Source organism: Delphinus delphis, chromosome 19 (assembly GCF_949987515.2).
Source record: "Delphinus delphis chromosome 19, mDelDel1.2, whole genome shotgun sequence".
Classification (NCBI taxonomy): Eukaryota; Metazoa; Chordata; class Mammalia; order Artiodactyla; family Delphinidae; genus Delphinus; species Delphinus delphis.
The window spans coordinates 45,476,315-45,723,343 of record NC_082701.1 but is presented as its reverse complement, the minus strand read 5'-3'; the positions used below and the strand labels follow the sequence as shown (position 1 = coordinate 45,723,343).

The window sequence follows — 247,029 nt, the reverse complement described above, 5'->3', positions numbered from 1 at the left end:
GAACCCGTGTCCCCTGCATCGGCAGGCGTACTCTCAACCACTGCACCACCAGGGAAGCCCCAGTTGTGAATTTTTAAGTGGAGAAAAAAACATATATATGTATACACAAATATAATGCTTATGTATGGAGGAAACATATCTGGAAAGACACTTAAGAAATAGTAACAGGGGACTTCCCTGGCGGTCCGGTGGTTCAGACTCTGCGCTTCCAATGCCGGGGGCACGGGTTCGATCCCTGGTGGCATACTAAGATCCCACATACCGCGCAGTGCAGCCCAAAAAAAAAAAAAAAATAGGAAAAAGAAAAAGAAATAGTAACAGGTTGCTTAGGGAAGGGAATTGAAGAACTGGGAATAAATGTGAGAAAAATATGGAAGGTATTATCTAGTCCAAAAAGAAAGTACTTTTTGCATTTTCAAATAAGAACTTATTCAAGGATAAGATGCTATAAATGGAGAAAGAAATATTTAAAGTACATCAGGACGTCTCAGAATAAAAGAGACAGAATGTCTCACATACACAAATTCAAATGCCATTAAAACAAAGCTGTTTAAAAAAAACAAAAAAAGAAAACAAAGCTGTTAGCACAAAATGAACACTTTGATTATAAAAGTTTTCCAAGTCCACTTAGTTCAAGAAATAATTGAGTCAACAAAATGTGAATCAAAATTGATTCAAACAAAAAATGTATTCCATTTAATTGGGAGTTCCCTGTAAAAGGATTTTACCTGTAGATTAATGCCCTAGTACAGTTTTTGCATCTGTTTTATCATTTCCTTTTTAAAAAGCTGGGCTTTGGTGGCAGATCCACTGATAAGGGAAATTGCTGGATAGAGAGGTAAGTGAAACAAAATATGGAGTGAGATTTGACAAAGATCAAGATGAGGGAAGGGAGAGAGGGGCATTGCCCTCACTGGTTACAGCAGAAGTGTGCTGCTTCTCTTTCTGGGACCAACTTGATATGTAACCTCGGGAATTCACCATCATAGTTCTTTCTATATTTCATTTTATCCCTCAGCAAAGCAGGAGTCCGGTCTCTAGTTTTTGAAGCCTCTTAACTCTTTTCTGAGTCAGAAGTGTGAGGTGCTAGGAAAACATGATGCATATTCCTACTTGCCTCCAATACTTTTCAGAGCAGATCTCAGGATCACAACTTGTCATCAATGTGACCCTCCTGCAGATCTAGCCCGAGTGTATGATTCATTGCCTGAGTCTGAAATAGGTCCTAAACATCCACCGACTGCCAGACTATAGGTCAAATCTCCAATATAGCTTTTCATAAGCAAAGTCAAAGCAACAGCAGAAGAGATAGTAAGCAAATCTGGATTGCTCGGTCTGGGTGAGTAAATAAAACCTCCAAACAGTTATGCTGTGGAAGAAATCTGCTCTAGAACATGAAGACCACCCATCAGAATCAGAGTCTAAGCATCTGTCACTGGAAACAGTACAGGATACCTCTGTTGTCACCATGGCTATCATAGGTCAAAGGTAAAAAGAATTAAGAAGTAATAATAATAAATATTTTGTAACAATTTACACTTGACTGAGGACAAGGCACAGATCAAAGAAATGACACTGAGTCCAAAAGTCCAAACTCACCTCCCAAACACTAAAGACCACACATTGTTGCGAATGATTCTGAGCCACCACTTTCAGATCCAAAAGAGATTATCAAAAGCAGAGATCTGAGCGACTTCGCTGGCGGTCCAGTGGTTAAGACTCCATGTTTCCACTGCAGGGGCATGGGTTCGATCGCCGGTTGGGGAAATAAGATCCCGCATGCCGCATGGCGCGGCATGGCATGGCCAAAAATTTTTTTAAAAGAAAAACATGTTTAAATGGTTAAAATAGCACATTAAAAAAAGAAAGCAGACAACCAGGAATGGAAATATTCGAGGAAGCACTAAACTTGGGCGGAAGCATATGTGTCTTCCTGGGCACAAGTTGTAGAAGCAACACACCAAGTTTAGGCTTTATCCTGGCACAGAGAAGAATTCTGAGCAGGGCACATGATCACGCTTCAGTGCTGAAAGACCATTCTGTGGATGGTTTGAAGAAGAGCAAGATAGGAGGCATGCAGACCAATTAAGAGTCTATTAAGTGAGGGCTTTCCCGGTGGTGCAGTGGTTAAGAATCTGCCTGCCAATGCAGAGGACACAAGTTCAAGCCCTGGTCCGGGAAGATCCCACATGCCGTGGAGCAACTAAGCCCGTGCACCACAACTACTGAGCCTGCACTCTAAAGCCCGTGAGCCACAACTACTGAGCCCACGTGCCACAACTACTGAAGCCCGTGCACCTAGAGCCCGTGCTCTGCAACAGGAGAAGCCACCGCAATGAGAAGCCCGCTCACCGCAACTAGAGAAAGCCCGCGCATAGCAACAAAGACCCGACACAGCCAAAAATAAATAAAATAAGTAAATTTTTAAAAAAAAGCTTTAAATACAAAGTCACTTGTCCAGTACCCACCACACATGGTGACTCAGTTGGCTACCCAGAGTACCTATGTGGCCAGACCTCTTGCCAGCGATGGGACTATTCAGACTACTCACTGTTACCAAATTCACAGCCAACTCAGATCCACGTAGGACACACTGCACTTCTCAACTTGGACCTCCTCATTCTATCCCACTCCTGCTATTTCTTTTATTTCTGCACTCCTGACATGCTGAGAGAACTAGAGGCCAGCCAGGCTCTCCCAGACACCTGGGGCGAGAGACGATCAGGCTCTCCTCCAGTTCAGCACCTCCCCATCTGTGCCCTGACCTGGAGTCCTTCAAGTGATGGGTCATCAACTCAGAGTGTTCTGACTTCCTACGACCCTGCCTGTGAATCTCATTCATCCTGAAGTGTCTCCTTTCTGACCCACTGAGATATCGCCCCACCTCTGTATCCTTGCGGCCAGAACAGACAACCTGTAACGTGAGAGCAGCTGGACTTTTAGTGAAGCTGTGGCCAGATAAAGTCCCTAGGGTGCTGGCAAAGATTCAGGCCAGGGAAACAGACATGAGAAACCACTTCTCTCTTTCGGAATATGCTTGAAGAGGTTCAAGTTTTCCATCAGGTGAAACGCATTCCACCTATGGAAGGAGATGGGTGGGGGAAGAGAGATACCAGATCAGGGTATCTGTGTCTCCATCTGTGATTCGGGCCATTATGTTCCATAAAAGGCTCCCTCCCTCACTCACCATGGTTACAGTGGATCTCACCACATGCTGACTTGGCTCGTACCTGAAATCTGAGGCAGACCCTTCATTTAGGGATTAATTATTGCTCTCTAACTAGTCCCAGGGATTAATTGTTTAGATCATTCCTTGCTTTCCAAGGCCACCTTGCCTGGGACTTGCCTAGGGCCCTGTCCCAACTTCTCTCAGATCCAGCTTCAGCTCTTAAGACCTCAGCATGAATCAGAGCCCTGGGCCCCTCACTCATCTGGAAGGAATGGGTGGTTGGCAGGGTGTGTTGAGTTAGAGGTGCCTACAGGAAATGTCTGGTTCTTGTGTTGATGAGAAGGGTCGAAGCTGGAGATGAAGATTTGGGAGTCATTCCTGCATTAGAGGTGGTAGTAGAAGCTACGAGTGCGGATGAGTTGCTCAGGTAGAGTGAGCTGCATGAGAAAATAAAGGATGAAGCCCTGAGAGGACCAAGAGGAAAAGTTCAGGCAGCGGTGCCTGCGCCGAAGACGGAGAAACTGGAGAGGCTGTAGCACAACGAGGGGAGAGGGGCTTTGAAGTTTCTTCACAGAAGGAGGAGTCAATGGCGTGAAACGCAGCTGAGCAGTAAAGTGAAATGAGGTCTGAATTAGACTTAACAACTGAGGCGTCACCAGGGACCTTAGGACAAGCTGGTTTAGTGGTCTGGTGGGAGCAGAAGCAGAGTGAACCACAGGCTCTGCTCTGCGGCACAGAGAACTCTGGCTACCAAAGAGGTATCTCTGCCTCTGTTGACTGGCTACCTCACTACCTTCTGCTTCCATTTATGTTTCTCTTAGCTGATACACCCAGATACACTGCTAGTCTGGATCAATACAACAGTTGGGGATCTATTTTAGTACCACAGAAACTACTGCAAAAGATTTTCTGGGTTCATACACGGTGCTCTCACAGTTAACCTTCAAGTCCTCAGTTTGCAAGCTAGTAAGCACTTTAATTGATTCAGCATAATATAAATTTGGCTTTTCATGGCAATGCTAGTCCCACATCATTAATTCCATTGACAACATGTGGCTGGCGTGAGTAGCAGCCTCAGCTTCCCTTGCTCTCCGTCAGGCCAAAGCCACCTCCACTTCCTATCATTGTCTCATATTAAGCTTGGTTAGCATCACTATTTTTGTTTGTTTGTTTGTTTGTTGGCCACGCTGCGAGGCTTGCGGAGGCTTAGTTTCTCAACCAGGGATCGAACCGGGGCCCTCAGCAGTGAAAGTGTGGAGTCCTAACCACTGGACAGCCAGGGAATTCCTTTTTCTTTTTTTTTTTAAATAGCTTCACTCATTTTTTGGCTCCTTCTCTCTCCCCTCAACGGTTTAATTATTGAATAAAACATCTATTCCATACATTTATACCACGCTTTCACGTTGATTTACAAAGCACCTTCCCCTATTGACATCTCACAACACACGCTAGGAATTAGTAGGCTGGAAGGGCAGTGGCGGGGCGCGCGTACCTCCTGCTGGCGTCCCGGCGCGCTGCAGCCTCCCTTCCCTCCCGCCCGTCAGGAGCTCGAGAGAAGGCTGAGACGCTAGTGCCCGCGCAAAGCTTCCTGGGAAATGTCTGGGGTGTACGTGTTAAACTACAAATCCCGATACTCACCGCGCTGCAGCCCCGAAGAGGGTGTTTTCTGGTGACTCTGAATCTTTGTCAGTGTCGTTGGGACTGCTGCACAAGCCTGATTCAGTATTCACAGGAGGTTTTGGGAGAACGTGATAGCTCTTCCGCCGGGTGTGCACGAACGGACTTGGCTTCCGCTGCTTCGTCGGGCTCGCTCGGTGTGGCGAATCTGCCGTTGCGACACAATGGCTGGGAGCGCAAGGCCCCACGGGAGGCTTGTGGAATCTGCTGTGGGAAGAAGAGAGCCAGGTTTCTTGGGCAGCCGCAGTCATGGGGGAGACGGCCCGCAGTGCCGCGGGCTCCGCGCCTGGGGCGGCGGCTTCCGCCGAAGCCCCGCTGCAGTACAGCCTTCTTCTGCAGTACCTGGTGGGTGACAAGCGTCAGCCCCGGCTCCTGGAGCCTGGGAGCCTGGGCGGGATCCCGAGTCCGGCCAAGAGTGAGGAGCAGAAGATGGTCGAGAGGGCGATGGAAAGCTGCGCCTTCAAGGCGGCGCTGGCCTGCTTGGGAGGTGAGGCGAGGAGGGGGGCCTTTGGGAGGCTTAGGGCTTGGGCGGCATAGGGGTCCCCTGCCAAGCAGACCACGCGCCTGGGAGGCGAGGAGTCCATGGGCTTCGACCTTGACCCACCCCCGCCTGGTTCAGTGAGCTCGAGCAGCGCCTCCCTAGATCCCGAGGGTGGCTTTCGCCTCTGGAAATTGGATCAGACAATCGATCCTGGGTCGGGACCTGGGGGTTCTAAGATGGTTGACTTCATTCATTCATTCGCTTTTAAATAATCATTTTTCAACAGCTTATTACTTTGCAGCTATCACGTGTCAGGCGGTGGAAAGACAGGGTGAGAACAAGATCCTTGTTCTCATGAAGCTAACATTTTAATATACATAGAAAATTGTTGAGAAGGAGCCTGGAGGAGAGCTCTGCAGACATAGGGCCCAGCACCTGCAAAGGTCTGGCCGGAAGTGGCTTGAGGTTAGAAAAACAGAAAGGCCAGTGAGGCCAGTGTGACTAGACAGCAGGGAAAGAGGGGGAAAGAAGTCTGGACTTGGCTTTTTTTTTTTTTTTTTTTAACGTTTTGAGGATTTGAGAATGTATGTGTCCCTCCTGTATGCAGAGTAAAGAGGGTGGCCACATTTGCAGGTGATTTGAAGTCTCATTGAGAATGAAAGGCAATTAAGAAAGGAATGTAAAAAAAAAAAAAAAAAAGAAAGGAATGTAGGTGAGAGTGCACATGTGAAGTAGAGCAGAAAGAAAAAAAGATCTTTTTTGGTTGGGGGAAGGCCACAAGAAGAGGTGAGACTAGAGCGTGTCTTGGAGGATTGAGAGAATGGGGTTAGACAAAGAGGAGGAGAAACAGCATTTCAAGTTGGGGGTGGGGTGAGGGATTTGGGCTTTTTGCCTGCAGGCATTAGGGCAGTCATTGATGGTTTTTAAATTATTTTTTTAATGTTTATGTAGGTATTTATTTTGGCTGCGCTGGGTCTTAGGTGCGGCACGCGGGATCTTTAGTTGCGGCATGCGAACTCTTAGTTGCAGCATGCATGTGGGATCTAGTTCCCCGACCAGAAATGGAACCCAGCCCCCTGCATTGGGAGCGTGGAGTCTTACCCACTGGACCACCAGGGAAGTCCCCGTTGATGGTTTTTTAGAGGGTAACAAGTGGTAATGAGCATGATGACTCAAGGTGGAGTGTGATGAAGGAAAGGAAAGTCTGTGGATAGGGAGACCATATAGGGAACTTGCTAGACTGAAGCTCCGTGAGACATGGACTGGGTCTTTGTTCATCATTGTGCCTGACCCTAATAAATACATATCTGTTGAAATGATGAATGAGTCTTTGTAGTGCACCAGGGGCGAAGTGATAAAGGCCTTAGACTAGGATGATAATTGTGGACATAGGGTTACAGGGGGAGGCAAAGAAACAGTCAGAAATGCCCCTGAAGTTTGGAGTAGGAGTGACTGGAAAGAAGGAGCCATAAGCAGGAAAGTCTGGAGGGGAGGTGCCCATGATTTCATTGAGCGTATACCGACCTTGAGGTGGCAAGAGGACATCCCATGTTGACATGTCCAGCAGGCTCAGGAAGGTCAGCTGTGGACAGCAGTGTGGGGTTTGCCGTTCGGTAGCTTTGTGACCTTAGGGAAATTAGTTAACCTCTCTGAGCCTCAGTTTCTTCACCTACAGAAAGGAGAGGCTAATAATATCTATCTCACAGGACTATTGTGAAGAATAAATGAGGCTGGGACTATAAAGCGTCAGAGTGATTGGCACATGGTATTTACCAAATGAGTATTATGGATGTCACCGTCGTCAAGGGAGTGATTTGCAAAGTTGATACCTGAACTTGAGGGTGACTGGTTTACATGTGAGAGTGTAGAGAGAGAAAGAGGGTTAAAGACTGAATTTTGAGGAATGTTAGAAAATGAAAGGAGGAAGAAATCCCAGAAGAGTCAGAGAAGAAGCTGCCAACAAGATAGATTCTGGATTTTGTAACGTGGAAACCAGACAAGTAGAGAGTTTTCCAGGCAAGAAGGGGCGTCCTCTTCACTGGTGGCCATCCAAAAGGTGCTATTTGAGTATGACCCCATTACAGTAATCCAGAGAACATACCAAAGAAATCTTCTCTCTGTGTTTGTTTTTAGGATTTGTCTTGGGAGGTGCATTTGGGGTGTTCACTGCTGGCATTGATACCAATGTGGGCTTTGACCCTAAGGATCCTTACCGCACACCTACAGCAAAAGAAGTTCTTAAAGACATGGGGCAGAGAGGAATGTCCTACGCCAAAAATTTTGCCATCGTGGGCGCCATGTTTTCTTGCACTGAGTGTTTGGTAGAATCTGTAAGTGTCCCCGCCTTCTGAGAAAGCCTTGCCTGTTTCCATCTTGGGACTTCTCAAGAGAAATACTCTTAATGCTACTAGAAAGCAGGTCAGAAATGTCCAATACTTGCTAGATTAAATTTCCATGAAGTAGTCCCTAATGTAAACTTTTTGTGCGTTTATGATTTGGGCTTGCATTATTCTTTACTTGTGTTTGGAGGCTAGAAGTTGGTTAATGAGTTTATTTTATTTATTTTTTGGCTGCACTGCGCTGCTTGCAGGATCTTGGTTCCCCAACCAGGGATTGAACCCGGGCTCCCTGCAGTGGAAGCACGGAGTCCTCACCACTGGACTGCCAGGGAATTCCCAGTGAATGATTTTAAACAGAATACTTACTGGGGAACTGAGACGAGATTTTGATTACTTCTCAAATGTTACACTTGGTCTCAGCGCTCTGGTACCACCTGCAGGAAGCATTTATGAACACATTCAAATTTTAGGAACTATACTTTTGAAAGAGAAAAAGATAGGTTTCCTTTGGGGAGGGACTAAATTCGCCAGCCAGAAACCCTGTCTTTTTTTTTCCTTAATCATCTTGTCTGGCTTGTTTCTTTGGCTCTGAACTGCTCTTCTCCACCCACAGTACCGGGGAAAGTCAGATTGGAAGAACAGTGTCATCAGTGGCTGCATCACTGGAGGAGCCATTGGTTTCAGAGGTTAGTAAACAGTTCTCAGATGGTTTTCTTTGTGGCCTTGGACAACATGCTGAAGTTGACATTTCTAAACATATGAGCATTCCAAGGACAGCCCAAGGCATATGTGGACACTTGATATTCTTCCCTTCTGACAAGTAAATCACGTTTGCTTCTGTGTTAACTCGGTTTTGGAAACTTCTAGTATCTAGATCAGGGTTTCTGATCCTTGGCATTGTTGACATTTTAGACCAGGTACATGTTTGCTAGTGGGAGGGGGGCGCTGTCCTGTGCATGGTAGGATGTATAGCATCCCTGGCCTCTACCCCCTAGATGCTAGTAGCATCCTTTAGTGGGACAAGTAAAAGTGTCTCCAGACATTGCCAAATGTCCCCTGGGGAACAAAGTCACCCCCAGGTGAGAACCACAGAGAGATCTAGATCTATCTTAGAAAAAAGAACTGCCCCCATCTTGAACGTACGGGAAGAACTTCCTCATGATATGCAGGTGTGTGTTGCTATGCGGGAAAGTACAGAAGCATAGCTGGGCCCCATTTGGCCAAATAGCAGGCTCTGCTGAAATTTCAGTTCCACGCATTGCAAACAGACATCTTTCTTCGTACTATACAACTGTCATTTTAATTTGTGTATAAGTTATCACGGTAATAGGGTTCTTAGCTTTCTACCCCTTGAAAGCCAAATATAGGTATTCTAGAAGTGTTGGATTATCATCTATAAACAACAAAGAAAAAAACCGGTTCCCTGCCACTTCTCCGTGTTGGTGTGTCTGTCAAGAGTGTGGTGCAGCGCGTCAGTGACAGGGTGTTCTTAACAGTGTACATTGCTGGGCTGCTCTCCATCTGCTGTGCCCGGACTTATCCAAAGCAAAAAGCCTTTTTTCTCATTTTCTGAGAGGCAGGATAATTTGCTATCATTAAAACCTGATTTTCCTCCTCAAACAGCCATTTGTGATTTATGGAGTAACTTCCCCTTTGGTCTTCCCATGTCTCAGCTTTGTCAGGGCCTTTGAGAGGCTCAGCTCCTCTAGGATCGCTTTGATCACCTTCCCAGGAATTTATTCCATAAACAAATCAGGGTACAGGCCATATGCTTTCACTTGATTCCAAGGGCTGGTTCTCTTAACCAGTTTCCTGCCTGTGAGGGGCTATTTTCATGAGGCTGGAAATAGTAATTCTTTAGAACGAGAGAAGTTAAATGAACGTACAGTTAGATAAAAGCACACTGGATCAGATCGTGTGCACAGCTTCACTGAAGTCTTCCAGCTCTCTGCTAGGTTGAATGATTTGGAACGCGTACACCAGTCTCTTTGCGTCTGCGGGTACCCAGGCTCTTCCTGAGTGCAGCCTGACCCGGCATCTGTCACCACAGGTGATGTCATTTGTGTTTGCTTTGCAGCTGGCGTAAAGGCTGGGGTCATTGGTTGTGGAGGTTTTGCTGCTTTCTCTGCTGCGATCGATTATTACCTACGGTGAGAGCAGTTGCCTCCAGGGAAGGATGATGCCAGCCCAGGATCAGAGCTGTTCTGTGTAGGGCAGTGTCTGCACCATGCCGGGGCACTTGCTTCAGAGACTGAAGACATTTGTTTTCCCTCACATAGTTGGTGTCGTGAGGGAGCTGCCTGGCTGCAATCTGCCACCTCTGAGCAGCCACGCTCTCTGCTCCTGGACTCCAGCCAGGCTGTGGGGGGCTGTGCCACGCCAGCCGCTCTCTTTCGGGCAGATCAGGAGTCAGCATGTTGACCTGTAGGAGTTGAGTCCCGCAGACGTTCAGTCCTGACCACAACTGGCCCTCTGGTGGTTTGGTGCCGTGGGAATGGAGGGGACTTCACATATACCCGGGAAGCTGTTCTGCCTTGGACCTCCACGCCGTCATCCATCTCACACACTGGGGCAGGGCAAAGTGAATTTATGCCATCCGACCAATGATGTCATTTTGTCTAGTGTTCTGCCTTGTTAAAAAACATATATATATGTGTATTTATATTACAGTTTAAAAGGTTGGCTTATTTTTATTTTCAAATTCCACAATTCCCAAAAATGGTTCCAGGTGCCCAAAGATTGAACATACATAGGGAAAGCGTGAGCAAACTCCTGAGAAGTTTGGGAATGTTAGGTTCCCAGGATCTGCAGAGTAGCGTTATCCTCACTGAGATCGTTACATTGGCCAGGGCCTTCCCCTAAAGCCCAGCCTAGCCATGTCCTAGGATGCGTTGAAACTCCACGCATAACCCCTGCTGGCCTCTTCTAAGAAATCCCTCCTGTGGGCTGGCCAGTGGGAATGCCTGTGGTCTAAACCACACACTGGTGTTCTGCTCTGACCACCAGACCAGGCCCGGCTCAAGGACACAGTGTGTGAAGGGTCCTGCTCTGGTCCTCCTGGTGACTAAGTCACAGCAGCCACTGGTTACGATCAGACCGAGTTGAGGAGCTGTTCACCGCTACCATTTTTCTCTGATGTCAGTGTTTTTCTTTCTTCCTTAAACATATTAGTGTTTTTGACTTGACCTGGTAGCCTTTTTTCTGACAGTAGCAGCTCAGCCTAATTCTGTGCCATATGCAAAGAAATAGCCTTTTACAATTGGGCTCTGCCACAGATGCTGCTTTCCTCGGGTGCTCTGGTGGTGGGGTGAGGATGAACTCGGGACAGGCAGGTAGCTTGGTGGGGGCCATGCAATTCCAGCCACCGTAAGCCAGTGGTAACGTCTCCTTTATTCTACCTTTGCCTTTTTGCCTCTTTTTGGCTTTCTGCCCCCTTGTCTGCCGTCTTCCAGCTCACCCACCCTTAACCAGAACTCAGACTCAGCTGAACCATCCAGACATCCTGAGTGAGTGTGTGTGTGAGATAATGTCAAACCCAGCTGGTAACACCTTCCTCTGGCCATGTCTGCTGTTGCCTTTGGAATGAGTGAGCTAGTACACAAGACTCATGTCCTTCTATGGGGAATTCTATAGAATGCCTGTCCCAGTCTCAGTCACGAGGCTTCACTGCGGCTAGGCTGGCTGGAGTATCCTCACAGGTCAGAGAACAAATGTAGGAGTGTTTCCTCTACCGTCTGTAAATAAGTCGCCTATAAGCACTTAGAGCAAGAGTAGATACTCCTACCCTGGCACCTGCTACAGTGCTAGAAGCCCAGCATCTTCTACCATCCAGTCTAGTGCGTGGGGTCAAATACATTGACTGACTGAGTACAGGAAACTGTCCTCACGACTGCCTTGAAAAAGATGAGCCCCGGGCTGTCAGTAGCCATCAGTTCAATAAGCCAAGCATTGTCCACGTTGACTATTCAATCAAGAGAGGAGATGAATAGCTTCCTGTTTTAGATGGCTAAGGAGGCAGTATGAGCTCATAAACCAAACACCAATTTTCAGAGACATCTGTTCCTGATCTCCAGAATAAACACAGTGTCCAATGGCTTAGGCTGGTGGAAGCCTACATTAACCCCACTAGCTCTTACAGGGAGGATGGGCCTCTAGGGGATCCAGACTCTCCAACAAGCAGATGAGGACAAAAGGCTGCCCCAAGGACCTGCTACTTCCAAGGAAAATGGAGAGAAAATTCACATAAGATAAGCCTCCACTTGAATGGACAACTTCCTGCCATCTCTCTGAGGCACACTGATGGCCACGTCCCTGGTGGGGCAGTTGTATTTCATGAAAAGAACCGGCTGGTGACTGAGGTGGAGGCGTTGGTGAAAGAGCAAGGACGGGGCGTGGGCTCATTGCCCCCCAAAACCGCCACAGTCTCCACAGGCCGAAGGGACGCTCAAGGGTGAGTTCACTAGGTAAACAGATTCTTGGAAGCACATCTGGATGCAGCTGGAAGAGTTAAATATTTAGATTGGTGGTCTTCCCTGGACTCCTGAGAACACAAACGTCCACACCACAGGGCTGAGTTGTGTGCAAATGTTGGGGCTTTGCATTTTTTTTATTAACATTTTCCTCTCACGTGGTTTACATCAATTTATAATCTACGTAAGTTGAAACAGAACATAGACCAAAGAAAAATATATCCTTACCAACTTATTAAAGTCAAATATTAATGAAGTGTCCCATCCTACCTGTATCAGCAAACACCGGCGGCCCACAGCCGTTGCCAGCAAGGACAGGCATGCAGGATTCCTGTAGCCTGTCTTGACGGGCCTCTGTTGGCACAGACTGCCCTGCTGGGCACAGTGGCTGGGGCTTCTGGGCTGCACAGTCCCTGTCTCGTAGGAGAACCCACGGGCTATTTCCTCAGTGCAGCTCAGTCCAGGTCTGGTACCCCGCCCCTCCCTGCTCTTGGGGGTGGAATTTATAAATATTCTGAGCCTTTTGCATTTCTCAGCCCTTCCGGCCTTCCTCCCATTCTCATTGCCTAAGTGAGGTTGGGGGGGCTGCAGTATACCTGATGCTGAGAAGCAAACCTCCCTTGTTTTGGGGAGGTGGGAGGCACCCATTTGGGGCTGTAAATAGCTCTAGCTGGCCCTCCAGTTCATTCCAGTCAATGGCTGTGGAAGCAAGAGCCTTCCATGCCACATACCAGCTCCTGAGTGCCGAGCAGACTCCAGGGGTGATCAGACACTGGGGATCTTCAGACTCAAGCGGCCTTCTTTCTCTACCCCCTGTCTCAGAGAGCGGGGCTCCTTGCTGAGCTGCTAGCAGGCAGCTAGGGGGTCAGTACTGCCCTCCTCTTAGGCATCTCTTTCCTCCGATGTGCACAGAATGTGTACCGTTCTGCCCATGATTGGGCAACAGGTGTAAACAAGATGAGAAAGGGCCTTTCCTCTCACTGAGCAAGTGCTACGGCTTTAGGGCCCTAAACCCTTCTTTAAAACAGCTCTGAGCTCAAGCTAGGGGAGCTCTTCTCTCCAATCCTGAGGGCCTAGAATCTAGTCTCTGCCACATAGGAGAGCCAGGGAGCTGTGTACTGCAGCTCCAATCTCTGCAGCCCGGGAGTGTCTGCCCTCCCAGGCTAACTGCCAGAGGCCAGCGGCCCCTGCTCAGGTGGGGAGAAATTGCACTTTGAGGGTACTTCTCCTTTCCAGTGCTGAGCAGCGGGCCTCGGTGTTGGGATCGGAACCTGCTGATCCCCTACTCTGGAGCAGAGCGTCCACAACGAGGGTCCCCTGCAAAACCCAGTCCCGAGAGAGGCAGGTACCTGTGACTCCTCATTCTTCCCCAGCTCCTGGAGTTTCCCCGAGTTCACCCACAAGGCTGCATCTAGAAGCCGAGGGTGGAAGGCAGCACCAGGACGGCTGGCTAGCTGGACCGTGCCTGCCTTTCCCAGGGCCTGGAGCACACGTGGCCGTGGGGGCTGCCCCTGGCAGTGCTTGGCTGTGGAGAAAGTGTAAACCCTAAGGCAAAGGTGCCACGAGGTACGGGAGGCACCGGGAAGGACTAGCCCTCCTGGACAGAACCTGCCTGTTTCTGGACACCTGCTTCAGCCGTAGTAGCTGCCCTCCCAGAAGCCCAGCTCCACGAGAAAAGCCACCACAACTGCTTGCTGCCGAGAGCCTCTTTCCCCCCAGCCTAGGACACCCAGCGCTCCCTGGTGCTCCTCTCAACGTCCCACCTGTCCCTTTTCCTCGGCGGCCTGACCCTCCCACCTCCCCCGATTCTTTCCTGACCCTCTGGCTACCTTGGTAGCAGGTCACTTGTGAGTCTTGTATACTCAAAGGAAACAGAACACCAAGGGAAAAGGAACTGAAAAGCAGAAGAAACAGTCAAAGATGCCTCACTGGTACTGGAGACAGAACAGATAAACCCAGAAATGGAGAGTCTCAGGTGGAAAAATCCCAGAAATCCGCCCTCCAGCCTGTGCTAAGCTGAGGATTAGTGTGAGTCTGTCTCCTTGTCCAACATTTGCACAGGCGGCAAGGCAAGCAGGTGCGCTTCCGCAGGCAGAGGGCAAGGAGAGGCAGGGGGCGGCAGGCGGCGGTGCGGCACGGGCCACCACTGCCACCGCCACCCAGGGCCTCCTCAGAGCTTTCCAGGCGCTGGATCAAAAACCAAGGCTGCACATGCATGCAGGCAGGCTGGGAGGGAGGAGAGGGCGGAGGAAGACCGAGGGGAGGCTGCCAGGAGACTGCGATCTGGGGGCAGGGCCAAGAGAGGAGAAGCTGGCAGCAGTCACAGAGCGCAAAATAAAAGCCCTTGGACCGGACTCAGGAGGAAAGAAAGTGTTGGAGGAAATGAAAGAACAAAGCAGGCTGTCTGTGTGCCCACACCGGGTCGGTCACTACCTTTCCTGCATGACAAGTAGACGTAAAACAATTCCCAAACAGCACGGAGCATTAGACAAAACTAGAGGAACAGAGGGCAGAGCCCGGGGTGTGCAGCAAGGCTGGGGCCGGGTCAGCTGGCTTTGTACAAGGTGGCACAAAAGATGCACGTCTTCCAGTTCTTGGAAATCTGTGTCCCTTGGAGTCTGGAGCGCTGGGTTTGGGAGTTCTCTATTGTAGTCCTTCAAGTCTGGGTTGGGTCCCCAGCTGGAGAGGCTGGCTCGGGCCACCCCCCCAGACGCTCCCACCTCGGGCTACACATCGGTGGAGAAGTACAGTGTGTTCCGCTTCAGTTCTGCGAAGGAGATGGGGGGGTGCTGCAGGTAGTAGAGAAGGACCTGGACCTGCGGGAAGACAGGGGAGACTGAGGCTGGGGTCCTCGCCCTGGAGGCCCTCTGACCCGCTGAGAAGCCCTGGTCTCCAGGCTGGGCCCCTGTGGCTCCCCGCTTCCCCTTCCTCTGAAGCCCAGGTGTGGCTGCCCATTTTCAGCAGTAGAGGGCGCTGCAGGGCAGCGGGTGGGGAGCCTGGGGCCACTTCGCCAACCTCAGTCATAAACTTCCAACCTGCTCCAGAGCTGGGCTTTGGCTTGGCAGCCCTCCTTCAGACCAGACCCCGCCCTGGGTCTTGTAGGGCTCCTAGGGAAGCTTCCTGACCCTGGAAGCGATGCTAGAGCTTCCGTGCGTGGGGACAAGGCCCCAGATTTTTCTGATACCCCTAGGCTTGCTTTCTGAGGCCCAGGCGCTCCCAGGATTGCAGCCAGCACTTGAGACAGACAACCTCTGGGCCCCTGGTCTAGGTTCCTACTTTTCAGCAGGACTGTCCAGAGCCCTGCCTCCCTGGTGACATCCTACAGACCATCGTCCCCGCTGTCAGGAGGGGAGGGGGTTAGGAGTCCTAGCTGTTCTCTCTCCACCCCTCAAGGAGGCTTGTCCTTCCCCTCCAGCAGCCGCAGGCCTGGGCAGTGCGTAGGTACCTGTGCCATGACATCGTGGGACCAGATGTCGGCAGCCGACGTGAGGTGTGCTTTGCTCTCCACTTCTGAGGGTCTCAGTAACGTGGGGCCAAACACAGTAGCCAGGTTGTGAAGGGACATCTTGTTGACGGGCTCCTTCTCAGCAACCCTGGGAGGGAGGGGAGGGGAGGGGAGGGGAGAAAAAAGTCATTCCTGGCGGCCGCGTGGGGCTCCAGACCCTGGGCTGTTACCACTCCTGGAAGGATTCCCACAGGTGGTCACTAGCCTCCCTCTCCTGAGGGTAGAGACCGCTTGGTAGGGAGGGGACTCAGCCAAGGGACCAAGTTCCAAGCTATGTTCCAGTACGTTCCAGTAACAGATTCCCAGCTCCTGGGCCGCCCCTTGAACTGATGGTAAACTGTCAGAGCCAGAAGGACCCACTCCAACTCCCTTGCCTTAGAGATACTATTACTGGTTCAAGAACTTTCCCTATAGTAATTCATGCTCATCACAAACCTTTGCGTAGGTAATATTATCATCTCCACTGTACAGATGAAGAAACCAGAGTACAGAGAGGTTAAGTGACTTGCCCGAGGTTACACAGCTAGCAAGTGGCAGAGCTGGGGTCTGAACCCAGGCAGTTTGCCTCCAGAGCCCAGGCTCTTCCCCACAATCGGCCCAGCCGTGGAGGGGGGCCCTGAGGAAGAGTCCGAGCAGGCGGGGCTGGGCAGGGGGCAAAGGCCTGAGGTCTGCCTGCTGCACTGTGGCAGGAACAACCCTCAACCCAGATGGAGGCCAGGGGCTGTTCTCCCAAGCTTTTCCAGAAGGGTCTGCCTCATGGGGCTCCAGAGCTGCCTCCCTTTGGATCTTCCTCTGCTTCTCTTGCATAATAAGCCAGATGCTCTGTAGATATTTCCCGAGTGACAGCAGGGGCTGCCATCTGTGGCTGGTGTCCAGCAGGCTCAGTACCAGCCAGCTCATCAGAGAGGCCCTGTGCCTCCCCCAGTCCCAAGCAATGTTTCTGGGGCTGAGACCCAGCCGCCCTGAACAGCGCCCCTCGCCGCACTCCCGCTCCACCGTCACTCCACCCTCCAGGCCGGAGCCATCGATGCGCCTGCTGACTGCTTTGGAAACAGGCAGAAAAACACTGCCATGCCAGGAGGCAGCTGTGCAGCTGGCCCAGCCCCTCACCACACACACGCGCGCGCGCACACACACACACAAACACACACAAACACACACCCCGGCCAGGGCCCAGATGTGGGAACAGAGTGTGCCCGGTTCCCAGGGTGGAAAACCTAATGAATTTTCCTTCCCATTCCTCCTCTGTGTGTCCTCCCCACAGTGCTCGCCAAACTATTCGGGAATTGGTTGGGACTTCGGTCCTGGCCAAACCAGAGGGAAAATGTCTCATAATGGGAAAAACAAGACAGCAGCCCAGGCGTTCCCAGGTCTCTGGCCCTCCAGAGCCTGGCCTGGCCTGGTGGCCGAGCTGCCACTGGGAGCCTGGGCCTGAGGGCTCACGGCCCCTCACCAGGGGCTCCCTGGTCCCGGGCGGCAAATGGACTTAAGGGACGCCTGGGGACTTTTTCTCCCCACTCACACCTGGGACCAGTCCTGGACTCAAAAGTGAGTGCAAGGTCACCGTCAGGGCTAGCTTCCAGTATGAACTTTGCTGCAGGCATAACTTGAGCAGCTGTTGGTTTGACCTGACTGTGGAGGGGGCAGAGGAGAAGGTCGGAAGGGCTGTAGTTGAGGATCTGGGGGATGTGGCTTCTAAGGGCAGAGCTGCTGCTGACCCCAGGCAGTCCCTGCTGGGCTGGGGACTCAGATTCCCTATCTGTTCGATGAGCTGTGGGTCAAGACCAGCGGGCTTCAGATTTTTTTGACTGTGACCCACAAGCACACGCACACACACACACACACACACGTCTGACCTGAGCATCCAGCACACGCAACGTGCGTAACTGAACAGAACAATAGGCACCCCAAGGCTGTCCCTCCTACTCCGTTTAAAAAATGCTAAGTGGACCGAATGACCTACTGACTGTAAATCCACCTACAGTCCTTGGCTCTAGCCCTGCCTTTCTAGGCATTCTCTAGCCAGTATTCGAGGTTGCCATTAGGACCCAAATATTTCTCAAAAGAGAAGAATGTGAACACAAGAATGTGAAGAGCAAACGCTCACCCTGCTATGGTGTCCCAGCAGACACCAGCACCCACTTGGAGGCACGGAGGATGTGGGTTCCTCAGCGGATGTGCCCTCCCCCCAGCTGCCCCCTCCCCTGGACCGGGCCCCTCCCCATTACCTTTTCAAGTGTTCCAGCAGGAAGAGGAAGGTGATGAGGTTGGGGTCTGGCAGGGAGCGGAGCAGGTGCATCATGCAGTTTTCCTTGGCAGCAGGGTCTGACAGGGCTGTGGGGAGAGAAGGGGCTGGGGCGGGGCTCGGCTCTGGGCAGGGAGGCCTTAGCCAGCGCCCTGTGGTCAGGAGGCTACGGGACACTGCGGGAAAGCCCAGGCTGCAGGGGGTCAGGGGAGCAGACCCTGCAGGGAAGGGCCTGGTATTTCCCCAACAGTGGGCTATTGGAGGTTCCTACAGGAGGCCCCACCACAACCTGTAACTCAGCCAGGAGGCAGGCTGGTGGTTCAGCAGACACTGTCCTTCCCCTCCCTGCAGAAGCCTTTGGGGCTGGAGCCATTCCCCATACCTGGACTGTAAGGCTGAGTTTAAGACAGTGATGTCATGGCATGAATGTTCTCTCTCTCTTTTTTTGGCCGCACCACGCGGCTCGTGGAATCTTAGTTCCCTGACCAGGGATCGAAACCAGGCCCTCTGCAGTGAGAGCACAGAGTCCTAACCACTGGACCACCAGGGAATTCCCTGAATGTTCTTCTTCAAGTACCTCCGCTGCCGGAGCCCAGCAGTGAGCTGCCTTCCATGGGCTCCTCATTCCTGTGATCCAACCCAGGAGAAGACAAGGCAGGAGGGATGCACCCAGGCCAGGATTTGGCCCAGGTGGGTAGAGGCCGGGAGCCCTGCCAGCCAGGGCTCCCAGCTTCCTCCCCACCCTGGGCATAGGTCAGAGATGAGACAGTGCTCCTTTTGGAAGGCTCGGTACAGGCCATGTCAAGTGTACGCCTGCTCACTTCTTCTTGGCCCCAGGGCACCAGCGCCTGACCACCCACCTCAGGGCAGATTTCCCTGGGTGCCTGGGTTTCTAGGCAAGGAGGTCAGTGTCCAAAGAGGAAGCACAGAGGGCAGCCCAGAGGGATGAGACGGGAAAGGGGCAGGGGAGAGAGGGTCCAGCCTCCAGATGAGGCCCCAGCAGGCCACACCTTGCCCTCCAGGCCACTCAGCCACACGGCCCTATGCAGTGGGCAGATCAACAAGCAAGGGAAGCCACAGATCTCCTCTCTCGCTCTTTTTTTTTTGCGGTACGCGGGCCTCTCACTGTTGTGGCCTCTCCCGGTGCGGAGCACAGGCTCCGGACACGCAGGCTCAGCGGCCATGGCTCACGGGCACAGCCGCTCCGCGGCATGTGGGATCTTCCCGGACCGGGGCACGAACCCGTGTCTCCTGCATCGGCAGGCGGACTCTCAACCACCGCGCCACCAGGGAAGCCCTCCTCTCTCACTCTTTACTGGTCAGGGAGGCCTGGCTCAGCCCAGCCCTCAGGCCCCCACTGGAGGCTCACCGATGCCCTCCATGAAGGCTGGGTAAAGTCGGTCTGTGAGGAGGGGCTCGGGCAGCTCCCGGAAGTATAGCTTGAGGGTGCCAGCGATGGCGTTGATGTCCATGTCACTCAGCATCAGCAGGATGTCCTTGTTGTCTGTAGGGGAGACGGGAGGTCAGGGGCTGTGCTGGCTGAGCCACCTCCGCCCCCACGCAGCCCTCAGCTGGGCAGGTAGCCCTGTTCCGTCCCTCTATCCATCCTGAGACAGCTTGCCCGGGACACCCCCACGCTGTCTCTGGTCTGCTCTCCCCAGGAATGGCAGGATGTAGGTAGTGTCCACAGGTGGCCTGTGACTCAGCTCCGTGGGGGGAGGGGAGCATAGATCGTCGTCCAGAGTCCTGGAGCCACACTCACGCCACGTGTCACGCGCCCTCCTTCCAGCTGGAATCGCCCCACTGCTAAGCCCCCCTCTGGAAGGCGCTGTGCATTTTTTTATACCTAAAATCATGTTCCGACAAAGCCTCAGCTTCCAGGTGGCACAGAGGAGCTGTGTGCCAGCACGTCCCCAGCTCCCCACCCCAGGCTCCCCGAACACGTCTGCCGGGCAGCTGCCCAGGGACACCCCCCAGGCCCCCTCTCAGCTCCCATGGAATCAGCACTGCCCGGCCAGTTCAGGTGTCCTGACTACTGGGTGTGCTGTTGCTGCAGCCTGAACGGCGAGATAGGGGAAAGAACCAGAAAGGTCAGGCACCACCACCAAGGAGCCCACAGTCAAAGCGAGAGGCAGCAATGCCCCTCCCAGAGGGCACTGGGGGCCTGGGAGAAGGTGGAGGTGCCCGTGTCAGCCAACCCAGGCTCAAAGCCCTTTAGTTTCCCTGCAGCCCACTGGGCACCAGGAAGCCAGGAACACAGACTCTGGAACCCGAAAGATCTGAGTTTAAATCAGGCTCAAAGCCTATATACTGAGTAATCCTGGGCAAGTGACTTGGCCTCTCTGAGGCTCAGCTTCCTAATCTGTGGCAATGGAGAAGAGATTGGGGGGCAGGGGATCACCCCATGCCATGCTGGGCTGTAGTTCACAGACCGAGGCTCCTCTGCCATTGGCTCGTGGAGGCCTCTCCGTGGAGAAGCCTCCCGCTTCTGCTGCGCTCTCCTCCCAGCCCCACGAGCCTGCCGGAGCGCCCCCTCCCCGTTGCTGCCCAGCTGGGCCTCCCAGACTCACTGGCGTCAAAGACGGCCTTCAGCGCCTGGATGTCTGTGGCCACCCCTGATATCCGGTAGATGCCAACCTCCTCGATGCCCCTCTTCTCCACCTCCTCCACGCACTGCCGGACGATGTAGGGCACCTTGGAGCGCTCCCGCCTGGTAGGGAGGGGATGTGAGGGGACGGAGGATGGAGGGAGCCCCCCAGTGATAGCTATATGTACCCCTTCTCTGCAAACCTTGGCCTTAGAGAGCTCTGGCTTCTGGGATCAGGAGGTGGGGGGGCAAGGAGAGGGCTGAGAAAGAGGCCACGCCACCCCACCCCCCAACAGCCTGCCTGCAGCTGAGGGACAGCAGGGGACAAAGGTGGGAGGGAGGAAGTTTTAGGAGATCAACCCAAAGACTAAAGAAAGAGTGTTCCTCAGAACAGAGGGCTCAGATTCAAATGCTTTGGGGACACCCAGCAGGTTACCTACAGAGGGGGGTGGGCCAGGTCCTGGAGACAAGGGGAGGGCAGGGGGGCTGAAGGGTGCCCTCTCCCAAGGAGCAGCCACTCCTGGATTCCAGCCTGCCACCGTCACACCAAGACACGGGCCTATGGGTGTCAGACCTTCCCACCTATTACAAGAAGCTGACCGTCCGGGATCTTCATGTGCAGTCTCCCAGTGCTTAAGTGCTAGCTCATTTATTTCTAAAGCATCGTGTGAGGCAGAGAACACACCTCTGCAGGCCACTTTTGCCCTCCAAACTGGCCGTGGTGACTGTTGAACTGGAAAGTGATTGTCGAGGGGCCAGACAAGGGCGGGGGGCCTGGAGGGCAGGGCTGGCAGGGACCCCGGGCGCAGCACCTACTTGGTCACCACGCTGATCTTCACACCGAAGACGCCGGTCTGCTTTTTGGACGGGGTCCTCTTCAGGCTCATGTCTCGGCTGGTGAATTTCATGGAGAATTCCACTTTGATCTGGTTGGGGGCAAGGCAGGTACAATCCCCCAGGGCATGAGTGCCCAAGGAGTGCCCCCCAGGACTGCAAACAAGGGCTACCTCTCCCACCCAGGGCTCCCTGAAACACCTACAGGGTGGGAGCGAGAGGGGTGGAGGCAGAGGAGAGGGGGGAGGGGCTGGGCTAAGGAGGCGGGGGTCCGACAGCCCCCCCAGGGCACCAGCAGAGGCCAGGCTGCCCACCCACTGTGCAGACACTTCCTATCTCTCTGGGCTCACCCCATTCATCTCAATCACATCTGTGTGCCAGTTCTTCGTTTCTACAGTTTGTGGATCCAGCTGCAAAGAAAGAAAGAAAGAGAACGTGAGAGAGAGAGAGAGAGAGAGAGAGAGAGAGAGGGAGAGAGAGAGAGAGAGAGATGACAGCTGAGACCAAGCCAGAGCTCTCCCTGCTGCTCAGCCACAGCTCAGAAGTTGGCTAAAAGGTCAGGAAGATGGAACTGGGGGCTGATGCTTCTCTTGACATCAGTCCTTCAGGGGGCTCCAGCCCCCAGGCCCCTCCTGCCCTGGCTAGTGCAGGACTGCCCCCACTCTGGGAGGGAGGTGGGGTGCGCTCTTAGGCACATTCACCCATCACCTCTCATTCACTCCTGACCCCGCCCTGCGAGACGGGTATTATCACCCCATTTCACAGATGCAGAAACCGAGGCTCACAAACCATCAGCAACTTGCTCAACTTCCTGAACTGGAGTTGACAGCAGGGGACGTAGCCCGTGTACCTGGAGGTGGCGAACGGGAGGCGGTGCCACATAGAGGTGAAGAGCCCTGGGTCTGAATCCCAGCTCTGCCACTGCCGACTGTGTGACGTTGGGAAGTTTTCACCTTGCTAAACCTCATTTGTTTCATCTGTTCACTGCAGCCAGTAAAGAACCTGCCTTGCTGGACTGTCGTGAAGACTCAGTAAGATAACGGGTAAATGGCTGGTCTCCCAGAAAGCAAACACTCTGTAGAGGAGGCCCCCAAACTGGGCAGGAGCCCCAGGGAAGTGGAGATGGCAGGGGGAAGCGCAGAGACATCCACAGGTGATCAAACGGGACTCTGTTTCTCTGGTTCAGTGGCCTTCAAACTGTTTTCCCTGTGCATCCGTAAAGTAATCTGGAAAAACAGTGCACACCCTGGCACATTCTTAAGTCAACATGTGAATATTTCCAGAGCAAGTTTAAATAGCTGCAAAGAATATAATTTCCAGAATAATGTAAATATTTACATCTTAAAATAAAACTGTTACATCATTCTTTTAAATGTATTCAGTGGAATCCAAATTCCATAGTGATTTGATATCCACCATCATCCATTTAGAAAACACATAAACAAGTTCTTCTTTCCCTTGTAGAAACCCTGCAACGTTCCTTTTTCTCTTTGATTTTGTGTTTCTAGTCTATTTCTCCCAAAGAATTATGCCCTAGTTTGCATTTTTCTTTTTTAAAGTCTTTTATTCCTCACCCTATTATATTTTGCTTCAACAAAAATGTCTGTATAAATGGAAATGAAAGATCTCCTGAGACCACTAGGCTCCAAATGTTCGAAACATGTTCTGGGTTAGTTATTACAACGATTAGCAGGACATAATAAAAAATTTGACCAACACAGTACAAATTTTAATAAATATTCAGCAGCAAAGTACCATCCTGGTGGAATTGCATCACTTAATGAGATGGGTAGAGCATTTTTTCTGTTTTAGTTCAATGTATGTATACAAATATTTGCTAGGGTGAAATGGGGTTTTAGCATCAATACTGTTTTAATTTTTATTTCATTTTTTTAATTAAAGTTTTATTCTAATGAGACTCCACCAAGATTTTTACCCAGGGAGTGACATGATTTAATTAGCATTTAGTATTGCTTAAAGATCTTGGTTTTTTTTTTTTTTTTTTTTTTTTACCCTGGCCGCACAGTATAGCTTGTGGGATTTTATTTCCCCAACCACGGATAGAACCCATGCCCCCTGCAGAGGAAGCGTGGAGTCTTAACCACTGGACCGCCAGGGAAGTCCCTTGGTTTGGTGTTTAAAGATGTAAAGGATGAAACATCTTGTTCACATACAGTAGATGGGGCTGAACCTCTTTCCTCTGTATTTGCTTTAAATTGCATAGATACCTATTAGCAATATTTATCTTAAATGATCTCAGCTGACCATTTCCATCACTTTTGTGGAAAGAAAGAACTGGAAACCACGTGACTTGTGAAAGGGTCGGAAACCCAGCTTTTAGAGTCTTTTACTTTCTCAGCTCCTACATCAGCACTTCAAGTGGCCCCTCTGTTGCCACCCAGGAGGCCTGGGAGCCCTGAGCCGAGTCCCCCAGGAAGCCTCGGGCTCCGCTGCAGAGCGAGGCGGTGGTGCAAGGCCCTTCTCTGGCGGGTCGCTTTTTGGCAATAGCTCTGGCGGGAGCTGAGGATCTGCAAGCTGAATGCTTTAAAACTCTTCTGCCCTCATACCCCTGGATCGTCTCTGCAGCCCCAGGGCATGTGCACCATAGTCTGAACACTGCTGCTCTAACAGGCCCCTCGCCACAAAGGAAAGCTGGACCCGAGTCAGTCCAGGGTGGGCTGGGCCCCGGTGCTTCTTACAGCTCAAGGTAAGACCCCCGCACCTTCTATCACCCACACACCCGCTGGGGACAGGGGGCACCCAAGCCTCCGACAGGGTCTGGGCCCTCCATCTGGGCCCAGGCCCAGCCTGGAGAACAGGACAGAGGGAGAGTGGTGTGGAGAGGACTGAACACCTCCTCAAACATGCTAGGGAAGCGTGTGGGACTCACAGCCCGGCTGCTGCCACGACTCTCTATTCTACAAGGCTCGGGGCCAAGTCCTACTGGGCCCCTGAAACCTTCCTCCCCTAAACTTTTTGTCCCAACCCTCACCAGGCCTGTGGCACAGGCTGCTCCTTCCACTTCCTTCATCCCCTCCTGAATCCTGGGTCTTGGACACAGGGCCTTGGTCTGTCCCCAGCCCTGACCTCGAGCAGTGGCCACCTGGAGTAGAGAGATCTCCACTGCTCTTGTCAACTGGGGCAGATGCTACCTTGGGACACACATTCTGGAATGACCACCTGCTTCTAATGCAGCTCTCTCCAGTCATCAGCATAAGTCTCAGGCCAATTCTGTGGTCCTGGCCCCTAGTGCCCCTCCCCTGCCCCAGCCTCCCATGACCTGGCACCTCCTGTGGACTGAGCCAGTGGTCCCTCCCTGGGCCCTTGAGTGCTATGTGGACATAGCCCAAGTGGGGAAAGTGCAGGGAATGAGAGTCAGACCGACCTGGGTCCAAATGTTCACTCTTCCACTCAACTGTGTGAATGTGGGTAAGTCACTTAACCTCCTGGCACCTCAATTTCCCTACAGCGGTGTCCATACCTGCCTCAGAGTGTTGCCATGGAAAATAGTAACAGCGACTGATGTGTTGTGAGCTATTTCCTGTAAGTCTGGCTCTATGACAAACCCCTGACATACAGCATCTCAATCAATCATCGTAACAAGCCCATGAGGTTTAAGCCTTTCTAGCTGCTCCCCTTCTACAGATGAGACACCAAGGCTTAAAGAGAATGAGGAGTTTGCCCAGTGCTCCACATCTAGGCAGTGAGAGCTGGGGTACAAAATCAAGTATCCCTGACTCGCCCCAGCTAAGCCTGCAAGATCCTACCCAGCCCAGCTGGGTGTCCTGCACCTAGCCTGGCATCCTTGCCTCTTGCAAGGCAGCTGCTGTGATCATTATTTATCTAGAAAGGAGACATCGGCCCTCCACGGCCTGGCCCCACAGGCTGACCTGGGTGCTGGCAGGCCAACCCAAGTACGATTCTTTCATTCCTTCCCTCCCCATCACTTCTATTCCAGCTGCCAAGTAGCAACCCTACATTTTCCTGGGAACATCTGAGACAGGGCCTTAGCAAGCCCTGATGCTAAGGCCTAATCCCAGCCCTGCTTCTTCCAGAAAGCCTTCCCAGATAACTCCAGGCCTCAGGAACCTTCAGTTCCCCTCTGCCTCCCTGCCACGCTAGGACCCCGTCCCCTGCACAGTTTGCTCTTGTTTCAGCCTGTCTGAGGCCAGGTCTGGGTAAGGTGGCACTGTCGTGTTTTACTGTGAGTCCTGCCACCGCCCTATGCCAAATCCCGTCTGCAGGTGCGGCCCTGCCACCCGCGTGGGGAGGCCTGCCCAGCCTCTCGGTGCCCTGACGATGAAGCCCTGTCTCCCAGGAGGCCAGCAGCCTCCAGAAACCAAGTCTATTTCAGGATGTCATTTAAATACAGAGAAAGGAGGGTGCAGAGTAGAGAGGGACATGGCACATTTTCCAGAGGAATAATGCTGTCTGAATTGCTGTGGTTATTTATAACCCCTGGGAAATGTGGACTTTGCTATTTCCTGATTAGATTAGCGCTGGGGGTGGAGGAACCAGCTCCCTGGATGTCAGTGGACAGGAACACCTGACCGCTCACCCTCCAGTCCCAGCCGATAGGTGCTGTGCCCCCCCGCCTGGGGACCAGGTACCAGCGGGATACCAGATCACCTGAGGTAGTGACACAGATGGGGCTGCGAAGGGCCAGGCTGGGGAAAACCCCCAAGAGGGGCCCCTCCTTCACCACACAGGTAACAAAAACGCAGTGGGGCTCCCCCCGAGGAGCACAGGCAGGAGACAGAAGCAGGCCATAGAACATCCCGGAGAAAGTTACAAACGAGTGGTTGAACGCAGCCTCTGGGGGCAGCTCGATTCCGTCCTTCTTGCCTTTGCATTTAGACCTGGTCAGGTCACGGCTGCACATCCAGACCTCTCCTGTGGAGAAGCCGCTGCCCTCCGGGACTGATGTCCCCGAGAGAACCCCCAGGTCCCCTGCAACAACATCCTGGGCCCCCGCTGGGAATCCTGCAACCCAGGCAAGGACTCCACAGCGTCTGAGAGAGAATCTGGCAGGTGGCTGGGATGCTGCCTCACGTTCCTGGACCTCGGCAGCCTCACATCTAGGACAGGAAATGGGCTCCCCAGCCTTGCAGGGGGCTGAGAGGATTCGAGGCCCTGAGGCCAGGGGAGGATGCTCTATGTGCACCCAAACACCCCCCAGGTGGTGGGTGCGGCCTTTGCTTCAGGAATGTCCTCAGGGGTCTCTTCTGAGGGGTCTAAGCCCTTCCTCCCACCCGTTTCTCCCCAGCCTGGGGCAGGAGACCCTAATGTTCTCCTCTCTGGCTCCAGAGCTGTTCACGGCTACTTCCTAGTGCTTGGGATTTCGGAGGCACCAGCGAGTTTGGGGGCCCCCTTCCTGCTCCCCCTAGTAGGTGACAGAGTCCTTTGGATCGTGGGCACGGTCCTCCCACCATCCCACACTCCCTCCGCCACGCAGCTCGCCCCTCCCTGCGGGCCCTCACGGGGGCTCAATCCACAAGGAGGGGTCAGTGTGGGATAACCTGTCACAACCGGCAGCTATGGTCCCAGCACAGAACACAGAGCAGCGGCACAGTTACTTTGGGAGGTAACACGGGGGCTTGCGGGTGACAGGGACCCGTGAAAACAGTATTCACCTGGGCTCCCAAGGGCTCCCAGACCCCACTTTCCCACCCTGTGGCCCCTTGGCGCTGAGCCTCTTCCCTCAAAACCTCACACTGTCATTTCCACAGCACAGGCCCTGAGGAAGCCCACCTCCTTGTGCACGACCCCTGACCTCCTGTCCCTCTTGGGCCTGGTCCCACTCTTTCTTTCGTTGAGCACTGCTCTACCCTCTGCCCTCTGGGCCTGGGGCCTGGCATCCTGGGCCTGTCCTGGGTTGGTGGCATGGACTTCACTCGAAGCCCAGAGTTGTTCTGGGGGCTGATAAAAACTAAGTGCAGTAAACCATAGTATAGCTGAAGTTGTCACCCTCACAGGTGAACAGGACACCGAATAGAAGGCAGAGGTGTGGCTGTGTTTTGGGGACCCGGCCGGAGGCTGAGCGCTGGGCCGTGGAGACCAGGCCCTGAGCCGGGTGTTTTGTCTGACGGGGGGACATTTCCTGTGGCTCCCAGGTCAGTGGCCACGGTGGCGGCCCCGGCTGGCCTTCTCCTGCCCTCCCCCAAGTGCATGCACATGCTCTGGGCTGGTCCCCTTGGGACACCAAAGCCAGCCTGTCATTGGGGCAGACCACAGGCGTGAGAGGCACGGTAGGGCTGGCAACTGGGGGAACAAACAGGGCACTGCCAAGAGCCTGCCCCCCTCCCCCCCGCCCCGGGAAGGGTACTGGAGGGTTCCGTCAACGTGGCCGCTTGAGAGAAACTCCAGAGAGGCAGGGCGGAGTGGGAGGGGGCGCTGGGGCCTGTATCCTGGCTTCTAGCTCAGCAGCTGGTTTAGGGGAGACCAAGGTCAGCCTCAGTAAACTGAGCCCATTTTCCCAGGGGCCGGGCCCCCCCACCATAAGGTCAAGCAAGCTCTGTCCCTGCAGCCCTGGCCCTGCAGGGTCGGGCACCCTCTCCAGGACAGCCACACGGAAGGCCTGTGCACACTGTCCTTCCAGGCACCGGGATGAGGCCACTTCGCCTCCGCTTGCCTCCCCTGCCCCCCGGAACTGTGCAGTTCCCTGAGGCCCACGTATGGGAAGGGTTTAGCAGCTCTGAATGAGGCGTTTACTGAAGCCAGGTCAGCCCTGTAGAACCCACTGTGACCTGCCCCCGCAGCGCCCTGCATTCCAGGGCTCAGCCTCCTCTGTGCCACCGCGCTTTTAGCCCTCGGGCCGGCACAGCTGCAGACAGAACTGGGAGAGGGCCCGTCTTGCCCCGAGCCCCGGGGACCCGTCTTCCCCAGAGTTGGCCTGCCCTCCACGGCCTGCCCGGCCTGGAGACTTCACCCCAGAGCCAGGCCTCAAACCAACAGCCAGCAAGCTGTCCCGCCCAGCTCAGGGCCACCAGCTGACGAGCACAGGGTCACTCTCGGGAAAGGGACTGGTCAGGGCTAAAGCAACACAGGGGCAGCCCCCAGCAGCCCTGTCCCCAAAGGGAAGGGGCCACCTTAGAGGTCAAAGTCCCAAGCGAGGGGCTCCCCCAGGTATGACCGGGAAGTCTCATGCAGCTGCCACGGAAAGAAAGGCCAAGGGCCTTTAGGACTGCCGTGGGCTCAGTGGCCTCCCTCCAGACTTACCGTGGTTTGGTAAGAATTATGAAAGTCCTTCTCTGAAGCTGAATTCATGCTCCCTGCCCAGGCCAGGAACACCGTCTGGGCGCAGAGCCTGCTGGTGAGAATGCGGCTCGGCAAACCCACTGCCCGTACCCGCTCTGAGGGGCCTCTTGGTGGGCTCTTCCCAGGCCCCACGTGCGGGCCCATTTCTGTGCACAGCTTGCTAGGCTGGGTTCTACACCCCCGGAAGCTCCCCATCGAGGGCACGCAGCCTTGACCCCAGTGGGGCCCCATGACCACCCAGACAACCAAGAGATAGCCGCAAACCCGAGCGGGCCCTGGGCCTCCTCCTTGGCGGGGGGCATGATGGCTAAAAGCACTTCCTGCACTAAGCCGCTCAGTGGGACCTCATCGTGTCACCCTCTGAGCCTAACAGCACCTCGTGGGTTATCACCTAACTCACATCATGAGCTAAGAATGATGCCTGGTACTCAGCACCGGATCAAAACATGTCAGCATCACTAAAACTGGGCTTAAACTCCCCAGTGGCTTCCCGCTGCACTCAGATTAAGGCTGCTGCCCCCTCTGTCCGAGGTCACTTCCTATGCTCCACACAGCCTCTGCCTGCCTCTGAACACACCATGGTCCCCCCAGGCTGCGGGGTTTTCACCTCTGCCTGGAAGGCATTGTCCCCGGATCTTTCAAGAATCCTTTTTGTCATTGAAATCTTAGTTCAGAATTATCTCTTCAAGCAAGGCCTCTCCCCTCTGCTTTATTATCTGATCTGCTACCCAATTTTATCTTCCTGCAGTACTTGTGCAGCATAAGATGATCTCATTTATTGCCTGACTCTCCTATGGACAGCAAGTTCCCTGAGAGCACGGCCTCTGCCTGGGCTGCCTCTGGAGAGCCCAGCACATGAAGATGCGCCATCAACATATTCAGAGACCAAATGAACAAAGTGGGTTATGCAGGCTGGAGAAAGCCAATGCCCTTTGTTCGGGACAGGGGTCGAGAAGCCCCACATGCCTGCTCGCCTCTCTCCTCCCGTGCTCAGTGAATGGCTGGCCGTGGCCCAGGGGCAGCCCTGTGACCTCTTCCACCCAGACTTTCCCAGCATGTTGAGAGTTTAAGGCTTAGGCGTAGGAATCTTGAGACGTGGCCAAAATCATCATATGAACTGGATCTAGGAGATCATCCTGTTCAGCTCCTTCATTATACTGATGCCAGAGAACCAGAGAGGTGAAGCGATCTGCCCAAGGTCACACAGCAAGTTAAGACCGTAGACTCAGGATTAGAAAAACGAGGCCTCTTGACTCCTACCAGCCCAGTGCCCTTCCTTCTCTGGCCTCCTAGGCTACACCAGCCTGAGAGGAGGTGGGGCGCTCCAAGGAGGAGGCCAGAGCACACAGGGGGCCTTTCAGGTGTCTGGTGGGAAGGGGAGCTGTGGCTGTCGCTGCTCTGGCTGTGCCCATCTGAGGCACCCACCCTGGCTGGGGTCACTGTCCAGGAGAAAGACGGTTCCACCTTCTGGCTCAGGCATGAGTTCCACTCTCTCTCAACCAAAGCAGAATTGGTGAAATCACCGTGGGGCTACAGGGCCCTCCCAGCCTCTCTGCAGCAGACTCCCACCAGCAGCTCCCACGGTCACTTCCCTCTCTAGGCCCACCTTGGGGGACCAAGGACAATGGGGCCTTAGTCTAAGCCTTACTGGGATCCAGGACGGACTCTGGCTTTCTCCCGGGGACTGGGCAGGCAAGTTCCAGGCACGGGGACGTGTGTTCCTTTGGGTGCAAGGGAGCTGTCAGAACACGAACATCTTTCCAACTCCCAGCACGATTTGATGGGGAAAAGGAAGCCAAAATAGCACCTGCGGACCGGCTCCTGACAACCTGGGCATCCAGCAAGGCCACTCAGCAGAGGGCTGGGCCTTTCAGACTTGGGCGCCCTGACCAGCGCCTGGTAACTCCGCCACACCGGCACCTGCAGAAGTTGCTGGGCTCTTTCCAAAACGTCTGCCCTCCTGGGCCTTCACGGCCTCTGGAGAGTCCTGCACCACTGGCCTTGGGCAGAACTGGCAGGCTCAGCTCTCCCTGGTCCAAGGCCAACCAAAAGCTGGGGCACCAAGCCCAGCATGGCTGCCTGGCCAAGCCACCTGTGGACCACAGAGATGCTGGAGAGGGCCGATGCCCCTTCTAACCTCCCCAGGCGCCAAGAAACAGCAGCTTGCCAAGTGCACTCAGAGCACGGGTTCCTACCTGGGTATCCGTGACCCCCCCGAAACAGCATACAGTTTGTGCATATGCGTGGCTCTGGGTCTGGGTGGAGCTCCATAACCGTCATCACATTCTCAGAGTCGAGGACTCCTGCTCTGTGGAATCAAACAGGCCTCTTGGGAGCCAGCGTAGTGGAGAAGTAGGGAACGGGGGGGGCAGGAGGCCACCCGTGTGGCTCCAGGAGTAAGATCCTCTCCCTCTAGGGAGTACCTATGCTGGCTGCAGGGATGCAGGGAGGTCTCACTACTCCCCCTTCCAAGCCCCCAGCCAGCCAGCCTGGTCACAGTCCTGGCCCACACAGAGGCCGGGGAGGAAATGGCTGGCCGCAGGGGTCTCCAGCCCCGCGGGGAGGCACTACTGTCCGCTTCCGACAGCTGAGGGATCGCTATAGGGGTGTGAATGGGCATGTGAATGGTGAAGACAGGATGCAGGTCCCTTCCCTCTGGTAAATAAGGTGATGGGGGGCAGGGTGGGAGAAAGGGGGTAGGGAAGAGAGGTGGGCAGCCGGGGCAGGAGAGGTATCTATTGGCGTCTAATAAGGTTTCAAGATCTTTCTGGATGCCCAGAGCCAGATGATGAAGTGAAAGTAAATGAGCCCAAGACATCCCTCTATACCCCGGCACCCTTCTACCCTCAATGCCTGGAACAGCCAGTGAATGGCCGACTGAGCCCTGGGGACAGGCACATGGTTTGCATACCTGATGCTACCTGTTAGGAAACTGTCAGGTTGTATTACACACTCTGGGAGGGGTCTGGAGCTGTCCTGCAGTTGCGATCAAGATGACAAAGAAAGGGACCCTCCTGAACCCTAGGCTCCCCAGACTAGTGGCCCAAAGAGGGCTCCCCATCCTGTCTTTCTTTGGGTTGCACCTCTGACCTTCCCTAGAAGTAGAGGGGAGCAAAGCCCACCTCAGAGCAGGTGGACTCGTCCTGGAGCTCAGCAGGAAACATCTCAATTCACCCTGCTGGCCTCTGGTTTCCTGAGAGAAGCTCTTGGGTGGTGGGGAATTCCCAGACCCATGTGGCAACCCCTCGAAGCAGAGGCAAGGTCATCAGGAACCATCCTCAACTCTCCCCCGCTCCCCTGGACCCTGCCAGTTCAGCCTGAGTCCCTACCTCCAGCCAGTATCTGGCCTGTTCTGGGTCTGGACGTCTTCACCTTGGCTGCAGGGCAACAGTAGGGGCATGGATTCCTGTCCCTCCCCATCCCCGCTGCCCAGAGACAAAAACTTCTGGCCTGGCCGCTGCTTCCCTGGGGCACTCCTAGCCTCTCTGGCTCCCACGTGACCCCATTAAAACCTTTGGACACTTTGTGGGGTAGGGATGGGATTCCTCGTTCAGTCCTTCTCCCTCCCAAGTGCAACCTAAGGATCTAGAAACAGGCAGGATGGGAGGAAGACCAGGCACTGAGCCTGGTCTTGAGTGTGATTTAAAGCCAAAAAAAAAGGAAAAGGAAAGCAGAAATGTGAAGTTAAACGCTGAGAGCACTGGCAGAACCCACAAACTCAAATGCCACGTGTCTCCTCTGCTCAATGCTTGCACAACAAGCCAACTGCCAAGTCAGAGTCTGGAGTGAGGCTTCAGCCCCAGGACTCTCCTCGGGGACAAGCACAACCCCAAACAGAGCCCCCCACTGAGGACACAAAGGAGAGCCTGTGAGTGGTCCCTACTGCCCCTCTTCCAGCAAGCGCAGACTCCTGGGGCCAGAGGCTCCACAGGCTAACACTGGGCTTTCTCCATTCAAACAGACTCTTCGGCCCCAGCACGGGGTCCCCAGATGACTCACATACGCCCCCCTCCAGGCTTCACGAATCTTTAGTTAAGTGGCAGCAGGAGGGCCACAGGTGTCTCAGGCATCCACAGCATCACATCCTTGTGGCAAAGTTAAATGAGGAGTTAATGAGGTGACCCCTCCTGTCAGGCTGGGCAGTACCTGGCACCCTTCCCCCACCCACCTAAGCTGCTGCCTGATCCCAGCCCCCTCGTCTGGCAGTGAGTCTGCTGCACTGAAAAAAAATAGGTTAATGCAGCTGGGGAAAGAAGGGAGGTGGGCAGCGGGTCTGGCTCCACAAGCCTGCCTGCTCCCCCACCAACCCCGGGCACAGCAAGGCGGGCACAGCAGGGTGAATGAATGTCCCTCTGTCACCCACGGTACAGACCCTTGTGTCTGTGACACCAACATACTTTGTCACACAGCAGGAGCTAGAGGACTGAATCACCCGCCGCACAGAGCATCCCAGCGCCACAGCCACCCTGCAGTTGCATTGATGCCAATCAGCTCAGCAGCCCAGAGCCTGGCTGGCCTGCCACTCTTGCCCAGAGGGCACCGTCAGACACAGAAGTGTCAGACGCCACCAGAGGTGAAGCTGGCTAAAGGATTCCTGAAGCGGCTTCTTGGTCTTGCTAGTCACTAATGCCCAGGGAAAAGAACTGAAAGTCTGGAGTTTCAAGCTTTAGAAACTGCCCCCTACCTGCCACCCCCCAACCCCAGCAAAGGGGCAGGTAAACCGGAAGGACTCTGTTTGGCTGGGACTGGGCCAGGAACCTGCTGGGTCACTTTCTCGCCAACCTCTAGGTCTGGAAATGGACAATGAGCTTTGGGCTGGTGTCTGCTGGCCTCAGCAGGGGTTGGGAAGGGGGTACAGGCAGGGGATGGCTCCGGGCTGCCGGGCACAGACAGCTGCCTCAGCACAGAGGGGCTCTGGTAGCAGCTGAGGCCAGCAGGGCTCTGCTAGCCTCGTCCCTAGAGAGGCTGAAGGTGACACAGGGGCCAATGCAGGACAGCTCAAGTTGCTGCCCTGCCCAGCACTTTCCGGGACTGATGTCCCCGCTGGGAGGTCACGTATGCCCCGTTGGAAGAGGATGAAAGTAGATAAGGAGACAACGGGCCCCAGATCACATCCTCTTGCAGGTGCCAGGAGCCTCTACGCTGGCTGGCAGTGAGGACCTGTGCAGAGGGACCCCCCTCGGGCCCCCACGGGAGGGCTTTTAAATCCCCCCCAGCAGCACAGACTAGCCAAGCCTCTGTCATCACTACCTGGAAGGACAGGCATGGCCCTGGCCAGCCGGGACAGGCACCCTGCGACATGTGCTTAGGTGGTTAATCTGGTCTACGGTTACCAAGCGCTCACTGTGTGCTAGGCGATGGCCTGGCTCCTCCTCAGACGCCCAATGCCAGGGCCCAAAGCCAGCCCTGCGGCAGCCTGCCCAGCTGCAGGACAGTCAGCTTCTATCTCAGACTTTCATCCCCGCCCAGGTCTGGGGCGGCAGGCAGGATGGGCAGTCTGCCCTGGCTCAGCTTGGTCTGAGCTGCCTGCTGGGTCAGGAAACCCCTGGCACACTGACTGAGTTGCCTGGTGCCTGACTAGCACTGGGCCAGCAGGCCTCTGGGTGGTCCCTGAAGAGGTAGCCTATAGCCCCCAGACCCGGCAGCACCGCCAGCTCCCCACAACCCCAAAGAAACCTCACACGGCCGGTGGTACTGAGGTGCTTCCGCCGGTGCCCCTCTGCAGAAGGGGCGGCCACTGGACGCAGGGGGTCGGGCCTGGGCTGGACGCTGTAGGGGAAACTGAGACCCAGGAGCCCCTCGCCCCATCTGTTCATATTTCTACCCGCAGAGGCGCAGAAAGCAGGCAGGCAGTCCTCTCCCACAGGAGACAGCCCCCCTCTTCATGAGACAGGGACAGAGGCAGAGAGAGCGGGGCTCGGAGGCTGGGGTAGCAACAGCGTTAATCATCACGTTAAGGCCACTGAGAGCCAACCCCAGCTTACCCCAGCCTCTGTCCCAGGGTCCCTCAGTCAGGTAAGAAGCGCAGTGAGCTCCGAGAAGGGGCGGCCCAGAGCCCCAGCAGGCCCCCCGCCCCCCTCAGTCCCTCTCGCCCACCCTCGCCGACCCCTCGAGCCCCTCGGGCACCTTCTGGCGGAGGAGCTTGCTGCGCACGCGGCCCCAGAGCCGCGCGCCGGTGTTGGGGGGCCGCTTGCTCCCCGGCTCCTCCAGCGGGTCCAGGCAGCAGCGCTCCAGGGGCTCGCACACCGCCTTCAAGCTGCAGTCGGGCTGAGGCAGGACGTCTGTCATGCCGGCGGCAGCGGCAAAGCCCGACCCGACGGCGAGCCTGCCCGCGGGGCCAGCTCAGCTCCGGGGACGGGGAGGCGGGGAGGCGGGGAGGCGGGGAGGCGGGGAGGCGCGGGCCGCCGGGGCTCCGGAGCCGCTGGAGGGAGGGTGGGAGCGGGCGCAGCCTCAGCCAGCCGCCGGGACTGTTACTCGAGCCGGGCAGGGAAGCGCATGGTGCGGGGCTCCGCTTTCTCCTCCCTCTGCGTCCTCCCTCCCCGGAGACACCGCTGGAGCAGCAGCGGCTCGCTGGTCCCGGCCAGGCTAGCGGGAGGCCAGCCCCGAGCGCGCGGCACAGCGCCCGAGGCTGCCGGGGAGCCCCCGCCCCCAGCCCCCCCCAGTGGAGGAAGTGACTCAAAAGAGGCGCGGGAGGCTGCCCCCTCCAAAACACCCAACCTCCCGGTTTTAACTCTTGGCAGGCTGGGCCTCCTCCACACCCATCCTTCGGCCCTCCCTCCAGCCCCTCCTAAAGTAAGGTTGACAAGCAGCACAACCAGCCAGGCCCTTCCCCTCTAGAGCCCTGGTTAACCCCTTCCCCACCAGGCGGCGCCTCGCTGCTGGGGTGTCTGCGGGAGGCTGGGGGAAGCCAGAGGGGGTCTGCAGAGCCCAGGGCTCAGGGCCAGGAGCCATCAACAGCTGCCCCTGTCCCGGGCAGAGGACCAGTCCTGCCCCGGGGTTCTACTCCTGCCCCAGATGCCTCCCTCAATGCCAACTCAGTGACAGGGCCCGACCCGCGTGGACTCCTGTGGAAAGGATAAAGAAGATCCCTAGCTGGGCAACCTCCTGGGCTTTCGCAGCCCCAGAGGGAATCAGCTACTATGGACCTTCTCTGGGGACATGAGCAAAAAAATCCAAGGACGACACGGGTTACAGATGCCCAGCAAGAGGTGCTCCTCTCACGGGCCACTTCTAACCATCACTGGTGCCCTTCACCAGAAAAGCCAAAAAAAGGGCTGTGCTGCTGGGGGCAGAGGACGTCCACTGACAGAATGGCAACAAAAGCCACTCTGTGCTGGGTGCCTTGGGATAGAGAACTAAGAACTTCTTCTTGACTCTCAGGTTGATGAATGTTCATTTCACAAGGTAACAAGTCAGTGTCCGGTGTTTGGAGAACAGAGAAAGGCCTGAACCCCAGATGATTAGGGTCCACACACCCCAGAGGCGCCCAGGCATCACACCCTGTAGAGTTTGGCATGGGGGGAGGAAGGAAACCAGTATTTTCGCAGTGCCAACCGTGAGCCGGGTCCCATGCAAAGGGTGTTCAAGTATCTGCTGGCGTTGAAGCCTTGCGACTTCTGTGCCGTTGGTGGTATTGTTTAGAGTTGTGAGGACTGGGGCTCAGGGAGATGAAGTTCTCGCCTGAGGTCACAGAACTGCAGCTGGCTAGTGACAGGCCTTCTCCAAAGGCCCTGGTGCTCACAACCACTGAAGTGTGGCTGGTTCTCTGGATTCGGGGAAAAGAGGTGGGTCAGGCCACCAGGGCAGGGGGGTCGGGGCCCAGAAGCAGTCCCTGGCGTCTGGAATGCACCTGCTGAATCTCAACCAGCGCACACGTCTTGGGGTTTATCATCAGAGCCCGCGGTGCTTTTGCAGAAAGGGGCGGCTTCACCACAGAGGGAGCCAAGCCTTGATCATGACAAGAGACGCCCTTCACCGAGCTTACTATGCGACAGGCACCACGCTAACCCTCCGCTTGGAGTACCTCACTCACTGCTCCCCCAACCTGAGGAAGTATGTCCTCACATCCCCATTTTTCCATCTGAGGAAACTAAGGGTATAGAGAAGCTAAGCCACTTGCCCAGACCAGCCTGGGCCAGGCCACGCACAGAGGTCTGGCTAGGCCCTCACCACTGTGATATCCCAGTGTGGCGGGGTCTGGTCCTGTGCTGCCTTCTGCCTGGAGGTGAACGTGGAGTCCTGGAACTCTGCTGGACGCTGGTGGTCCCTGCAGGGTGGCTGGGCCAGCCCCATCTCTTCTAGGGCTTCATGCTCCACACCTGCTTCTGCACAGTGCAGACAGGGCTGGGCGCCGCCAAGGCTGCACAGAGCCTCCTGCTACCTGAGCTAAAGTTGCCCAAAGCCAGTGCAGCTAAGTGGGGCAGAGCCACAACCGTTTTCCCAGTAACCCCTGAGTGGGAGGGGGAGACCCACCAAGGCAGGGACATGCCTGTGTCCCCTGCCCGGCCGGGGCCTGAGCCACCCTTCTTGACCCACCCCTGACCTGTTCTCCCAGGGCACCTGGGGGCCACCTCTGAAGAGAATCTCCCTCCAGCCCCATGAGTGGCCAGCAGCTGCCCCCACCAGCTGCACAAAACCCACCTCCTCCAAGGGTTCACCCATTCCTGTGGTCTTCACCTCTTCATCCCAGTGATTTCATTCAAGAGGTACTGACTGAGGGCCTGGCTATGTGCCCAACCCTGGATAGGGGCTGGGGAATCACAAAGATGAATCAAAAGGCTGTGCTTGACAAAGCTGACAACCCAAAAGAGGAGAGGAGACAAAGGCTTAAACACCTCTTAACAGGAGGCAGAAAGGCATTCACGCATCTGGCATTTACCAATCGTGCACCTACCACACGTCACACCCAGATGGACAAAGCATCATTTTTGCCCTCAAGAAACCCAGTCTTATGCCGCAAGAACAGCACAGATCAAGTGCCACGAAAGCTGAGAGAAAGGAGAGGAAAATTCTAGCCAGAGAGAATCAGGGAAGGCTTCCTGGAGGAGGGGTTGGCATGGGCCAAAAGAGAAAAAAGGATCACCCTCCCTGGCTTTGCTCTGCATCCCTCAGCTAATGGGCAAGTGCTGGTTGTGTAACTGGCCGGTAAGGTGCCATTATAGTTGCTAACCACGTTCACCTGCTGCAGACACATGGTGCGTGCTGGGCACTGCCAACTGTTAACTTCAGAACTGGCCCCTCACTGGCTTTCTAAGGTTCTCTGTCCTCTATCTGGGTCACATGCCACAGGATGCAGTTTGGGGGATGTCGAGTAAGGTGCGTCCCCCGCCAGGTGTGCGGGAGAAGGGGGGCAGTGCAGATCCTCTTCCCAAAGCTTTATACTTGTCTGTCTTAGGAACCCCAGGCTCAACACTTGTCTGGGTAAAGCAAGCTCTGATTGGATGAAAGATGGCCAACTGGTCTCCATGGTGACATAAGCGCCTTAGCAGATGGATAGCTGTTGGGAGGCTCTTCCCTTGAGATGCTCATCTTTCCTTCCTCCCTGTGGGCTGGGGGTTCTCTCTAGGGACAGTACAGATTTGCCTTCTCTTCCCCAAGCCTGACTCACTGCTTCCTGGAAGCAATGGTCTAGGAGCAGGCTGCAGCGGGGGGGTTGGGCAAGACAAATGATCCTAGGGAGTTCCTCAAAAGCAGCCGTCTGAGTTCTGCTCCCTCCAGCCCACCACAGACCCTTCCTCAGCTTCACTGGGTGGGCTAGGCTCAGGCTGTCCCGGCCACCCTGGAAGTGACGGCACCCCTTTCCCCTCTGTCCATCCTGGCAGAACCGGCCTCTGAGGATGAGCAAGGGCCCCCTGTCTGGATAAACAGAGCCTGGGTGGGAAGGCCCATATGAACAGATGTCGCTGCCTTTGGAATTAAAAACATTCCTAGTAGACTGTCCCATCTTCCCTCACCCCCTCCCCAGGCTCTCTGCCAAAGGAATGAGAGGGGCCGTCGCCAGGGAGGTGCAGGGCAGGACCCTAGGTTACACCGAGGGAGGGGTATACACCTGGGGTGGCTGGGACCGGCCACCCAGCACAGCTATGATTGAGGCAAAATCAGGCTAAAGTGATCAGCAGAGGCATCACTGAAGAAAAAAAAGGTCAACAGGGAATGTATGCAGCCTGAGCTGTGTGGGCAGGAGAGGCAGGGATTGCCACCAGTGCGGCACGGTGACAGCTGGGGATGGACGGCTTCCAGGCAAATCCTCCAGCCTGTGAACACGAGGAGGAAGTTTCTTTCTCAGAACCCTGGGATGCTGCTGCTACTTCTCTGGAGTGACCTCCTTTTCCCCACTGCAACGACTTTCATCTTCCCTTCAGTCCAGACTGGGACCCCGATTCCCTGCCCCTATCCTCCAGCCAAGTGACTTGGAGGCAGGAAAGGGGGTTTCTGAGCAGCCAGCTAGACCAAGGCCACAGGCACCCCAGCGAGGACAGCCTGGGAGTGAGGGGGAGGGGAGAGCCCCAAAGGGCCACCCGGAGAGGCTGGGTGCAGGAGCGGGAGCTGGAGAGGAGCCTGGGATGGCGCTGAGGAGGGCCGAGAGGGGTGTGGTCCGGGGTCAGCCAGGTGCGCTCCCTTCAGCCCCAGGGGAGCAGAGCTGGGAGGCAGGGTGTGGGTGGAGAGCAGGTGGCGTGTGAGGCTGGGAGGGCTGCAGAAAGGAAGCCCATGGTGGTTCCTGCCCAGAGACAGGCACCGGAGTCCAGCCCGAGAGAGAACCAGCAGGGCGGGCAGTGCACGGGAGCCCGGGGCCCACGCAGAGGGTGTGTGAGTTGGCAGGGAGGGTGGCACACCGCAGGGAAACTGTGAGAAAGGGGGGCGGGAGAGTCCCTTTAAAATGAATGGCCCTGGGGTCTCTGCATTCCTAACGTGTGTTCTCACCTTGTTCTGTACCGATCCTAACCCAAACTGTGGATCGGAAGGGCAGAGATCTTCAGACGATGAGAAAGTGAGACCCGTTTATGTTTTTCCATCCACACTTTTTGAGCATCTGCTATGTTCCAGGCCTGCATTAGGCCTGGGGACAGGAACGCTTTGCTCAAAGTCACTGAGTAGCCAATGGCAGAGCTGAGGCTAGAAGCTACTTTTTCGCTCATTTACCCATTCATTCATCACTGACTAGATAGCCACCACATGCCAGGTGGGGAGGACCCTGAACAGGTCACAGCTCACTTGGAGCTGTGAAACTCCAAACCGAGCCCTAGCCAACCCACCGCTGACCCGCCACCCAAGGAGATAAGTGCTAGCAACTGGGGACTCATCCAGGCCAGGACTCCGGGGTCTGGGCCCTGCCTGCTAACAGCTGTGCATGGGGTTACAGGTCTCTAAGGCCTGGAGCCTCAACTCTGTAGATTAGTGGTTACCGGTAGCTTTAGATGGCCACCTGAGAGGGAGCTGGGGAGCGGCTTCCAGGATGTTGGGACAGGCGGCAGCCAGGACTCAAAGGTAGTCGCTCTGCAGCCCAACCTCAAGGTGTACCATGACCCTCCCGTCTCCCAAGGCCTGGCCTTGGAGTCAGAGGACAGTGCAAAGCACGGGCTGTTCTGCACACAGCCTCACCCTCCACTCTGCCTGGCCAGCCCAGGCTGGTGTCTCGAGGGTGCCTGGTGGCTCTAGGAGAGGCTGAGACAGCCGCAGGGCTTGCCTGCTTCAGGACTGTCCTAATGTCCTAATGGGCCCTGGCAACTCCTAGTAATTCTCACAGCATATTTGGTCACGGAAAAAGGGTGGAAAATCCACTTGAGCCTTTGGGAACATCTTGTATACCTAAAACAAAACCCACCAGGGATGGAGTGGGTAGAGCACACCCACCACACATCCATCCATTCCTTCCCACACAACTCATGGATGGAACTCACAGCCAGACTGACACCCAGACCCCCTTGGCCGCTTGCCTGCTCCCAGGACGGAGGCAGTATGGCCGGGGTCTCCCAGCACAGCCAGGGGCCTGAGCACCCCAGGGGGCCTCCCAGGCTGCAGACTGAAAACACAACAGCCTCAGGCAGGGGGGTTTGAAAGTAGGTCAGGGTCCGCTGAGCCTCCATGCTTTTTTTCTCTTTTGCTAATATTAAGCAACTCTTTTCCACCCACTCTGAGCTCCAAATGAACAGAAGACAGCTCCCGGGAGCCACGGAACCAGGGTGTGGGTCCTGCCTGGTCACTGTGGCAGCCACTCCCTCTCTCTGGGCTTAGTTTCCACACCTGTCAAACAGGATCTTGGACGAGACAAGTGGTCCGCAGTGAACTTTTTTTAAGCAGAGGATACAGCCCGCTTTCTTTCTAAATGAAACCTTAGGCCAAAGTCTCCCTGCCCCCAATCAGCTAACGGCAGAAGCAGGGAGCAGAGGCCCCTGGCTGAAGTGGGGTTTCAGGGCCCTACCCACTCACACTGCCGTTGTCCACCACTCCCTGCCTTGGGAGCACCTCCTCGGTTGCCCCAGTAATCCCCAAGCCCCGCAGACTCTGAAGCCTCTGGTCCTCCTTTAAGGACAGAGGCTTTAAAGGAGGACAGTTCCCATGAGAACTGCTATTCCTCTACCACGGCCATTGGCCCTCGCTCCCCTCCAGGGTGGGCAGATGTGGAAGTCGGGAGATTAGGGGCTTTTTAAGGAAACTTTTGGGTCAGAGTCCTGGATCCGAAGCTCATGTTTTATCTCTACTTTTCTCCCTGCTTTGGGAAAACTCTGGGCCTCTGCTTTGCTGGTGTGGGTTCCCTTCGGTGGCCTTACAATAGGATAACGCTTATCTCATGGAGTCAGTCTGGTTGGTGTTTTCTGGGTCACCTCCGGCCTGAAGCCAGTGCAGCTCAGCTCTTGCCTCCAAGGGTGTGAGCAGGCTATGCCTCGCTTCCCCTGTGCCAGCCCATGGGGAGCGGGTGGCACCTGGCGGTCAGACCCTCACCAAGAGCCCCCACTGCCCCCACGGCTCGTGCCACGGCCAGGCGGGGCTGGGTGAGGCGCTGAGGTGGGCTGTGCAGCGCCCACAGCGAGGGAGAGCCACACGAGGCGCCCCCGGATCGGCATTCACGTACAGCCTCAGCCCTCACTCAGGGAGTCCCTGGCAATTCCCCTACTAAGTCCTTTTCTCAAAGGTTTTGAATAAAATCAAAGACAGGACCATCCCAGGAGGCTGAAGCTGCAGCCTCCGCCAGCAGGGAGGTGAGCGGTTACCGGGAGCGAGCAGTAAGCCAGGTACTGTTACCTCCCAGGACTCATCTGGTCCTTGCACAGGTTTGAGAGGGAACACACAGAGAGGTCACCTCGCTGTTAGATGGTGGAGCTGCGATCAAACCTGGGTCTTCTGCTTCTGAGTCTAGGAGCCCCCGGGGCCCAGAGCTGGGAGAGCACCCTCTTTTGGTTTGTTGACAGGCGGGATTGTTCTAAGGGCCTGAAGGAATCAGTTCCCAAGGTCCTCTCCAGATCAGCTTCTCTGTGCCTCTCGCCTCTCCCAGGTAAGCAGGGGGCATTCCCACGCAGGGCAGGAGGCAGAGGAGACCCGTGCCTCCGTCTGCTTCCTGCCCAATGCTTCCTGTCTCCAGAACCCCCTGGGCGGAGCCCAGGCTCCCGAGATCAGGAACACCCGGAGACGGAGGTAGCTAAGCGGGGGCCGGAAGAGAGAGGTTGTCCTACAAGTGTCGGGAGGTCTTTGGACAGCCGGGGGCAGGATTCTACGAGATCCCCTCTCGTAGGATCCTGCCCCTGGCTCTCCCGCATCCCGCTGCCCACTCTGCTCTCCAAGTACAACCGAGCCATCCAGACCTGCCTTGAAGAGGGACAGCAGGTGAGGCACTGGACAGTGAACGGGTCTGAAACAGCTCTAGTCACCTGGGCCCTGGGAGGAGGTGGTGTCAGAGGCAGGGAGAGGAACAGTCCCGGTGCCCCCGTCCCTCCCCGTGGACGTGTGCTCCTGGGCCGGCACAGTGGTGATGATGGCAGCGAAGGGAAGAGCCCCCCATGGACCTGCTGAGAGCAGGAGGCAGCACGGATATAAAACACGGCCTCTCGAGGCAGACGCTTCCCCTGGACGTGCACACCCAGCCCAGGCTGAAGGCAGGGGAGGGGTCCATCTTCCAGGGAGAGGCTGGAAAGCCACACCCTGCATGGCCACTGCGGTGTCCCAGGGTGGGGAGCTGCCTAGCTGCCTCCCTGCTGGCAAGTTTTCTCCCAGCTGCCCTTCCCCCCAATCCGAGTCACAACCGGCCACTCTCAGGGGACAGGGCCTGGCTGTGGTCAGTGTGGCCTGAAGGATGCATGGGAGAAGGTGTTAAGGACACCCGGTAATGTCCCCTGTCTTTCCACACAGGGAGGGACCCAGGCACCCAGCTGTGAGGAACCCGAGTGGAAGGGGTTCTGGGTCAACCAGGCCAATGCCCCAGAGCCCAGCTCCAGGGCAGTAAAGCTGGGATGCTTGACGCTTGGGCAGAGTCAAACGGGGACAACAGACACCTCGGGGGCCAGAGGGAGGGACGTGGGGTGGGGGAGCCCTCGACTCCTGCCCTAGCAGCCTCCCGACCTGCACTCACTCCGAATTTCCTCATGCCCTGCAGAGTAATTGAAACCAGAAGTAGTTCCCGCTGACAATGACCCCTTGTTCCCAGCTCATCATTCACTCTGGGCCTGACCGCACCACGCCGCCGAGCTGAACGCGGCTCTGAGGGGGATGAGCCCAGAGCTGCTCAGCCCGGGGCGGGGGCACAGCAGGAAACCTCAGGCTGGCAGGTCGTGAGGCCCCAACCTTGACCTCCTGCCCACTCCGAGGTCGGTTCATCAAAGCTGGTCTGACTCCAACAGCATAAGAAAACAGATGTGGCCTCAGCCAGCCTAAGGCCCAAACACAGGGGCCACTTGCAGGTGACAGCCTTTGGGAAGGGGGTTTGCTTGACAAGCTACACCCAGAATCCCTGCAGGAAGGCGGAGGACAGTGGACCTGGACCTGCCGGCTTGGGCAAAGGGCTGTCATCACTAGACAAGGACAGGCTTTGTGCCAGGTCCCGTGCCAAGGGCCTCACGGACTTTCCCCTTCTGTTCTCTTTACCACCCATTTTACAGATGAGAAAACTGAGGCTCAGAGAGGTAAAGTAACCTGTTCTCCCAACTCATGAATGGAGAAAGCTAGACTGAAGCCCAGATCTGTCTGGCCTCAAAGCCCCTTCAACACTGACTGAATGGTCACAATTCTCCTCTGTTCTCTTCACTACATGGGGAGGGAGGTCCTGTTCATTCTTTGCATCCACCACACAGTGCCTGCCCCTTAGAGGGAGTTCAACAAACAGAAATGCGGGAATAAACTAGTGAAAGCGTGGATGTGCACGGACCAGCTCTTTCAGGGACATTCCATCCTTTGAGCCTCGCAACAAGCCTCTGATAGAGGCACAGTGGGGATAATTGTCCCCATTTAATAGATGAAGAAACTGAGGCCTCCGAAGGTCAAGGGACCTGGATGCATTTTCCCACCCCCAGCCCAGTGTTCTTCCTACCCTGTCAGGGTACCTGCACTCCACACTCCATCTATCTAAACCACTGACCGAGGGGAAGACAAACAAGTTAGGAAAGGAGGGGCAAGGAGACAGGGATGCCTAACCTGGGGGAGAGAAAGCCAGCGGGCGGCAGCTGTTTTCTTCAACTAGAAGAGGCTAATGGTGACAGATGTAAGCTTTTATATGTAGAATGGATAAACAACAAGGTCCTACTCTATAACATGGAGAACTATACTCAGTATCCTGTGATAAACCACAATGGAAAAGAATATTAAAAAAAGGATGTGTATATATGTATAACTGAATCAATTTGCTGTATAGCAGGAATTAACACAACATTGTAAATTAACTATACTTCAATAAAAAAATATTGATTGAAAAAAAAAGAGGCTAGGGCTTCCCTGGTGGCGCAGTGGTTGAGAGTCCGCCTGCCGATGCAGGGGACACGGGTTCGTGCCCCAGTCCGGGAAGATCCCACCCACATGCCATGGAGCGGCTGGGTCCGTGAGCCATGGCCGCTGAGCCTGCGCGACCCGAGCCTGTGCTCCGTAACGGGAGAGGCCACAACAGTGAGAGGCCCGCGTACCACAAAAAAAAAAAAAAAAAAAAGAGGCTAGAGCTTCCCTGGTGGCGCAGTGGTTAAGAATCCACCTGCCACTGCAGGGGACACAGGTTCGAGCCCTGGTCCGGGAAGATCCCACATGCCATGAAACAACTAAGCCTGTGCGCTACAGCTACTGAGCCTGTGCCCTGGAGCCCATGAGCCACAACTGCTGAAGCCCATGCGCCTAGAGCCCGTGCTCTGCAACAAGAGAAGCCACCGCAATGAGAAGCCCACGCACCTCAACGGAGAGTAGGCCCCGCTTGCCACAACTAGAGAAAGCCCGCGCACAGCAACGAAGACCCAACGCAGCCAAAAATAAATAAATAAATAAATAAAACAAAATCTTAAAAAGAGGCTAATGGTGACCAGTTGTGTCCTGGGGGGTTGGGGGGCCTGATCTCCTGTGACAGCTGGAGAGAGATGAGCAACCAGGGGTGGGGGAGGGGGCGTGGTAACCCTGGGTCTGGAGGGAAGGAGGCTAAGAGACCATGCTCTTCTCCTCACTTAAAAGTAAGGAAGTCTAAGGCGGAAACAACCCAAATGGCCATTGGTGGATGCATGGATAAACAAAATGTGATCTATACGTATAATGTTATGCAGCCTTAAAGAGGAAGGAAATTCTGACACACGCTGCCATACGACATAGATGAACCTTAACGACACTGTGCTAAGTGAAGTAAGCTAATCACAGAAGGGTAAGTATTGCAGGATTCCGCTTACACGAGGTACCCAGAAATCGTCAAAGTCATAGAAAGTAGAATGCTGGTTGCCAGGGGCTGGGGGAGGAGGAATGGAAAAGTTACTGCTTAACGGGTATGGAGGTTCCGTTCGGGAAGATGAAAGGTTCTGGAGATGGATGGTGGTGACGGCTGCACAACAGTTTGAATGTACTTAATGAATGCCTCTGAATTGTAAACCTAAAAATCATGAAAATGGTACATTTCATGGTATATGTATCTTACCACAGTTGAACAAAAAAATAAGAAGGTCTAGATATTGTCAGATGTACCAATCTGGGCTCTGAGAACACACCCAACTCCTGAAGGCAGGGGACTGGCCTTCATGACCTCCTCTGAGTGTCATTTCTAATAGCTCTGACCTCTCACTTCCAAGCTTCCAAGTGGTCAGGTCAAGAATGTCAAAGAAATCACCCTCCTTTCCCCTTCAGACACAGGCTCCAGGCTCCAGATGGGAAGAGGACAGAGGGCGAGGCTCCCAACGGGCCTAAATGTTGCAATGAGGGGGATGGGGTGGAGGGAGTGAGAGGGAGTTACCACTCCAGGCATTAGGACAGCTAGAGCTTCCTTCTTGGCCTGGAACCCTGTCCCAGCTCACCCCAGGGTCTTGAGCTCTCCTATGGCCCAGGGGACCACCCCTAGCAGGCTCACAGGAAAGTGTAGCTATGTCCCACCAGAGGGAACAGGGCCGAAGGTTGGGGGCCCGTCCCCAGGCTTGTGGCTGAGCTGGGAAGCGGGGGAGCAGGGGCATGAAGGGGATCCCAGGTCTCAGACCCCTCTCTAGTCTGAAGTCAGTGGCAGGAACTGAGCTGTGAAGTCCTCAGGGAGAACTCTCCCCTCTGGCCCAGCCAGTCATCGAGGGCTGGATCCTGGGAATATGCTAATCAGCCTGGGAGCAGGTCCCAGTAGGGGACAGCACATCTGGAGCCTGGAGCAGCATGGTTGGAAATAGACTGGGACAAACATACAGGAGTCCCCTAGGGCCAGGGAGCCAAGGCAGAAGAAGGGGGGGCCTCCTGGCTGAGGGGTTCCTGGGCTGGGCAGGGGCGGGGCAGCAGGGAGGAAGCAGACAGTGGGGGTGGCCTGGATGGAGAAGTTGGAGGTCTGGGGAGGGAAGGGAGGGCTCAGAAATGCACCAAGCTGGTGGGATTTTCTACTAAATTTGCAGTGACGAAGGGCTGACCCCTAAGAGTCACAGGCTGACATCCAGGTCTCCCCCTGCCCCGTTCACTCATTTGCCCAGCAGCTGACCAAGCACCACCAAACTGGGATCAAGATCCCGAATCTGGAGCCTTTGCTCAACCACTAATGAGCTGTGTGACTGTGGCTACGTCACTCACCCTTTCTGGTCTCAGTTTCCTTCTCCCCTCAAAACAGGATTGGATGAAATGCCCTCCAGGATTCCTTCTGGCTATAACCCTACCGATCCCCCTTTTTTCGTTCATTCCTTCAACCTCCCTCTTACTTGCACGGCTCACAACCCCTCCAGCCCAGGGCAGGCGGGCTCCTTAATTTCCTGGGATACTCCCTGTGCATTCCTGCCTCCCTCCCTGCTCTGGGCCACGTGGGCCCTTCCCCCAGAATGCCCACCCCGCTGCTCTCTGCTGATGCAGAGCCTGCCCACCTCGCTAGAACAGCAGAGCCTTAAAATGGTAATTAATGTGCCGGCCATTATGTAAATGATTTTTATGAAGTACTTTGGACAATGTAACAAGAAAGGTAATTATAAAGACTACGTTCAGACCTAGAAAAAAGGGGGTTTATGGTAATGCTACTTGAAAACAGAAAAAAAAAATACGCACCATCATTAAAACCATATAAAAATCTGTATACCCGAGGAAGGGAAAAGGCACAAAATAAGATGGCTGTTTCAGAGGAGTGGCAGTAGGGACGGTCAGTGATTACGTTTCAAGTCTCATTATTATTATTGCAATTCTCTTTCTAATATAAACACTGCTTTTGGAATTTAAAAAACCCAGTGCTCTCAAATCCCTCACTCCACCTCCTCCTGGAAGCCTCCCTAACTCCAGCCCACAATGATCTCTCCTTGTTTGAATTCCTGCAGCACAAGTTTCCATCTCATTATGCAGGGAACGGTGGGAGGCTTGCCCTGGAGAGGGCAGGGCAGGGGCTCTGGAGACTCCAGGCTCTCCTACCCTCTGGCTGCCTGGGCTTGGGCAGGTTCCTTAACCCTTTCGTGCCTCAGCTTTCTCATCTTTAAAACTGTGATAACTTTCCTACCCCACAGGGTACTGTGAAGATCCCCCGGGGTAACAGCTGTGAGCATTAGCCCAGTGCGGGCTCACGCAAAGCTCTCTGATGTGACCACCCCCACCCCCACCCCCATCCCCACCCCCACCGTCAGCAGCCCAGCATCACCACCATCTCCAGCATCGTTATTGCCACCTTGCCTTGTTCCCTAGTGGCGTGGCATATATCGATACTCTCGTCTTTCCAATCTGGCAGGCGATTCCCTGAGGCCAGGCCCCTGCACCTCAGAGCAGCCAGTCCGTGAGGGGCACACTGCAGAAGTAGAGGAAGTCCCCCTTCCCTGGCTCTTTTCCACGCACACTCATTCTGCTTCCTTCCAGGTACACCAGGCAGACACGTCCCCTGAGGGGAGCTAAGAGGACTCCAGACAAAGGCTGGAGAGGGATGCGGGGCTGGGAAATCACCCCAGCTCCTTCTCCAGGCCACTAGCCATGCAGTGCCCTTCACCCAGGCTGGGGCGTCCCCTGATGAAGGCCTGGGCCATGGAGACACAGCACAGAGGAGGGAGCAGGGCCTTCCCTGCTCACCGTCAGCGGAGGCACCAGGGCCTCAGTGTCCTCATCTATAACATGGGGTGGATACGACCATCCTTTCCCTCACAGAGCTGTCGCAAGGATCACACGAGAACATTTGGGAACGGGCCTCCAAGAGCACAAGTGCTGGACACACATGTTGCTGATTAGCGCTGCCATTTGTCTGTCACTAACTGCTGCCCCTTCCTCACCCCCCAGCCTGCCGCTGCAGGGTCCCTGCCCCCATTGCCACATGAGGCCAACCCAGAGAGGGAGACTCATTTTGGAGCAAATGCCCGGAGCTTAGGAGACGGGATCCCTCGCTGTTCTCTAGATGAGCTGAGGGAGGACAGGCTTAGAAAGAAGTGGGAGCAACAGGAGTGGGCCTTCTTCCCCTGCCTTTCTTTCAGGCCACCTGAACATCCCCTGAACACGGCCCCTACTGTGAGGCCACCTTTCGCTCCATCCTCGGCGCCCGCTGAAGGGGAAGAGGACCGAGGGCCAGAGGCTGGTTCCAATTCTCTTCCTTGGACATGAGGTGGGAGGGGAGGTGGGAGTGAGCTGTGGGAACAGACACCGTTCTGTGGCTCCGTGGGGTTCAGTGCAGTCTCTCCAACCCAGCCCGGTCATCCTGGGTGGCCCCGAGGGTAGTCCCAGGGTGAGAGGACTTTACAAGGCATGGCACACCCCTGGTGGGGACAGCCCGCCCTCTGATCCACAGGAGGGAGGGCAAGACAGCTCCACATCTGAGGACAAGGCCTGGGCCTTGGGGAGTTGAGGGCTGGGAAACTTCACAGCCCTCCAGAGGACGCTGTCTCTGAACCGGAGGCTCACAGGCCCAGGTCAGCTGGCAGCAGGAAGGTTTGTGTTTCTTTTAATATCAACTCCCAGGCATTTAACATTCCTCGAAGCTTAAACACAGAAACATTTTCCTTACCAGACTGTGCTTTCTGCTTTGCCAAACATAACCTGGCTTCCTCCCCTTCCCCCACCGCCTCCATCTGCTCCTGTCTCCAAGATGTAATGATTTATGGTGTGTTTCCCCTGGGGCCCGTGCAGCTGACAGCGGTGAGAAGGAGGGAAGCAACAGGGCTGCAAGTCCAGGTGGGGACAATGCCTTCGAGCCCTGGAATCCGGGTGCTGGGGGGTTGGCGCCCACGGTGCTTACTGAGCTGGCTGCCCAGGACACCCTTTTAAACTCTTCCATCCTGCAGCCACTAAATGACCCGGGGGCGTGGCCACCGGTCACGCTTCTTGGCTGGGTATCTCCCGGGGCTGGACGGGCCGGGGATGTGCAGATGGGGCCCCCATCCTCATCCCTGCAGGAAGTAGCTTCCCGGGACTGAATCTAGAGCTCACTCTCATCAGCTCCCATTTCCTAAATAATGAAGGACCGGCTCATGGTTGCCTGGCAGCACTATCTCCCTGGCAACGGTGCTGAAGAGTGAGGTGCAGGTCCCCAGCATTAAGAAAGGATGTGCTCAGGAACATGGGGTGACATGAGGCAGATGGCTGGGCCCCCGCTGAATGATGCCATCTCCCTTGTTCAAACACAGGAGCCTGAGACAGGGGCGGGGCGGGGGGGGGGGCGCACGCAAGTCCCCAAGGGGACACTGCCACCAAGGACACCCAGTCAAGAGTCAGGTACCAAACTCTGCAGCCTCAACAGTGCATCAGAGAACAAATGCTTCCTGTGAAAAAGCATCATTGTGCTCCCCGCACCCAGATCACATCTGGGGCAACCGTTAAGAAGCCTGCATGTATACGTATAGCTGGTTCACTTTGTTATAAGGCAGAAACTAACACACCATTGTGAAGCAATTATACTCCAAGAAAGACGTTTTAAAAAAATAATTAATTAAAAAGAAACCTAGAGTACCCAAGGCCCACGGCTCAACGGCAGGGTGTCAGTTAGCATTTCCTTTGCACGGTCAGAGAATCCACACCCAAAGCAGGCTACTTGTGTCAAAAGCACGAGGCCAGACAAGGTGCCAGATGGAATGTGGATAGCTCCACACTCAGTGGCACCCCTCCAAGCCTGCATCCCCTTGACAGGTAAGTGCATAGCAGCCATCTTCAAAACTGGCAGAACTTCCAAAGACACAGGCTGCAAACAAAGCCCTTTTCCCTCTGTACATTTGTAAGGCACCGAAAAACGTAGCTGAGGCATATATACTCTCACCCTGCCCCTGCTCGTACCACAGGACCCACCCTAAGCCAATGAACTCCTGGCACAGGTGAGTCAGCCCAGCAACCCTAGCAACAGGTCAGAGACCAGCCCCCAGCAACTCAGCTGGATCCTAAGCCCTTCCGGTCCAGTGGCCAATGCTTGGGGGGGGGGGGGGTCTCACTCCTCCCATGGGAGACAGGGCTAATCCAACACAGCTCTCACGGATACAGCCTCAGAATCCTTCTTAACACAGTGTTCCTGGGAAAAGCCACTAGTAGGCTAAAGATGGGATGTGAAAACAAAGGTAGCTGTCATCCTTATTGTCCGTCCTGCAGGAGTGTGGACGATCCACTGGCACCAGATGTGGAAGCCCAAGGAACCAGGCACATGTGGGCTTCTGGGGCTAGAATAAGACACCATCTCCAGCAGGGGAGAATAACCACCTCGGGGAACGCTTCTCAGAACAGCTTTGAACCCAAGTCACAAAAGGCCAATCACCCTGACCAAGAAGGTGGAGAAGAAGGACGCCTTCCCCACTGGCACCACCTCCTGACAGCTCCCCGAGCCTTGCCCTGGTGCCCTCTCACCTGGATCTGCCCTTTGCCCATGATCTTGTCCACGATCTCGTTGTTGTCCTTGTTGACCTTAGTCTTGTCATAGCACTTCTCGTAGCACAGGATCCTCAGGGACTGAGACCCCTCCAGCTCAATCTCGAACTCCTGGGGAAAGAAGGGACAGGGTCCTGAACCTCCAAAGCTGACCTGGCTTCCCAGTGGCTTCCCGCCCCACCACTGCAAGGGTGAGAGGGGGTGAGGTGGGCCTGTGAGGACCGCGTCGTGAGGCCTGGCGCAGCGTCCTCATTCTCTGGAGATCCAGAGGCCTCCGAATCGCTGAGGAAGTGGAGTTTAGGGCTTGAGCTGTAACGCCGTAAATACAAACCCGAGATCAGAGCCAGAGAAGCAGGGAGGTGGGGGCAGAGGGGGCAGAGGGACAGAGCTGGCCCAACAGCAGGCTTGGCTGTCCTGGACCAGCCAATAGCACATGAGCACCAGGAGTGGGATGGGCACGGTGGGGGACAAGCCCAGGGGTCCCCATGGGGACACCAGCCCCTCCACTCACCTCGTCCCACTTGGGCTCTGTTGTGTCCCGGAACACCCTGGTTTTGGCTTTGCTGACAAAGTAGCCAAAGGAATCCACCTCCAGGGTACAGTACAGGTCTGCGGGGGGACAAGCAGAGACACACCGAGTGAGGCCCGAGGCTCAGGAACCCGGGAGGGAAAGGGGGATCACTCATCGGTCCCCCCAGCATCCCCATGGGCGGTCTGCAAATCCACACACTCCCTCCCGGGCTCAGGCCCTGGCAGTCTTCCCCTCCATGGGTGGTGCCAAGGCTGTTTCCCAGGGTAATGGTGTGTGTTGGAGGGTGGCTTTGGGGCACTACAGCCAATCCTCTGCAGTGTGAATCATGAGGCCAGGGGCAGAGGTCAGAGGATGGACATAAGTGCCCCTCCCAGGCCCCAGGAGCTGCCCAGCTGGGCCATCCTCCATCAGAAGGGCTTTCCTACAGAGGGGAGAGCGGGTACAGCCATCCCTGAGTTGCCTCTAACTGGGTATGACAGAGACTAGATGTAACCGGGTATCCGAGCCCAACAGGCTGTGAGCGCAGGTAAACAGGGGAATGATGCGGAAGGCCTGACGCACCCTGGCCTCCATCAGAGCAGAGACGCGTCTGGGTGGCTGAGAGATGGAGGGGCGTGAAGGGCCCCTTAACTGATTCTGCTACGAGCGAACCCTTTGTCAGGGGCCAGGGGACAGTTCCTGGGATAAAAGGAAGGGCTTTGCAGTCAGACTGTCCAGGTCAAACCCCAGCTCTGCACAGACCCCCTACCTCTGTGCCTTCCTGCCTTCATCTGTAAGTCAGGAATGACGACGGTGCCTGCACCCCAGGCCTAACGTAACGAGTTTACTATGACAAGAAGCCGTGGCTGAAGATTCCCAAGGCTTAACTCCCTGAGTCAGAATGAATGCCTGAGTGGGTCAGGGGGCCGGGGGAAGGAGAAGGCGAGGACGGTCTGGAGGTGAGGGGAGACCCTGTAGCAGCACCTCACCCCATGTCTGAGCACCCTGACCCAGTTTGAGAGGTAAAACCCCTGCTCTGGGGCAGTGGGATGCCCCACCCCTATGGGCCTGCTCCCTGAGGCCCATCCCAGCCAAAAGGACGCAGAGAGACAGTAAGCAGGAGACATCTGGGCACCTGGTCCAGCTCAGTGGGCAGCAGACTTGGGTGTGTGTCACAGCCCCGAGGAGCTGACTGACCAGGAATATTCCTGGGCCACCCCCTCGCCAGGGGATTCTGTGGGTGTGGGGAGGGTCCTGGAAGCTGTCGCATGTACCACCAGCACAGCCTGGAGTGATGAGAGGGGTGGTCCTGGCCACATCGAGAGAAGGGCTGCTCTAGAGGCAAAAACGTGGGCTTCAGCGTCAGAGACACGGATTTGATGCCACCACCTGTGTGCCCTACTGGGCCACCTGGGAAAGTCCCTGGAGCCTGCTGGGCCTCAGCCTCTTTGTGTGCCAAGTGGGAATGGCATCAGTGACCTCAGAGGGATGCCAGGAGAATCAGAGCAGATAACGCACCTGAAAGTGCTTTGAACGTGTCAAGCACTATCCACTTGCTGGCCACGTTTGCGTTTTCTCCAGCATCTAGTAAGGGACCGAGGCACACAGTAGGTGTCTGGAAATAAACTACTTTGTTCAGCATTTCTGAGCTCCTGTTCATCCAAGGATTAAGGAGATGTGGTTTCTGTTCTCTACGAACTCATAGCAGAAGAGGCAATTTATTTTAATTTAATTTAATTCTTTTTTTGCGGTACGCGGGCCTCTCACTGCTGTGGCCTCTCCTGTTGTGGAGCACAGGCTCCGGACACGCAAGCTCCGTGGCCATGGCTCACGGGCCCAGCCGCTCCGCGGCATGTGGGATCTTCCCGGACCGGGGCATGAACCCGTGTCCCCTGCATCGGCAGGCGGACTCTCAACCACTGCGCCACCAGGAAAGCCCGAAGAGGCAAATTTTAAGTGACAAAACAGTATGACAGGTGCTGCCTTGGGGTGATGGGAACACAGAGAGGGGAGGCAGATTTACTGCAGGAATTCAGGCTTCACAGTGAATGTTTATTAAATGACTGTTTGCGAGCCAATGGCATAACCTCTCCGTGGTGCTCTGCAGGGAGAGAGGCAAAGGGCAGATCTCATCCGCCAGAGGGGAAAAGAGGGAGTGAGAGGAGTCAGGAGCCCTGGGTTTCTGATCCTCCGTGATGTTAAGTCCTTTTATCTCTCTGTGACTCAGTTTTCTCATCTGGCAAATGGGGAGAAACTATTAGCTGTCTAACTGACTCACAAATTCCTACAGGGAGAAAAATTAGATAAAAATGGAACTGTATTTTGTGAAATACTAAGAACTGCACTGATGTAGTAGATGGTGATTTAGAAGGAAAAAGAAAGTGTGTGGCAGTGTGCTGGCACTACACGTACATGTCATATTTAAGCCTGCTCTTAAGTCTGTATTAACAAGCATGATTGCCTTTTATGAAGAAAGAAGCTGAGGCTCAGAGAGGTTAAGTGACTTGCCCAAGGTCACACAGCTTGTAATCGGCAGATGTGGGATTGGAGCCCCGTATTTCTGATACCTGGGGGTGGGGAAGGGCTTGGGGAAGAGTAGACCTTGGAGACAAAGGGCAGGGATGATCCCCCACCAAGAGGAGCTGGCTCCTGGCCTTTGGGGGAATGCCCCACATCTCAAAGGAGCTGGCAGGGCCCCAGCCTGGGCAAACAAGAGCAGAGCAGGTGAGCAGTGGGAGGCCCTATGCAATGGGTCCACAGGGACTTTCAGTGAAAGGATGAACAATGGCTCACCCAGCCTCTTCCTGGGGCTGGTGGTCAGGGGTACTTACTGGCTGACTGTTTAAACCCCTTGGCAGAGTGGACGATGACATGGAGGAAGCCATAGAGTCCTGGAGACTCGTCGTCTGCAAGAGAGAAAAGCCCCCAGGGAAGGGGGTGATGAGAGGCCTGCTTCTTCCCCTCCTCACCCCAGGCTGGTTGGATGCAGAAAGGGCGGGAGACAGTCTGTGCCTTGGTCCGACAGCACCACCTGGTGGCCAGATGAAGAAGCTTCCACAGTCCACTGCTTCCGGGAACGTGGGCCGATGCTCCTTTCTCCCTCCACTCAGCCTGGGTGGCCAGTCCACACCTTCCTCCTGGGCCAGGGACTTCGTCCCATTTCCCGCGGGCACTTTCCCTCCCCCATGAATCCTGCCTAACCCCTGGCTGCCCGACTCAGCTTAGCCTTCCGAATTTGAAATTAACCAATATTAAGTCACTCTGTGCCAAGCAAAGAGAAGGTCCAGCTCTGCCTCCTCTTTGGGACATACGGGGCAGATGACCCCCACTGTGGAGGAGAGCTTGCTTTCAAACCCCTCCCTTACTCCAGAACCTCCCACAGGCTCCTCAGCTTGAACAACATACTCCGTTGTTTGGCATTCAAGGCCTTCTAAGATCTGATCCCTAGAAACTTTTAGCCATATTTCTCATACACTACTCTCATCCACCTACCCTTCCCCTCCGCCACCACCCTGCTCCATGAACTGGCTTCCATGAACTGACGACCTCAGGAACATATTAACACAATCCCAGTGCACCAGGGCGCCAGATCTTCTCTCCAGCCAGAGGTGGCCAGGGAGTAGCTGGGGCTGTCTGGAGACTCAGCAGAGAACAACCCCTATTCAAACTCTCTGTGTACCTGGCAACTGAGTCTTCCCAGCCCAGCAGAGCAGAGATCAGCTATTTGTAGCTGAGTGTCTAGCTAGGTCTTTGTGCAAGGCCCCAGCAATGCCCTGGGGGCTTGGACCTGCTGATTTGAGTAACCTTGGGTTCCAGATCTTACCGTCTTTATTGCTGGTGACAGGAATGTTGTGTACAGTCCTAAGTTTGAAACAGGATCCCGTGAGCACCTGGAGCTCCACTGAGCTCAGGACAAAGGCCTGGAGATCTGCAGGAGGAGACAAGAGAGAGGGGAATGTCACCACAGGTCCACTAGGACCTACTGCTCTTTCTTGGGGGCTACTGCAGGAAAAAAGCTGAGCTCTAGGGGCAGAGTGGGTCACTGGCAGGGAGGGAGAGTAGACATTCAGCTGGGAATAGTCACGGGTGCTGCTGGAGGGGTAAGAATTGGAGGGTCTAACTAGAGGGGTTCACGAATGTGTGTACGAGACAACAAGAGCAAGAGACAGAGAGCTGGACAGCCCTGGGCTTTGGGTCAGTCCTATTGCTAATTCATCGTATGCCTTAAGCAAATCACCATCAGGGTAGCGTAGTTGGGGCAGGGTTTTACCTTTCTTCTGTAGTTTCTGAATTGCTTCTCTCCACTCTGACCTCTCATAGTCTGAGGACAGTAGGAACAGGTAGCTCTGTAGAAAGGAGAAGAGAATTCAGTAGGATGACCAGAGTCAGGCCAAGGACATTTCTGGATCCTGGGGCCCACAGTGAAGCTCCGTTACCCAGGTACCCCTACGCTTGGAGAAGGGCAGCTAGGAGGAAGGCCTTCCTCCTAGGAAGCCTGGTGACAGGAGTGGCAGTGCCAGTGATGGCCAGCAGAGGGCACTGGCTCCCCACCAGCGGGGAGAGGGAGTCCAGGGCTGGAGCCATGGCAGCCTCCTTGGGAATTGGGGGCCTGAGTCCCTGATTCCCACGGGTCAGGGCCAGGAGCTATAGAGAGTGGGCAGCCCTGGACCGAGGAAGGGAACTGTCTCTGTTCCGTCCCCACCCTTCTGACCTTTCCATTCCGATTGTGGATCCGAAATGGGATTGTGGGGGAATTGAGCAGCAGCAAGAACTCATTCTCAAACATCTTCTTTTTCAGGCGCTCGATGGCCCGGCTCTGTCCTTTGTTGGCTTTCTGCGGGGGACAGAGGGCACAGACGGTTCTCTTCACACTCAGACTCCACTTCTCACCCAGTAGCTCTATGTACAACATTCCCCTGTGTATTCATCATTTTTTTCCCTTTTCTATATTTTATGATGATTTGATGTCTTGGGGGGCCTAGCCAGCCACAGAGAAAACTGCTCCTCCCAGGATATGCTAAATCCTAAGCTAGTAAATGACTCATCCGTGAGTGCATCTCTCGTGTGCAGACCAATCGATCTTGAGTCCACACCTCCAACCATCTCCTTTAACGAACTCACACACAATCCAGTATTTCCTCTGCCCTAGATAACCCAGGGCAACTAGACACCACTACTCTAGCCCAGAGCCTGCTGCCTTATTCAAACTAGCCAGTCCTAAGTTGTTTCCTGTGGAAAACACAATCCAGGCTCTGGGCCACGTACTCCCCACGCTCCTTCTGCCTCTTGACCGAACCTGGTGCTCTCCCATGTGGCACGCCCCCTTCTCTTGGAAACTGTAAGTAATAAAATAAATATAAGTAATAAAAATCTTCCAGTGGCATCAGCATCTCTGAGTTGTCACTCATTCATCTCCATAAATTAGATCCCGGGTACCGCTGAGACACCCTGCTTAAAAACTGCAGACACCTTTCAGCATAAAGACCCCACCTCTGGCCTCCCACACGGGGCCTCCCCTGGCTGGGTTCCAGCTTCCACGCCCAGCCGATGTCCCGTCACTCGCCCCCTGCACCCTCCACCCCAGCATCACGCTATTATTATCCCTGTTCTCTAACAAGCTGTCCCCCCTCTCAGCCAGTGTTCCCTTCTCCAGTTTTTCAAGTTTATATTTTATAAAGGATCCCTTTCCTTTTATTAACTGCTATCATGTTTCATATCTCTGTTCCAACGCCGTCCTCAAGCTCCACGGTTAGAATGCACCTCTGAAGCACTTTTTTTTACCCACTAGACTGGCAAAATTGTGACAATTGCTCACAGCTGGTGCTGTGACAGTGTGGGGGAACAGTGACTGTGACACAATGCTGGGGAGAACATGATCGGATGCAAACTTTTCAGAGGTAAATCTGGTAATGAAATGCACAAGCCCTCTGCCCCAGACATCCCACTTGTAGGGAATCTACCGGAGGGAAATATGAGTGCAGACTAAAGAACGAGAAACAAGCTGAAGACTCAAATACGTTGTCATGTAGTCGAGCAACAGAAGAGGATGCAGCTGTTACAAAGGATCTGATAGGGCTTCCCTGGTGGCGCAGTGGTTGAGAGTCCGCCTGCCAATGCAGGGGACATGGGTTCGTGCCCCGGTCCGAGAAGATCCCACATGCCGCGGAGCGGCTGGGACCGTGAGCCATGGCCGCTGAGCCTGCGCATCCGGAGCCTGTGCTCCGCAACGGGAGAGGCCACAGCAGTGAGAGGCCCTCGTACCGCAAAAAAAAAAAAAGGATCTGATAGATTAAATTGCAAAACAGCACGTGTAGTCTAATCTCATTAAAAAATACATACACACAAACACACACACACACACACACACACACACACACACACACACACACACGTATAAGCATAGAAGAGTCTAGAAGAATACACCTCAAACTGGTGATAATGGTGGGGTGATGATAATCAGTTCTACTCTATACACTTTGATATTGTGAGCATTTCTTGTTATAATAAGCTAGTGTTACATTGGTAATTAGAAAAAAAATTGTGTTTAAAAAATACTATTGGGCTTCCCTGGTGGCGCAGTGGTTGAGAGTCCGCCTGCTGATGCAGGGGACGTGGGTTTGTGTCCCGGTCCGGGAGGATCCCACGTGCCACGGAGCGGCTGGGCCCGTGAGCCATGGCTGCTGAGCCTGCGCGTCCGGAGCCTGTGCTCCACAACGGGAGAGGCCACAACAGTGAGAGGCCTGCGTACCGCAAAAAAAAAAAAAAAAAAAAATACTATTAAAGAATAAATTGCTGCTTCTTTTGTGACTCAGAGAACAACACTGTGCCTCTCCAGTGACTCTTATCACGTTGTGTCACATGCTGTGGTCACACACAGGGATGTCTTCATTCTCCACTGGATACGGAGGTCTGTGAGGCATCTGGCACACCCCTGCAGCCAGCAGCCAGTAGAGGTGTGTAAGCATGGATTCAACTAAGCAGAAGGCCATGTCTGCACACCCGGGGAAGGACAGAGGGCACAAAGCCTGCTGCTCCCAGGACCAGGTGAGAAACATGCATGCAGGATGCCCCTGAAGTGGGGATGCTGGACAGAGCCTGATGGGGAAACAGGCTCCACCGAGGCAGGGTAAGCCTGGCTGTTCAGGAGGAGGACACCTGTGCTTGTCAGGGGGCTCCCTCTGGGCAGATGCACCCGCAGTCTGACCCTCAGCCCTAGGACATTCCCCTGAACCAAACCTCCCTGGGGTTTCTACTATGGTCTTCCTCTCCGCTGTTCAAAGAGAGATGCCTGGGTTTAAAGACTCCTTAGAGGCCATTTGGTCATGTATTTCTCAACAACTGTTCCCAAAGCACCTATTTATTACGTGCTGAGTACTAGGGCATAGGACTGGAGCAAACAGCCCCCTCACTAGAGCTGAAATTCTAGTGGGGAAAAGAGAAAGCAGAGCGTGCAACTTTCATTCAGTACCAACAAAGCAAAGCAAAGAGGTAAACGTCTGGAACCAGGAAGCTGGGCACCCAACCTAGACTGTAGCGGGCAGACATCAGGGAAGGGTCATCAGGTGAGGTTAGGCCTAAGGCCGAGCCTGGATGGGTGAAGAGGAGAGACCAGGTCAACCAACCAAGCCCCTCCACGCTCTTCCTTCCATTCATGCGTAAGGCTCTGCCTGTAAGGTGCTTCCCTCTAGCCACTGTTTTCAAATACGTGAATTTAAGGCTATCCATTGTCCTCTAAAGAGCACTTTGGCTACATCCCATGGGTTTTGACATGGAGTGCTCTCATTTTCAAGCAGGTCTAAACAGTTTGCAGTTTCCATTTTGATTTCCTCTTTATCTTGAAAGTTTTAACTTCCCAGGCATATATTTAACTATATTCTAGCTGTTAATTTCTAATTTTACTGCACTGTAGTTTGTGAACATGACCAGTACACTATCATTTTTTCTTTTCAATTTGAGATTTCCTATGCAGCCTAATACATGATAAATGTCTGTGAATGTTCCATGTGTGTTTGACAGAATCTCAGTTCTCTGTCAGGACACAAGCTTCTGTGCATTTTTAGATCTAGTGATATTCAAGGCTCCCTCTGTTATTTATTTGCCAACTTGATCTGTCCGTTTCTGAGGGGCCTCCCAGGCCCTTTCTCTTGCATACATCTTGCTTTTCCTTAAGAAGGACTTTTTCTTCTCTTGCTTTCCTATTCTGCAGTGTTTGGCATACACTGTTCCCCAGGAAACGTCCCATAATTAACCCCACTGCATTCTGAGCACTGACTCCTCCTTGGCCCGCCCTCCATATGCTCTGTGCTAATGGTTAGAGTCTTTCCCTGGGCACATAAATGTATCTTGAAGACTATAAAGAAAGACCTCCCACTCTTACATCCTGCCTCCCTTGTCAGACTCCCAAACCTTACCACTTCCCCTCCCTCCACCTCCCTGGCACACCCAGTTCAAAGGGCCCCAATAAAAATGGCCTACTTCCCTGCCCCAGCTGAGGCCAGGCTCTGCTTACCTCCTTCTGGATTTCACTCTTAAGGGCAGAGATCTTCATTTTCATGTCCTCCAGCTCGTGGTCTGGGAAGGGGTGCACCTGGGGACTGGCCTCAGACTCCTCAGGGGATGGAAACACTAGGTCAGCCAGGGGGATGTACCATTTGCAGTCATATTGCTGGTGCTTCCTGCAAACAAGTCAGAGGGAGATGTGAGCCAGAGAGGAATTTGGATCTTCAGGCCTGAATTGCTGGAACCAAACACCACCTGAAAGGGATTTACTAAGAACTCATCACAGGCAAGAACGATCCCCCTCCTTGAGGAGCCTAATCAGGAAACACTCGTGGAATTATGAGAGTTGGGTTCTAGGGTCAGGCAGCAGTAAGGGCTCTGGACCTTGGGCCTGTCATTCTTCTGGTGATGTTCTTAAACAGCCCAAACCTCTAGGGTATGAGCAAGAGTGGTCTCATGCCTTCCTGTTCCCCATCCCACACTCTTCCTTCCCTTCTAGCCTGTCTATACTTAGCTTATATTCATTATCTTCTAGGCTAGCGATAGAATACAGACGCTATTTTGAATGCCAACTTTTATCAATAGAGGTCACATGGGATACTGAGTTGAGGATTATAAAGCCACATCCAAGGGACTTCCCTGGTGGCGCAGTGGTTAAGAATCCCCTGCCAATGCAGGGGACACGGGTTCGAGCCCTGATCCGGGAAGGTCCCACATGCCGTGGAACAACTAAGCCTGTGCGCCACAACTACTGAGCCTGCTCTCTAGAGCCCGTGAGCCACAGCTACTGAAGCCCGTGTGCCTAGAGCCCGTGCCCTGCAACAATAGAAGCCACCGCAATGGGAAGCCCACGCACCACAACAAAGAGTAGTCCCCACTCGCCGCAACTAGAGAGAGCCCGCACACAGCAATGAAGACCCAACGCAGCCAAAAATAAATAAATAAATTTATTTTTTTAAAAAGGGAGTAAAAAAGAAGCAATCTCTGAGAATGTACCTTAAAAAAAAAAAGCCACATCCAAGTCTAACGAGAAACGGTGCCATGGTCCACTAGTAACGTCTGCCTTGGGCAAAGGACTTAAGGCAGAGGTACGTATACTTACGACTGTCACCTCCGCTTTAGAATCATCTCAAATGTCATCTAGTTCCAGGGAGTCATCCCTTCTTTTGAAACTCATAATAACCTCTCCTTCTCTCACTTCCCCCAGGACTTGGGTTTGCACCTCCCTGCAACACTGAGCGTATGGCTTGTCTCCCCTGGCACACCGTAGATGATAAGGAAATACAGGTGGAAGGATGTGGGAGTGAATACTGAATAAGCTTTTCTGCTCATGACACAGGGACACCCATATCACTGGGTATAGTGACGGAGCTGGAAAGAAGCTTTCAAGTCAGATTAAGGTTCAAATCCCATCTCCTCCACTTCAGTTGTGCGACCTCGGGCAACTTATTTAACTTTATTCTAAGCCTTTTCTCTCATCTGTGAGATGGGGATAATAATACCTACTTTGTGGAGTCACTGGGGAGATTAGAAATAATATATTCAAAGCATTTGTCGTGGCACCTGGCATGGCATAACCACTCAATAAACGATACCGGCAGATTTAATGAATATTCACTGAATTGCAGTTAGCAAAAATTTAGAGATGTCTAATAAAAGGAGAATGCTTAAGTAAATTATGGCATATCCATTCGTAACATCACGCAGGAAAGTAAAATGATGATTATGAAGATTAGGCAGCAACAGGGAAAATGCTTATGACGTGAAATGGAAAAAGCAGAGCCCCAAATTGGGTATTCACTCTGATTACAAGTATACGAAGAAACATAAGAACATTTTAAAAAACTGGAAGGAAATACAGCAGCAGGAGACCGATGCTTATGTTCAGGTGGGTGACGGGGTTTTTTTTTTTCCTTCTGTAATCTGGCTGCGTTATCTTTACAATTAAAACCATGATTTATTTTTAGAAAAAGGCTATGAAGTAAAATAAAATTAATTAATATGTTTTTAAAAAGGGGAAAAAAAATGCAGACTGCCCCCGGTTGCTGAGGGGCTCCACAGCGGGCAGGGTCTAGCTGCACTCCAGCCCCCCATCCTGCACACTCACCCCGCTGATGTCTTCTTTAGCTTGGCGCACAGTAGGACGTCTGTGAAGAGGAAGACATGCCGCAGCTTCCGGGAGCCCTCCGACACTTCCACCAGGAAGCCGTCCTTCACCAGCTGCCGCGTCTGAGGGAGATGGTACACCCGCCCCCGCCTGGGAGTCAGCCCAGGGCCCAGCCTGCACCCATCCAGCTGTGGGGGTGAGGGTGGAGCTCCAGGGAGGGACCGTAGTGTCTGGTGGTTAAGAGCACTGGCTTTGGGGTCAGGGACATGGGCTTAAATCCAGACTCTGCCACTTCCTGGCTGTGATCTTGAGGGCAATTTCCCCGATTTCTCTAAGCCTCAGTCTTAGAAACTGTAAAATGGGGATAACAATATTCGCCCCGCAAGGTAGGAGTCATGGTGTATGTAGAACAGTTAGCACAGTGGCCGGCATGTAAGATGTGATCAACAAGCGGTAGCTTTCCACTTCCCTGCAGCTCTCAACAGCTCACACCTGGATGGACCCACCCTGGGTGATGAACACTCCCTCCCACCCCCACCATAAAACCCCCCTAACCCTGCCTAAGATGTTGATCTAGTTTCGGCTAAACCTCGACCCGCAGAACCACTCAGGCCCATTTACACCGTCTCTGACCCTGGACTTCCTTCCGTGGGGCCATCACAGTGTCCTGAGGAACCTGCAGCCGTCTCTAACCTGGGCTCTGGCTGGCCCAGAGCATTCTGCTCCAGGCATAACTTCCAGAGCCTCCTCCCTGCCGCCCTCAGAGCCAGCAGGCTGCTGTGGGGCTGCCACTACCTGTCCCAGCCTTCCCCGTATTACGTGCCGCGTGACCTATATACGTTGCCATATGTAGGTGAGTACCTAGAAAGTACACAACTAAAATGATCTGAAACTGGTCATGTTCCAGGGCCTCTGGAGCTCTTTCAGACATCCGCAGAGTCCAACAAACTGGGGACATTCCAGGGTTTGCAAACCAGGGCTGGGAGCTGCACCAGGAACAGCTCTCTGTACCCTATTAGTCACTCTCCAGAACGTGTCCCTCATTACTTCCCTCCCCAGGAGACACTGAAGGCTCGTAAATGTCACAAAAGGAGCATAAACCCAGCCAGCCTTCACTCCTACACGCCACTTAATTACCTCTCTTGGACAGGAAACCCCGTACGTGGGCCAGGCTGCTGACCCATGCAGGTAACTGTCCCTTTGATTCTTCACATTGCTTCCCCTCACTGAGGTGTCCCCACCCTTCCACCAAAAAGGGCCCCCAGGGAACTGGAGCTGCTAGCCACACCTAGGCGCCCACCTGGGACAGTCCAGCCACCTGGCAGCCTCAGTCATCTCTCCCTGACTCCACAAGCTCCCTCAGCCCGAGCCATTATCTTCCAGGGGACTCTGAGGACATCCTACTGCCCAGAGGGGGCTGTCTGCATTCAAGAACGAGATAGCCAGAGCCCTGGTCTGGGGGTCAGCACATGAGGCTCGCAGACAGATAACCCCAGCTAAAGAATCCAGTTCCGACACTTATAGTCGAGAGACCTCATGCAGGAGACCTGGAGAGACTCTCCGGGGCCCCGTTTCCTCTTCTGCTCCCGTGGACTATTGTGAAGGTTCATGAGATGCTGGACTTTAAGCTGTCAGTCCAGGACCTGAAGGCCTCTCCTTGGCTGGGAATGAGAGATCAGGGTTGGAGAGCCACAGAGCATTGGGCAGGGGTGCCCGAGCGGGGCAGGAGAGCAGGGACGGGCAACCTGGGTGCTGGGCTATGCTGGGTCCTGAGCTCACCTCCCCCTTGGGGGTTGTGACTGCAGTCCGGCGGGGGTCAATGTCCTCATTGATGCTGGACAGGAAGTTCTGGGAGATGCGGAGGGCATCCTGTAGCAGCGGGTAGTCTGGGTGGTCCACAGGTGTGTGCTTCAGCAGGTCCTGGGAAGGATGGGGTGGTGAGTTGCGGGGAGCGGTTCTGGGGCTTAGTGAGAAGACAGTGGGGAGAACTCTACCCTCACTGAAAGAATTCCGAGGGAGACACTAGGGACCCACACTCTAACCTGGTCATGCCTGCAAAATCTGAAATAAAAATTAGGGTCGGAGCAGCAGGGGTGAGGGCAGTGATGCCGCTTTATTCCTGCTGCAGTCATTACTCTTTCCCCGGGCAGCACAGGCCAGGTGGAGTCTCGTGTCACCAAGCAGCTGGGAGAGACACCCCGCTACTCACCCCACAGCTGCTCCAAGGACACTCGAGACCATCAGTCAAGGGATCGGGAGGCCGGAAGTGCCTGCCTCCTGGGGAGCATCTGGCCCAAAATCAAGCTTAGTAGCCAAGCTACTTTTAGGCCCTGGACCCATCGGCATGGTCACCACAGGCCAGGCAGGTGCAGTCAGGGCCCAGCGACCCTCTGCCCAACTCCCCAGATGGGCTGTTCTCAGCGACTCCAGTGCCCGCCCACCCTGAGTTCAGTCTCCCATCCAACTCTTAAGCCCTCTCAGGCCATTCAGCGGGGTACACACTCACGTGTAGGACAAGGGTGCTCCTGGTTACTCGGTCAATGGGCTTGTAGAGTAGAGCTGTTGGGGCCAGGGAGAAAGGAGACAGGTCAGATGAAATACAGGGAGCAGCCTGAGACCTTAGGGGGCAGCCTCATGCCCCCGCCCGCCTCCCTCCCTTGCATGGACACCCACTTACAGAAGGCCAAAGTGGGTTCCATGGTAACCCACACCTCCATTTTCACCCCAGGCAGGCCAGATAACACCAAAAGGGGGACACACAGCTCTGGTGGCCCGGGTCCCCTCCCACCTGACTCCTCATCTCCTCTCCCACCAGATGTGACTTCTTCGAGGGCTGTGCATCCCCCAGGCCCGTCCTGGCTTGACCAGGCTCAATGCAGACACAGATACTCCTCTGTACCCTCCACGATGAATCACACAGCCTTACCCCCCAGAGTTCCAGGACTCTGGGGGTCACACCCGGGACCCCAGAATGCAGGAAGGAGACACTGTTTTTCCAGGGAGGGCGGTGTCCCTGTGCCCCATCATTCTCATATCCCTCTGGTCCAAGGCCTGGCACCGCCAGCTGGGAACAGCATGCATCGTTCTGACCCACATGGTTGACCTCATCTCCATGAGGAAGACCCCTCTCCATGCCCTCAACCCCCTCCTGGCTGAGGGCCAAGGAGGCATGCCCAACCTCCACAGAAAGGCTCTGCTCTCAAGCTAGTGGCAGCTGGGGGGCAAAGATTTCCTAAAGGAATTCAGGTGGGGCTTCGAGTATGAGAGCCCCTGAAGAGGCTGGGAAAATGCAAGCTCATCGGGGCCCCCACTGGCCACACCCCTCGGTGACCAGGACACCAAATGAGGATTGCTGGGATTCAGCAGGGACAGGTGGCGGCGGCAGCTGGCCCACTGACACTTCCAAACAAGGCTCCTGCAAGCAGCTGTGCCCTGCCCCTCCCAGCCTGGGGGGTTCAGCTCCGGTCCTGCACCTGGACACCTCTGTCCATGAGGTCATGACCTTTGTCCTCCTGCCATGGGAGCAGTAAGAGGCAGGATGCTGGTCTGGGGAGGAGGACCCTAGAGTGGGTGTCCCATGGGACCAGGCCGTGACAGGTCCCAGAGCTGACATTCATGGTCCAGCCAGCCCCCAAACCAGAGAGTTCCCCAAAGCCCTAGATATAAATACCCTGCGCGTTGCTAAATGGACACTTTGGGGAATAATGTGCTGGCTACGGAGAAGATGCAGTCTCAGTGGTGTGCCTCGAGCCTCATCTGTTGGCTTTGCCTGGCTGCCCGTCAGAATCACTAGGGAACTCTTAAAAGATTCAGATGCCTGTTTCCCCCTCTCCCATCAACTAAACAGCAGGCTCTGATGGGCAGAACCCAGGCATCACCATTTTAAAAAATCTCCTGTGCCGATTCTGATATGTCAGAATGGTTGAAAACCACTGCTTTGTGCAAACACATCTCCCATGATTTATTTGCAGCCCTTTCTTAATTAAGCAATTTCTAGAGCCCCTCCCCGTGGGCTATGGGAGCTAGAATGGACAGGACCAGGCTTGGGGTATCTTGGGACAGTGAGGGTACAGCCCAGTTACCAGCCCAGGAGGGGACCAGTTCTGAGGCTGTCTAGGATACCCACCTGTGGCTCAGCCCATCTGCAGGGGGGAAAAAAATCACTCCCTGAGAACCCCAGAGACCCAGAGAAAGTGCAAGCTCAGCAGACACCTGCCAGGGTGGGCCCTCGAGTTCCCGTCCAGGGAAAGCTGATACTACAGTATCAGCTCCCTCTGCCCCGCTGTCAGGTCCCAGGAGGAAGAGGTTTCTGACTAAGCTCAGAGGTCTGCACAAATGGTGGATTGGGTTTCAGACGGGTTATTAATATGCCTAGAGTCACCTCAAGAGTCCACTTGATTGTGGCCGTGGAATGAGTCCTAATGCATCAGCCCCAGGTGGTGGAGGGGCAGGTGGGAGGAAGGGTGGGGAGAGGCAAGTGCAGGGAGAGGGCCCTGGGGCCACGGTCAGATATGGAAGGAACCAGTGCGGCCCTGACGTTCATGCTCTCCACGGCACCTGCACACCTGCTTCCCCTGAGAATGCAGGGTGAAGAGCCCACCTTTCCCACCTCACCTGCTCCACGGCTCCAGCAGGCTGGCCTGCTTCCTGCCCCTGCTTCACCCACTCTTGCCCCTCCTCACCACGGGGTTCCTGTCTCTGGGACAGACACCATTCACCAAGTTGCAATGCCTGTCTCTCCCCCTCCTCCAGAAAGCCTCCCCTAACCAGGATTTTCACAAGCAACACTCACAGCGCCTAAAAGTTCAACCATGACATGTGCGAGCTGGCCTCTCTCTAGCTTGCTGAGTACTTACTCTGTGTCCAATGGCACTGTTTTACGTGCGTTATTTCCTTTAATTAAAAAGGGAAGCAATTATCACTAGCCCCATTTTACAGATGCAGAAACTTCTCGAAAGCACAGAGAAATTATGTAACTTGCTCACAGTCACAAAGCTGTAAGGGACAGCTGGGTTTTGAATCTACGCATGGTCTACCCGTGCTCCTATCTTTGAGATGTCCCCTTCCGTAGGGGAGGCAGCACCTGCCAAAGCTCGGTGGCCCTCGGGAGGATTCTGGGAAAGATTCACCGGGAAGGAGTGGATGAGCGGGCCTCTCTTGTTGCCAAGGTGAGCCCCCTTCTTAGGAGCCTGGGTCACACGCGGCTTTCCTTGCACCTCCACTGCGTGTGGCTCTGGAGCCCTGCAGACTGGGCGCTTGGCACACAACCGCTAAGGCAGACACCTGCAGAGTGAGCCCCAAGTGGCACAGCCTTCCTGATACCCCACAACCAGCACCCCTTGGAGGGGCTGAGAAGAGTCAAACAGCGTGGTCAGCAAGGGCTCCTTCACTCCTGACCCCTCACTTGAAAGCTGACTTTGCTGCAGGAACCAAAGAAACCCTGAACTCCAGGTCCCAGGCCTGTTTCACTAAAACTAAGCTTCTTTCGGGGGAAGAAAGAGGAAGCAAAGGGCCGACCGTTTCCTCTTTAGGGAGACTGATTGGAGACTTGACCAACTCCTAGGCCTGACCAAAAAGGGCATTTTCCCCTCAGATCTAGGACCACGCCAGTTTCAAGCCTGTCAGAATCTCAGCCGAGGGGCGGGGACCCAGGTCAGCTTCTGCCTGTGACTACAGCTGTCCTGCTGGGACAGCTGGAGAGGGGCGACCTCAGGGGCTATCTCCATCACGAGCAGTCTTCAATGCAGGACAGCCCGAGAAGGTGAGGGGACAGCTGATCGTGCACAGCGGCCTCCGGGAAGAGCCCGAGAAACCTCAGCGTCGCTCCTCCAGCATGCTGCCACCCCCCTCTGTTCAGCCTTCAACAAGGAGCTCCGGGTTACCACGGAGATATGAGAGCAAAGTGACTGAGAGGGGTGCAGAGACACAACGCCTGGTGGGAGAGAAGAAGGTCCTGAAACCAGCTGCCTGCCACAGGAGCCCAGAGCAGCTGGCCTGGGGCAACATTTGAGCCTTATGCCCCTGCCAGAGGCAGCGGGGCTCATCCCTAAGGTACCTCTGGCCTCGGAAGGCGGGGCCCACTAGCTTCCGGACACTTCCTTGCCTAGATCTGTGCCAGCCTCCTCTGAGCAAGAGCCTGGCTGACTGCACACACCTGTCCCAGGACCTCCTCCCTGAGGGAGCTGCGAAGATGATGCTCTGTCCGTCCCCGCTATTGTATGGTGGGTGTGTGACCTTCACAAAGCAGCAGCCGGCCACGCCCCCCTCTCCCACCAGCATTCACGGCCAAGACCTCAGCTCAAGGGTCTCCAGTGGCTAGAAACGAGCCCCCTGGGAGCAATCCAATTCCTTCCTGCTCCCCTGCCATTCAGAGAGGAGAGAGCTAAGGCGGTGTGTGCACTCCAGGCACACAATACCCTGGCCTCTCACGAAACAAAGAGACTCCCAACTTCTCCCTCCAGCCGGGGCTGGCGCCCTCCCGCTCCAAGGCACTGCCATCCAGACCATCTGTCACGCCCCTGCTGACCCCTCTCCAACCCCAGGGTGGCCACCCCTGCAGGCCCAGCCTTGTCACTTTCTCTCTGCAACAGCCTCTCCAGGAAGTTGCCCCCAGCCTCTGAAGCTGAGGCTCCCCACAGATCCTCGGGGTACCTGGACCCCTCTAGCCTGGTCCTCCCATTTCCAAGCCACCCTGCCCCGAGCGGCCCCCAGGCTCCAACTCCAGGCTGGAAGCTGGCTGGCGCGGGGTTAACACAGGTCCAGCCACTTGTCCCCCCTCCCTGCCCTGCTGCCCCCCAAACCTTGATGGCCACATTTCAGCCCACTCCAGCCAGCCCCCAGAGGTGGGAAGACACACCACCTCTCGGGAGAGGGGGCCTGGGTTACCATAGGTGCAGTTACAGCAGAAGCGAATGATGAGGAGAATTTCCATGGCAGCCTCCGTCCCCGCGGCAGGAGCGGGCGGCCATCGCTCCCGGCTCCCCAGCTCCCATCAGCGGCCCGGCCACTCAGCCACCTTCCCGGCTGCTGCTGCACAGCCTCCAGAATCAAGCAGCCGCTTCTGAGTGCTCTTCTAGCAAGGGGGAGGGGAGGGGAGGGGAGGGCTGCGTGCGTGGAGGGGGGAGGAGGGGGGGAGTGAGCCGCCTGCTGGCATCCTAGGGAGGAGCACGTTTGTAGCTGGCCAGCTGCCTGGGGACGGAGGCTGGATGCCTCGCGTGCACACGCTCACACACACACACACACGCATGCTCCCACACACACGCGCATGCACGCGCACGCACACACACAAGCCGGGCACCATAGTCCACAAAGCCAGACAAAGGAAGGTGACTGTTATCCAAGCCATTCCCCAAAGTACCTTCCATAGTGACTGACGTGTGGCTGTCCTTGGAGTCCTTGGGACCTTTCACTTTCAGTTCCTGCCAAACAGAGGAGAGGAATCACTACCTGGCCTGTCCCCTGAGCCTCCCCATCCCCCATCGTGAGCAACGCAGGAAGCAGGGCTCTGAAACCCAGGGGTGCAAATAGGAGAAGAGACACAAAGACTAACACGTGCAGGCCTCCCTCTGCCTCTCCGCTTATGAGCCCCTGGGCCACACCCATCTTCTCCTGGAGCCTCGGGGGTCCCCTGAAGCCCCTCCCCAGCAGCTCAGAGGGCCTTCCAGAGGAGGCCCACACCCTCCTCCGCCCCGCAGCAGCGGCCACTACTTGGAGGTCTGTACACGCCAGCCCAGGGCCAACAGGCTTTTAGTGGACAAGCTACCAGGGCACCAGCTGCTCCTTGGGCGTGAGCAGCCCTTGAGGTAGGAGTGGAGGGCCCCACACACCTGCACAGGGGGAAGCACGGAGGGGCAGGCAGTCCGAGCGTATTGAAAGGGACTCACCCAGCCACCGGCCCCACCCGCACTCCCCACCCACCATGTCTGGGCTGGGCGTCAGAGAGGAAACTTCAAGGAAGGAAGAGGCAACACCCCTCCTGGATCCCGTGCAAAGTGACAGGGAGTGAGTGCCGGAAACAGACCCCAGGGATAGCTTATCTGATCCTAACCTCTTTCACCTGCCTTTAGAGTCAGAGGTTCCAGCTCTAGCCCTTGCCACTGGACCAGCGTGGCCTGTAATTGGAGCTGTAATGCAATCCTCACTTGGAAGACTGAGTGCATGGTTGGCGGGGGGGCGGGGGGGGGGTGTTCCCAGGGGACGTGTCAGCAGGAAGGTGGGGACGAGGTGAGGCCAAGGTCAGGTACCAGGTGATGTTGCCTGCTCTGCCTGGGAGGCAATGCCCAGGCAGCGGGGGCTCCACACTTCCTACTCCTGCCTCAAGCTGTTTCTAGACAGAGAAAACCCCCAGGGACTGAGCCTGGGGTGTGGGGCTGGGGAAAAGGGAGGTTACTCAGCTTCTCAAGGATGTGTCTGGATTCCCAGGTTTAGGGAATTTTTCTCCACGTCCCCTTCCAGGGCAGCCTAGAGGTATGAAATCGCTCTGCTGCAGAGGAGGAGGGCCTAATTGCAGTAATTAAGCGGCAGCAGCAGTGGGAAGTGACAGCGTCTGCGCATGAGTCAGGGTGAGAAGCCACTGGCAGCAGGCCACGGGCCTCGCTCTGCCCTTGGGGCCAGCTGGCTATGAGAGGGGCTTGGGGAAGAGCGCAGGGGTTTCTGCCAACCATGGAGAACAGGCAGTCAGCCCAGGCTAAGAGGAGAACCCCCTGACCACTCTCTGGACCACACATGACCAGGGCACCCGGGCAGCCTCGGCAGGGTCACTCTGAACACAGATGGGAAACCCAGTTTGTTCCCAGGGAGGGCGGGGAGCCGTGAGAGGAACACCCTTTCTCCAGCCTCATTGCTCCACTTAGAGGGACCTTCCCACCCCTCACTCCACTCCGTCCTCCCAGGCAGAGGGTGACTCACCCGACCCCTGGGTTTGGGAGAAGAAACAGAGCTCAGCCCTCCTCTCTCTGCCCCCAGTAGATGTGTCTGAACGTGGAGGGGAAGTGTTAGCAAATCTAGTGTGGCTACAGGTCCGTGTCCACGTTTTTCCAATCCGGCTTTGACTAGTAATCAAGCTGACATTTCCATCTCCATCTGCCCTACTCTTGTACTGCCTCCCAGCTGATTCCAAACTTGGGTATGACCCTTATAACCCCAGTAGTTTCTCGAAAACTACCCTGCACCTCACCAACTTTTCCAGCAACAGAGCTGAGAGAGAAAGCAAAGGATTCAGAGGGGGCCAATAAGGCAGGACTTCCAAAACTGCAGAAGGAGCTCCCTCTCTTTGGAACCAGAGGTTCTCCTGCCCCAAGCTTGGAGCTGGGTGTTGTGATTGTAAAGCCACTGGCCTGGTTGGGAGGGGTGGGGGGTGGGGGGTATCCCTGAGATCTTTTTGGCTCAAGGGGTGAGCTGGGCTGTGCTCCTGAGGAATCCTAGAGCCCTTCCCTGCCACTTCCTGGATAGAAGTGTCGGCGGCAGACAATGCCACATCTTTGCCCTGCGGAGGAGGGTGGTGGGAGGGCTGGGCTGCAGCCGCAGGGACAGGCATACTCCCAGCCAGAAGGTCTAGGGCTTCTTACCCACGTGGCCTTTGTCCGCTCTCTGTGGGACTGCAAGGATCTTAAAAGATCACCTAGTCCAGACTCCCTCAAATCTTCCCGATTATAAAAATCACCTGGGGAAGTCTGTTAACAATACAGACTCCTGGGCCCCACCCCAAACCTTCTGAATTGAAGCTCCAGGGAAGGTGCCTGAAGATCTGCATTTTAAACAGTGGCCCCTGGTGGTTCTTGTCCAGCAGGCTTGGGATAAGCTGGATCAATCCAGACACCTCATTCTACAGCAGAGGAAATAAGCCCAAGAGAAGGGAAGTGACTTGCTTAAGGTCACCACAGTGTGGGAGAATGCTGCCTTTTTAATTTCCTTTTTTGCTTCCCCTGTTCTAATGCAGAATAACCTCAAAGAGAATAACAAAATCATACATAAAGCGATATTCTTATGTTAAGAGGGAAAGTGTCGCGGGCAAGAAAGCAAATCAGGCTCAGTGTTACTCATCCGGGGAACCATCTTCCTCACTGGCAAGCAGGGGAGGAGAGGCCCTAAGGCTAGAAGGCTCTGAGCAGCCCCCCAAACCCCGAGTCGTAGGGGTGGCTGTGCGGGGAGCTGCCCACCTCGGAGATCTTCTGGAATTGGTTGTTGGACTGGCTGCACTTCTCAGCTGTCTCCAGAGCGACTTTATAGTTATCCACAAACGCTTTGTACACGCCAAGCTGGCTGGCCTGCAGGGAGAAGAGAGAGAAGGGCAGGAGAGGGGTGGGGAGAGAGGATTAATGAATGGATGAAAGCATAACCAGAGCACCTGGAGCTCCCTTAGCACTCAGAACCTCTAACTCAGTCCGAGCGGCTAGCTGGGAGCAGAAGGAAAAGGCAGGGTGAACATACTACAGTACCCCTTTGAACTTGGTAGTTTCCATGGAAACTGGCTCAGCCAATAAGGTTAACAAGGGGGTATTGGGGGTTGGGGGGAGCAGGGTACGGCCTTTGTTGGCATGCCAAAGCTCAGTTCATTGCAGCATTTGGCTTTATTTAGCATCATCAAAGTCTCGCACGGTTTGAAGCCCCTTAATGCCTCACGCATCTTTCACATCCTGGAATTAGCTGAAGCAGGGGGAGACAGGGAGAGGGGTGGGCACATGTGGCCTGCTCAGTGCCCCACTCCCCATGCTCAGTGTGGGGAACTGTATTTAAAGGCACAGTCCCCACTTCCCTTGGCCTCCCTCGAGGTCCTTGTCCCCACCTCCTCAGCCTTCAAGGAGCCAGAGGTCCTTCCTCTCTACACATTGCATGTCGCTTTGAACCTAACACAAAGCTTTCCACAGCTTCGGACCACACAGAGCCTCGTCGCCTCCTTGGGGAGGCAGAACAGATGCCATCAGCCCTTTCTGCAAAAGGGGAAACCAAGGCTCGTTAATTCAATTCCGCAAATATTTATGGAAAGCCTTCTCTGTGCTCTGCACGTACATCTCCTCTTACCAGAGCAAAGGGTGGAAATTCTAATTAAACCACAATGAGATACTACTTCATACCCATCAACCTGGTCAAAATTTAAAAGTCTAATGATATTAAGGGTTGGAAAGAATGTAGGAAAATAGGAACTTTCCCAGATTGCTTGCGGGGGTGTAAGTTAGTATAATTATTTGGACAGTAATTTGTCAATAATTAATAAAGTTCAAAATATGCACAGCTTAGCCTACTACTTAGCAAATCCTCTTCTACAAACAGACCCCAGGGCTATGCTGTCCCGTACAGGAGCTACTTGCTACACGGGGATACTGAGCGCCTAAAATGTGACTAGTCCAAACTGAGATGTGCTGAGTGTAGAGTACACCCTGGGTTTCAAAGGCTTAGTATGAGAAAGAGAATGTAAATGATCTCATTAATTTCTTAATCTTGTTTACATGTTGAAATGATAATATTTTGACTCTGTTGGGCGAAATAAAATATATTCTTCACATTAATTTCACCTGTTTATTTTTACTCACTGTGACCACTAGAAAAGTTTAAGTTATATACGTGGCTCGCACTCTATTTCTACTGGAAAGCACTGCTCTAGAGAAACTTGAATATGTGTGTGCACAAGGAAATGTGAACAAGGGTATTTACCTGCCTCACTCTTTCTTTTGTGAAAAGACTGGAAACAAATGCCCACAAGGGGAACCCATACACACAGTGCAGTTAAAATAGATGAACTAGATCTTTGTGTAGCAACGTTGACAAGTTTCAAAATGAATGCTGATTGAATTGCAAAATATATGATACATACAGACACACTTATATACACTTTAAAAGTACATGCAATGCCATAAAAAGATATATATGCATAGCGAAAACACGAACTGCAGCCTAGAAGGCTACACACCAAATTCATGTCAGTAGCTGCTTCTAGGTTGAGAGGAAGGGCAAGAGGAAAGGGAGAGAGAGAGAGACTTCATTCTCATCTGTAACGCTTTATTTTCTTGATTGAAAAGTCTTTCCATATATCTTCAGAGCTTAACATCTGTTATTTCTGGGAGGTGACTGCACCATTGTTTGCTACATTATTCTCTAGATTTTCTGGTTAAAATTTTTTCCAATGAAGTAGGAAGGACGTTCTACCCACCAAGGTACGAGGCGGGAAGTGGGCTGCCCCTGAGCCCTGCCCCGGATCGACTCTGCTTTCTGCAGAATCCCTGTGCTCCTCAAAGATCCGAAGAGGTGGGTGGGGGACCTGTAGCCACCCAGGGCAGAGACAGAACTCGAGGAAGCTGGCAGGTGGGGCGCAGGAAAGCCAGAGGGGAAAGTGAGAGCTAGGATGCTTGTGAAGAAGCCAGGGCCAGAGCCATGCAGGTCTCAGCCCCAGATGGGCCAGACTTTTCAGAAAGGAAAATCCCAGATGGGGAGGGGCGGGAAGGGATGGAGTTCGTTTCCTCTTCCAGAGGGAGCCCTGGCCCACTGGTGTCCCGCGCTACAGGGGATGTGCTAGCCAGTCACTTCCTAAACCAAAGTATCATTGCTATTCTTCTAAGTATGCACATTCCTTGTCCCCCTTCCCACAGAAGGATAAAGGCTGGGTGCTCAGGGTGGAACGCTACCCTCCTATCCCACTACAGAAGGGAGTAGCCGGAGGTGAGCCAGAAGCAGGAGCCACCTGGGCAGAAGGCCTGTGTGCAGGGGTCACCGGCCATCCCAGGCACTGCCATCTGCAGGGCCCAAGGCCTGGCCTGCCAGGGCCATTAACTGGGAAGTGGAGGTTGCTTGGAAACAGCAGCTTGGCACTGGGGTGATCCCATAAAACAAATAACGGAGATGCTAATTCCCTTCTCTCGGTAATGGATAATCAAATACCCGGAGACCAGCTGAAAATAAACTGTCTCCAGATGCCTGGCCTGCCCGGCCTCCTCCCAAACCTGTAGCCCCAGGGGCTTCAGACATCAGTTCATGATGCAGGGGGAGGGAAGAGGGGGGTAGCAAATTCATAGCCAGGCCAGTGAAGCTCAGACCAGAATGGGGAAGCCTGGTGACAGCAGGGTCCAAGTGACAAAGATAAACTGGGACAGCCTTTCCACTATGCTCCAGGCTACTCACTCCTGCCACCGCCCCCCCCCCACCGCCCCCGCCACCGGGGTTTGCTCTCTTCTGCCCTCCTGAGGGCTGAGGAGAGGCTGCCCACCAAGCCAATCAGCTCAGGCTCCTGGACCAGGCGGGCAGTGATGACTGGGCGCTCATCATCCCTGAACTGGGGCCAGCACTCTGGGGCTGACAGAACCAGAAGTGTGGAGTTCCCTGGCAACAACGCCTTTCAGGGGTGCTTCTTCCTAATACTACTAATAATAGCGGTAATAATAGTAATAACAGTAATGATAATGGCTAACTACGGAGTATTTACTCATTTACTATATTCCAAGTCCTGTTCCAAGAACTTTTCAGGTATTAACTCACTCAGTCCTCACAACAACCCAGTAAAGTAAACACCATCATTATCCCCGTTTTTACAGATGAGGAAGCTGAGTCAGGAGAAGTTGGGTAAGTTGCCCAGTGTCACAAGTTTAACCTGTGGCAGAACCCAGATTCAAACCCAGCTGCGACCTGGCTCTAGAAACTGTGCTCATCTCTGTAACACTGCTGTCCCTCAGGACACAGACCTCAGGTCCTGTGATGTCTCCTCAATGCCTTTCCAACTTCTCCCTGGTCCCAGGGGTCAAGGACACGGTGCGCTCATTCACCCATTCATTCACTCACTCACTCGCTCATTCATGTATTGATCACTGGGCTGGTTCTGGGGGTCCAAATTGAAGAAAATACAGTCTGTCCTCCTGGAGCTTATGGTTCTGGGGAGTCAGGCAGTTTAGTGTTCACGGAGTGGGTACGCATAGGGGCTGCATTTCAGAGGCTGTGGAAGGCTTCTCCACAGAGGTCATTTCTAAATTGGAAACTGACCAGAGAAGCCAGATAAGACAGAGAAGGACATTTCAGGCTAGAGCGCAAGTACAGAGAGGTCAAGCGCACCTGCAGCGTGAACTGAGACCAGAAGGTTCAGCGTCGGGGGCGCAGAGGGGGTTGCTGAGGCCAGCAGCAGAGGGTCTCATAAGCCACTCCTCGGAGCCTGGCCTTTATCCAAATCCCTGAGCAGGGGGGACTTGAGGTCCGGTCAGGAGTTTAGAAAACGCTCTCCTGCTTTTAGGTAGAGGCCAGAGGCTGCCTGGGAGGCAGGTCTGGGGCAGAAGCCACTCATGAGGCCACAGCAGTGGTCCAGGTGAGGGCGCCAGAGTGCTGGAGAGAAGCAGGTGGCTGTGAGCTTTAATGAAGTGGACTCCATGGGATGCAGGGAGGTGTTAGGGGGTGGGGGAGGGGAGGTGCCAAGGATGAGCCCCCGGGAGTCATGGATGGACGGTGGTTGGGACATGGCCGCACCCACTGAGACAGAGGCAGGGAAAAGAGCAAAGAACTTCAGAGCCAACGAGTTCAGTTTTGAGCATGCTGAGCTTGTGGCCTAGGAGCATCCAAGCAAGAGTCTTCTCCATGTGAGAAAAGCAGAGCCCTGCCCATTCAACAGGCCCCACCACTGCAGGGGAGGAAACGGAGAAGCACTGCTCCCTGCCCCCCCCCACCCATACCCAGAGGATAGGGCCACAGACTCCTGAGCTCCATCCCGCCTGCTGGACTGGCAGAAGTTATGTGGCGGAGAGCCGGTGGGGGCCCTGTGGGTATGACTGGGGGTCCTCAGGGGACGCGGCCAGAGACGGACGCCGAGCTAGGGGAGAGGGTCGTTCCCGACCAAGGCCGCACGCTACTTCCACCTCCTCTGTCCCTCTCCCTGCCCTGCGGGTGGGCTGGGCTCTTAGTGCTTCCTGCTCCAGGGTCCTCAGGAGAGGATCGTTGGCTGACATGGTCTCCCTCCCGACTCTTCACTTCAGAGGCAGCACGGAAGCGAGGCGAGCGTCTGAAGTCTCAGGTGAGCAGTCCCTGCCTGTCCACCTGGCACTTGGCCCTCTGCCCGCTGAGGTACAGGGCCCTGCAGCCCAGCAGGGGAGCCTTCGGTCCAGCCCTGGAGCCCCCAGGTGAGAGAAACAGTGCCCTGCCAAGGGCACCTACCCACGTGGCCTGTCCCTGGCAGCCCTAGAGGCAGTCTAGGGCTTCACTGGGGGAGGCCGGGAGTCGGGGCAGCAGGCCCAGGTTCCCCATAAGGCAGAAGCCCAGGCTTTCCTCCAGGACTCAGAAATGACTCAGGCCTTCAAGGAGGCCAGGAGGTCTGGGGCTGACCAGTCCTCTCTCAACACCGGCAACTCCACTGAGGTCCCGGGTAAGGGCCCTCCATCGACGGGAGACTCACCAGCTTCTGGAAGAGGTGGCCCATGGTGACCTGGCTGTCCCACTGCTGCACCTTGGGGCAGAGGTTGTCATAGAACTCCTTGTGGATCTCGTAAATGTCCTGGATCTTGTAGAAAATGGTCTCGATCTGTTGGATGGTGAGCACGGGCTGGGAGGTGGTGGCAGTGGCCTTCAGGGGTTTCATGGGCTGGGCAAGAAGAGGAAGAAAGAGCAGAGGTGAGAGGGAAATCAACCGGAGGGTCAGCAGGCCCAGGGCCCAGATTAGGCCCTCCTGCTGCTCGAGTTCTGCCCAGATAAGGCCACTGAGGCCAGGGGACCTGAACGTGGTTTGAATGGAGCAGCTGCTGTCACAGGCCCCAGCAAGCCACCCATTACTGTAAGAAGAGGGAGCCTGGTCCAGCAGTCCCATCAGGTCCGAGGGGTGGCGCCAGGACACACTTCTCCCACCCTGTGTCCCCTGAGGGACCTCTGGTTCTCAGCCAGTACTGGGTTTGCCTGATGGTTTAACAGGGTCCCTAGCTTTCTTCCACAATGGCCTCATGCTCTGAGTCACAAACTCCCTTGTCACGCTTCAGTGGGAAGGAGGGTTGACGGGGAACTCAACCCCTTAGCTATTTCCTTCCAAGAAACAGAACATGATCCTAGGACTTGGGGAATAGAGTTTCTAAGGGACCCAAACCAATCTCAGCTGCACTGATATCTTAAGTTCCCATCACTTAGTACAGAGAGAGCGAGCGTGGCACGCATGCCACCGTGCTACGTCCTGTACCCACGGCAGACATTGCTAAGCAAGCACAATGACCTTCCTCACTGAGCCTTGTCGTAGCCTCAGACTCTTTCTCAATGCCGAGGCTGACATGCAAGATGACATGCAATATCCCTATCTGTCATCTCTGCTTATCTACACCAAGGTGCTCCAAGGCTTGCTGCTGGAGAGGGTGAGGTGACAGACGGAAGCTCAGGACCATCCCCAACACTTGCTGGCTGAAATTATCACCGTAAAGCCCAACATGAAGGGAAAATGAGCCTTGGATACATCTTCTTCAGTGGGATTTCTGTATTTTCTAAATCACCTCCAGTGAGTAAATATTAATTTTATAATCAGGAAAAAAAGCTATTAAAATTAATCATTGAAACAAACAATCAATGATACTGAAGGATAAAGAGCTCCTCCATGGTTGACCTTCCTTCAGCCCTAAAGCCCCCAAAGATGCCCAGACTGCACACCAAAGGCCCTGCAGGGGAGAGGGTCTGGGAACCTGCCCCATAGAGAAGGCATGGGGGTGGGGAGGTGCGGGGGAGGGGTACGCGTACTTGAGAGAGAAAAGCCTGAGTCAGACACGGTTGGTGTTCTTCATCTACTGTGAAGATAAAGGGCTGTGTGGAAAGAGGTCTTTGACTTAGTCTGGGTCCTTCTGGAGACCCAAAGGGCAGAAAGGAGAAGTTGCAGGCGCAGGTATGGGCTCACTAGAGCTGCCCCCCACTACCTCACAGGATTAGGTAGCGAGCTTCCGACAAGGCAAGCATTCTAGCAGAGAACGGGTGACTCAGTGCTGGACTGCAGGGAACACCTCCACCGAGGGAGGCCGCAGTTATCGCTGGCTCACCCTGAGAGAAGACCCCAAAGCTCGAGCCAGCCACGGCTGCCGGATGTCCAGCCAGGCTTCACTCTATCCTCCCATCTGTCTGTCCACAAGGGGAAGTCCCCTCTACTTAAAGACCCAGACAGTGCTCTGACTTCTAGCTCCCCTGTCCTCCCAGCTCTAAAAAATCCAGACGTGATGATGAAAGCAGGAAAAAGCAGAAGTCCTCCTCTGACCCTCTCAGTGCCGGAACCAATGAGGCCTAACGTCCAGCCCTTTGCTAGGAAAGCAGGCTGGGGTTCGACCTGGTGCAGGCCAGGCAGTGTGGGCCAGAGTCCCAATTCTGCCGCTTAATAGCTGTGGGCAAGTCACTTAGCATCTCTGGGCCTCAGCAGCCTTGTTTGTGAAACCAGGGTAATATTACCTTCTCAAGAACACTGATGGGAAGATCAAAAGCCATCATTTATCTAAAATATTGAGTATGTGCCTGGCACATAGAAGGCAATCAGTAAGTGTTAGCTGCTACTGTTATTACTATTTACCCCACAAATAATGGACCAAGTGCCCATGTAAGGCCAGACCAGGGGGTGTAGCGGGCAGTCAGTGATTCACTAATCACTGCCCCCGTGGAGCCTCCCATCTAGTAGGGGAGACAAACAAAACACGAGGAAACAAACACAAAATCACACATAAGTGCAATGAAGGAAATAAGAAGGGGATGTCCTGCTGAAGGACAAGAAGGAGACACTGACCTGAAATGGAAGCGTGGGGGCAAAGGGGACAGTATTTCAGGCAGAGCTCCTCAACGCCTGGTCCCAAGGTGGGAAGAGCTTGGGCAGAGAGAGGAGCTAGAAGCAAACAGTGAGCCTGTGTGCTGCGAGCAAGGGGGCTGGCGAGCAGGGCCCTAAAGGAGGGCTGGAGGGGTGAGCAGAGGCCAGATCACACAGGGGGAAGGAATGCGGCTTTTAAGCCCATGTAATGACCTGGCTTTCCCCGGAGGGATTGAAACAGGGGAGTGACGGGGTCCAATTTTCCCTTCAGGAGATTATTTTTATGACTCATGCTCCTTGCTCCGGACAACGTTACAATCTATTTGGGTAAACTGGACCAACACAAACGAAACGTTTTCGTGGACAAAGCAAGATACACTTATTACTCGACTTGGACTGTAAATACCAACCAACTGGCACAGCTCGGAGAGGGCTTCACAGAGGAGGTGATGGGAAAGGGCCTCAGAGGGAATATCAGAGTAAGTGGAGGGTTGGGGCCTGGGGAAGCATGGCAGGCAGGGACACAGAGGGAACGGGGCCAGGAGCAAGGAAGAATGTTTTCCCCACCCCAGGTGGGCAGCGACATTGAGCTCACGGCTCCCGACGTTCCGTGAAGGATACAGAGCTGGCCCTTGGGATCCATCAGAGTTTATCCTTTTTACCTCTATCTACCCAAGTCCAGAGGAGGGTCCAAGTCATCGCGGAGTCCCTGTCCCAGCCGGGGTGCAATCCCCACCCAGGGGGAATAAAGGAAATAGGAGAGAACAGTCCTGGGGAAGGAGCCGGGGGGCGGTCAGGATTTCTCAGAAGCTGCTGGGGAAGCACCCAGGCCTATGCAGGGACAAGACACAAGTGCTCTGCTTCCTCCTGAAGTCCCACTGTCTGCAAAAGGGGAAGCGCCGGTGCTCACCAGGGGCAGGTCACACAGACAGGGACTGCGCTTGGGGCATCAGGCCGTTGGTTCTCAGGACAAGGTTGGGGGGGCCTTTGGGGGAAGGGAAAGTGCTGGATGCGTGCCCCCAGCTGGCCTGAGACCCTGGGAGGTGAAGGCCTGAAAATAGGCCTCGGGCAGGGAGGGCAGCAGAAAGGCACAGGCAGCCCTGCTCTCCTGACAAAGCACACCAGCTCCCCCTCCCTCTTCCCAGAATCCTGCAGCAGAGGATGGGGCGCCAGTTCCCCATTTTATTAGAGTTAACTCTGGCTCTGGGTGTCCCATGAAGTGCTCCTCGGGAAGACGGGCCAGGCGGGTTCGAACTCCTTTCATGACTTCACACTGTCATTTGTCTCTTCTGTCCCCCAGCAAGTTGCCTTTTGACTTTCGAAACCAGGGAAAGAAATCGGCCCACTTCCTCCACCTCCTATCCCAAGAGGCCTGGAGGCTGCCACATGTACTTTTGTTAACTATCACCACAGGCTGGGGGCGGGGGTGGAGGGGTCGGGGGGAGCGTCCTGAACCTATGTTACAGATAAGGAGCAAAGCAAACTCCAGAAGGAGAGTCGAAGAGAGGAGGGCCAGGTGGGACCCAGGGCTGGAAGGTACTAAGGCAAAGGCAGGCCAGAGGGAGCACCCAGATCACCTGCAGCCTGCAGGGACTTGCAGAATTACATGCATTTGGTCTGCCCCCTTCTTCCACTCCCCACCTCAGCCCCAGCTCCCAGACCCTCTTCCCTTGTCATCTGAGCCCATCAGGAACCTGGAGGGCTCTGGAAGGTTACCAAACCTTGCCCAGCCAGCAACCCAGGCGGCGGGAACAGAGCCTCCTGTGTGGCCTCCCCGTCTGCGTCTGTGTGTCCACAGTCCAGGCTACACACGACCAGCTGTTTGCGTATCAGGAAGTGTGAAACTGAGAACAAACACTCAGGAGAAGAGCTGCGGGAATGGGGGTAGGGTGGCAAGGAGAGCTGGGCGTGGGAGGCGGAGGGAGCTGGGGAAGACAGGTTTTCTTCTCTGAACGCCTTTGTCAGATCACCCCAAAGAGCAAAGGGCTTAGCTCCTGGGTAGCTGGGAAGGGCCCCCAGCTCCAGAAGAGAGAGGAGGGCTTGATTCCTCATCTCTGAGGCTTATCATCTGAGACTGTGGCCGTGGAGGGTCCTGCCCCCTCTTCCGGAGGGGCCTCCAGGTGCAGACCAGGCCTCCTGGCCCGTCCCTCCCTAGCTCTTGCCTCTGCTCCAGAAAGAACCAAGCCAGGATGAACAAGCTGGGGGGAAGAGGAGGGACCTACCCTGGGTCACACCCCAGGACTGGCAGCCTCAGCCTCCCAGTTTTTACCTTGAGAGCGTGAGCTGTTAGAAAGGCAGGCAGGTAGGGCGTGTTTTGGCCCCTCAATCTGTTATCTTTACCCAGACAAATGGGACTCAAATTAGGCCCAGTGACAGATTAGAACGAGCTGTAATCTAAGAGGGGCATGCTTCTGATGGGAACATGTACCTCCCCTTCCTTCAGGGAACTGCTGGGTTGATAGAAACAAACAAGCTCTAACCTGCGCTCTTTCCCAGAACAGGAGGAAAAATTAGAACCCACTCACACTCAGGCTCTAAGAGCTTCCCCTGCAAACTCACTTACCCGTCACAACGGCCCCATGAAGAGAGTACTAATATTAGCATACCCGGTTTGCTGGTGGACAAAATGAGGCACAAAGGTTCATTAATCTGCTGAAGGTCTGTAGCTAGTAAGCAGTTGAGCAGGGATTCAAAGCCAGGCAGTCTGGTTCCTCTGAACTTCTTTCAAATATGCATCCTTTAAGTAATGACAACTACGCCCCTGTGTCTGGGCACAGCAATTCATAGTTTGTAAGGTGTATTTCGTCTGTCTGTCCTCCTTCCTTCGGATAATATTTCGGTGTCTAAGTACCTGGCACTGTACTAGGTCCCCAAAAGGATCACCTGATTTTCTCAACCCCATGAAGCAGAGAGAGAAGGTAATGGCCTTGTTTTCATCTTCAGATGAGGAAACTGAGGCTCAAGAAGGTTACCCATGGCTTGCCCAAAGCCGGTTTTTTTTTTTTTTAAATTACTTACTTACGTATTTATTTATTTACTTATTTATTTATTTATTGGCTGCGCCGCGCAGCATGTGGGATCATAGTTTCCCAACCAGGGATTGAACCCTTGTTCCTTGCATTGGAAGTGCGAAGTCTTGGCCGCTGGACCGCCTGGAAAGTCCCACCAGTGGTTTTTAAAACCGACAACGCACGTAAGAAAGCATGTGGCCCAGTACGTACATACACATATCCACACAAGCCGAAAGTTGCATGAAATAGTACTTATTCTTACTGCATGGGATGCAGGCCAACATTTTCTTTCTCGTTTGTTTTAAAATGCTGGTTCACCCCACTACACTGATTACATTACCCACTAATGGTTAAGATGCACAGTTTGAAAGACGGGGGCAATAAGTCTACGATTAATGGCAGCGTCAAGTCTTGCCCTAGCTCTGGCCCCAGACCCGAGTCCTTATGGACCTGCCAAACTGTTCCTCCCTTGAAAGAATGACTGTGCAGACCAACAAACTCCCAGTGAGATCGACCACCGACTCATCCCAGCATGTTACAAAGCAGCTACTCATCTCAATAGTTACTCCTGGGGTAATAAATGCCAAGTCCCCTGGGACACCGGGTGACAGTACTTCACATCGCAGCAAGTACATAAACGCGTATCTTACAATTCTTGTAAGAATGACTACCTACTGATTTACATCTACCTTTCTGATCCCTCCTTTTTCTGATACCAGCTGATGTCTCAGACTGCGCAACACCCAAGGAAGAGGACTTCACATGCCACAATCACTCTGCACAGTAAGTATCCAGACGCATCTAATATGCACTTTCTTCAGAGGCAAAAACATCTTCTATCTGTGTGGTTACTTTTACCTTTTGAAAACATTGTATTATTCCCCTCTCAGTCCGATTCTCACAACAACACCTCCGTCTTGGAGACGAAACTAAGGCACATTCACAGAGGGCGGCAGCCTGTCTAATGCCTCAGAGCTTCTCAGAACCACACAGACAGCCCTTCAACACATTTCCGGCCAGAGGGCCTCAGGATGGGGCGAACGGTTAACTACTCCAGGGAGAAGGAAGGAACGGGACTAGGGATGACAAAGAGGTCTCCACGTGACTGACTTGTTGAGATTTGCCCAGAGTACCAGCCGGAGTCGGAGGCTAAGACCCCACCTGGACAGAGAACTGTGATCCATTAGTAATGCCTGCACTGTAGTCAGGGATGATGGAGTGTCTGCCACCCCCAACCAGGTGGTGCTTCTTCTTCTACCTTTCCCAGGGCAGGTAATGGAGAACCGGGGCTGAGAGGCCTTTTCAGTGACCTTGGCTGCCAAGCCATAGGCAGAGTAGTACCACAGACCCCGCCCCTGGGAAGGACTGGTCCAGGTCCCCCTCCCTCTCCAACTCCAAAAGCAGTTTTAGAGCACAAAGGCCCCAGAGTATATACTCACCAGCAACAGAGCTTCCAGCTGGTTAATATAGATCTCCTCGCTGGCCAGGAACCCTGAGAGAACCAGCTTCCTCATCTCCAGGCCTTTCCCTGCTTCCACCTGTAAAAGCAGGTCAAAAGCCAACAGCTCATGAGCAAGGAGACCAAAACCCTGAGCTGCCTGTTTTCTTGCCTGTTTTCTCTTCTTTCACACTTTTGCAGGGGATAAAAGCCAAATACTTATTATAGAAAATTTGTAAAATACAGAGATATAAAAGGAAAAACAATCACCCTTACTCCTACTGCTAATGTCTTGCTTTAATTCTCTCCCATCCTTTTTTTCCCCCACATTTCCTTATTTGTATCCATCCACCTATTCAACCTTATAATAGTGAGCAAGATAAAAAAGAACCTGACCCCATGTGTGGGAGCAGTTTAATGGGGGTGGGGGTGGTGGGATACAGACAGTTAAGAAGGGAAATCAGAGTCATGACTGAGGCAGGGCATGGTCACGTGGAGGGCACAGCAGGGGCCAGAGGAGGTGCTCCGGGGAAGTGATGTGTAAACAGAGAGGAGTAGGGATAGAGAGGATGGGATGGAAGCGGGCATGGGAACCCCGGCCGAGCGGCCTTCCAGCTACACCTCTGACTATATCTTCCTGTCCCTGGGGGTTCAATCCCACAATGGAAGGTGCTGGCTGTGGGCCATCAACTTTACCCCTTGTACCCCCCGAGCCCCGCCAGCATTTCCTGACTGTGTAAGGCACAGACGCCAACAGGCCTCCTCCTTCCTCCAGAATTCCTTCTCCTCTACGGTGGAGATCATACCCCATTTAGCCTTGAGTGGCCACCAACTAGCACAGTGCCCCGCACCCAGAAAGTGCTTGAAAACTTTCCCTGAGTGAAAAGACGTAAAATTCTTCTTGTCACCTAAGATCCCCAAGTCATTCCTGGCCCCCTCTTCCTCCTCTCTCCCCCTCCTCTGCCACACTGAGTCCCCAAGCTCTTCAAAGTGTCCTTGCTCATCTCTTGCAAGGATTCTTCCCTCTGCGCCACCCTTTCCTCTGCTGTGGTAGAGACCCACAGCATCCCACTCCCCACTGGATTCCAAGTGCCGCTCTCTCCTGCCTCCGCTCCACTCACCAGAGCCAGATGAACCTTCCCAGAACGCCACCCTACACCTGAGGCTTGTCAAAGACTCAATGCTGCAAAATGTGATTACTGGGGGACTCAAGTAGGTTCTTCACTCATTTATTTATTCATTCAACAAATGCCCACCAGACCCTGTAGATACAACGGGAAACAAGCATTCAATAGCCCCTGTGCTCATGTGGCTTATAATCTAGTGGGAAAGAAAGACGTTAAAAAACAAAAGCGGAAGCCACATAGCACAGGGAGATCAGCTTGGTGCTTTGTGACCACCTAGAGGGGTGGGATAGGGAGGGTGGGAGGGAGACGTGAGAGGGAGGAGATATGGGGATTTACGTATATGTATAGCTGATTCACTTTGTTATACAGCAGAAACTGACACACCATTGTAAAGCAATTATACTCCAATAAAGATGTTGAAAAACAAACAAAAAAACACAAAAGCCGAGTGAATATAAATATATGACTACAAAGTGTGATGCGGGTTCAGCATATCCTCTCCTTAAACACCTGCAATGGCTCCTAGTGCCTCCCCCTACTTGTCCAATCTCCCCAACAGCCATCAGATCTCTGCCTTTCCAACATGCCAGGAATGTTCCAGCCTCTGAACTCTGGTTCTCGCCATCCCTGCTGCCTAAAATGCCTTCTCCCACATGGGGTCTTCTCTCCTGAAGACACAGCTGAAGCCTCTGGCCTGCAGGGTCAGCCCTCGTGTCAGAATCTGTGGCACCGCCGCAGCACCTGACGCGCGCCCTGTCTTGTTACCTGCCCGGTGATTCTGTAGGGTCTTTGAAGCACTTGCGTCACACTCCTCTGGACACCCCTAAAGCCCAGCACCACGTGATGCCCCGAACATGTGGGCACCTGCGCCTTGTAAGTCCTTTCCACTCTCTCATTTAGCTTCATTCCTCTCTCAAATACCTCCCTGAGGGAGGTACTATATTTTTCCATTATAAGAATGGAAACAAGCAAATAAGATTTCAAAGAGGGAGGAGACTAGCCCAGAACCACACAGCCAGAAAGTGGCAGAGCTGGGATTCCCCTGAAGGTCTTCGAACACCAAATTCTCGTCTCATCCACTGCTCTGATGATTTCCTCACTCTCCTGTTCCTTTCTCAAGCTTTGGATGCTTAACTGGAATCTCAAACAGATCCCTCTCTGGGCATCAAATGCACACCCTTAGCATAAGCTGGGAGAGTGTCTGAAGCTACCAGAAATCTCCTACGTCCGAAGGAGAGCTGCTTTCCCCCTGCTGCATGGCCACCCCAGCATGTTCTCACAGGCTTTCCTGCCCTTTCCCCAGGTGAAGGACTTAACCCTTGACCTTCCATCAGCAAACTAGTTAGCAATTTGTGCTGGAGGCTGCCTCTCCCAGTCTCTGAAATGTAATCTGATCCTGTGATAGAAGAACAAGGTCCTGCCAAAGATGTCCACCTCCTAATCCACAAAACCTGTGACTATGTCACCTTATGCGGCAAAAGGGACTTTGCAAATTGATTAAGTTAAGGATTTTTAGGTGGGGAGATTATCCTGGGAATGAATGATCAGGTGGACCCTATGTAATCACAAAGGTCCTGTGAGAGGCAGGCAAGAGAAAAGGCTATGAGCCCGCAGAAGGAGAGGGAGAGGCGGAAGGGGACGGGGAGAGATTGAGTGCAAGACTGAAAGATGCTACACTGCTGGCTTTGAAGACAAAGGATGCGGCCAGGAGCCAAGGAATGCAGGGGGCCTCTAGAAGCTGGAAAAGGCAAGGAAACAGGGTCTCTCCCCTAGAGCTTCCAGAAGGAATGCAGCCCTGTTGACCCTTGAGACTTGTAAGAGAATAAATCTGTGTTGTTTTAAGCCACTAAATGTGTGGTAATTTGTTTCCGGCAGCATTAGGAGACCAGTGTGGATGCCAAGCTTTAGGGAGAGACAATGGTTATTTATTGATGGTTTCACAAGTACCAGGCACTGTTCTAAGCACTTTCCGTGGATTAACTCACTGGAATCCCACAGTCTAGAAGGTGTTATCATTATCCCTCTGAGGCACAGAGAGTGGAAAATGCCAGCTGCCCAGAGCTGTGGGCATCGCAAGCAGGCAGCACCCCCTCCAAGGAACGAGACCGGAGCTTGGAGCAGGGCTCGCAGCCCTGGAGGTGGGAGTGGAGGTCGAGGTCAGACCTGCTGCTTCCCCAGCCTGACAAATGGGAACTCGCCCTCCACGTTGGGGGCCCGCGCTCCCCTCCTGTGCCCCATTCCCTTCCCGTTCCCTGCCAGCTGGGGATTTGCCTGAGGGCCTGGCAAACACCCTCTCAAGGAAGTCACTTAAGCACAACGTGAGCTTAAATGTAGAGCTGGCTGGACCAGGACCAGGGTGAAGACGCGGTGACTCACAGCCCCACCAAGCCTTCACCCGCCCTGGCATGAGCACAGACCCTTGTGTCAGGCCCCGTGACGGTCCACTGCAGCAGGACCCGCTCCTCGTGAGACTCCAACCTCAGAGTCCAATCTTGAAAGAACCCCCCAGAAGGCAGTAAGTAGTCACCCCCAAGAGTCCCCACTCCGGGCCACATTCGCCCTGACATTTTGGCTGGCGTGGGGGTGGAGGTGATGGGAAAGGATGTGAAATTAAATTCTGTGCATTTTACCAACAGGTGGCCTGCTGTCAGTCACCACCCAAAACCTCGTCCATCTTCACTTTCCTCAGACCCCACCTGTCCCTGGCTTGGAATATCTGGAAATTCACAATTGTTTCTTCAATCCTCCTGGAGCTATTATCATCCCATAAAACACCAGGGCTCGACATCCATTCACTCATTCCCCACCACATGCCCGGCACTGGGAAGACAAGTGAAGGAGACAGTCTCTGCCCCCAAAGAGCCCTGCAGAGGTGCCCACACACCCAGAATCTCCAGGGAGGGGTTTTCTGGAGTTCAGGGCCCCCAGAGCCCGTGCCACGCTGCTTGCCAGTCCCGCAGCACAAGGAAGCTGCCATCTGAGTGACACTGTCCCCACTTCCTCCCCAAGTGGAGCTTACGAAATGCAGCAGCCACGGGGGGCTCGTTCATGCCCAGTATTTTACATAATCTGCTGGGCTGAAAGTGTCAGCCTGAGGCCCCAAATCCAAGAGGTCAAGTCACTCTGGTAGGGACAGTATCTGCAAGTAAGGCTTAGCTGGCTCTGGCCCGGCCTGGTCTTCTACAGTCGGGGCTAAATAAAGTCTCCAAAGGTTTGGTTCCAGGCCAAGTCAAGACTCTCTCCAGGAGCCTTGACCTCCTCCAGGACAACAACGTGGGCTGAACAAGCAGGGCCACTTGCAATTCAGAGCCTTAGGCCAAGCAGCTCCACAGACAGTAGAATTCAGTCCATGGGCCACACCAGTTTGCGAGGAACACCCCGTGGATGGGGGGGTCTGGTCAGAGCAGATGCCACTGGGTCTAGGCGCTACGTCCATGCCAAGTATCAGCCTCAGCTTCAGGACAGCTGGCCCCTCCCTGAGTTGAGTCGATGCAGGGACTCAACTCCAGCCATTCTCTCCTCTCCCCAGCCCTAGGCACCAGGGAGGTCTCTTTCAGCTAATTCCTCAGCAGAATAGAGAGTGGGGGGGGGGGGGTAGTGGGGTGGGCACTGCTGGGGGACCCTCCTAAAGGGCAGATCTCCATATTCTGGGCTCCCTGCTGTCTGAAGCTGCAGGCAGGTCCCATGGGGTCCAGCAGTGTTTTCAGAGTTCAGCTATTCACATCCCACACCTTTGCAGTTCTGTCATACGTACCACCGGCACTATTATTTACTTAATACTGTTCTTCACAACAACTGGCTTCTTAAAAGCACAGCTTTATCCCAAGCATTATATTTGAAATCACAGGAAAGACGTGCAAGTCACTTTTCTATTTTTATTTTTGGTTGCATCACGCGGCATGTGGGATCTTAGCTCCCTGACCAGGGATGGAACCCGTGCCCCCTGCAGCGGAAGCGCGGAGTCTTAACCACTGGACCACCAGTGACGTCCCTATTTTTTTCTAAGATACATTAAAATTTACGCCTAACTATTAAAGGGCAAAATATATATCCAGGTGCCACCTAAAATCATCCCTCAAATCATCTCATATGTGGCCCACACTTCGGGAAAAAAACCTAAGTGGGGGACACAGGCATGGCCATCACTGCACATGGAGGGAGCGGAGACCTGGCCAAGTGAAAAAGAAACACAGGTTGTTCAGATAATCCATTAAAAATCGGCACAGAATTAACCTGAAGGGTTAATCTGCATTACAAAAGGATTTCAAAATTCCTGACAAATGAGTTCTTTATATAGCAAGGCCCCTATCAGCCCTAGGTACCTTTAAATAGAATCCTATGAAAGATGTGGGGGACGTACACAACGTTTTACAGAGGGGAGGTGATGCTGCTATCAGTATTCACGTTATTATCAGTTTATAGACCATTAACTCCTCAAAGGGGAGTGTGGGCTGAAACACACAGCAAGCTCCAGCTCCAGCTCTGGAGAAAAGCGCTGCCATCTTCGCATCTGTCCCCCAGGAAGACGAAGCATCTCGGAAATCACACTGAAAACAGGATTGATTTATAGGACTGGCCTTTGGACATGTGCTCAGGAACACGACTGCTGTGTAAGGTAAGTACTCCTGAAGTAATAGCAAAGAGAGAACTGCCTTGGATTTCTACCAGCCACCAAGAAGAGTCTACCATGCAGGAGTATGCCCAGTCCACAGCCCAGGACAGGAGCACACCCTCCAGAAATGAGCCCTGACCTCTCACATGTACATGTGCACATGCCCACGCACACGTGCACACACACGCGCCCAGTCCAGCCCTGACTCAACGAGAAGTGGTCCCTCCTCCTCTGAATTTAGTACCCTTTTATCAGAACCCTTCTCATGGCCCTGCCCACTTTCTCATTATGTTCCTATTATCTGGGAACTTGCCCCCTTACCCTGAACTGTGAACTCTCTGAGAAAGGACCAAGCCTTGTTCACCTGTCTCCTCCCCCAGGCAGCCTGCTTTGAATAGAACACAACCTGACAGTGTTTGTTGAATGAATCAATGAGCTTTCTGTTCGTCTTCTCCCTCTATAGATGGCCAAGCCTGGTAGAGGAGAAGGGCATCCTAGACGTGTTCAGGCTGGGACAGGGGGCTTGGAATCCCCCAACACTCAGGAAAGGGGCCCTCCCCCCAGTGCTGGAGACAGGTCCGGGAACACTGAGGCGGCGAGGCAGAGAGGAAGACTCCATCTTGGCGCTCACAGGGCTCTGGGAGGAACAGCATTTTTAGGTGTGATGTACACCCAAGCCCCTTTGGTATCCGTGTGCTTCCTCCTTAGAAAACCTCTGAGATGGAATAAGGCCAGGGACATGGTACGCCCTGTGTGGGCCCCATGGAGCCTCACTCATTCCACCAATCCACTGGACACCAGCCACACACCAAGCACCGCGCAGCGTTCACAATGAAAACAAGAGGGCCCTGCCCTGGAGGAGAGAGGCACACGTCTAGAGTTCCAAACAGAATGAAACAGGGGCTAGCCCGGTATAAGCCAGACTAGAGGTCCAGAGTAAGGGAGGACCCATAAGGCAGCATATGAGTGGAACCCCATCTGTGCTGGGGAGGGTGTCTCGGAGAAGGGCCGTGAGGAACCCACAGAGATCCCACCCCACACACTACTACTACTAAGCTCCCAGCAGGTGCTCTTGCCTCATAAACAGACTTTTCCCCATCCTGTTCCTGGGATGGCTGGGCAGACCCTAAGGGCAAGGCCCTGGGGGCCCAGTGAGAGGTGTGACTTACCCCAGTGTGCAGAGCTAGCACCAGATGAGAAAACCAGGGCTGGGGCGCCAGCCACTGCCAGCCTCCCGTTACGGCTCCTCTCTGCCCCACACCCAGGCCTACAGCGACTGCTCCGCCCCTTCCACACATCAGCCATCTACCCGTGGGTCTGCAGTCTATTTTTACCTCCATTAGCTCCTCCTCTGATCCACACTGTAGCACGGGTGGAGCAGGGCAGTGATCCCCATCTTACAGGAGGGACAAAGAGGCCCAGAGAGGCTCAGCGACAGCCTCCTGCCCAGAGCAATGCTCCGTGCACCATGCCCTCTGGGGTGCAGTGCTGCCAGGGCAGACAGGCTCGGGCCCCACAAGATGGGCGCTCTCTGTTAGGCAGCCTGGCTTGCAGTCTGTGAACTCCCTGCCATACGTTCTCACTGGCCCTCCCTTCAAGCCACAGAACAGAGAGGAGGTGAGCAAAACACTGAGGTTAGAGGTGAAAGAAAGGAAGGACGGTGTGGTGCGCATGCCTTAGGCAGCACTGGTGCACTTTCAAGTGGAATCCCGGCCCCTGGGGCGGGGTGGGGGGGCGTGAAGAGAAGGGGATTGAGGCAACCACTCCCCTCCTGCTCTACCTTTGAGGCAACTTCTCTGATTAAACAGAGGCATTGCTGCCGAGACAGCCCCAGAGTCGGTGGGCTGGGGTCCAGCAGATGCTTCCTGCCTATGCCCACCTTGGGTAAAGTGCCTAGCCACCTGGCTCCTGCCTCCAAGCCAGCTGTTACCGCCCCTCTTCGGCTGATCCAATTCTTTCCCTTCAAGGAAGTTCAGGGACCTCTGGCTCTCGATCTCTCCAAATGCTCTCATGCCCTAGCCCAGATTCACCAGATTCCACTTGCTTGGAAGAGAGTGGCTCCCTTGGCCTGAACTTCACAAGTGCACTTATCCCACTGCTGCCATGGAAACAAGGAATTACGGCCTCCTAGTTTCACGTCGACCAGCTCCTCTGGGGCAGCAGGCTGACACCACTGGCGTGCCCACCAGGGGACTCACGTCACTGCCAGAGAAAGCCCTCTGCACAACTGGCCTGGGGAAAGCCAGCAGCCACTCCCCCTGAGGACAACTGGTCCAGGGGGAGGCGGCGGGCACTGCGCCTCTCCCCCAGGAACAGCTGTGCCCAGAGCACAGCCCCTTGCATCCCTTGGCAGGCAGGCGCCAGCCCCTCTCAGGCTGAGGTGCTTCCACTCGGCCACAAGGTTTGTGCACAAATCAGCCATTTCTGCCGCACAGACTTCGGCAGTCAGAGCTGCGAGCCCTGCCCCCTCCCCCGACAAGCATCCAGGGCGTGTCACATTCCCACCTTCACAGCCACCAAGAATGGGGACCCTGAGCCGGGGCTGGTCGGGGTTCCCAGCTCGCACTCCTCCAGGAGAAACACATCTTCATCCTCCAGGACCTTGTCCAAAAAGCCTATCGCCTCCTCTTCCTCTTCCATGGCAGCGGGAGCCGCGGAGGGCAAACAGGAAGCAGGGTCCCAGCAGCAGCGGCAGCGGCAGCCGTGGCCGCCGGCGCCCAGGAGCGAGGCCGGCAGGCGGGGACGGGAAGAGCGTGCAGGGCAGGCCTAAACCAGCACGCGGGCCTCCCCGGAGTCCGTCCTGGCGCCCGGCCACCGGCTGCCGATGAAAGGCTCCATTATGAGCCTTCTCCCGCCCGCCGGCTCCAGGTCCTCCCGGAGAAAGGGGAAGCGGGGCGTCCGTGCGGCCCCGGCCGCCTCTCGCGGGGAGCTCCGCCGCCGCTGCCGCCGCCGCGATTCCAGGGCTGTCACCGGAGCCCGCGCGCCCCTGCCGGCCGCCGCGGCCCTTCCTGCCGTGCGCGCCGGCTCTCCAGGCAGGCGGGGCCCCGCTCCCTGCCGCCGCTCCCAGCCCGGCCGGGCGCCCCGCCGCCGCCGCCGCCGGCCCCACAGATCCCGCCCTCCTGGACGCGGAGGTTCGCGTTCGCTCTCAAGACACAGGAAATGCACGACTCGACGGGTGAGGTGGAGCCGTTCCCTCTCTGCGGTCGCCGGGCCAGCCGGCTGGCGGAGGCTTCGGGAGCGCGGAGGAGGGGCGACGAGGCCGCAGCCGGGCCGGGCGCAGGGGGAGGTCCGCTTCCCAGAGACAGGCTTTATTTACAGCCCCTCACCGGCCCCGCGGGCAGGCGGGGGCGGAGCGGACGAGCAGCTGCCCGCACAGCCTCGCGGGCCCCCGGGCCAATCTCGGTGTCACCTTGGGATGCCTACGAGCCCCTTCTCATTTCCGCCTCAGGCTCTGACACCTTTGAGGAAGGGAGGCCAAGCCCTGGTGAGAAACCATAGTTTCTTTCCATCGCCACCGTGGCTGAGGGAACAAGGCTTTGTGCAAAGGAGGCCTGACCTGCCTCGCCACGAAAGCACAAGTGCCAGCCAGGGGCTGCAGCTGGGCCGCCTTGGGCAGCCGGAGGTGCCACACCTCCTACTCACAGATGCTGCCGATTAGCAACACCACACCTCCTCAGAGCTCTTTTCCCTCAAGAGGGGCCTGGGCCCAGTAGAACCAGCCCCACAGGGGAGGGTACACTTAACCCAGGACCAGGAGCACGCCAGCCCTGCCCACCCCCAGCCTGCTTCCCCTGGCTTCTTCCATGGTTACAGAAGCTAAACTCTGGTCCCCTAGCCCCATCCAGAGATGTAATCCATCTACTCTCATGGGGGTGGAGTTTAAGGGCAGCAGCTGGAAAAAGCTCTTTCGCAACACCTAGGGCAAAGGTTGCCAACTCCAGCACCCAAGAGGGTGCAGGTAAGATTAGTTAGTGAAATGAGCCAGGTAGGGACCAGGTGAACTGAAGAAACTGTCACTCAGCTCCAGCTGCTGGCTGCCAGGAGCAGTGCAGGCTCAAGGTTGCCCCATCTTGGATTGTTCAAGAGAAGCTGGAATCCGGATGTTAGGTGATAGCTCTCAACTTAAAAATGATGGCAGATAAATTATATTTAAAAAACAAAACATGATGCAGCCTCAATGAAACACATCCGTGCACTGAATCAGGCCCACAGACAAGGTTGCTGCCTTCTTGCAGTTGGTTGTGTTTCTTTGAGGGAAGGTTGGGAGGTGTGTGTGTGTGGGGGGGGGTTGTTCCTTGAATATCACCTCTGTCCCATTTTATCACTGGACCTGGCATCTTGGAATCAAATTCAGCTTCACACACGACCAGCCCACTACTTATCTTTATAAACCTGTATAATACGTGCCACCAGCCGGACAGGTCAAGTGAAAACTCCGGATTCTGAGTAATGAGCCCTGAAGCTCCAGCCCCACTCACGCCAATCCTCTCAATCTCCCACCAGCCCCCAAACCATGTCTCTAGTCAGGGATTTCCTCAAAATCTTCCTGATGCTTCTAGCTCACAAGTGTCTCTCCCAGTACACAGTTGCCAGACCAGCCAGTGTGGTTCTTAATGATACAGTGTCTGAGTTGTCCATTAATGCCTCGTGTGTCTACCACCGGCCTCCTTATGCACACGCCACATCCCCTGTCAGGTGGCAACTGTATGGCCACAGGGGGAAGAGCCCAACTCTTTGGAGCTCGTTTGGAAATGCATTCCAAAGGGGGGGTTAATGGCGCGCCATCCTAGGCCCACCTGGGGTCATCACCTCTCCTTCCCACTGGGCACCTCAGCTGAGAACAGGGCCGTTGGCTGAGCCTCCAAGCTGGGTGGAGGGTTGAGGAAGAGCGAGGAGGGAAAAAGGAGAGGAATGGACGTGGTTCCTTATCCCAACTCCCCAGAAAAGTCTGTGGAGGTTCTGAGCTCTAGGTGGGGCTCCTGCCATTCTATTAGAGCTGTCCTCACCAGTAAAAGGTTTCTCCCTGTCACCATAGCTGAAACGCAGACCGAGGGATTTGGGGTAGGTTCTCTGGGGCCTCAGGGCTGATGGGGCTCCCCAGAGGCACAGCCCACCCCACACCCGCCCTCTCCCTCATCCCTGGCTCTTCCCTGTCCCCGCCTGGGCTGGGTTATAAATAGCTGGCGTAGATCTGAAGGGCCCTCTCAGCCACAATTCCTCATTTGGTTTGGGCGGGTGAGGCTGTTCCCAGCGCTTGGGAAAAACCAGGCCTGGCATTCCCCAGGGCACAAGCGTGCCAGCCCGGGGCTCTGTGCCAGTCTGTCTCCCATCCTGCAGGCTCCGAGTGCACGGCATGGGCTGCCCGCTCCGGTCGGACAAGCAGGTGTAATGGGAGAAGGGCCTGACAGCCCAAGGGACCCCCCCCCCGGCACAGTGTCCCTTCCCCCACCCAAAGGAACATGAGGGGCCCTCAGGAGTCTCCGAGAGTACCCCTGTCTTCACTCCCCATGCCCCTACCTAGCACAGCAGTGTCGACACCCACTTCTTCCAAACTCTGAAAGCTCTCATAAGCTGCTCCCTGAACATCCAAGGCATCTCCACTCCACCCCACCCGGGTTGGCTGGAAATTCCAGTGAGTAATTTGAATGCCCTTCCATCTCCACTGGGCACACAGACTCCACTCAGTTCTGCTCCTGGAGGGAAGTGACTCACGAGTCCCAATGGTGCTTCCTCCCTTTCCCCTACCAATGCCCTGGACACGAGCTTCCTCCCTGCGTCCTCTACAACTCTGCCTGCTTTGGCCTGGCTCCGGACCCTCCTCTCCAGAGAAGCAGCTGCTCCAAAGGCCTCTAAACTGCCTTATTCCAAAGTCAGAGGCCGCCTTCTCTGCTCCTCAGCCTCTGCAGTCTGGCTGCTCTTAAATCCCTCAGCTTCTGTGTCCGTGCTGATGCTGCCTCTGATCGCTCTGGTTCCGGCTGGCCCTTCTTCTTCCTGCCTCCTGTAAGTGTGGAATCACCCCTTCGGACCAGGCCGCAGCCCTCTGCTGTCTATCCTTGGAGAACTCATCCCTTCTCACTGCTAGGCCAACGGCAGCCCGTCACCATCTGCAGCTCCAACATCTTGCTCTGCTGCAGTGTGACATCTGTGCTGTCAGCTGGTTCTCCTCACTTGGAAGTCCCATGAGCAGCCCCTCAGCTCCACATCTCCAGACCAAACGACCCTTCCCCCTCCCTAAACCGGCCTCCCCTTCTGGCTTCTCCACTTCTGTTGGCGGGGCCGCCATCTTGTGACTCTTCCTTCCCTCGGGCCCCACATCCCTTTCACCAAGTCCCCTTGGTTCTTCCTTCTCTTCCTTTTCCAAAGCCGCCACCCCAACCAAGGTTTGTAGAATCTCACACCTACATAACCGCAATAATATTCCACTTTGACTCCTGATCTTGCCTGTCCATCTATCTGTTCATTCAACCCAGAGAAGGCCTGGCATTACAAATACACAGACCTGGGAGACACAGGCCTTGCCATTAGAATGCTCTCAACCCACAGGGGGTGAAGGACATATAAACAAATGAGGCAGTGTTCTCACTGGTCAACACAGTGGGGACACAGGACAAAGGCACTAACCCTGCCTGCGAGGTAAAGCTCCACAGAGGCGTGGCTTCTGAGCAGCATCTTAAAAAGGGGAAGCATTTCCAGGCAAAGGGAGGAAAATGTTTTGTAAGGAACCCCAGGAAGCACAGCTGGAGGACAGAAAAGGGGCAGGTGGTGAACCTGGAGAAGTGGGCGGGAACCACTCCCCCACGAACAAGGGGCACGGACTGAGATTTCAGACACCCACCAAATCCAAGCTTTCGAAGCCACCAACAGTTTACTCTCCCCAAACCCAACAGCCTTCTCTCACACTCATTCTCCAACCCCTCATTCCCTTACCCACTCAATCAACAAGCATCTATTCATTGCCCACCATGCACCAGGTGCTGTGCTAGCATCCAGGACACAGCCACAAGTGGGACGCTTTGTCTCTACCTCCGTGGGGGCTGATGGTCTCGGGGACAGACTGACCACCGTGAGCCAAGGCAGGGCCAGGGGAAGGGCACGATCTCAGAACTCTGGGGCTAAGGTACAACTCTTCCAGAAAGAATAACGTGGAAAAAGCTATTGTGATTTCATATGTTCTCACCCTCTGACTCAGCACCTCCACGTTAAGGAACTTTTCTGCAAAAACATTTCTACAAGGACTCAAAGATCTTTGTACAAAGATGTTCACTGCAATGATGGTTACGCCAGTGAAAGACTGGAAACAGCCCAAATGTCTAACAGAAGAGGACTGGCTAAGTGAATTATGGTACAACCATTAAAAGAAACACTGCATACAGTCATGAAGGAGAATGAGTTGGTCTTTAATTACTGATATGCAAGATGTCCAAGACTTATTAAATAACCAGAGAAAATTGCATAACAGTATTAATAGTATGATCCCACTTTTTAAAAAAGTGTATATATATAATATATACACAGAGAAAAATGTACTTTTTACATATATGTGTATATATATATATATGTACTATCTCACATGGAAAAAGAAGATGTCTCTTAACAGACATTCTCTCTGTAGGATGAGACTTAAGGAGACTTTCACTTTCCATATTATATGTTTCTGTAAAGTTAGAATTTTCAGTGATGTAATCAGGAAAAATAAAGAAATTAAAAAAAGAAGTGTGGTAAGTGCTATAATTGGGCAAGTAGAGAGTCACAGAAGGTTCTCCAGAGGAGGTGACATTAAAACTCCTACCTGGGGCTTCCCTGGTGGCGCAGTGGTTGAGAGTCCGCCTGCCGATGCAGGGGACACGGGTTCGTGCCCCGGTCCGGGAAGATCCCACATGCTGCAGAGCGGCTAGGCCCGTGAGCCATGGCCGCTGAGCCTGCGCGTCTGGAGCCTGTGCTCCGCAACGGGAGAGGCCACAACAGTGAGAGGCCCGCGTACCGCAAAAAACAAAACAAAACAAAAAAAACTTCTACCTGAAAATGAACAGGGATTAGCCATGCCAGGGGGACTCAGGGGCAGACAGGATAGCGTGAGGCATAATGAAATGAGTTCAGTCTGGGTGGCAAGTCTTCATCCATTCAACCAATACTTACTAGGCATCTCTTATGTGCCAGGCACAGTTTTGGCACTACAGTTTGCAGTGAGCAAACATTTTGGTACAAAAGTGACAAAGCTCCGTGGCAGAGCTCACAGTCTAGCTGGGGAGTTGTAATGAGCCTGCAGAGGTAGGCAGAGGTCGAGTGGTCAGGTCAGGCACGGCCTTGACAGCATCGCTACAGGCAGGCATTGAAGAATTTTACAGGGAGTGACCAGACAGTGTTTCAGTGCATCCCTCCTGCTGACATCAGATTACTGTTTCTAAAACACTGCTCACTCTGTACCCAGCAGGAAGCCACCAAGTCAGCCCTAACAAGGGCAGTGGGGCCCTTGCTGATGACTCAACTGATCAAACCGTTGACAACAACTTCTGCTGTTTGCTGTCCCATGAAAGGGCCAGGTGCGTTCTCACCTCCAGGCCTTGACCTGGCTTGGAGCCCCCTCTCCCTCCTCTCTGCCTATCCCTGGCCCTTCCAACTTCCTTGGTAGGAGCTCAAGTCCCACCTTTCTGGAGCTCAGCAGACCCTGGGCCAATGAGAACTGACCCCAGGGGCCAGTGCCAGGGGCACTGTGTCACTCGGTCCTCCCAGCAGCCCTTCCAGATAGGAGGTATTTATCCTTATTTACAGCTGAGGGGACCAAGACTCTACAGGTTATCCAAAATCACAGAACCAGAAAGACATAAGGCAAGGGCACTGAGGTCCCTGTTTTGGAGAGGTGGCAGAGAACAGCGGTGGTGAGCACCCACCACTGACCAGCTGTGGGACCTCAGGTGGGTTATGTCACCTCTTTGCACCTTAGTTTTCACATCTGTAAAATGGGGCAGTAACGGTGCCTACTTCCCAAGGTGTGGCGAGGACTAAATGAGTTAGTATTTATAAAGTGCTACAACAGTGCCTGGCATTTAGTAAGTGCTATGGAAGCCTTTCTCTTCTTTCTCTTCTTTCTGCCACATAGGCAGGAGGGGGGCTGTGTGGCTTTTCAGACAGAAGCAACCAGCCCATAACCCTGTGGGAGGAAGGTCCACAAGGGCATCATCAGAGCATCATCGTGGGAAGAAAGTGCTAGCACCCACTAGCGGAGGAACTAGGTGAGGAGGATGGAAAAGAGAGTCTGTGGGTAAGAGCCAGCCTGCTGCTGGGATGCTCCCTGCCCTTCTGCACCCTGGCAGAACCCAGAGCCCAGGGGGACATCCAGCCTCTGCCCCCTGGTGGCTCACCTGTGTGGCCAAACATCTCAAACTGAAGGCGTTCTCAGGGGCAATTTCACACCTCTTGGTGCGATTAGGCGGGTCGGTTGGCCTCCCTGCCCCACCCCCAAAGACTCCCGAACCTCAAGGACAGAGAATGGGTCTGGCTCACTCTCCTATCCACTGTCCCTGGGACCTGCAGGAGATGAGCAAACCTTCACCGAATACATGTTGCTTTGGAAGTCGCCTTACTGGCTGATGGGAAACACACAGCACAGTAGCAGGGAGAGGGAGATCCCAGGCAGGCTGTGAGCACTACGGGATGCTCCAGGTCGGCTGCGTGTGGTCAGTCAGGGAAGCCCAGATCCCAGCCATGTGTGAAAGGGGGGGCGATGAGCCAGAAATGCCAGGGAGCACCAGCCATGGAGGGGCTGAGGACCACAACCAGGGCACTGTCTCCCTACTTCCTATTCACATCCCCCTCAACTCACACAAGCCAAGGAACCCCCTGAGCCATAGCTCCTTCATCTACAAAATGGGGGGCTCTCCCAGTGGTTGCAGGGATAGGTGGCGATGAAGCACCTGGCACGTAGTGGGAGCCAGGCAAGCTCCTCCTCTTTGGAGTGGGGACCAAGATCCAGAAAGGGGGCAATGGGGAGCAAGGCTGCTGAGGCAGGAGGTCGGCAACCTGAGGAGAGATGTCTCTGGTTTTACCTGCATCTGGAAACTCCTGGGAGGCGTAAAGATAAAGGGCAGCGGCCAACCCACCCAGCCCAGGCCTCGAACGCCGTCCAAAGAGAGCAGACCGGGACACCATCTCAGATGTTCCCGGCTTGCCACGTGGCTTTTCCTTTCACCTAGAAGCGACCTCCTTGTCCTGCAACCTCAGATCCCAAACCCCAAGGCTTCAGAAGGGACCAGGAAGGGAAGAGGGGGCAGCAGTTCGTCCTAGCTTCATCCCCTGAGACTGTATCTGCCCTGCCTCTCTGCTCCCTGGCCAACCCAGTGCTACTTGATTCAATTCCATAAACGCCGGGTGAATACTCCTAGGTGCCCGGGAGCTGCTGATGCGGGTCCCGGAGATGATCGGGGATCAGGGCTCCGGATCTCGCAGGGCAGACATGCCCCACAAGTAACTGTCCCCACGGTCCCCAGACAGTGGAGGGCTCAGCCATGGGCTGGAAAACCTTCACAAGGGAGGTGGTATCTGAGGGGACCTGGGAGCACCACACAGACTCCAGCGTCAGAAAGACCCAAGTTTAGGGATTTCCTGACAGTCCAGTGGTTAAGACTCTGCTCTTCCAATGCAACAGGCACGGGTTCGATCCCCGGTCAGGGAACTAAGATCCCACATGCAGGCACGGCCAAAAAAAAAGAATAAAAGAAAGACCAAGTTTAAGTACATCTCTGGCTCCCCATGTAAAAGGCTCAAGGTGAGTCTAAGTAGCTGTGAGGAAGGGGGGGTTGTGCGGGGGAGGGGGGAAGATGAGGATGACAGCGGTGATCATCTCAACTCTCCCCCACCTATCTTTAAATTATCCTGCCGTCTGGAGTCTAAACTCCTCAATTCAGCAGTTAGTGCAGTACTAACATGTGCAGACTTTACTGGCAGCATCTCACAGAAGCCTCCCGAGAGCTGTGTGAGGTCAGGAGGGAGGAAATTCTCAGTATCTTCACTTTACAGATGAGCGAACTGGAGCTCAGATGAGTGAAATCCCTCAGGTCACACAGCTAGGAAGTGGTGGCACTGAGACAACAACCAGATCTTCTCTCTGCCTTGTGGCCCCTTTTCACGGTGCCTCCCGAGAGGGGAGTCAGAGGAGTCCATGGCTTGTGGGGCACACGCTTTTCTGAATGACCACGGTCCTGGCAGGGGAACATGTGCCCCGCTTGTCAGTGAGATGGCGAGTCCCGCCCGTCCTTCCCAGGGTGAAAGCAGGCCCTCTCTGCTGAACTGAGCCACCGGAGGGAGCTGTACTCAGCCTGGGCTTGGGGAGAGTGAGGGTCTGCAGGGCGGGCCTTCAGATTTCACCCTGATACCTCGCTGGGCTGCACACTGGGGCACATCTAAGGTGAGGGCAGAGTGAGGCTGCAGGGCGTTCTGGGGAGTGAAGAGCATTTGTCCTGCAACACCGGAGACCCGGTTTCATCTGGGCTACCACACCTGGGAGGACAGATCTGACCCCAGAAAGGAGGTTGCAAAAGCAGATTCAGTTGCTGTCCAGCAAATATTTCATTAGACCAGGTCCTCGCAGTGCTCTGGGCTCCCCGCCCCTCTAATGGCTGGTGAGAAGAGTCTCGTGGGCCCTGGGTGCCAAGGACTGAGGACCCACAGTGAGCCAGGCCCAGCGCTGCAGGCCTCACCTGAGCTATCCCAGTCCGTCCTCTCAACAACCCTTCAGGTGATTAGTCCTGTTTAGAGATGAGGAAACTGAGGCTCAGAGGGGTTATGACACTGATCCAGAGTCCCACAGCTAGAGAGCAGAACATGTTCATCTATGCAAAGCTCACGTCCCTTCCATTCTCTGAGCTGCTGGGAGAGTAAGACCGTGAGGGCTAGTTTTAGGCATCAACCTGACGGGGCCACAGATACCTAGCCGTTCGGCCACACATTATTCTGGGTGTGTCTGTGAGGGTGTTTCTGGATGAGATTAACACTTGAATCAGTTGACTGAGTAAAGCAGGTTGCCTTCCCAATGTGGGTGGGCCTCTTCTAATCAGTTGAAGGTCTGGATAGAACAAAAAGGCTAAATAAGGGAGAATTCGCTCTCTCTGCCTGTCTTTGAGCTGGGACATAGGTCTTCTCCTGCCTTTGGACTCAATACGGACTAGAGCTTACACCATCAACTCTCCTGATTCTCCAGCCTTTGGACTCAGACTGGAACTAACTATACTGTCAGTTCTCCCGGGTCTCTAGCTTGCTGACTGCAGATCTTGGGACCTTTCAGCCTCCATAATCTAGTGAGACAATTCCTTATAATAAATCAATCCTTCTCTCGCTGTATCCTAATGGTTCTGTTTCTCTGGAGAACCCTAATATAAAGACCAAACCTTGGGCTTCCAGGAACAAGTTGGATGCACATTTGGGTGTGGAATATCCGGCTGCCAGAGGGTAGATATCTGAATATCTAGAACAATCATCTGATTTGGTCCAAAAGTCCCCTTGGTTCCCAACGCCCCAACAGGAAGCCTGGCAGGGAGGGGACCTGCCTGGTCAAATGAGCAGAGCCAAGTAGCAGAAACCTTGGCTTTCTTTTTCTTTCCTTTTTTTTTAAAAACTGAAACAGCCCTCAAGTACTCCGGAAGAGGTGTGTCAACTCTCTCCAGCACCCCAACGTACACAGCAATACTTGCTGAGTCCACTAGATGGGGCCAGTGACACAGCAGAGAGGGCAGAAATGCAACTCAGGAGGGAAGGTAGGCAGGCAGCGGGTACACTGGGCTGGAATCTTTGCTAGGATCCCCAAGTTGGATTAATGCTCTCCACCCCTACCTTGTATAATTTCTAGACAATGGTGCAAAAATTAATCATGGGCTTCGCAAGCACTTTGGCCAGTTGTCACTGTAGCATCTCTTGGATTTCAAAGTCCTCAAACCAAGCTCTTCCCTTGGGAGTCACCAAGCAAAATGGGCAGCATCGTAGTAAAGGAAGTCCCTGCCCCGAAGCCTCAGAGCTCCAGGTGGGGGCATCTCCCTGCTATGCCTGTGACCCGTTTCACTAGAGAAAGCACCTGAGTACCTTTCACCGGGGAACCTAAAAGTCGATGGACAAAAAGCACTCCAGCAAGGTGGTCATGTGATGAGGGAAGGAGACAGGACAGGAAGCAAGGAGGAAGGCAGAGGAGAAAGGGAAATAAATGGCTTTTCTCTTCAGCAAGTGGCTCTAATCTGGCCACACGTTCTCAACTCTCAGCCAGGATTCCTGGTGCTGTGTTGAGTCCTACAGTGACTCTTTCTGCACCAGCTCACAGGGGTAATAGCTGAGTCTCCGGGATGGGAGGGGGATGTCTCTAAGCCCTGTTGTGGTCAGAGACCTAAAGGCAGAGACGGGAAGCGAGAGCTGTCACTTTGCTTCCCCTGGTTAGAGTCAGTTCAGGTCCCAGAGCACCCTCTCCTCCATCAGTAGCAAGAATCCTGCCCCGCAGGTCCAAGATGGCTGTCTCTCACCTGCCACCCTTCCTTAGGACGACAGGACAATACCCCAGAACGTCAGCTGTGGGGGGCCTGAACCTGATCGATGCCCTTGCCCATCACTTCCACCTCCCACCTGCCCCCACCATCCCTTCCCAAACTTGCACTGCCTGGCAGCTGGTAAGCTCTGCCTAGGCTTCTGTTGCCATGGCAACAATGTGGCTTCCCCCAAGTGGGAAGCTGGTTGCCAAGGCCCTTGTTGCCAAAGGCTATAACAGCCACCCGGCTGTGTGAAGAGGGGGTGAGAGCTCTACGCAGGGGTGGAGGGTGGCCGAGGAGGCTGGGAGGGAAGGAAGCAGGGGGTTCGCAAGAAATGGTAGGGTCCAGGCAGTCCCCTGGCTGGAGTGGGTGTGTGCTGGGCCCTGCAGGAGAGAAACAAGTATCTCGCAGCAACTCAGTGACTGCTCCTCGAGGGTATTAGAGGGAAGAAAGGGGACTCCCCCCTACAAAACACACCTGGACAAGCCCCCTACCAAGCAGGACCAAGCAATCCAAGCCACCCCCCACCCCCCGCCCAAGAAGAAATTTGATTCTTCCCAATTTCTGAAAAATAGCCCCAGGAATCCCTCTGTCTCACTTGCTCTTGTGTCTCAGACACACTCGCACAAGCTGAGCACGGACAGAGCTGGTCTCTGGGCCCAGGAACAGCATTAATTACAAGGATTGCAAACCTCCTCGCATCTCTATCCCTCCGCCTGTCTCAGAGCACATCCTCAATATTGCTTGTAAAATGCTTCTCTTTGGAGCAGAGCTCTCATCGGTGGACAAGAGGAGAGGTGGACACCATTACGGCTCATTCCCTTCCAGAGTCAACAGAGGAGGGCTGGACGGGGCCCTGGGTCCTCAGGGAATGCTACAGGAGCTGCTCACTCCCCCCACTGCCGCGCCCAGGCCAGCCTTGGTTTGCTGAGCTGGGACCTGTGCGTTTATAGCCCACAACTCACATATGCAGCCACTGCCCAGCCCGGGCCCAGAGCGGAGAGCCTGTTCCCTCCCACAAGGTCCCATCCTGCTAGAGAAGAACTGAGAGAGAAAGCTGAAAGAGCAAGTGAGGTGTCCAGGAGGCAGGGGGAGCAGATGGCTGGTAGAAGAGGCAGGGGTAGGTGCAGCAGTGGCAGAGAGACCAGCAGGCGGGGGGCGGGGGCTAATCTGAGAGGCCCAGGACCGGAATGAGATGATGAGGGCACCAAGAGCAAGCCCAAATTTCCCGAGTCCTGCACCCCAGTAGCGCTCCAAGCAGAGCCTGGCCCACGACACCCATGCCTGCCTGCCCCCCCTCCCCCAAAGCCCCCTCTTCCCAAACCCAGAAGGAAAAGCAGGTGTACCTACCCCAGGTGCCAGCCCCTCAGGTGGGGTGGGGGAGATGCTGTCCCCGCCACCCTGGTTCCGGGCACTGAGCTGGGGCGACATGGTGGGCGACTCATCGATGTACGGCATGGTCTCCGAGCCCTCCGGGGGCCCCTTCTGCTCTTCATTCCCCTCTCCGTCGTAGTCGTCTGCCCCGTAGCTGAAGTCTGAGACAAGGAACAAGAAAGGCCACTGAGAGTCCTCCACGAGGGCTGCCAGGGACTGGTAGCGCAGTGGGCGCCGGCGGCGGTCCCCAGCTGCCATGCCCCGGGCCGCACCATCCACGCCCAGCCCGGGCAGGGCTGCGCGGCCCGGAGCGCCAGCAGGCACCAGGCGCTGCGGTTCGGGGGCCGCTGGGAGTCGACGGGGAGCGCCTCCGCTATTGCCACCGGCTTAATAGCATGTCAGTCGCGTATTTCGAGCTGCTGTTTCCTTTGCCTCCTGCCTAATTCCAAGTCTAAAAATTAACAGTGGTAGCAGGCAGCAGGACGCTTCCAACTCTCCTCTCTGAGTCACCATTTTGCTTTTTATAGGGAATAAGGAGGTGCGGGCGGGCCGAGCGATGTCACTTCCTGAGCCCCTCCTCTTTGGGTACCATTTGTACACTGAGCCCCATCCCTGGATCGGGGGGCAGAGCAGGGTTCGGGGTGGGGGCTGAGGAACGGCACCCGAGGGAGCCCTCACCCCTCGAACAAGGCTCCGCAAAGGTCAGAGCCCAAGGCTGGCAGAGCATGGGCGAGAAGGCGGCCGGGCCTGGCAGGCATGCGGTTGCACAGCAGACTTCTCGAAAGCCGGCACTTATTTCTGTAATTTCAATGTAGGATTCCTTGGGAAAAGGAGGGAAGAAACAGCCACAGGGAAGTCAAGCTGCCGTCAACCCCATCGGCTCTGCCAGCACCACTCAGGGGCCAGAGCCCCCACCCAGACACCCCCTTCCTGGACAGCAGGCCGGGTCCATGGGGGCGCAAGGCAGCATCTCAGAAAGGCCCTCATCACACCCCACCAGTGCGGGTCTCTCCTACAGCTGTGTGAGGGACCCTCCCCCACCTCCACCCCTGGCTGGGTCTGTCCCATCATCTGCTCAGATATCACCTCCTCCACAGTGTCCCCCCCCACCCCGCCCCCAGCGTCCCAGCTCAGAACTCCTACAGTGCATGGCCCTCTAGTGCCCCCAGTGATCCTGTCCATTCGTCCCTGAGCACCTGGCGCGGGAACTGGGTGACAGCCATCGCTGTGTGCCCAGCAGCCACGGCCCACGTGGGTCAGGTTCTTGGGAACGTGTGTGGAGTGAGTGAATGGGCAGAGGAATGCACCGTCCCTCTCAGGTCTGAGGCCTGAGCCAAGTTCTCAGCGGGGGCCCTGGCTCCTCCTCCTGTCACAACACACCAGCCCCCGGGGCCGCCGGCAGCCTGAGAATGGTGTCAACGGGTCACCAGGGCGCCCGGCCACGGCCACACTCAGTCCAATCTGCCCCTTTGGCAGCCGAGAGCGTCCCCCAGCCTCGCTGCACCTGTTCCTGCCGACTTCCTCTCCAGTCCTGTGCTGACGGCCCATTAAGCTGTCAGGGACGTGAGCTATTATTTTTTTCCCCAGGACAGGCGTGCACGTGAAGAACCACAGGACCTAGCCGTCCAGACACTGGGACGTGTGTGTGCCAGGCACCCGGGAAACAAGACCCACTGCCGGGAGGACACAGGGCTTCTGTCTCAGGAGCAGGTGGGGGTAAGCCGACTCTGCTATTTCCACCCCCCCAGTGGGGGTCTCTCCTACAGCTGTGTGAGGGACCCTCCCCCACCTCCACCCCTGGCTGGGTCTGTCCCATCATCTGCTCAGATATCACTTCCTCCACAGTGTCCCCCCTGGCGTCCCAGCTCAGAACTCCTACAGTGCGTGGCCCTCTAGTGCCCCCAGTGATCCTGGGAGGGAGGAAGAGGAACCACAGCATCCGGGCTGCCCGAGTCTGGCACTGCGAGGGAGCCCGGCTGTTCGGTGAGACCTACTCACTTTGGAGAAGCACGAGGAGGGAACGAAACACCACGTTAACCTGCGGTCTTTCCTCCAGGAGGCTCCAGGCTGCCCTGTTGGTGCCTAGAGTCAAGCGGGGGATGTGAACTCTGATGAATACTGGCCTGGCCATCCGTTCAGATTCCAGCAGGCCCCGCTGATTCTCCTGGACACTGACCAATTCCCAGGGGTCACAGGACCAGAGCCTTCACTCTCAGGATATTTCCCAAGGGCAAGGGGAGAAGGGACCACAGGGAAAGTGGTGAGGCTTGACTCCACCACAGTCTGCAGCTGCCTGGGTCACAGCAGGGTGGGAAGGTCTCTGCCAGCCTTCCGCCATGTGTGCCCAATTCATCCTTATCAGAGTGGTGCCCCTGGACCCCACATCTCAACCTAGCCACATCGGAGAGGCTGCTCTCACGATCCCCAGTTCACAGGCAGAGTCACTGAGTCTCAGAGAGATTTGCACAGAAAGGATCTGAATGCAAGTCTGTCTCCAAATGCCATCTTTCCCCCTCTGAATCTCACTAATCTTCTAGGGAAATCTCCTTCTACAGCCCTCGTCAGGGGAGGCTGACCAAGGAGGGGAGAGAGGGCTGCCAGCCACAACAGCGGGGTGCCCGGGCGTGGAGGAGAGTGCCCGCAGAGCTCTCTGCAAATGTTCCTGGATACTGTCCCTTTCATTCCAACCTCCAGGAGACCCTGACAGCCCAGGAAGCCAGCCAGAGACCCCGGGGAATCCTACCAGGAAAAGGGATACAGAAGACAGGGAAACCAACCCTTTGAGAAAGCAGGAGCCCTGGGGACTCAGGAGGGTGGAAATCTGCCAAGCACAGCCTTCAGTCTGTGCAGGTCCACAGACAGGAAGGCTGAGTGGACCATGGCTTGGCCAGCAGGTGTCAAAAGAGAAAAGGCAGAGGAGGCTGCTGACAGCCAATATCCATTTCCCCTCCTAGTAACAGAAATCTCACTATCTTTGGAGTGGCAGTGTGCTCCGTGGCTAGCTAAAAGGCTGCTTTTCCTAGTGGTGTGGGCCATGTGATGAAGTTCTGGCCAATGAGATGTTGAGTGGATATGTGTGGAACTTTGAAGAAAGTTGCTGAGATTGTTTTCACTGGAAGGTATTTTTCCCCTCTCTCCATGCTTCCTCCTTCTGTTGCCAGTTTGGAAAGCAGGTAGGAGAGCTGGAGCTCCAGCAGCCATACTGAGCCATGAGGGGACCTTGAGGATAGAAGCCAGTGCTGAATATAGCTGAGCACAAAGCTAGGAGCTTGGGCCCGTGACGGCACAGTGAGCCAACATACCACCCCAGGAATGTCTACCTCTGGACTTCTTTTACATGACAGAAGAAAAATGCCTATGTTATTTAAGTCACTGTTATTTAGTTTTTACGTTATATGCAGTCAAACCTAATTATAACTGATCCAGATGGTTTTCCTTGACATTCTATCTGGGTGCTTTTCCTACGGTCTTCACTGTTCCTTCTAGTCTCCTTGGTGGAATCCTCTTTCCCCGCCCACCCCTTAAAAATTGGTATTCCCTATACATCCTTACAATAGAATACTGCTCAGCAGTAAGAGGGACAAAATACTGAGACACACAGAAATGACTCTTACAGGCATTATGCTAAGTGAAAGAAGCCAGACAAAAGAACACATCCTGTATGGCCCACTTATGTGAAGTTCTAGAACAGACAAATTTAATTTACGCTTGGAAAAAAAAAGAAAATTGTGGTTGCTTCTGGGGGTCAGGTAGGGACAGGAATTGACTGTAAGGGGCACAGGGAGTTTTCTAGGGTGATGGAAATGTTCTGTATCTTGACAGGGATTTGGAGTACACAGGCGGATGTGTTCACTGACTTCGTCAGATAGTACACCGCATCAAAGATTTGTGCATTTCACTAAATATTTAACTCTAGTTAGTGACATGAATGTTTAAGTGTCGAAGTGAAATGTATTGATGTCTGCAACTTACTCTGACGTACATAAAAAACAAGATGGGTTGATGATGTCCAGAGGGATGGCCAGATGTGTGATAAAGCAAGTGGAGAAAAATGATAATTATAGACTCCAGATGGTGGGTACATGGGTGTTCACTATACAATTCTTTAAACTTTTAGGTATGTTTGAAATTTTTCATAATAAAATGATGGGGAAAAATTGGTGTTCTCCAGGCTTCTGTCACCTCTACTTTACTCCCTCTCCCAAATTTTATTTATATTCTAGGGAGAGGTCTGGGCTGCAGACCCATCTCTTTGATTGTTTCCTGGACATCTCCACCCCCAGGAACTTCAAACCCAAGTTTTTCCTGAAGTTAGTCGGCCAGATCACTCAAGTTGGAAACCTAGGAGTCGGGCCAGATTCCTCCCTCTTCCTCCTTACCTCCTATACCCTGAAATATCCCCACTCCCTATCCACCTTCCCACCCTCACCAACTCTTACAAGGACAATTCCAACACTCTCTCCCCATGACTGCCAGACTGCAAATCTGATCGTGTTTCCCCACTGTTCAAAATTCAACAGTTCCCCATTCACTTCAAACTCCCTGGCTCAAGGCCTTTCCTAGTCAGCACCTGACTCTTCCTTTACAGAGTCGTATTCTGCTGCCCTGTAATATCAGACATCTTCTAGGTAGGTCCCTGAAAGGGTCTGGATAGTAGCCCCCAAATACATATGTCCAAATCCTAACCTTGGTACCCATAAATGTGACCTTATTTAGGAAAAAGGTCCTTGTAGATGTAATTGAGGATCTCTAGATGAGATGATCCTACTTTAATTGAGTGGGACCCAAATCTGATGACATGTCTTTATAGGAAACAGAAGGGGAGAAGACACAGACACAGAGAAGAAGTCCATGTGAAGATGGAGGCAGAGACCCGAGTTATCTGGCCAAAAGCCAAGGGATGCCTGGAACCACCAGAAGTTGGAAGAGGCAAGCAAGGATTCTCCCCCTAGTGCCTTGGCAGGGAGCATGACCCTGCCAGCACCTTGATTTTGGACTGTGGCCTCCAGACTGTGAGAAAATAAATTTTGGGGTTTTTTTTTGGCCACACAGGTTCTCAGATCTTAGCTCCCTGACCAGGGATCGAACCCATGCCCTCTGCAGTGGAAGCACGGAGTCTTAACCACCGGACCACCAGAGAAGTCCCTGTGATGACTTTTTATTTTTACTTTAATTTTTTAAAATATCAAGGGGCTTCCCTGGTGGTGCAGTGGTTGAGAATCTGCCTGCTAATGCAGGGGACACGGGTTCGAGCCCTGGTCTGGGAGGATCCCACATGCCGCGGAGCAACTAGGCCCGTGAGCTACAACTGCTGAGCCTGTGCGTCTGGAGCCTGTGCTCCGCAACAAGAGAGCCCGCGGTAGTGAGAGGCCCGCGCACTGCGATGAAGAGTGGCCCCCGCTTGCCACAACTAGAGAAAGTCCTCGCACAGAAACGAAGACCCAACACAGCAAAAATAAATTAATTAATTAATAAACTCCTACCCCCAACATAAAAAAAAAATATATATATATCTCTTTATTGGAGTATATAATTGCTTTACAATGTTGTGTTAGTTTCTGCTGTACAACAAAGTGAATCAGCTATATGTATACATATATCCCCATATCCCCTCCCTCTTGAGCCTCCTGTGATGATTTTTTTTAATGGCAGCCCTATGAAATTAACACAGTCCCCAAACACACAGTTTCCCACCTCTGGACCTTTGCACATGCTGTTCCTATACCTAGAACACCCTCCTCACCCTCTGACCGCCCAGCGAAGTCCTATTTAGCCTTCAAATCCAGCTCAGTTCCACCCTTCTCCTATGAACCTCCTTGCCTCCTGAATATATAAAGCGCTTTTGCAATCCAATGAGAAAAAGACGAATACCTCAACTTTCTAAATGAGTTAGAGAAATGAATGGAAAATTAAAAAGAGAATTACAAATGCCCAATGTGTGTGTGTGTATATATATATATATATACATATGTAAAACATATATATGTTTATATATATAAAACATATATATGTATATATATATAATATATAAATATAAAACATACATATGTATATATATACATATATATATAAAACATATATATGTTAAATGTTAACCTCACCTGTAATCAAAGAAAATGCAAATATATATATATTTATATATATATATATAAACATATATATATAAAACATATATATGTAAACATATATATATATGTTTTATATATATATAAATAAAATATATATATATATAAAACATATATATGTTAAATGTTATATATATATATATATAAAACATATATATGTTAAATGTTAACCTCACCTGTAATCAAAGAAAATGCAAACCTCTATTTTTTGCAATTTTCCTATCAAATCAGCAAGGAAAGTACTCAAGCTTGTAAGAGAACAGGCACTCTCAAAATCTCTTGGAGGATGTGTAGAACTGGCACAACTTTTCTGGAGTCAACTTGGTATCAAAAGCTTTAACAGTTGGTATAGCTTTTAACCCAGCATAATCTAATTAATCTAATTAATCTAAGAAATTAATTATAAATGTACATAAAATTAAAGTTACAAGGTTATTAATCACAGGGCTGTTTATGATTGTGAAATATTAAAAATAAGCTGAATGATTAATTATAGGGACTTGGGTAAGTTATGGGATTTCTCCAAGATGGACTACTATGTAGTCATTAAAAATGATCTGGATGACTTACATCATCTTATTAAGTGAAAAAGAAATTAATAATAGTATGTACAGTATACTGTGTTTGAAAAAAACTTCTGTATGTGCATATGTCTGTACGTTGCCTGCAAGGCAACAATACAAAATAATTATAAAGCATTCAGATTCTGAGACTCTGGGAGCAATTAATACATGGTCTCTGCTCTCTAGGTTACTAGCAGACACTGCTTGTCTCCTACTCAATATCTATCTTCTCTCCTTCCCTGCTTACCTTATGCTGGTTTCATATGAGGTGGCAATGAACCCAGTCCCTGGCAAAATACCCACTTTCTCTGCCTCTCTTACGACTAGGAGTGGCCATTTGACATAGTTTTTGGTCAATGAGATGCAAGTGTAGGCCTCTGACAAGGCCTTTGCTTTGATAATTAAAAAGGGACTTTATACCTTGAACTCAGATGTGATGACCAGAGCTACAGTGGCCATGCTGCTGCCATGAGGAAATGATCATGAAAGAATGCAGACATTTCCCGGATGCTACTGAGCTAGTGAACCACACTAGAAACAGCCTACCTCACCTCTTGCTAAATGGGAACTATAAGCCCCTATATGTTGGATTTTCTGCCACATAAAATGAACACATTCCTAACTGAAATCCTTACAGCCCAGTAGAGGGAGGCAGTCCAACAAGCATGAAAACATCCTAGATGCTATGACAGAAGTACCTCACGGGCAAGGCAAAGAGGAGGGAGCAGGAAACAGTGTGGGTGAGAGGATGGCTGGATGGGCTTGGGTGATACTCCAAGGAAGGTGGTTTATCACTGTGGCTAAGAGCAAGGACCCTGGGGTCCCACAGTTTAGGTTCCAATCCAGGCTGAATCACATCCCACTCCTCTGTGCTCAGAAGAGTGGCTGGCACAAGGCAGCCACTTATAAATGGATACCGGTTAAACCAATGGCCGTGAAAGAGGATGACAAAGAGATGGAGTACACAGGGCTACTGCAAGGATTAAGCTGGATAACGCCCGCAAGGCACTCAGCACGTAGTAGCACCCAATAAATCTTAGCTGCTATTAGTAATATAATTAATCGAATCTTGAGAGATGTGTGGGTGCTTGCCAGGCAGATGGGGGACAGGAGCCGAGTTCCAGGCAATGAGAAGAGGCTTGGCAAAGGCACAAAGTGCTTTAGGGAACTGTAAATAGCCCAGCCTGGCTGGAACACTGAGTGAGCAGGGGGCTGACAGGCAGATTGCACCGGAGAAGTGGGCACAGACCAGCACACCCAGGGCCTTGTGAGCTGAGCTAAGAGTTAGGTAGGACCCAGGGAAGACGGTTGATCTGCACCACTTCCTACAGTGGGGTCTTGCCAGCCACACGGTTGCCGGGCATCTCTAACTTTAGATAATTTCTCCCAATGGACGCACATGTTCCTCTGCTGAGTTACAATGCAGGCAGAATCCTGTGACCTCCAGATCACCTAGGAACAGCCCAGATTGGGACCACATGTGAATGTAAGGTTACCTATGCTAAGCCTGTGATGGAGTCTGTGCCAGATGAAAGGATATGAACCAACCAGTGACAGACCGTGGAGACCTCAAACATGCTCTTTCGGGGCAAGGTGGAGAGTTGGCCAGTGGGGGTAAGTTCAAACCCAAATGACCAGCTCTCGTTTCTACCACCTTCAGCTCTGGGAGGCGCAAGGCGGGGGGGAAGGGGCGCCCCGGTGGCTGGAGGCACACAGGTGTCAAGCTGTTTACAACGCTCCCCTGAGACTGCCCATCGCCAACGACTGATGGACACAGCCAAGAATCCATCCTGGTATCCCAATCCCCGAAAACAGATGCTGAGGGAAGTTTGCGGGTTCTTTCCAACCTCCTCTTAGACACTCTAAGAACCTGTGGGTACAGGATAAAGATAAGTTCCAGGTGTGGAAAGGTCCTGCCCTCCCAGCAGGGGAGGTACAAAGGCTGATATTAGGTGATTAAACCCACTTTCTGCCCTAGAACTGACAATGGGAGTGCGGGTGGAGGGAACCTTAGGAGAACAGCGGAGGGAAGCTCAGGCCTGCCCATCCTTCCCACCAAAGCAGCATCAAACTTCCTCAGAGAGCATCAGAAGTCTCTGTACGCCACACGCTGTGTCAGGTGGGGACAGGGCCACAGGGCACAGGCTCCGTCCTCCCCTCCAGGACCTCACAGTGTGGTCCTAGCATGCTCACTGTCATCCGTGACTGGGCCGGGCCGTGGGCTGTACGCTACCTCATTTCACCATCAGAGCAACCCTATGATGGATGAATCTTACCATGTGTTGAGCAAAAGAAACCAGACCCAAAGGAGCACGTGCAGTAGGATTCCATCTCTATGAAGTTCAAGAACAGCAAAACTAAGAGACAGCGATGGAAGTTCACAGTAGTGGCTACCTGGGGATGGGCTGCAGGAGCCAGTGGGTATTGACTGGGAAGGGGCTTGAGGGAACTTTCTGGGTTACTGGAAACGTGCTACATCTCGATCTGGGTGGGTACATGAGCAGACGTAGGTAAGAGTTCGTTAAGCTGTATGCTTAACATTGGTGCACTCAAATTTTGTTTAAAATTTGAAAACCAAGTTTAAGTACCACCATTGTGATTCTCATTTACAGCTGAGGAAGTGAAGGTATAGGGGATTAAGTCACTTGCCTAAGGTTTAAAGGCTGTTAAGTGCACTTAACAGACTAGCCAGCTAGTCTGACTCCAGGACCTGTGTTTCAACCATTATAATGTGTAGGACCTGTACAAGTAGAAGAAACCACCTGGGCAGGCTGCTCTCAGGGCCCACGAGTGGAAGAAACAACCTGAATCAAAGTCTGGAGGAGGAGAGGGTCGTTTGGCGAAGGGTCTGAGTGTGCCTTGACAGAAGTGAGAGAAGAGGGGCAGGAAGAGGCCATTCCCACTGAGGGGGACACAGCTGCAAAGACCCCGGGCAGGACCACGCCTTTCTTTTCAGGGCACAGATGAACAGACTGGTGTCGCTGAAGCTGAGGTCCCTCCTGCACGGGTACAGTCCTTCCAACTTGCCACTCCTGTCACTAGCTCCCAGCAAATGATTCTGTCCCCTGCTCAGACCTCCCCTGGATGCCGGGCACTGGATTGAGGCCTGCACTGATCCTGCTGTGAAACCGTGCACATGTGTTTTCCCAATGTCGGCCCCTCCCCTGGGAGGTGCACAGAGCTGCCCATTTCCCCCCAGATCCTCGAACTCCCCCACACATTCCCAGCAGGCCAGGACACTGGCTGTTCTCAACAGGTGGGTCCGTTCTGAGGCTGATAAGCGCACACAGTGACCCTCATCTCCTTCCCACAGCTCGAGGCACACAGGGCTCCAGAAGTTGGCCTCTTCTCCCCCAACAACCTGGGGGAAGCCAAGATCCCCAAGGCAGACTCAGAGTCCAGAGCCTCGGAGCCACTGAACCGGGAGGACTGCTCTGCGGATCGTCAGCTGGTTGGCTCTGGCCGCCCCAAACTTCAGTTTCTCATCTTCGAAACAGAATAACAATGCCCGTGTCACAGGCTGGTTGTGAGACATTAAACATTATGGGGCTTAAAGAACTTGGACAGCATCTGGGCAGAACAGTCCTCAGGAGAGGTTGCTGAAGGAAGAGGAGAAAGGGCTGGACACTTTCAGGACCCCGTGACCCCAGCTGACCCCGGAGATCCCCTTGGGAGCCCCTCAGTGGTGGCATGGCACCAAGGTGAGGCATCCTGGGACCAGCATCTTTCCCATGGGACAAGCCGCCTCCTTCTCAGCACCTCCTGCCCTACAACTGATGGAAGAGGGAGCTGGGAGCCGGGACAGAGCAGTGGTCAAGGGCACGGGCTTTGAGTTAGACTCAGGTTCCAATCCCAGTATCATCACTTAAGAGCCATGGGACCTTGGGCAAGCTATTTAACCTTCCAGAGCCTCAGTTTCCTCATCTGTAAGATGGGGATAATACACAATGCCTATACCTCATGAGGTTTTTGTGGGGTCCCCATCAAAAAATAAATGCAATGAAAGGCACCTGGTCCAGGGCAGGTGCTAAATAAACAAGTAGCTATTATCATTACCACCCCAGTCCTCTTCCTGAGCAGTAAGTGCCCTCAGAGATCTCCTAGTCCTTGAAAAACAAAACAACAACAACCAAAACAAACCAGAGCTTTGGAAACATACAGCCGGGCTAGGCTCTAGCAGGCTTTCCTTCATCAGTGGACCCAACTGTTCATCGCTCAGCCTACGTTCAGTACGCTTAGCATCAAGCAAGGCACCGCAGGCCACGGGAGTGTTTAAAATTTGAAGTTGGGACTTCCCTGGCGGTCCAGTGGTTAGGACTCGGTGCTTTCACTGCCGTGGGCCCAGGTTCAATCTCTGTCCGGGAACTAAGATCCCATAAGCCCCACGGTGCAGCCCAAACAAAAACAAAGAAACAAACAAATAAATAAATAAAAAATTGAACTTCAAGACACCAGTTCCAACCTTCCCTGCACACTGGAATCCCCTGGGGAGACTGGTGTCTGGCCCCCAACCCAGAGATCCGTATTGAGTTGGTGTGGTTAGCTGGGGCAGCAGGGCTGTTAAAAGCTCCCCAGGTGATTCTAATGTATTGTAAGGCCGAGAACCACCAGTTTCAGACAAGGACCCTGAGGTCACAGCCCCTAAAGTCAAATGAAACTAAACTCTGAAAGAGCCCCAGGAAGCCATCTGCCAGGCTCTGTGAGAAGCACAGGAAAGGTTACTTTAAGAGGCAGGGTTTGACTTAAGCCTTGAAGGACTGGGAGGTTTGCTGGTGACGAGGTGAAGGAGGCGCACAGACAGGGCTTTACTGTGGGCAGGCAGGGAGGGCAGCCCCTGTCCCATTCACACAGAGCCCTCAGACTCGGCCTGCAGCAGTCGCCTGGACCGCAGGATGGCTTACCCCTCACCCCCAGCTCTTCCGGCAGGCCTGGAGCAGGGGCACTAGCCCCGCAAAGGAGCAACTGAAAGACCCGGCAAAGGCGACCCGGTAGCTGGTTCCCGGAGGTGCTACCGCGTAGCTGGAACGCTCAGTTCTGGCTCCGCCCCCGCTGCTTGGAACAGACTCTGGCCCCCCGCGGGGGTGCGGCTCGGACTCTCTGGTTGCCATGGAGACGCGATCCGATCCTCCACCTCCAGGCTCCCGGGGGAAGGAGGCAGAGGCCGTGGACGCCAGGAAAAGCCAGGACTCCAAAGCCTGAAGCAAAGGAGTCGTAGGTTTTGGGCATCAGTAGCTGGGGCAGACGAGGCAGGCGAGGGATGGGGGGCCTGCCAACTGGCCCTGGGCAGAGAAGGGAGAGAGGCTTCACCGTGTCCAGGCTCAGAAAGATGGATGAGAAACGCTATTATCTGCACCGTATTTTGCAGTGTACAAATCAAGGCCACAGCCAGGATCTCATTTCATTCTCAAAACCCGGGGAGGTTGTCAGAGTAGATATTACTCCCCCATTTTACACAGGGGAAAACTGAGGCTCAGAGAGGTTCTGGGTCTCATCCACAGCCACCTGGCTAATAAACAAATGAGCCACAACTTAAAGCCTGTTCTTTGGATCAAGTCTATTGCTTGTTGTACTTTGACATAATTCCCCACCTGGGCAGAGGGGCCTAAAATTCCTAATTGATCTTAGGAAATGCAGTTATATGTCCACCAAACATATGGGAATAATGGTGCAGAATGACCAGATGACCTTACCATAATGGAGGAAAACTTACTTCATGTGTGAATGAGCAATAGTCATTCAACAAACATCTCCTAAGTTATTACGTACCAGACAGTGACAGGAACAGACCCTAAGCAGCAGTCAGCACTCCCATCTCTGCTAGCCAAAGATCGGCAGCCCGGGCTAGAAGTCAGATAGAACTGGGTTCTGGTCCCAGCTCTACACAGCCTCTCCTTCCTCACTGGAAAATGGGATGATGCAGCTGCCATGCCCAGTCCACGGGGCTGCTCTGAAGACCAATGAGAGACACCAGACAAGAAGAGTATTTCACAAACAGTACAGTGGTCAATCAATCAGACCAAAAAAATAAAAAATAAAATAAAATAAAAATCCTCTACAAAGAAAGTCAAGTGCATATTCATTTGGCCTTCGGTATATCCTGGCTTCCCCACTAGGTGGCAGGAGTCTGGAAGGCAAGGATGGCCCTCCTTTTTTTTTTTTTTTTTTTTGGGTTCCACCAGGTCTTAGTTGTGGCAGGCAGGCTCCTTAGTTGTGGCATGCACGTGGGATCTAGTTCCCTGACCAGGGATCGAACCCGGGCCCCCTGCATTGGGAGCACAAAGTCCAATCCACGGCGCCACAAGGGAAGTCCCAGGCTGGCCCACTTCTATTTTCTTCATATTATTCGTGGCACTCGGCACAGTGTTCACACACAGTGGATGCTGGATAACTGCCGACTGGCTGATACAATCGCTTAAAAATCCTCTAATCTCTTCCCATAATAGCCAATTCAATTACTTAGGGTCTGGGGCCAGGAGGTCACTGACAAATCCTATAGGAGTTCTAACCTTTGATAGAGTTAACAGCTTTAACTTGCCTCCTGCTTCCCCTCCAAACTGTCATGAATTGATAACAAGTAATGATCCTGGACTGATTTGATTTAAGGCTCTGTTCTTCCTCCCCTCTCCCCGCTTGCTGGTGGGAAATGCAGCTGGGCCCCCAAGGGGGGAGAAGTGGGAGCAGCCAGGAGGCAATGGAGGAGGAGGAATCAAAGGACCATTATGACAATGACCTTTGGATCCAATCCCACTTATCACCGGCCTCAGAGCCCCTCTCCCATATATGGTTTCATGAGTCCTTGGGGTATTTGTGAAAAATTAAATGACTCTCAATCTAGTGCTGAGAAAAGGCAGGGGCAGTTCATAGAACAACCATGTAATACAAGGTCCAGAGAGGCCAGTAAGACTCTCAAAGGGCCTTGCACGTTTGTGGCAGCCAGGATCAGCATCTATGACCCCCCCCCCCCCGTTACATCAGGGGTTCCCTTCAATCCCAGAGCCTGGTGGCTCCAGGTTCCCCACCCCCACCTGCAGAATCAGCCAACACATTCCCAACCTGAACATGCTTATACACCCTCACCCATACACCCAAAGAAACACCCTGCACCTCTGTCCGTTGCTGCCAGGAGGCCAGCTCGCTGGCATTCAGCTCAAGCTGCTGGCCATCCACTCAGAGTCTCCCTAGACCTTAAAAAATTTCTACGATTGTCCAGGGCCATAACAGGATGCCTCCAAAACTCACGTCCTTCTCCCTTCCCCTCAGCTCCAGAGTGCCAGTGGTGTTGCCTGTTCCAGCTTGGTCAACCACTGAGGGGAGATGAGAGGAACTCCCCAAGTCAATGGCCTCTTCCTTAAACACCAAAGTCACCTTTCTTCTGTGTGGTGCAAAGCCAGGTGAGGGCTAAGCTGGGGAAGGGCAATGGGGTTCCCCCCGCCAGCTCGTTTCTTCTCTTTGCCAACACGCGTGCGCGCGCACACACACACACAGAGGAGCACACACATATGCACACATACACACACACATATACAGACACACTCACCTCCTTAAGGCCCTGACGCCCCTGACTCCCACTGTTCTGGTCAGTCCTCATGCACAATTCTCCCTCTCCTTCTTCCCCTGCGGCAGTGACCTTGAAGGCCTTGGGTTCCAGATGGTGCAGCCTCCATTAGGTTGGGTCCCTGAGTGACCACGTGGAGCAGAGGCCCCACCTCACTTGCCATGGACCAGGTGAGCAAGTAGCAAAGCCTGCCTGTGCTCAGTCATGGGGATTTCAGCACTAAGCTTCTTCCCCGGCATTACCAGCCTGCTCTCCAGCTCCTTCATGTGGGGTCACCTGGCCACCCCACTCTCACAGAGGCTCCATGTGCCCTTCCCAACACCTGACAGTCACTTTCTCCTAACGCCACCCATGCTGGGCTCATGGCAAACCACCGCTGCCCTCCTCCTGTCCATGAGAGAACCAGGAATCCAGCACCCTCTTCTGAAGGCAGAGGAGACGGAAATCCGGAATGTCCTCAAGCAAGTAGGTTGGTGCCAGGAGCACTGACATCTTAGTGTTTGGTAGAAGCAGACACCAGAGGGCCGAGCCTTCCCCGTCAACTTGGTGAGCCACCCACTCTCCTGGGGCCAAGTCAGTGGGCCCATCCCCGACCAAGCCCCAAGGATGGCCCATTGCTGACGTGTGAAGTAAGCCCAAAAGTAGACAGGGAACACCCATGTTCATTGCAGCATTATGCACAAGAGCCAAAAGGTGGAAGCAACCCCAGCGTCCATTGATAGATGAATGGATAAACAAAACGTGGCATAGACATACTATGGAATATTATTCACTGTAAGACAAAGGAAATTCTAGCATGTGCTACAATGTAGATGAACCTTGAGGACATTACACTAAGTGAGGTAAGCAGTCACAAAAAGACTGTATGACTCCACTTACATGACGTTCTTAGAGTAGTCAAACTCACAGAAACAGGAAGTAGAATGATGGCTGCCAGGGGGCCGAGGGTAGGGAGAGAAGGGGGAGTTAGTGTTTAGTGGGTGCAGAGTTTCAGTTTTTCAAGATGAAAAGAGTTCTGGTGGTAGATGGTGGTGATGGCTGCCCAAAAATGTGAACGTACTCAACGCCACTGAACTGCATACTTGAAAATGATTACGATGGTAAGTTTTATGTTATATGTATTTTACCGCAACTTTAAAAATAGAATAAAATATAACTTCAAAAAAAGCACATAGGGAAGGAGAAATACCAGAGAAACTCTTTCATGGGAATTAGCAGGGGGGGACAGGGACTAGACTAGGCCTGGAACCCATCAGTTTCCAAAGACAGCTTTCAAGTCACCTTCTAAGTAACAAAGCCAGGTTCCACCTCCATAGCTCATTTCTGTCTTGCTGCCAACTTCCTGGCACAAGACAAGCCTGGCTCTGCCCTAGGCTAGGGGCTGCCAGGCATCTGTCAGCTTCAATTCCAATACTCCTTCCCCCATCAGGCAGCACCTGGGCACCCCAAGTTCAACCTTCCAGTGGCAAAGGCAATGTCTTGGGGAGCATGCAGAACCCCAGGGGTCATGGCTGGATATGAAACTTCCCCCAGGTCACCCATTTTCCCTGGCTCTGCCCCTATCCCTCTGTCACCTCCCAAGTCCTCTACTCAGATCCACACAGCTCCCACCTGGCAGCAAGAGATGCCAGCCTTCTCCCACAGGAAGGCAGCCTCCTCCAAGAATCAAGCTCAGGACCAGACATGGCCCAGGGACTGACAGGAGACGGGGGGTTGGGGCTCACAGTAGTGGAAAGGAAAAAGAGATGTTTCAACTCGGCTCTCATAACAAGGGCGGCTGTAGACCACAGGTCAGAGAGGACAAGAGAGAAACAGGCAGCAGGGCCTCCAGGGCTGGCAGGACCTGCCCTGCCCCAGGTGTTCACACTGAACCACCTGTGTGCAGGCAGACTGGCGGGATGAGGCCAGAGCAGCAATGGCCAAAGTTAATTACCTCTGCTCCCAGGAGAGCTCCTGGAAACGTCACTTCCATGCCTGAGCACCTGAGCATGAGAGGAGAGAAGGGGCACAATTCCCACAAAAACTGAATGATGTCAGAGGCCACATCTCATACACAGGACCTGTGGGCAGGGAAGTGAGTACAACCCAGTCTCTCAGGAAAATAAAAACAAGATTCTAAACTGGGGGCAGAAAAGGGTTACAAGGTCTGGACGCTTCCCCTAGGAGGCATGAAAGGACACAGTCGTGTACTGTGCTTTCATATGCTCTGCAGCCTGGCTACCAGAATTCAAATTCCAGTTTTAGCTGTGTGACCTTGGGCAACTTGCTTAACCTCTCTGTGCCTTAGTGTCCTCCTTCATAAAATGAAGCTACTGATAATAAAACTATTTCATAGAGCTTTTGTGACAGTTAAATGAGTTAGTTCAAGTAGAGGCACTAAGAACAGTGCCTGCCATGTAGTAAACAAGGTTAGTTGCTGTTATTGTTAATTTCATTATTTTTATTATTATCTTAATTATTTCTCCCTACAATCCTGGCCCTGGGGAAGACAGGAGGAAGCCCATTTCGTCTGGAAGCAGCTGCATGTTGTGTGGGTAGCAGACAGGTGACCCAAGCACCAAAAGAGGCACAAGAGAATGCCCCCACACACACGGCAACTGTGCTCCCACTTTCCCTGCCTGCTCTTCCTGGGGCCCCTGTCCACTCTCAGCGCTAGATCTGAGCTCCTTCCTGACAGCCCGGGGCCCTTCAACACAGTTAGGCAAGCAATCCAGGCACAAGGTCTGCAGCAATATCCTCCACAGCTCTACACCAGAGAGGGCAGAGCACCCAGCCTCCGGGGAAACACAAAGGGAGGGAGGGAGGGAAGAAGGGAGGAGCATCACACGCACGTACAGGTCTCCCTGGGCCCCCGCAAATGCACAGGGCACAGCCATCAATACACAGAAGCTCACAAGTGCAGCCACGAGCCTTCCTTCCCACTGCACACACACACACACTCCTCAGCGTGGGTCATACAAGCTAACTCCCTATCATCTTTCCAGAAGGTACGAGCAGAAACAGTAGAACATTTGGTCAAGAGCTCATGCCCTGGAGTCAGACTGCCTGGGCTTGAATCCCCAGCTCTACCTCTTACCAGCTGTGTTACCTTGAGCAAGTCACTCAACCTCTCTGTGCCTCTGTTTCATCTTCAAAACGGAATAATAGCAACCAAACTCCCAGGGATTCTGTGAAAATGAAATGAGTAATTATATCTAAAGTGCACTTCAAAGAGTGACGGCACCATCTGAGAACTGACTGCCGTTACTATTCCTCGTAAGCTCAGCAAGTCAGATCTGATGACTGTCAGGCTCTCGCTGAGGCCCTAGTTCTCTTCCGGTTCTACATCTTACCCTGGACCAGTTCACCAGACACCTCTTTGTTGAGAACTCATCTGACAATTGATCCGCACCCGTAGAGGGCCCCAGGCAGAAATCCCAGGCTGTCTCTGTACCAAGTCTGGGCTTTGTCAGTGCCCTGCCCTGACCTCACCAACTGCTTCCCAGGTTTTCCTCTGTCTGCAGGCAACGCCCACATCTCTCATTCTTCCCGTTCAGAAATCAGAAATAGCTCCAGTCAACCATTCGTCACATAGAAACTGTGTTTTTTCTGGGGAGAGACACTGCCAAGATTTTTCCACTAGAAGATGTACAGTGTGTCTCTTTACTGGACATCCTAAGAATTCCTGTTTCTAAGGGCATCTGGAATCCAAAAAAACACCAGTCATAAAGCCCAAAGATTTAGGTTTAAGTCTTTGGGCAAGTCACTTAAACCCTCCAGGTCCCAGGGCTTGCTCCCCTTCAGAACCAGGGCAGCATCACCTGCTCCCGAGTGCAGAGGTAAGGAGATGATAAAACGATGAGGCAGTGTCTAGTGCAGTGCCCAGCACACAGAAAGTGCTCAATGTGGCTGGAATGTAAACTTTTTTATCTCCTTTCCCACTGCAGGCAAAATGTGAGAGGAGAGATCTGAACTAATAAGTACGGTGCTGGCTTGGCCAAGCAGCCGTTATCTTTAGCAAGATGATGAGCTCTGTCAGGTGGTTTTGAAAAAAAATCATGATGAAGCCTGGGCAGGTTTCATTGGCTGGGATTCAGAGCAGCCTTCCGTTCTGGGTGACAGGTTGCACCCTGGTCCCCTCCCTTCCCCCAGAATCTGGTTTACTTGGTCAAATCACCCACTGCCGCCAGAATGAGGCAGAAGGGAGCCAATTGTGTCCTCTGTCACACGTCACCAACCTGGTCAATGCCCACATAGTTTCTGGAGCAGCTGTCCATCATGCCCACCTGAGCAGATGACACATCTCCCCATGCAAGGGCTGAGAACACAGACCCTGTGTGCCTATTACAAGACATCATCACAAGACAAGAAAACCACACCCTGCGACTAACTAACTCATCCTTCTCACTGGTTTGAAGCCTAGTGGTCACCATAGCAACAGGCTCCCGCTCCAGCCTGCCAGGCGGGGCTGATGCAATTCTAAGGCAGTGAGCAGCTCCAACCCAGCTCACACCGCTCTGCTCCCACTCAGGGGCGGGCGAGAGGGGAGAACAGCTGAAGAGGGAGGAGATGGGCACAAACTCTACAGAAATCTCTGCTCTCCCTCAGTTCTGCTTCTAGGGATCTAAGGAAGGAAGAAGTGGATTCCCCTCCTGGGTCCCTAACAAATATAATGTCACTGCAGTGGCTGCCACTTGAGGAAGATTCATCTCCAAAGCCTTAGGGGATCTGGAGGGGCAGGGGACACCCTGTACCATGGGCCTCTCTACTATAATGTGGCCCCTTCCTCCTTCTGAGCCAGCACCCTACCAGCTAAGCACCCCAACTTCTCTCAGCTCACAGGCAGCCCTGCCCTGTAGAATTCAACAAGTTGTATAATGCAACTTTACAATTCTCTGCTCAATTGTGTTCTCTGCCTGAGCTGCACTAAAGCACCCATAAATTCGGAACTCCCTGCAAGCTAGAATGTCCCCGTGGTATCACAGAGCGCCATCCTCCCAGCTCTCCACCCTCCCAGCTCTCCATCTCCCACTCCGCAAGGGGCTCTGGCTGCCCTGGGGAGTCTTCTTCACTGGCTAGAGTCAATGTGAGACCACAGTCCTGCACCAAGGACATACCGGCCAAGAGCCACTCGACCTCTTAAAGCACACACGTCCCCCAACCAGAAGGAACAAGCCCTCGGAAAGGAGGGGGATCAAGCCACACAGACACACACACACACACAAAGGAAACAGGGACAGAAGCCACCTTAGGAAGAGAGCCTGGCTATGCTAATGGCCCTCTCTAGCCTCCTAGTGCCTACCCATTGATGCAGGCTCTCCCTCCCAACGCCGCTGTTCTGGTGAAGATGCCTCTAGTGCCAGGAGAGGTTAGGTAACTACCTGGTCCGCATCAAGGGCATCCACCCAATTCGGAGCTGGGCCTCAGCACAAACAGGACCTGCTCTGGGAGGAGATGTGCCGGCGTGCAGGTGAAGGGAGAGAAAGCACGTCTCCACGGCATCCTCCCCCACATGCCCTCAAGGGCGGGTCACACTGGGTCCTCCCAGTGGTCCCCCTGACAGATGCGGAAAGTGATTAACTCCAGGGGGGCCATTCGGGAGATGGCGCTCGGCTGTGGGATGTCCCATCAACGCTTCTTGTGGGAGTTTCCAGGACTGCTGAGAGCAGATGGGCAGAGACGGTAAACTGTTAGAGATGGAGGTGGCTCTCCAGATATATAGATCAATGCAGTAGACTCGAGAGTCCAGAAGTAAACACATCTACGTATGGTCGACTAATTTTTTTTTTTTTTTCATCACGCGGGCCTCTCACTGCTGTGGCCTCTCCCGCTGCAGAGCACAGGCTCCGGACGCGCAGGCCCAGCGGCCACGGCCCACGGGCCCAGCCGCTCCGAGGCACGCAGGACCCTCCCGGACCGGGGCACAAACTCGCGTCCCCTGCACTGGCAGGCAGACTCCCAACCACTGCGCCACCAGGGAAGCCCTGGTCGACTGATTTTTGACAAGGGCGCCAAGACCATGCAATAGTTTTTTCAACAAATAGTGCTGAGACAACTGGATATCCACCTACAAAAGAATGAAGTTGGGCCCTTACTTCACACCACATACAAAAATTAACTGAAGATGGATCGAAGATCTGTAAAACTCTTAGAGGAAAACAGGGATAAAGCTCATGACCTTGGATTTGGCTAAGGATTCTGAGATATGACATCAAAAGCACAAACAGCAAAAGAAAACATAGATAAACTAGATGTCATCAAAATTAAAAACTTCTGTGCTTCAAAGGACACCATCAAGAAAGTGAAAAGAGGGGCTTCCCCGGTGGCACAGTGGTTAAGAATCCGCCTGCCAACACAGGGGACACGGGTTTGAGTCCTGGTCCGGGAAGATCCCACATGCCGTGGAGCAACTAAGCCTGTGCACCACAACTACTGAGCCTGCGCTCTAGAGCCCCGAGCCACCGCTACTGAGCCAGCGAGCCACAACTACTGAAGCCCACACGCCTAGAGCCTGTGCTCCGCAACAAGGGAAGCCACCACAATGAGAAGCCCACGCACCGCAACGAAGAGGAACCCCCACTCGCCACAACTAGAGAAAGTCCGCGCGCAGCAACGAAGACCCAACGCAGCCAAAAATAAATAAAATAAATAAATAAAGTTATAAAAAAAAAAAGAAAAGACAACCCATAGAATGGGGGAAATCTGCACATCATATATCTGATAAGGGACTTGTAGCTAGAGTATATAAAGAAATCTTACAACTCAACAATAAAATGACACATGACCCAACTTAACCAAAAAATAGACAAAGGATCTGAATGGACTTTTCTCCAAGGAAGGTAAACACGGCTTCCCTTCATTCGATTGACAGATATCTGATGTGCACCTACTATGTGCCAGGCACTGTGCCAGGCAATAGGGACAAAACTTGGAGGCACAGCAGATTCAGCCTCGGCCCTCAGGAGACTTACACCCAGTGGAGAGATAGTACACATTTACCACGTGCCTGGTACATGTAGTAACACACTCAAGCCCCACAGTGAAGTAGGTACTCTGAGAGCCCCCAATTTATGGATGAGAAAATTTAGGCACAGAGAGGTTAGGTAACTAGCTCAAGATCACACAGCTAGTAAATGGTGTGGCTGAGATTCATACCCAGGGTAGTTTTCTCCAGGGTCCATGTTCTCAACAACGACATGCTATTGAGTATTATTAGAAGTGTTTCATTCTATTGGGAGTGAGAGACGGCTGCTTGAGGGAGGTGACATGAACTGGGTTTGAAGGTCTTCATCAGGCAAGCAAATGGGGAAGAAGTTTGAGTTTGGGAAACACTCGGGTGGGGGAGGGCCGGCAGTACTAAAGTAGAAGGTTCAAGTGCAAGGTGAGGGGTGGGGAGAGTGATGCGGCTGGAGAAGCCAGCGGCCTGCCACACAGGCCCAGGGGCTATGCTGGGCAGCGGGACCCCTCCCTCCCACAGGGCAATTGGGGGCCACGGAAGGGTTTTCAGCAGGAGGGGGACCTGATCTGATTTTAGTTTGGGGACATCCTAAGGTGGCTGGGAGGCGGTTCCAAGGGAAGGCAGGTGGTCTGGCTGACCAGCTGTGGAGGGCTGGGGAGAAACGATGACTCGGGTGCGTGTGGTAGACAGCAGTGCACTGGGAACGTCCCACACCATCCTCCACCTCACTGCATCCACGTCTATAACAAGAATACGGGGTGACGGGTAGGGGGGCATCTGCTGGCTATCAAGGGACAGAAGGAAAAGTGCTCATTGGGGGGCATTACATGCCTATGCACAGATGACCCCCAGACTGGACTCCAACGTGATCCTCATTGAAAACAACGGGAGTCCTGTGGGGACCCGAATGAAGACACCCAACCCAGAGCCCACACCAGAGGGAAGGCGAATATTCCACACCCACCCCACCAGACCACACCAGAGGGAAGGTGAGTATTCTAAGGAGCACACACTTTGTGGGGGGCGGGGGGGTGGGGTGGGCAGGCCTCTGGCTGCAGTGGGCTTGTGAGTGGAGCAGTGCCAAAAAATGAACCTTTGCTGAGAGGGAACCTGGGGCCAGGTGGCCGCTCCTTCCACATGGGGTCACAGTGAGAAAGTAAACCTCTTTTCATGTTAAAAAAAGAAAAAAAAGAAAGAAAGAAAAGGGATTTCCCTGACCGTCCAGAGGTTGAGATTCCGCGCTTCCACTGCAGGGGGCATGGGTTCGATCCCTGGTCAGGGAACTAAGATCCCACATGTCACATGGCGCAGGAAACAAAACAAAACAAAACAAAACCCCCGCCCCGAAAACCCAAGCTGTCTCTGGAGTATCAGGCTGGAAACCAGGTAGAAGGCGAAGCCAGATGCTGTACTGAAAGCTTTATGAACATTATCTCATTCAATCCTATTAACAAGCATGTGGTGAGTTCTATTATTGCCCCCATTTTGCAGATGAGTAAGAGGAGGCACAGGAAGGTCAAATAACAATAATAATGGAGCTGAGATCTGAACGCAGGCAGCCTGAGCGCAGAACCAGCTCTTTTTTTTTTTTTTCTTTTTTTGGCCATGCTGCCGGGGATGCAGGATCTTACTTCCCCGCCCCTGCACCCCTGCAGTGGAAGCACAGAGTCTTAACCACTGGACTGCCAGGGAAGTCCTAGAACCAGCTCTTCTAGCCACCTCCAGTTTCCTTTTAACTGGGTGTTTTGACCTCTTCCTAGTATAGCCACTGTGCCCAGAGATATTAACAAAGAATTAGACAGATTTCAGCCCTGAGGCACAGGTGGGCTCAGTAGCACCCCAACTGAGCCCAACACACAGCTACTGAGTGGCTAAGCTTGGAATCCAGACAGTCTGATTCCAGACACTACCCTCTCTCTTGCTACCTGACTAAATCAGGAACGCTACATCGCACACATTTCTAACATGCCCCAGGGTCTGGTCCCTCAGGTCACAGCCCATGAGATGCAGCCACTACAAGGGCAAGGCCAGAGCTAGAACGTGCCCAGCAGGAGCAGGGAGAAGACAACAGCCAAGACAGATGGAAGGACAAGAACCAGCAGGCACCGTGGTCTGGTGCCAAGGGGTGTGTGCAGGCAGACAGACCTGTGGGGAGCAGCAAGGCCATGCCTGCCTGCTGGGCACGGAACCACAGGGCCACCACGCCGGACACATGAGGGAGAGCAGCCAGCCACTGCAGGTTGACCCGTTAGTGGATCACGCAGTCAGTTTGGCAGGTCACCTTTGAAATGGATTGAAAAGCAGCAACTCACATACTAAGGGAGGATAGTTTTATGAAGCTAATTCAGATACACACACACACACACACACACACACACACACACACACACACACACACACACACACACACAAGGTGTGTGAGCTGTGTTGCAGTATAAAATGAAATCCCTACTAAGGATTTTGTCCAAAAATGTAGGAGTACCATTGTTACCACTAAATAAGCTGTAGTTTATTCCTATAATAGAATTCTATGCCGCTTTGACAATGAATAATCTAGAACTATAGGCAAAAACAAAGACAAATCCCAAAAAACATAATTCTAAGCAGAAAAAGGCAAGTCACAGAAAAATACTTCTACTATTAGTCTATTTATATAAATTGCGGGCAAAACTACATTTATATTATTTAGGGACACATACCTATGTAATAAACCTCTAAAGAAAAGGAGGGAATGATTAACACAAAATTCAGGACGGCGAGGGGGGCAGTGAGGTTGATAGGTTGAATTGTGTTCCCCCCAAAATTTGTTGGAGTCTTAACCCCCAGCACCTCAGAATGTGACTTTTTTGGAAACATGGTCTTTATAGAGCTAATCAAGGCGGAGATCGGGTGATGCATCTATAGATCAACCAAGGAGCGCGAAAGCTTGCGAGCAATCCACCAGAAGCCAGGAGAGAGGCGTGGCCCTCAGAGCCTCTGAGGAACCCACTCTGCTGACACCTTGATTTCAGACTTCTGGTCTCCAGAACTGTGAGACGATCAACCACTGCGGTTTAAGTGCCCCTACTCTGAGGTGCTTTGTATTAGCAAATAAATACAGTGGGGCACACAGCAGTTTCTCAGGACTGGCAGCGGTCTCTTGAAGTTTAATGGAGGGCAAATGGATGTCTGTCTTATAAGTCTTTATGAAACCAAACCCAGACATTGTATATGCTCTTTCGTATATATGATACATTTCCTATATAAAATAGAAATAAAAACCAGGTAGGGGTAGTCCAACCATTACATTTTGCAGTGGAAGGCACAGAGGACCTGCCTAAGGTCACCAGGGAGTAGCTGAGCTAGGGGAAGATCCCCGGTCTCCTGCCTCCCAGTTCAGTAAAGGCCACCATCACAGCCATGGCCCAGAGGTACCCAGAAAAGGCTGAATTCAGTTCAGACTACAGGGAACCTGGAACTCACAGTCCCCTGGGAGTGAGCAGGGACCCTTCACTCTTTCATGCCTTGATCTATCCATGGTAGTCTGGTGAAGCCAATGGTCCCTTTTCCTAAGAATGTTTTGAAATGCATTAAATACATAGGATTGTAAAGGAAATCAATTATATTAAAATGCTATTCTAGCCATGGGGACTCTAGTGAGTCCAAGAGAATGAACTGATCAGTGCCTGTATACAGTAAGCAATCAGTAACATCAGTGGTGGTTATTACTGTTAACATTAGGAGCTGCTTCCACGTCCTTGGGCCTGGGTCAGTGATACTGAGAAGAGAGACCCAGGGATCCACAGCCCAGAGCCTGGGCACCACTGCAGGGCCTGGACTCAGCTGAGGGATGAGGGACGCTGCTAGGTCCTCCGAGCACCCCCTACGCGGCTGGCTAAAAGTAACGACGGCATCCACTCTCCTCTGAACGCCACTGAGGTACATTTCACCGCAGGGAGGCTCATTAAATGACTTGCTTGATGCCCTATGAACATTAAGCAGGGGCTCTGGGATTCAAATCCAGGCTTTTGCAATTCTGCAATTTCTTGTTCCTTTACCCATATGTCCTTTGGAGATGAGAGGCTCCCCAGCAGAAGTGAGAACGTGTAAGACTCATTCTGTCGGGGGTACCTGGTGAGTGTTTATCAATAATAACAATTATCCCTTACTCTGGTGTTAAATGATGAACACACACCGTCACCATTCATCATCTTAGTTGATTTTTACAAACCCCAGGACATACACAGGGCAGGTATTTCCAACCCTCCCTTTGCAAATGGGGAAAGATGCAGAGAGAATGATTATACCTGGAGTGCACCCCTCCAGGTCCATTCTCCCTGCCCCTCCACCCTGTTTTCTGCCCCAGCAGGAGATCACAGGAAGGGAGGGGTGCGAGGGAAGCTGGAATATTTCTCCCCGCAGCTCCTCCCTGTGGGCCACCCAGGCTGTGTCGTAGCTCCTGCCAGGAAGCCGCCCCCATGGCCTCTGTGTCTCCAGGTATGGGAACCAGACCCTCCCCTCACCCTGCCCACACTTTGGTCGTAGTCTTGTTACAAGCTCTCCCCAAACCCCCCAAGCTGGGTGTGTCATCTGTTTCCTGCTGGACCCTGACAGATGAGGCATTTAAGTTGGGGACTCTGGTTGGGGACTCTGGTCTCCTGACGAATGAACCAGGGCCTCTCTGAACCTGCCAACAAGCATCTACTGAATAGTCCCTTGGGGACATGTGGGGAAGGGACAGGGAGAAAAGGAAGATGGCAGAGACACGGAAGGAGGTAGGAGCAGAGGCAACAGGCCAAGCTCTTAGTCTCAGATTTCTCTTTGAATTAATTGGAGTTAACCTTCAGAATATGGGGAAAGACCACAACACTGAGAAGCTGGGCCTGGGGGAGGCCTGTGGTGGGAAAAGAGGTGGCAAGACTTGGAATCTGGGCTTGGGGCCAGCAGAGCCTTTAGTGCTACCTACAAAGTGTTCGGGAAACCCATCTCTGGTCATAAGCTGAGACAGGACGGGGCAGCCCCTTCCAACAACGGGCACTTCTGCACTGCTACTCATGGCGTGGGTGGGGGTGAGGACAGGTGGGCACGTGAAGCCCCTGAGAGAAGGGAGCTGCGGGCACCTGATCCTCACCTTGTCTCAAAGAGCCAGCCAGGACTCTAGAGAAGGCGAGATGGTGCCTACTGGTTTCCAGACCCTGTTTCCAACTCATCCCCTTTGGCACAAGCAGCCAGGGGTGGTGCTGGGACATGGGGCCATTTGAGTTTTCTATCGTGCTCTGGCCTGTAGCCTGTGCCGAGAGCGCACAGTGGGGCTGCAAGACCAGACCCCAGGCCACAGACAAGAGCAAGGAGGAAGACTCACATCAGGGGGTGGGTCAGTGGCACATGGATTTCCTTCCTTCTACTTTTAGGTATTTTTCTAGTCCTTAATAACTATATGCATTCATTTTACAAAAGGAAAAACATTGTATCCTGGAAAACCGTGAAGGATCTCAAGAAGAGGACATCACACGGTGGCACAGTTATCTGTGAATTAATAAGATTGAAAAGGACCTGGATTAGGGTTTGCAGGGCCTCAGGGATGAGCTGGAGACTTTCACCTGGTGACAGGCTGGCACATGGCCAGTACCTCTGTGACCTTCAGGGGTGGTGGGCAGGAAGAGATAAACCAGAGTGTGAGCTCCTCAGGCCTGGCTGAACCCTCTCTCCATGCAAGGATCTCGGCGGGGGAACCCGGGAAGTCACACCTCCCTCTGGGAACGTGCTGTGTTATCACCTGCTTTGTGAAACCATCCCTGTAGGTTTCCATGTCCTTGACCTTAAAGAAACTTTACATCTTTAACTGTGGCAGTTGGTAGGCAAGATGCAGCAATACGTCCTTTTAACACCAAGAACACAGGGGCCAGATTGCTTGGGTTCGTATCCAGCTCATCACTTACTAGCTATGTGTCCTTGAGCAACTTATTTACCTAACCTGTGCCTCTGCGTTCGCATCTGTAAAGTGGAGATAAGCATCTTCTTCATAGGATTATTGTGAAGGGTAAGGGGATTAATATACAGAAAGTGCTTGGAACAGCGTGGGACACAGCCAGTGCTAGGTAAGTGACAGCTATTATTATTGGCACTTGTCCATTAATCACTCATTTTTGTGTCAATTTTATAAAAACAATCTCAATATTTCTGTGACTGCTCCACAGAAATGTCTCATCAGCTTGGCCTCCAGGGGTCAGAGGGTGGCACAGAGGAGAGAAGAGAGTAATGAAACGAGCAAGGAACATTTAGATGGGGCCCTTGCTAAGTGTTACATACGATACACACCATTTAATCCAGCAACAGGGACACCATATATAATGCAAGACGCCCAGTACAATTTGAACTTTGGACGAGTAATAAGTTTTTGGTATAAGTATATCCCAAATATCGCATAGGATATACTTATGCTTAAACAAGGATTCATTGTTTAACTAAACCTCAAATTTAACCGGGCATCCTGTATTTTTATTTGCTAAAAAATCTGGCCACCCTATTTGGTGGGGTTGGTAAGCTTCTTCCTATTTTACAGGTGAGGAAAATGAAGCTCAAAGAGGTGAATCCCAGCAAGTATTCAAAGGCTCTGGTTCCCCCTCAGCAGCAGGCGCTTCCCTCCAGCTGCTCTGCTCTCAGAAGGGGGGCAGGCCTATAGCCAGAGACACAGCCCTCGATCACCTGCCCACAGCCCCCAGGCGGGAGCCTGAATGCAGGAAGAGATACTTCTTTTTCCCAGAGAGGGGGGGCTACTGCTCCCCAAAACCAGTGCACGGGGAGGCTTCCTGCAGGGGAGGGAGGTTGGGAGGCAACAGGGAGGAGGTCCTGTGAGGGCTGCAGTCAGCCAGGGCAGCACCCGCAGCTCTTCCGGGAGCTGCCCCCTGCCTGGGGCTGAAATCTGGAGGCAAAAAAATCACAGGAGAAAACTCAGGAAGCACCAAAGGAAACTTCTCCGGAAGTCCTGAAATATTTCCACAGCTAGGAGAGAAAAGTTTAAAGTGAAAGCAGCTATGGGCTGGCCTCTCAGAGCCCAGGGTATGACCACAGCATCCTGGTAGCCCCGGCCCAGGTCACAGGGCCCCCTCCCCAGAGTTCCCGCAGATGGCCTGGCCTCCCGGGCTCCACAGAATGTCCTACATGCTCCACTCTGCTCTCCAGATTCCAAGCTGGGGCTTCGCTTGAGTCACTCTCAGCTCTATTTTTACTCGAAGGTGCCAAGAAACAACAAATGTTCAAAGCAGGACAATTAAGTCGCCTGATTCCACGCCTCTCCAGGGCCAGGGACCATGGCTGGCCTTTGCCGGGAGCAGGGACAGGGAAGGGAGTCCAAGAACCTCTGGAGGGCTTCTCTCCAGACCCAGGAGTCTAGAGCCCATTCCCCAGTCTGTAACTTCCCAGGAAGGCGACATTCAGCTTCCTTCTCACCTGGCCAAGAAAGGCCAAAGCACATTCCTCCAGGCAAAGTAATGGCTTGTGCAAAAAGCAACAAACTCTGGCTGGGGATGGTGTGTCTGGGGAACAGCGAAGGATTCAGTGCAGCTGCAGGGTGGGGAGTGTGGTTAAGAGAGCCAGGAGGTGAGGCTGGAGATGGTGTCTGAAAAGGCTCCCGTGCTGTGCTAGGAGTTTAGATTTGTTCCTCTAGGAAGGAGGGAGGCGGGAAGGTGCTAGACTAGTGAGGGAAGGAATCAGATCCTCCAGGAGGGCTTGAGGACCCCAGGGCCTTCCTACTGAATGGGCATCACCTGGGGGCTTGTTAGAAACGCCAAACAGGAGACCCTGCCCCAGACCTGCTGGACCAGAATCTGCATCCTCACAAGATGCCCCAGCTGATTCGTATGTCTAGGTGAGGCCGAGTTACGGCTGCGGTGGAGAGAGGGTCACTGGTTTGACCTCTCCAATAGCCTTTTCTGACTGCCCTTCTGCCTTCCTCATGCTCAGCTCTACTGTCTCCTTGCATCCTCCCTGCTCCGTGATTCTCTTAGGTGGCCCTAAGTGCTAGAACGCAGCCCCCTAGCACATCCTTCTCTTCATACCCCCTCACCAACCACAAAGCATTTCCAAGCTCCCACGTGCTCGGGGCAAAGGGAGATAGATGCACGCAGTGGTTAAGAGTCAGGGTGTTCAGAAGAGCTTTGCAAACACACAGATGCTGGGCCCAACCTCAGGTTCTCATGCCGAGGGCCCCTGCACTTGAGCACCTCTGGCGAGAAGCACAACCTCCGGCATCACACAGACCTGGGTTTAGAGCCCAGCTCAGCTTTTCCTAGGCTGTGTGACCTTAGGAAAACTGTTTACCCTCTCTGGGATCATAAACAAAAATAAAGTCTCCTCATCCTTAGAAGTGGATAAAAATAGTTGAGCCCTCTGCAGCGGGGGCTGAAGATTAAACGGGACATTGTTTGTCAAGTGCTTAAGGACAGTGTCTGGCCCCCTATAAACGGCAGCCTTTGTTATTCTTCTTTGTGCCTCTAAGGAGTGTAGAGTCTGGCTGAGAAGAAATGACAACAGGGCACAAAGCCTACATAGGTAAACACTACAAAACAATAAATAAGAAAGAACTCAATGTTGTGGCCCAGCAAGAAGTGCTGGGTTCTGAACTGGGGTGCTCACCAAGGCCAGTGCTATAATCACGCAGGGCTTCCTGGAGGTGGTGGTAGCTTGAGCTGAGGCTTGAGCACAGAGGTTGGCTTGGAACGGTGAGGGTCTCACTGGCTAGAGCAGGGGGCACGTGCTGGGATGCTGGCAGATCTTAATGGATGGGTAGTGCGAGGTGTGCCCCAGCGTGGGGGATCTTGAAGGCAGTTTGGATTGGATGTGGAAAGAAAATGCCTCACTGAAGGTTTCTGGGCAAAGGAGAGGCGGATGGAAGCAGGTTTAGTGTAGTCACAGGCAACTGGATGGGGAGTGGTGTCTCAGGTCAGGGAGGGGGCCTGAGGATGCTCAGGTGTCCGCAGCAAGGGCCTGGCTGTGGTGGCAGCCACCGTTGGTCCCCAGGCAAGAAATAGCTCTTCATCCAATTTGCATCCCATCCTTCCTTTCCAGGGAGCAGGAGACAGAACAACGTCCTACTTCGGGTGTCTAAAGTTTCTGCACCCAAAGACGGCACACGATGCCCCACTGACCCATCCAGGTCAGGAGCCGCCACAGGGTCTGCAAAATGTCTGCAGACCAAATGCAAAGGAAAAGGGCCCTTCCACATGGCTGGGTGGCACACCAGCTGGTCTCTCATTAACCCTCTCAATGATGCACTAGAAAATTAACAACTAAGGCTTTCTGCTCCATTAACACCGAAGTTGGCCCTTGGCGGGGTGGGGTGGGGGTGGGGGGCATGGGGTGTGGGGGGTGGGGGGGTGGAGCGGGACAGGTTTTGTCTAGACAGAGGAACTCATAAAGGCCAGATGCCTGGGCTTCTGCCACTCAGGAAGGGGGTGGGCAGAGGAAACCTGGTATGTCTCCCATGGTGGGTGCCTCCCATGGAGAAGTCCCCAGCAGAGACCAATCACAATGGCCGCTCCCTCTTCTCATCCTTAAGATGAGGTTAACAACCTTTCACAGCTTTACTCTGAGAATTAAATGAGATTGCGAACATGAGAACACTAGCTCAGGTGTGGTACCCACTAGGTGTCCCATCAATTGCTTTGTTATTTTTATTTTTACTGGGAAACAGAAGGGTCTGACTTGGTTCAGGGTCCACAGTCAGTCCCCTAGGAGAGGGTATAAAGGACCCTGGAGCCCTGCTACCCAAATCGTGGTCCCTAGACCGTCAACAGTAGCATTGGCATCACCTGGGAGCTTGCTAGAATACAGAACCTCAGGCCTCAGTCCAGTCCTACTGAATGAGAATCTGCATCTTAACAAGATCCCCAGGCCATTAAAATGCACAGTAGAGTTTGAGACTCTGCTCTAGTGTATTTGGTCCTAGGAAAAAACCATCTTCTCCCCTCTCCTCTCCCATCTCAGGAAATACGGGGCCCAGGACTCCGGGTGGACAGAAGTAGAGGATGCTGATGCCGCAGGGCCCTTTGATTAGCACCTGCTTGCTTGCCATGCTGCATTAAAGCACACGAGAGCACATGTTGAGAAAATTACTCCCTTCTTGATGCCTTTCAATCTTTCCCACTACTGTTTGGTAGTAGATGTCTTTAACATCGATTCTGTTTCTTTCCCTTAAACAGAGACGTAGGAGGCTCAGACCTAGAGCTTTCCAAGGGCAACAGTGTGTAACTAGAATTAATAACACTGTTGAGTGTTTAGTGCATTTATTTGTAAGGAAACTTTTTATTTATTGCAAGAGATACAGATCTTCCATTCGTTTCCTTTCTAAGTAACTGATATTTAAAACAATGAGTCAAATTGAAGAAAAACAGTTAGGTCCATAATAACGGAAGGGTGTGAATCTGGCAAAAATCACAACACGGATATAAATCACGGCAGTTTGGTAAATTACTATTCCTTACAGTTCATCAGAGCCCGCTGAGATCAGCTCATCCACTTTTTTCATATTACAGGTCATGAAATCATTGTAGTAGGTCATGACCAGCACTTCTTGGGTTTGTTTTTAATGGAGTGGAATGGAATGGAATAGAATAGAAGAGCATAAAATTATGAGAACATTGCAAATGTGATAAAACAGTAAGTACTATCCCACAAACTTCTGTTTCAGTTTGTGTGTGTCCTGGCTTACAATGTAAAATGTCTGTATTCTGTATGGGCTGTGGTCCAAAGAGTTAGCAAGCCACTCATGTAGTCCACTCTCCCTTTGGTAGATGCCCCTGGCCTCTGCTAACTTAATTCCAATGGGAAGGAGTTGACTCCTTTGGCCAGACCACCCATGAGCATGTGTCGACGTCCCACCACAGCTCTCTGGCTCCTCTCTCATGACAGAACTGACAATAGTAGCCCCCGCCACAAGTTATTAAACGGATGCTTCCCAGCCCCGCTGAGGTGAGGAAAGACTCAGGCACCTGCACAGAAAGAAGTGTGGAGGTGCACTAGCATGAAGACATGTCATTTTTGGAGGGACAGGATCCCCATCACCAGGATCTGCTCTCCTGGCCCTCTGAACCCTCCCAGGCTTGGGCAGCTCTGTTTCATTGGTCTTCCCTGAAAGATGTCTCTTCCCTTGAAGAGCAGCGATGGAGAGGGGGAAGGAGGCTGGGGGAAGGGCAGGAAGAACAGGAGAAAGCTCTGGGTGGGGGAGGGGATAGAGTTCAGCACAGGGTGGCACCTGAAGGATGGACTTGTCAAGGCTGAGCCTCTGGCCGGCTGCATCCTGGACCCACAGGGAGGGCAGGAGCACGCCGCCAGGGCAGCAGGAGGAAGAAGACTGGGGCAGCAGGTTCAAGGTCGGGGGAGGAAGGGGTCCGGAGCGCGTAAGGCCCCAGCGCCAGCTGAAATTTCACACTAGCCCCCCTACAAACGGACGAGTGAGCCAAGGGGAAGGTTCATGGGTCTCTACACCCTACCAAGCAGGAATTCCTAAAAATGCCCGCAGACTCAGAGAAGGAAGTAAGCTGCCAGTGACATCTTGAGCAGCAAAGGGAAAGGACAAGAATGGAGTTGTGGGACCCTTTCCCCTCCCCCACGTCCCCACTTTTACCTTCCTGCTTCGCTTGTCAGCTCAAGGCAGTCTTTCACCCCCTTTATCATACCCCAAAAACTCTCCACACGCAAACCCTTTGTGCGACAAGCCCTCCTATCTTGTTTTAGCCTTTCTGGCTCCAGCCAAAGAGGGGTCTGCTAAGGAGGAAGGCCCCAGGCACAGGCTTCCTCCAGAGGCCTGAACTCTCGGCGGGGGACTCTGGGTCTGCACTGGAGCCGCCCCATCATTAGCATGCTTTGTGTGGGTGAGTTCAAATGCAGAAGCTGGTTCTGTAGCCCAACTGGCCCTGGGCCTCAGCAAAGGACCTTGGTGCGCAGTGGCCTGATTTATGGCCGAGAGCTCTCTTTATTTTCCTTTGGAAACTATGGGGGTGAATTTTAAAAGGCCTGAGATCAGAGCCAGCGTACCAGCTCTGCCAAGTCCTCTCTTCCTCTAGTCCCCACTTACTTGTCCCTTGCCCTGCTCTGCTCTGGAAACTGGGCCTTCGCTGTACCCCATCCCTACCCCCAGAGTCTATTTTCTCTACTTCCTCTTTATCTTGGGGTTAACAAACAGTGCCTCTTGCCAATAATCCAGGGACGAGGTAACTCTGGGATATGGGTTCCAAGTACCCATGGGAGAGCTCCTTGGGAATCATCCTTAGGAAGAGGCAGCCCAGCTGGTGGGCACTTACAGGGAACCCAGAGGCTGAGAGCTGCCCGAATACCACGGGGGCAGCCAAGACAATCTCCACAGTTGTCATTCTAGCTAGAGAGGTGAACGGATCAATCAATCTCCACGAAATACCAGCTCCCATGAAAGGCGAGGGAGTGTGGGAGGAAGCGTGGTTTCGAGTCAGGCCAACCCTGTGCTCCATTCCTGGCTTGTACTCTAGCGCAAGGACCTTGAATTAATTACTTAACTTCCCTGAGTCCCAGTTTCCTCCCTATAAAATAGAGATAATTCCTTCCTACCTCATAAGGTAGGGGCTGTTGAAGATTAGTGATAACACACGGGCACTGCCCGGGACTGTGCTGACACACAGTAGGTCCTCATCGATGTTGGCTAAGATCATTATTGCTGTGGGCAGCTGAGTGGGCTCTATACAGAGTTGGAGCCATCTGAGATCCTATGCAGCTCAAACTGGGAGACCTTCGGCAATAAGTTAACCTCTCAGGGCTTCAGATTCCTCATCCATAGACCAGGGGGATGATAAAAGGTACCTCGGTGGGTTGTTAGGATAAGGTAAGGAAGTACCTACCACAGCATCTGGCGCATAGTACGACTGGTTAAACTTTATGTTTTCTGCCATTCTTCCTCGACCAAATGGAAAAATCGAATTTCCTTGAACTTGGTTGGACTAACGGGCTTTCTTTTCCTTGGGTCCAGTGGTTGTGAGAGCCCCAAGGATGAGGTTTCAAAGGTTTCTCCTTTGCAGAGCTCAGACACATTTCCCTAAAAGGTCCCCATTGCACAACTCCAGGGGTACCATCTCATAGAGCACACAGCCACCCAGACCCCAAACCTCTCAGAAAGGGATCTTTCTCATAAAGCCGTACCTTCAAGGGAGAAACTCACTCAAAAAGATGGACTATATGCTTAGGCCCAGGGCAACCTGCACCTGAATAGTGACCACAAGTGAGGAAACCAATTGCCGTTGTCCGTGGTAGCTATCCCCCAGCTAGGGAAATAACTAGGCTTAATTGTATAACATCTTCAGTCTCCATAATCTTGATCCATTAAACCCTTGCTGTTGGCCAGGAGGCAATGCCCAGGAGGAAGGGGTTAGCCCAACACACTAATAGGATCAGCCCTTCAATCCCATGAAGGTAATTATGGCCACATCCTTCCCCAACAGCCCTGAGTAAACCCACAGATCCCTAGCCAATTTGGGGCTTTTCTAGGTAGTACCAGCTCCACTGACACCACAGGAAGGCCAAGAGCTATGCTGCCTGGAGTGACGAGGACTCTGAGCTCCATCGACATTGGCCCACCTGAGTCCTCCCAGCTGCCCAACTCCTGGAGACGTTGCTCACCTTTGACAAAATGCCTGACCACGATCTGCTACGTCTATCTGTGGTCTAGAGGGACACGGAAGCCTCAGAGGTGAAGGTGGAGGAAAGAGGGGAAGGGCACCTGACCAATTAGTTCACCACAGAGCCCGCCCTGTCTCCCGAAGACCACACTGACCCTGTCAGTTTCTATATGGCCAGTAAATCCACATTCGTCTTTCGTCCCGCAGTATGGTAGGGAAGGAAGGGCAGGAAGAGAAGACAGAAATAAAGCACAGGGGGGCAGAAAACGGAGTGAGAGGCCCAAATGAGGTCTGAACCTGGGGGAAGAGAACTGGCTGTCCCATCTGCAGTGGGTCACGGTTGCAGCCGGCCCCACCTCAAAGGGCTCTTTGCCAAATGCCTTGGGCAGGGAGTAGGCTTGGGCATCTATCCCCAACCCTCTTATGGGGGTGCATCCTCTAGTTTGCCTGTTGCCCTGATTTCCTTCTTCTTCCCCATTTACAGGATCAGGTTCTCCCCAAGCTTCAGAGACAAGCAGAACGCTCCCACTGCCAATCAGGGCCATCCATGGCTCCATCAGACCATATCTTGCCCAAAGGAATGCAAGCTAGGGCAGACCAAGGCCACAAGTCAAAACAATCAGCCTCTCCTATCCAGCCCCGGAGACAGGTAAGCCTGCAGGCCTCTCTCCCTGGTACTCAGTGGAAAGCGCCAAGCCCCTGCAGGTAGAATGTGGTGGGAACTCCAAGCCCCATGGATTCCCCTCAGCCTACCAGAGCCAGGGGCCCGGCTGAGGCAGACGTCGTGGAGATGACGTGCAGGTGTCCTGAAGCTGCCTACCTCCTGGTTTGGCCCAAAGGGCTCCAGCTGAGCCAAACAGCTGCAGCACCAACACTGGTGTGGGGAAGGCTTCCAATCACATAATCACAAGCCCTAGCAATGCGTGGGACTCCCTTGGGGGGTCTACAATTACCAGATCCACACAGCCAGAAACTTGTGAATGGACCAGCTAATGCGTTTCTGGGGTTTGCTGGTGGAGTAAGGAGTTAAAGGAACCAAGAACCCAGAAGTTTTCTCTTCCCTCTCATACTCACACACACAACTGGAAATTACTGTGGGCTGATTATAGCACAAGGCACTGGGCTAGGCACCAGCTGAGAACCTGGTCCAACATTCTTGCCCCTGCCTGTCCCCTCACACACTTCCCAGCCCCTTCCAAACTCCTCTGCAAGCCTTTCGTGGATCCCTGTTCAGTGACAAAGGCTGTGAGGAGCTGGACAGTTGATCAGTTCAATAGCACTCCTCATCTTCAAAGCACTTGAGAAACATTAACCGGTTAATCCCCGTGGCACCCACGGGAGACATCGTAGCCTCACTTTACAGAGAAGTGTGAGTAAGGAAGGTACCAGAATCGCCCCTGGACCCAGAGAACAGCCCAGGTCGTCCATCCTACCGGCTCTCCCCGCTTCTTCTACCCACCTAGCTATTTCTTCACCAATGTTCCTGTCATTCCTTCCTTTTCCCAAAGAACGATAACAGCAGCGATCACAACAGCAACAAAAAAATCACATTTCTCTGAGTAGGAGACTTAATTCTTCTGCCAGGCCCACCTCTGGGACTCCAGCAGCCACGTCAAATATGGGCTGGTGTTGACAAGCAGGCATACGTGACGGAGGCTTTGTCACAGGACAAGAAAGCATCCATTGGCAGGTGTTCACTGGCACCTCAGAGTGGTCTGATGCCACCTGGGTAGGAGAGTTGCCCTGATCAAATCCACACCGACTGTCAGGCCAGTGGCCTGGTCCTTGGTGCAGCTAATATAGGAATAAGGTGGGAAACGGAGGCAGGTTCCTGATCATCTGGAGATGGGTTTGTATCCCCACAGCCCCAGATGCTTTCCTGGCCATGGGACAGGGCACTGAGTCTGTAAGGGGCATAAAAATATCACCAGAGATTTCCCTTGGCAATGTCGCTTGGGGTCACAGAAGTGAGCTCCAAAGGCAGGTTCTAATAACTACAGATGATCATGTTCTGTCTTCTATGAGGCCCAAATATCTAGAGGTTTTGCTTGGCTCCACAGTCGGCATGTTTGAGGCCAGAGCTAAATTGCCTGGGACAAAAAAGAGGCTGGAATGGCCAAGGAAGAGACCTTAAATGTAGCCCTCAGTTCTCTTTTACACAGATCCTGAAAGATTTCGTCTCTACTCGGAGGAACAGAGAAAGTTTCAGAGCACCTCCCATTTTTGTTATTCCACAGAACTTAGTATGATCCAACCTGATCCCGTGCTACAGAAGAAAACCAAGAGAAAGTGGTGTCTAGTGGAAACAGTGGTGAGAGAAAGACAGAGAGAAGATAAGATGAAGAACACAGGCAGAAAAGACATGCAGAGAGAAACACACCAGCTCCAGGGAAAGAATCTAGGCAAGGCACTGAGGGGGCAAAGCTGACACTATTACATTCATGTAGGAAAATGAATGGTCCAGAGACAGGAGGTGGGGTGGCTGGAACTCTCATCTGCCACACTAGTTTACCGGGGGCAAAGGCCGTGCTCCAATCAGTCCCAGGTCACACGGGCAGCTGGGAGCCAGCCCATCTCCTTGAGTCAGACAGATCTCCATCACTACAGACCTTCAGGACTTCTACTGTAGGGGGAAGAGGGGGTCTGAGGTTCACCCCTTGTCAAGTGACCATGAGCCTGCAGCGGAAGTGTGCACAGATGCTAAAGCCAGAAAGATTGAACCGACAACTCCAAAGGTAAGACGTGTGAGGGGAGGGTCTGGCTGTCAGCCTGGCATCTTAGGTGTAGAGAATCACCAGCCTCAGTGAAATTAGACAGAGCCTCAGCCACCCCTGCCCTGGCTCCAGGGCCAGCCCTCAGTTCCTCCAAGACACACAGAGGCAAGTTAGGCTCAGTCATTCAGACCACTTACCCCGCTGGACCATTTTGGGGAGAACTCTGACAGAGGTCCCCCATTCCATGACATTCCAAGACCTTGAATAAGTTCAGGCATATCTAGGTGACACTCAGGGTCTTCCTCGCCAGCCTAGGGTATGATCTAAATCCGAGCCTTGTCACTTACCAGTCATGTGACCTTGGGTAGTGATTTTAGCCTATTCAGCCTCTCTTCCTGTAAAAGGGAGATAAGACTACCTATCTTGCAGAGTTGTGAGGTATGGAGAGCCCGGATGGAGTGCCTAGCGCAGTGCCGGCATATGGTAGGTCCTCAGGAGACGCTACTATCACTGTCACCTGGAGCAGCGCTTAGAAGGAGCCTCCATCACTGGGTCATTCACATCCCTAAGAAGTACACGGGCTACCCTGTGCCCTGGGTACATCCCCTTTACAATTCCTGATGGACTTGGCTTTTGTGGGGACTTGCCACCCTGTGAACCTTGTGAGCAGAGAGCTTCCTGAGAGGCAGAGGAACTTCCTCTGGGAGGCACAGAAACCATGCTGCCAGGCAAATGACAGCTTGGGTATTTGTTTTAATTTAGGCTCTTGTCAAGAGGAAAATTTATGGCTAACAGCCCAAACATGACTGCACAGCACCTCCCCAGGAAGCCTCATTCTACGGCTCTCCAATCAGCTGTTTGGAAGAAGGAGGCAAGGACTCCTCCTCACATGGCTGCCAAGTTGGTGTGCCCCCTCCCCTCCATCCAGGCTGCCCCAGGAGCCCAGAGGCTAGGGCAGCAGCATAAGGGTAGACAGCTCAGATGCCAGCCTGCCTGAGTCAGGGCTGATAAACAGGCACCCCTCAAAGAAGGCCTCAGTCTAATTCCCTTTTCCAATCCCACCTTCCTCCAGTCGGAAATTTTCAAAGCACCCTCAGGCAATTTTGCTCCTTTGCTCCAGGTTGTGTTTGTGTGTGGGGTTAGGTGTTGGGGTGGGTTGGGGGTGGTAGGAAAACTTGGAAATGATCAGATGATCAGGTGGGGGAGTCTTCTTTAAGGCAATGAAGAGAAAGCCAGAGACAGGTTTCCATAGGATTCTACGCTCTGGGAAATAGGGAAAGCAGTACTGGGTTTTGCAAAGAGTCAGAAATATTCAGGAACATAAGCTGCATGTGAATATGAGGCATTGTTATGACTGTTATTTGCAAGAGCACAGCTAAGAGAAGGTCACTAATCCTTCCTTCGGGTCAGGAGCTGATCTGCAGCAGGGCTCTGAACAGATGTGTGCCCCATTCAGGCAAACACACGTGCACACACACCACACAGCAACCGTGGGCCCTGACCTTCACCCAACGATGCTGGCCTCTGCAGGGGAAGGAGCAGATGGAGTGGCTGGGCTTGGCGGGGGACCGACACCCAGGGGATCCAGCTTTGTCCCTTTGATGTTGAAAAACCAAAGCAGAATGAACCATCACAAGGAGAGCTGGGGCGGGGGGGGAGGCGGAGGAAAGGAAAGGGAAAAGGATGGGGATGGGGTGGGGAGGAGGAAAGGAAAGGAAAAAGGATGAAGGGAGAAGAGGGAGAAGAAAAAGGTATGGGGAATGGTGGGGACCCAAGGGGATACAGAGGTCAGAGGTTGGGTACTGAGTACTGAGGAGCCTCCAGGGCAAGCCTTTGGGGTTCAAGGCATCACCTTGTCCACTCCGCCCACCGTAAGACTGTTACCAAGGAATTCGAGCCAGGTTGACCCTTAAAAATGTCCTTGTCCCATGGCATCCAGGGTCCAGAACCAGAACCTGGCTCCACCTATCTCCCCCAACCCCTGCCCCTGCCTCAGGACTCTGGGCTAGGAGACCTAGCAAGAGAGAGTGGGAGGGTCCCACTGAACCGATCAGGGAGGGTGAAATCCACTTACTATCTTCTTCAGGGGTTATCAGGACCCTCTTCCTGTACCACTGAAAGCTAGGGGAAGGTGTCTCAAGGGAGGGGTGGGAGAAATGCAGTGCTTTAGCCACCTAAGCGAGTCGGAGTCGGAGTCGGGGTCGGGGTCGGGGTCCGGGCGCTGAAGGCTGGGCGCAAGCCCCCGGAAGGTACGAGTGGTCAGTTACACATCCCCAGCGGCAGTGCAAGGGCAATCACGTGATCGCGGCAGATTTGGGAGCGAGGGGGTGGAGACGCCGCCGAGGTTAGTGTTTTTCTTTTTTGAGGGGTGTGGAAGGAGGGGAGAGGGGGAGGGAGGGGGAAAGTGCGGGTGATGCTGAGCCCGGCAGGAAGTACTGCTGAGCTGGGGGTTTTCAGGTCCTGAATCCAAATGGCCCCCACAGAGATGTGCACCTACAGTCTCCCTTACCACACGACCCCACCCCCACCCCGAAACACACTGGCCTCAGGATGTCCCTGAGGTGGCAAACTCAGGCGCCAAGGACTTTACCAAAAATGGCCTTTCTGCTTCAACGTGGGCAGAAGGACAAGCCAGTCGAGGAGCGGAGGCAGCACCCTACAAGAGCTCTCCCCTCTTCCCCAGGGTTGGGGAGTGCTCGGTTACACAACAGGTGGGAGAGGGGTGACACAGCTCTCCTGGCCCCGTCGGTCCACTGCGCACCCCCTCCGGGTTGAAGTCCACTCTGGTGACCCCATCCGCGGCCGATCGCGGGACCCTACGCCGCTCGCCCGCCTGCCGGCCCGCCGGGCACCTGGGCGGCCGTGCCCGCAGCCCCTAGTCCGCGCGGGGCTCCCCAGAGAAGCCCGGCATCGCGGGCCTCGGGGCCGTCCAGGCGCAGCGCGGGGTGCCGGGGCCCCTTCCCGCCTGGCCTCCCCTGCCCGAGCGCACACGTACTGCTGTAGAGGGTGTCGATCCAGGAGAGGCGCGGCAGGCCCCGGTGGCTGAGCGGCTCCATGCCCGCGGCTCCGCGCGGCGGCGGCGGCGGCGGCGGCGGCTCCGTCAGATCGGAAACCCGACCCTCATCGCACAACAAAGGAGGGAGGGCGCGGGCGGCGGGCGGGCGGCCAGCCCCAGAGGCCGAAGTTGCCGAGCGCGGGGTGGAAGCCGGGGGAGGCGGGGAAACAGGTAGCAGGGAGGACCGAGCCGGAGCTGCCCGGGAGGAGGGGAGGGCGGGCGAGGGCCGGCGAGCGCCCCCGGGAGCCCTTCCGGCCCCTGCGACCGCCGCGAGCCCCGCTGCGGATCCCGGAGCGGCGGCCCCGCAGCCCGCCCGCCGACTAGCAACTTCTCCGGGGCTGCACGGCGCCCAGGGGCGGGGGGGGCGGGGGCCGCGACCAATCGGCGCGAGGCTCCCGCGCCCCCTCCCCGCAGCACGCCTCCAGAGCCGGGTAGGGGTGTGGGGAGCAGCCGGGGTCCCCACGCGAGAGGCGCTCCAGCCGGTGACGGAGGAGTGGCCCGCGGGGGGTCTCCGGGCTGCGGCGCAGGCCCAGGCTCCTCTTCCTCCCCTCGCTGGGCTCGGCCAAATTCTGGCAACCCGCTGACTAGGTGCCGCGGGGAGACCTACGAGCCCGCAGGGGTGACATCACCTGCCACCCCAGGATCTCTAAGCGCAGTTTCAGGGGCCAGTGAGGCTCCCAGGCCCCTCCCCTAGGCAAGCCTGGGGAGCGGCGCTGACGGGGTTAACGTCCTGCCCGCCCGCGGGAATTCTTGGCTGCCCTAGGACTCTTTCCTTCCAAACCTTAACAGTGCCTCATCTATTTAAACACCCTTGACCCAAAGGCCGGGCGGTTCCTGCCCTACACACCAGCGGGCGGCGGCTGGAGAAAGGCGGGAGGCCGGGGTTCGTCGAGGGGCTGTGGAGGATAAACTGGGTTACAGGAGAGACCCCAGGGTCTCCGCTGGGTTCCCTCCAGGAGCCTTCTCTGGGGATCCCAGCCACAGCCCCTGTAAGGAGAGACACCATGCATGCCTAATCACAAGCTGAGGGAAGGCTGGGGTCAAGATGCCTTTGAGAACAGACCTTTAGAAACAAAATTCCTTCTAAGACCCGCCCCCCCCCGCCCCCCAAAAGCTGTGAAGAGGTTGGAGTGGGGGAGTTTTATACCTGTGCCCTGGGTGCACGTTCTAAGTGACCCAAGGCAACTTGGCTGCAGGTTTGGTCCTACAGGCCTCCTTGGAACAAAGGACCCTGGAGAAGGGACTGGAGAGGAGGGAGGGTCAGGCTAGGGTGGTCCAGGGCAGTGGGGCTAAATCTCCTTTCCTGAACCCAAGGGAAGGGAGGCAGCGGGCTCACAAGGGAACCCTGCCCTGGACCATTTACCCTGCTTTTACCTCAGATAGTGAGGTTTCTGATAATGGACCAGACCCTCCCACCCCTCATGTCCAAGCAGCTTTAAGGGCAAAGACTTCATGGGACCCAGGTCAATGGACAGGGTTACAAGGCAAAGCTCACCCTGGCCTCTATAGGGGGCAGTGTTGTCAGCATCTCCAGAGCATTTGGCGGGGGGGGGGGGGGGGGGGGGGGGGGGGCTCATCATCTCAAACAACCACAGATCTAGTTCTTCTTAAAAAAGAAAAAATTTAATCGAAGTATAGTTGACATGCAATATTATATTAGTTTCAGACCTTGTTCTTAAGCGGAGAAGCAGACCCTCACCCATGATGCTGACAGGAAGCCTGCACCCAGCCCCTGCAGCTGCTTAGGGAGCGGCCTCCAGAACTGCCCAAGGGGAGGTGGTGGCCACTAGGCTCACAGCAGGCTGGGTAAGCCCCTGGGAGTTGCAGGGGAAGATGCTCTGGGGAGTGAAAAGCCTCCATAGGTGGCTGCGTGGGTGTTTTTCAACCTAGAGGTGACACTGTCCCCTCACTGCATCCACTTGGCTCTCTAGCACCCCAGGCCTCCTGGCTCAGGCTCTGGATCTTGTGGGTCTCCCTGCTCAGCTGTCACCCTCCCACCGTCTCTGACTTGCACACAAGACTGGGAGGACCAAGCAAGCAGGCACCTGGAGCTTGGCAGAGAGGGGGGCGTGCATCTCCAATGAGATGCTCCAGAAATAGAGCCAGGATGGGAGAGGAAGCAAACGGGCTCCTGGAGGAACCAGAGGGAGGACAGTGAGATGGAGGAGCAGAGAGGGGCCCAGGGCCTCTCTTCTTGCCACACGGGAGGCACAGAACCCAGAAGAAAGGTGCAAGCAGGAGCCCCGCCCGGGGAAGCAGCAGCACTGCCCCCTCCCCAAGGACCCCCATCTCCACCAAGGCAGCCTGGGCCCTCTCTGCACGCTGCCTGATGGCCACATCTGGGCACTGACTGCGAGGAGGCCATGGATGTATGTTTCTGCGTGAGTCACATACATTTGCATACATTTTACATTTTTATCTACAAAGGCTGGAACAAGCTATTTTCAGACTAAAATGTTAACAGTTGCTCTCCTTAACACTGCCATAGTTTGCTTTTTTCTACCTTCTGTCCAAGCCTGTCCTGGACCTCCCAATCCAGAACAAAATAGAGGGGAGAGGGGAGAGGGATCTTGGAGGAAAATAAGGAGGAACACTTCTAATACTTAACAGAGAACGCCTGCAGTGGACCTGGCTTGGATCTTAAGGCTTTGTTTACATGACAACCTCACTGTTAGCTCAGCCCCTTCCATTTTCCAGATGAGCAAACTGGGGCACTGGTCAGCTAAGTAACCTGTCCAGACAGTAAGTGGAGGGCTGAGACTTGAACCCTGGCAGTCTACTCGTGTAGCTAAAATGCCACGCATGCTGCCTCCATTGTCAGGGTTGAAAGCAGGATGGCGAAGGTCCCTGGAAATCTTCGCGGGTCCGTGGGTTAGAGACCACCTTCTAGAAAACTCTCCCAATCCTCTTCCATCTCCATACAACTGTCTCACACATATGTCCCAGGAAAGGGCAGTTACTTCAAGATCCCTTGATGCCTATATTGGATGGCTTCCAATAGACACTAACATCACAAACGTTAGACATTAACATCTAACCTTGGCTACAGAGACAAGTGTGTGGAAGCACCAGGGTGATATGAGACCAGGACAGAAACCTCCAGATTCCTGGCACTGAGGGTGGAGAGGAGGTGGGGGGAGACCCAATACCACATCCTAGGAAGGAAGGAGTTGCAAGAGTCATTCTCATTCGCCTTGTGCCAAAGGTGAAGTGCTCTGCCAGCAACCCGCATCTGTCAGAGCAGCAGGGGGACGTTCCGTGGACAGGCCACCCTGATTCAGCTAAGTGTGGACCTGCCCGTGCACCCCAAGGCACTGAATCAGCACCCATCACACCTCGTCCTCCAAGTCTGCGCTAACCATTTGCTGTCTAGCCCTTTGGGTGAACACGTTCCTCCTTCCCCTCTGGCCTGTGCACTCAGTCTGTCCTGGCTCCCTGCTTCCCATAGCAACGGGCCTGCTCCTGCCTCACCACCAGATTTAAGGGGGATTTAAGGGTAGGTTGCTGGGAGCACTGGGCTGATGATGAGGGGCCGAGTGGGAAGAAGATATATCCCATCCTGAAGGTCAGCGGCCTTGCCCTTAATCCCCAGGGCTGTGCTACTCACTCCCTCTCCAATGGGAAAAGGGTGACCATGCTTAGAAACAAAACTGGGTATCTCCATTGTTCTTCCCTCCTTGCTGTTAGCAGCTCAGCTCCACTGTGCACAACAGGAAGGCCCCTGGGAGTCCCTGCAGGGGTCACTGTTGATGAAGAGGATGTCCATTCACCTCTTCCCACTCTGAGTCCCACAGAGAGCACCAGTGTGAGCAGGCTGGAGGTACAGGTGGTCAGGGGTGGGGTGGCGGTGGGCTCCGCATTCAAATTCACAAAAACAAGGGACTTCCCTGGCGGTCCAGTGGTTAGGACTCCTCGCTTCCACTGCAGGGGGCACGGGTTCCATCCCTGGTCAGGGAACTAAGATCCTGCATGCCGTACGGTGCAGCCAAAAAAACAAAAACAAAAACAAAATCAGACTGTGATAGTCAAAAACCCGTTGGCACCCTTTCTGGCAGATCAGCTCTTTAAAAGCTGGGACTGCATCTTTTTTCACTGCACTCAGCCCCGTGGATGAATGAAGCAGGTAGACCTCCAAGGCAGCCGTTACTACACTGCGCCCCCAGACCAGCATTCTGCCAAAAGCCCCATAGATCGGCCTTCAATAATACATGCTGAATAAATAAAACTAATGACGGCTAACTTTGATGGAGTGCTTCCAGAGTGCCAGGCCCTGCTTCACATAGACCACCTTTCTTAGTCCTCATAATGAACCAATGAGATAGGCACTACTAGTCTCTCCATTCCGTCCTGCAGAAGCAGGAAGGCTATGCTATTGGCCAGCTAGCAGGTGGTGATACTTGGAAATGAACCGAGATTCTGAATCCGGAGTCCACATGTGTAATCTCTGTACGGGGCTGCAATGAGGGAATAAATGAATAAACAGAATGAAGTTATAGACTCAGGGAGGATGAAATTGGAGCTACAGGAGGAAGGCAATTCCAGAACCCCCCAGAGCCACCAATGATTAAGCAGAAAGAGAACTGGTTCCCAAAGAAAACCGCATCTACTACAACAGGGCACAGGACCCTGGAGACAAGCTAGCTGCAATCGATCCGATGACAATTTCCTGAACTCTAGTCCCCGCCAAACCCCACTTTCCAGCCTCAGTTTTCACATCTCTAGGTGGGCACCCAGGTGGAGCAGGGAGATGACCTCCAGGCTTCCTATCTGCCCTGGCAGACCCCGGATTGGCCTGTTTCTGGCTCCTTGCTTCATTTCCTTTAACCTCTGTACAGTAAATCAGCATCTACTCTTCTAAGATTCACCCTCACCCCTTGGGCCTGGAAAGAAGAGAATTCCCCAGGCCTCTCCTGGGTCACCTGTAAGTGGGAAGTTCTGGCCTAACAGTCTGTCCTTTGCCCTCTTCCTTCCCGTCTCTTCCGAGGCTCCTCACTTTTCCAGCAGACAGCGAGATCTACAGGCAGCACAGGCTTACTGGAAGCCCTCCTCGCTGTTCATTTCTCTTCCAAAGTTTTGCGTCAGCTTGAGTCACGGGAGAGATCTAAGAGTCATGGCAAGATGTAAACCAAAGGATTACATTCACCTCCTTGTTGCCTCCCTCGGCACCCTGGTCGGGAGAAGCACGGTGACATCCAGGTCCCTGTAGCTGTGAAGCTCCCCACAGACACCCACATATTTCTCGGGGGCTGTGCTGAAGCCCCACTCCCATGGCTAGGGCCACAGTGAGTCCAGCATCCCCGGAAGAGTAGCTGCTTTAGAGTACACTAAGCAAGCTGCAATTTCAGGAGGGCCTCGGGCCACGCCCCAGCTAAAGTGGCCCTCACCCGACAGGGCTCGGATCGTTCCACCGAGAGGTCAACATGCGAGGTTTCCGAGAGCAGATTAGAGGGCTCGACAGTAGGCTCTGGAGCCCCCTGCCTGATTTACTTACCACAGCATCCCCATCAGCATTTGGAAAGAGGCAAGCAGAAGAGACAGAAGGATTCTACAAGTCCCCAAAACCCAGAGACAAAGTTCAATGGCTCCAACCTTATCAGCTCCAAGTGAAGCAAAGGCATGTCTCTCTGGGGCCAGAGCTCACAGGCTGGCCCTCTGCCCTCCCGTGGTCACCATTCCCCTGAAGCTGGCTGTGCTTCTTGCTCTCTCAGCCAGAGTTCTGCAGGTGCCTCCCAGCCCTGCGCTGCTCTGCCACGAGCTCTGACGCCACCCGCCAGGCTGGCCCTGTCCCTGTCCCTGTCAGGCCCAGGAGTGGCTGCAGGGGCTGAGGGCTGGCTGTCAAGGAGACCAGCTCCAAGAGGTGGTGGCTCAGCATTCAAGAAGGGGAGGACAAAGGAGCATCGGAGCCTAGCCAGTGGTGCTTGTCATCAGTGGAGTCTCGCTCTGGGGTTACCGTTCAAGTTCATGGTGTGTGGCCCTGTCTCTTTAAGGACCAGGCCTCTTTAAGAGGAGTTCCCTCTGCAGTCACTCCAGCCACCAGTGGTCCTGCGGCAGACAACGGGGACTCCCAAGCGCCATCTGGTGGTCCAACAGAGCAGCATCTCAGCCACCCTGGACACAGTCCTGCCACCCTGGACACAGTCCAGCCAAGACGCCTGGAAATACCTGCACCAAAATCTCAGCTTCGTCCACCGGATCTTGCTCTGGGCTTTTGGGTTACCACTGTGAGCAATGAGGCTACAGAAGTCAGGAGGAACTCCCTTTGGGGTCAGGAGACAGCAGGAGCCCCCATGAGTGGCCTGGGAAGAATAACCATCCCACTGGACCAAAGCTTCTCTAAGATATTCTGAAATTAGAGGACTTATCAAGTCTTCCTGCTGGCCATCTGCAGGACATAAGGCCTGTATGTATCCTGTTCCCATAAACACTGGAACAGTAGTTCTCAATTAGGAGAGGGCTAGTTTGTATTGCCCCACCAGGAAGTATATTTGAAAATGTGTCGGAGCATTTTAAAGCCAGAGATGTTGAAATGTCCTGCAGTATGCAGAAGTATCCCAAAGAAGGTCTGTCCCCAAATGCCAACAGTGTTAAGAACACTACTTGGTTAGGAGGAACAGCGGCTTGTTCCTTAGCAACCACACACACACACACACACACACACACACACACACACACACCCCACCGTTCTTCTTTCCCCCATCATTCTGCCTTTGGCGTCCTCCTTAAATTTTACCTTTATAACCTTAGAGGTGGAGAGAGGGAGTGATCTGGCCAAGGCCCCCTTCACAAGGAACGCCAGTGCCCCTGGCTGCCCCTCCCCCAAAGCCAGGCACACACTTGCACCCAGTGTGCGTTGGGCTGTTATGACCCTTAGATGGGAAAGGCAGACAGGCTGGCAGCCTGACTCAGACCGTTAGGAAGCAGCAGATGGTCTCTGAGAAGAAATCACAGAAAACTGGCCCCTCCTTCCCCCAAGGGGCCACCCTGCCTTCCTTCCCACATGGATGACTCAACCTAGCTTTGCTCTCTGTCTCCAAACTGTCCCGTGACACCCATCTTTCACATAAGGCACTTTCAAGTACTGATCGTGAAACCCGGTGAGTCCTAATTTCTCCTTCCCCAAGCTCACCGCATCCTGATCTGGGCTGGTCAGCTCAGTTTCATGAACACTGTCTGGTGCCACTGGCTGACATGAGAAACCGACACACGTGACATATGTTCTAATGAAGGAAGAGTGGAAAAAAATGAAACACCGTCTGCAGTGGTCAGTGGAAGCCACACAGTGGTCACATCTGAGCTGGGCCTGTTGGTCTGAGAAGTCGCAGGCTCATGAGGCTGACATCATAGCTAGAACGATCAGTTGGGGGAAGAAGTTTTCCAGCATCAAACGGCAACTAGAGAACATGTCCCATTGCTATCAGAATAAAGACCACACCCTTTCAGTGGCACACAAGGCCCTGTGGCCTGGCCCCTCCCCTCCTCTCATCTTCATCTGGCACATTCTTCTCCCGGTTCTCTCTTGCTTTTTCGGAACTTTTGAACAGGACGACATCTCTGGCTAAAATGCTCTATCCAACTCTGCCCAGATACCTCCTACCTTCCCTCTAATCGTAAATATCACTTCTGCTAGGAAGCTGTCCCTAACCACCAGACCGGGGAGGCCTGCATTTCAGATGACTCAGTGCTCTAGTAAATCACCTAATGCCTGTCTCCTCTGCTAGACTGAGAGCTCCGAGAAGGTATGAACCTCATCTCTCTTGTTCACCACTGTACTCCTGGCACCTTGAAATAGTGGTTTCAATGAACGAATAAGTAAATGAATGAATGAATGACCAAAGATGCTCCTGGTCACTAAGACCTTAGAATGCGGGAGTACAGAAGTTTCAGCCGACCCAGCTCCAACTGGAAAGAACTGTTGGAGGGAATTCCCTGGTGGTCCAGCGGTTAGGACTCTGCGCTCTCACTGCTGAGGGCCGGGGTTCAATCCCTGGCTGGGGAACTAACATCCCACAAGCTGAGCAGTGCAGAAAAAAAAAAAAAAAAAGACAACAGTCAAGGCCAGTTGGAATGTCATGTCGAGAATGGTCTCACTCTCCGAAAGACGCAGAAAAACAACAGGATCCTAGAGTCGGATCTGGAGCAGAAGAATCGCTGTTCCAATTAATTCTCTAACTGCTCACACGAAATCCCAACTAAAAACTCCCCAGTGCCCAGGGCTCCCTTGCTAAGCAGCCAGCATTTGATGCTGCACTCTTTTTCACCCAATCAGACACCAACATGGAAATGGAATAGAAACTGAGAAATGGTTCAGCCCATTAAGGGAACTTTGGTCTCAATTTTCAGAGTCCTTCTCCTAGGCCTGTCCCAAATTTGCAATTAATTTTGATTTGGGTACGTTCCTGTCCTGTCTCTCCTCCTGGTAGGGTGCGGACACTGGGAGTCCAGGAGAGAAGATGCCAGTGGCCTGTAGCTATGCTGAACTCCCGTGTCCCAGGGGGCTGTAGGCTGCAGCTGTCACTCACCAGCTTCCAGTGATAACTTTGATGCCCCTTCAACCGGACAGATGGGAAATCTTGCTTTCAGCTCCGTGATGGGAGAAGGAGGTGGAAACTGATTCTGGGCACCCTGTCCTCCTGAGGACCCAGCTTGAGACGTTCTACAGACTGCCTGACAGTTGGACAGACAGACGGACAGGGCTTGGGCAGACCCTCTGTGGCTGCTGCTTGCACTGAGCTATGGTGACCACTGGGCAGACCTGAGAGCCCTGGAGGGCACTACACCAGACTTACCCGGTCTGCTGGGCACCTGCGAAAAGGGAAGCAGGTTTCTTTTCATCTTCCCCTTCACCAAAACAGAGACAAATACAATGTCCAATTATTCGTCCAGGTCTGATTTGTTGGGCCTTGGGTCTCGATGGTCCAGGACATCACCCTAGGCCACTGGGGTCAGTAACCCGGATGGTTAGTCCTCTACGCTACCTGCCAACTTCTCACCTACTGCTTAGTAAAGAAGTTCTGGCGTAGTTAATACCCTTTGTGTACTTCTCTTCCCTGAAATGAAGGGACCTGCCGGGAGGAGGCAGTGGTTGACAACAAAGGGCAGAGGAAGGGTAATAAAGGCAACAGCAACAAACACATGGTGCTTCCCGTGCCAGGGCTGATCTAGGGACTGCATGCATTAAATCACTGAATTATCACAGTAACCCCCAACTACCCCAGAATCCAAATTTTTGCCCTTCAACACTCTACTTCCTCTCCCCAAAGAAACACACTAAACTGAGCACACCCTGAATCCAGGTCCTGGCTCTGCCCCTAACCTGCTGTGTGACCTTGAGGAACTCTCTTTCCATCTCTGGGCCTCTGTTTCCTCACCATGATATGCATGGATGAAGGCTGCCCAGTCTATCATTCCTTGAGAGATGACCAGGAAACAGCTGATGAGGGAGAGGAAAACTGTCTTCTTTCCTACGCCTCAGTTGCCCAAGATTTCAGGAAGTTCCATGGGTTATGAGGGCTAGAAAAGTTACGCATTACCTCATCGAATAGTCCCTGAACCCTATATAAATAAGACTGTGTTCCTTTGCTCAGGATGCTTATGACAGTGGATTTGAGACATGCCCAGAAGTCACCAAGAGGCAAGGCAGCCCCTGCTGTGCCCAAAGAGTGGTCTAGACAGTACGGTATGGAGGGCGTGGGGAGGGTCACCACTTGGAACTGAGTTGCTGACTAAACTTGCTTCTTGGAGGAAATGCCATTTGAACCAGGGCCTGGAAGGACATCTCATATTTCATTGGCAAAAATGGTGGGGTGGGGAGGCAGGCATTCTGGCGGGGGGTGGGGGGGGAAGCATAAGCAATTACACAGAGGCAAAAAGTGGATGAGGAGGGGGACCAGAATGGATGACTGGGGAGAAGGTTCTTTTGGGAACTGGGGGAGAATACAGACTTGCTAATCTGATGTGCAACCTCAGCATGAATCAGGGACACAACAGAATCTGCAGCTTTTCTTAGGCCTGTCTTTATAAAGAAGCCTTTCTGGGGCACCTCTTCCCCCTGCAACGCCCACAAAGGTTCAGGACCACCTCCCCTCCCTGTGAGTTTGTGGGCAGAGGCACTCATTCCCGAAAGCCCTTCCATCAATGTGTCCCCGGCTTCACCAATATTTACGTTCTGGGCACTGTGCTAAGCGCATGACTTTCACTCTCACTTTTTTTCCCCAGCTTTATTGAGATATAATTGACAAAAAACATTTTGTAAGTTTAGGGTATACAGTGTGATAACTTGACATAAGAATGTATTGTGAAATGATTACCACAATAAGGTTAGTTAACTCATTTATTATCTCACTTAGTTACTTTGTGTGTATGTGTGTGGTGAGAACATCTAAGATCTACTCTCTGAGAACCTTTCAAGTACTCGATACGGTATCGCTAACTAGAGTCACCGTGTTATACATTAGAACCCCAGAACTCATTCATCTTATAACTGAAAAGTTCGTACCCTTTGACCAACATCTCCCCATTTCTGCCGTCCTCTAGCCCCTGCTCACCACCATTCTACTTTTTGTTTTTATGTAACTCTAACCTTTAATACATGACACTTCTACGTGGAAGACACAATCATTATCCGTACTTTATAGAACAGACTCAAAGTCACACCTCCAGTAAGTGGTAGAGCCAACTTCAGTCAGATCTGACTGGGTCCAGAGCCCAAGCTCTCAACAGCTTTTTTTTTTTTCCAGTTGACTTTTTTTTTAACATCTTTATTGGAGTATAATTGCTTTACAGTGGTGAGTTAGGTCCTCAACAGCTTTTACGGACTGAATGTTTGTGTCCCCCCGTCCCCCCCATTCATAGGTTGAAGCCCTAATCCTCAATGTGAAGGTATTTGAAGGTGAGGTCTTTGAGAGCAATTAGGTTTCGATGAGGTCACGAGGGTGGGGTCTCCATGATGGGACTGGGGCCCTTATAAGAAGAGACCAGAGCGCTCTCTCTGCCGTGTGGACACACAGCAAGAAGGCAATGACCACAAGCCAGGAAGAGAGCCTCACCAAGAACTCGATCACGCTGGCACCTTGATCTTGGACTTCCCAGCCTCCAGAACTGTGAGAAAGTAACACCTGTTGTTTAAGCCACTCAGTCTATGGTATTTTGTTATAGCAGCCTGAGCTGATCAAGATACCCACCATGGACTGTGCCTGTCCACCAGTCATGACGCCGCATGAGGCATCCTAGCTTTTGACACCCCAAGATTCTTCACTGGCAAGGGAGCCAAGTTCCCGGGCATTCCAGGCAGCTTTGGCATCTAACGCTAACGTGCATTTATCGGCAGAGCTCTTAAAGCTATTCTCCAGACACAAAAGGACACAGAGGGAATTCCCTGGCAGTCCAGTGGTTAGGACTCTATGCTTCCACTGCAGGGGGCACGGGTTCCACCCCTGGTTGGGGAAATAAGGTCCTGCAAGCCGCTGGTGCGGCCAAAACCAAAAAACACCCCAAAGAAGACACAAAGGTACGTTTCCATCCTTTCTCCTCAACTGAAGTCTGACAAGCTCTGGGATCTTTCGACTACTCCTTGGGCACGAGGCCTGTAGCTGGAGTGTTCCTGGTGGTGAAGGTGTTTTGCAATGCAATAGGAAGTCTCTGGGGTACGTCTCTCACAAAAGCAGCCCCCAGCCTTGCCTGGGCTCAGGTTCATCCAAGTATTGTAAGGAGCATTTTAAGGAAAATCATCCCTTCGCGAACCTGTCAGGGGAATGCAGGAGAAAACTGGGGTATCAGCTCTACATCCTGCCTTATCCAAATGTTCATGCCTCCACTGCCCTGGCCCTAGAAAAGAAGACCAGTACACTCAGAACTTTCTCGAAAATTCTTTGTTCTCTGAACAGAGCTAGAGGCCTTGGGGGAAGGTAACACCTCATGGTAAGGTATAAGAGATTCACTCTCCTAAAGAAGGACACTGTGCTTCTGAGAAAGCTTCCCACAGAATCTCAAAAGGCAAAGGCTCTGAGGAATTTCAGTCCCCTGCCCTGCCCCGGCCCCTGCAGTGCCACCTGGGCGGAAGCACTTTTCAGTGCTGCAGGGGTTGGCTCATCTCTGAGGCATCTCTCCCACAAAGGCAGCCCCCAGCCCTGCCTGGCCCAGGCTCAGCTGAGAATTATTAAGGAGCACTTAGAGAGAATCCTTCCTATTCCAGAGCCAACTGGGAAACAGGGCCTGGTCTCAAGCTCTGCGTGGAGAGGGTGAGGGCTGGGAAGTGGGAGCTGCAGCAGCCTCAGTTTCCTCTGAATGATTTCAAACACCTGCCCCTGCACATCCCTTCCAGCGTGGGCCCCATATCCAATGTCCAGTCTGACAGGTGGCAAACAGGAAGACCCTGTCCCTCTGCCCCCTGCCCCCTCCAAAGTCTCAAGCTCTGGAGACTTCCTTAGATCTTAGCCATGACTCGGATGAAACATGGTGCCTCACCCTAATCCCCCTCTCACAGCCCAAGGTCTTCTAGACAACTCATTGCCCAATCTCTTACATGCCGCACTGAGTTATTTTCCAGGTTCCGGTTCCTATTTCTATCTGATTAATCAAGTTTCTTTCCTCCAGGAAGCCACGTGTTCGTTACGTGGGGGTAGCCATAGGTCACCGGTGGCGAGAAGAGGGTGCTGGGAAGACCCCAGAGCCTTGGGTAGTGGCTCCCCACTCCGAGCAGCCAGCATCCCAGGGAGCCCGGGGCCACCCGGGGGAGACAGTGCAGCCCCAAATGAGATCTTGACTTGGTCTCCAGTTTCCCCGGAGAACAGTCTCTTTTGCAGGAGGCCCCTGACATGGGCTCTGTGTCAGGCAGCCCAAGGCAGAAGGCAGTAGCAACCACTCCAGACAGGCCAGGAAGGACATGGTGCCTCCTCTTAGCACCAGCTGGCCCTGGCTCCGGGCCCGCTCTGCCCCTCAGATCCCTGGCTCTTGGGGCAAATGCAGTGTTGGAGCAAAGCTGCTGAGACAGGAGGTTAGTTCTCTGGGGGCCCTCAGGGACGCTGGGCTGGTTTTTTTCTGGAGGTAAGCGGGCCGCTTTTGTAAAAAGAGACTCTGTGTGCCTCCCATCACAGCGGACCACAGACGAGGAAGGAGCCACAGAGGAGCTCTGGCGGGGCTCCTTGTTCCCGAGGCCACACGTGGAACTGCACACGCAGGCAGGCCACGTTTCTTTCCAGGCCCAGCCACAAGGAGCTCTGACTTCCTACAAGACCACGAACCCCAACAGCAGGACACGTGGGCGGCACTTCTGCTGATTTCTAACGTGGCTTGAGGACCCAAAACGAAGAGGTTCTGCCTTGTCCAGGAGAACATGGCCCGAGCCACTAACAGCAGCTGACTTTCCACCTGGCCTGCCTGATCCTGCTGGCAAAGGTGCTTGGTTCCAAGGACAAGACACTCTCTCCCATGCAGCTGGTGAAGGTGTGGAAGCTTCTGTTGGTAGTGGTCAGGGTCACAGACACCTCGTGTTGGAAAACAAGTTCTCTCTCGCTCTGCCGGTGGCAGGGAAGAATGGGGAAACAGGAGCCGGGCTGAGGTCCTGCTGTGAAGAACACCTAAGCTGTCCGCTCAGAAGCCACACTGCAATTAGCACCCTGCCATTTGCTCATTTGTATGCATTTCACATGTCACCAGAGGCCTCAAAGAAGGTGTGAGGCATATAGGCTGTTGGGTTTTTTTAACTATAAGTTTATGCAATTTGTTTTTCCTGTTGTGAAAGGAAAGCCACAATTAAAAAAAATTTAGACAGTAAAAGAGTGAAATGCGACCTGCTAATGCACCACCGCATTAGCATTTTTCAGCCCTTTCTGGTATGTGCACCAGGGCTCTCCGGAGTGTGCTCAGGAGCTTCTTGGCTACGGATCCTCAGCTGGTCCAGCCTTCCTTCGTTCTCCGCCCCTGTCCTGTTACGTCCAGCAGGGCAAGCGCTACCCAGACAAGCTATGACCTCACTCTGCTCAGGGTCTCCTTGGCGCCAGACACAAAGATCAGCCCCTGTGTGGAAACTCTAGTTCGCCATCCAAGATTGTTCACAGTGCAAGTGAGATGTCTCTGGTTCCTTGGGGGAGGGAGGAACATCACCACCCGCTTGTCAGCGCCACCAGGGACACCAGAGATAAAGTCTCATCTGCAGAGTCCTTGGTAGGAAGCGAGAGCTGCTCCTGATGGGGCCCCAGGCCTCTTACTTCCTGGGGGCTGGGTGTCAGCTTGGAGATGGGAAGGGAGTCTGGGGGTTGGCCAGGGCTACCCACCTGCCTCAGAGGGGCTGTCCTAGTGATGTCAGCCCTTCAGCAAAGGAAACTGAGGAGGAGGGGAGGGAGGAACAGGGAGAATGGTAAAGACAAAGTTCTGCGGAAGTTCACTGCCTAAACCCTAACCCCCAGACAGGAACGGAACGAGTGGAGGGCTGGGTTTGCCGTTCCCATCTCAGGAGAGCAGGACAGAGAAGCGCTGGCCAAACTTTTTCAGCCGGTGGCGTCTGCAGGAAATGCCAGTGTTTGCACAGCATGCTGCCATGAGCAGACAAAGCTGCCGGCTGTCAGAGGTGAGGGGGGGCCGTTCCGCTGCCCCATGACTTGCCCTGAAGCTGAGATGTCAGTATTTCCCCACACCTTCAGCCTGTTCTAGGCACACGGATCGGGGAGAGGGAGTGGGGAGAGATGGTCTTCTGCTTGCAACAAACCCTCCCAGGTGGCCGCAGGCTTCGTAAGCATTTCAGAGTTTAGAAGCCCCCACAATGCCAAGAAAAAGCCAGTGAAACTCCCTCTAAGGCAGCAATGCCAGCCCCCATAGCAGGTGAAACGAGGCAATGTCCGGGTGAATTCACCCTCACACCCAGACAACGGGGCTGAGGGCACACTTCCCAGGAGGACATCCTATCTGCTGGGCATGGCTGCTGATAAGGCAGAATTGACAGCCTGGAGGAGAATGCCGTGGCTTGGGTCAGACAGTGGTTGTGCCGATCTTGTCAAAAAGTTCCTGTTTCCTGGCCAAGGTGGAGACTGATACTTACTTTTACAAAAGCAGAACTGCCAACACGGTAGCAGCTCTTCTCTGATGCTCCGGGCCTGGGTTAGCCCATCCTCCCATTCCAGGTGCCTGGGGGTAGGGACACCGGCTAATTCCCTTGGGCACTGCTACCAGGAGCTTTGGTCCCCTGCAGGCAGCTCACATCAGCAACAGCTACAAGAGGCCAGCTTCTGGGCTTCTGCAGAGCTGAGTGTGTAGAGAGTTCCAGAGTTCCGGATGCAGAGCTTAATGGTATAGGTCAGGATGTGGGTTCTGGAGATAGAACGGACCTGGGTTCAAGAACTGGTGTCCTTAAGCCATTCAACCTCTCTGAGCCTCAGTTTCTTTCATGGTAATATGATAGTATGGTAGCTGCCTCAACTCCATGGTTGAAAGTATCAAATGAGATCAACAGATGTTAGACCCCTCAGGGCAGTGCCTGCCCCATTACATCCACCCAAGCAAAGTTAGCTATTATCATTATGGTGGTTGAACTCTGCATGCACACACACACAGACACACACACACATTTCACAGCTCTCTCCTGAGGGCCAAACAAGGCAAAAAGTGAAACCTGGCTGAGAAGGTTACCGCAAACCTAAATTAGAGACACTGCGACTTACACTGAGTCCACCAAAGCCAAACCACACACTTCGTTTCCTGTAGCTGTCTCATTGTCACTGCAGAGTTAATTTTTTAGCATTTTTAAGAGACAAAGCAACCCTATTCTTCTTAAGTGTGCCCCCTCCATACTTTGCTATTCAATAGCAGCTGGAGTAAGAAAAAGAAGATCCCATCTAGAAAAACATAATCTCCTTGCCTTCAAGTCAGGGCTGTCATATTGGAGAGAGGCAGGAACTTCTACATGGCTAAAGATCACTGTCCTTGAAAGATTTCAAGGACAATGGAAACTGAAAAGTTGAGTACAGTCTGTAAGCTCTCCTGACAAACAGAATTTTCTCCAGGGCACCTAGGTAGAGTACCCTCTTTGAGTAAAAGGGAAACTGAGGTCTGAAGTGTTTAAATGTGTTCAAAGAAAAAAAAAAGATATATGAGTAATTTCATGTTAAAATTATAAACTTTGGTTTACCCAAAGTAAACACTCAATCAAAATCCTGGACCAAAAAAAAATTTTTCTTAAAATCAGAAATTAGTGTACCCCCTCCCCACTACACACAATTCTACACAAATAAATTATAAATTTTAGGGCACGTCACTATTATTATAGGGACACGGGATCCGGAAGGACCTCTTATAATAACAGATTCAGCTATGCTAGAGCCCCACAGCTCACATTAAAGAGAAAATCTCTAGTCTACGTCTATTACTCATCTGGAACTTCAGTGTGATGGCTCACTCTAAATTGCAAATTGAAAGGGTATCCTTCCTGCCTTTTCATATACTCTTCAGCAAACAGTCTCCAAACACAGATGTGCCAGGAAACACACACACACACACACACACACACACACACACACACACACACACCTTTAAGGGCATACATTTAAGGGCATTTAAGGGTATTTCCCCTGTGGACAAGAGGCACAACTTCCCAACTCTCTTCTGAAGGTATCATAGCCCCCTCCCCCATGGTGTGCCCACCAGAGTGGAATATCGCCTTCTCATGCTTCCATGTATTAGCCCTTGGTAAATGTTGCATGAAATTTGATGATCCTGTTAGGGAAGGGAAGATGATTCATAATCATCTATTCCTAATCCGCAGACGCCTGATGAAAGCCTGCCTAGGTTTAGGGCTTGTTTAGAAACACTGCGGCTGGAAACAGCTGGCTTGAAGACAAACGGCTCTCTCATTTGAACGAGGAGCCCCCAAACGCCTGCAGCAACGGTAAATGCAACTCTCCCCGCCCCCTGCTAGCTTCTCCATTAGTTCACGTGAGCATCGGATCGATGGGGCTTCGCAGCCGGGCTCCTGGCCAGCTCCCCGCCAGCTCCCACGGGGTGGGGCCGCAGGCTCGCAGTCACGTGACGGGGGCTGCGGCATTTAAATGTGAAATCTAGCACCGGCAGCTAAACCTCGCGGGCCACCGGCGCTGCCGCCGTCTGCACGCATGATTAATCCGACATCAAATAAGAAACCCCGTGGTGGCCTGCAGCTCACGGAGCCGGGTAGGCGAGGCAGCCTGGGTTTGTGAGGTTTACGCAGTTATTGCAATGCACGTGAATTCCGGGTCTTGGGCCTGCTTTCTGTGACTCTCCCAGGAAGGCAGATGCCACAACGCTCTGGGGGCCTCTCTACACACTCGGCACTTGGGGGTGGTGGTGAAGGGAGGCCCAGGCTCTCCCTAATACGTGGGTGTGGCATTTATGTGGGAGGTGACACGCCTCGGCCAACACCAGCAGGAAGCGGCAGACGTTCAGGGAGGTGCTGCCTGATGCGGGATGTGAAACCACCTCCAACGTTTATTGTCTAAAAATAAACAGATCAAACAGCTTTCATTTTCTGGCCTAGGTACTGGGTCCACTGAGGAAGTCCCTGGAGCAGAGCCGGAATGAGGGAGAAAGCACAGGCCCACGTGCCCAAGGCGCTGGGCCGGCCCATTTCCTCTTGGCTTCAACTCCAGCTCTTCCCAGGTGAAGCCACGGCCGGGGTCTCCTGGATTTCCCCCAGAGCACTTGGGGGAAGAACTGTTAGGGTCCCCAGCACCTGAAAACCTTTCCTGGAGGCACTTCAAGGATGTCTTTTCAACACGCCCTAGGAAAAGGGAAGATCTGAAATCCAGATGAGCGTCGCCTGAAATTCAAATTATAAATCAAGGGCTTGCCCACTCAGGTCTCCCAAAGGACAGCTGCTAGAGGAGAGTATAGCTGAGCTGAAAGACCCAAGTGTCCCTTGGGACTCCCTCAGACCGGTTTGGGTTTGTGAAAAAAAGGCATTGGCTCTTTTCAAAATGAGAAACATGGGTTCAAACTAACTAGCTGTGTGCTCCTTGGCACATTACCCAATCTTCTTAGGCCTCAGTTTTCTTATCCATAAAATGAGGTTAATACTAACCTCTTACGGTTGTTGTGAGAATAAATGAAGCAATGCAAAGATTAGAAAAATACTTGTACATGTGCCAAAAAAGGACTAGAAGGATATAAAATCTACAACAGACTGTTAACTGCAGGTTCCTTCTGGAGAGAGGATTGAAAGTGGTGGGGAAGAAATGACAAGACTTTCATGTTCTACTCCAAAGACTTCAGTACTGTTTGCATCTTTTACATTGAAAATACATTTATGTTTCATGCAGGGACTGCTTCATGGTAGATACTCAGTTGTTAATTTTTAAAACTGAGATCTTAGTTCTAACTTAATTTTCTTTTAGAACTTCTGGTTCAAGGTGGAAGACTGAATGCATGTAGTTTTTTTTGTTTGTTTTATACCATTATGATAAATTTGTCATATGCCTCTCCCTCTTAACCCAAATCTCTAGACATGCTTTGTCATATAGTAACCCCAAACCTATAACAGCCCAGGAAAGTAACACAGGGTACTCGCAAGGATGAGGAATTCTAAGTAATCCCTGAAAGGAGAGGATGTGGGTATTAGATTGAAAGAGGAAGCCACAGGTCACAGCATGCCTAGGACAGGACTGCTGCCAACACGTGGGGTGGGGTAGGGTGCAGGGAAGAAGCAGATCCTGGAGCAGGAAAGCTTCCAGGGCCAGCTATCTGGGAGACAAGTGGAGAGGAAGCAGGAGGGGCCCAACAGGCTCTGGCTCTAGCTCTTTTGCACACTTGGCTTTTATTCCATTTCTGGTTCATGGAGATATATATCTTATGTTTTAGTCCACCTATACCTTTTAAATGTTAAAAACATGTTTTATTTATCATGGCTTTGTTTAGAGCAGAGGGATTAACTTAAAGCATGAATTCACAGCATGAACTTGATCAAAAGTTTGAGATGATCAGTTTTCCAGGAAAATATACAGGTAATGGTTTGAGAGGAAAATCCTGCAAGAGCTTCCAAACCTTTACCAACAGAAAATGCCCATGTTATAAAAACTGTTTCAGGACATAGAAACAGCTGGGAGCTACCTAACTAACCACTATGCAGGGTTGTGCAGGTTGTGCACTGCACAACTGGATGCCCTGTGAGTGAGTTGTATAGTGTACAACTGAGCCGCCCCAATCCCTGTATATCAGATCAAATAGGGTTTATCCCAGGAATATAAGCCTAGTTCAACATTAGAAATCTATGTGTGTAATTCACCACATTCATAGATTAAGGAAGAAAAAACATATTTCTCTTATCTTAACATATTTGATAAAAACATTGTTAAACGTTGACACCTATTTCTGCTTAAAAAGAACAGAAAAAAAATACCCCTGGAAACTAGAAGTAAAAATTACAACAAATTTCCTTAACTTAGGGAAATCTAGAATTAGCATACTATTCAAGGTGAAATGTTAAATGTATTCACATTAAACCTAAAAAGTGGGCAAAGAATATCACAAAGAAGAGGAAATACGAATAGCCAAAGAATATAAGAAAAGATACTGTACCTTGTTAGTAATCAGGGTCATATGTACATTGAGATGCCATTTTTTTGTCTATTAGATTGGCACGAGTGAAATATGATAGCAAATATTGGTGAGGGACTAAACTGGTTCTCTCAAAAAGTATGGCCAGAGTATCAACTGGAACAACATGTTCAGAGGACGATTTGACAATATCTGTTAATATTTTAAATGCACATTTTTTTCAGCTTTGCAATTCTATGTCTAGATATTCTCTAGAGAAATAGTCACACAGGTGCACACATGGGTTGTGTACCATACATGGTTTTTCACTGTGGCGTTGTTTGGAATAGCAGAAATGGGGATACCCTGCTAAGGATTAGATTTGTCCCCGTTGCCTTTTCTCTAACAAGAGAAGTGCTGGGAAAAAAGTACTCTTGGAATCACAGACCTTATAACCTCATAATTCCTTGGAGAGCTTCTCTTAGAAGATCAACCGCTTTGGAGCCACTGACATGAAAGAGGGTTTAAGAGGCCCCCTGTGTTCTGAGGGTTTGAAAAGTAGTCTGACCTCCCCCCAGATGGGTCCCCAGCGATGGAAAGGATATAGTGGTGGATTCTAGAACTTGTCCTGCCTGGCCTTCCTGGGCAGATGGACACATGGGAAGCAGCTCTGCCTGTGACCTGAAGGATGTGAGTGTAAGGAGTAGGTGTCCCCAGCTGAGCTCAGCACTGAGGAATGGACATTGTCTTCTCTCCAAGGATAGCAGCAGCCTGTGCTAGGTCTCAATCAGTGCATTCCCACTGCCTCTGTGTACCAGGGACATCTGTTGGCCTGTGAAATGAGAGGCCCCTCCTGTTAAGGAGACTCGGGTATGGTAGCCCCAAGCACTGCTCCTTCTTTGACTCTGTGAGGGAGAGCTTCAGGAACTGCTGGACTTTCTGCTGGAAGGCACGTGGGCACTGGAGCTGAAGAAATAAGGAAAAGTGCCAAATGGTATGCCCTCAAGATTGTGGAGCCGGTGCTATCACTTTCATAACTACTGGTCATCCAGCAAAGGTGTGGTTGGTATTTGAACAGCAGTGGCTGCCAACAGTTTATAAAGACCTACCTTGGGTCTTATGAGACAGTTGAAGATGGCAAGCCCTTAGCCTGGGTCTCTATGGTCTATACACTTAGGTGGTGAAAACCTGCTTACCAGCCTAGTCCCACAGTGAGACCGTGAGATCTTGAAGCAGAGATTTGAACCCTTTCCCCTGGCTCACTGCTTGGCACAATTCCGGTGTCAATAAAGGTTGCTTTAATGGTGCCTGCATCCCTTTTTCACAGATAGAAGGAGTTTATGGTAGCCCAGAACTGGTCTCTCGTGGCCATAAAATCAGACATGCAATGCTTTACTCTCGGGAACCTGCTTTGAAGTAGGTGATTTTTATTGTCCAAATCCTTCTCTTTTAACCCTCTAATACTTGGTGATTTAGATACCCCATAAACATTGAGAATTAAAGGTGTTTTGTTGACCTTTTTATTGGTGGGTGTGGAGGTTATAAGTACTCCATGCTCTCACAGTGACTTTTAAAAATTACCAGAAAAAGTTCCATTTATCAAAGTCCGCCAGGTTTGCCTGTTTTTAAACTCAGCAAATTTACAAATTGCAGCAAAACTGTCGTCTTAATATCACATTGATCTCTCCTGCCAAAGAAAACACCACACACACACAAACACACACACACACACACACGTATTTCATGCCACCTAAATCTGTTGATAAATCAGTGAAGGCTGATCTCTTTGAGAGAGGCAGAAAGTAATGGAATTCGGAGAGGCAGAAACTCAGCCTGCCTATTGGGACTTAGGGGCTGTCACTTGTCACCTGGTTGGAACGAAGTGACCCTACCCCAGTGACCTCCTTCCCCAGAGCTCAGCAGGGAGAATGAATGTGGGTGAGCCTTCACACCTGGAACCTGACACCTTCAAACACCATGATCACTATCTAGGGGCAGCAAGAGGGTCACCTACATAATTCAAATCACAGCCGGCCAGGTGGTTTGAAATAGCAGATCTCAATGGATTTCTCTGTTCCACCATCCAAATGTCACTCAGCTTTCTGCTGCTGTGTTTGCTCTCGGGCCAAAGGTCACCTCGGGCTGCTTCCTCCCTCTAACCGCTCGCTGGCTCCTAACACAAATGGATTATTTAATCGACTGTCTGGCAACTCCTTATCTAATCACACAAACTCAAAAGGGCTTTTCCTTCCACATTTTGCTTAGAAGCATCTAAAGTTCTTAAGTAAACTGGAGATTTCTTTTTTTTTTTTTTTTTTGGCGGTACGCGGGCCTCTCACTGTTGTGGCCTCTCCCGTTGCAGAGCACAGGCTCCGGACACGCAGGCTCAGCAGCCATGGCTCACGGGCCTAGCCGCTCCGCGGCATGTGGGATCTTCCCGGACCGGGGCACGAACCCATGTACCCTGCATCGGCAGGCAGACTCTCAACCACTGCGCCACCAGGGAAGCCCTGGCTTCCTTTTTAATGTCAACCTTTAGGCTGTATGGACAGAAAGGGCCTCACCAGACATAAACCAGCAATTCTACTTCCGGGTATACATACAAAAGAATTGAAAGCAGGGTCTCAAAAAGATATTTGTACACCAATTTCATAGCAGCATTATTCACAATAGATAAAACATGGAAGCAACCCAAGTGTCCATGGATAGATGAATGGATAAGCAAAATGTGGCGTATACATACAATGGAATATTATTCAGCCATAAAAAGGAAGGAAATCCTGACATCTGCTACAGCATGGATGAACCCTAGGACATTATGCTAAGTGAAATAAGCCAGTCATAAAAAGACAAATACTGTATGATTCCACTTACATGAGGTACTCACAGAATAGACAAATTTCTAGAGACAGAAAGTAGAATAGTGGCTGCTAGAGCCAGTGGGAAGTGGAGGGTGGGGTATAATGGGTATAGAGTTCATTTTACAAGATGAAAAGAATTATGGAGATGGAAGTGGTCATGGTTACAAAATATTCTGAGTGTATTTAATGCCATTGAGCTGTACACTTAAAATGGTTAAAAATGATACATTTTATATTATGTGTATTTTAACACAATAACATTTTTTGAAAAAAAACAAAACCAGAGAGATAACGTACATAGCCTAACTCTGTTTTCCACATTTGGTGGTAATTGTAATACAATTTCTTTTTCAATGAAACAAACTATAAAAGTGCACATCAAAAACAACAAGAAATACACCAGACACTGACCACCACCTCATACCAAGCACTTAGCAAAGCCTGCCGAACTCTGGGGAGCTGGGCTGGCTGCTGAGAATCCCCTTGGACCTGTTAAAATACAGATTCCAGGTTTTGCCCAGATCCACTGGGATTCCACTTCAGTGGGCTCTGGTAACAGGAATCTGTCTTTTTTTTTTTTTTTTTTTTTTTTTTTTTTTGCGGTATGCGGGCCTCTCACTGCTGTGGCCTCTCCCGTTGCGGAGCACAGGCTCCGGACGCGCAGGCCCAGCGGCCATGGCTCACGGGCCCAGCCGCTCCGCGGCATGTGGGATCCTCCTAGACCGGGGCACGAACCCGCGTGCCCTGCATCGGCAGGTGGACTCTCAACCACTGCGCCACCAGGGAAGCCCAGGAATCTGTCTTTTTACAGTGTCCCTAAAGAGAATTCTGACTTGCAGTCAGTACTTCATCTCGATTATTCCAAAAGTAGAAGAATGATAGTTTAGTAAGTTCCTCAATTATTCTTTCAGGTTAACCAGCAAACATTTGTCAAGTAGGCAAGACACAAAAGATACTGTGGCAGATGCTAGGAAAAGAGAGGGTAAATAATAATGAGTCATGACTTACTGAGTGCTCACTAGGTACAGAGAGGCGAAATAACTTTTAAAAATCCTCACAACTAGTAAATCTGATGCCAGAGCCTGCACTGTTTACCGCCATAAGCCAGTTCCTACCTTCAGCAGGCCTTGAGAGGTGGGGGAGTCCCTGAAATGACCATCATAAGGGGCAGAATGATATAAGTGTTAAATTGAGATGCGAAGACAAGTCCTAGGGGAGGAGCCATGTTTGGGACCACAGTTTGGACGCCAGAGATTTTTCACCTTTTCATCAAACAGCGAAAGGACTGTGAAATTCCCTAGCAAATTCTGGAATGGAGTCACAGAGAATCAACCCATCTGTCCATGAGACAGATCCACAGAGGTTTTTTTTTTCCTAACAGAGATCTTTCTTCAAGACGTGGCAGCAAACAAGCTGCGGCCTGGGACCAAGGGAGAAACCTGGCTCTTTCCACTTCTCACTTTCTAAAACCTCTTGATTTTGTAATGTGCTTGGGGTGGGAGTCGGGTCAGGTTGGGAAGTGGTCAGACGTGAAACTGAAGATTCTGGATTTTCCTTCCACGTGGTGCCAGTGATTGACCCGAAGCCTGTGATTCCGGGTACAGGGAGAGGTGTCAGGCAGTTTGGGACCCAAATAGCAAATTCAGGGGCATCTAAAATCAGGAAGATGACCCTGTTTTAGGTGACTAAGCAGATATTATTTCGTCTGAATTAAGGCCACAGAGGTTGAAGGTCATTCCTAACTCAGAAGAAGTTCTTCTGCGCTGGCTTCTCAGGGATTGTGTGTGTACTGCAGCAGAGACACTGTCTTAACCCCACAGTGATCGCATGTCTTCAAAGATGACAGGATCTGTGGTTCCAAAGAAACAAACTGGTTAAAAAAAGGCAGTGCAAGACTTTTTATTTTGAGGAGACGTGAAATGCTCTTTTTGTGTGTGTGTGTGTGTCTCAATCCTAAAGATTAGCTATTAGAGAGCTCCTCCAACCTAAAATTTTATTTTGGCTTTCATCAATATTTAGAATTTATCTAGTATATTTTATTGTTCTCTCTCTCTCTCTCTTCCTATTTCCCCATGAGTGACTGCCTTAATTTTTAAATTACCTATCTTAACAAGGCCAAATGCTAAATGTCTACAATGAACCCAATATAAAGGAAGAAAGTCGGAGAGATTTAAGATTTGAATATAAACATTCTGATTGTAAATGTCATTTTTCCATTAATTTGGCAGTTATTTTAATGTACATGTCAGCACCACGGCTAAGTTGTATTTCCCTCCAAGTAAGTAACCCAGACAAAACACTATGCTCAAGTCTAATTCTGATATCCTAAATCAATGCTTTTATGGTACATATGAATTTGAAGCATGAGATGAAAAAATAAAATGGTTGTTTCTCTCCTTCTTCCCCCCCAAAACCAAACAAAAACAAGGCAGTCACCCTTGGAGACATTTCATAGGCGAAAAGGAACAAGAAAATAGGTCCAGGGAGATGCTGATTCGGAGCTTATTTAATATGACCGTGGTGGCAAAGACAGTTGAGGGTTCACCAAATATTCCTGCCCCAGAGTATGGCTGTTGCTGGGAACCAGCTGTTCAGTCAGGGGCTACATTTGCCAAGACCCCCACTCTAAGAGGGGACATGTGCCTTGTGTTTGCCAATGGGATATGAGCAGAAGAAATGGATATCAGTTCTGGGCTAAGAGAGTTAAGAAGCAAGTGTGGGGCTTCCCTGGTGGCGCAGTGGTTGAGAGTCCGCCTGCCGATGCGGGGGACGCGGGTTCGTGCCCCGGTCCGGGAGGATCCCACGTGCCGTGGAGAGGCTGGGTCCGTGGGCCATGGCCGCTGAGCCTGCGCGTCTGGAGCCTGTGCTCCGCAGCAGGAGGGGCCACTGCAGTGAGAGGCCCACGTACCGCAAAAAAAAAAAAAAAAAAAAAGAAGCAGCAGCAAGTGTGTCTTCACTCTCTGGTTCTCCAGTGCTCCCTGATAACTGAGAACCACAGAGATCTAGAGGAGGGCAGATCCACAAGAGTGCAGGAGCCTGGTTTCTGAGCAACCATGGGAAGCAAACCTGCCCATCAGGAACATGTACATATACTACACTTAGCCTGTTAAGCCACTGACACTTTGTTACGGTGGGTAGCACTACTCTGTTACATTCCAAGGCGCTGAGCTTAGGAGCTGGAGGAGGGAGTAAACACTTATTAGTGAGTTAAGACACACACTAGGAAATAAATACATTTTTTTTTCCTTCTATGGGAAACTGTGTAACACAAGGATTATCATCTCAAATGCCTAAAACACTAGGCAGGTACGTAGCGTTAATACTACTATATATTAACACCTAAGCAGTACTTATTATGTGACAGGCGCACTATTCTAAGCACTTATTCTAACTCATTTAGTTCTCACAGATTTGTGAGGTAAACGGTTATAATCCCCATTTAGCAGATGCAGAAACTGAGGCCCACAGAGGTTAAGTAATTTGCCTAAGGTCACATAACTAGTAAGTGGCAGAGGCAGGATGCAAGGCCAGGCAGCTCTGTTCACCACAATACACACACACCTCTCACAATGTGAGTGAATAAAGGGGCCAGAGGAAGCTGAAGCAGTCAGCGAAATCATGTCCAATCTCAAGGGGTCAGCTACTCGGCGCTACCCGTAATCTCCACATGTATTGTAGACCTTCCCATCTTTCAAGAAAACTCAGATATCCAGATTTTATGTAAAAATCTCCCAATTTTAAATTGTTTCAATTTTGGTTTAACCCCCTGAAGCCCAGACAAAGCATGTAGCATGTAGCCCGGGGCCAGACACTTGCCATCCCTGCTTTCAGAGCAGCTGTCTCCAAGGATCACACCACCTTCTGCTTGTCCAGAGGCCCTGGGGAATTCTGGGTCTGGTAGCCAGGAGAAGACTCAACTCTGCAAACAACAGCTCTTCAGGCCCACTGATATGAATAATTAATTTCTGTTTTCTCACTGCCAGCCCACAAAGGTTACCAACAAGCCCGGCATTCAGGAAGAATGCCATGTCCTCCTGAGACAATGAGGACAGGCATGGGAGATCCTGGGGGCGCACAGGGAGCCCCATAATGAAGTCCAGCGTGGTGGCCTGTGCTCAAAGGGAGCCTGTGGATGTAGGCACAGGCCTGTGTTGCACGCTCCCTGCCTGGCTGCTTCAGTGGGGCCATCAGAGTGTCCACAAGGCTCATTAGAGATGTGACACTCAGTGGCTTTCTCTGCTGACTGTCAGCGGGAGAGGACTCTGAATTCCTCAAGATGCTTTAAAATAAAACAAAAAGGCGCAATTATGCAGCCAAACCGAAGGCAAGGCAGCTGCATACAAAGCAGGGCTTTCTTCCTAAAAGGACCACAACCTCAGCTAGACAATGGGGAGACCTCACCTCCTCCCCAGGGTTCCAGCCGTGAGGCATCCGTAATTGGACGCTCCACTGCTTCAGCTCTTGGATTATTCAAACTGCAGGATTTCCAGAAGCCTCGGGTTTCAATTAAGGATATGACCAGGCAACAAGATGAGCAAGATACCGTTTTTTTCACCCTTATTGTCTATTTCAGCGATGCAAATGGCCAACAACAGTAATGTTTGTGATAATAATAAAATTAGTCAACACGCTCTGTTTACTAAGTGTCAGGTGCTGAGTGCTTTATATATCAAGTTATTGAATCTTCACACACACTTAATTAGGTATTGATATCATATTATTATCACTCAGTCTAAGATAAGGAAACTGAGGCACAAAAAATTTAAGCTAGCTTAAAGTCACATAGCAGTTAAGTGGCAGAGCGGGGATTCAAACCCAAGCAATGTGGTCCTAGACGGTATGCTCTTGAGCACCATACCGGCGGCTGTCTGCATTTACACAGAGCTTATCGTATGCCAGGCCCTGTGCTACATATTTTCTGTCTATTATTTCATTTAGTCTTTACAACATCAGGTGAGATATAATCATCTCCGTTGTACAGAAAAGGAAATAGGTTTATAGAAAAGTGAAGTAACTTGGTTAAGGGCACAAAGTAACAAGCAGCCTGCAGCCTGGATCCAAACCAGGTTCCTCTGATTCAAAGCCAAGCTCTTAACCATTACTTGGTACAGAGTCCCAGCTCATCCAATTTACTGGTATTCATAAAAGTAGGCCTGGAAAATCATCTAGTCCAATCACCTTATTTTAGAGACGAGGAGCCGTAGCCTGGAGAAATTAAGAGTTAGTGGTGAGATGGAGTAGAGTAACTCTGGCCCCAGAAAGAGCTGGGCTCTATTCCTAGCCCTGCTTTTTTTTTTTTTTTTTTTTTTTTTTTTTGCGGTACGCGGGCCTCTCACTGTTGTGGCCTCTCTCGTTGCGGAGCACAGGCTCCGGACGCGCGGGCCCAGCGGCCATGGCTCACGGGCCCAGCCGCTCCGCGGCATGTGGGATCTTCCCGGACCGGGGCACAAACCCGTGTCCCCTGCATCGGCAGGCGGACTCTCAACCACTGCACCACCAGGGAAGCCTCCTGTTCTTTATTAGCTAAGTGACTCGTTTCTAGACTTATTATTACTATAGAATAAGAATAATAATACTTGGTCTTATGGGATTATACTGATTAAAGTACGTGTGTAATATATACTTGTACCAAACACTCGGCATGGCAAAACCGTATCATTATAGTCAGGTATCCCCAAATCACAGATTGATAGTTTCAAACTTTTGTTTACAAGTGTGTTCTTTATGATTTGAAATAACAGTGTAAGTGGTGAGTAGGTTGTAAGGAAGCCCCTCCACCCCCGATCTAATCAACAGACAAAGACCTTGGAAAATTGCATTGTACTTCTGCAACTTTTCTAAGTGTCATGTTCATTCCAAGTGTGCAAAATCCCTGAGGAAATCACATTTCTCAGAGATCTGGGCAATCAGACATTCAGGCATTCCATCATCACAAATGAAGTTAATATACTACCATCATAAATGGATGTTGAATTTTGTCAAAAGCTTTTTCTGCATCTACTGAGACGATCATATAATTTTTATTTTTTAATTTGTTAATGTGGTGCATCATATTGACTGATTTGCAGGGATTAAACCATCCTTGTATCCCTGGGATAAATCCCACTTGATCATGGTGTATGATTCTTTTAATATACTGTTGAATTCAGTTTGTTAATATTTTGTTGAGGATTTTTGCATCTATGTTCATCAGTGATACTGGCCTGTAATTTTCTTTTTCTTGTGGTATCTTTGTCTGGTTTCAGTATCAGGGTGATGCTGGCCTTGTAGAATGCGTTCAGAAGTGTTACTTCCTCTTCAATGTTTTTGAATAGTTTGATAAGGATAGATGTCAATTCTTTAAATGTTTGGTAGAATTCAGCTGTGAAATCTTCTGGTTCTGGACTTTTGTTTGTTGCGAGTTGTTGTGGTTTTTACTGATTCAATTTCTTTACAGGTAATGGTCTGTTCATATTTTGTATTTCTTCCTGATTCAGTCATGGGAGATTGTACATTTCTAGGAATTCATCCATTTCTTCTAGGTTTTCCACTTTATTGGCACATAATTGTTCACAGTAATCTCTTATGATCCTTTGCATTCCTGTGGTGCTGGTTGTAACTTCTCTTTCTTCATTTCTGATTTTATTTATTTGGGTCCTCTCTCTTTTTTCTTTGATGAGTCTGGCAAAAGGTTTATTAATTTTGTTTATCTCTTCAAAGAATCAGCTCTTAGTTTCATTGATCTTTCCTATTTTTTTAAATTCTCGATTTCATTTATTTCTGTTCTGATCTTTATTATTTCTTTCCTTCTACTAACTTTGCGTTTTGTTTGTTCTTCTTTTCCTAGTTCCTTTAGGTATAAGGTTAGGTTGTTTATTTGCATAAATACTAGGATAAAATATTATCCTAAGGCGTGTGTTGTTGGTTTTTTTTTAGTTAATTAATTAATTTATTTTTTGGCTGTGTTGGGTCTTCGTTTCTGTGCGAGGGCTTTCTCTAGTTGTGGCAAGTGGGGGCCACTCTTCATCGCGGTGCACGGGCTTCTCACTATCGCGGCCTCTCTTGTTGTGGAGCACAGGCTCCAGACGCACAGGCTCAGTAGTTGTGGCTCACGGGCCTAGTTGCTCCGTGGCATGTGGGATCTTCCCAGACCAGGGCTCGAACCCACGTCCCCTACATTGGCAGGCAGATTCTCAACCACTGCGCCACCAGGGAAGCCCCTAAAGTGTGTTTTATTCTGTCAATCAAATAAACAAAGTTGCATAGGTATAATCTATTCTTTATGGTAAAAAACAGTCTCAAACCTTGAGACTGAAACAGACTTCATTAGGGGAAGATATTCCATATATGTTTTCGTGTTTGCTGTTAGAGAGAGAGCATTCCAATATGGCCTAAGACAAGGAAGGACATCAAAAGCCTGTGCTGGACCTCTCTGGAGTCTGTTGATACATATATTTTTTCTTGCTTTTGCTCTGTATCCTCTGTAAAAAAAAAACTTAGCCATGCGTACAATCTGCTATTGGGTCTTATAAATCCCTCCAGCAAATCACTGAATGAAACAATGGTGAAACCGTTTAGCCATTTCTAACATTGTTTTTCACATTTTTGAGACCTACCCTCTCATATACACATACAAACAGCTATGGTTACCACTTGGCCTTAGTGAGAAGGGAACTTAGAGGTTTTCAGGAAATTACTTTGAGTTTTGAGGCTCAGAGAGCCATTCTTCTGTATGAAAATAAGTCAGGTGTTTGTGTCAGTCAAGATAAATGAGGTAATGCTGCAGTAACTAACAGCACCAAACATTTCAGTGGCTTCAAATAACAATGGTTTATTTCTCACTCTAGGACATGTCCACTGAAGGTTGAATAGGAGCTCTGCTCTGTATTGCCCTCCCCCTAGGACCCAGGCTGACAAAATTGCCACCATTTGGAACAGTATACGTTGTAATAGCAAAGGGAAAAAAGTGCTCTGAAGGGTCTCATACCAGCATGAAATGCTCTGGTCTGGAAGTTGCACAATCACTTCCATTCAAATTCATTGGTTAGAACTAGGCAAATAGTCCTACTCAATTTCAAGGGAACCAGGAATATAATCCTACCTACCATGTTCCTGGACAGCAAAGGGGAACCAAAATGCTTAGTTTATGGTCCTAATGACTAGCACAGTTCTTCATGAGTTGGGGAGGGCCTAGTTGGGCAGGTTTGAATATTGGCCTTTCTGTGCATTGACCACCTTCCGGAAACAGCACACTCCTCTCAGGAAGAGGGGCACAAAATGGCAAATTCTCAACTGGTGGGCAGGTGGATTGTGGTAGTAAGCCAGAAGGGCAGACATCAAAATCTCCTTGGGGCATGTAATGTTTGAAAATAGCTTCAGGAAGAAGAAGCCAGCACATCCCTTGAGAATCACAGCTCTAGAATACATCTTATCCTACTGGTCCAAAAATAAAGAGGAGAAGGGAGAAGAAGAGATGAAGAGAAAGGTAAAGAATAAGAAGAGGAAGGGGAAGAGAAAATGAAAAAGGTTTTAAATGCTTAAAGACCCCAAGAGTCTGCCCAGATAGTCCCAATCCCACAAAATTCTTACTTGAAAATGTACAATCTTTCTTTTATTGTTCAATAAACACCGTATGCCAGCATGGTGTTAGGGGCAGGGATACTAGAATTTTTAAAAATGGTCATCCTCTAACACACACAATTTAGGGGCTTGGAATCCAGCGGGGAAAACAGAGAGGCAAACCATTTTAAATCATTTTATAATTGCTCAAATGAATGCGCAAGTTCAGGGGAGGATTGTGGAGCCAACACTGGGCTGGTTTTCCAAAAGCCATTCACAGTCCCCTTCTCCCTTAACACTCTTTACTATAGAGGCTGAAGAGTGTAAATTCTTGATTGCCCAGCCCTCTTTGCAGCTAAGGGCAATATGACCCAGTGTTGGCCAATAGCATGGAAGTAGCAGTTGCTAGGTAGGACTTGGGGGAAAGTCTTTTAAAGGGACAGTCAACCAGTATGATCACTGCAGTCTAATCTCATTAGATTTAGGGGCTAGAGCAATCGCTTTGTCTTTAATGTGGAAGATAACTGGGGCTGGAGGAGAAAGGCTAAGGGCAGAACAATAAGTTATAGCAGTGATTTACATTAGAGGTAATGGAATAAACCTCTGGGTATTCATCAACACTTATTGAGCATCTCCCATTATGTCAGGCACTACGACATTCTGGGGCTACAGAGACAAATAAGATACAGGTCAGAATAAGGGTGCCTCTCACCATATCAATCACAACCCCAGGGCAGGAATGAGGGGTGCTCATGGAACCTCAAGTTTGGGATATTCTGCCCCCTGCCCCAAGTTCAGGAAACACAAATGGGGTAGGATGGGGCCCAGAGAAATTAAAGCCAGCCCCATTCTGCAGCAATTCAAGGGGCACCAGGACTGTTGCAGTAATGGGAAGAAAGCGACTTAAGAGGCGATGCTCTTTTTACGTATATATCTCACCCAAACAAGCCCTGATGTTCCTCCAAATCCAGTCTAGTTATTTTAAATCACTGCATGTGGCAAATTAGAAAAGGAAATGGCAAAGTTGTAGGAGAAGCCTAGGCTCGAAACAGTCCTACTTGACCTGATGAAAATGGTCTGGAATTGGAGAGTGACAATGACTGCACAACTTTGTGAATATAGTAAAAACCATGCCTATCCATTTTAAACAGGTGCATTTTATGGTATGTGAATTATCTCTCAATAAAATTAATTAATTATTTTAATGGGAGAAAAAATAATTCCACCACTTAGCCCTAAGCAAACTTGGGCTTGTTAGTTAACAGGTCAGAGCCTCAGTTTCCTCATCTGCAAAATGAGAATAGTATTACTTTCTTTACAGTAAGAACAGAACAGTAGACTGTTCTGAATATTAAATGTGACCATGTAGGTTAAGCATGTAACACAGTGCCTTGCAGGTTGTAGAAGCAAAATATCTTCTAGTTCCTTTCTTCCTAAGTGCCAATAAAAATTTTAAAACAATCATTTTCTCAGCCACAAGATGTGACATACGCTCTAGGCAACCTCCCTTCAGACAGTCTTATCTCAGGCAGACAAGAGCAGGGAACGAATGGGAAGACAGGAACACGGACAGAAGCTGATGCTCACTGCGGAAAGACTGAAGATTTACTCTGCAGCTATGCAGTGCAGAAATAACGGGAGCGATTCATGCAGTGTGAAAACAGCTACACAGACAGAGCAGTGTTAAGGAAAGTCAGGCGGGTGCAGACATTTCTGCTTATCATTCTAGTTTAGTATCCAAACAGAATCCAGTTTTGCAAAATAGCCAAATCCACCCCAACACCTGGACAAGTCCGTGTGGCCACAACACAGCCCTGATGTTTAGAGATGACCCAGGCCCCACTCTCCTTGCTATGGTTCCTCAAAACCAGACTGAACCCAAAACAAACCTTACACAACCAGAATTGTTGGGCACAGTACCACATTAGGGAATTTAAGTCTTCACTGAGCTTCTCTTTTGCGACTATTAGAAAATCAACCAGGTACTTTTCAAGTACCTGCTGTGTGCCCAGCCTTGTGAAAGATACTGTTGTGAGGGAGAAAAAGAAGCATAAGCCCTGATCCCTGCTTTCAAGGAGCCAGCTAACCTCTTAGGTTTGAGAGCAACACTTAACAGTAAACGTATAAAAGGCATCGTGCCTTGCACAGAGCAGTGGTTCAGTTGTTATTTGTTCATTGGGTCAATGAATTAATGGACGGCACAATAATAAAACAATTGTGTACATGTGGGGCTCACTCTAAGAACCACAAGATGGGTTGGAGTACTTGGAAAATGCTTGTGCCAGAGGCTGCTAGTTGCCTACTCAATATCAATTCTTCCATTTTTCCTTGTAACAGAGCCCCTATTTTATTGGAGGTGGCCATATGCCCAGATAAAATACTACATTTCCCAGCCACCCTTGTAGCTAGAGATGGCTAATGAGATCTAAACAGGAATTGTCATGAGAGCCTTCTAGGAAAGTGCCTTAAAAGGCAGACCAACAGCTGCTACTCACTCTTATGTCCTTTCTCCCTTTCTTCTAATTCTTGTCTGAAACCTGAATGTGATGGCTGGATTTCCAGCAGCTATTTTGGACCATGAGGCAACCTTGAGACAGAAAAGCAAAAAGAAGCCTGAAGTTTTAGCCACAGCAATCAGAGAAGAAAAAGAAATAAAAGGAATCCAAATTGGAAAAGAAGAAGTAAAGCTGTCACTGTTTGCAGATGACATGATACTATACATAGAGAATCCTAAAGATGCTACCAGAAAACTACTAGAGCTAATCAATGAATTTGGTAAAGTAGCAGGATACAAAATTAATGCACAGAAATCTCTTGCATTCCTATACACTAATAATGAAAAATCTGAAAGTGAAATTAAGAAAACACTCCCATTTACCATTGCAACAAAAAGAATAAAATATCTAGGATTAAACCTATCTAAGGAGACAAAAGACCTGTATGCAGAAAATTATAAGACACTGATGAAAGAAATTAAAGATGATACAAATAGATAGAGAGATATACCGTGTTCTTGGATTGGAAGAATCAACATTGTGAAAATGACTCTACAACCCAAAGCAATCTACAGATTCAATGCAAACCCTATCAAACTACCACTGACATTTTTCACAGAACTAGAACAAAAAATTTCACAATTTGTATGGAAACACAAAAGACCCCGAATAGCCAAAGCAATCTTGAGAACGAAAAACGGAGCTGGAGGAATCAGGCTCCCTGACTTCAGACTATACTACAAAGCTACAGTAATCAAGACAGTATGGTACTGGCACAAAAACAGAAATACAGATCAATGGAACAGGATAGAAAGCCCAGAGATAAACCCACGCACATATGGTCACCTTATCTTTGATAAAGGAGGCAAGAATATACAGTGGAGAAAAGACAGCCTCTTCAATAAGTGGTGCTGGGAAAACTGGACAGCTACATGTGAAAGAATGAAATTAGAACACTCCCTAACACCATACACAAAAATAAACTCAAAATGGATTAAAGATCTAAATGTAAAGCCAGACACCATCAAACTCTCAGAGGAAAACACAGGCAGAGCAATCTATGACATAAATCACAGCAAGATCCTTTTTGACCCACCTCCTAGAGAAATGGAAATAAAAACAAAAGTAAACAAATGGGACCTAATGAAACTTAAAAGCTTTTGCACAGCAAAGGAAACCGTAAACAAGACGAAAAGACAACCCTCAGAATGGGAGAAAATATTTGCAAATGAAGCAACTGACAAAGGATTAATCTCCAAAACATACAAGCAACTCATGCAGCTCAATATCAAAAAAACAAACAACTCAATTCAAAAATGGGCAGAAGACCTAAAAAAGACATTTCTCCAAAGAAGATATACAGATGGCCAACAAACACATGAAAGAATGCTCAACATCATTAATCATTAGAGAAATGCAAATCACAATTACAATAAGATATCATCTCACACCGGTCAGAATGGCCATCATCAAAAAATCTACAAACAATAAATGCTGGAGAGGGTGTGGAGAAAAGGGAACCCTCTTGCACTGTTGGTGGGAATGTAAATTGATACAGCCACTATGGAGAACAGTATGGAGGTTCGTTAAAAAACTGAAAACAGAACTACCATACGACCCAGCAATCCCACTACTGGGCATATACCCTGAGAAAACCATAATTCAAAAAGAGTCATGTACCAAAATGTTCATTGCAGCTCTATTTACAATAGCCAGGATATGGAAGCAACCTAAGTGTCCATCAACAGATGAATGGATAAAGAAGATGTGGCACATAAATACAATGGAATATTACTCAGCCATAAAAAGGAACAAAACTGAGTTATTTGTAGTGAGGTGGATGGACCTAGAGACTGTCATACAGAGTGAAGTAAGTCAGAAAGAGAAAAACAAATACCATATGCTAACACATATATATGGAATCTAAAAAAAGAAAAAAGACCAGAAGAACCTAGGGGCAAGACAGGAATAAAGATGCAGACCTACTAGAGAATGGACTTGAGGATACGAGGAGGGGGAAGGGTAAGTGAGACAAAGTGAGAGAGTGGCATGGACGTATATACACTACCAAACGTAAAATAGCTAGTGGGAAGCAGCCACATAGCACAGGGAGATCAGCTCGGTGCTTTGTGACCACCTAGAGGGGTGGGACAGGGAGGGTGGCAGGGAGGGAGATGCAAGAGGGAAGAGATATGGGAACATATGTATATGTATAACTGATTCACTTTGTTATAAAGCAGAAACTAACACACCATTGTAAAGCAATTATACTCCAATAAAGATGTTAAAAAAAAAAGAAAAAAAAAAGAAGCCTAAATTCCTGATGATCATAGAGTCACCATCCTCTCCCTGGACTGCTTATCTCTAGTATTCTTTTACATGAGAGATAAGTAAACCTCTATCTTGCTTTTTGGGTTTTGTCGAATGCAGCAAACCCATATCTTAACCAATACAAGGTTCCACAGAAAAGCCAGGCCTTAAAGGAAGGGTTGGCTTTCCAACTGGGGAAGTGAAGCGGGGAGGGCATCTCAAATGCCAGAAAGAGCACTGGAAAGGACACTGGCAAGAAGGAGCACTGGCCGAAGCCAAGTGGGTAGAGAGTAGGAAATAAGGAGAAGTCAGATGATGGTTTTGCAGGGGAGACAGGGCTTGACTGGGGAAGGACCAGGGACCACGGAGGGCTAAGAAAGCTTGTTTCCCTCTGAAGGAGCGAAACATCTCTGGAGCTGGAGCAGGGTAAGAAAGGAAACAAAGAGGCAGATGAAGAGGCTTGGGGACTTTATTCCATGAAGAAATGTGAGTATGAGCTGTGGCCTGGTTCAGCCAGCTGAACGTTCCTGGACTGAAGATAGTAACTCTTAGATAGTAACACCATCTAAGATTTATTAAACACTTATGTGCTCTGCTGTGTGCTACATACCCTGTACACATTATCTCAGTGAAGCTTCACGACACATCTATGACACAGTCCTATCATTATCACCCCTATTTGGCAGACACAGAACTGGGGCTTAGAGCGAGTCAGTAACTTGTCCAAGGTAAGCCTCACAACCCCGCAAGCTGGGTAACATCCAGCCCGTTTTTCAGATGCAGAAAGTGTTTGTACCATTCTTTCAAAGCTAAGAAAAGGTCTGGGGGACCTCCCTGGTGGTGCAGTGGGTAAGAATCCACCTGCCAATGCAGGGGACATGGGTTCGATCCCTGGTCCAGGAAGATACCACATGAGGCAAAGCAACTAAGCCCGTGCATCACAACTGCTGAGCCTGTACTCTAGAGCCCGCGAGCCACAACTACTGAGCACGCGTGCTGCAACTACTGAAGCCCGTGCGCCTAGAGCCCGTGCTCCGCAGCAAGAGCAGCCACCGCAATGAGAAGGCTGCGCGCTGCCACGAAGAGTAGCCCCGGCTTGCTGCAACTAGAGAAAGCCTGTGCACAGCAATGAAGACCCAACACAGCCCAAAAAAAAGAAAAAAAAGAAAAGGTATGAAGATCCTGACTTAAAACACAAAGAGGGCTTCCCTGGTGGCGCAGTGGTTAAGAATCTGCCTGCCAATGCAGGGGACACGGGTTGGAGCCCTGGTCTGGGAAGATCCCACATGCCACAGAGCAACTAAGCCCACGTGCCATAACTACTGAGTCTGCACTCTAGAGCCCGTGAGCCACAACTACTGAAGCCCGTGTGCCACAACTGCTGAAGCCCGCACGTCTAGATCCTGTGCTCCGCAACAAGAGAAGCCACCGCAATGAGAAGCCTGCGCACCACAACGAAGAGCAGCCTCCACTCGCCGCAACTAGAGAAAGCCCGCGCGCAGCAACGATGACCCAACACAGCCAAAAATAAATAAATAAACAAAATCTATAAAAAAGAAAACACACAAAGATTCAGAATCAAACACAGGGCCAATTGCTTTGTGAATAGTCTCTTCACCAGAAGAAAAACAGATGAGAGGAATAGAAAAGTTTTCAGGCTTGGTTATATTTACCTCTTGTAGAGGAGGAACACATTGTTAACAAACCCACCCACACCCCCTGGCCGAATGATGTTCACGAGGTGTAGATGTTGCTAAGGTGGGCGGGGGGAGGAGTGGGGGGTACCACGCATTAAAGAACCAAGCAAACAGTGAGGCCATGTCAGCTCTGGCTACAGATGAATCGTGGCCAACCACCAGCTCACGCGTCTCAAGTAGTTTTTTAATCTCTCTCCACAACAGGGAATGGGAAAAAAATTACTCCCTCACAGCTAAGGCTGAAAATTCCATACTTTGACTTAAGATATTCAGACACATCCAACGAACACAAGGAATTCTTCCTGGAGCAAAAATCTCATTAGTCACTAATGGGAAGGGGAAAAAAAACCATCAGGTTCCAAATGAACTAGGTAACATGAGTGCCTAGTAGGAAATGCATTTCCCATGAAGATTAAAAAGTCTCCATTGGCAGCCTGGGAGAATCTGATGCCAGGGTCTCCTGAGTAGTAGAGAAATCTGGAATTCTACAGCTGGTCCAGGACAGCCTTACATACTGGAAGTTAAAGAGTGTCAGTTTTGTAAGCCTGACCCAAGTTCCAATGCTGACTCCACCGCGAGCTGTTTGATGCTGGGTAAACGTCCTCACCTCTCCCAGCCTCGGCATATTCACCTATAGAGTGGGACAAATAACTTCCACCCACTAAATGAGGCTAAATGAGACAGTCTGCTGCTCCTGTTACTATGATTTTGACAGCAGGGGTCCCCAACCCCCAGGATCTAATGCCTGATGATCTGAGGTAGAGCTGATGTAATAATGATAGAAATAAAGTGCATGATAAAGGTAATGCGCTTGAATCATCCCGAAACCATCTCCCCGCCCTGGTCCTTGGAAAAATTGTCTTCCATGAAAACAGTCCCTGGTGCCAAGAAGGTTGGGGACTGCTGTTTGATAGGACTCACATCTTAAGTTTTCTCTGCTTAAAATTCCAAGAAAGAAAAGGTCATAGGATGCAATGGAAAGAGCCTGGATCTGGCTCCTAGACCCTGCCTTGAGGGTCATAAGCATGTGACCCTGAGGTTACTTTTAGGGCTCCAGGGTCCTCATCTGTCTGGAGAGGGCCAGGAAGATCCTAGATTTGGAAGACCAAATCGAAGATCCTTTCTTCTTCTGTCACTGAGGTTCTAAATGGCAGTCCTTACTTAGTCACTCATTTCAGGATTTAACAAGTTACCTGCTGGAAAGCTGTTTATCTAAAAACCTTTGGTTTCTACCCTGGAAGCAAAAAAGCCAGTGAGGACCTTGAGGGCAGGTCACCGACTTTTGCCATCTTGACCCTTAACACAGACTTGGCACAAAGTAAGACCTGCATAAATCCTTGTCGAGTGGAATGGACAAGTGAATGAATGAAGGATTTCCAAGGGCTGGCAAAAATGACTGTTCATCTAAGCAAAGTTTAATGCAAGGAGAAAACGTTACCAATTTAAAATATTAATGATATTGATTTTGTCATCTGAACTACATCAGAATACCAGATGAATAGCTGCTGCCAGTCAAAAGGATGCCTGACTTGGGCTTTAGCTGGACGAGCGCGCTTTGGTCCACGTGTGGCAAAGGGGATGCCACAGGCTACAGGAGGGATAGGTAAACTCCTGGAAGGACATGTTACCCAACCTCTTTGGCAGGGTTGGCACAGAAGCATGCCAACATGAAAGCAAAAATACCAAGACCTCCACATGTGGGTGTGCAGTTGTGTCTGCCCAAGAGCTCCCAGCTGAGGAGGGGAGATCTAAAATCCAGCAGGTGGTCTGCTCACCTGTGAGGCCAAGTCCACGCAGGAGCCCCATGGGCAGGTGGCAGCCCTCACGGTTCACCTCAACAGCAGATGAACTGGGGTCTTCTGGGGACTTTAGTGATAAAGAAAATAATACTAATGCATACACATCACACAAATGCACTTAATGGTCACTGTGTGAAGAAAGTAAACTCTTTAAGTATTTTATTTTAGGTAATTTTCATAACTACCCTGGGAAGTAGGTGCTATTGTTTGAGGCAGTATAGTTTGCTATTTAAAAGCACGGACTTGGGAGTCAGACTGCCTAGATTCAAATCCCAAGTGCCACTTACAAGCTGGGTAACCTTGGGCAGGGTTATTTAAGCTCTCTGAGTCTCATGCTTATCATATGTAAAATGGAAATAATAATAGTGCCTGTCTTATGAAGTTGTTGTGTGGTATAAATGAGTTAATATGTGTAAAATGTTTAGAACAGGAGTGGGCACAAAGTAAGCCCCCAGGAAGATTAGCTACTTTTGTTATTTCCGTTAATAGAGACTGAGGTGCAGAAAGGCCAGTGGCTTGTCCATGGCCTCACACCTGCTGCGGGGCAGAGCCTGGGCACACACACAAGTCTGTCTTCAAAGCACACATGACCCAACATGGCTAATTCTAGCTCTGCGACCCCCACCCCACCCCATTCACATTACCACCCGCATCCATGCCAACGTGGCCTAGTCTTTCTTGGTACCAACCAAGGCTGCAAGGTGCTAAAGGGAAGATACTAAAAGAACTGGCATTCTAACTGACTTAAACCCTGATTTGCCTACTACATGTAGAACAAACCCAAGTGTGTCCTGGTATGGGGATCTGTCCTGGTATGGGGATCTAAGAGAAAACAGGCCTTTTCCAAGGAGGGGAGAACCTCTGCCTTTGGGCCTTTTTATGTAAGGCCTCACATGCTCTCCTCCAAACGCTGAGAGGAAGGCAAAGCCTGAATTGTGCAATGAAACCCCATCAGGTGAGGTTCTCTGAGTAGAGATAATGGGCCTGATTGCTGGTGGAGAGGGAGAAACAATTTGAGGGCCAATCCGGCAAGAGAGCCTCATGAGCCAAGATTACCACTCTGCCCTGGGTCCTGCCCTGCTCCTGGAAGGTTCTAGAAAGAGCCAGAGCCTTGCTAGAAAAAACACGTGCATCATAGAAAACCAAACCATCTGTTGTGGTACATGTATACAATGGAATCTTAGCCCTAAAAGGGAACGAAATGGGGTCATTTGCAGAGATGTGGATGGACCTAGAGACTGTCATACAGAGGGAAGTAAGTCATAAAGAGAAAAACACATATCATATATTAACTCATATATGTGGAATCTAGAAAATGGTACAGATGAACTTGTTTGCAAGGCAGAAATAGAGACACAGACATAGAGAACAAACATATGGACACCAAGGGGGGGAAAGGGGGGGTGGGATGAATTGGGAGATTGGATTTAACATACATACACTAATATGTATAAAATAGATAACTAATGAGAACTCCACTTCGCTGTACAGTAGAAACTAACACAACATTGTAAAACAACTATACCCCAATAAAAAAAGCAAAGAAAAGAAAACTGAACCATCTGTGATCCAGAATGATCTGGGAGTGGGAAGCTTTGAAGTATTAACGCAAAGAAAATGACCCACAGGTGTAGTTAGTTAATACTATGGGTGCATACTGTGTGCCAGGGCCTGTTCAAAGTCCTTTAGAAATAATATCCCATTTACTCTTCATATCAATGGTATGATGTAACCTGTATTTATTAGTCCCATTTTGCAGATGAGAAAACTGAAACACAGAAAATTCAAATAACTTCTCCCAAGGTCACACAAGCAGTCTGGCTTCAGAGCCCACGGTCTTTATCAGCATTTTCCAACCTTTTGGCCCAACCCACGGCACGAAATACATTCTACATCAGGACCCAGTATACACTCACACAGTTATATAGAACTGAAACAAAGTTTTAAAACAGAATATTACTCACCATTACCATGTGCAATGCACTCTGGTGTTTTCTATTCTATTCCATTAAAAAATATATATCATTCAACAAATATTTATGGAACACCTATTAAGTGTTAGACACCGTTCTAGGCTTTGGGGCTAAGTCAGTGGATGAAAGAGATAAAAATCCTTGCCCTCTTGGAGCTTGCATTTGACCAGAGAGAGAGAGTGAATAAGATCCACGTGCAAAATCGTAGCATCTGAGGTGGTAATTTGGTGAGTGCTATGGAGAAAAGTAAAGCAGGGAAGGCCAAGGTGGCCAGAGAAGGCCTCATGATGTGTTCACTCCCCACTATGCTGATTTCAGTGGGCTGTCACTCACAGCGGGAAAACCCTGGCCCCTAATCTCTCCACTCCAGCGCCTCCTATATGTCTGGAGGCTCTTCCTCCTAGATTGTGCACACGTGCACGCTTGTATGTGACTACGTGCACATGTGTACACATGGATAGGCATGCATGGATGTGCTACATGCATGTATGCATACACATGTCCACCCCATCCGCTTCCTCACTGGGGACGTTTGGGAGACAGGAGGCAGGGCTCCCACATGCAGCTTTCCGGGGGCTCCCTACACAAGCCTGCCCTGCAGAGGGGGTCCTGGAATGGGGCCTAAAAAACAGCCCAGGCACTGTCAGCCAATGCCACAAGCGCCAGACATACGCCCCGGCTGGAGTCGTAAGTCAGAGGAAGGAAAATCTTTTTATCACTGGTCCACCCAGAGGGAGCACCTCTTGTAAACTGTTAGGCCAGAGGGAATGCTAGTTCCTAATGTGAATCAAGGTGCTCTATGTGCTAGAGTGCCCTTAAGGATAGAGGAGACAGAGCACAGAAATAAAAATCACTCCCTGGGGAAAATCCAGTGCATCGAGCACACCTGGCAGGGTGATTGAAGTGGGTCTCGGGGGGAGACGGGATTGGGGCCAGCTCTAAAGCAACTCTGGGGGACTTCCCTGGTGGCACAGTGGTAAGAATCCGCCTGCCAATGCAGGGGACACAGGTTCGAGCCCTGGTCCAGGAAGATCCCACATGCTGCGGAGCAACTAAGCCCGTGTGCCACAACTACTGAGCCTGCGCTCTAGAGCCCGCGAGCCACAACGGCTGAAGCCTGCACACCTAGAGCCGTTCTCCGCAACAAGAGAAGCCACTGCAATGAGAAGCCCACACACTGCGAGGAAGAGTAGCCCCCGCTCGCCACAACTAGAGAAAGCCCACGTACAGCAACAAAGACCCAATGCGACCAAAAATAAATAAATAAATTTAAAAAATAATAAAGCAGCTCTGGGCCACTTGGGTAACCTCCACTGAGCGCATTTGGAACTTGGCACTAGAGTGAAATCTTCAGACTCCAAGTTAAAGGGGCACATAAAAATGTTACTAGCATGGGCAGCAAAAGCATTACCTATGGGAAAAGCAGTCAGTCTCTGCTAATGAGTAAGTGTAATTGATCACAACAGATGACTTGATGGCCATTCCAAATGCGCTTTTAGCAAAGTGGACAGTTTTTTTCATTCAAATGCAAGCTCACCTAGATAAGATCTAATAATGGAGATTTTGGAAGAATCCCAGCATCAGTGATTTCTTTTTTTTCCTCTTTCACTGAGCAGGAAGGCATCTTAAGTTCCTGGTCACAGCTTGACTCAATCAGATGACAATTTATGCTTTCCCTATGGCTGAGGAGACCGTGACAGTCCCTGGGGGCAGCAAAGCATCAGTCACAGGACAGCCCACATCCTTATCTGTCCTTTCCTCCTTAGCCCTTTTCCCACTCCCAACCTATGGGGAGCTGGGGAGCTGGAAGACACATTCAATTCAATGCAATCGGGCTTCCCTGGTGGTACAGTGGTTAAGAATCTGCTTGCCAATGCAGGGGACACGGGTTCGAGCCCTGGTCCGGGAAGATCCCACATGCTGCGGAGCAACTAAGCCCATGCGCCACAACTACTGAAGCTTGCGCGTCTAGAGCCTGTGCTCCCCAACAAGAGAAGCCACTGCAATGAGAAGCCAGCACACCACAACGAAGAGTAGCCCCCGCTCGCCACAACTAAAAAGAAAGCCTGCGTGCAGCAACGAAGACGCAACACAGCCAAAAATAAATCAATTGAATAAAATTAAAATTCAATGTAATCATCCACTTAGTCAATAAGTATTTATTGAGCACTTACTGTATGCAAGGCACTGTGCTGACCACCGAAAGGGGATTCCACCACAACATGGCTAAGACCGGGTCCTGTCCTCAGAAGAGAGGGCAGATGTGAGGAGAAGCAAGAAAATGACAGGAGTGCCGAGTGGAGGTCCCAGCTCACTCCAACAAGCACTTAATCCTTCTGGGCTTCAGTTTCCTCCTTTATCAAATGAAGGCACTGCTCTAGACATGATCTCTGGGCACTAGGCCAGCTCAAAAACTCTATGATTCCAAGCCCTCCCCTTCCCACTCAGGCTCCTAGGCGCCTAGGAAGCTGACAGATCAGGTGGTGCCTCTTAGGAAGGGGACAGTCAGCAAAGGAAGCGGGTGGTGCGGATTATTATGTACCTTTCCCACAGTGAGGGGTTCTTTCATTTTGGCCAGAACACAAGGTACAGGCTGGAGAAGATGAGCGATAAGTTCAGAACATTAAGTGGAAGATTTAGACTTCCACATCAAGGAATCTGGAGGAAATGGGAACCACTGAAGTTACTGCAGAGAAGCATACTATCAGTGTGGGTGGTGCAAGGGAATCTCACCGACTTGTAGAGGATGAGTTGGGGTGGAGGGCGGGGAGGGCGGTGATGTTGCAATACAGAAGAAAGGCTGAGGTCTGAAGTGAAAGATTCCTCCCTCCCTTGGTCTGGTCGAGCGCATGCATCATCCCCTCATCCCCTACCATCGCCATAATGCTTATTTTCTTAAACTTGCCCAAGCCGAAATCACTTTGCACCCTCTTTCTTTTTTTTAAGTTCCACGAGTGCCTTCAAGGTAAACAGGTGAATTTTATCTCCCTTCTGCCCAGGCGCCTGAGGTTAAACAGAACCAGCGAGGTGTGCCAGGGAGGGGTGGGGAAGCGGCCAGCAGGCGAGGCCCAGCATATAAGAGACGGGGATCTAGAGGGGTGCGCCTACCTGCAAAGGAGCCATCCTCGTGGTCGGAGCTGTTGTGGCTGCAGTCACTGCCCCTGTCGGGCGAGCTGTGACTGGGCGAGTCCCGCTCGGGCAGCCCCAGGAACCTCTTGCGCCGCCACGGGGGGAGGGGCTCGCGAGCCCTACGCTGAAGGAGCTCCTCTGCCGCCGGGGGCGAGCCCCGCCCGTCCTTGACCTCTGCCTCTAACTGCTCCAAGTCGCGGCTCCCGCGCGGCTGCCGCCGGCTCCCGAGGATCAGGTGCATCCAGCGATGGGAACTGTACACCCGCGCTGGCTTTTCCGCCTCATCGCAGGTCCCGGGCCGGCAAGGGGTCACGAGCAACTGGGTGGGGGTGAGTTTCTCGTTCAAATCCACCATCTCGAAGTCGTGGTCACTGCTGTCGCCCCCATCGTCCGCGCCCGAGGCGTCCGGCTCGTCATCCTCCGAGCCCCGCCCCGCGCGGGTCCGGGCGGACCGCTCCTCTCCCGGGGCGCTGGGAACTGTGCCATCGTGGCCGGGGGGCGCGCAGTCCTCCCGCGGCCTTAAGAGGAGGCGAGGCTGCAGTAGCTGCTGGTGGATGGCGGCGGTCAAGCTGCGAACAGCGCCCCCAGCCCCCGCCGCCCTGGGCCAGGTGGGAAGGTCCTGGCACAGGTAGGGGGGACTCTCGGCCTTCGCGGCCACCTCCGTGGAGGGGAGCGACGGGCCCGGGGGGTCTCCGCCGCCGCCCGCTGCGCCCTCCTCCTCGAGCGGCGCCGGCTCCCCCTCCGGCCTGGCCGGCTCCTCAGCCGAGGCCCCCCTGCTGTCCCCGTCTCCGCCCTCCAGGCGCCCGCAGCCGAGGTCCCGCTTCTCCAGGGCCGCCTGCAGGTAGCCGACTTTGAACTTTTCCTCAGCCAGCACCTGTTGCAGCCACTTCAGGTTGAGTTTGCTGCGCTCCAGCTCGCGCTCCATGTCCGGCACCGAGTCCAGCCGCATGACAGGCGCCTCCTCCCCAGGGAACTCGGCCTGCCAGTGGCGCTCAAAGTCCTGGGGGTCCCACATACCGGGAGCCCCTTCGGGCCTCCGGGGCCCAGCTCCTCCGCGCGCAGCGGGTTGGTGTCGCGCTCGGCTTTCTCCGCGCTGGCGCAGTGGCCTGCCCTTCCCTTCAGCCCCAGAAGAGAGTAAGAAAAAAATAATAAAGTTTTTCCCCTTCCGCCCTCGTGCCTTTTTTCTTCTTCTTCTTCTTCTTCTTCTGGGTTTCGCCTCCCTGACGTCAGCGGCCACCGGCGGCGGCGGAGGCGGGGGCCTGGGCCGGCGATCTGCAGTCCCCGCGCCTTGCCCTGCGCCCCGCGGGCTCCGGTGTCTGGAGAGCCGCGGCGGGGGCGGAGCCTCGCGGGCGAGCTCTGGGTTGCGCCGGCGGCCGAGAGGCTGCGAGAGGGCCTGGCACGGCGGGCCTGCGGTGCTGCCCACTCCACAGGCGCCGGCGATACTTGAAGCTGGCCGCCGCCGTAGGCCCGGCTCGCATCTTCCTGGCCTGTCGGGCTGCGCCGCTCCCGTCGCCGCCGGCGCAGTGAGCGCCGGCTCCCTGCAGCCGAGCGCGGGGCCGCGCGGCCGGGGAGGCGGGAGCGGCGGGGAGGGAGCGCGCAGGGTCGCCCTGGGCCGCAGCCAACCTCCGCTCGCCCGGCCCTCCACAGCCTCGCCTGTCCAGGGTCCGGGCGGCGCCTGGGGCCGAGAAGGAAAAGGTGGGGGAAAGGCGATGTGGCGCGGCGGCGAGGGCAGGTGCTGAAGGGCTGACCGACGGGGTTGTCCTCCTCTGGGATTTATGGAGCGCCTTGAACTAACTTGTCCAAAATCACGGAGCTGCTTAATCCAAAGCTGGGGATAAACCTGTTTTGTTTTGTTTGTTTTTTTGGTTTGTTTTTTTTTTTTTGAGACCCTTTAAAGCTTTCTCTCCACTGCTCACTAGAGCTTTTCAGGTGAGAAATAGGCAAGGGTGACAGCTCCAAGTGGCTCTGCTTAGAGGCCCCTGTGACTTCAAAGCTGAGGATCCTCCCATGTGACTTGTTGTGATGGAATCAAACCATGACTGGCAGGGGCCTTAAACACCTGGGCGTCTAAGAGGACCCTCCACTCTGCTTCCTCTTTGTGGCCTTAACAATTCCCCTGGGGAGGAGCTGGTACCGGCGCCTGGCCTGACACTCCGGGTGGGGCGGATGGAGGGCTCCCGCCTCGCCTCCCCTTCACACCTGGCTGCACCACTTTTCTAGGGTCTTCGGTGAGGTCCTACTGTCTGCAGAGAGAGGGCCTGATAAACTGTCTCGCGCTGTCCTCAAGGGGGGACCTTGTCGGTGATTCACATTTTCTTCGTTTTAAGGATGTTGGAAATTGATCCTGTAAGAGACTAAGTGACTTGGCAGCTGGAAATTCTTCCTGGCCACAATGCCCTTTGGGGACTGGAGCTAAACTCAGCGACCTCTTCTCTCCAGATCCCTGCCACTAGCCGCTCACTTGAACCATGTGAACAGGCCATCCCTCTCCCACCTTCCAATCCCTTTCAGCCTATCCCTCAAGGCTGGATATTGGAAAGATACCAGAAAGTATTTCTTAACCACAAATGAGATAGTGTCATGCTTCTGTTCAAAACCCTCCGGTGGCAGGGACTTCCCTGGCGGTCCAGTGTTTGGGGCTTCGCCTTCCGATGCAGGGGGTGCGGGTTCGATCCCTGGTGGGGGTGCTGGGATCCCACGTGCCTCACGGCCAAAAAAAAAAAAAAAAACCAAAAACATAGAGCAGAAGCAGTATTGTGGCAAGTTCAATGGAGACGTTAAAGATGGTCCACATCAAAAAAACAAAACAAAATCTTCAAACAAACAAAACCCTGCAGCGGCTCCTCATAACGCACACCTCCAGGATGGAGTCCAGACTCCACTGACAAAGGAGGTCCTCGCACATTTGGTCCCTGCCCACCTCTCTGCCTTTCTCCTAGGCTTTAGCCTTACCAACTCCCTGCTGCCTGGGGGACTCCAACCCTCCTTTAAGACCCAGCTCCACCTATGAGAAAACTTTTCCGGCCCCTCTCCCTCCTCTTTGTGTCACACTCCATCGTGTATGTGTCTTTATATTTGCCCTTGTTCCACTTTATGGCAATAATTAGTGACATCTTTTGTTTCCCTTTCTCATAGCTGCTCTCAAGGTCAGGGATTGTGTCTTTTCCAGTTTTGTATTCTTGCTACTTCTTGGAGAGTGTGACTGACAGACAGCTGATAATTGTTGAATGAAATGAATGAATGAATGAACAGGCAGATGACTGAATCCTCACCTTGCAGTTCCTGCTTCGCTGCTCCAGTTGTGAATCACTCTGGGCTGGGAGCAGATGTGCTTCCCACAGACACTTCTCAACTCTGGAATTTCCTTCCTTGACAAAGTCTGTGTTTACTCACTTTCCCAATATCCCTTCTTCCTTTTTCTTTCTCTTTTCTTTTTCTTCCTTCCTTCCTTCCTTCCCTCCTCCCTCCCTTCTTTCCTTCCTTCCTTCCTTCCTTCCTTCCTCCCTCCCTTCTTTCCTTCCTTCCTTCCTGCTTTTCTTATTAAATTTGCTGTGCCACTGGTATGACTCATCTCTGTGTTTGTTTTTGTGCTCGATTGCTATGGAGAAATGGATATGTTTTAAAAAAACATTAGTTGCATATTCCCCAGCTTGTGTGATTTCTCAGTCCTTCACCTAGTCCCTTAAGCTGCTCTCTCTTCCACCTTTGCTTCATATTTTGAAGAGACTCTCCCTACCTCCCTAGAGGGCACCACCATCTTTGTCTACTGGGAGGGATTGAGGTGCTCCCAATGCCTACAGCCAGCCAGTGCAGGGGTGTTCCATCAAGCGGAGTCCACAAGCATCTTGGCCTCTGTGAAGATTTCAGAATGGGGGAGAAATGCAGCACAGCAGACATGGATAACCCCAGTCAACAGCGTATTGATTGGAAGATGTTTCCATATGTATACTTAAATGCACAAAGGAAAAAACCCTGTAAGTTACTATGAGCATCCGTTTCTGAATTTGTAATTTCCCTGGGAGGATAGTTTCAACTCTGTCCTTTAATTAAAGCAGCAGTATGATTCCCTTTCTGTCCAAGGAAGCTGTTACCAATACCACTAATTTTTTCCACGAGGACCAATATAGCCAGAAATGCCAGCATTCATCATCTGTAAACAGATCCCAGGAGCAACCTTCATTGTCTCTAGCTGGTCGATAGTTCAGCTTTATTACTTGGCTTTGGGTCATCATGGGGGCAGGGATAGAGTGGCTGACATTTATTGAGTCCACACTTCTAGTGGCCATGCATCTTTGATCTCACCTAATTTCGACAACAACCCGGTAAAGAAGGTATTATTGTCAAGATAGTGAGAGAGAGAGAGAAATGGAAGATCAAAGAGGTTAGAGGTCGCACAGCTAATTTTCTGGAGTCTAAAGCTCAGTAGCTTTGCAAGGGCTTGGCCCAGGTGCATCTGGTCATCAGCATTTATTCATTCAATAAATATTTGTTGAGCACCTATTAAGCTCCAGAGCCTGGCACATAAAGTTTAAACTTTGTAACCTGGCATATCAGACGCTTCACAATGGATCCTCTGACCCCAGCCTACTTGTCCGACCCCATTTCTTGAATTTCTTCTGCTTGCTGCACCCATTCAGGCCCCCAATCTGAGTCACCCACAGAGAAGATGCCTTTTCTGTTCTGTGCCACCTCCCTTTGGCCCATCTTGGGTTTCTGCGGCAGCTGCAGTGGACAGTTCCCAAGGGCTGCTGGGGTCTCACCTCAAACACCCACCCCTACTACTCTCCACTCTTCTGTCCTAGGGGTTTTCTCAAGCATCCCAGATGAAAGCTTCTTTGGGGGGAAGTTATTCCGGGGCATCCCATGGCCAGTGGAAATGGGAGTTGGTTAATAAATGCCGCAGGCTCCTGTCTTTGGAGGGCCTGAGGTATATTCTGCATGGCTGCTCAGTGGTCTCCGAGAGGAATGAGCCCCCACTGTTCACAGTGGTAATCAATCCATGATGAGCTCTCTATTGGCTTTCCCTTCTTGTCTGTCTCCCTCTCCCTCACTCCTCCTTCCTGGAATAATCTCCTGACTAAAATACTTGTACCGGGTCCTTGTGTCAGTCCCTGCTTTGCCCCTCTGGTCCCCCCACTAAGACACCCTCCAGCCTCCCCACACCCTCTCTGATAGCCACACAAGGCGCTTCACCGTTCCCCCAATTACTCCCCCATCTCTCTTGTCTTCCTTTGCCATGTTGCTTCCTCCAGTGTGAAAGGATGAGATCCCTTTTCACCTGCCCAAGCCCAGCTCACCTGTGACATTCTATCTGAAGCCTTCCCTTCCCCAGGTCCAGTTAGGCATGCTCGTCTACAGAGGGATTTAACTTAGTCACGCCACATTGTAATTAGTTCCATGGCTCCTTGAGGAAATCCTGGCTCCAGCCAGCTGGTACCTCTTATTCCTCCTACTGCCACAGCCCCTGACACGGTGCCAGAGTCAGTGCCTAGTACATGTCTGCTAAGGGAATAAATGAATGATGAATGAGTGAGTGGACTCTTTACACCAAAACCTCACGCTATCTTAAATCAGGACCACCCTCACCCGAAGGAAAAGTGGGAAGACACCTCTGAGCTCATGCTGTCAGGAACTCTGCGTTTTACAAAATTCCTTTAGATGAACAAGCAGCCTCTATGGAAATATAAAATGTGACTATCAGTCATTCACACTTCAGTGTGAACTGCTTCTCCCTTGCTTTTTCCAGAGTTATCTGAGGTTCGTATTAGAGGGCTGGGAGTTTGGACTAGGAAGGAGAATGGAAGCAGAGTGCAGCCGGAAGGAGAAGGGTAACCTGGGGAGGACTGGGCTAGGATGAGGCCTGCATCTTTGAGTGCTAAAGGTGTGAACACAGAAAAAAGGCCCCTCTTTTGGGGGACCGTCTCTACCAGGCTTGCTTCCTCTAATGCAGGAGTTCTCCTGAGTACAAATTAGAATAACCTGGGGGAGCAATTAAGACTATTCAGCCTTGGACTTGCTTCAACGCCAATTCATCCAGAATCTCAGGAATGGGACCCCACATCGGTATTTTCTTTTCTTTTCTTTACCTTTATTGAGGTATAATACAATAGATTCATTTGTTTTAAGTATGCAGTTTGATGAATTTTGGTAATTGCAAACCATGATGTGTGTAATCTCCACATTAAACAACATACAGAATAGCTCCATCACCCTCAAGAGTTCCCTCCTGCTTTTTTGCAGTCAACCCCTTTTCCTGACTCCCAGTACCAAGCAATAATTGGTTTCTATAATTTCTGTCACTATAGTTTTGCCTTTTCTAGATTTCTGTATGAACGAATGCGTCTTTGGTGTTTGAGTGCTGAAGTTCAGTGTCCTATTTTTGAGTTTCATCTGTTATGTGTATTTATATTTCATCCCTTCCCTCCCTCTCCCCCCAGGGTCAAGTGAATAGGCATTTTAATGTACTTTGTCACGTTCAACCCCCATCACAGTGCTGTGACAGAAGTATTATCACCACCTTGCAGATAAATTATGGTTTGATGAGATTGAGAGAGTTGGTATAAATTACCTCCTTTTTATTGTTGAGCAGTATTCCATACTATGAATATATACCCCTATTTGTTTATCCATTCTCCAGTTGCTGGCCATTTGGCTGTCTTTTTGTGGACATAGTTTTCATTTCTGTTAAAAAATACTAATACATAGGAATGGGATTATTGGGTCGATGACAAATATATGTTTAACTTTATAACATCCTGCTAGGGACGTCCCTGGTAGTCCAGTGGTTAAGACTCTGCCCTTCCAATATAGGTGGCACCAGTTTGGGGAACTAAGATCCCGCATACGGCTCAGCCAAAAAAAAAAAAAAAAAAAGAAGATACTGCTATGTAATGTTTTCCAAAGTGGCTGTACCAGTACCATTTTCCATTACCATCGGCAATGTCTGAGAGTTGCATTGCTCTACATCCTTGTCAACACTTAGTGATGTCAGTCTTTTCATTTTAGCCATTTTAGACAGTGTGTAATGGTATCTCATCATGGTTTTAATTTTATTTCCCTGATGACTGGTGATGTATAGCATCTTTTCATGTGCTTTATGGCCATATGTATATCTTCTTTGTGAAGAATCTATACAAATCTTTTGTTAATTTTTAATTGGATGTTTGTCTTCTTATATTTGGGTGGTAATAGTTCACATATTCTTTATTCAGACCTTTTGTCATATGTGTTTTGCATTTCTCTAATGATTAGTGATGTTGAGAATCTTTTCATATGCTTGTTGACCATTTGTATATCTACTCTGGAGAAATGTCTCTTCTGGTCCTTCGTCCATTTTTGTTTTGTTTTGTTGTTTTTTGCGTTACGCGGGCCTCTCACTGTTGTGGCCTCTCCCGTTGCAGAGCACAGGCTCCGGACGCGCAGGGTCAGCGGCCATGGCTCACGGGCCCAGCTGCTCCGCGGCCTATGGGATCTTCCCGGACCAGGGCACGAACCCGTGTCCCATGCATTGGCAGGCGGACTCTCAACCACTGCGCCACCAGGGAAGCCCTCCATTTTTTTCATTGGGTTATTTTTGTTGTTGTTGTTGAGTTGTAGGAGTTCTTCATATATTCTTGATATTAGGTCCTTATCAGATATATGACTTGCAATTATTTTCTCCCATTCCATGTTACCTTTTCACTCTGTTGACTATTTCTTTTGATGCACAAAAGTTTTTAAGTTTGATGTAGTCCCATCTGTCTGTTTTTGCTTTTGTTGCTTTTGGTGTCATACCCAAGAAATCATTGCCAAGTCCAGTGTCATGAAATTTCCCTTTATGTTTACTTCTAGGAGTTTTGTAGTTTTATGTCTTACATTTAGGTCTGGTTTTTGTTTTTTTGTGGGTTTTTTTTTTTTTGAGTTAGTTTTTTGCATATGGTATAAGGTAAGAGTCCAACTTCATTTTTTTTGCATATGTATATCCAGTTTTCCCAGCACCATTTGTTGAAAAGACTGTTCTTTCCCCCATGGTGTGGTCTTAGAACTCTTGTGAAAGATCATTTGACCATAATATGAAGGTTTATTTCTGGGCCCTCTATTCTGTTCCATTGGACTATGTGTCTGTCTTTATGCCAGCACCACAGTTTGTATTACTGTGGCTTTGTAAATGTTTTGTTTTACAATAAGAGAATTTGCACTCTTCCCAATGAACCAAAAATTGCTATTAAAAAAATTAACCTCAAATAGGTCTTGGAGATCCTTCTATGACAATACATGTTGTGTGATTTTTTTCTTTCTGACACCAATCAGTCCTACAATTCTCTGACACTAACAATTTAATTCAATTCTGACACCAACTTCCTGAAGTAAGTCAGATCCCACAGGTTAAGGGCTCAGTCCCACAAGACTGCCCCTACTTCAGATGCCAGCCACAAATGGGGGCCCAGGCTACCCACACTTCTGCCCAGTGAACTACAAATTTGAGGATTCCCATACCCTACCCTCAGGTTTGATAATTTGCTAGAACAACCCACAGAACTCAAGAAAACATTAGATGTACTACTACAGCTTATTATAAAGGCTACAAATGAACAGCCAGGTGAAGAGGTACACAGGGAGAGGTCTGGAAGGTCCTCAGTGTAGCAGGGGTTGGGTTTCACCACCCTCCCAGGACACGGATGTGTTCACCAACTCAGAAGCTCTCTGAATTGTGCTGTTTAGGGGTTTTTATGGAAGTTTCATTATGTAGGCATGATTGTTTAGATTATTGGCCACTGGTGATTGAACTCAACTTCCAGGTCCCCTCTCCTCCGTAGAGGGGGAGGCAGTTCTAAGCCTCTAATCTTGTGGTTGGTTTGTCTGGCCACCAGCCCCCATCCTGAAGCTATCTAGCCCCCTATCATGAGTCATCTCATTAACTTACAATAGACAGTAAATTCCAAGGGTTTAGGAGCTCTGAGCCAGGAACTAGGGACAAAGATTAATGGTTTATTTTTTATTTCACCGCAGGTGTGGATCTTCCTCATTATTTTTAATAGATTCATGGCAGTCCACTGTATAGATGTACCATAATTTATTTAAACATCTGCTATTGACAGACATTGCAGGCGTTTGCCTACTCCTGCTATTGCTAACAGTGGTTTATTGCAATATCCACTATTGATAGATGTTGTCAGTATTTGCAGTTTTCTTGCAAACACTAACAAAGTTGCAGGAAACATCCTTGTTGAGTATTCCTTTAGGTTAGATTCCCAGAAGTGGAATTCCTGGGTCAGAGTATATGTACCCTTGACATATGGATAGACACTGTTAAATTACCCTTAAAAATCCTGTACCTGGGCTTCCTTGGTGGCACAGTGGTTGAGAGTCTGCCTGCTGATGCAGGGGACACAGGTTCGTGCCCCGGTCTGGGAAGATCACACGTGCCGCGGAGCGGCTGGACCCGTGAGCCATGGCTGCTGAGCCTGCGCGTCTGGAGCCTGTGCTCCGCAACGGGAGAGGCCACAACAGTGAGAGGCCGCGTATTGCAAAACAAAACAAAACAAAACAAAACAAAACAACCACAATCCCCTGATGACAACTCAATAAATTAACAATAGTCCCTTAACAACCTAAATGCCCATCGACAGATGAATGGATAAAGAAGACGTGGTACATACATACAATGCAATACTACTCAGCCATAAAAACGAATGAAATAATGCCAACTGCAGCAACATGGATGGACCTAGAGATTATCATACTAAGTGAAGTAAGTCAGGAGGAGAAAGACAAATACCATATGATATCACTTATATGTGGAATCTAAAATATGACACAAATGAACCTATCTGTGAAACAGAACCAGACTCACAGACATAGAGCACAGACTTGTAGTTGCCAAGGGGGAGGGGGGTGGGGAAGGGATGGACTGGGAGCTTGTGATTGGCAGACTCAGACTATTATATATAGGATGGATAAACAACAAGGTCCTACTCTACAGCACAGGGAATATATTCGATATCCTGTGATAGACCAGAATGGAAAAGAATATGCAAAAAAATGTATATACGTGTATAACTGAATCACGTTGCTATACAGCAGAAATTAACACAACATTGTAAATCAACTATACTTCAATAAAATAAATAGTTCCTTAGTATCATCAAATATCAGTCTTCAATTTCCCTATTGTCTCATAATTTTATTGGTAGTTTGTTTGAATCAGGATTCAAAACATCCCATAGATTACAGTCTATAAGTCTCTTTTAACTTATAGGTTCTCCTTCCATGTCCCCTCAACCCCTACCTTCATCTGTCCTTGTAACTTATTTGTTAAAGACATTAGATAGTTTATCCTGTAGAGTTTCCCACAGTCTGTATTTTGCTGATGGGAACCTCATGGAATCCTTTAACATGTCCCTTCTGTGAATTGGTAGTTAGATCTAGAGCCTTGATCAGATTTAATATGGGGGAGAGGGTAGGACTGCTTTGCAGGTGGAGTTGTGTTCTTCCCTCGGATGGCAATCATGTCATCATGTCTTTTCTTCATGATGAGTGCAAAAGGTGTTATGCCATCATTCCTTCTCCACGTAGCAGCAGGAAAATGCCTATAAAGAGAAACTTCGGGCTTCCCTGGTGGCGCAGTGGTTAAGAATCCGCCTGCCAATGCAGGGGACAGGGGTTTGAGGCCTGGTCTGGGAAGATCCCATATGTCGTGGAGCAAATAAGCCCATGCGCCACAACTACTGAGCCTGTGCTCTAGAGCCCGTGAGCCACAACTACTGAAGCCCGCATACTACAACTACTGAAGCCTGTGCGCCTAGAGCCTGTGCTCTGCAACTAAGAGTAGCCCCCGCTCCCTGCAACTAGAGAAAGCCTGTGTGCAGCAACAAAGATCCAATGCAGCCAAAATTAAATAAATAAAAAAATTTTTAAAAAGAGCAAAAACACCCAAGAAACAAAAAGGAAACTTCCCCTCATCAACTATTTGTTGACCCAGAGGTATAGTTCATATATGAAACACAGGATGATTACTTGACTCTTTACCGTTATTTCCAATTTTTAAAATTGAGTTGGTTCACTGGTATCCTTGAAAAGGAACCAGTGAGGTTTTCTTTTGTTTTGACTTGTTTTTAGTATAATGATAAATTCAGGGATTTAAGTGTATTTATGCATTTTGTTCTAGTATAGTTATTAACCTTCTTGACATTCAAATTGTCCCATCTTTGGCCAGCGGGAGCTTCTTCAAGGTAACTTCTGAGGCCTTTTGACATCACTCTAGTAGTCTTTGATAGTTTTGTTTCTTTCTTGTTTGACAAGATATTTCAGGCTTATCTTATATATTTCCTGTCCTAGACATAAGATCAGTTGTTTCTCCAAAGAGCTCTGGTTCTTTTTAGCGGGAAATGGCATTTGGAGACCTCAGTCAAGGTATTAGTGGCGTTTATTGCTACTGGATTGGTCATTGTTTATAGGTCTTTTCAGGGGAAAAAGCTAAGAAATATATACATTTAAACCATGTCATGAGTGTATAGTGAATTTTGCCGTTAATATTCAGGATGACAGAATTTTCACTTACTCTCAAAGATCTCACTTTCTCCTTCTTCCTCCTCAGAAAAGAGCCCCTGTTCTCAATAATACTAATTCGATTACTCACATAACAGCCTCACGGGATTGGTCATCACTTTGCATGTCATCTGTGCCCAGGGACCCTGCCAATGCTCTCTGTGTCATTCTACATCTAGTATCTGTGCCGCTGAAGTGAGAACAAACTATATAATCCTGACCAAACTGAAAGGTGGAAAATTGTATCTCATTCTACTTTCATTCTGCATTTGTCTGGTGATTAATGAGGCTGAGGGGGTGTTTCTTCATCACTGGCAAGTCAGTGGTTTAAGTCTCTTCCCCCAAATCGTTGGTATCCTCCACACCGCATTTCCTGAACTTCAGTCATCTGCTTAGTATGTCTTTTCCCAATTAACAAACCACGCATGCTATTATTGACTGAATATATTTTTAGTTAATGAGCACCACCCCCTCCTAAGTCGTCATATACAAGCACAATAAACATGAATAGATTTGGTGTCCACTTCTATACCTCCCTAGTGCACATTAACATAAATACACATTAAATAAATGTTAAGAGGTTACCTGGTTAGGGTTAGGGTTAACACTTAATAAGTGGGTACCACCTGAAATCATCTCATGTACAACCCACCTGTGGTATGAGCACCACGCTCTGGGAATCACTACCCTACAGGCTTTGGCATTTTGTGATGAAAACGGGAGGAGAGACGTCGGTCATTGCCCCGTGCCCACCTGTCTCTCATGAGAAGGACCACGTTCTGAGAAAAGCCGGACCAAATGCCTGCCTTCACTTGGTGCTGGACGCAGCTGCACAACGGCAAAAATGCGGTTTACCATTTGATGTGACAAAGAGGACCTGGGACTTGATTTGCAGAGCTGCCAAGAGCCAGCTGGGTGTCTTGGGGAAACCACATCACCCCTCAAGCCCTCAGTTTCCCCATCCATAAAATGGGGAAGTTGGAGGAAATGATTTGAAATCCCTTCCAGGTTCGAAGGCAAGGTTTGTAACCCCTTCCATCTCCATGCACTGAGAGTTCCTAGTTTAGAAACATTTTCTCCCTTCAGAGTTCCTGGCTCAGGACTGGTGGGGGGTGGTTCCAGTCCACACCAGCAAGCCTCTCTCTGGTGTCACTGGCAGAACATCTAAGCAGCTGACCAGCTCCTAAGCACAGGAAGCGCCAAAGGGCAGCTGAAGCATTAAAGCAGCCCCATCCAGATCCTGGAGGGGCTGCGGTCGGGGCAATGCAGGCTGTGTCATCATCACAAGAGGGTGAGACGTGCCGTGAGGTAAGCACACAGTTTATGTTTTTCTAAGAGAGACAGGGAGAAAGGAAGAAAGACAGAGCAAGTTAATCAGAACTACTTCTCCAGGAAGTGGGGGTGATGGGGTCGGGGAATGGTCTCCAGCCCCGAGTACCCAGAAATACACAGAGGTGGGGGCTTCTCTCACAGAGCAAAGGCTAAAAGCAAACAAACAAATAAACAAAAACCACCCAAAACAAACAAACAAAAGTGCCTTGAGGTATTTTGTTACTCAAGCAGGGCCCGGCGCCCCTGGCCTCACCCACTAAGGTGTGTCTTGCTAAGAAAAACACCACCACCTGAAACTAACATAATGTTGTATGTCAGCTATATTTCAATTTAAAAAGGGGAAAAAAACACACATTTTTCAGTGGCATGTGTGCCTCGTGTTATCTGTTTAAGGAAGAAGCTGAGTTACCAGTGATAGTATCTTCTATGGAGATGGCTGTGCAGCTCAGAGGGGTGTAAATTGCACTCATTCTGCAGGGAAAGTCATGGTGAATTACCGTGGGTCAGTACCACCTAGAAGGGCAACAGCTAGATCTGTGGGGCGGGCCATTTTCTCATACAGTTACAGGTACAGAGGAAACCATACATTGCTCTGGACGGTGGGTCAGGTAATCTGTTTGGGGCATTAAGCTCAGCTCCAGTCAGTGCTGGGGCCACCCAAGCATCCCGTGATCAACGAATGCTCGTGACCCTGACATAATCTCTTCCAGATGCCACACCCACAGAAAATGGTGCCCCAAAGGAAGTTGTTTCTTCTCACCAGAACAGCATCCCAGACCTATTGCAACATTTACTATTTTTGTGTAAGTACTTAAAAAAAAAAGTCTGGTCACGTCCTTGTAGCTGTGCGTGCGTGTGTGTGTGTGTGTGTGTGTGTGTGTGTGTGTGTGTGTGATATCTAGAGAGACAACCTTCCTTTCGGCCCCTTTCCTCAAGTGCTGGGGAAGGTTTGAATCCTGAACCATGTTTGACTATTTCCCTGGGATTTTTCCTGCCGTGGGTTATTCTCCTTTGAGACTGGCCGCCAGAGTCAGCATGAAAGATTCAAGAGGCATCAAGAAGTTTCTTTATACCTTCCCAACACTTCCCCTCCCCGCTGGCAAAATGACTCAGGTTCCTTAAACTAGATCAGGCCTTATGTTCTACATCAGGAAGCTTATTCTGTAAAGAGCCAGACAGTAAATATTTTAGGTGTTGTGGGCCATACAGTCTCTGTCCTGGCTACTCAACACTCTGCTTAGAGCTAGAAAGCAGCCATAGGCAATGTGTAAATGAATGAGCACAGTTGTGTTCCAATAAAGCTTTATTTACAAAAGCAGGAGCCAGACTTGGCCCCGTCAGCAAGAGGTTGCCCACCCTTTGTTCTATACTTACAGAGATGGCAGTGGGGTGGGGGAGGGAGAGCTGATATTTATAGGATATTTACCATATGCCAGGCACTGTGCTAGCACCTTCATTCGTGGTATTTCATTAGGTCGTCACAAAAATCACTGTGTGGAAGGTATAATCGATACCCATATTTTGTAGCTGAGGAAACTGAGGCTCAGAGAGGTTAAGTAACTTGACTGAGGTTGTTCAGCTGATGTTAGGATCCGATCTCAGGTATGTGAGGTTCGGAAGCCTGTGCTCTTTCAGAATGCTGGAGCTCACCAAATCCAACATCCTCATTTTATAGAGGAAATGAGAATAGTAGGGGGAGATCAGACCAAGACAAACTTGTCTTCTTTCTTCAATTTATACAAGAATGGTTCTCATGCCATCACCTGGGGCATAGCAACTCCCCTCCTGAATAAGTAGTCTTCAGTCGGGACTCTCACTTCCTTGGGCCAGACACCAAACTTCCTCTTCACATGCTTTCCATCCTCCTGCCCTTATCCTCTGCTGAACTTCCAGTAACACATCACGGAAACAACTAACAATTTTCTCTCACTGGAAGATCTATATTTCTTGTAGCATTGATTATGAAGCCTTGAATTAGCTGGACAACTTTATGCTGCAAGTAATAGAAACTCCAACTCAAATTGGCTTAAAAAAATAAAGGTCATTTATTGGCTCACATAACTGAATGGTTCAGAGACGGGGTTAACTTCAGGTGGGGCTTGATACAGGTTCAAACGGTGTGCCCAGTTTCTCTCTGTTGGTTTCTCAACGTCCTCAGTTTTAATCTCAGGCATGCTCTCCCTCATGGTAGCAGAATGGCTGCCAGGCACTCCTGAGGTTACATCCTTCCTTATTTGCATACTTCTGCCCCCAAAGGGGGCTTCTCCTTCCCAGAAACACCAGCAAACATTTCCTTGCATCTGACTGGCTTGGGTTAACTACTCATTTTAAACTAATCACTGCATCCAAGGGTGGGGACACTCTGTCTTAAGCAAATCAGGATCCATCCCTGGAACTGTGGGGCAGGGTTAGGTATATCTAAACCACGTGGCTGAGGGAATTCCCTGGTGGTCCAGTGGTTAGGACTCCGTGCTTCCACTGCGGGGGGCATGGGTTTGATTCCTGCTTGGGGATCTCCCGCGAGCCACGTGGCACGGCTATAAAAAACCAAAAAACAAAAAGTACCACATGGCTGCGAACGAGGGAAGGGTTAATTCCCCCATGAGAAATTAGGGTGGTGTGGACAGAAGAGGGGGTGGCAAACAAAAATATCTGCTCTGTGTTGAACTAAGGGTACTCAAAAAAGAGCTCCCCCGATTCCAAGAGTTCATTGTGTCATTCTTTCAACTCCTCAAGGCAGAGGAAGCTGTTTTTGCGTACATGATCCCTCCCTTATCTTCTTGGAGTTAAGGGTGAGCCTCTTCTGCCATCTGCCTGGCAGCAAGCCACAGTGAGAACTGCACACAGGGTGAATGTGGGGCGACTATGTACCTAACAGGCGCTTCTCCGTGGCCAACTGTGGGACTTCACAAGTGACCCACTGTAGGAGGGTTTTGAGAAGTTTTACATAGAGGAAGCAGCCTTGCCAATAGCCACTCACCCACTGTTCAGGATGAGTAAAAACGGATGCCAGAGAAGCAAGAAGGGCAGGGAGCTTATTTCACAAATTTGGTGATACCTTGGCTCAGGGTTAATGCCGTTTAGGATGCCCCTGCCCAGAAGCCCTCTCAGAGGAGGTCAGAACGCTACCAGCAAATTATTAAGCTTTTAGCTTAATAATTTAAAAGCAGCAGCTTTTTTCAGAGTTCAAAAAGCAAATGATACATTAGTGCCACCACAGGGCAGCTTTGCTGAGTGCCAAAACTCCCATGAGGCACAGTTCAGGTTCCAATTTACCTGTGAGTAGGTAGAAACTGCAGATCCATCTGTGCTTCCTATAGGGGGAGTGCCAGGCATCCTTTGAAATCCTTCCGGCCCTGGGATGAAGACAAACCTGAGATACCAACACAGCTGTGGATCACCTGTGGGAAAAAGTCGACGACATCAAAGCCCGTGGCATTCAGTTGCCTCACGTTCATTTTGGTTGTGATGCGTTTATGTGTAGACGGTGCTTGGCTGTTTTACATTGTTTAATTGTTTGTATTTTAACTTTCTTCCTGATTTTCCTTGCAGTCAAGAGTCTTCACAATCTTTGAGGAGTGTTGCTCTGGTTAGCTCATTTGGTTAAAAGCCAAAATAAGGGCAGTTTCACTCCCAGGTATATGTTCCCCAAAGAGCTGAAAGCAAGGACTCAAACAGACCCTTGGACACCAACGTTCGTAGCAGCATTATCCACAATGGCCGCAAAGTGGAAAGAAATCCAATATCCATCAACTGATGAATGAAGAACTAAAATGTGGTATATTTATACAATGGAATATTACTCAGTCATAAAAAAGGAATGAAATTCTGGTGCATGCTACAACATGGATGAACCTTCAAAATATTATGCTAAATGGGGCTTCCCTGGTGGCGCAGTTGTTAAGAATCCGCCTGCCAATTCAGGGGACACGGGTTCAAGCCCTGGTCCGGGAAGATCCCACGTGCCGCGGAGCAACTAAGCCCATGCGCCACAACTACTGAGCCTGCACTCTGGAGCCCACGAGCCACAACTACTGAAGCCCGCAAACCACAACTACTGAAGCCCACGCACCTAGAGCCCGTGCTCTGCAACAAGAGAATCCACCACAATGAGAAGCCCATGTATCGCAACAGAGAGTAGCCCCCACTCTCCGCAACTAGAGAAAACCCGCGTGCAGCAGCGAAGACCCAATGCAGCCAAAAATTAAAATAAATGAATAAATAAATTTATAAAAAATATATTATGCTAAATGAAATAAGCCAGGCACAAAAGAACAAATATTGTATGATTCCACTTATATGAGAATAGGCAAATTCATAGAGACAAAAAGTAGAACAGTAGTTACCAAGGGCTGGGGAGAAGGAGGGATGGGGAATTGTTGTTTAATGGGTACAGACTTTCTATCTGGGATGATGAAAATTTTCTGGAGATGGATGGTGGAGATGGCTGCACAACATGGGGAATGTATTTAATGCCACTGAATTGTACACTTAAAAGTGGTTAAAATGCTGACAAAACTATAATTCAAAAAAGATACATACACCCCTATGTTCATAGCAGCACTATTCACAATAGCCAAGACATGGAAACAACCTAAATGCCCATTGACAGATGAATGGATAAAGAAGGTGTGGTACCTACATAAAATGGAATACTACTCAGCCATAAAAAAGAATGAAATAATGCCATTTGCAGCAACATGGTTGCAACTAGAGATTATTATACTAAGTGAAGTAAGTCAAAAAGAGAAAGACAAATACCATATGATATCACTTATATGTGGAATCTAAAATATGACACAGGGGACTTCCCTGGTGGTGGTGCAGTGGTTAAGAATCCACCTGCCAATGCAGGGGACGTGGGTTCAATCTCTGGTCTGGGAAGATCCCACATGCCATGGAACAATTAAGCCTGTGTACCACAACTACTGTGCCCATGTGCCACAACTACTGAAGCCCACACGCCTAGAGCCTGTGCTCCGCAACAAGAGGAGCCCGCGCACCACAATGAAGAGTAGCCCCCACTCGCCACAACTAGAGAAAGCCCACGCACAGCAGTGGAGACCCAATGCAGCCAAAAATAAATAAATAAATTTTTTAAAAAATTTTAATAAAAGAAAATAAAATAGGACACAAACGAACCTATCTGTGAAACAGGAACAGACTCACAGACATAGAGAACAGTCTGGTGGTTGCCAAGGGGGAGGGGTTAAGGGAGGGCTGGTGTGGGAGGTTGGGATTAGCAGATGTAAGCTTTTATATATAGAATGGATAAACAGCAAGGTCCTACTGTATAGCACAGAGAATTATATTCAATATCCTATGATAAACCATAATGGAAAAGACTATTTTAAAAAAGAATGTATATATATGTATAACTGAATCACTTTGCTGTACAGCAGTAATTAACACAACATTGTAAATCAATTATACTTCAATAAAAAATGGTTAAAATGGTTACTTCTATATTATGTATATTTTACCACGATTAAAAAATTGTTTCTTAAGTCAAAGTTAGAGGTAAAATTGAAGTAGGGGCCTGTTAGCTCCATTCTGTCTCATAAACCACGTCAGCTGCGTTCCAAGCCCAGCTGGTGATTAGAAATCAGTGCCTTTGGCCAGAAGAGAGTTCATCTCAGGGCAATCTCTTCTGGTTGCTGGGAAATAGAGTCCATCTGCTACTTTAATAGTGGGTTAGGAGGTTGGCCATGACACTGAACGTTACACCTCAGAGGTGTAAATAAATAAGGCAGCCACATTGTTCAAACATCCAATAAAACAAAACACAGGTAGTAAAAAGTCTCCCTCCTACCCTTTTCCCATCCACTCAGTGCCCATGTCCCTTAATAGGTGACTCTTGATTTTAGTTTTTTGTTTATCCTTCTAGAAAAATTATGTGTATACCAACTACTATGGGTATACGTTATTTTTCTCTCTTTCTTTTTTTACCCAAATGGTAGCACACTGCTCCGGACTTTGCCTTTTTTTGTTAGAACGTACCTTGCTGAACTTTCCATAAAATACATAAGGAATTTCCTTACTCTCTTTTTACAGCTGTATAATATTCCAACATATGGAGGGACCATAATTTATTTAACCAATCCTTTATTGTTGAACATTTAGCTGTTTCCATTCTTTTGCCATTACGTAATTATGAATATCATTTTGCACATGTGTAAGGCTATCTGCAGGAAAAAATTCTGGGACTGCTAGATCAGAGTATAAACATTTGTAATTTTGATAAATACTGACAAATTGCCCTTGATAGGGGGTGTCAATTTACCCTCTTACTGGTAACGTGTGAGAATGCTTGTTTTCTGACCCATTCAGTCTGATTTCAAATTTTTGGATTTTACCAGTATAATGGGTGAAAAATGGTACCTCAATGTGGTTTTAATTTGCATTTCTCATATGACTAGGGTTGAGCATCTTTTTATAATAAGAGTCATTTCTCTTTTCTTTTTTGTGAACCATCTGTGGACCATCTTTTGCCCACTTTTCTCTTGGGCTAGTAATCTTTTCCTCTGTAAATATTATAATTAACTCTTTGCCTGTGATTTGAGTTGAACATATTTTTCCAAGTTTATCATTTGTCTTTGTTTATATTTTGCATTGCAACATTTTTTATGTAGCCAAATGTATCAATTTATTTTTAGTGGCTTTTGGATTTTGTGATATAATGAGAAAGGCCTTGCTCCCTTTGGAGTTAGAATCCTCTCATATTTTCTTCTATTATTTTCATGATTTCATTTTTCTTCCATTTCGAACTTTGATTCAATTGGAATTTATCCTCATATGTAGTGTGAAGTCTGAATCCAACTTTGTTTTTCAAGTGGCTACCCAGTTGTTCCAATACTACATACTGAGAAATCAATCTATTCCCCCACTGCTTCTAGATTCTATCTGAATTAAATACTATGGGATGGAACCACAGTCCCTACCCTAGGTGGATTCCATCTTTTGTCCCCCATCCCTATGGGACTGCACAAAGTACATCTTAGACTCTCAGCACATTTTCTGGAAAAAGTGACCCCAAGTGCTCTGCTCACCAACCCACTTTCCCAACCTCTCCCAGACCTCATTCGGTAATTGATCCCTATCTTATTAACTCTTACTAAAATATTTTTGTTATACTTTGTCTAACTTAAAGATTTTTCTTTGTGGAAAGTATTCTTCTAAATTATCTAGTCCACTACTACCAGAAGAGGATGTTCTGGGTTTTGGTAGTAGAGGTCTATATGTTGAACCACCCTTGAATTCCTGGAACAAACTCCATATGATATATTAATTTTACTATGCTATATTCCTTTTATTAATATTATAATTGAACTTTTTGCATTAATAGTAATTAATGACCTGCACCTATGTTTTTATATTTAATGAAGTCTTTACTGGATTGGTATCAGTCTTGCGCTCATATTTCTAAAAGATTTTGGAAAAGTTCCTCTTTTTTCTATATAGCATGTTTAAACAGCCCTGGGATTATCTTCTCTTTAAAGGTTTGTTAGAATTCCCTTGCGAAACCATGTAGTGCAGTGGTTTTAATTGTAGTCATTGGGACCCTTGCTGGGGGGCTACGGAGGGGAGAAGTGTAATCTAAATGACAGACAGTATTTGATTCACACCAGCGCACACAGCTGGAGCTGGAGCAATTGTGTGATTTAAAACAATTTAATTCTAGTAAAATTTCAATACCATGAAATTATAAAGGTTAATTTTTTGTGGGTTTTTTTTTTTTTTTTTGCTCCAAGAGTCCAAAAGCGTTAAAGTCTTTTCGTTTACTTATTTCATGCTCTAGCCTTTTTCAGAGATCAAAATATTAAAACACTTCCCAAACATTTATTCCACCTTTCTTGGCCATCAGAACTCTAGAGCTACGTATAGTTGCTTCAGGCCATAATGATAACCCTCCCTCCAATACTCAAAGCTAATCTCCTATAAAATTGGACATTTTCTCATCAGAAAACAGTTCCTATTTCTGGGCTTCTTATCTGTGCTGTTCTCCCCCACAGGCAGAGGGTTTTACCTCTTTGATTACTCCTATAAGTGGAATAAAATGTGATCATTAAGAATAAAGATGAAAGCAAGATGGGGAGGTGGAACATCAAATCTATACTCTAAAGCAAAATCAAAACAAACAAAACATCAATAACAGCATATGTCCAAAAGTCCTTCAGGACAAAGTGTTATTTATTAATGGGCTATTTTTACATCTCCCCTCCTGAGGGAAAAATCACTCACAGAGACCCTGACGCACAGCCAAAGGGCTTTGGGTCAAAAGTGACCTCGGCAAGGTGGCCTGGTTCCACAGGAGATATGGGATGTAGAGCGTAATCTGGAGCTTCAGAGTAATAGGAGACTAAGGGCATCTGAACTGGAACCTCCCCTGCCCCACAACTCTGGGAAAGAGGGTGGGAGTCAAGTTCACTGCCAAGGTAAGAGGTGGTTGAATTTCAGAAGGATGTTGTCGTGTCCAGCCAGTATGTATCCTTACTATGTGACTGGTGTGATTTTGCTGGCTAAATGAAGTTAGTTAACCACTAACTAGGAAAAGCTGGAAATTCTAGTTGCCCAGATTCATGTCTGTCTCTGTCTCCAGGCTATAATCTCCTTGAAGACTGGGATTATATTTTAATCTCTGATTCCTCAGTGTCTGGCACAGAGTGCTTGCTCAGTACATGAAAGAATGAAATAATTAAAGAAAGGTTTATATGAATTCATTCATTCATTCATTATGTATCATGTATCCGTGATACATGTGTCGGTAATAGATCAGAGGACAACCCTGATCTTTGCTCTAATGGCATTTGTGGCCCAATGGTACAAGATGCCCGAGCACCACAGGAGCTCGGATGAGGGATGAGGGATGATGGATGTGGGCTCACCCCGCGCTCTAGAGACGCTTCCCACCTGCTGTCGGTGGGACCTGCAGAGCACAAAGCAAAGGAGTCTTGAGGGAAATGGCTCAGACACCGGGGGTCCTCTCTCTGCCTTAGCCCCCATGGGGTGGGCGGCGATGCTCTCTTTGGGTGTGAAAAGATGAAGAAAACCAAGGCGCTTGCCTTGACAGCCGCTCCCAGCCCGAGGCCCAACGTGCAGAGATTGTAATCTACATCCTTGCTGTTACCAGAGAAGGAAAACCAACACAGAGACGGGAAGAAAAGCACACTTTCTGTGCAGATGGTGGGGGTGTGTTTTCGCAAGGGAGGGAGGCTCGAGCTCTAAATCAGGCAGTGGCGCGCCCCCTGCTGGATCTAAGATTGTTCTGCAACTAGCGGAACAAGGGCTAAACCCGGTGGGATGATGATGGCCGCAAAGTTGGAGCAAGGAATAAGGAATGTTCCTCGTTCCTCCCAAATGCAGAAACCAAATTGCCAAGGGGAAGAAATCTACCAAGGCTGATCAAGGGCCCCCCATCTTCCCAACCTTCTGGGGGAATCAGGAGTGGGTAAGCGGTGAACAAAACTCCATCTGTAACCAGGGCCTTGGCTAACCACTCTTCTGGCAAATTCACTACCCCTTAATGCCTCAGTTCCCATCTTGGGCTCAACCTGGGGGAAAATGTATGAATTATTATAAAACATCTGTCCCCCCTCTTTTTCTGCAAATATAAGAACACTGGGCATGGGTAATAATACAGAAAGCATTCTTGTAAGGTCTTTGTATCTAGCTTACTGGCATCCCCCATCACTCCCTCCCCAACAGCACATAATTTGAGGATTTTCTTTAAAACAAACAAACAAACAAACTTTAACGCCCCCAGCTAATCTTTTCCAAATAGCAACAATTATAAATTCCAAACAAAAACGTAGAGGCATGTGAGCCTCTCTCAGGCTTTTCATTTTAATCGAGCTGCTAATTAAAAGCTATAATTTAACAAATAATGACCTAACCATCTCACTTTGAAATCAAACAAAAACCTACCACTAAAATGTTGGACTAGATAATGAATCCAGGCACAATTCAGACTCTTGCTGGGCCCGTGCTTGGCCCCCTTCCAGCAAAGGGCCTGACGCCTTTGATTAGCGGCAATAGTTTTCCAAACCATTTGGAGCAAACTCACTATGGGGAGGATAAGTGAGCAATTTGTGAGGCTAAGTGTTTTTTTGGACCCACTCCCACTGCTGATGGAGCCGGATGAATATTTATCCCTTCTTTGCCGTCATTCATTGTCACTTGGTCAATTTCATTTTCTCCCTGGCCCCTCTTTGGCCCCTGGGGAAGAATGTTGTTCTTGAGGTAAAAAGCAGGAAGGAATCGCAAACAGGAAAACTAGAGATGAAACCAGGTGATGCTCACTGCATACAGTCTCCTAAGTGGTTAATAAAATAATAAACGATGGAAGCACGATTGCTTCCCATCTACCACGCCCCCTCCCTTAGCTGGGAACTGGGCATCTGTGCCAGGCTATAAATAGTCTCCTGTTCTGGAACCTCCCCCGCAGCCCAAGCTCACACCAGGTGCCAGTACGTGCCATCCAGTGGCTCTGCAGGCAGGAGGACCTCAAACACTGGCCCCTTTCTGAAGTCCTAGGAGGGGAGAGAATTGGGTACCTCTGAAAAGGCACCAGGTAGTGGCAGAGCCCTCCCCATGGATCCGAGGCAGGAGGAGTGGGCACTGCGTGAGACCCTGGGAGAATACAGATCTTGGACACTCAGTCTATCTGTAGGTGCAGGGAGGACGGAGCTGCCAGGTGTATGCATGTCACACGGCCACTCTTAGGACCTCGGCTTGGGCTGTTACATCCCCAGGAGCTACTCCTGCTTTGAAACCTTAAACCCTAATGGCCTTTCTCTTGAGTACAATCCGTCCTTTATCTCCCTCTCCCCATCATTCTACCTGTACCTGTTCTTCAGCCTCAAATAGACCTGATAACAGTCATAATCGTCATCACCACCATCATCACTGCCATCCTCAAGGCTACCATATATTGAGTGCTTACAGTTCACCCAGCACTTCGAGAAATACTGTATGTGGATTGATTCCATTAATCCTCCCAGCAACCCTAAACCAATAATAATAGAGTTTTTAATCCCTTGTTCCCTCATTAAAAAAAAAATTATTTATTTATTTGGCTGTGCTGGGTCTTAGTTGCGGCACGCGGGATCTTTAGTTGTGGCATGTGGGACCTAGTTCCCTGACCAGGGATCGAACCCCGGGCCCCCTGCACTGGGAGCACATAGTCTTAGCCACTGGACCGCCAGGGAAGTCCCCCCTCATTTTCTTCCAGGCTCTTTCTGGATTCTTTTCCTTTCCTAACCAACTGTACTGCACAAGCCAAAGAGTTCTGAGTGCCTGCTACCCCCAGAGCCCTCCTCTGAGGAAATTGGTTACATCGGTGGGGGGCAGTTCTTGTTCTGTCTTGTGTCATATCACTGGACTATGCTTCTGGTGCCAGTGGTTTAGTCTGGGGGTGGGCCCAAGCCCGAAGTGGCTATGGGTAGGCTGGACATCAAAATGACCAACCACCCATGATATGGGTCTGTAAGAGTCTGTCTAACAGAGATGCTCCATATTGGATAACGACAACGTCACCCAATCAGATTTTCTCTGGAGGGATGAATGTGAGATGCACACTGGGACGATGAAAGGCAGCCTCCACAGAGATGACAAGATGACAGATGATAACCATGGTATGTACCTGGATTTGTGTTTACTAAGTGCCAGGTGCCCGGCTGAATGCTTCTCAAATTTTAGATTATCTTTCAGCAGTCTTACAACATAGATACTATTAGCATCTCCACTTTACAGATAAGAAAACAGAGGCTTAAGCAAGTTAATCCATGTGCCACGGGTTACACAGCCATGGTAGGGAGGAGATCCAAACCCAGGCAGCAGGACTGAAGATATTAGTCTATTTCTTTGAATAATAAACATTTTTAAGTTTTAAAAAGATTAACAGGGCTTCCCTGGTGGCGCAGTGGTTGAGAGTCTGCCTGCCGATGCAGGGGACGCGCGTTCGTGCCCCGGTCCGGGAAGATCCCACATGCTGCGGAGCGGCTGGGCCCGTGAGCCATGGCCGCTGAGCCTGCGTGTCCGGAGCCTGTGCTCCGCAACGGGAGAGGCCACAACAGTGAGAGGCCCGCCTACCGCAAAAAAAAAAAAAAGATTAACACTTAGTTGCCAGGGGAAGGGGGTGGGGGGAGGAGGGATGAACAGGCAGAGCACAGAGGGTTTTAGGGCAGTGAAGCTACTCTGTATGATACTATAATGGTGGGTACATGTCATCATGCATTTAACCAAACCCACAGGATATACAAAGCCAAGGATGAAGCCTAATGTAAACTGTGGACTTTGGGTGGTAATGATGTGTCAGTGTTGGTCCATCGACTGTAACAAATGCACCCCTGTGATGGGGGATGTGGATAATGGGGAGGCGGTGCATGTGCTGGGGCAGGGGGCATATGGGAAATCTCTGTATCTTCTGCTCAGTGTTGCTGTGCATCTAAAACTGTTCTAAACAATAAAGTCTATTTTAAAAAGATAATAGAGTCACATGGTCCAAATGCTTTTTAAAAAAAGCATAAAAGAGTATTCAGTAAAATGTTTATCTCCCACCTCTGTTCTCCATCCTTCCAGTCCTACCCCACCCTGGTCTCTGAAACCACTATTATTTCTCATTTATCCTTCAAGAACTTTTTCATGCAAAAAAAAAAAAAAAAAAAAGAATTTCTTTATGCAAATGCAAGTATGTACATATATTTATATATAAACATTTATATTCTTATTTTACACAAAAGTAGGACTGCTGGGTCAAAGGGAATATACAAGTGCTACGTTGATAGCTGTTGCCAAATTGCCCTTCGTAAGGGTGATGCCCTCTCAGGTATGGCTGCCGGGAGGGAAACTGGCCTCACTCTGTGCAGAGGGGGCCTGTCTTCTCAACCCTCTGTTAGACCAGAACCTCCTCCATGACTGGAATTCCAACGAGCCAGTGTCCTAGTTCTCCCTGTGTCCCTGGGTCACTGTGTGGATGCCATGAAGGCGTCCCTGCTACCTCACTTCCCTGAGGATGGTAACGCTGAAGGCGGTAGTTCTCACAGTGTGGTCCTGAGACGGCAGCATGAGGACCACCTGGGAACTTGTTAGAAATGCACATTTTCAGGCCCTGCCCCAGACCTACTGAATCAGAAATTCTGGAAGGCAGGCATGTTCTAAACAAGCCCTCTGGGGGATTCTGATGCACGCTAAGGTTTGAGAACCACTGTCCTAAGGTAAATTAAGTCCCTTCCTTGTATCTTGAAACAACCTCAGAATCCCGCCGGTACCCGATGGTTAATCATCTTACTTGACTTCTCCAGAGCCTCTAGCTCACGACCGTGGTTACCTTCTTGAAATGTGCTACTCACTGGTTTCCATGAATCTTCTCTCGTGGTTTCCTCTCCACCTCTCTGACCTCTGTCTTCAGCTTCCTTTGAGGGTCCTCTTTACCACCTACTACTTTAACGTTCTTAATGACTCACCGCTGTTCTCACTCTACACGTTTCCCCTGGGCAATTTCATCCACTCACCTGGTGTTAAGGGCCACCAGCATGTGCTGATGACTCTCCAGTCTATATCCCCACACTCACCTCTCCCTCGGGCTTCGCGCTTCTTTAACCCTCTGCCTGTTGTGAATATCTCCACTTGGATGTCCCACAATCACCCCAACGTCAACGTTTCCAAAACTAAGCTCATTTTCTTCTCAAGACTCGTTCCTCCTCCAAAGTTGCCTATTTCAGGCAATTCCTTGACAACTTAAGTTGCTTGAGCCAGAAACCTTGGAGTCATTCTAGACTTTCCCCTTTTTTCACTCCTTTCATCCAATCGAGCACCAAGTCTTGTCTATTTAAAAATCTACTCCCTCTTCCCCATCCACCCTACTGCTCCACCTCTAATTCAGGCCTCCATTATCCATTATCTTTTGCCTGAACTGGTGCAGTATCTTTTGCCTTTGCTGGTCCTTTTGTCTCCAGTCAACCTGACCGAGCTTCCTCCATACCCAACACAGTTTTCTGCACCAGAAACTCCAATTCTGCACCCAGTTTTGACATGTGGCCTTTTCCCACACACCAAAAAATTCTCTGACACTAGCTGAATTCTGATACTATTTACTTGGAGGTAGCATCAGCTCCCACAGGTTAAGGGCTCAGTCCTGTAAGGCTGCACCCCCCGCCCCGCCACTTCAGATGCCAATCAAAAGTCTAGGTTGTCACCTGTGCTTCTGACTGACTGGCTATAGACTGGAGGTTCCAATGACCCTCCTAAGGTTCAATTAATTTGCTAGAGCTGTTCACAGAACTCTGAAACATTTTACTTACTGTAGTACTGGCTTATTACCTAGAACTCAGGAACAGCCAGGAAGAAGAGATGCATAGGGAAAGGTATGGGCAAAGGGCACGGTGTGCCACTCTCTCCAAATCTCCATGTGTTCACCATCCTGGAAGCTCTCCGAACCCAACCATTTGGGGTTTGACGGAGGCTTCCTTACAGAGTTATGATTGATTAAATCACTGGCCATTGGCAATGCGTTCAACTTCCAGCCCCTCTCCCCTCCCCAGAGGAACTGGGGACTGAAAGTTCCAATACTCTAATCACATGGTTGGTTCTCCTGGCAACCAGCCCCCATCCTAAGATACAGTCTAATAGCACCTCATTAATACAACAGTAGACATGTTTATAACTCTCATCACTTAGGAAATTCCAAGGGTTTTAGGGGCTTTGTGCCAGGAATGGGGATGAACACCAACTACATACTTCTTATTATAAATCACAATATCACAATTTCCTATTGGTTCTGTTTCTCTGGGGTGCCTGACCACAAGGCACCTCCCTGGGTCTGGCCTCTTTTCCTGTTCAGGTTCTTATTTGATCCCAGATAACAGGCTGCCTTAAAGAAAGAAAATTTAAAAAAAAAAAGCAAAATATTCATTTTTCACTGCTGTGAATTCACCAGAAACAGGAGGAGAACCTTGTAATGCTTAGGGATTCCAGCAACTACTTTACACTATTTTGTGTCTTCCAGTGAGAGGAAGGTTATCTTGATAGCATTTTGTTTGGTTGTTTGTTTGGTCGTTTTTATGGTGATGACTCTTTTCTTTCTCTCTTTATAAATTTTATTCAATAAATAAAAATTGTATATATTTAAGGGGTCCAACATGGTGATTTGATATATACATAGTGAAATGACTACAGTCAAGTTAATTAACATACATCTCCTCACACAGTCACTGTTTTGTGTGTGTGATGAGTGTACCTGAAAAATATGAGATGCTTCAGGAATTTGGGTCTCATCCTTGCACAGGGGCCCTGTTCATCTCCTCTGTATTTTTCTAATTTTAGCAGATGTGCCGCCAAAGGGAGCATTTGATAGCATTCGTTTTGTGTCGTATCTCTCTTCATTCTTTAGGATGTTTCTAGGATACAGAAACATCTGGGCTTGCAGAGCTGGAATTTTTCTTGAAAACTTTGATTTTTTTTTTTTTTTTTTTTTTTTGCGGTACGCGCGGGCCTCTCACTGTTGTGGCCTCTCCCGTTGCGGAGCACAGGCTCCGGACACGCAGGCTCCGAGGCCATGGCTCACGGGCCCAGCCACTCTGCGGCATGTGGGATCTTCCCGGACCGGGGCACGAACCCGTGTCCCCTGCACTGGCAGGCAGACTCTCAACCACTGCGCCACCAGGGAAGCCCGAAAACTTTGATTTTTTAAAAACATCAAGCCTGAGGACTTCCCTGGTGGTCCAGTGGTTAAGACCATGCTTCCAATGCAGGGGACGCACGTTCGATCCCCGGTCGGGGAACTAAGGTCCCACATGGCCCATGGCACGGCCAAAAAAATTAAAAGACCAAGCTGGGTTCATCTGTAATGACAGTTTGTCTTGTAACCTAACTGCCTTTATTTTATCAGTTGTGTAAGGATGCTCTTCATTTTGCTGTTTAGCAAGGTCAGATTGGGCAGCTTTCAGGTGCAAAATTGGCGCCTCGTTCTTGAAAATCGAAAGTAAAGCCTTGCTGACCACATTGAACGATGTGGGATTTGGGTTTTCATCGGCTGCTATTTCCCTGATGGACACATTGACTTACTCAATCCCAAACCCTTAGAGCAAAACTATCAGATGTTAATTCTCTCCAGCAGCGTCTCCAGCAATATCCAGAGATGGGCTTTCATAGCTGGGCTGCTTAGGGTGAGTCTATTAATTGATTATAGGAGCTGTGTGAACTCCTCGGAGGAATATTTGCATTTCAGAGGCAGGGTTCAAGTTCAAGCCATCCTTCTCTTCCCTCGTCCTCTTCTCCAGACTGAAAAGGGGCTCTTTAAGGACAGGACCCCCTCTTGTTTATCTTTGCATTTCCCCAGCCCCTCATGAAAAGCCTGATGATCAAGAAATACCCATTAAATAGAATCAATGGAATCTGACCACCTGTATTCATTAGGACTCTTTACATTACAAACAACAATTCCATCTAAAGGCACTACTTAAATAATAAAGAGACTATTTTGGCTCACGTAACTGAACAGTGTGGGTAGATTTTTAAATCTGGCTTGATCTAGTCTTCAAATAACGTGACCAGGAACCTGGGTTTTCTCTTACCAACCTTCCTGGCTCTCCTTCCTTGATGCTAGCTCCATTCTCAGGCCTGCTCTCCCCCATGGTTTGCCAGGTGGAAATAACCATCCCCCAGAGCTGGAGCCAGGCTCTTGCCTATCCAGCAGGTGAGTCTACTCAGGCAATTTCCACACAGGACGATGGAGGCTTGAGATTCCTGGAAGCTCCAGCAAACGTCTCTGGCTATCTGATTGCCTTTGGCTGGCAACTGCCCACACCTGAACCATGTACTACGGCCAAGAGGATGAGACCTCCTGACGGGATCCCACCCAGTGTGCTGAGAATGAAAGAGCAGTGAACCTCTAACAGAAAATTAAGATCATTTTGGTGGGAGAAGAGGGAATGGGTGTCAGGAAAACAACCAGAAACCCCCACCAGCTCCTCTGTGGGTGAAGGTGGCGGTCTGGAGCAGCAATTCCTTTGTGGATGCAGTTCACGCCTCTCTCGAAGGCTCTTTGGCCCCTTGACGCCGGAACAGCTTCAGGCAAGAGAGTCAGAGACCACATAGCCTTGGAGGGGATGAGGAAAGGCTTGACTTTCCCCCTCTCACAGGTGCCCCCAATGCTTGCCAGGTTTCAGCAGCCTGTGAAGACTTCTCTTTGCCTTTCCCTCAACCACTAGACCCCTAATTCTGAGGCAGTTTGCATACCTCTGATAATATCTGCTGGCCTCAACTTCATGCACAGGGGGGAGTTTTTCTGTTCTTAGGAAAAGACCCATCAGTCTGAGTCTTGTAGACCTGGGACTCAATTTTATTTGCATAAGTGAGATAGTCATTGCTTTGAAAACTTCTGTAGCACTTCCCGAATAAACAAAGGTGCCATGCCTGCTCTGCTAAGCTTCACCCCTGTGACATGGGGATTGAGAGTGAGGCCTCTGACAGGGAAAGGCTGCCCCCAGTTAAAGGAGGCTAAAAAGACATGACAACCAAACGCAATGCACGGACCAGGGGGGAAAAATACAGAGCTCAAAAGGACATTCATGAGGCAATTGACAAATCTGCATATGGACTGTAGATTAGATAATAGTATTGATTATTTTGACAATCGTACTCAGGTTATGTAAGAGAACGTCTTTGTTCGTAGGAAATACACATGGAAGTCTTTAGGGGTAAAAGGAGCAGGATAGGATGTCTGTAACTTTTGAATTGTTCAGGAGGAAAAAACCATAAATATATACATATATAAAGAGCAAATGAATAATAATGCAAATGAGACAACATGCTAAAAATTGGGGAATCTAGGTAAAGGATTATGGAAGGTCTAACTGCCTGGGTTTGAATCCTGGCTCCACTGCTTGCTAGCTAGCTCTAAACCTCTCTAGGCCTCACTTTCCCCATCTGTGAAATGGAGGTAATAGTAGCAACTACTGCATAGGCTTTTTGGGAGAAATAAATGAAAGAATCCATAAAATGAGCTTAGCACAGGGTCTGGCTCATGGCAAGAGCCAAGAGTAATAAATGTTAGCTATTTTTATTACTATTACTGTCCCACAGTTCTCCCAGTTGCTGGGATAAAGAGATATAAATAGAAACTATTCCCTCTAGGAGCATACATGGCAGGAGATGCCGGCCAGAGGGAGACTTTTCCCCCTCATATGGAATAGACTTGATCCAGTGTCACATTTTATATGCATATGGTGTTACCTATTATTATGTAATGAATACGTATACCATATGGTAATATGCTTTAAGTATTTTTCTTCAACTTGCCCCTTTTACTCAACACAATGTCTTGGAGATCTTTCCATAATAATACCAATAATAATGAACATTTATTGAAGCTTACCATGTGCCAGGCATAGTTCTGGGCACTTTCCATGTATTATTTAATTCTCACAACAATCCCACAAAATAGATTCTCTTGTCATTACCTTTGTTTTTTGTAATCACCATTTTATGGATTAAAAAAGTTGATGCTCAGAGAGGTTAAGTAACTTGCCCAAGGCCATAGTACCAAAATTTGAACTCAGCCTGTCTCCAGAGCCCGTGGCCTTAATCACTATATTTTTCCATGCAGGTGTATACAAAGATCTATTTCACTGAAAGAAAGTGACAGGGAGTTGGGGGGAGCTACCTAGTATTTCATAAAATGGTTATACCCAAAACTCATTTAATCATTCTAACCCAACTGATAGACATTTAGGTTATTTCCCATATTTGCTATTTGAAATAGTGCTGCGATAAATATCATGGAACAAGCCTTCGTAATATCCCTATGTGTCTGACACCAGAGAAGGAAGAAGTTAAAAATATTTGAGAGAGAAAAATTTAAGCAACAAAATAAAGTATTAAACCAAAGTTATATTAAATTATACAAGATTAATATTGATGAGCCCACAATGAAATGAATGAATGAATAGGAGAGAAGAGACAAGCCTCCAGTGCAGAAGAATTCCAAATAGTTTGAAATTCCACCAAATAAATGTGATGTGGTATCCAGGATGGGATCCTGGAACAGATAAGGAACATTAGGAAATTAAGGAAATATGAATAAACTATGGACTTTAGTTAATAATAATAATGTATCAATATGGGTTCATTAATCGTAACAAATGTACCTGGTAAGAGGTTAATAATAAAGAAAACTGGGTGCAGAGCATATGGAAATTCTCTGTACTATCCTCTCAATTTTTCTGTAAATCTAGAATTATTTTTAAAAGATAGTCTATTTCAAAAAAATTTTTAAAAATACAGGAGAGCGAGGGACAAAGTGTAGGTTTTGTAAGAGATGGGAGGGGAGGGGCTTCCCAGCCCAGCAGGGAATTATTTTATTTTTTACTTTTTAAGTAATTTTTATGGGGGTATAGTTGCTTTACAATGCTGTGTTAGTTTCCACTGTACAGAAAAGTGAGTCAGCTATACGTATGCATGTAACCCCTCTCTTTTTGAATTTCCTTCCCATTTAGGTCACCACAGAGCACTGAGTAAAGTTCCCTGAGCTATACAGTAGGTGCTCATCAGTTATCTATTTTATCTATTCCCCAGGAGGGGAATTAGCTTCAGACGGCAGGAGGAAAGAAGGCGTAGGTGGGTGCAGACAGATATTTTTGTAGGCCTTTGGCAGGAAGTTGAGGGTTTCCACCTGATGGCCTCAGTTTTTCCTTTACGACACAAGAGGTGAGGGTGGGCTATCTGCTGAGAGAGGGCCTGTGGAAAAACTGTGGGTTGCAAGTGGCAAAAGTTTGGAGAGCCCCTGAGAGGAGTGCAAGAGGAAGCTGACCAGAGGCAGAAAAGAGCAATTTCCTCTCACGTCACAGATTTGTGTTGCCCCAAAAGGCAGAACCTTGGGCCGCAGGCCTAGAAGCCTAGCTGGACCGTCTCCTTGGAGTTCCACTACTTGACCAGCAGAGGGCGCCAAGACACCGCCCAACTTTTTCACACCCGGTCCTAGATCTCCCAATTTTCTCTCTGATTCCAAGAGTAAAACGTTCTTTTTGAGCCAGCCATATTTGAAGGACGATAAACTCTTTGAACTAGCCCAAAGGAACACCTTTGAAGAGCAAGAATTTAGCTATGTGTCTCAGAGCTAATGTCTTTTACTTGCCTCCTCCCTCCAGGAAGCGCCGGCAAAGCAGAGGACACGACCACCATTACTGAGGACCTACTATGTGTCGTGTGATGTTCCAAGCGTGTCTCATTTAATTCTCACAAATCACCTCTGAGGTAGTGGTTATTATTATCCCATCTACAGAGGAATAAATGGAGTCTGAGAGAGGTAAAGGAGGTTATCTGAAGATCCTTCCTGTTGAGTGTAGCCCTACTCCTGCTTCGTTTCAGTTAACAATCAACCAATTAACAATTTTTCAACAGGTGTGTGTGCTGGAAAGCTTGCCCTGGGAGATGCTCTGTGAGAAAAGGATCCTGTGTCAATAAATTTGGCAAAGCTGCAAACTCCTTCCATTTCTGTGAACTGGGCATAAAAATGGTCACAGCAAAGAGCTGTCCTGAAGCTAAGCTAGGCCTCTGCAGTGCCTGGAGAATGTCTGCTCCCTCTCCCCACTTCCCTGACCCACCCCAAGCAGGTGGCTCTTTCCTTTATGGGGGAATGATGCAGCTAAATTGTAGGAAAATTTTCATATCGACCCCCAAGAAGTAATTGAGGATGGAACAATAGACAGAACTGAAGCTTTGGAGTCAGGGCAAAGGAAGTCTCTGAGATTTCGTTTTCTCATCTGAAAAAACAGGGCAACAGATACCAGAACCTGCAGGATGTCGTCAAGAATCAGTAAGCACGTGGAACCCCCAGCTCAGAGCCTGGCCCTGCGAGACCCTGGTGACGGAGGCGCCAGGACCTGGGGACCATGAATTGTGGCAGGACGCGCACGGCCACCCTGCAGGATTTAGGCGAGTGGACCACCTGCCTCCTCGCCTAGCCCCTGGGTCCCCCCGTCGCCGCCCCCTCCACCCCTTCCTCACAGTACCTGCTCCCGGTCTCGTAGCTCGTAAATCTCCTTCACACAGAGGGCGATAAATTAGAGGGGTGTGAGAGACCCTCACACACACCTTCCTGCGCCCTCCCTCCCCCTTCTGGGGAGGACTGCGGGAGCAGGAAGCCCCTGGGACGGGGTGGGCGGGGTCACCCAGACCCGCCCACTTCGGCTTGTTAATTACAGACCCAGGGTCTGCAGGGCCTGATTTATGCCGGGGCGGGCTGAGTCCTGTGTCTGGGCAAGTCTAGGGGAGCCTGGAGGGGCGGGGGTGACAGGGGTGGGAGGGGTGGGAGGACAGGAGACCAGAGAGGATCCCGAATTCTGAGGGCCTTGTTGAAATGACAACGGTACTAAACTAATACATTTACATATAAATAAAATTTAAGCATAATAGCAATAGCTAACATTGATTGAGAGACTGCGTGCCAAGCTGGCTAAACACTTTATTAATTCATTGATCAAATATTTATTGAGTGCCTATTCGGTGCCAGGAATCTTGCATATATTATCTAGTGAACTTCCCCAAACAGCCCTGCCAAGTTAGTCATTATGGTTCCCATTTTGCAGATGGAGAAATCCAAGCAAGAAGCGATTAAGTGACTTGTCCAAGGTTACTAGGCTACTGAGTAGTGGGTCCAGGACTCATATCCCTGGCTATCTGTCCCCGGAGCTTAAACTTTTTTGACTAGATTATCCTGCCTCTTTGCTACCACTTGCCTCACTGTCTAACTGCCCTGCCACCAGCTGTGTGGCCTTGGGCAAACACCTTTGCCTTGCTGACAAAATAATTATTTTGGCAAAAGAGGCACTCTGCCCTACCTACGTCACAAGGAGTTAGGAGGATCAAATTAAACTGAAGCTTATGGAAATGGCTTTAAAAAGTATCTGTAGACTAAAGCAAAAGTGAGAATAGATGTGAAGGAGACGGTGAGAAAGTCTATCCTATGTGATTGAAGAACCATAAGAAAAGAAAAAAGAACGTGCAACAGAAGCAGTATTTGAAAAGACAAAGTGTGAGGAAATTTACCCATCTGAGAAGTATCAAACCACAAATTCAAGAAGCCCAACAAATCCTAGAAGATACATATTTTTTAAACCCACACACTTAAATGTGTCATAGTGAAATATCAGGAACCAAAAACAATGAAAAGATTTCAAAACCAATCTGGAAAAAAAATTACCGTCAAAGGAGCAACAGTTACTCTGAAGCTGACATCTCATCCACAGTAATGAAAGTAAGAAGACAACATCATAGTTTCAAAGTGACTTTAAAAAGCAGAACCGACGAGACTTGTATAGGAGAAATAAAGGCAAATCATCACCAGTGGGCTTTCACTGGAGGAAATTCTGAAGGACATAATTCAGGCAGGGAAAAAAAAAAGATTCCACATGGAACGTCTGAGATGCAGGAAGTAATGAAGAGCAAAGAAATTAGTAAATATATGAGCACATTTAAATGAACATTGATTGTATTAAAAAAAGATCTGTAAAATGCTATATGAAAAGTGTATTAATTAAGATGATATTAGGGGGACTTCCCTGGTGGTGCAGTGGTTAAGAATCCACCTGCCAACGCAGGGGACATGGGTTCGATCCCTAATCCGGGAAGATCCCACATGCCATAGAGCACCTAAGCCCATGCGCCACAACTACTGAGCCTGTGCTCTAGAGCCCACGAGCCACAACTACTGAAGCCCGCATGCCTAGAGCCGGCACTCCGCAACAAGAGAAGCCACCGCAATGAGAAGCCCGTGCACCGCAACGAAGAGTAGCCTCTGCTCACCACAACTAGAGAAAGCCCACACACAGCAACAAAGACCCTACGCAGCCAAAAACAAAAAAATTTTTTTAAAAAGAAGGTATTAGGGACTTCCCTGGTGGTCCAGTGGTTAAGACTTCGCCTTCCAATGCAGGGGGTGCGGGTCTGATGCCTGGTTGGGGAGCTAAGATCCCACATGCCTCATGGCCAAAAAACCAAAACATAAAACAGAAGCAATATTGTAACAAATTCAATAAAGACTTTAAAAATGGTCCACATCAAAAAAAAAAAAAAAACCTTAAAAAAATGATGATATTAAATGCTGTAGGAGATAAATCCCCAAATCTCAAAGGCTTTAACATAAAAGTTTATTTCTCACTTGTGTAATCATTCACTGTGGGTGTTCCCGGTCAGGCAGTTTTCCTGGGCAGCTCTCCTCCAGGCGATGAAGGGCCTGGCTCCTTCTACCCTTTGGCTCTATCATCTTTAGCTTGCGGCTCCCATGGCTGCCCTGGGTCTTTGATCCAGGAGGAAGGGGAAGGAGTGTGGAGGCTGCACATGGGAAGTTATCATGGACAGGCCTGGCAGTGACACACATCACTCAAGCTCATATTAAGAGGAGAACTCAGTCAACTGCAGGAAAGGCTGGGAAATGGTATAACTGCTGTATTCATTATCTATTGCTATGTAACAAATTACCTCAAAACATATTGGCTTAAAACAACAATGAGCATTTATTACTTCACAGTTTCTATGGGTCAGGGTTTGAGAAGCGGCCTACCTGGGTGAGTCTCTTCCCCTTTTGTGCATGATGGAGTATGTATGTGATTCCTAGAACTCTTGCAGCCATTTTGCCACCATGAGGGAAGCCACCTTGAGAAACCAATATACATAGAAGAGATATGAAAAGAATCACAGAAGAATAATCATATGGATGATTAAATTAAACAGAGGGGTTCTAAAATTCCCACGGAAGTGTAAAGAGCCAAGAATACTCAAGAAAATTATGAAAATGAGCAATGAGGCCAAGGGATTGCCAGATCAGACAGGCATTAAACAGAGATGGCATTATAGAGATGTGGCATTATGAATCATTGGAGACAGAATAAACTATTCACCAAATGGAGGTGGAAAAATTGGCATTTGGTTTCCAATAAAAATTAAAATAAAAATCCAACAATAATGAAAGCAATCACAACGATAATGGCTACCATTTGTTGACAACTACAAAGTTTTAGAAACGTACATTTGATTTATTTATGTCTATTTTCACACCAACCCCACGAGGTCGGTATTATCATTTATTATTCCCACTTGACAGATGAGAAAATTGCATCTCAGGAAAGCAGACCACACAAGGCTCTCAGTCTGCTGGGCACTGAGTAGGAGCCCAGTTTCTCCTCCCCACAATAGCAGGACCCTGTCCCGAGAATTCCAGTTCAGGCCAGTGGTTGCCTCTCCCAGGAGACAGGAAGACAGAGCCCTCCCTCAACGCCAAGCCAGGCCCCAGGAACCAGAATTCCTCCTTCACCCCTGACTGACCCTGGGGCAGATCTATGGCTGATTAGACCCCAGCTAAAAGCACAGAGGCCTCTTTGTCATTGCTTTAATGAGAAGCCAATCACCAGGTCATTAGTGGGTGGAGGTGATGAGGAGTTTGGTACTGGGGTGGGAGGGAGGAGGGTGCTCTTGGCTTCTGGATGATTTATAGCTGCAGTGCCAGGCTGCCTGGGGAAGGGAGCAGAGCCACAGGAGGATGAGAAAGTTAGAGCACCTCAGAGGAGCCAGGACCTCTTATGAGAGCATAGCACGCTGTTTTATTTAATCCTTGCAACTAATCTGATGAAGCAGTATTATTGCATATCCCCATTTCACAGATAAGGAAACTGAGGCTCAGAGAGGTTAATTAAGCATTTTACCCAAGGTTATACAGTTAATAAATGATGGTCTTATTCCAGAGCCCAAACATCCACTCTGTTGTTCACTGTTATAGGCACAGCAGAGGTGAGTGTAGGGGAAGGTCCAAGAAACATTCTAGCTTTAGACCAAGAAGGAGCAAGCAGTCAGGAGATGCCTGACTGAGCGATGTTACTTTGTGGGCCGGGAGTAGGGGCAGGGGAAAGGGATATTACATAAGCTTGGAAGAAAGTACCCCTGGGATGCTGAGTAAGTCTGCCAGAAACAGGATAAAAATAACACAATAACTAAATATTATGAAGTTTGCCAGGCGTTGCACCAAGGGCCTTCCAGTTGTGAGGCAGTTACCAATCCATTTTAGAGCTGAGGAAACTGAGGCTCAGAGAGGTTAAGTTACCTGCCCCAGGTCTCAAAGCTGGTAAGTGGTAGGGTAGGTACAGGGACTGATTTGGGAGTAAGAGAGCAGCAACAGGGCAGTTACTTCCTCTCTGCTCTAGAGTGTCAGGATTTGGGTCATAAATAACAAAACCCAACTTGGTTCACTTAAGAGGAAGAGGAAGTTGCTGGGCAGCTCTGAGATAGCTCACAGGATCGGTAGAAAATTGAATGGGATTAAGCTTGGGAAACTCGTTAGAATTATAGGAAACTGGGTGGCTGGAACCACAGCCCAGCCAGGAAGCTCCTGAGGATGCCCCCACAGGACACTGGAAGCTACTGGCCCAGTACAGGCAATTTCTCCCCAAGAGCCTGTTTCTCTGGGACACCTGCTCCGTATTCAAGTCAAGGAGTCAAGTACCTAGACTCCTGTCTGTCCTAGCTGCCAGGAGTCTTTCCCACCCAGAGCCCCACCATGGAGGCGTCCCTCCCCTAGACAGACAGACTATTAAAATGCTGCAGAGCAAACAACAATGACAACAAAAAAACATTCACTGCAAGCCCCACGTGCCCCAGGTCTCCCAGCCCCTGGGAAGAAGTGACCAGAAGGCCATCAACTCTCTGTCCTTCCTGAGCCTCCTCCCACAACCAGAGTAGGACTCTGCATTTCAGAGAGCCCATCACTAGGGGCTGCCCAGAAATCTCAGGCCTCAGATTCTTGAAGGAGGACATGGAGATGGTAACACTTTCCTTTTCATCATCTGCTGCCTCCAGCTGGCCACCCCCATGTGCCAGTTCTACTTTCCACACAGGTGTGGACTCCAGCCCACCTCTCTCACAACCACCTGCATAACTCAGGGCACTCCGCTCTCACCTGGATCTTTACAGTATCTTAACTGGAGTCTGCCTTAGATCCCTTCTCCACACTGTTTGAAGGAGCTCTAGCTACCATCCAAACATGACTGTGTCGTTCCTTAACTTAATATCCTTCTGTGGTACCCAGTTATCTACAGGATGAAATCCAAGCTTTTGGGCATGATGCCTAGTAAACCCCCAGCTTCATCTCCCATCACCCCCTGCTTTCTCATATCATGGTTTGGCCAATTTACTGTATTTTCCTCATCATACTATGATGGCTTATGGAATACTCATCCAGCAGTCAGAGAAAGAGAAAGCTAATGGGTTTTCTTTTGTATTTAAGACTCATGAAGTGAGGGGATGGAATTATTTAATGGCTTCCCATCTCTTGCCAAGTAAAAGTGCAAGATATTGCAGTAGACTGTGCAACCATGTCACCAGCTGGAGCTCACCTCTTGCTCCGCCCCAGCCCCACTGGCCACCTTGGTGCCCCTGGAACTTTTAGACAAGCTCCTGCCTCAGGGCCTTTGCACATGCTGTTCCTGCTGCCTGGAAGCTCTTCCTCAAGATAGCCACAAAAATACCTTGTCTCATTCAAGTCCTTACTCAGATGTCACCTTCTCAGGTGGGCTTTCCCTGACCCCTCCCACCCCCACATTCTCCACTTTCTATCTTTTCTGATTTTATCTTTTCTGTACCATTTATCACTTTCTAATATATTCTAATAGTACTTATTTACTACATAAATTACTTATTTTCCTTATTATTTGCTTGAATATGACTTCCGTGAGGCCAGCTTTTTGCCTGTTTAATTCACTACTCTGCACCAGTAACTAGAACAGGAAGCAGTCATCACATTTTTGTTGAATGAAGGCACAGAGCCTGAAACTGAGCCCAGAACTGCCAGATTCCACATTTCCCCCACGCCAAGTTTCTCTCTAAGTTGAACGCTGAGGATCCCGGTCTGGGAGAGAAGGGAGGCTGTGGGCCTTTCTGGAGGCCAGCTCTCCGGAGATGACGGGGTTCTCAGGACGCCCTGGACTCGGTTTCTCCGGAAGGCCCGTCCCTGGATCCCAGCTTTCTCTCCAAGGTGGGAGTTCTGTCTTCCCTCGGGGGAGCGACGCCGGAACTTCCCGGGGAAGAGCAGGAATTTCTGAAATCCAAGCCCCGCCGAGAGGTAATAGGTACCTTCGCGGCCGTCAGCGGAATCTCCCGGCCCTAAATCACGAGCGCGGCCCCTCCTCCCTGCGCCCGCCTCCTGGCGGCCCGGCCGGGAGAAGGGGCGCTCCCCGCGGGGGCGGATTCCAGCCGCGCGGCGGGAGGGACGGGCCGCCGCTGCAGATGCCGCGGAAATGCCTGCCCCGCCGCCGGCCTTTGAAGTCGGCCCAACCCCGCTCGAGGCCCCCGCGAGCTGCACGCCCCGGGGGTCGCAGCCGGGGATCACACGGGTCCCCTCGGATTCCAGGGATTCGTGGGAAGGGGGCCGAGTGGGGCGGGGGCGCTTCTCTCTGGGAGCCCCGGCCATTTGTCAGGAGTGTGTGGCCTCAGAATTATTAACTTGGAGCCGAGGGTCATTTCCTGACGTGTGCGGGGAAGGGCGGAGGAGCCGGCCTGGAGAAGTAGGACACATGGGAAGGAAAAGCCAGAATTGTTTTAGGGAAGGGATGGGACGGCAGGCCTGCTCCCAGCATCGGGGAACTTGTGCCCTTGGGACATTGTTTTTACTTTCACTGACCTCCTTTTCATATCGATTTGAGGGTTCATGGTCGGGGGCCAGCAGAGAAATCTGTGGTTCAACCTCGTTTTCTTTCCTTGCTGATATTCTACGACTATATTGTTACATTTGAGCCCCAGAGTTGTCTATTGCCATGAGTATTTTTTCCTCCATCCAAGTATAGGTGGGGACGTTCTCAAGTTAATGTGCAAGAAGAAAATTGTGTGTACTCAAAATTATCTTTGAATAAGACTTAAATTAACCTTAAATAAGTCATTATGTGTACAATCCTGAACATTCTTAAGCAAGGTAAAATTTAGATTGGGCTAGATTCTGGAAAAACAAATATATATACATATATTTCTGAACATCTGAACCACTTTGCTCTTAACTCAGAAGTTTGAATTCAATAGATCTGGGGTGGGGTCTGAGAAGTTATAATGTACTGCTGCTGCCACCACAACCACATGGGTGAATACAGCTTTGGCAATTATCAACTTCCCCCCAGGTGACTGGGGGGGGTGGGGAATTCTATGGCATTTCTTTTTGGCTGCAAGGTTTACTTCCTTCTATTTTAATATGGAGCTATATACTTTTTTTTTTTTTGCCACACCGCATGGCATGTGGGATCTTAGTTCCCTGACCAGGGATTGAACCCATGCCCCCTGCAGTGGAAGCGCGGAGTCCTAACCACTGGACTGCCAGGGAAGTCCCATGGAGCTTCTATATACTTAATATACGTGTTCATGGCTGTCAACACACATGACAGCCTATAGCACTGGGCCTGGTATTTAGTACATGTTCAATAACTGTTTACCAGATTTGAATATAGAGCTTGTTTGATCAGACCAGTGTGGAGTTTCCAGAGTTTCGTGAATATCTTTTTTTCTTTTTTTTTTTTTGGCTGCGTTGGGTCTTTGTTGCTGCACGCGGGCTTTCTCTAGCAGTGGCAAACAGGGGCTACTCTTCATTGCGGTGCGCAGGCTTCTCATTGTGGTGGCTTCTCTTGTTGCAGAGCACAGACTCTAGGAGGGTGGGCTTCAGTAGCTGTGGCGCACGGGCTCAGTAGTTGTGGCTCGTGGGCTCTAGAGCACAGACTCAGTAGTTGTGACACACGGGCTTAGTTGCTCCGTGGCATGTGGGATCTTCCCAGACCAGGGCTCGAACCCATGTCCCCTGCATTGGCAGGCGGATTCTTAACCACTGAGCCACCGGGGAAGCCCTTGTGAATATCTTAATATCAGGGATGGCACTATTTATTCAATATTCAGCAAATATCTCCTTGCATCCACTATGTACCAGGCACTGGGAATATAGAAGCGACCTGGATGTGGATCCAGCATGAACATAGAAGTATTGAATACGATATGTAGATAACCAACAAGGACCTACTGTATAGCACAGGGAACTATACTCAATATTTTGTAATAACCTATAAAAGAATCGGAAAAGAATATATATATATTCTTATATATATATATATATTCATACATGTACATACATATATATATCTGAATCACTGTGCTGTACACCTAACACAACACTGTCAATCAACTACACTTCAATTTTTAAAAAAAGACATATAAATACATGGGAAAAGAAGCATAATATGATCTGCTACATGCTAAGGTGGGGTAAAGCACAGAAGGGGAGGGTTCGGGGCTGGCTTCACAGATGAAATGTTGGCAAGCAGCCGGGGCTGGTGACCCACTGCAGGCCACTGAACTCAATCCACATCTCCAGCAGGCAGAGGCCTAAGGCCTTTCCAACACGTGCATGCAGGTGGCTGCAGGCTGATCCCGAGTCCCCTCAGGCTACTCCTGGCTTACAGGGCCCTGGCTTACCTGCAGTGGAGGGTCAGGTTGGCAAGTGGGCACTGGCCTGTCACTTCTGCTCTCTGAGGCTCCCCCTGGGGTCCAGCAGCCGTCAGTTCAGCTGGGGACAGAGTTAGAATTAGCCAAGGAAATCCCAGGTAGCGAATCTCCGTCCCAGGAGGCAGGCAGTTGGGCTGCTTCGGACTGCTCCTAGCTTCCAGCGCAGATTCTCTATATTTTTCCTGCTTGTCTGTCTCCATTTGGAGGACCCTCCTTCCCCCCCCTCCCCACCTTCCCAGTCTTCTCTACAGCAGCCAAGCTTTTTATTTTCACACGCAGTTGAAACTATTTGACTATCTCGATGACTGTTGTTTCAAAGGGCAGATGCAAGGCCTCTATTACCTACAGGTGGTCGGTGGAGGCTGTCCGCACTGGGGGTGGAGAAGTGCTCACTGAGCCCAGAACGCAGGCCCAGCACAGAGGGGTTAGGAGCTCTGTGCTGTGTTAGGGGTTAGGTCTTCAAATAGGAGCCACGCTACCTGATTTGAAATCCTGGCTCAGCAACAGCTCAGCCCTCTGACTTGGGGCAGATTACTTAACTCTCTCAGTCTCAAGTTTCCAGTCTGTAAAATGGGTATTATAAAAATAGAGCCTTCCCTATAGGATTGCTGTGAGGCTCAGGCTCAGGGTAGAATCCTGTTGAGGCCTGCATTTCTGTATGATTGTGTGTCTGTGGTTTCTAGGGACGGTGGGAAACGGCTTGAGAGGTGAAAACATCCAGCTGTAGCTGCTTCCATTCACTTTTAAATTTCACAGACATTGCAGATTTGGGGACTAGGGCCCTAGAAATACAGTGTCCTTAGGGTGCTTACAGTCTAGTAGGCAAGGCAGAAAATAAAACCAAAGAACAGCCCTATTCTTTTTCTCCATAGAGCAATTCATAGTTTGAAGTAATGGGGTTGTTAGTCTGCTGTTGGGCGAGATGGGTGTGAACTCCATATCCATCCCAGCTGATCACACAGTCTTGGCATTTTGGAGGCGTTTGGATTGAGGCTGGGAATGATATTGACCTTGGTGCTCCATACAACTTACTTGTGGATGCCGGAAATTCCATTGCGGGGGGAGTCTTTCTCTAGGACTAAGCATTATTCTTTTTCTGATACCCTGTGTAAAATTAAAAATCCCTTGGGTGGGGGGTGGTGAGTGAGTTCACTGAGTTCATAACATGGCAGTGCTGTGTCTTTTTTTTGTTTTGTTTTTAACATCTTTATCGGAGTGTAACTGCTTTACAATGGTGTGTTAGTTTCTGCTTTGTAATAAAGTGAATCAGTTATACATATACATATGTCCCCATATCTCTTCCCTCTTGCATCTCCCTCCCACCCTCCCTATCCCACCCCTCTAGGTGGTCACAAAGCACCGAGCTGATCTCCCTGTGCTATGCGGCTGCTTCCCACTAGCTATCTGTTTTACGTTTGGTAGTGTATATATGTCCATGCCACTCTCTCACTTCGTCCCAGCTTACCCTTCCACCTCCGCACAGTGCTGTGTCTTGAGCTGCTCAAGGACTCTGGACTCCAAAAGATGCCCTGATGGGTACCACAAGGGGAGCCAGGGGGCCACCAGACAATCACCATCACCCTCTGAGTCAGCACTCAGCCCAGCTCTGCCTGCGGAAGAGGGAGGTAAAGAGAGGTAGGAGGTGAGTTAAGGCCCAAGCAAAATCCAAACTCAGAATCACAGCCAGCCTCACTCTGGGAGCTGAGAAAGCCAGAAGTTCCCGGTCCATCTCATCTGCAGGCCCTGCTCTAGCTGATCTGCCCCTCCCTTATCGGTCCCGCTGGAACAGTCATGCTTTCCTCTGTGACAGCCCCGTGGTTGCCCACAGGACTCGACAAAACTTTCAAGGTTCTTTAAACACACTCAACTACAAAACTGGGGCCCTTCTGTGCACCTATCACTCTCCTGCCCGGAGGCCAAATGTGGCACTCTTTTTGGGGTCGGGAGGAAGAAGGTGGAACCCAACCACCGCAGAGAGGCCCTGGAGTGAAGCAGGGCAACCTCTCCCCGCGGCTGGAGCACTGCCCTGGGCGTGGCTCGGCTGCCCATCTGATCCCTTCCTACAAGAATCTGCATGCGTCCTCCCTTCCTTGCTTCCTTCTCTGGGTTCCTCCCTCACCAACCTACCTGGAGGCAGGTAATAAAGCAGGAGGAGGGAGATGGATGGATGGGGAGGGCGGAGAGCCACGTGGTGCCATAAAGCCCAGCCAGAGGGCCTGTCCCGGGAGTGTCCAGACTGCAGGAGTCAACGCTCGGAAGGTGGACTGTCAGGTTTGTGAGCTGGAGCCGGGGCGCCAAGGCCCGGGAGGCGGCCATGCACCGAGGCGCGCCGGGACCAGGCCTCAGGGGCCTGAAGGGGGACGAAGGCTCTGCCCAGGACTTGGGGAGCTCTTGCCTGGAGGCCGGGAGGGATTTTGGGGTGCTGAGAGAGAACAGCAGTCCCCGCGACGTGGGCGAGGCAGAGGAGGTGATGGGCAGCAGAAAGCGCAGCCGGCCGGTGCGGTCGAAAGCGCGGCGCATGGCGGCCAACGTGCGAGAGCGCAAGCGCATCCTGGACTACAACGAGGCCTTCAACGCGCTGCGCCGCGCGCTGCGGCACGACCTGGGCGGCAAGAGGCTCTCCAAGATCGCCACGCTGCGCAGGGCCATCCACCGCATCTCGGCGCTCTCCCTCGTGCTGCGCGCCAGCCCCGCGCCCCGCTGGCCCTGCGGGCACCTGGAGTGCTACGGCCAGGCCGCGCGCGCTGGGGACGCGGCGGACGCGGGCTCCAGCCCGCCGCAGCCTGCGCCGCTGCCCGCCGGGCCCTTCGCGCCGCGCTGCGCCTCGTGCTTCCTGCACACGCCCCTGGGACAGGCCAGGGCGGTGGCCGAGGCGCGGGGCGTGGCCCAGGCCTCCGCGGGAAGCTGGCGCCGAAGTCTCGGGGCTCCCTCTGCCTGGCCGCGGGGCCACCTGCGGGCGGGCCCCGGGCTGGGCTACCAGCACTCCTGACCCGGCGCCGAGAGCACCCGCGGGCCTGGAGGAAGGCCGGCCTGGGAGGAGCCAATGACCTGATGACTACAGAAGGGAAGATTATAAAATCATCCTGGGCATAGCTGAATGGGCTGAGGCCAGAGGGGGGAAGGAGGCGCTTTGCCAGTGGGAAAGAACTCTGGAGCCTGGGGCTGCACCCCTTAACCCCACCCCCAATCCCAGCCAGGGTTGGCAGCTCCAAAAGGAGCAGGATCCTGCTGGGTTCTTACCTTTGGACTCGATGAACTCTTCTTGGAAAGTGACTTTTGCATCCCTGTGCCTCTAAGTCCTGCTGTTTGTTAGGAGAATGGGGACTTTTGGACAGGGGGGTGATGGTATGTGGGAGTGTGGGTGGCAGCTGGTGTGGTCTGAAGGCACAGTGTGGGGTCCCTTCCCCCTGCCTGTGCTGATGCCCCGAGTCTGTGATCCGGGAGAGGCCATCAGGAGCAGCTCAATAAAAAGGAGAAGCTATGGTCTCTGTCTGCTACCAGGACTCTATTGGGCCCAGTAGCCCAGGGTGGCAAGAAGGCCTGAGGGGCTTGAGGCCTGGAGGCTCACCCTGGAATGTTGGGCCCTGGCCTGAGTGAGGCCCACAGGTAGGTACTTGAAGACACTGGTTTCTGGTGAGACCCCAGATGTGACGGAGCATTGTGAGGGGCACTGCGGGAGAAGACATTATCTGGAGACGGGAGGCGGGACTGGGAGGCTAAGGATGTGGTCAGCCTCCTCTCTGGCCCCCCGGCAGAGCTGCTGTCTGCAGTGAGCCACAGAGATGGTGGCAATGAGGGCGGAGTCTGGGCCAGTCTCAGGGAAGGAAGCTGAGGCCAGGGCCAAGGATTGGGGGGTAAGTCCTGCCTGTACCCCAAGCTATGGGCGGATGGAGCTCCCAGGGAAGAGTGGGCCAGTGCAGCCAGGGCCTCTGTGATGAGGGGCAGACTTGGAATCCAGGAAGGTGGGCCTCGGGCCAAGGCTGCTGAGGAAGTGGGCGGGACAGCCAGCCCCCCAGAGAAGTCTGGAGAGCTGCTCTGCATCTAAGGTGAGCGCTCCGGGCTCGTGTCCGGTCTCACTTGGGCTGACCCGGCTGATGTTGCAGGTGCTGCTTGCTGGGGTGAGGACCCAGGTGTGCCAGGGGAGGCCTGAGGGCTTTCTGGTCTCCTTGGAGAGCTGGGCTCTTGCCAGCTTGGGGTGGGGGGAGTTATGCAGCTCAGAATGGGGGACCCCACAGAAGCTGGAGAGATGCCTATAGTCACCCAGGGAGGAGTGAAGTGTCCCCAGAACAGCTGAGATGAGGCTCACCGTCCTGATTACAGGTGTCTTTGCTTTCTGCAAGTGAGACACTGGCTGGCACGCTTGGCATCAGGTCCACAGGCCTCAGGGCTCCAAATTTCACAGGGCAGGTAGACACAGATCACGGGAAGGCTTTGACTCTGGGGCAGAGGGGTCTTGGGGCCTAGCTAGGAGCAAAATGTGGGACTCTGGCCCCAGGCCTGCCCGCTGAGCCTGCCCTATAAGGGAGAGGCAGTGTCACAGTCTAAGAGCGGAAAGGAAAGAGCCAGACCGGCCTGGGAGCCAATCGCTGCTCTGCCACTTACTACATGTGTGGCCACTTAACCTCTCTAAGCCTCTAGTGCCTCACCTCTGACACAGATGATTCCACCTCAGGGTGGCGGTGAGCATTAACATTCGTTCTGAGGTACAGTTTCTGGCAATGAGAAGGTGTTCCACAACTTAGTGCTGTTTGCATATTATAATTTTATGACAGACCAGCCTGGACAATGCTTCCACCTTGCTTCCGCCTCAGGTTTCTATTCTCTGGAAACATAATAAAATGACCATCAAGTCCCGCTTTCCAAAGTTCCAGGATGGAAAGAAACGACGTTCTTCCCCGCTGAGGGCGCCCCCAGGGCTTTGAGCCTAGGTACTTCCATCCGTACAATGGGCTGAAATAAGTACTCACATCATAGACTGTTGTGCAGACTAAAGGAGAGAATGCATTTAAGGCACTTAGCACAGTGCCTGGCCCACAAAGCACTCACTGCATGGAAGCTATTAAGACAAGTTCTATTCACAGGGTTGTTATGAGGAGAGAATGCATGGGAAGGTGTTTTATAAACTAAAGCCCCCAGCACGTTAGTTAGTAACATTGTTTCATCAGGGCTATTTGTTTGAGTGCACACATCTGCATATTTCCAAGATGGTAAGTATTTGCCTGGCATTCTCAGGTTTTTTAACGTGTACACACTTTGTGCATGCTGACAGAGATGTGTAGATCTGTGAATGTGTGTGTGTGCATATGTGTATGTATTGACCTAACAGGTACCCCCTCCTCTCCCTGATTCTTTAGGGGACGCTAGGCCAGAATACCTTTAATTATGTGCCTTCCAGGTTTTCTGGAACTCTTGCTTGAGTTTTTTAATCTGCTTCCTAAGACCATATCCGTTCTCCAAGATAACTGATTTGCTGTGTAAAGAAGATAAATCTGTGATTGTTAAAGAAATGGAAGTTATCAACCAAGGCCACATAGGTTTATTCAAATGTTGAGAAAAATAATACAAGGAGAGGCACTGAATGAATATAAAAAGGAAAGTTCTGGAAAGAGAAAACACATATAAGAGAGAGCTGCTAAAAGTTATGGCCAAAAGATACGAACGACTGATACCTAAAGACAGAAATTATGTATCTATAAGGTTAATCCCAACAGATCCCTCAAATAGTGTTCAAAGCAGAGAGAGGGTTCACTTTGAAAGGGCAGAAAATAATAACAATTTACAGCACTTTTAGCAGCTTTACAGCATAATGAATGAGACATGCCAGCAAAGTAAATAATTGTAAGACCCAGTGTTGTCAGGGATATGGAGAAAAGGGCACATTTACAGATTTCTACTTGTACTGTGTGTCTGTTCCCTTTTTGGTAGAGAACAATTTGGCAAAATCGCAGTAAAAATACCCCAAGGGAGTAATCCAAAAGCAAAAACAAATTTGCAAAAAGGCAGTCCCATCGGCACTGTACCTATCGATGAAAGATTTTGAAACAACACAGATGCCCAACCATAGAGGCACGGGCAAAGCATTCTCTAGTGTTGTGACAGGATGCTAGTTATGGTGAGTTCGGGGAGCGGATCACAAACTGGTCTGTACCTGCTGATTATAAGTGTGGACAAGCAGGTAGGTGCAGGAACAGACCTTGAGAGAATTTGGGAGGATGTAACAGGGTTAGTATCCATTAAGGTTTTTTTTTTTTTTGTAAAGATTTTTTTTGATGTGAAAGTCTTTATTGAATTTGTTACAATATTGCTTCTGTTTTATGTTTTGGTTTTTTTGGCCACCAGGCATGTGGGATCTTAGCTCCCCATCCAGGGATCGAACCCTCACCTGCATTGGAAGGCAAGGTCTTTTTTTTTTTTAATCTTTATTTTGTTTGTAATTTTTTAATACATTAGGTTCTTATTAGTTATCCATTTTATACATATTAGTGTATATATGTCAATCCCAATCTCCCAATCCATCCCACCACCACCACACACACTTTCCCCTCTTGGCGTCCATACGTTTGTTCTCTACATCTGTGTCTCTATTTCTGGGAAGGCAAAGTCTTAACCACTGGACTGCCTGGGAAGTCCCTCCATTAGGTTCTTGATAATTGTTTTTAAAAGGTGAAAGTTTTGTTTCCTTAGGGCACCTTCCAAAGAGGAGTAGGGAAATGTTTTGAGCACAGACAGCAAGGATTCCTTTGGAGGGACCCCACCTCACTGGATGTGAAACTGGGGTGCTTGCTGACGGGTGCATGACCACATCAAGTTTTGCTCACACTTTGCACGTATGTGTGTATGTGTGTGCAGACATCAGAAGGCTGCCTGGAGCAGTGGAGCTGGGCCCAGGCAGGCCTCAGTGAGAAGTGGAGTTTTCTTAATTACTCCTGCCTTGTCAGCCCCATATGGTTTCCTGACACCCAAGGCGATGCTGGGGATAAAAAGGGCCTTGGGGGGAATTCCCTGGCAGTCCAGTGGTTAGAACTCCACGCTTCCACTGCAGGGGGCACGGGTTCGATCCGTGGTCGGGGAATTAAGCTCCGCACGGCTGAACAAAAAGGGCCATGGGTACAGGTATAGGGGGGCTTTTTACCTCTTCTCCTTGGATTAAGCTCGAACTTACCTACCCTTCTGAGGTTTGCTTCCCTGTCCACCCTGTCCACTTTCCACTCCACTGTTTACACCTCAGCATCCTTCACACCCGGGGTGTACCAAGGGTGGGACAGGCAGAGGTGGACTTAGCGTCGGTGTGGACACACCCTGGGCATTTTATTGGCGTCTTCATCTTCCTCTGGTTCATCCAGCCAGCCATCACTGCAAGTCAGGCCCTGGGCGAGGGAGCTGGGGTCACACCTGCCCGCTCCAAGACGTCACAGCCCATCAGGGAGGGGGCACAGAGAGGGGAGTGACTTTCTTCAGTTCCCTGCATCCACACTAGAGAACAGCGAGGCCAGCCTGCAGCAGAACAGAAAGGCCGATACACCTGTGTAGCTGCAGGCGCTCACAGCGCAGGCCGCCACCTGAGGCCCGCGGGCGGTGTGAGGGCGGAGTCGGAGTCGGAGCTCAGCGCCCTCCCTTCTGAAGGCTGCAGCGGGCCCAGCTGCTTGCTGCTCTGCAGAAAATGGGCGCAGGGTTCCCAGATCTTCATGTTAAAAGTCTGTGAAATGGATTTTTTAAAAACACTGTTGAGCCAACACTGTGCAGGCCAAACCCACTTTGCATGATGAACGTGGCCCGTGGGCCTCCATCGAAGACCTCAATTGGGGCGGAGTGGGGAGGCCGCACCTGCAGGCGGGGGCAGGACCGGGCCGGAGGAGGCGCAGCTGGCTGGGTTGGGCTCACCAGCCCCGGAGCCCAATCCCGGGGCTCCTGGTCCTCGCCTCTGCCCCTCCCCCTGGTTTCCGCTCCCACTTCTGGTCCTTTCCCTCACCACCACTCGGCCACTAGGTGGCACCACAAGCCGAGGATCTCACAGCAGACAGAGCAAACGCGGCTCCCAAGTCCCTGAACCCCAGCATACCTGGTAACCTCGCTGCCGTGGGCCACCCTGAGGACTTCTTGGCTTTTTCTTTTCTCTTCGAGTTTTTATTAAGTCAAAAAATCCCTTTATGTCAGGTTCCTTCCGTCCTCCAGGCCAGTGCTGCCCAATAGAAATATAATGCAAGCCACGTTTTCAATTCTCTAGCAGCCATATTAAAGAAAGGACACAGGTGACATTAATTTTAAGAATGATTTATGTAGCCCAATATATCCAAAATATTATCATTTCAATATGCGATCTATATACAGTGTATTAATGAGATATTTTACATTCTTTTTCTCGTACTAAATGTTTGAAATCCAGTATATGTTTTATACTTACAGCACGTCTCAGTGCGGATGAGCCACATTTCAGGCGATTGGTAGTCACATTGGGCTGGAGGCTATGGAATTGGGCTGCGCAGCGGTAGGTCCACAGGGCCTGAGTTCTTCACCCCAAGAATCAGCTCCCAGGTTGTAACACGGAATCCTGTCTAAGCTGGACACGGACTTAGAGTCCAGGGGTCTCAGGCACCCAACCCGCCACCCTCTGCAGGAGGTCTCTTATTTAAAATGACATTAGCCACTCTCTCGAAGTGAGAGAGTAGCATGGACATATATACACTACCAAATGTAAAATAGATAGCTAGTGGGAAGCAGCTGCATAGCACAGGGAGATCGGCTCGGTGCTTTGTGACCACCTAGAGAGGTGGGATAGGGAGGGTGGGAGGGAGATGCAAGAGGGAGGAGATATGGGGCTATATGTATATGTATAGCTGATTCACTTTGTTATAAAGCAGAAACTAACACACCATTGTAAAGCAGTTATACTCCAATAAAGATGTTAAAAAATAAATAAATAAAATTGGAAGTTCCTGGGCACAAGAGCCCAGCTCACTCCCTCTGCCCCAACCCTGGCCTGGGGGAGCCCTCCTCCCATCCCTTTGTGGCCAGCTCTCCACTCCCTGCCCGTCACACTCTCTGCCTCCTTTGCCTTGTCACGGCCCTTGTTGGAAGCAGCATTTCTGAAGCCAGCTTGATACACAACCCAAAGATAATTCTCTCCACTAAAATGGCTCATCTTGCTCCAAACCAGCCCCTGGACTTGGACCAGGGATTGATATCTGATTGGGATACAGCTTGAGATGACTCTGGGCCTTGCTTTTCTAATCTGTGATATCAAAGGATTTGAACGCCACAACCTCTGAGACCCCTTCTCACCTCTAACTTCCCACCCCCAACCCCCATGACCTATGCCCTCCCCCAAACCACACACAGACACACACACACACACCCTGGTGGTTCTAGGTCACCTTATAACACAGTGTAAGGAGAGAGATCGGGGACATAGAAAGAGATGCAGACAATAGAGAAGGTGGCAGAAACGGAGGGAGGAGACATGAGAGAACAAAGAGACAGAGGACAGGCAGCCAGAACCCGGGCCCTTCAACTCGGCATCTGCGCTAAGGAGCTCCTGAAACGGGATCTTTGCTGGCTTTTTTTTTTTTTTTGCGGTACGCAGGCCTCTCACTGCTGTGGCCTCTCACGCTGCGGAGCACAGGCTCTGGACGTGCAGGCCCAGCCGCTCCGCGGCACGTGGGATCCTCCCGGACCGGGGCACGAACCTGTGTCCCCCACATCAGCAGGTGGACTCCCAACCACTGCGCCACCAGGGAAGCCCCTTTGCTGGCTTTTTAAAAGCACCTTAGAAAAGCTCTAATGGCCATGAGATGGGGCCAACACTCCTCCCTAATAGCCCCTCTGCCCCACCCCTTGGTGAGCTGCTCATACACCCATTCAGAGGGTCCAGGCAGAATCCAGGGGCCACACTAGTAGTAGCCCCCCCGGAGCTAGGAGCCAGGCTCTGGCCTGGATGCCTCTGGGCGTTGGAGGTCAGGGTCGAGGTGGGATGCAGTAGGTCCAGGGGCCAGCGTTTCCCAACAGATAGCAGAAGCGGGAGCCTGCCCCAGTAGAGGAGCAGCAGAGGGCTCAGTCTCCCGTGACAGTTGAAGACACACCCATTTGGACCCACTCTGTCTTTCTTCCCCATCCAGAGCCCCCACCCAGAAGAGCAGGTCCTGGGTCAGTAGTGGAAGCCAGAGGCTGGCCCAAGTCCCCCTGGGCTGGGCTGGGCTGGGCTGGGCTGGGGCAGAGGCAGAATGCTGCTGGGTGGTTCTCTGGGGAGAGAGGAATTGAAAAGCATCTCTGAGGAGGGCAGGGAGGGAGGGAGGGAGGCTGGGTGATGCACACACACACACACACACCCTCCCTGACTTAGTCTAAGCCTCACTCCGGAGAACAGCAATCTTCTCTCTGCTCTTCGAGCTGCTTTCTGTTGCTTCCCCGCCCATCTGTGCTGTCAGCAGCATCGGCAAAGTTGGCCTCAAACTTGAATGGAGCTGAAGGCTCCAGCTTCCCGGAGCTCCATGGGGCAGTAGGCCGGCCTGAGACTCTGAACTCAGCTGGCCCGGAGAGGCTGACCCTCCCAGCCCCCAGCTGGCCCTTGCTCTCCTGGGTGACACGTCTGCCCCTGACCTGTAGGCCCTGAGTCTGGGCTGAGGAATGGTGTGCTGAGGTCCCTCTGGAGGCCCTCGTCCCGGCCTGGAGCTGGAGCAGCCCAAGGCCCAGGCCAGCATGGCCCACCCCGGGCAGCCTCAGTTTTCCCCGGCACAGGAGCCAGGCACCGTCTCACCCCTGGACCTGCCGGAGATGGAGAAACTCCTCACCAAGGTCGGGGGCCAGGATGACAAGCCCCTGAAGCTGTCCAAGTCCCCCTCGGGGGCGCTGGACCTGGAGCAGGGCTGCCACAGCCTGCCCTTCAAGGTGGTATCCGAGGGGCACCGGGAGGCCTCGCTCCCCCAGGCATCCTCCCGGGCCAGCTCGAGGCGGGCATCCTCCATTGCCACCACCTCCTATACCCGGGACAGAGAAGTTCCCAAAGATTACCTCGTCCTTGCCATCACCTCCTGCTTCTGCCCCATCTGGCCCCTCAACCTCATCCCCCTCATCTTTTCCATTATGGTAAGTGCTACTCTTTGTTCCAGGGCAGGGGCTGGGCCTGGGGTCAGCAGCCACGCTTCCCTGCAGGCACCAGTCTCCCTGCCTGGGAGGTAGAGAAAAGAGCTGGGTGCCGGGGGCTTGGAGGAAGATTCCCCTTCTCAGCTGGTCTATTACTCCCCCTTGGAGAGGGGTCCAGGGGCCTGGAGATCTTCTGTTTGCTGTCCTTCATCTCTGCTCCTGGACATCACAGCTTGACTTTGCACACATCCCTGCTGGGAAGGGGATTCCAGAGAGCCACCTGGAGCTAAATTCTGCACAGAAATACAGACAAGTTGGGGGTCTTGCCTTTGCAGGGGTCGGGGGCGTTGTCCCAAGGAGTCATTCCTGAGTGGGGCTGTGAATCAGCAGAGGTTGCACCTGGCATGGGGTCCCAGGGCCCCATGTTCTCAGGAGGGGAGCCAGGCACCCTCCCCCCCCCGGAGTTCTGTCAGCCTCTGGTAGCTCTGGTTTCCAAGATCAGGCAGTGGCTTCCCTGCCATGGACTGAGGGCTCCGGGGCCCGGCTGCCCCAGGGCTGCTCCTCTGGGGGTAACTTCTCGCTGGGGCCCTCTGGGCCTCGCCTTTGCATCGATTTCAGCATGTCTTCAGGGTGGGGGGGCCTGGGCCAAGGGTGGGAACACACGTGTGTCAGAGGGCATGGCTGGCCTGGCCAGGGAGGGGCATGGGGGCTAGTCCTTGCTTCCCACGCACTCATGCTCTAGGGTTTTGAGTAAATTACCTTAGATCAGCTCCAATCCAAGTCATCTGGATAGAGCTACTTACAGAGGAGCCACAGAAAATGTTGGTACGTGTTGGCAAGTGACTTCTGCGGTCCAGGAGATTGTGAGAGAGAGACACGGAGAGAGGCTGGCAGGGAATGACTTTCAGAATGAGGTTAGCAGCAGGGGACAGTACACTGAGAGGGGAGACACTGTCTGCTTCCCCTCTGGAGTGACTCCCCTGCTGAGTCATCATCATCGAGCCCCCAGGAGCTGTGGTCATTCCTGCTGCCCACTCTCCTCTGAGAAACCCCCTATTTCCTCATACGTCTCTATCCACTTCACCGAGGCCCAGTCTCCAGCCAGGGGGGCCTTCCCCAACCCCCACCAAATCCAGCACCACCTGCCAGGGCTTTAGGGGACACCGGTAGGGACTTGGTGTGGGCAGAAGAGCCAGGGCTGGGCCAGGCCTTTGAGGAACTTCCTGTGCTGCCTGTTGCTCTTGGAGGCAGCTGGGGGCAGAGCCGGGCCACAGGGGTGCACCCGGTGGCTGTGGGCAGGGCCAACCTCTTGGTTACAGGGAGAAGCCCCAGGAGGAGAGACAGGCTTTGCAGAGGGAATCCACACAAGGACCCAGGAGAAAACGTTCGCTAGAATCCATCTCCTGCTGGGGGTGGCAGGGTGTGAGCTGGGTAGGAGCTGCCTTTGTCAAGGGAAACCTGGGCCCAAGGCTGTGAGACCACCGAACCCACCCCCAGTGCATTTCTACATCCTTCTCAGGTTCTTGAGTCAGGTCTGATGGTCACCGGGCCTGGGGCAGGGAATACAGTGCTAAACCAGATGCCATCACCAATCCCCACGAGCCTCCTGTCCAGTGGGAAGAAACTTGTAAACAGACCCTTACAACACATTGCAAGAAGCACCCACGCTAGACAAAACCACAGGGTATTCTGTGGCCTTGGGCAAGTCGCTCAAACATCTTTTGTCCTCAGTATTCCCATCTGCAAAATGGGTGTCAGCATAACACCTAAATTATAGAGTTGTGTGAGGGTGAAATGAGATGAGCCATACAAAGTGCTAAGGCACCCAGCACATAGTAAGAGCTATCACGTGATGGTAGTAATTAGGTGAGTGTCTCCCTGGCGGGGATGGGAAGCCATCACGTTTGTTGTTGTTGTTGTTGTTGTTTTTTTTTTGGCCGCGCCACACAACATATGGGATCTTAGTTCCCTGACCAGGGATCGAACTTGTGCCCCCTGCATTGGAAGCATGGCGTCTTAACCACTGGACCACCAGGGAAGTCCTGTTTGTTGTTTTTCTTAGAGCTTTGAAATATAATTCACATATCATACAATTCACCCATCTAAAGTGTACAATTCAATGATTTTTAGTATATTCACAGACAAGCGCAACTATAACCACAGTCAACTTTAGAACATTTTCCTCACCTCCAAAACATTTTCCTCACCTCCAGGGCCTTTTTTCTTCCCCATCCCTCCCAAACCTGAGCAATCACCCATCTTCTTTCTGTCTCCATGGTTTTGCCTCTTCTGGACATTTTATAAGCAGACATACCTCGTTTTATTGTGCTTTGCCGCTATTGCATTTTTTGCAAATTGAAGGTTTGTGGCAACCCTGCATCGAGCAAGTCTATCGCCGCCTTTTTTTTTTCCAACAGCATTTGCTCACTTTGTGTCTCTGGGTCACATTTTGTTAATTCTCGAAATATGTCAAACGTTTTCATTATTATTTGTCATGGTGACCTGTGATCAGTGATCTTTGATGTTACTAATGCAAAGAGATCACAACTTGCTGAGCAATGATGATTAGTATTTTTTAGCAATAAAGTGTTTAAAAATTAAGGTATGTACATTGCTTTTTTAGATACAGTGTTATTGCACACTTACTAGACTACAGGAAGGTATAAACGTAACTTTTATATACACAGGGAATCCAAAACATTTGTGTGAGTCACTTTTTTGTGATATTCACTTTTCTAGTTCATAGGACACCCCCATGCCCTGGGGAGGGAGGGGTCAGTTATTTATCTAGAGCTGAAATACTTAGTGCCACTCAAACAGTAGCAGGGGTGAAGGAGAGACAGAGAGTATGGAAAGAGAGTTAAGTCTCCATGCTGGTGTCTCCAGGTCCTGGCAACAGACTTCAGAGCTCCTCATCTGAAGTCTTCCCACTGGTTACCAAGTGAAGGATCAAGCCCTTGACCCCAGGGGAGAAGGAGACCCACAGCCCTGACAGCCTGGCTAGAGCTCACTGTCTGCAGAGCATGCCCTAGTATGAGGCTGACAGAGTCTAGCTAATTGTTCCCATTTACCAGATGAGGCAACTGAGGCATGTAAAACAGTGCCTTGCCCATGGTCACACAATTGGCAAGAGGCACATCACCTGGATACTGAATCCAGTGTTCTCTTCATGGCCCCCCCCCGTATCTACCTCTGGGACAAGGATGGTGTGTCCCTCCCAGGAAACGCAAACCTTTTAGGCATTTATGCAGGGAGGGAATAATTCTACTTCCTTCCCTCTTTTTCTCCCCCACCTCCCAGTAGCCTCCTCTCCACCACCTACTCACTCCATCAGTGGAAGACTAATGGACCAGCAGTGTCCTTCCCACTGTAGCTCTGACAGGGGCCTGCTGGGACCAGGGCTGGGATCAGGGGCTCTACCTCAGGAGCTGTGATCACAGGTGTCCAGGCCCAGGCCTGCTCAGCACCGCAGCTTCCTGTGAGCTTCCTGGGGTGGCCAGGGCAAGGTTGGCTTCATCCATTTTACCTCTGGGTCAGGATGAGAAATGGCCATGCTCCCCGATCCAGCAAGATCTCCTGTCAGTGAGGGATGCTGGGCCCCAGGCAGTGGGACTTCAGTTGTTGATAAAAGAAGCATCAGATAGACTTGGGTGTGTATCCCATCTCTAGCCCTTTTAAGTCACATGACCATGTCCAAATCATTCAACCTCCTTCCTTAGCTCCAGTCTCCTCAGCTATAAAATGTATAATAAAACCACCTACCTCACAGGGCTGTTGGGAGGATTAAATGAACTAACGTGTGTGCCAAAGCCTGGAACATAGTAAATGCTTAATAAATGGAAGTGGTTGCTATTAT

General features: G+C 51.2%; 4 protein-coding genes and 1 non-coding gene across 9 annotated transcripts in view; 3 read left to right on the top strand and 2 right to left on the bottom strand.

Moving 5' to 3' along the window:
• The first annotated feature begins 5,075 nt into the window (after positions 1-5,075).
• TIMM22 (translocase of inner mitochondrial membrane 22) lies at positions 5,076-11,975 on the top strand. Its single transcript, XM_059997402.1, has 4 exons — positions 5,076-5,333; positions 7,461-7,657; positions 8,280-8,352; positions 9,744-11,975. The coding sequence occupies exons 1-4, from the start codon at positions 5,096-5,098 to the stop codon at positions 9,818-9,820; spliced, it is 585 nt and encodes a 194-aa protein (XP_059853385.1). The 5' UTR covers positions 5,076-5,095; the 3' UTR covers positions 9,821-11,975.
• Positions 11,976-12,390: 415 nt separating this feature from the next.
• Positions 12,391-190,902, bottom strand: ABR (ABR activator of RhoGEF and GTPase). 5 transcript variants are annotated; one of them, XM_059997397.1, is made up of 23 exons: positions 189,705-190,902; positions 104,841-105,025; positions 84,254-84,352; positions 77,452-77,637; positions 72,254-72,361; positions 69,454-69,514; positions 64,603-64,655; positions 63,876-64,016; positions 62,097-62,218; positions 60,000-60,165; positions 56,202-56,324; positions 55,761-55,836; positions 55,314-55,418; positions 54,322-54,396; positions 51,491-51,588; positions 50,959-51,090; positions 21,657-21,716; positions 21,289-21,398; positions 20,456-20,595; positions 19,255-19,389; positions 17,869-17,974; positions 15,581-15,728; positions 12,391-14,951 (listed from the first exon to the last, which is right to left on the bottom strand). In XM_059997397.1, exons 1-23 carry the CDS (start codon positions 190,738-190,740, stop codon positions 14,862-14,864), a joined length of 3,555 nt encoding a protein of 1,184 aa, XP_059853380.1. In that variant the 5' UTR covers positions 190,741-190,902; the 3' UTR covers positions 12,391-14,861. The 5 variants fall into 5 exon arrangements, with proteins under 5 accessions (XP_059853380.1, XP_059853383.1, XP_059853381.1 ...); XM_059997400.1 differs by lacking the exon at positions 189,705-190,902 and adding an exon at positions 151,022-151,037; XM_059997398.1 differs by lacking the exon at positions 189,705-190,902 and adding an exon at positions 145,373-145,984.
• A 26,919-nt stretch (positions 190,903-217,821) lies between these two features.
• On the bottom strand, positions 217,822-217,926 carry LOC132415601 (U6 spliceosomal RNA). The gene has a single exon (XR_009517323.1). It is a non-coding gene; the product is annotated as a U6 spliceosomal RNA (small nuclear RNA).
• Positions 217,927-234,411: 16,485 nt separating this feature from the next.
• Positions 234,412-235,086, top strand: BHLHA9 (basic helix-loop-helix family member a9). The gene has a single exon (XM_059998433.1). The coding sequence runs from the start codon at positions 234,412-234,414 to the stop codon at positions 235,084-235,086; it is 675 nt and encodes a 224-aa protein (XP_059854416.1).
• A 7,463-nt stretch (positions 235,087-242,549) lies between these two features.
• The window catches only part of LOC132414714 (trafficking regulator of GLUT4 1), an 11,102-nt gene continuing 6,622 nt past the window's right edge, over positions 242,550-247,029 (top strand). Inside the window, exon 1 of the mRNA XM_059997506.1 lies at positions 242,550-243,176. Coding sequence (XP_059853489.1) covers positions 242,790-243,176 — 387 coding nt within the window. The 5' untranslated portion in view covers positions 242,550-242,789. The remainder of the gene's footprint in view (positions 243,177-247,029) is intronic.

Bases quoted from the DNA above. Each gene is read 5' to 3' on its own strand.
- TIMM22 (XM_059997402.1), top strand. From the start codon at position 5,096: ATGGGGGAGACGGCCCGCAGTGCCGCGGGCTCCGCGCCTGGGGCGGCG. The intron at 7,658-8,279 runs GTAAGTGTCCCC...CTCCACCCACAG, and splicing joins CTGAGTGTTTGGTAGAATCT to TACCGGGGAAAGTCAGATTG. The intron at 8,353-9,743 runs GTTAGTAAACAG...TTTGCTTTGCAG, and splicing joins AGGAGCCATTGGTTTCAGAG to CTGGCGTAAAGGCTGGGGTC.
- ABR (XM_059997397.1), bottom strand. From the start codon at position 190,740: ATGTGGGACCCCCAGGACTTTGAGCGCCACTGGCAGGCCGAGTTCCCT. The intron at 105,026-189,704 runs GTAGGCGCACCC...TCCTTGTCTCAG, and splicing joins CGAGGATGGCTCCTTTGCAG to ACTTCAGCTACGGGGCAGAC. The intron at 51,589-54,321 runs GTAAGTACCCCT...GTCCCCCCGCAG, and splicing joins GGGGTTTAAACAGTCAGCCA to ACCTGTACTGTACCCTGGAG.
- BHLHA9 (XM_059998433.1), top strand. From the start codon at position 234,412: ATGCACCGAGGCGCGCCGGGACCAGGCCTCAGGGGCCTGAAGGGGGAC.